Source organism: Pagrus major, chromosome 20 (assembly GCF_040436345.1).
Source record: "Pagrus major chromosome 20, Pma_NU_1.0".
Taxonomy (NCBI): domain Eukaryota; kingdom Metazoa; phylum Chordata; class Actinopteri; order Spariformes; family Sparidae; genus Pagrus; species Pagrus major.
The window spans coordinates 18,453,584-18,741,941 of record NC_133234.1 but is presented as its reverse complement, the minus strand read 5'-3'; the positions used below and the strand labels follow the sequence as shown (position 1 = coordinate 18,741,941).

The 288,358-nt window shown below is 39.9% G+C and overlaps 16 protein-coding genes and 1 long non-coding RNA gene across 24 annotated transcripts; 6 read left to right on the top strand and 11 right to left on the bottom strand.

Annotated features, from left to right (window-relative positions):
• Nucleotides 1-19,225: 19,225 nt before the first annotated feature.
• Nucleotides 19,226-37,920, top strand: LOC141015728 (uncharacterized). Of its 2 annotated transcripts, none has more exons than XM_073489896.1 (7): nt 19,226-19,343; nt 19,764-19,894; nt 20,705-20,805; nt 21,276-21,424; nt 22,254-22,482; nt 22,856-23,076; nt 35,280-37,920. In XM_073489896.1, exons 2-7 carry the CDS (start codon nt 19,776-19,778, stop codon nt 35,445-35,447), a joined length of 987 nt encoding a protein of 328 aa, XP_073345997.1. In that variant the 5' UTR covers nt 19,226-19,343; nt 19,764-19,775; the 3' UTR covers nt 35,448-37,920. The 2 variants fall into 2 exon arrangements, with proteins under 2 accessions (XP_073345997.1, XP_073345998.1); XM_073489897.1 differs by lacking the exon at nt 35,280-37,920 and adding an exon at nt 34,157-34,280 and having other exon boundaries at nt 19,255-19,343.
• A 13,387-nt stretch (nt 37,921-51,307) lies between these two features.
• bub3 (BUB3 mitotic checkpoint protein) lies at nt 51,308-55,217 on the bottom strand. The gene is made up of 8 exons (XM_073489673.1): nt 55,087-55,217; nt 53,879-54,073; nt 53,705-53,774; nt 53,417-53,568; nt 52,751-52,909; nt 52,413-52,590; nt 51,982-52,198; nt 51,308-51,544 (listed from the first exon to the last, which is right to left on the bottom strand). The coding sequence occupies exons 2-8, from the start codon at nt 54,071-54,073 to the stop codon at nt 51,535-51,537; spliced, it is 981 nt and encodes a 326-aa protein (XP_073345774.1). The 5' UTR covers nt 55,087-55,217; the 3' UTR covers nt 51,308-51,534.
• Nucleotides 55,218-57,182: 1,965 nt separating this feature from the next.
• hmx3b (H6 family homeobox 3b) lies at nt 57,183-58,376 on the bottom strand. The gene is made up of 2 exons (XM_073490308.1): nt 58,097-58,376; nt 57,183-57,775 (listed from the first exon to the last, which is right to left on the bottom strand). Exons 1-2 carry the CDS (start codon nt 58,374-58,376, stop codon nt 57,183-57,185), a joined length of 873 nt encoding a protein of 290 aa, XP_073346409.1.
• Nucleotides 58,377-61,700: 3,324 nt separating this feature from the next.
• acadsb (acyl-CoA dehydrogenase short/branched chain) lies at nt 61,701-66,064 on the bottom strand. The gene is made up of 11 exons (XM_073490318.1): nt 66,014-66,064; nt 65,540-65,702; nt 65,345-65,445; nt 65,055-65,261; nt 64,685-64,855; nt 64,475-64,600; nt 64,308-64,400; nt 64,108-64,197; nt 63,858-63,995; nt 63,091-63,190; nt 61,701-62,697 (listed from the first exon to the last, which is right to left on the bottom strand). Exons 1-11 carry the CDS (start codon nt 66,044-66,046, stop codon nt 62,621-62,623), a joined length of 1,299 nt encoding a protein of 432 aa, XP_073346419.1. The 5' UTR covers nt 66,047-66,064; the 3' UTR covers nt 61,701-62,620.
• A 268-nt stretch (nt 66,065-66,332) lies between these two features.
• Nucleotides 66,333-70,755, top strand: LOC141016004 (zinc finger protein Pegasus-like). 2 transcript variants are annotated; one of them, XR_012180572.1, is made up of 5 exons: nt 66,333-66,453; nt 66,679-66,834; nt 66,923-67,111; nt 67,792-69,001; nt 69,100-70,755. XR_012180572.1 is itself a non-coding variant. In XM_073490236.1 (4 exons), the coding sequence occupies exons 2-4, from the start codon at nt 66,699-66,701 to the stop codon at nt 68,688-68,690; spliced, it is 1,224 nt and encodes a 407-aa protein (XP_073346337.1). In that variant the 5' UTR covers nt 66,334-66,453; nt 66,679-66,698; the 3' UTR covers nt 68,691-70,613. The 2 variants fall into 2 exon arrangements, 1 of the variants encoding a protein (XP_073346337.1); XM_073490236.1 differs by having other exon boundaries at nt 66,334-66,453; nt 67,792-70,613.
• Nucleotides 70,607-72,826, bottom strand: LOC141016005 (L-seryl-tRNA(Sec) kinase). The gene is made up of 6 exons (XM_073490237.1): nt 72,532-72,826; nt 71,997-72,252; nt 71,456-71,657; nt 71,285-71,360; nt 71,095-71,188; nt 70,607-70,995 (listed from the first exon to the last, which is right to left on the bottom strand). Exons 1-6 carry the CDS (start codon nt 72,748-72,750, stop codon nt 70,781-70,783), a joined length of 1,062 nt encoding a protein of 353 aa, XP_073346338.1. The 5' UTR covers nt 72,751-72,826; the 3' UTR covers nt 70,607-70,780.
• Nucleotides 72,827-73,339: 513 nt separating this feature from the next.
• adam9b (ADAM metallopeptidase domain 9b) lies at nt 73,340-82,419 on the bottom strand. Its single transcript, XM_073489707.1, has 21 exons — nt 82,280-82,419; nt 81,943-82,043; nt 81,779-81,858; nt 81,620-81,698; nt 81,456-81,532; nt 80,669-80,864; nt 80,485-80,547; nt 80,218-80,289; nt 79,933-80,102; nt 79,745-79,835; nt 78,160-78,290; nt 77,337-77,508; nt 76,718-76,907; nt 76,387-76,495; nt 75,557-75,737; nt 75,332-75,418; nt 75,141-75,246; nt 74,323-74,464; nt 74,111-74,198; nt 73,945-73,982; nt 73,340-73,819 (listed from the first exon to the last, which is right to left on the bottom strand). Exons 1-21 carry the CDS (start codon nt 82,344-82,346, stop codon nt 73,693-73,695), a joined length of 2,367 nt encoding a protein of 788 aa, XP_073345808.1. The 5' UTR covers nt 82,347-82,419; the 3' UTR covers nt 73,340-73,692.
• A 186-nt stretch (nt 82,420-82,605) lies between these two features.
• Nucleotides 82,606-105,808, top strand: LOC141016082 (poly(ADP-ribose) glycohydrolase-like). 4 transcript variants are annotated; one of them, XM_073490338.1, is made up of 18 exons: nt 82,606-82,675; nt 83,351-83,475; nt 83,581-83,669; nt 83,769-84,481; nt 84,898-85,020; nt 85,504-85,590; nt 85,852-85,926; nt 90,187-90,279; nt 91,260-91,414; nt 94,146-94,225; nt 94,334-94,394; nt 94,533-94,608; nt 96,731-96,878; nt 100,703-100,781; nt 101,565-101,673; nt 103,351-103,456; nt 104,482-104,610; nt 104,852-105,808. In XM_073490338.1, exons 2-18 carry the CDS (start codon nt 83,363-83,365, stop codon nt 105,025-105,027), a joined length of 2,412 nt encoding a protein of 803 aa, XP_073346439.1. In that variant the 5' UTR covers nt 82,606-82,675; nt 83,351-83,362; the 3' UTR covers nt 105,028-105,808. The 4 variants fall into 4 exon arrangements, with proteins under 4 accessions (XP_073346439.1, XP_073346436.1, XP_073346437.1 ...); XM_073490335.1 differs by lacking the exon at nt 82,606-82,675 and adding an exon at nt 82,870-82,943; XM_073490336.1 differs by lacking the exon at nt 82,606-82,675 and adding an exon at nt 82,939-83,005.
• A 17,078-nt stretch (nt 105,809-122,886) lies between these two features.
• On the bottom strand, nt 122,887-135,854 carry LOC141016028 (choline O-acetyltransferase-like). The gene is made up of 14 exons (XM_073490269.1): nt 135,810-135,854; nt 132,875-133,066; nt 132,116-132,234; nt 130,021-130,074; nt 129,715-129,895; nt 127,159-127,336; nt 126,894-127,063; nt 126,721-126,821; nt 126,512-126,637; nt 126,312-126,434; nt 125,645-125,786; nt 125,355-125,417; nt 124,183-124,320; nt 122,887-123,153 (listed from the first exon to the last, which is right to left on the bottom strand). Exons 1-14 carry the CDS (start codon nt 135,852-135,854, stop codon nt 122,887-122,889), a joined length of 1,899 nt encoding a protein of 632 aa, XP_073346370.1.
• A 2,173-nt stretch (nt 135,855-138,027) lies between these two features.
• slc18a3b (solute carrier family 18 member 3b) lies at nt 138,028-139,596 on the bottom strand. The gene has a single exon (XM_073488993.1). The coding sequence runs from the start codon at nt 139,594-139,596 to the stop codon at nt 138,028-138,030; it is 1,569 nt and encodes a 522-aa protein (XP_073345094.1).
• Nucleotides 139,597-148,044: 8,448 nt separating this feature from the next.
• Nucleotides 148,045-152,367, bottom strand: rgrb (retinal G protein coupled receptor b). Its single transcript, XM_073489856.1, has 7 exons — nt 151,984-152,367; nt 150,313-150,469; nt 149,699-149,820; nt 149,281-149,434; nt 149,047-149,164; nt 148,703-148,816; nt 148,045-148,496 (listed from the first exon to the last, which is right to left on the bottom strand). Exons 1-7 carry the CDS (start codon nt 152,057-152,059, stop codon nt 148,356-148,358), a joined length of 882 nt encoding a protein of 293 aa, XP_073345957.1. The 5' UTR covers nt 152,060-152,367; the 3' UTR covers nt 148,045-148,355.
• A 4,601-nt stretch (nt 152,368-156,968) lies between these two features.
• Nucleotides 156,969-160,668, top strand: lrit1b (leucine-rich repeat, immunoglobulin-like and transmembrane domains 1b). Its single transcript, XM_073489880.1, has 4 exons — nt 156,969-157,578; nt 157,909-158,369; nt 158,601-158,906; nt 159,051-160,668. The coding sequence occupies exons 1-4, from the start codon at nt 157,457-157,459 to the stop codon at nt 160,118-160,120; spliced, it is 1,959 nt and encodes a 652-aa protein (XP_073345981.1). The 5' UTR covers nt 156,969-157,456; the 3' UTR covers nt 160,121-160,668.
• A 1,393-nt stretch (nt 160,669-162,061) lies between these two features.
• Nucleotides 162,062-164,142, top strand: LOC141016083 (leucine-rich repeat, immunoglobulin-like domain and transmembrane domain-containing protein 2). The gene is made up of 3 exons (XM_073490339.1): nt 162,062-162,171; nt 162,369-163,150; nt 163,355-164,142. Exons 1-3 carry the CDS (start codon nt 162,062-162,064, stop codon nt 164,140-164,142), a joined length of 1,680 nt encoding a protein of 559 aa, XP_073346440.1.
• A 3,888-nt stretch (nt 164,143-168,030) lies between these two features.
• LOC141016065 (cadherin-related family member 1a) lies at nt 168,031-182,511 on the bottom strand. The gene is made up of 17 exons (XM_073490317.1): nt 182,457-182,511; nt 181,928-182,023; nt 181,488-181,633; nt 181,344-181,394; nt 180,340-180,429; nt 180,133-180,219; nt 178,900-179,016; nt 176,942-177,085; nt 176,783-176,861; nt 176,596-176,696; nt 176,303-176,506; nt 175,686-175,838; nt 174,337-174,501; nt 173,641-173,708; nt 171,489-171,717; nt 170,657-170,911; nt 168,031-168,579 (listed from the first exon to the last, which is right to left on the bottom strand). The coding sequence occupies exons 1-17, from the start codon at nt 182,509-182,511 to the stop codon at nt 168,031-168,033; spliced, it is 2,589 nt and encodes an 862-aa protein (XP_073346418.1).
• Nucleotides 182,512-185,713: 3,202 nt separating this feature from the next.
• On the bottom strand, nt 185,714-190,553 carry ghitm (growth hormone inducible transmembrane protein). The gene is made up of 9 exons (XM_073490092.1): nt 190,470-190,553; nt 189,959-190,117; nt 188,911-189,013; nt 188,506-188,617; nt 188,277-188,418; nt 187,993-188,101; nt 187,612-187,800; nt 186,431-186,602; nt 185,714-186,343 (listed from the first exon to the last, which is right to left on the bottom strand). The coding sequence occupies exons 2-9, from the start codon at nt 190,088-190,090 to the stop codon at nt 186,256-186,258; spliced, it is 1,047 nt and encodes a 348-aa protein (XP_073346193.1). The 5' UTR covers nt 190,091-190,117; nt 190,470-190,553; the 3' UTR covers nt 185,714-186,255.
• Nucleotides 190,554-191,948: 1,395 nt separating this feature from the next.
• On the top strand, nt 191,949-198,962 carry LOC141015518 (carbohydrate sulfotransferase 3-like). The gene is made up of 3 exons (XM_073489628.1): nt 191,949-192,163; nt 196,320-196,535; nt 196,708-198,962. Exons 2-3 carry the CDS (start codon nt 196,456-196,458, stop codon nt 197,942-197,944), a joined length of 1,317 nt encoding a protein of 438 aa, XP_073345729.1. The 5' UTR covers nt 191,949-192,163; nt 196,320-196,455; the 3' UTR covers nt 197,945-198,962.
• Nucleotides 198,963-208,240: 9,278 nt separating this feature from the next.
• Nucleotides 208,241-276,674, bottom strand: LOC141016113 (uncharacterized). 3 transcript variants are annotated; one of them, XR_012180576.1, is made up of 3 exons: nt 276,366-276,594; nt 266,721-266,871; nt 208,241-208,645 (listed from the first exon to the last, which is right to left on the bottom strand). It is a non-coding gene; the product is annotated as an uncharacterized lncRNA (long non-coding RNA). The 3 variants fall into 3 exon arrangements; XR_012180577.1 differs by lacking the exons at nt 208,241-208,645; nt 276,366-276,594 and adding exons at nt 217,844-217,938; nt 276,625-276,674; XR_012180575.1 differs by lacking the exon at nt 208,241-208,645 and adding an exon at nt 217,844-217,938.
• Nucleotides 276,675-288,358: the final 11,684 nt, after the last annotated feature.

The window sequence follows — 288,358 nt, the reverse complement described above, 5'->3', positions numbered from 1 at the left end:
CTCTCGAGGCATCCCCCCTCTGCACACACTGCACAGTGTGTGGGCTCTGCTTGATCTCTCCCCCTGTCTGCTCTGAGAAACAGTTAAGAGCACTGATAAGAGTGAAGAGGGGATTCCTTCTGGATAAATTAACTGCACGGGTTCCCCAGAGAGTTCCCATCCTTTCTCATAAAATCCAAACGTGTTCTTTCAGTGCGTAAAATGCTTTCTTCTCTCTCTTTATGACAGGGAACACCATTTTTTTTATTTTACAAATAACTGTCAACACAATAGGCCTACATGAAGCTATCATTGTCTTATTTCTTCTCTTCTTTAAAGTCTCATGTAGATTTTATTTCTAGGGAAGAAGAAGGCAGCCACGTCATGACAGGAAATACAAATCAGACATATTCAGGTAAAGAAACTGCATAAATGAGCTTAAACACTATCCTGTTTAAACACTCATTACATACTGGAATCATCAAAAAGCCCCAAAAAGGTGCAAAGGTGGTCTTTTTCCCCCACTATTACTGATTAAAGGGGCACTATGTACTTTGAAGAAGAATTTCAAACTCAGAATATTAATATTTACAATATTAATGAGGTAATAATACAAACTCAGAAATATTTATTTTTGCTATAAACAAGCTGTTCTCAGAGGAAAATAAGGTCCCAAGATCACTCTTTGAAGCTAGAAAGCTGGCAGGGTCCGCCACATGTAAACAAACTAAAACAGTGTGAAATTGTGTTGTCCTTCAAGGCCAGCTTGTTTATTTGGTGTGTTTAAAAACATCACTCAGCAAAGATCTTTCTCTTCATGTGATAAAAAATCTCTTCCCCAAAACAACATAGTGCACCTTTAAATCATATTAAGGTGGTCAAGTCTGGCTTCACTGCTTTCAACCATCAGTGCATTCCAGCAGCATCCCTCCCCCTCAAATATCTGTACAAATTACGTCCGCCCCATCAGATTGATAAGATACAACGTCTTCCATTCCCCCTGGAAGCCGGATGACGCCCCCGCACTCTGCTGCCCCTCTGGACTTGAGTGTGGAGAATCTTTTTCCTCTGAAGCGTGGGACTCATCCGAGTGTGCCGCAGCACGTGAGCCACTGAAGGCGCTGGAGCAGGGTGAGGTGCTGGTTGCAATGAGGGGGAAGGGAGGGGGGGTCAGAGTGAGAGCGTGTGAGTGGGTGGAGAAGAGTTATTGTTCCTGCAACACACATGCACGTGGTGTTTGACAGCGGAGGCCTCTGTTCTCCTCTTTCTCTCCTTGGTGGTAAGAAGAGGAGAAAGAGGAGGAAAGTAAACGTCTGAAGAGAAGGCGGCTGTAGGGGGAAAGGCAGACAGCCCTGCCAGCTGCTGGGTGTTATTAAGCTGAAATGCTGCTCCAGTGAGGCTTTGGCAATGATGGATGCATCTCCAGCACTGTACTCTCACATGTGACGGCATGGGGCGATTCTAGGATCAGACCTTTAGGGGTGCTCAGCTCCCATACATTTAAAATTATATCAATTAAATGCTTTTTCCCCTCAGCTAAGCGCGTACTGTTTTTGCCACCATAATCTTCACTATCTGACCACTTTCTCATCTGGCTATTTTCTGCTCTTGCTCTCCATCCCCGTCTTTCCCTTGTCGCACTGACAATCACACACAAACATACTGTATGCAGCTAGGGGATGACATGTGATCTGATAATAATATAACAGCAAACACAGTATTTAGGATATAAATAAATGGAAGAGGAGGCTCCACTTGTGATAACAGTGTATTAATACACTGCGTATTCATGTGAAATCATTATGGAGTCCAGTGTAATGAATGTGGCCCCTGTCTTGCCCCCTCTCTATCTCTATCCTCCTGGGCAATGTAGTCAGTTAACATCAAAACCTTACTCTCACCTGAACCTGGTTGGTTTGCAGAGAAAACACCGTAGCCTACGTTTAGCCTATCTATGGAAAAACAGAAATTTCTTTGGAGCCATATTCAAATTCGTGTTGCGGCATACAGAACAAAACAAATACAGACGCAATGAGACGTAACATAGTGGGTCATAGTGGAGCCCCAACCACGAGAGTCTCACCTAGCCATACCTACCTCCACATCGTGTCAGCTGTCAACTCGCAATAAACAGAGGAGGAGAGAAACTGGTGCCACAGTAGATAAACACAAAAACAACAACAGAACACAGTTAAGACTCACACTGTGCTGAAATGAGTGCACATTAATAAGCTAAATAACATAAATACATATATTCTGTTTCTTTCAGGGTTCAGGGGGTTTTAATACAGAAAATTTGATGATTGGCTATTTATTTTTACATTTCAGGGGTGCTGAGATGATAAGAGCCCCTAAAAAGAGCCTAGAATGGCCTATGTGTGACAGACCAATCACCCTTTGGAGAAAGGCACACACTCAGGCGCTGTCATGCAGCTGCTTGTGCAGCTCTCTCCTGTCAGTTCAGAGGCCTTATCAGCACAGAGCCACCAGTTGATCTCAGGCACAAGTGCAGCTATTCGTAGGCACCGCTTTAATTATTCTTTTCATAATTAAATACCAGCTGCGCCCACAATAATGCCTGTGAAAAAACCCATTCTAAAAATACAGCTTTGAAGCGGCTGAGTGATACGGATGGAGGTTCAATGTTGTTTCAGCTGGCAAATGTTCTTTAAAAAGTGACTAAGATTTCTTCTCAGAACAGACCCACACAAACGTCCCTATCAAGCGCCAGACGTGTATGGAAATAGCTTTTGATAATATTGATGCTGTTTTTCAAAATTACAAAAACGGCCTCTTTGATTCCACCTGAAAGAGGCTTTATTTGAGAGCATTATGTTAATGCACATCCATGTAATAGAGGCCCGATTCGAAGTGGACACATTGTCTCTGACGCCTCCTGGCCTCCAGGTAATATCACCTTGAATTAATGCAGCACAGAAGCTCCTTTGTCTGATGGTGGTATAGCATGTCTCACAGATTAATGGCAGACAAAGACGCACAGAAAATATTAAGGATGCCTGCATACTATTCCAAGTTAGAGCCATTATCCCTCACTGTGTTAATTATTCATCCCTAGCTCACAAAACACAGATGAGGGATTTTTAAACGGGTAATAGAAAACTTTTACTTCTACTTATCTTACTGGAGTAAATACTGATTGCGCAGTGTAATGACTCCATCTGCATATACTGTAGATTGGTTCCCTATAAACCTCACTTTCATGATGTGATTCGGCGATTTATCCCACAAAAATGTAGGCGACATTACGGCACAATGGAAGCAAGTTTCCAAAACATCACGAGGGATTGTTTTCGCTGGTCGCTATTCCCAGGTAACAGTGGAACAACTGGAATAACTGTGGAAACTCTACACTACGAAAGAAAAAAAACCTGCTGATGGAGGAGACAAAGAAGGCAAAGAAGGAGAGTGGCAGAAACTGAGATCAAATTAGAGCAAATGGACAGGCATTCACTCAATGGAGAGCATTCACTCAATGGACAGCATTCACTCAATGGACGGGCATTCACTCAATGGAGAGCACTTCGGTGTTGTTTCAAAGTCTGTTCCACCGCTCATATGTGTTCCCCCTTACCAATAGGAGTCAAGACAGTTCAAAACTGGCATTCGTCCTACTAGATCAGTAACTCATGAAAACCTGCCTGCTTATTAATACAACCGGCTGTTTGCACACTGTGATTCCTGGGTCAAATTCAGATTCCTACAGTTGTTATTTTGCTTTGGAAAGTAGCCAGGCTGCTAGCCTTAGCCATGTCGTCAATGCTTTCTTTGCATACGGCACCAACAGTAATACCACAGGAAAACACTAGGTGGGGTTGAAGTCAAAAAGTTGTCTATACCGAGGATGTATAAAGTTTCTGTTATTTACAAGCAATAATGTTGATTGTAGGACTGCAGCTAACAACTGTTTTCATCACCTATTCGTATTTTCGATTAATTGATCAATTGCTCATTATATAAAATGTCACATCACATTTTCCCTAAATCAAACAGGATGTTAAAAAAGAGCAAAACAGCAACGCCCCACATTTTAGAAGCTTGAACCAGTGAAACTGCCAAAGTGATCAAAGATTGTCATTATCGATTGCCTTCTCAAGTGTGTAAATTTGTAAAGATTGATTTTACTTCATGTAAGAGTTCATGTAAGTTTTTTTTTTTTTTTGGAGGGGGGGGGGTCCCTCATGTCTACTGTGTTTGAGACAAGTCAAGACATCTCAGGTCTGCAGATCTGCACTTTGAAGATAATTCCTCCTGTCAGAAGGTTTTAACAAGTGCAGGACTTGACTGTGAGAGACGGTGGGATGAGAGGGACGGAGCCCGCAGCACTCCTGCTTTTCTGCTGTGACAGTGTGGATTTTGAATTCGCTGCCAGTTCCAATTCCACACTTGACTTCCCTCAGATTGGCAGGCCGGCGTAAATCTTAAAACCTCTATGTATGTTTTAGCTTCTATATGTCTTGCAGAGTCACGTTTTGAATATAGACCTGTCACTTGTATTTTGAACATATCTCAACTGGTGATGCAGGATTTCTGTCTTCTTATTTTAGAAAACAAAGTTGGTGGAAGTGGGTGCAAATTGTAAATTGTAAAAGTCAAGACTTGAGGCCACGTGTTATGTAACTCAGGAGAGCGTATGCATACTGTATTAGCTGACTGGAAAGCACAGCAGACTTGTGGCTCATGAAGGTCTCATAGGTGAAGACAAGAGGGAGACTTACTCAGACGAGGAGCTTTATACAAACAGAGTGAAATGCCAACCTGCAAGTGAAGGGAGCGAAGCGAAAGGAAGGTGTTGACACTGCTAACAATAATTCTGAGATGCCAGCTTCCTGTTACCGCTTGGCTTAGTCATCACCACATCCACCCATCTGATACTGAACAGAGTTTGTTATGACAGCTTGGACATATGTTAATGAGAGATACAGTCGCTGGATCGGTGGATCATTTTGTGAAACCAGTAGTAGATTTCCAACACTTTTATTGATATCATAGGAGAAAAAAATTGAGCTTGAGCTGCATGAAAAGTTCAACAATCTCTCTGCCTTTAGTGTGCTCATGCTGCTGTTATGTGCGCCCTCCACCTCCCCATCAGTATCTGCAGAGTCATCAACCACCACCACAACCACTGTCTGGACTTAATTATCAGGTATTATCTAAACTATCTTTACTTATCAATCACTTGTTTCCGCTGATTGAAATACACAGATTTGTTGTCATGTCGAGAGTTAGATGAAAAGATTGTGATACCACTCTCATGTCTGTTTCCTTAATCTAAAGCAAGGCCCAGTCACCAGACTGAAATGACAGCATCACGCTTCTGCAAAACAACGGATACGTTCAAATTTCATACGTATCATATCAACAGTTGTACGATACAGGTCATGTCATGCTCACATGTATATTAGCATTTAGTATTTCCACTTTACATCACTTTAAAATAAAATGTTATTACACTAAATTTATGTGACAGTCGTAGTTACGTGTTACATTACAGATAAAGACTTTACAAGACATATTTCATACATTATAATTCTATAATGGTCGATGCATCACAATCCAGAGGGACTTAAAATTTACTCCGCCTCGACCAGCTTCAACATTAAAATTATCTTAATGGATCAGAAACAATAATCCAATAATGTAATAACATAACACTCTGAGTGCTGTGTATGTTAGATAAGAGGCTTTCTTCCACGCGCTCCATCTGTATGCCTGGCTGACCCGTGCACCACCAAAGCCCTCCAGAACAATCTGAAGCCCCTGTCTTCTCACATTGCCTGTGGTGACGTGGAGGAAACCCAGCACCGAGGCGGGAGCTCGCCATCAGCAATTTATAATCAGAACACTGTTAATACAGGCGCTGGACTACAGAGTACAAGCTTATTGTCCATAAGGATCCGGGAAGGTGTGTGACAACATGCTCAAGGCTGCAAATAGCAACTGTCACAGGTACAGAAGGATTTTAGTGTTACACGGTGATACTGTTCTACAGACGGTGCTGACGGATTGCTCTTAGCCTTCGTGTTAATGTTTGGGCCATATAACACTGAGCTGCAATTATTATCTGTAGCTGGACAGTTTTCTGCAAATATTTACTGTCCAGCTTCCAGTAGATGGAGTTTGATTAATAGTATAATTATGTGAAACTGTTGAACCTTACAAAAGAGTGCTGAAATGAGCTGCATCTTTGGCCAAGAGAAAGTGCGAGTGAGGTTGATACCAGTGGGATTTTCACCACATTAAAAAATAAGAGACAGATGTTGTTGCACATTCACCCTTGAATGTGTCAATCCAGGTCGTATGGCAACTGAAATGTGAGACTGTCTGTCTTTCATCTCTTTATTTCACAGATGAGTTCACAGTGTCATTATCAGCTGTTCTTTGAAGCTGGTGCTACATCAAACACCGAGGCAAACAATTTGCAATGTATTGATCCTCTTATTAGCAATTCTCCCCCAAAGCACCAAGTGTCAGACTTGCTGAATCCAAACGGTTCAGTAACACCCAGATAAAGATACAGCAGGGGATTTTATTTTGACAAGGCTTCTACGCATTGAAATGCAAACGGTGTATCTTTTCTGCAGTTGCAGCTTGATTGCATCCCTCCATGCTGGAGTGTGGATTTAAATCTTTCTTTTTGACACAAGTTCAATTAGTTTGTGATTCAGACACATCATCTTGCTTTAATCCGAAGGTAAAAGCAATCCTGTTTTATAATAGACCCGTTGTGTCTGCTGTCTGACATCAAGTGATCGATTTGAAGTGAGACTTCAAAGAGCAGATCTGACAAATAATCAGTCCAGTTTGAGAGCCATTAAGATATCAAGCCTAAAGCAGTGGACTTAAACTTTGACCTTTTCTACCTTCCTTTGTAGATCAGTAACATTATGTAATAGCTGGAATTCCACCTTGAAGAGTAAATTATTTTTGTGACCCCGGAAATGTAATCAGTATTTGCCAATATGAACCGTTTGACCCCCTAAAGCTAGGAACCAATAAACTGAAACCTGCTTCATAGACACTTTAGGCAGGCATCCAAAAGATCCATAAAATTTAGTATTGCTGTAACAGGGCAATGCCCTGCAGGCATACAGATGGGTAGAGCATCTCAGTGAGACAGCACAAGGAGATGTTACCATTTTTTTACATTTATTTTAATTTTATTTAACTTTTATTTAACAAGAAATACCCTTGAGATTAAAATCTATTTTTTGAAGGAGGCCCGGCCACGCCGTTACAAAGTTTACAAAAACAACAAACAAAATACAAAAACCACAGGAAGGAAGGAACCACAATAAAATACTCTGCTCTATACCTGTGGACAGAGAATACTACTTTACAATAATACTGACTGAGCAGAAAATTATGCAATGAACTCCATGAAATCAGTTAACACAGCAACAATACACCACACACACACCACCAACAGGCCTCGTAATATGTAAGGATACTTAATAAGGATAAATTATCAATGGAGAGTAGAAAATTAATAATATAACTTTGGGAAAAAGTGAAAGTGACCCATACTAATAGTACTCGAGTAAAAGTCTTAAAGTATTTGATAGTAAATGTACTTAAGTAATAAAAGTACAAGTAAAAGTGAATTGAACATATATTTCATCCCCGAGGGGGAAATTAGGGTTACATTAGAGAAATTATAAGAAATATAAAGAAGAGAATAGTTAATAAGAATTTTTTAAAAATGATTTCAAGTCAAATAAATGTAAAAAAAATTTTTTTAAAAAAGTTCTTTGAAATTATTTTGGTCTATCATTCTCCATCTGGCCAATTATCGGATTCAGTATTGATAATCGGAATAATTGCTTATTTTGTTTTTTTTTCCAACCTATGAAACCCCTTGAAGTTGACTCACGACCTGCTTGGGGGTCCCGACCCCCGGGTTGAGAACCGACATCCTTGGTTGTATCAAGCTAAATACACATGCAGTATAAGCCTTTAAGCAAAATTTACATCTTTATCATCATGATTCTCAAATAGTATCAGTTTTATGTATATACCAAAGAGTGTATATTGCCACTCTTTGACGTGTGGGACCCACAGTAATGTTATGCATATTAATGGACACCCCCTATTTTCATTTCATATTATTTGATCATACTATTGCCATTATGTAACCCTAACCCTAACCCTAACCCTCAGACAGGCACGGAGGACAGCTAAAGGGGTCCCCGTGGGGTATGACGTAGTTGCGTGCATGCGTCACAGTGTGGACCGAGTAGGAAGTGAGTCACCAGGTTAACATGTCTGTGTGTGTTTGTGCACCTGTACCTTAAGAGAGAAGAAACAGTAAAGAAACATTAAACTCATGCACGCCTGGATCCTCTTTCTGTCCAAGTGTGCAACAGGTGCTCTAAGGAAAATGTGATGTTTTTTGGGAAGCACACAGCTGAGCATCATTGCTCGACAAAAACTAAACAGATATTCAAAGTGCATTGTAGGAATGCCTGGAAAATACAGTGACGGGAGGCGGCAGCATCGTCGGACAGTTTGTCACGAAGAGGATAAATCAGGTGCTGGAGCATCTAGCAATAAACACCACGTGTACTGAGGAGCCACGGTGATGACATTGAGAGTCACTCCTCTGGAATTTTTTATTGATGCTTTGTTCTCACCTACATGTGAAAGTGGCCCATGTGGACACTTCCTGCTAAAAAAGGAGCTCTTGCCATCCATCAGCCTGCAGTGCGCCTGTGCTTTATACCAGTCCCACCTTCTTAACCCCTGCTTTGTGTTGAAAAGTCAATTTTCTCATTCACTGATCTAATTCACTGAAAGGATTAATTTGCTCCCCTAATTTGATTTCACACTTATTTAATAAATCCTTTAAAAAAAAATTCATCAGAGTTCCATTCACCTTTGAGGGCAACCTTAATTAGAAATACTAATGCGTAATTATTCTTTTATTTCTGGCTTAACGTAGCCAGCATGAATGGGATGCAACAAGGGGGATGACAGCAGATTTAAGGCTATAGAAAATTAATTTCATATCAGCATGATTACATGAATGTGAGAGTGTAATTTGTTTTATTTTTCCCCCCCTGTTTGCATGGAGACGCTCTGTGTAGCCTGGAAGGAGACTGTAATTAACCTCCGGCGTCCCCTTGCTCTCCAGCATGCAGCTCTCACGCGGTGATGTAACCATTAATACATCATTCAGGTTTCTTTCAGTGAGGCCCTGCAGATGAAAACGTGAGGAAACGCTCCACTACGTCTCTGAGGGAACTTGACAGAGCTTGATATCGTTACACAAACATTTGGGATTTATCACCGAACAATATGACTTTTCATAACCTTGGTTATAAATCATGTTTCATGTAGAAACCTGCTTCTCAGCTTAGTAACGACTGAAAAGCAAAAGCTGTGATTCTCCTGTTTGTTCAGGTGGTTGGCTCACAAAAGAGATTATCTTGGAAGTTCACTGCCATGATGACACAAGCACAGTCATTAAATCATGCTCTCCTGCCATCTAGTGAAACACTGCAGTATCACAAACAGACTCAAAGCCTCTGTTGGGCTGTTACCCCATGAGGGAGCGATGAAGTATGACTGCAACAAAATTTAATCAGTGGTTCCTCCTTGTGGCAAAGCAAGGTCAGTGCTGAGTTTATCTACTTTGTCACTTTCCATGTTATTTATACTCCTTGTCATGTTGAGTGGCATTTGTAAATTGCATGTCATAGATATGCAAATTGTTTGACACCTCTGAGCATAAGCAAGGTGTAATCTACGGATCAGGCAGTTTGACAAGCTATTTATTACCAAAGGTGTTGTTTTTTTTATTATTATTCCACAAAAACGTGTTGTATTAATTTCTGTCTTGCACAAATTCACTGGTTCCTCAACAAAAAGCTGCTCATGCTAAAAAGTGATTCAAATAGAACAATATTCCTGATTTTATGGACAAAGTACTGGAAAGTAAAAGAGTCCACTGTTGGAACCTGTTTAAATGTCACAGGTCAAAGTAAAGAGCCCAAGACAAAACTCCACTTAATCCCTGCAGCGTTTTTGGGAGGCCTTGTCCTGCTCCTGCAGCTGGGATGAAGCCACTTCACTCCTTGTTGAGATTAATAGCCAGCACACACGGGGGCCATTAATGTTGAAAAGCCACTGCCCCACCTCTTCCCCAGTGCTACCCTGGGAGGCGCAACCTCCATAATGGCACTACTCTCTGAATTAATGGCGCTCACCGGCCATTATGAAAAAAACGTGATTTTAATTATAGGCCTTGGTGATACCAGAGAGGGGAAGTGAAAGAGGGCGGCAGGGAAACCTTTTGTGCCTTCAGAGGCAGCGCAGCTGAGTTAATTCAAGCTTTCATTGGATTTCCGCCCCAGAGAAGAAGGGTTTCAGTCCTGGTGAGTTAAAATAGGAAATTACCAAATGCAGGTAATGTGTGTAAATTTGAGTTGTCCATCGAAAGAGTAACTTTTTTACCAAAGATAAGATATGGATTATCAAGTTCTCAAAAAAATGTAAATCCGGGAGAAAATTCTTGGATTCTGGGAGAATGCTACGGTGGCCCTGAAGGTCAAAACACAACAACATTACAGAAAACACAACAACATTTCACAAATGCCCAAGTATCCAGATTTTAATTGTTAGATCCACGGCAACAAAAAAGTTGTGCCACCTTTTCCGGAATTTGAAATGTCGTTGTGTTGTCTGTAATGTTGTGTTTTGTGAAATATTGTTGTGTTTTGTGAAATGATTTTGTGTTTTGACCTTCAGGGCCACTGTAGATTCTTTTTTTCTTTCTTTCTTTATAAAGGTGAAGCAGAGTTAAAAGTTCGCTCTGGCAATATCAGAGTTTTACCTCCATCATCACTCCCTTTATTACAGAACCATCAGTTAACACTGCTGTTCCCTGCAGGTTGCAAAGCAGTGATGAACAATTTATTGATCCAGCATTTGCTTCTTTGTCGTCTTGGACCTGGAGTTCACAGTGCAACTTTGAAAAATGCGAAATGAAACACATTTACTACTTCTATTAAAAAAATGTTTGTCACCTTTCACAATACGCATTTTATTTATTTCTAGCAGCAACAAGAAGTGTATCATTTTTCAGTCCAGGCTTCTCTGTACTCGCTTCTGAGGCACCTCTAGCCTCTTTACTTTTTAACTTCCACGGCCTTGTTGCCATTTATCTGACTACGCTGAGCGAGGACTACAGCTGCAGGCCTCTCGCCAGGCTCAGGATGTCCCTCTGCCAGTTCTGTAACAGTATCCAGGCAGAGATGGACGGGCAGAGTCACCACCTACAGTAAATGTCCATAATCAACTGTCAGCAGCCAGCAGAGGATTTCTTAAACTTTCGGGCAGCTGCCAAAAGTACCAACAGACAGACCATCATTCAGGTACTCTTTCAAAAAAATCAATTTTATATAGCTGATTTGTTACCTGTCTTGTGGTTGGAGTGACGTGAGTTAAACTGAGGGCCAATAAACAAATTTGTTTGTCCAGATATTTGGTGATTTATTGCTGTTGTTTGTCCTTCTGTGGGTCGATCGACAGAAAAATAGTAGCCAACTATTCTAATAATTGATTATTATTATTAATAAGTGATTTTTATTGCAAAAAATGGCAGAAAATGTCGTTTTCAGCCTCTCAAATGTGGAGATTTCCTGCTTTTGTCTGATTTACAGTGAGGTCCAAAAGTCTGAAACCACATTGAAAATCTCAGTCGAATGGTTATTCTGTGCAAAGAGGGCCTTTCTAAGCATCAAATCATGACTAGACTCAGAGTTTCTAAGGGGGCAGTGCATGTCACTCTGCAACGCTTTGTGGAAACTGGAGCTGTTGTATCCAAAACAGAAAAAAACAAAAGCTTAGCTCAGCGAGAGACAGAAAAGCAACTTCATCACAGATCACACGCAGAATACTGTCAAGTCATGCCGGGATAATATGAGTCATCAGATTTTGCAAAAACTTGTGGAGTCCATGCATCCATCCAGTGCACGCTGTGATTAAAGCAAATACTAAGATATGCTGAAATACATGTTTATTTTTCAAAGATTTAACTTTTCAATACAATTCAGTTCGAATTTGCTTTATTGGCATGATCGTCACAGCAACTATATTGCCAAAGCATCAAGAAGCAATAACATGAATCACATACTTTTCATATTGTCTAACAAGAAAAACGTATCCTAGTTAAGTTAAAACTATTTTTTCACTATTTTATGGACTAAATGATTGATTGATTAACTTAAAAAATAGTCAGCAGATCAATAAATAATGAAAATAATCAGGAGCTGCAGCTCTGGTGGAGACTGGAAAAAGAAAAGGATCTTCACATTGAACCAGATGAATTAAAGGTGCATGAACTGCTGTATAAATAGGACACTCAGTGCTTATTGAGTCCTGCAGAGGGCAGGGGAGACAGCCAGTCCATTGAACACCCCTTTCACCTGAAACCCAAGAAGCGCCTCTTAAAGAGAGTCACTTGCAATCAGAAAGCCTCCATTTAATTACAACACACAGGAAATTACCGAGTGAATGGGTCAGGCGCTGATAAGAGGCTGAGCCCCGGGGATGACAGCTCCTGAAACCCGAGGAGCCCCAATCTCAAAGCCGACTTATCACAAAGGCCAAGTCTGGAAGCCTGACAATCTGATTGTACTGTCATCCAGATTCATAATTAATATATTTATCAAATTAATCGCTGAAAAGAGCCCTGGCCTCCTGAACAGTAGGCAGATTCATTTGCCACTGGCTCGGCTTACCGCTAATAACGGTGTTGTCAGTGAAATAGGCCCGGAGTGGGCCGATGCCCCAGACCTCATGACAGACAAATTGCTCATCTGTGTAGAGATGATATGGGGAATTTAGAGGGTGAAAGAAAGAAAAAATGTCATTGTTTGGTGACAACCACAATTGCACCCTTGTTTCAGATTGTGAGTACCAAGTTGGAGGAACATGAAAGGGGCATTTTGTGTTTGGGAAGAGCTGAAGATACCTGTTGTTGTACCTCAAGTTTTACAAATCACTCATCAAAGGGGCTGCCACATGTTGTTCAAGTGAAGGGGAATGTTCGCAGTGTTTCATCACCCAAATGAAAATGAAACAGCCTTATGTAACTCTCAATCCTAAAGCAGTTGGTGAACTAGAAAACAAATTCATGTTCATCGAGGCAACATCTACGAAACGTTTTTTTTCTGCTGATAATAAAGAAAAACACGTTGACCCGGAACTTTATAACTTTAATGTTTCGACTTGTTACTTTCTGTGATTAGGTCTATGTCATCTCCTCAGGGAGGGATTTTAGCATAAAAAACATCCTCTGTTGTTGTGGTCGTTGAGGACGGAGCAGCCTTTAATAGAGTCCACCTTTTCTCTTGCAGATTAATTACAAATTGCACACACATGGTCCAATTTAGAGCACCAATGAGAATCTTGAAAAGCTGCTGTGTGAGACTGAAGGGTCACTTTTTTGTCTCCATCTGGGTCCCTGAAAAGCATCAAATGGACCATAATCAACCCAGATCATCAGTAAATGAGTGTGGAGCTGTAATTCCATGATAAATGTCGTTGTTACATACCTCCAACACTCAGCTCATGGTCAGAGACACACTTTTATTTCTTCCTGTAGAGTCTTTTTACATCAAACATACTCTATTGATGAAAAGCCAAATATTATCTCTCTTTTATGTAGAGTAAACATTGCTTACTGCTAACGTTTACTCTTCTGTAAAACTTTCAGTGACAAAGAAAAAAAATTGTGTAAGCTACTTTTATGCAGCTTCCTCCATTTTTCTGACGCTTTGAATACAAGGTGCCTTTCTAAGTCACATATATAATTATTTACATATTTATATAATTATTTACATATTTGCATACATGAGTAATATACAAACTACACATATTCACATAGAAGACATATACATGAAAATGTATTATACTGTACCAGGTTTGGTTTTCTTGTAGTGGCAAATTAAGTAGAAAGAAATGAGTGTTTAATTTTACTATTAACATCTTTAGTTTCAATATATAATTCAATTTATACAGCTGGAGACTCATTAACCGTGGGAATGACTTAACTCATGGTGTGAAAATGTCTTTTACCACTACGGTAATCGAATCCATGAGCAACATTTATGAAGAGCATCAACATTGATCATGCTTGTGCACAACAGGTAACATTTCATGGTGATTTTGAACACATTTAAATACAGTTTACTTTGGTTTATGACCTCAAACATTGTCTGAAAACATGCTGGGAAACTCCACTGACCTACTCCCAACAGGCTACAATATATATTCTTTTAATATATGTACATACACAAATTTTCATATACTGTATGTTATAAACTTATATCTCCATATATCCAGGGGCTATATGTATTTAATAATCATATATTGATTTATAGGTAACACATAAGGCAGCATCTTGATATAGGAGCATATATGTCATACATTACATTTCAGTATGGATTTTTTTAGAGTAACAATAAAAACATAAAAATGTTCCAGAACAGCAAGAAAGATGCTGACGATCATTGTTCATCGTGAACTCATTTCTCCTTCTGTTCATAGTGAGAGGAAACATAAGGGAGTTCCTGAATGTTCAACTAGTCTTCCCTTGTTTACTTTGTAAATAATGTTGTTTTAACATGTTGTCCTCCTCAGTACTTATACAGTTGCTGTTTACGCTGTCTGTCAGCAGCTTTGAGAGCCGAGCGGGGTTCAGCTCTGCAGGCTGAACTGACCAACTCTTCACCGCCAGCGACTGCAGCAGGCAGGTAACAGAGGCTTCTCCGGCGGCCGGCCTGCATCAATCAACTTAGTTAGAGGGCTCTCTCTGTAATTGCCAACTATTAGAATATGTGGCACGAGGGGTTCAACACTATTTTCCAACATGATGAAATGGCATCAAGGCCTCCTCTCACACATCCAGTGATAATTGAACAATTAAACTTTAGCATACAAATTACCTCTTCATATGGCATAACTAATTACGGAGGCAGGCCGGTGACAAAGAAGGCTCTCCAGGGTCGATACCAAAACTGTTTTTCACACTTTCACGCTTCATGTTTGAGCTCAGGTTTAACTGGGTTTATTATATCAGATGGGTTATTAGTTGTCTGTTTTGTTAGTGATTTTGCAATCAGCAATTAAGCACAAAACAGCCCCAAAAGGGTTATTTCACCTCATTTTACAGTCTTATTTTGGAACCTTTTTTTTTTTTAGCACCCATGCTTTTTTCAGTTGTAATGATCCTAATTATACAGGTGATTGAGACCCAGGAACATTTTCAGACCATTTACTTCAGGTCATCCAGCTGCAACCCCTATTAAACATCTTGATTAGACAGGATTTAAATCACCTGGTTTGATTGGGGCAGTTAAGCTCTTTATACTCTTCACTGTAACATGCTAATTCTCTCCGAGACGAATGGACAAGAATACTCTGAGAGCATATGGAGAATCTCTCGCATTAATAATTCAGAGGAAACGAGCAAAAATTAGTGAGCGGAGCGTCAGCGGTGTCATGTAGCCATTACTTCTGCAAATGAGATATTTGATTTGAAAGATTGAAAATGGAAATATCGTCAGCGCGAAAATGTATGATCTTTTTTTCTGTTCTGTTCTGTTCTGATCTTTTTTTTTTTTTTTTTTTACAGTACTAGAAACTGAATATCGTCTGCTTGATTCTGACAAATACATGAAATTCATACCGCTATCATTCTCCAGATTATGCTTGTTTCTTTCTGCTGGGGTCACTTAGCCGTCTATACAATGACAGCTAAGCCCCCCATAATGAACTCTGAAGCCTAACTACATTTTAGCTCTCATTTTAGCTCTCAGCGACTCCTCCTGGAGCTCTTCAGGTGCATTAGGTGAAAATGACATTAACACTGACAAAGGTAGCAAAGCTTCAAGAGACACTTGAAGCGGGCAGTGGACCTGAAGAGGGCCTGTGTATCAGTCCACGACAAAAGGCCGAAGACAACAACATGGGTCTTACAGAAGCCATATGTATAATGATACCAAAATAAGCTGTAGCTAATTCCTCTGTAAACACTCACCAAGATAGAGACTAATGTTATCAGTCAATGTTTCTGCAAACCACAGATGCGTCCAAGTTTGTATATGGCATAGGGTGTTTATCATGCCATTACCTGTTCAAATTAGGCCTACATGTGTTCGAGTCAGTTTTTTCAGCATTTTTAACTGTGAAACCACTGGATATTTTTGCGGAGAAGTCAGGACAATTTCCAGCCCTGTTTGCGGTGACCAAAACCAGATATTTTTAATGGGAGGTCAGGCTATCTTCAGCCGTGTTTGAGGTGACAAAACCAGATGTTTTTAAAGAGACCTCGAGACATTTCCAGCCGTGTTTGTGGTGACAAAATCAGGTGTTTTTAAGAAGAACTGGGGACATTTCCAGCTGTGTTTGTGGTGTCAAACCTGGGTGTTTTAAAGAAGATCTCAAGATATTTCCAGCTGTATTTGTTGTGACAAAATCAGGTGTTTTTAAGAAGAACTGGGGACATTTCCAGCTGTTTTTGTGGAGACCAAAACTGGATATATTTAACAGGAAGTTGGACTATCTCCAGCTGTGTTTGTGGCAAACAAAACCAGGTGTTGTAAGCCATAGCATGATGTTTTCTGAACCATAACCAAGTGGGTTTTGTGCCTAAACCTAACCAGAGCATAAGCAAAGCGAGAGAGAGTCACAAGAGAGAAATAAAAATCGGAGCCTTTACAAACGTAAAGTTGGCTGTGAAATACTTCTTTCTGAGTATATAGTGAGCCTAATGCCTAAAAGAGCATCATATATAGTCAGGATAAAGTTTTATGCGAGACAAACATGCACTCATGACACCACAAACTCCTCCTCGGTGGACAGTCAGAGATGAGACAGATTATGAATTCGATATTAACTCCGACCGAAAAGGCCAAACTAGGAGCACGAAGCACATTTAATATATAAACGTGGCTGCACACACACACGAGTCATTTGCAAGTTCCAATACAAGATGATTATATGTGTTGATACGTCAAGGCAAGAGATGGAAATGATTGGGAATGTATCACGAGGCGGTGATTGTAGACAATATTAAACTCCACAAAGAAGCTTTTGTTCTCGAATTCCTGCGGCAGTTCAGCCAGTATTGCCTCTGCTTTAATTTAATATCTATTTATTTTACTCCATTGTATGGGTTTTATTGAGGTTGCGCCTGCTTTATCGCCCCGATCTGAACCAGAAGTGAAGGTCAGGAGAGGCAGAGTGCCTCTGTTTATTGGCTTCCATTGAGCCCATATGAGCTGATTTGGCTATCTGTTCTTGATATTAAGTTCTTTCACAGTATTTTGGGCTATCCGGATATTGTTTATCACCACATTGAGATATTCACTGTGTATTTACTGCTGAATTAAATATTCTTCATCACTTTTGTAATATCCTCTCTGTAGGCTCATGCAGGATGTGAGAATCCTGTTGAATTCTTAGAAGACTATCTACAAGTTCAGGGGGGGAAAAACACAATATATATTAAATCAGTGCCCTTCCATAGGCTGTGAAATGTAAAATTGTATTATTTTCAGCCAACTGTTGGATAAACCTCTCTACATTCTGGTGATTAGTTTGCTCTCTTTTATTCAGGGTTCACCTCTAATTATGAATAATAATATTAATCATAATTATATGCCTTAATTCATCTTGCAATGATGAATTAAATCAGATGTTGTATATATATAACTATAACTCAATGCTGTGCCAACTATATAGCTCTCTGAATTATTCCATATTTGTCTTTTAAGGCCAAACTAAAAAATATTAATACCATCAGTTATCTAGTTTTCAGTCCTGGTTGTTTGTGTAGGGACATATTGATCAGATACAGTATGTAGGTCTTGACACAGGACCAAGAATATAGTAGTCCAATATAGTAGTCCATTATTAAAGACTGCAGTATTTTTAAAAGATTTTGTGAAATATTTTAAGTTCAACGACGATTTGCATCAGAAATCCAAAAGGGACCGTCTCCATTATCTCTGAATCTGAACAGAGTAGCTAATTCTTGCTAAAATGTGTTGGATCACAATGAATTCCACTTGCTTGCTGATATATCCTACATTTACTTGAGAGAATATGTTGACATTTTGGGAGATTTTCTCTTCATGTATGTAGCTTTGTAGTTTTGATTCCATTATTCGGACAGCTGTAGTTCCTAAGTCACTTTTCAGACTAATGCTTAACACAGCACTATAGTCATGGAGTCTGCAACAACCGGGCGGTCTGAAAAAAATCATGAACAAAACATGAAAACTCATTTCCTGCCATTCTAAAATACTTAAAAATGCACGAACACATGAACAAATGAAATATTCTTGACCATGGACAGTTGTTGTAGCTGTTTTGTAGCTTTTGATCACATCACATGATCTTCATCAACACTTGTAGATGTTCAGTGGCAACTGAAATGCTGATGAAGATCATGTTATATGACCAAAAGCTTCTTTCCTCAGCTGGAGATACAAGGTTTTCAACAGACAGCAGGACTAAACTCCACCGAGTATTTTTGATACTTGAGTAAATTATACTGCAGATATGTGTTTCAGTGTGAGAGTCAATAAGTTAGTCAAATATTACTTTGGTAATGTAAAAGTACTTGAGTGATAGTCTAGTATATCAAATGTAGGTATGAAAAGTAATTTTTTGGCAATAAATGCACTTAAGTATCAAAAGTACAAGTAAAAGTGAATTACACACACACACACACACACACACACACACACACATATAGAGAAAAGTAGCTATATTTGCCACAAAAATGTATAAAATACAAAAGTAGTGAAAGTAGCAAAAAAAAATAGAAATAGTAAAGTAAAGTACAAGTACTTTAAAATTGTACTTAAGTAGGCCAACAGTACTTGAATAAATATACGTTACATCCCATCACTGTCTATGTACTTCTACTACTTTGTACTACACCGGCTGTCAGACAGCCTCTCAGTCCAAAGCAGCATCACGTGGAAATAACAGGAATAGTTCCCTGAACGCATCATGAAAAACAAACACTGCAGGACCATGTGACGTGTGGCGACGTCACGTCTCCCGTGGGTGAAACATGATGCTGCGGGAGGTGCACGTGGTCTGTTGTTTACTTCTTCCAGGAACATTGGAGGAGCTGCTGGAGGGGGGAGGAGGAGGAGGAGGAGGAGGAGGGGGGAGATTGTGAAACAGTGTTCCTGGATAGAGTTTCATTGCTCAGCATTTGAAGAGACGTGCAGACTGACATTAACGCGGGGAAAATGTCACGCTGCTGAATCCCCCTCATTTCTCCTCCTGAAGGGCTCTTTGAACAGCGTCAGACCTCCACAGTATGTATTGTTTTGTCCTGTTCTGGTGCTGCTGGTTCGGCTGCAGCGTTGTCTTTGCTCTTTGTTCTCTTCACAGGCGCCTCAAGTTCAGGATCAAGCGTTCAAGTGGCGTCAACAAACCTGTAAAGCCTGAGTGTAGCAGTGAACACGCTGTCTGGATGCCTTGAGAGCTTAGCAACTACACTGAAGAAATGCAATGAGTGTTTTTAAATGGAGAAAAACAACATGCTTCATATATTTGAAACACTTTCTTTGGCATCATTTTGATAGCAACTGAGGAAAAACAAACATTGGGAAGTTAGTTTCTAGTTTCTAGACAAATGACATCCATTCATTATTTTTACTGTGTATGTTGTCTCTTAACCAAAGGGCCTTAGTCGTTAATCGGTTTATTTTTATTTAATTTTTTTTACTTTTCAGATTAAAACTAGAATGCCTCAGCTTGGAAGCCTTCTCACCCAGTTTCATCTCAGCTCCAAAACCTCAGAAAGTGCTCCAGGCCAGAGCACACCTCAGACACCAACACTCCCTGAGTTTGTACAACATGTCAGGTAAGTTTTGTGTAAAGTTAAAACCACATTTGTCAGTGTTTTTATAATGAACCCACAGAGCATCCTTGCAAAACTCTGCAGTTCCTCACAGCTCTAGATGGAGAGTTTTGGCGTCTTTCAGCTCCTTGTTTTGATTGAAAGGCAGCAATTTTTCATTTTCTCATCAAAAAGCTGTAATAAACCTGCTGTTTGCTGCCTGCCCAGCACCAAACATCAGCCAGACAAAGTTAGCAACGCAGTGGATCATTTGGCAGTTTTAGCAGCTAGGGGCCAGATATTTCCCTCAGGGGTTGGTGGAGACTAGGGAACCAGGGCAATGCTAACTTCCTGGTTAGCCTACAAAAATAAGTCATCTCTACACTACTCTAGATGTCGATGCTGTGTTTGCAACTTGATCCACTGCCCCTAAGCGGACAAAATAAAATACAACCCCAATTACAAAGAAGAGACACTGTGTAAAACGTAGATAATAACAGAATGTAGACATTTGCAAAGGGGCTGTGTTCCATGACCATGTAGTCATGATAGTCTTTCATACAGTCATGTGTTCAACAAAGTGGTGAACCTCGCCTCCTCCTTGCTCCACGAAAATGAATGAATTTGATGAGGTAACACATTAAATACATTGTCTTTGAACTGTTGTCAAAAAGAATGAGTAAATTATCAATTATTCTGTTTTATTTATGTTTTACGCAGCGACACAACCTTTTTAAAATCAGGGTTGTAAATGAATGCAGATTTAACTTTTAGTTAAGTGTTCTGTTGTAGAAAATCTGACCTAATATATTATTATACATACTTTCATTGTAGGAAACTCACGGGGCTGAGAAAGGACGATGTCTACTGCAATCTGCGTATCCCTGACCAGCGTGAGACCTTCAAAGATGACATCAACGTCGTTATCCTCACAGGTTGGTTCATCGCCTTTTTAATTTAGCGCAGTCTTCTTCCTGGTGCCTACATTACCCACAATGCAACTTAGCCAGTGACATCACTGGAGGCAATTTATTGGATTACATTCAGCTTCTTCTGGAGCCACAAAAGGCTTTATACAACTTCTTTCACACATGCAGTTTTACTCCCCGAGACCTTTAAACACACTTTGATGTGTAAAATTAGTGGAGTTTCCCTTTAATTGTATTATTTACACCTGTGGTTTTCTATCTATCCTTATATATTGAGATATTGTTGTAGAATGTCACTAAATGTGAGTTGTTGAGGTTAATTCCCATCCAGATATTTAATCTATAAATAAGTTCTCAAATGAATCTCTAGAAAATGTCTGGAAGATTACATTATATCCACTGTACTACTACTGTATATCAACTGTTCTGAGTCTGTAAATCTGTAATCACTTTGATGTTTCTCTCTTTGTACTCAGGCCAGGGGATCTTCTGCATGGACGTAAAACCCTGGAGAGGCACAGTGTCCGCTCACAACCAAAACTGGCATGTGCAAGTGAAAGAAGAGGACCAAAACTTTACCAACACCTGCATTGAGCAGACTGAAGATCCCCTCAAAGCTATCACGGTAAAAAAAAGACACATTTAGCTGCAATGTTGAAATGCCATCATGAAAACCCAAATGTCAAACTGTCTGGCACACTCGTGTCCAAGGTCTAATCAATTGTCCGGCACATTGTTTTCATCCAAAACTGCAGGCGGGTTAAGAGATTCTGAGTCACCAAAACAATTTAAATGGAAATTTCAAACACTACAGCGAGGCTTCCTAAACTTCCCAAGTGCTGGCTCTTCATTTGAAAGGCCATAATTATGCTCACATGGGGAGGGGGGGGCGAAAGCAGGCAGGTGCCTAAACACAGCTGTCACCTTATGTGCCTGGGTCTGTTCCGAGTCATTCATTTCCATCTCTATAGACGTTGGACTGGGAGCTTGACAGAAGAGATGGTAAACACACACTGCATTATTTGGATAGTTCTGCTTGAATTGGACGTATTAACTTCATTAAACTACACAAAGAAGACACAGCTCGACCGACTGTGCCAATTAAGAGTTGTATAATTTCTTAAAATGGCTCCTTTTGTTCACTGAAACACTGGATACTCAGGCATCCTGTGTGAAATCTCTCTTTTCGGAGTAAATAAACTCTCAGGCTCGATTTGACTAATGCTGAATCAATTAATCAGTTAACGATTTGTCAATCAAAAGGACATTAATGAACAATCATTCTGAAAATCAAACAACAACATCAAATCTAAGCAGACATTCAACACCAGCTGTAGTAGAGATTGGTACCCAGCACTGTCCATTTTAACTGTATCCTCACATCTAACTGTGAGATGACTCAATAATAAAAAAAAACAACTATTTGGCTGCATCCCTTCATTCTTCTCCTCCAGACCAAGACAGCTAACTTATGTGGCCACTTGAAGAGGAGCGGAGTGTCCGTGCGCCAAAGCCTCTTCTTCCCCAGGGTCGTCTTCCTCTCTCCAGACTGCGAGCTGGACGAGGAGCTGAGGAAGAGGAGGGAGCTGGTCTCCCACAGCCAGATAGACGCCTTCCTCCGATCTTTCAGGGAGGGCTACGTGGCCTGGATATCAGATGCCCTGACTCCCTCCTGGCTCTCCGGTGAGTGGGACCTTTACATATATACATCAGCGTTTGAGGGTTTTAGTACAGTATACAAACCTTCTTATATTTATCTTTTGATAAAAATCAAAATTTTTATGTCCTCAGTGTTGTGTCAATTGTTCCCTGTGGTATCAAATATCATTATTTTTAAGGTATTTTATCAAAGTCTGAAATTGCAGAAATGGCAGAGTTAACTCTTAGTAAAGAGACTCAAGCTGTAAATGCCCCCAAATACTCAAAAAATGATAATCTTATGGAACTTGAAGGTTTTTTCACTTTTAGCACTCAACAACAGGACTTAAAATGAATCCCTCCATATAATATGATTAAATTGAGCATGCTTCTGACAGGAAGTTTTTTTGTCCTGCAGGTCATCTGTCCTACAAGCAGATGGAGTCAGTGCGGGAGGTCCTGAGGAGGGTGGGAACGTGGGATCTGCTGCGACTGCACTGTGGCGAGCAGCTGAAAGGAGACTACCACGGCTGCCAGTACATCGCTCTGAACCGACAGGAGACGGACACGCTCGAGTTCTCCAGAGTCAAGACCCTGTCAACCGATTCGCTGTGGGCCCTGCTGGGTCACGCTCCTCAGGTCAGTCCACTGCACTGGCCACCGGCTCTGATGAGCCACCAGGATGAGGGGTTCTGTCTGTAAATGAGGGGGTGAATAAACCAGAAGACCAGCAGGTGGCAGTAGTACTTTATAACTGTATCACTTAGTTTACAGTCGTTCCCCTCTTGTTCTGGGAACTGGAAAAACACAGGTTTGGTTTAGACTGACTGCAGAGCATGACAGCAATTTTACAGCTATTCCAAAACAATTAGGGGCAATTTTTTAATGAATAAATGTCAGGATATTACTGTACAACCATTAGATCAAGCGATTACAGTACAATTTTGGCATTCAGTTGAAGAAAATGCCATGTTTTAGTGTTTGTCACCACAAAAAAGAGCCCATTTGAAATTATTAAGCTAAGGAAAACTAATTACAGATTGTATTTATTTAGGAATTCAATAATTATACTTTTATTGTCCTTTTCCCCCAAATAATCTTTATTTCACAATGTAGAAAAACCACCACAGAGCTTATTTTTTAAAACCTGTTAGGCTACCGGCACTCTTATGTGCTCTTCCAGATCATTTCCATGAACACCCCAAGTGTTAATTACTGCCTTAACTCCTCATTTTTTCATTGAGGTAAGTAATTCTGTCTGGCTGTGAGGTGCTCGTTAGCTCACTCGATTAAACAGGGCAATTGCACAGTCTAAAAAGCCTCATTTGAGCTTATTCACGTTTTCAAATTGGTCGATGTTTTAGATTATAAGTGTTTATTTTATTCCAATGTAATGAATGGATTCGGCTAATTAGTTAAATGTCTTCTCTTTAGGTGGCACGGAAGGAAATCTATTATTTACACCCAATGAAGTTGTTTTTGTTGACATTTCAACCTAAATTTGTAAATGTAAATGTTAGACAGACAAAGGTCAGAGCTCTTAAGGTCCAGCGAGTATACGACCCCCGGTCAGCATCCATTACAGGTTTCACACCCAAACACTCTGGGCTTTCCTTACAGTCTCCACTCAGGCTTTACTTCACCCACCCCCCACCCCAACATCCAGACTGTATGTGCTCTCTCCTCTCGCCTCCAGCTGCTGTGTATTTGATACATGACCCAACAATCATTAGACAGTCTCCAGCGGGCCCTTTTCTGGCCCGAGGGGACACACACGGCGACAACAAAATATATTATTTTCAAAGAAATATTTGTAAATGGAGGCAGGGTGAGGCGAACCTCCTCCAAAACACTTTAAGTGTTTAACAGTTTGGTTTGCGAACCTTTCTGACCATTTTCAGGGGTTTGATTTTTAGAAATAGCTTTTATATGTTTTCCAATATCAGATTCCAAGTGTTGAGGTGCAAAGAAACGCCAAGAAAGAAAGATTTTGTGATGGAGAATTTTAAGATTTTGCTCTTTTGGACTCCATGTCTGTCTTAAAAAACAAAAAAAAAAAAGATCTTTGCTCGTGTGCAGCAGCTGCGAGGGGAAGCTCGGGGGGTGGCACAGAAACTTGATAGCTCCCCCAGGCGTATTTTCAGAGCCCAGAAATGATGCATGCGTTTGATTTGTTACTTGTAAACACACAGAGGGCAGAAGATGTGCGATATGAGCCGCGGCCTCGCTCTTCCAGGCATCTGTTTGGTTGTGAGAGGTGGCACCAGATGCATCCACAAAAGCCACCGCGGAGGCACTAGGTGTGTTTTCTGTGGGCTCGTTCAATTACTCTCCGCAGAATGGGATGTCTGCATGTCCCCAAAGTGGAGAATGATTGAGTGGAGTGGCTGTAATTTATTAATTATGGTCTATATTCTTAGACCACGGTTCTGGCTTCATTCAATTTGTATGGATTGAGAGGTAATTACAGTGTGTGTGTGCATGTGAGTGTGTGTATGTGTGTGTGTGCGTGTATTGGGGAGAGGGAGAAAGAGCCAAAGATCTATTCATGTCATGATTTCAAGTGCAGGTTACTTATGTTGTTCATCTTTATGTCGTCTCCTATTCTGAAATGTGACTGTTTCACGAGGTCTTTGTACCAGTTTATATAATGAGGATTATTCAGGAGGAGCAGAAATGGAGTCTCCTTACTCACATTCAGCATATAGAGTGTCTGCTAATTGCATAGCTGAGAAAGAACAATTGAGTTCCTCCGACCGTAACTTGACTACACCAGCCTGTCAGCTGATTAATACAAGCAAAGCCACCAAGGCAAGAAGCCGCTAATTCACCGACAACATCCCCGGCTGACAAATAATCGGACCTCGGTTACCGGAGTTACATCTTCGTCTCTCTGACAGGATTCCGCACAGATGCAGCTTGTTAATTCAACTCCACGCTGACATTCCTCTCTGTTTGGCCATCTCCCAGGCTGCACGCGTCACAGGCCCGTAATGGACAGGCTGGTGCGCCTGGTGCTTAGCACAGAAAAGACGGAGAGGGGAGACATCAAGCGCTTTGTGGTGATAATGAATGGAGGCACACAAAAGGCCAGGAGCTGGCCATTTACAAAGCCTGCAAACTCTGCTGTCTAAATAGATGATATTGGCAGCCGCTGTGGCTTTTTGGTCTCTTTTTATGTGGAGACAAAAAGGATTCAGCCATTTAAAGAAAATATTAACAGTAGCCAACACTATTAATTATCAATCATCTATAATAGAGTAGAATCTTATGCTGTGTAACATTTAATTTGCTGTTCATGTAGAACAAAAAATTTTGATTAATTGCAACCAAATTAAATCTTATGCTCAGAAGAAGTCAAAGTAATCCTGCGAAAATTTGATTGCATGCTGATTTTAGGATAATGCTACAGAAGTAGGATCGGTTTAAATGGCTATGAATTAGATTTTGTACAATTCATCCGTGCAAGAAAACGTAATATTCTCTGAGAGGGTTTGGGTATTCTGCAAAGAAACCGTGATGATCAGGAGCTGCAACATTCACTCGTTTAATAGATCACAAAAATTTCAAACATGTATTAGTTTGAGCTTTTTAAATGTGAGGATTTGCTGCTTTTCTTTGACCAAGACTCTCTAAGAGGTAATTTGAAGATGTCACTTTAGGCTCTGGGAAATTGAACTTTTCACTATTTTTGGACATTTTATAGACTAAATGATCAATAGATTGAAGCTCCAATTGGTAAGATGTTTTGTTTTTTCAGTCTCATTCCAAATTCGTCAAATACTGACGTTTTCGGATGGCTTTAATCATTAAAAAGTAAGTGGCAGATTAATCGATAGTGAAAATAATCACAGCCCTAGGGGTAGTCCATGGCTTGTGAATAGAAGTTTTTTTGCCCTCATAAATCAACAGAAGTGTGTACTTTCAGTTACCAGACACAAACCAAGAAAAGGTTACTTAACAAAGTTGTTTCATGGAAAGTACCCAACTAAACTTGTTGGAAGAATGATTTCTGTACAAAAGTTTCCTGAAGAATTTCCCAGAAAGAAAGATCTATTAGCTGCACAGCGTTTTCAACAAAAAATGAAAATTGTGGGGAAAATTACCAGGATGTTCAGATTTCTGTAATTGCAGCATCGCTCTCGAAAGGAAACTGGAATTGGAAATAATTTGCACCCGAGTGTGTGTAGGAAGCTACAGAGGAAAGCTAACCATGCAATTACACATGAGAAGAGTGCTGCAGAATCACAAGTGTCTGTAATGAACTAGTGAAGACACCAGCACTTATACAGTGGAAGGCAATGATAAAAGCTGCCTTGTAATAGCGTGTGATTAAACTTGGTAAAAATCTATTTTTTCACTCGAGCACTAAGCCACTGTGAAGAGTCCCGTGGAGAGATTCTGCATCTGTCAGTTTGAAGATGACTCAATGTGTTTCCTCCAAATTCATCACCCAGCATGCAGTACCAGTCATTTTAAAGGGCTCTTCAGGCGCTCTTTTGTTAATTTAGTTAAACATCAACCGGTAGAGTTCATGTTTTACACAGTCCTACTTAACACAGGTGGAGATTGAGTTTCAGTAAATTTGAATACATGTTTAAAATAAAACTCCAAGCCATTAATATTCATTAGGAAATAATTTATTTGAAGGTGGGATGAGCTGCAGTTGTGCAAGACACACAGTAGGTAATACTAACTGAGATACTGAGCATAAATATTGTATGTTTCAAGGATGTCGCAATGTACTGATAATATGGTGTTAATAATGCAGCACAGATGTTAGGTCTTGTGGATCTTTTGTTTAGTAGTTGTTACCTTTTAACTATTCATTATGTGAAATGTAAGTTAGGGTTACAGACTCTCTCAGACTACCTACACTTTGCCAAAACGAAGAGACAAAACACACATTAAACAAAGCTGAAGATGAATTTGATAGCACTCTTTTCAAATTTCAAGTTTTACAATAATATCATTATTGCGAGTTTGTTTGGCCACAATAACCACGTATTGAAAATCTGATTATCGTGACAGCCTTCGTGTGTTCATGCTGTTATATTGTATACTGCCTGCATTATATCAACAGACAAAAAATAGCTTATATCATGATATTTAATAAGAATATGTTTATGTTAGTGCACTGTATATCAAAATATCACAATTATATGGAAAAAAATCACATGTAAAATAATGAATTTGATATAAATTAAGTTTAGCTGTGAAGCTTCACATCACACGAATGTGCAAAATAACCTTTAAAATGTAATTTTATCAGTTTTTATTGCTTCTTGTCAATTTTAATTACAGAATTTTGCTTAACATTAACAATATATGTTTAGCTGAAACGATCGAAACATAAGTCGATTGACAGGAATTGAATCAACAACTCGATTTTTGGAGCCGATACTGATGAGAAAAAAATTCAGATATCATTATAGCGGCCGATATTCACGGGAATTTAATAATTATACATAATCCCAAGGATCTTTTTCTGCATTATTATCCTTCAAAAGATCGTTTCACATCGGCGCATATTGGGCAACATGTACACCAAATACTGATATATCTGTAATAGGCCAACATCGGCCGATAATATCAGCCAGCAGATGTATCAGGAATCATTTTTTCATCATTTTTCAAGCAAAAAGCAGCCTCTGGCTCCAACTTGTCAAACATGAGGATTAGATGCTTTGTTTGTTAATCTTCATAATAAACATCATTAATTAATGCTAAATTTATAAATATTTAAAAGTTAGTTAAGAGATATTTCACTGTGAACACGCATAAGATGCTTTATAAACCATTTATTAAGCAATTGTAAAGGTTTACAAACATCAGTTGCAACTTTATAATGGCCATCCAGATAATGTTGATAGATGAACTATACAGTATTTAATAAAAAAAGTGCAACCCTAACCCTTATTTAACATTTATGAAGTATTATAAACATCAGTTGCAGTTTTACAATAAACAGTTGCTTGATACATGGTTTATAAAGCATTTTATTGTTTCTTTACAGTGAGATAACTATTAAGTAGAGTTTAATTAACTCTAAATCAACCATTTCTAATCGATGGTTATTACGAAGAAATGAAGATAGTTCCTCTTCTTTGTCACGTATTACAGTAAAATAAATGTCTGAGTTTTTGATCACTTAAACTGCCATCAGCATTTTTCATTCTTCATTCTTCTGACATTTTATCAAGAACTTGATTAATTAAGAACATAATGGTCAGATTAATCAGTAATGAAATAATCATCAGTTGCAGGAATAATGATATCATCACATTGTTGCGGCTCCACTGAAACTCAATAAATGATAATATTGAATCATACCCAGACTTTTGCAATGACATATTCAGACTTCATACATGATCTTTCCTATCAGTGATTCTCTGACATCATCCAGTTTGGTATCAAATGCTGGATTTAGTATCAAACAGGAACTTTTCTTTGGTCAATGGCCAAGATGTTATTTTTATCTCGGTGAGCTCAGCTATTTGTTTTGGGGATTCAGGATATTACAGTAACCCCCGCAGTATAAAGGTAGTAAGATATGATCAATAGGGACTCATGAATAATGAAGAGGCCGAGTGGAGCGGAGACACTTAATTACAGTTTCAAAAGCCATTCTCGTTAATTGAGGAGAATAAAGGTGGTGAAGAGGACTGAATGGCAACATTAGAATTTTTAATCTGTGACTTTCTCTTTTTAATTATTATACAGCAAAAACCCTCGGCGAACTGCTTAAAAAACAGCTGGTCATTTGCAAGTTCTCACTGTTTTCTCAATGTGATGCATGTCTGTGTTTGACATTATTATCAGAGTTTATTTTGTGTGCTCTCGGTCCATTTCCTCTGACCACCTGTGAGCAGACTATCGTTCTTTTAATGTGAAGCCTAATATGCTGCATATCCAGACAGTGTGTGGGGCCACTGTGTGCAGCAGATCCAGCATATAATTGACAGCCCTGCCATCTGTTACAGTTACGTGAAATTATGGATAAACTAGTTAACAGACACTTTGGCCCATTGTCTGTTGTTTTGATAATCACCCTTAATAACAGACGGCATCAATATGGTCTTTAAACCTGATTTGGGAGTTAATGGAGTCAGATGGGGGCGGTCAGTGTATGCTCTGGGGGGTAATGCTGTTAGAGATGTTTGTAAAGAGCAAATTAAATCAGTCATAGATTGTGCCCTCTCAAGTCAGCCAGACGACCAGACCCATTGAGGAGAAAAAGGAGGGGGGTTCATATTCGAGCCTCTCGCAGAAAATGCACTTATGTGGATGGAAATAAAGTCAGAGCTGGGTGAATGGATGTAAATGGTTATTGCCGAGAGTCTAATGGCTTCCTGTTAGCCGAGGCAGAGATGCAGCTATTCTGAACTTGACCAGTTGTCTTTTCATGCAAGACTTTAGATAAATGTAGTTATGGACGCAGACCGTGATGTCACCAAACCAGAGTTTAGGCATCTTAATGGATGGTTCACATTTGGAGCACGTAGCAGCTGAATTATGATGTTTAATAATGTTGCTACTGGACTGATGCCATTCTAGGGACTCGTTGATTGACAGAAAATGATTCGAAAACAATTTTGATTAATGAGTGAAGTCTTTAATCAAGGAAAAACGTTAAAAGTTTACTGGTTCCACATTGTCAAACATGAGGATTTCCTCTTTTTCTTTGTCTTCTATCACTGTAAAATTAAAAACCTGTTGGTTTTGAGCTCTTGGTCAGTCAAAACAAGCAATTTTAAGAATATCACCATGGGCTCTGGAAAGTTGTGTGTGCGTTTTTCACTATTTTGTAACATTTTCTTGGCTAAACAATTGATCACTTAATAAATAATGAAAGTAATCATTAAGTGCGACCATCATTTTTTCTATCTAAGCAGGCAGAAGATGCAGTTTATCAGCCCATAGTCTTTTACAGTTGTGTATATATATACAGTTAATACATCATGGTTTTTACATTAACATCATACATTTCACTCAACCATCAATCAGTTTAATAACAAAAAAGAATCCACAGATTACAGATTATTTGATCATAAAACAACATCTGTGCATTAATCTGTTGATTATTTTCTTGATTCAAAATGGGGAAAAATGTAAATCAGTGTTTCCCAAACCCAAAGATGACATTCTCAAATGTCTTGTTTTGTCCACAACCGAAAGATATTCAGTTTACTGTCACAGAGGAGTAAAGAAACCAGAAAATATTCATATTTAAGAAGCTGGAATCGGAGAATTTTGACAATATTTTCTTAAAAGAAAAATTAGTCGCTCTACTAATCCTATGGAATTGAAAAAGAAAAGCTATAATCTGTGTTGAATTGCATCAGCGAGAATCTATGACCAACTGATCTATCATCATTGAATCGTTGATAATCAAGTGATTCACACCCAGACTCAACAGGTCGTTAATTTATTCACCCGGTGAGCCAAACCACACAGCGTTTTCCTAATTGCCGCGTTAAATCCAGCCGAGATGACAGCGAACCACTTTTGGTCCGATTCCATCGTGTTTGGCTCGTCGACAAAGACGTTTGGTGCGCCAGAGGTGTGTTACTCAGTGTTCCTCCTCATCTGTGTCTGGTGAGACACGGCGCGGAACAAAGAGCCCGTCGTCTGAAGCTGGTGTGGCGTTACGCTCACTCAGAGTTCACCTGAAACACTGCACCCATGGCTCCAGGTAACAACCCCCGCTGACTGATACCCCACTGGGATTCTTTGACTTTATCGGGGGGAAGAATCTGAACTTTGTGAATGGCAATACACGCAGGTGGTGACACGTCCCTACCCAATTACACAGTTCCTCACATTAGTCACGTTTGTCAGAGCTGTCAGAACTTTAATAATCACTTTTAGACTGAAACAATGAGATGATCTACAATCAGAATGCAAAATGTAATAGTTTTATCAGCAATTTTAGATTTCTGAACGGTAGCTTAACCAAATTGGCTGAGAATCTGTGCCACGAACATCCCAACAGGTAGAAGTTCAGGAAACCAGCGAGACCGCCATCAGCTATTTGGAGAGTGAGCTGTCGTCTTGAGTTAAAGAGGTTAAAAGGTGAACAGTGAACCAGAGGAAGGATTTATGACTATTAGCAGACGGTAAATAAGAAGACGGAGTTTGTCTCGTTGAAATGTGAGGACTGATGTCATTCACAGGACTGCCCTCGACACGGAAAGTGAGAGGCGGATCAGGGGTAGACACCGTTAGGTGAGCTCTCAGCCCTTTGTGTGACACCCAACCTTAGCCCCAAGGGTCCTGTCCTACACACACATATTCAGGCCTGTCTGTGCTTGAATAGTAATGATTCTCGCACACTTGTGGACAATAAACAGTCAAAAGTTATATGTTATCTTTAGTAGCTAATGAAGCTGTTCATCTGCATTCACCCTGCATTTCATCCCATGTGTAGGATGCAGATTGCACTTTGATAGACATTGTTTTTTTAATGTCAGCAGCTCCTTTACAATTTGTTCTGCTACTGTAATGCAGATACAGTATCGTCTTAAGCCTCAGACACTTGCCTCAAGTGGCTGAGAACAGAAGGTAACATGCAGTGACAGTTCCTGTACCTGACACATCACCTCTGCTGAACAACACCTGGCAGGCAGGTTGTCTAGACCACACAGAACTCCCCTCTTTGAGTCTGTGCCAAAGATGGCAGCGTACTTCCTTCCTATGGGGCAATGTAGCAGTTAATACATTTTTTTGGTGGTTCTGATTTCAAATTATTCAGTGTTTAGCTTTTCTGGTTGGTTTACGTTGACGGTTTTATTTTAATGTTTCCAAGTCTGTTTTTCTGTTAATGGCATTTTTTTTTTGGTTCTGAAGCATAGAAGGCAAGAAGATGGTGTAGAAAACAAACCTGAAGCGTTAGTCACAAATCCTCCTACAAGTTTCATTTTTGGAAGCAAATAACTGATTTCCAGACTGCAGTTCTGACTAGAAGTTACTGTAGTTTACACATTTCTGCAAACTGTAACCCATAAGATACAGAGCATGTGGTACAATTGCAACCAAAATAGATGTCATATGCTCATATCGAGTCAAAATAATCCTGCAGAAATTTGATTGCATTGTGCCTTTTGGATGATATTCAGTGGCTATGAATCAAATTTTGCACAATTTATCCACATACAATAACGTTACCGATTTAGGTATTCTTCAAAGAAACCATCAATCAATCAGCAGGATTGTCTACTACTAAGCATATTTCGATGAGGACTCGTTAAAAACTTTTTTCATTTTTGTGATCCACACTGTTCCTGTCCCGTGGGAAATCAAAGGTGAACGTTGAATTATTATTTGAATCCAGACCATGATCTTGTCCTAAACCTAACCAAGTAGTTAAAATGAATGAAAATAATCTGAATATTAAATCAATTATGAAAATAATCACTAGTAGCACCCCTAATCTGGATTAAGATGCAGATTTCTGTACGTTTTCTGTCATTAGAATAACATTGAGTGCAATTTTGCAGCCTTGATGGAGGTAAATGCTCTTTGGAAGCTTTCCCACACAGGCAGTATGTGTGTTTCACAGCCTCTAGTGCTGCAAGTGAATAGTTTTTCTACTCCTGTCCTCCAGTATTGTGTCTGTGCCTCTGCAGCTCCACAAAGATGGAAATACTCAACTTTGGTTCCATCAAATTAGTTAATTGCTGATTACCAACAATTACATTTGGCTGTGATTTGTTAGAATAATTCCTCTCTGAAGTCTTTGTGTTGGTTTATTTTGCCTCTCTGCCACCAGCTGTCATGAAGCTACTTTTTCATGCATCCCAAATTAATAGACACTCACTCGTTCTGAAGTGTCTGATGCTATTGTAATACAAGCCATGTGGCATTCGGCCAAGGCTGCAATATAAGACACAATTGTTGCGTTTTTCCCTCTCTTTCTCCCTGTTTTAATGCACAGTAATAAGTAAGTAAATGGTGGAAAGATGCGTGTCTGAAATCGCGGGGGCCTTTGTTGCAGATAATTAGGTTAGCGGCAAGAGTGTGCAGGTGTTGAGGGTGTGCTGCGCGCCCGTGTTGTGTTATCGACTTGCTCATTTTCGTAGGCTGTCAGGGGTGTCGCACTTCCCATCAGCCCCAAAGCTCACCAACCTCTTCACTATTAAAATGATCACTTTCAATAGCAGACAAAGGAAAGAGGGAACATATCTAGTGCAGGGTATTTTCCCCACCTCTAATGCTTATCTGCCTTTTGATGTCGGCGTAATAAAAGGCCTATTGGGCTTCCACAATGACCTGCAAAATGGACAAGGGCCGATATACTGGGCTCTGACTGTCGCTACCATTAACTAAAAGGCCCAGACATTATGGAGAGCCGGGGATGAAAGAACACGGGAAAAAAAAATAATAATTGAAAAATTGCCTAATGCTAAAGTGAAAGAAAATGGAACTGTGAAAAGGCACTGTAATATTCTGTTATCCCCTGTAAATGCAGCCAAACAAGAGATGCAGCCAGGCATTCTTTTTGAAATGGATGTGGTTCAATTACCTGCATGTCTAAATCTAGTTAAGGCTTCCATTGTCGAGCTCAAACATAACAGGCAGTTTTGATGTAGTGTTAAAGCGTATTATGCCCTACAACCTACATAAAATCAAGAGAGGTATGACTCCATTCAAGATGTGGAGGGGAATTAAAAGAGCTCACAGTGAAAACAAGGTTAATTTAATATTTATTCTGTTTCAGACTGCCGTTTGGATCACTGCTCCGAAAGAGTGCCACAATATTTCTCTGGAAAAAATTGGCAGTATTTTATTTTTTTATTTATTTTGTATTTTTTTGAAGAGCATTTCAGTGGATGACTAATTGCTTCCTGCAACTGATTCGTTTTACCATGCAGAGAACTGGAATGGACCCTCAAGTACGCATTTGTGAAAGAGTTAGTTGATTAAACAATCAGAAAATCTTTCATGGTCTGAGTCATTCTTCTTGCAAAAATGCCAGTTGAACAGATAGAGACCAGAGTAAACAGGGTACTGCCGAGTATCTAAAAATGTCTAAAAATTTTAAGTATAATTACTTTCTTGTGCTGGTGCTGGTGATGGGCTGTTTCGAGGCATGCAGGACAACTAGGTTACACCCATAGACTGGGCTCACCACATGTATGTGTAATGTAATCTTTTGTTAAAACAGATTTCGTAAAATTTGGATTGAAAAAGTATTGTTCAGGAACTGGTATCGAAGTCAAGGTATCAGTAACGATACTCAGTCTTACTTACATCTGAAAGATTGATGTTTTCGCCTAGTTTCCTCAAGGACGACATTTCAATGTGAAGTTCAGGCTACAAATAGAAATATTTGTCTTTCTCCTTAGGAAGCCACAAAACGTGTTGGTCTAACAAAAAGGTTGTTCTTTACTACAAATGTTGATAAAGTTTTGTCTTCTTTAGACTTTTCCCCACTGCATGCACCTTGGAAGTAGGCGAAGTTGTGCCAGAAACCTCGACTCTGCTTCAACAAATAGAAATATGTCAAGAATCAATGGTAACCAAGATGTGATGAAAAGTTAAGTTTGACATAAATGTTGATTTTACTCATTATCAAACCCGCTTCCTCCTCCATCGAGCCAGAATCAATAGGTTTATACTCTCCAGTCTACAAGCCCACAGACTGAGCAACAGCTTGTACATGTAGAGGTCAAAAGTGAAAGCCATGAATGTCTGCTTATCTCCAGCCGGAGGTCAGGAGGTCTCGGTCAGGGTCGTGACCTCAACAATATCCAAGAACAGCACCATGTTTTGAGCCACATAAGGACACTCTCACTTTGTAACCTTAATTATGTGTACTTCCTGTTTACTTCTCTCTGCAGGTCACCGTTAAAATGTACAAGCGTGGGTCTCAGGGCTGGCTGGGTAAATCCCTGAACGCCACCACCACCATCCCCTCCAACACCTCCGTGATGTTCAGGATCAGCGGAGAGGAAGCAGATGCCAAAATCCAAGCAAACACCATTCACAGCATCACACTCAGCATGTGACGGGAAAGCCATCGCGACAAGCATCTTAATCACAAGTATGCAGATGAAAGAAAACTCTTAATTTAGCTCGTAACCTAAGTACATTTTTACCGAGTGCCTTTTACTATGCAGTGTTTGTATTTTGTTATATTGTATCGACACAAGTTCTCAATGTCTTCCAGCGAGCATTTATTATGAAAGAAAGGGAGAAGAAAAGAAAGAAAAGGCCCAGATGCCAATTTCCCTGATTCTCTGCTCCTCAGTGGCAATATTATGTTAATGAAGATGGTTTCAGACAATTAGCCTGATTAACTTTCTCTTGTTTTGAATTTCTAGGGCTGGCCCACACTTTACACTCGCCATTAATTAATCGTTACGCTAGCTGATTGTGTCACATCAGTTCAGCATTGAAGTGTTTAATGTGTTAATTGTGGCGGTTTAAAAGCTGCTGGCCTCCAGCACGACGAGGGGGCCGGGCACGTTACTTCCTCTGCGGGTTTAATGGGCGGTGATATACGGTCTGTTTAGATGGTGTAACTGTAAGGTGCTTTATTAATATGCTCCACCCGCACAGAGGAGATGATAACATATTCAAGAGCGCCCAGGCGTGGCCACCAGCACCATTCATAACTGCGTCTTGAGTCACTTTCCATCAGTTACCAGGCTGACACAGCTGCGCTAACAGCTAGCAATCGTATTTACTGTGCCTGGTAGTGGCCGAAATGAAGTTACTTCCATCAAGATATCAGTGCCTTTAGCTAATGCAATAGAAGGAGCTCTCTGTGTTGATGGTATCTCTTTGCATGGCATCTCTCTACCTGAAACATCATTACACTGTACTCAAGCTCCTCACTTTTTTCAAATGTCTGTTTTACCTGAGGGTCAGATCATTGGTTTACATTGATAGGCGCACATTTTTTAGACTCTGGTAGTTTCAGACAACCCTAATCGGCAGGATAAATGTTGGTATTGTATATTTCTTTACGTTTCACTGTTCGGTTTTAAGATCTGGTTAGATTTAGGCACAAAAAGTACTTGTTTAGGGTTTGGAAAAGATCATGTTTTGGCGTCAAAAATGTTATTATGAAACGCAAAAATGTAACTCGCATGAAGTCGCAATCCTTTGGACTGTCACAGAAAATCCGATCTGAGTCCTTCACAAACAAATCCACAGTCTAGCAGCTTTAAACAACTTAAACAAATCGTCCACAGTGTTGTATAGGCGACCAAGAAAAACGGGGAAGATCTAATTTTTCATGTCGCGTTACAATCTTCTCACATATGGCCAATAAAATGGTGATTAATAAATGTAAATTGCTACTAAGTTTACATAGAGCCCCTTTAACATATCCGTGGTTTGTAGAAAGGTAAAATACCAAAGTTTTATCCTGGAGACCGGGCTGTCTGATCTTGATCATCATTGCTTGAATTTCTAAGTGTTTTGATGAATTTATTATCTTTGCATATTTAAACTTAAGGCGTGTCCTCAGGAACTGTTTTCTCCACAACACTTGACAAACAATATTGACGATATGAGATGATCTGGGATTAAAGGGAAATTACGAATGTAATTTAATGTAATGTAATTCTGGTAACTGAAGGGTGCATGCCGTTTTACTGTAGTTTCATTCTACCTTAATATCAGTATTTGTTTTCATTTTTTTTTTTTAAACTTCAAGCACTTTCAGCATCAAGCCAACTAATGAAGCGTGATTGTTAAAGGGACAATTCACCCCAAAATCAAAAATACATACATATTTTTCCTCTTTCATGTAGTGTTATTTATCCACCTAGATTGTTTTGGTGTGAGTTGTCAAGTTGTGGAGAGATCAGCCGTAGAGATGTCACCTTCTCTTGAATATAATGAAACTATATAACTATAACTAGAGTTTTCTTTTTACCAAACTACACCTGCCAAGCATATCGCCACACAGAAGGACGTGAGCATCTACTCATTACAGCGCGGGATGTAAACATTAATGGTGTCCTCGGCTGAGCTGTAATGTCAGCTAGCAACTCGTCCATGAGTAGATGCACACTTCTTTCTATGATACGGTTGGTGGTACATAGGTAAATAGTTCCTACATGGAACCGCACACAACACAATCTGTGGATTATCATGAGTAATCATGTCGTGATCTCTGGAGAGAGACATTGCTGTATAGTTTTTCAGATGTGTTTCTTTGGTGCTTTGAGCACCACAAGCTGAGTGCCATCTAGTTCCATTATACTTGAAAGAAGGCCGACATCTCTTACGTGCAATATCTCCAAAACTCGGCAACTCAAGCCAAAACAATCTAGATGGATAAACAGCTCTACAGGTAAAAGGAAAAATATGTATTTTGATTCTGGGGTGAACTGTCCCTTTTAATTATAGTCTTTAGTTTATGCATTGATTTAAGCATGGTTGTTTTTCTAGTAATGGTTTCATTGAGTGTTTTTTTGTTCACATGTATTTGTACTCTCTGGTCTCTTAATAAAATGATCTGATGATTTCATGCATCTCATCATTATTTACACAGTTTGGGATTAACATGGCCTCTCTGGGGTGTCTTTCTCCTGCTTGCGTCCTCCAGATCTGCATGGTGCAACTAATCTATAATATTCAAAGTCATTTGTCACCACTGGGTCACAAGGTTTCCTCAAAGCTTCATTTTGGGTGATGGAGGGCATCCATCAACGGCTCACTCTGCCCTTTGAAAGCATGCAGCACGTCTCCAGTGCGGTAAAAGACTGGATATTAGGAATGGATGACTGGCCACAGGGACAATGCGAGCTCTGTTGGGCGGCCTGGTGGCGAGAGGGAGGGGAAGCCGAGCGGAAATGGACATGGAGATCAGACCAGAACATAGTGTGACAAGGTAACAAGGTAAACTGATCCAGGCTGCAATTCCTCTGGAAACTGAATCAATGAGGGTTCTGTTAAAATGGTAGTCCTCCCGGATATCGAGTTATGGTGAATCTATAACACAATAGAATCAGCTCGAAATATGTAGTTTTCCTTTGTGGTAAACATGTGTGTCATGCAACCATCTATGTTTTGACATGTAGGAAGACTTGGTGACCTGGTCCTACAGGAGGTGAAGAACTGAAAGACTTGACCCTTCATTGAGACAACCATGGTTCCAACTTTGACCTCAGCCCTCAGGTTCTCAGGTCAGGTGACTGGTTTGACCTTTCCTTTGTCCAGGACTTGGAACTGTAGCTGTCTCAGCTGCAGCTTTTCAGTTGGAAATCCTGCACCACAGAGCTGTATTCATAAGGGTCAGCACTCGAGGACATTCACCTGCCTGATGCAGCTTGACAGCCGAATGAACAAACTCGACAAACAGTTAGGTGCACCCCCCATCTTTTGTGAGTTTGCTGCTTCGGCTTGACGGGCTCAAAGGTTCTGACCAGGCGCAGGTCAACACACTCTTTTTAACTGTAATATTTTCTGAGATGCAGCCTGTTTCGTCTGTAAAGGGCCCTAGAGATTAGATTGTGTTGTACTGAGAGTGTAACCCCAGGGGAAAGCTGTGTTTACTGTGAGTGGGGAATGACTCTTGGCTGTGATTGCGCCCCCACATGAACATAACGTGATCACCAGAAACTCTCAGCGCATTAATATTCAGCAGTAACCAAATTTGCATTTTACCTGGCATCTCTGTAAACCTTCAGTTTTACATAAGCATGTCTCCTAAATAAAACTTTATTGAAGCTCACCCAAATTGTTTTTAAAAAGCTAATTTTCTCAGTGAACCCTGGTATCTAGCAATGCAGATGTCTTTGGGCTTATCTGTGCTGGTTTTCAAGATCCACCTTTGAGATTTATTGCCTCAATTTAATAGAGGGGAATAGATTTTTTTATAGAATTGATAAAATGCAGTTAATTTAAACAAGAATAAAAATCAACAGCCATGCTAGCAGCTCTTCTGTATTGAGGCACAGGTGGTTCTCGCGAAATGCAAATGTCAGTATGCTTACCAAATAAGTTTAGCAAATTAGCACGCAAACATTTGTGAATTAGCATTAACACAAATGACAACTGAGGCTCATGGGAATGTCATTAGTTTTGCACGTATTTGGACATGAATCAAAGTATTGGACCGCCCTACTTTGCTTGCCCGTTAAGTAATGCGCATGTGCAACTCTCACCAAAGATTGAAGAGAGGTGAGATGTTTCCCTCTGTAGCTAAAACGGCATGTTCAAGACGCAGTGTGAAAAGGGATGCTGCAGCAGTGCACCATATGAGAAAAATAATGTGTTTTTTTAAAACATTAAAGTATGTAATCCTATTCTACTAGAACCCCCAAATAAAAGTATGAACCTGAAAATTAGCATAATATGACCTCTTTAATATGTAAGACTTGGTCTCAGTAAGAACTACTGACAATTTACTTAACTTTGAGACCAAACACCAGTTATTTGAAACCAGTGGTGGTTCCCAACTTTCCATTTGGTTCCATTTTTTCACTTTTTCTTGCAAAATACTGTACAGTTTAAACCATTCAGGCTTCTTAAAGGTTTAGCAGAATAGAAGAATGATAAGGTAATACTGTGTAGACTCATACAAAAATAATCCCTCTCAACCGTCACTTATTGACACACTAGAAGTGTGTTGGGTTGAAGCCTGCCCTCTGCTTGTGTTTTTCGTATTTGGGCATCAACAATTCCAGAGAAAGATGGTTGATTATTGAGTCTCTTTCCCCGGTTGTCAAGACATAAGACACTTTATTTGTCACTGTAGTCATACAATGGAATTTTGTTTGGTGGCTCTCAGTGAACAGCAACAATGGAGAGCAAGATAAGAACGATAAGAAAACAAGAACAAGTTAAAACAGGATGAATAAACAAGAATAAAATGAGGTAGCATCCTGTATTCGCTGCATGTAAACAGTGACAGCACAAACAGTACTAACACTTTGGGTTGACGAGCCACCAACTCAACAATGACTTTTAATTTTTCAAATGAATCAAACCGAGAAGATAATAAATCTTTAATGCTCTTGAGTAATATACAGTATACGCAACCTGCAACAAGGGTTCATGACTACACATGGCTTTTCTATTAAGGGGACACAAGCAAAACAGGAAAGCAACCACTGTTACACAGTATAGTTACAGTTGAATTTAACTGCTGTGAGCATATAATACAGGATCCATGAAAAATACATACAGTAACTGAATTACACCTGAAAAACAGTGCAGCACATATTTCCCCAAGACCTTTCCTCACCGTGGTATTCATATAAAGCTGATGTAGCAGAAGGTTAAGAGTGCTTATGGGAAAAAAAAATGCACTGATGTAACATAGTGAAAATCTTTTAATGCATTTTACGACAGGATAAAGTGTAATTGTGGTGAAAACATGACTACAAGCTACATTTTGCGGGCTTTTATACAGCTACTACAATGTGATGATGAAAGGAGACCGGCTGTCCCTCTAATGCCCACCAACCTCTATTCTGTGACCGCTACTTTACTGAACAGCATCAAAGCTTTCAGGAGTGTGAAAGCAGAAGGATTCATAAGAGATTAAATGTTTTTCCACCTCTTGCAGATATTCAAAATTAAGTAGGGTTCTCCAAAGTATCATCAAGACACTATTAAAGGTTTAGTTATTAATACATGTCCGTGTCCAACAAAGTAAAGGGAAAAATCTTTCAGTTGTGTGTATGAAAAAAATAAATAAATGGGTAACAATGGGCAGGGGGCTGCAGATTTTTTTTTTTCTTCATTTTTTTTTTTTTGAAACAACTCTCAAAAGCACCACACTTGTAAAAAAAACCCACAGCACAACAAAAGACATACAGGAGTGAATGAAATGAAGCTTCCTTGCCAATTACTGCTGTGAACGTGGCCGCAGTGGGGCTTTTTGTGCTTCACACAAGCAGTCTTTTCTCCCCTTGTCCCCGGCTATTGAGAGGGATACATTAGCCGGGCGGGATGGATGGATGGATGGAGTGGAGAGGAGCAGAGCGGAGCGTTGGCAGTCATACAGCTCACTTCACGCCTGGTGTTACAGACCTCTCTTATGACTTCACTCTCAGTGCTCGTACAGAATGTGATTTTTATAATGTCATTTTCTACTTCCTTTCCAAGACTTTGACAGATATCCAGACATGTAAAATATCTGCTCACGTTATCTCGATCGGATGAAATGTTGCAATGAAATTCATGTGCGGTCTAAATTCTCATTGTGCAGACTTAAAATCTATTTTGTTGACTTTTTAGGCCTAATAGAGTTAAAATTAACCGATGTGTGGTCTTAAATTTCTCATTGTAGCGATTTAAAATCTACTTTGTTGTCTATTTACTCGGGTTAGAATTAACTTATGTCTGTGATCAGCCTTGCTTCTCTTCTCATCCCCCAAACAAGCTGTTTTTTTACCCTTTATCTGGATGATTTTCAAATGTAATAGTTTTCCAGTGGCACCCTCACAGTCAGCATGAATTTGCTCAATGGACATCTGAAAGTCTGAGTTAAAACCTGCTGTAATTTCACAGAAAAGTGTATGCTTACTCAATAATATAGGCACATAATATAGGCTTTAAAATGAAATATCATCGACCGACAATGCCTTAATTATGCACGCACAACACCAAACGACTAAGGCATAATAATATGTTAATGCCACTTCACGAGAGTCTTGATGTTCTCTGCAATTAGGTGGAAAATAATATGTGCATATATCAATATCGGCATCAAAAATTGGATAAAAAGTTTAGGAAAATATCGTCATATTGGATATCGGTGCATTCCTATTTTTAGCAATTTTGTGAGAGTGTATTCTACTTCACAATGAAACATGATCATTCAGATCCTGTTAGAACAATTATTTTATGCAACCAATAAAACCTAGACATATTTTGACCTGCAGATTCTTCGCCCGTGTGATGTTTTATTGTATTTTTTTCCCGTACATGCCCCTAGACCACCTCAATGAACGCTCAGCTGTTTTTCGCAGGCTCGCAGCTACAGTACATGTGGGTAAGCGTGCTGCCTGTCACAACTATCAGCAAGGTTAATGCTCTGGATAACCACATCCATCATTCAGTTTCATTAGCACTGTCCTTTGACCTGCTCCACATAATGTTGTCAAATGTGTCAGGCGCCAGATTATTGGGAGGTATGATGATCAATAGAGGAGTAAGAGGGAGCTGTGAGCGGCACTGCTGGCACGGCTGCAGAATAAACCTCCATCCAGCATTCTGCCGCCTGTCACAAATCTGAAAAACAAATGGACTGGCCTGGGGCAAGAGTCATCAATAATAATATAATGTGTGGAACGGCGATGAGTTAGAGCCAGACTTCTCAATGCATTGCCACTCTACGCGCACAAACATCACCAGATGAATGCATCGATCTCTGCGTTCACATTAGTTTGCTTAATCTGCATTCAAGTCGATGGGACAACACGCTTTCACTTCACTGAATTCAAAAGAGTTAATTATGTCCAATAATCAAAAGCTGTTTATGAGAGCACGTCTTTTTTGCGCCATTGATTTGACTCTGTAATGCACCGCAGTGTCTGATCACTCAGACAGAATGCACTTAGGAAATGACAAATGTGTTTTATATTCAATAACATAGATTTGTCCCTGCTTAGTCACAGGTTGGAGTTTAAACACACAGGCACAACATTAGATTTCCAAGTCCACAATAAGTATAGACATTAACTAATATTTAAATGTCTCTTGCAATTTTCCCCTTGGACTCTCTAGGAAAGGGGTTTATACAACCTGGGAATTGAGTCATTTCACCCTGATGTTGACCTTTAATAAAAATCTGCTTCCCAAACTGCGTTTACTGCATTCATACACATAAAAAATGTCAAACCAATCTTTCATTTTGCTCAGATATATGCATTTCCTTGTTTGATGTCTTTTTCAAAAGTAATTTGTATATTTTAGAAGTGCTTTATCGTTAAGTTATCAACTGAAGAGGCATGCACACCCGCCTGTAATCATCCCAGTTGTCAGAGTAAAGTTGGCATCTCACGTTTCTGCAAACCACTCATACGATAAGATATTTGTACGTCATTATGTACCTTATCAGCTTTGCTACAATACATGTCACATCATGTTCATATTAGGTGTAAAGTGTTTATGAGCTGACCTACATGTTGGACTGTGGAGGGTAAGGTAGTGGCGTCCCAGCTAGGCGAGAAGGCCGACAAGCCAGAGACCACTGTTAGAGACAGAGTTTCAAAATTTGTGAGCGTGACAACGTTGGATATTTTTGACGGGGACGTTTCCCAGCCGTGTTTGTCACAACAAAACTGGACATTTTTGACAAGACGTTGAGATTTTCCAACCGTATTAGTGGCAACAAAACCACATATTTTGATGAGACGTCGGGATGTTTTCCAGCTGTGTTAGTGGCAACAAAACCGGATATTTCTGACAAGACTGCAGGAGGATTACCAGCCTTGTTTCTGCATATTATTGATGACACGTCCTGAATTTTTACAGTCATAACCAAGTTGTTTTTGTTCCTAAACCTAACCAGACCATAACCACTGTTGTAACACATTAAATAAAAAAATTCAACCTAAAGGACTGTTAAGCAACTTGAAGAAATGTCAAGTTCTAGCACATGGTTTGCAGAAACATACAATGCTAACATTATTCTGATAACTGAGTTCAGATTACTGTTTCAGAGCCTTTACCGTTGGACCCATATTTCAAAAAGATGCATTCACATTACAACCTACATATTTGCTATAGTTCTCAAACAATGCTGCGGTCAACCTACATAAACATCCGTGGATTCACACATCAACTATGTAATGTTACACAACGCAGAGAAAGCTAATAGCAGAAAACCCCTTCGAGCTGCTTCGCTTTAGCAGCGGTGTCACTTAAGACCCATGAGATCCCCACGGCCCACAACTGCTCCGACAATAGCCTCGGTGTGAATGTTCCTGTGTGCTGAAAACCTCCATGAGATCACAGAGTCTTGACCTAAATGTCACAGGGCAAACCAGACAAGAAAATAATGACAAAACGGGGACTGCATTTTTGTGTTGTGACGCAGAAATGTGAGAAAAATGAGAGAAACAAATATAGATTGGCAATGGAAAGGAAACTTCTCACATTGCCTGCATCGACTGCTCAGACCTTTGCGCTGATATTCTTTAACTAGATAACATGGAGCTGTTAAGTGCACATGCACAAGTTAACCCATCTTATCGTTTTTTTAGTGTGACACCCACACTTAATTGGCTGATAATAGTTGGCTTGAAATGGTATTCTTCAGGGGATTTTGCAAATACCCTCTAATAAAGCAGCTTGAAATGGATACAAGGAGTCAGTTAAATCTCGCCCGCAGTCACTCAGAGGTACACAGGGAACTTGAGCCTCAAAGATGTGGTGCATTAGTTCTGCTAAGCTAACCGTGAATGCTAATTGCAGGAAGGACAAACTGTAACCCTTGCCCTGTGGCCATGAACCCATTAAACAGCACAGAGGGCTTCATAGACATGGAGAGAGTACAAAGAGGCTGGCCTGAAAGGGCCTGCAATCTGATTTTGGTTTAAACGGGGATAACATGTTACTGTTTTCCAAAGTCCCCCCTGGGACCTCGCCATATTTTTTTTTCGACGGCATAAAGAAAACTGCCTGTCACTCCAAAGCTGACCGCAAATCATCGATACAATGCAACAGGTTTTATGTTTTCAAGTGGAATCCGTTGTGTGATCCGCAGGATAGTTCTCACAGAGGCTGACAGGTGGCTCTCTTTAGGATGTGGATCAGCGAGGTTTAAGTGCTCGTGGTGTCACCCCTGGAGGACATTAACAAACCAGCAATGGTACAATATGACACCCTGTACACGGGGAAGGTGGCCTTCATCAGTAGGAACCATCGAGCATGTTTAGTAGGCAACACCTAACAAAAACCTTATAAATCAGCCAATATACATGAAAAGGCGGCTTGGTGACAAGAGTTCACTTTTCGGTGTATTTGCACCTTTAATCTTTCTTCAATCTGCAGAGCTCAGGTGCCCCCTGGCCATACGTTTTCTAACATGACCCCAACGCACCGACTGCCCCGGCCTTCTTTATACATACATTCGTCAGTTTGACAGCTGATTTGAATGCTGCTGCTTTTCTGCACCAATTTCCACAATTTACCTTTTGAAGTGAATGTTTACCAGGATTCAGGGAAACAAAGTAAAACTTTAATGGTCTAACTGTGCCACAAAGTTGAAGGAGTGGAAGAAACAGGCGTCAACCATGATACTGTAGCAGCTCTCTGAGGCTGTTGAGCTAAATGCTAACGACAGCATGCCAACATGCAGACGCTGACAAAGAAAACATGCTGATGTTTAGCAGGTGTGTTTACCTTGTTCGCCATCTTTCAGTCCCTCTAGGAAGTTGTGTGTTGTGATTGCCACAATTATCGCAATTTGATCATTCATCATAGGTTCCCGAGAGTTTCACCAATTACAGCAGTCCCCTGTACAAATCGTTAAGCCATAAATGTACGTTATCAAACTCACATCCTTGTTTGTGATCGCGAATATGGCATGAAAATTGGTGTGTTTGTGTGTGTGTGTGTGTGTGTGTGTGTGTGTGTGTGTGTGTTAAACACATAAAAACATCAGAACATGCTTCACAATTTTTCTTAGAAAAGCTGCTGTGTGATCAGGCATTTTAGGCCGCAGCTTTCCTAACAAAATCCTGCAAAATCCGGGAGGGACTGACCTTTAAATTAGCATGGTAGCATGGTAGCACATTCGCTAATTAGGAGCAAAGACCAGGTACAACTGAAGTTGATGGGAATGTCATTAGTTGCAGGTATTTGGTCATTAACCAAAGTATTGGACGCATTGAAATTTGAACCTTATCACCAGAGTTATTTTAGGCTGGACCAGAGTTGTGGACCATGATGGCTGACCATCATTGCCGTCCCTACATGAAAAACTAATGATATCTCCTTAGATGTTTTCTGATTTGTTATGGTCAAAACCTGTAATCTATTCTAAATTCAGCATACTACCATAACATCTGTCATTCACATTCTCAAATAACAGTGATAAATTCAGTCTAGTCTCATATGCCTCCATGCCTGACTCCAAAAGACCAATGCCCCATATTTTTAACCAAATGATTGATCTGCAGCACAAAGCCTCAGAGCCAAAATGGAACCCCGAGCCCAAAATCTGCAACCCTTTGTCACGCCAAGAGATGTTTGATTTACTATAACCCAGCTCCCAGGTGAGCGTCCCCTTCACCAGTCAGCCCCGCCTGCCTACCCGGCCTGTAAAGAGATGGATGGCTGCGAGTGTGAAACCTAGCAGTGGGTTACATGGCCTTGAGCTTTACCGTCTAATTAGGCTCTAATGTAACTACAATGCTCTCCAGGAGATGTTGTCTTGCCCACCAAAGCTCTTTAAAAGCCTCCCTGGGGCAGGGGCAGCTCTGAGTGAGGTGCTGTGGCGGGCCACAGCCACGTCCAAGTGAAAAGCTCAGGTTTCATTCTCAAGCTGGGATGTACCGGCAACGGGACGCCAAGTCTACACAGACCAGGATTTTCATTTTAATCCGGTCTGGTGGCTGTATTTGAACATTGTTTAGTCCAACCACCTCAAGTGAAAGATGATGCTGTTTAAATTATGAGGCAAACACCAGTGTCTGACTTGTAATATGTTACACCCCATTTATAAATATGTTTTGTATCCACTTTCAAACGACTTCTTAATAAAGCACACATTTTAACCTAGGTCTTAACTAATCGCACTAATGTCAGTTTGGAAAGCTTTACACATGCTAACACAAGGTTGCCAGGTTGAGAATAATCAGTTTGGTTGGTGTCTTATATTCCACCAGCATAAACTGTCTTTTAATTTAGTCATTAAAGTCATCAGGAAGAGTCCAATGGATCATTTGAACACTTCTAGAGAAAAGCTGCAGAGCATCAGGACCATAATCAAGTTATTTCATTTGACAAGTGAGAGTTGCATATATTTGACTCAGTATCAGTGTGTACAAAAACCAAATGGTAAAAAAGAAAATTCAAAACTATTTCCAGGCAACATTTTGATTCAATGTTCTCACTTTATAATTATACATAAAAATATTTATAATTATTTAAATGGGGAGGATAATTTATATCTACAGTAATAGTTATTGACAACGATTTGAGAATGTTTTGCTCCACCGCAAATGGCAAACTGGAACCCCAACATACTACAGGTCAAAGCAGCCACATCAACTACACTCAACAACAGCAGGGAGATGAAGAGGGAGAGAAATTCCCCAGACTCCCTTATGAAATCACTCAGTTTTGTGAGTTGTTGAGTCAGGTGAGTCTTTATAAACTTTGTGAAATGCTGTTTAGGACAAAATCTTAATTATATGGGCCTTCATGTGAATTCGGCAAATGTATAAGTTCTTTATTTCTTTGTGTAAAAAAACATTGTGTCCATTTGATGGTTTTTGTAATGGTTTTAGGGGGCACTGCAGCATCCTCAGTACCCCACTTCCTGAGAGCTAGCTGTTAGCTCCTGTTTCCAATGTAAAGAATAGTAAAAAGATATAAGTAAAAATGATTCTCCAAAATATCAAGCTATTCCTTTAACTCATGGATTTTTGTGTAGATGCTGTGCTGCCCTTTCCAGATTATAAACAATATGGTCTCGATCTGCTCTGTATAAAAATGAACAATAAATGTGTTAACTGATTTGGCGCAATACGTGAAAGTGAATTTAACTGAAGGGCTCTTCCTGATAGATTTAAAGGCAAGCTGCAAAGACAAAGCAAGATATGCTGGAGGAGGATTTGTACCAGTTACACAAGAGTTCACTGCTGTGGCTGCAACCTGGCAACCCAAAATATATCCTTATTAATGACTTATTACTGACCAACATACAGAGGCTTTGTAAATTATTAAATATATGTGAAGCAGTTAGTTACAATAAGAAAAAAAAACCAACCTTTTTTCTAATGTGTGCTTTATTAGGACGAACACAATCACAAATCTTAAACCCTTCGTGCATGTTCCTGTTGTTGGCGCTCTCCATACGACAGCTTCACTAACAACAAAAACATACTTGCGTACCGAGGCAAGATCATTATCACAAAGAGCTGCAGCCATCGGTGGATATCATTTTCCCAACGCCATCTTTGGGGAAGCAAGTCCCAACATGGAGAAAAGCCTTGCAATGAAGCATTTTAATGGTGTTGTGTAAATATGGGTAGTTATGAATAATGCTGTTTTCATTAAAAAAAATTTGGAATAGTTTTATCTTTATTACCTGAAATCATGAAGAAGACACGGCATCATTGCATGGTGTCAATGTATCTTGATCTCAGTTTTGCAGTATGTGGCAATGAAACAGAAGACAAACCATAATACAGACTGCTGTCAATATTTTCCTGATGCATCATGTGATTTCCCCATTTCATGAAGAGTGGTATCATCAGCTTCATATAATATTAGAAACCAGTCCTGAGAGATAAGGTGTCTGGCTGAAGGTCATCTGTGCCCTCTTGAGTGAACATAAGAGCCTTTTGTGGTCGGGTTAAATGCACATGACAGGCTGTTGGAGCACAATCACCCATTTTAATTGTCATGTAACGGTTTCATGTAGAGCCAAAGTGTCTGCAACACTTCAGCGGTTGGAAACCAGAGCCCGGCCACACGACCACAGATGCGGTTAACTGGGCCTTTGCTGAAGGAACAGGAAAAGAAAAGGAGATAGCTCTGTGGAGGAAGATGCTGATAGATAATGCAACAGATTTATCTGCTGCAATTTTGTTAAATTACAGACCTTCACAAATCCTTGAAAGTACTGAATAAAAAGGGACTACGTTTGTAAGTCTTTGTTACAGTCGCAAAAAACACTAATTGGCTTTAATGCTCCTGACAAATTGGCTGCTAAATTACTTTTTCCCCTAAAACAGCTATCCAACACAGGCAAGAAAACCTCAACAGTTTTAATGCACACTCAAAGAACTCAATTTTCCAATTTAGCGGAAGCCAAAGATGACAGGAAACAAGGTAATTTACTGTAGCCCCAACAACAAACCCCCCTGGCCATTCTCCGTCTGCTTCATGGGCAGTAATTATGTCCCAAAATGAATGCCATTTCATATTAAGCTGCAGTCATAATCCGACGTCAAAGATGGACTCATTATCGACAATCATGGGAATTAGTTACATCATTTAACCAACCCGAACTAATCATTTCCAGGATACCGCAGAAGCAGATAGAGCCATTAGAAAAAATTGGAGCTCTTAAATAGAATAATTGACATCTATATCTTCTGTGCTGCTTTGGCTGAAGGGCTTCAGAAATTGCATTAGTTGCAATTGAAAATGTGAACTGAGGGAAAAAGACACCACTTAGACTTTTGCAGGGCACTGCTCTATGTTCACTGTTCCCATTCATATGATGCTGAATGCTGCATTGAAAAAGGTCTGCATTGCATCTGACTCTGTCACCAGTGTCACAACTTGTATAACAGCAGCAGACAAATTCAGCGATAACGATAAAAAGTATTAGCCCCCTAAAACATAACTGCTAGCATCCTGTATCTTCTATATAAATAACATAAATTGAATGTGTACTTCCATGATAAGATTTTCTTTTGTCTGTATGCATTTCTGGATGGAGTTCAAAACAAACCCTAGCGAAGGTGAAATCATAAAAATGGATCACGCTCAGACCTGTGGTGTGCTTCCACCATGTTTTTGTTAGCTAGCTGTTACCATGTTGGATGTAGCTTGATTGGCCATGCTAATTAAGGACTTTCCCCTAGTTTTATTTATTCTTTATTGTATTGTCAGCCTACAGTACCTTTCCATGTTAGCTAACTTGCCTCAGGGCACTTTTTTTCCCAATTCTTTTGTCTGCTTATAATCTACTCAAAGGCTTATTTCTATTTTTTTTTATGATAGTTGAGATGCTTGAGCACATGACCTAGAATATTTCTGAAATTCTGCAAAACTAATAATTTTATTTGAGTGATTTCTATCAGAAAGGTTCACAATTATTTCTGTTTCTGATATCTTTAAAGGTTTGTTTCCATCTGAATATGACAATAAATACAGCCTGAGCAAACAACCCCTATATTTCCTGTTAATGCCTATGAATTCCTGTCAATTCCTTGGAAAGTTTCAACCTTGAATATTCCCAGAATCTTGCAAACCTTATCCTGTTACTTTAACGTTTGTTTCCGTCTGCATATGAAAGTAAATACAGCAAATAACCCTTTGAATTTAATTTTATTCATGTTTATTCCCATAAATTCCCATGGAATATTTCCACTTGGTATATTTCTTCACTTTTGCACAAAAGTTGGATTCCATCTGCATATTAAAGCATATGGCAAATATCCCCTTCATTTCCATTGTATTCGTGTTCATTCTCATAAATATCCATTAATTCACAAGGAATATTCCCAGAATTTTGCAACTCCCATCATTTTATTTAATTTTATTTGAACCTTTTAACCCTAGCAGACTTCCAGATGCAGCCAGGTCACGCAGTTTAGTGGGTTTTGTCCCAATTTTCTCCCTACAATAAAGCTGGATCTGGTTTAGGCCGCAGACCTCTGATGTCTATCAGCACAGGTCACTGTCTGGGGGCAAGTGGAGCCCTCGGCAAGACAAGTTGATCATCGCTTTCCCTCAACACATCATCAAGAGAACAGCCTCTGACGCATTCCAAGCATTTCTCAGCTTCTTTTTTCACAAGTAGTGAATGCAATAAAAGTTAAATGTATGAACTGACTTTGTGCTGTTGATCAAAGTTTTACATAAAAATGTTTATTATACAACTAGTGTCAAAAGACTGATTCACAAACAGCTCGAGTGTCATTTTAAATGTAAGAGTGTACAAAAACAATCAAAAAATGTTTGACTCATAAATGACCAAGAAAACATGTCAAAGGGTGTATATAAATCAGTTTTAGTCAAAAAAGCAATAGTTGGTTGACAGAACATACACAGAACAAAGAAATATTTAACAAGAGTCAGAAGAATGAAGAAAAGTTTTAAACAAACACAGGAGTAAGAAATGACAGGAAACAATATGGTAATGGTACACTGGATGCCAGCAGATAACCCGAATGTGATGAACGCTTCATACGCAGAGGGAACCAGTCCAAGGAGGACTTAAGTTGACCTGTAACCCAAAAACAAAAAAAACAAAAAAAAAAAATGTAGAGAAGATATTCAATGTAGAACCAAAGTATTGAAACACATCCCATTATAATAAAAAGATGAGGCAACTACCTCAAACGGTCTCAAAAAATGACCACGTGACTGCCTTAGCTACAAAAAAGTCTAATTTGGGAGAGGAAGAATTTGTTACATGTATGTTGCTGTTGATTGTATAACCATTTACACAGGGTTTCTCTTTGTCTGCTCACTCAGTGTATATTTATAACAGCATAGACACACAAACGGGGGGAGGATTTTCACATTTCCAAATCGGTCCATCTTTCAACTGTCGGATATTGAAGAGTGGACCGGCAGAGATACAGATCAGCATATGCTGCAGCTGGACGTGCTCCTAATAAATGCAGCTGCTCACAGATTCACTGAGGACACAAGACTCACTTGGGCTTGGTCTCGGCATCTGTGACTTGGCGGATGAAGATGGCGTCCTCTGGGTGGCTGATGTCTCCCTTCTCGTGCATGTAGGAGGAGGCGATAGCGAGCATGGTGCCGTCGTTATTGAAGGCCAGGGAGGCGATGCTGGTCGGGTACCTGTGGAACTGACACAGGCGCTTCTTGTTGAACGGGTCCCAGATGTTGACAAAGCCGTCTGAGCCACCTGGTAAAAGGAAAGGCTCAAGGTCAACCATCAAAAGATTTAGGCGGTGTTACTGCTGAGATATAGATCGGTAATAACTGTGTTCCTTATGCAACCTTGGCAGCTCAATGCTAAAAGGTCATAGGAAAAACTATGCGATTAATAAAAACAAATTGCCCAATTAGAGAAACTAAATGTAGGAAGAAAACAAATGCTTTTGTCTAGACAAACATACCTGTGGCAAAGGTGTTATGAACACTGTGAAATGAGATGGCATTGACAGGGTAAACATTCTCAATTCCTTCTTCCTTCAGCCTGTGGCACTTGAAGGCGTACTTCTTCTTCTGAACCTCCTGGCTTGGGTCCAGGTACTCCACAGCTACACGTCCCTCGATTGAACTCAAGACATAGCCCTGCAGCCAAGACAGACAATCTGAAGTTACCAACCAAATTCCTCACATTAAGACAGGAGTATTTGTAACACGATGCTCTATTAAAAGAAAATGATCTGTCAAATTTTAACTGTTATCTGCATCTCACATCAGAACTCTGTGATTCTAATTCAAAGTGTACCTGTTTGTTGGGGAAGGCTCTAATGCAGCGAGTCTGATACTTTAGACTGGACTCTCTTCTTTGCTGTACGTAGCCCATGTTCCTCAAATCCCACACCAGGACTCGTCTCCCAGCCGTGCCAACGATCAGCCTGTCTCCAGCCACAGAGAGGGTATACACCTTTCACAAAGACGACAAGTATGAGACAGAATGGAGACCCAACACCGGCAATGCCAAAAGTCATACTTGATAGCTACACAAACACGCGCAACAGTGAATGAGTTGCGATGAAATTACACCTTGTACACCAATGTCCTAAACAGCTATTTGACAGTAAATAAACAAAATTACAAGGTCTTAGTTGTATAATATATAGGGTTAGTGGTTCAGTGTTCCTCAAAATACGGATAGGATCTTTTCTCTATCTAAAATCCTACTGGTTTATACCAGTGATTTCTCATTCTACATGTTACGTCTTTCCTAAACATCTTGTTTCTTTGAGAAATACATCAACAAGGCGGGAAGCTCTAAAAAAGCTGAGTCACTGCAACTTTTACATCATCTAATTTAGGTTTAGAAATTAAACCTGTGGATGTTCCTGCAAGTCAGTCTCTCAATAAATCTTTTACACATTTACTCATACTTTTTGTTATTATAACATACAAAAGTGTTTCTCTTTTGCTTTACCTTTTCAGGTTGAGTAAAGGTGCCAGCATTGCAGGGCGTCCTTGGGTCCCACAGACGAACTGATCGGTCCCAGCTCCCCGTTACCATGACATTAACCTCTGGGCAGTATTCCACACAACGAATTGGGGCATCATGTGTTCCAACTATTGTATCTGTTTGAGGATAATGTTAGCATCGCATAAATAAACACGTCCAGTAAAATAATTGCATAGTTATGAAGATCTGCCACTGGTTAAAGCAATAATGTCTGAGGACTTTTAATTTGTACTTGGCAGGTTTGTGACATACCTTGGTCTGTGTTCAAATCATGAGTTTTCAATTGTGCATCCAACCCTCCACTCCAAGAATGTGTTGGGTCCTGCAAGTAAAAGTTGAAGGTTATCTCTGTGTTTGCCAGACTTTCAATCTTTGACATGGCAATGAGGAACCTAAACAAATAAAAATAAAACATCTGTGACCTACATAAAAAGCACAGTCGAGAACTGGAGCCGAGTGCTGGTACTTCATCCGCATGGTGTTGGTTACGACATCAAAGAGACGGACAGTGCAGTCCCAGGAGGAAACCAGCAGGAACTGGGTTGTGCTGGGGCTGAACTTGACAGCAGAGATGCTGTCCTCTGGTCCCTGGTTCAGCTTGTACTCGTTTGAGCCCGTCATCTGCAAAAAATAAATATCATAGAGTCTGAAATTTAGACTGAGTGAAGCTCCGAGATGACTTTCATGAGATCTAAGTGATGCTTAAATGACAACTTTGAATTTAACAATACACAGGGACAGATGCAGCAGTATAAAATATTTTATATATTATGTTGTGTAATCTAGCTCAACAACATCACAAACTAGAGCTTTCCAGAGTTTAATCGGTACCCCTCTGACATGGCTGAAACACAAAAGGTATTTAGATAATATGCCTCAGACAGTTATGGATACATTATTAAATAGAGAGAGATATAGTGTTATTGTGTTCATACCCTATATGTTATTCATATCAATTTATACAAAACCAGCTGAGCTGAAACTAAATCACTTCTGTCACTGACAAAACAGACATTCAATGAAGGTTTGATTAAACCCATGGCACACATTTGTGATTATAAAAGTTTGCTTTCAGCTAAAGCCAGTCGTTTTATGTTTTGAATCATAGCATATGATGGCTCTCATGTGAAAAAAAAGTATTTTCCAAAACCTTGCACTAAATCTAATCACCTCATTGAATTAAGTTGAATCAATCTTTTCACATTGCTAAATCAATAAAAGCTATAAGCGTGTTATATCCTCTTAGCTCGTCTGAAAAACATCTCTCAAAATTACATTTTCCAGAAATACACTGGCATACTGCTGGATCAATCGCTATCATGCTTGTTGTTAGCCTGATTCAATGACAGTTGTGGATTTAGCCAATTAGCCCCACCGATTGCTTAGCTTGCTAGCATTCAATCTAAGCAAACATTTTTAATGCGAAAGCTAACGGTACAATACCTTTATTCTGAGGGCTTTCTACCGCTTTTGTTCTCATGTCACTCAGTAAACACGACATTTTCAGTAACATCCAGCAATTACACCAAGCCCACTTCTGCTACCACCGGTGTTTGCTAACATTAGCGCTAGCTTGTAACAGCAGAGCTAAAGTAGGCTACAAGCCCCGGTAGAAGCCGTTTCACCTTACTTACCGCTGCAGCTTTGTGTGATTCAGACGCGACTGTTTCTTCTTTTCACCTAGAATAAATAAAAGTATGCCTCGGTTTACAATAAAATATAAAACATGCAACGCTAACGCGGAAAATGCCGTACAGCAATGTGGCTGCGTGCAGCTAGCTAACTCCGCTGTAAGAGCAACCGATGGTCCAGAAGGCGCTGATTGGTCGAGACGAATGTTCAAATTCCCGCCTGCGATGTGATTGGTTGATTCAATCTCAACGAGTACTTCCGTTGTCTCAGCGCAGGTCACATGACCCAGGACTGCTCCAGACTTCTCCCTTTCCTCTCTTTCTCAATCTCTCGCTGCCATAAATGATGTATTTTGTGATTATGACTAATTATGTGACTTTTATTAAAAAAAGATACAGTGTAAATGTCATAAAAACAATATAATGCACCGCAGTAAAACAGTTAATTAGTCTAAGATGGGTGTTAGGGTATTAAAGAGGAGAATCTTACAGTATATTTTCATCAGGTCGACTGCCTGAGTTAGTTTGATTTGCACAAGGATACATAAAGACCCACACTGTTTTAGGCTATTGTTAATTCACTGTATAATATAAACCCTCCTATAAATCTTTATACAACCTTCCTTCATGTTCTTTTTTTGTGGTTTGAGGATAACTTTGTCGAAATGGGTGTAATTTGATAAAATAACAGTCTTTTATAGGTCATAGGCTATGTCAGCCCTCTTCTCAGACACCAGCAAAAAAAAGAAAAATAACTCAGCCTTCAAAACATGATGTCATCATATCCTTAAAATGTGGGGAAAATGAGCAAGTATTGACTCCTACACCATTTAATCCCTTCATTTGCCTTGTAATTGTGATGAGATAGCCTATTGTCATCTGCATAATTATCGAATATTTAAGAAAGATATAATGTCCTTGTCAAAATAGTCTATTCCAGAATAAAATTACCAAAATGTAGGTCCTCAAATTTCTTGTAAAATCAGGCTACCATGGCTCAAATTTCCTCAAGTCATCAGACTAAAAAATAAAAAAAGGTGGCCATGATTAATTAACTGTCAATGATCGAGTTTTAGTATTTTATTTTGGAAGGCACCATCATCTCTGCAGATCCCAGTTGTGTCTTAAGGCTTCTTTATAAATGATATTTTAATCTCGATTCTCACAGATGAAACCCAACATCTTTACGAGATGACTTCATGATGATAATAATGATTATTTTCCCACGTGCATCACAGTTATATAAAGAGTCTAAATAAAGATAAAGATGTCTTTTTTGGAACGAAATCTTTACTGAATGTAAGACCATATAATATACAGAATTTCAATAACAATATCAGAGAAAGAAAAAAAAACATACACAAAAACAGAGGCTATTTTTGGCTCTTTCATGGCTTTAAAATTACCGGCAAAAACATTTGCGTCATCATAAAAACAATTGCCTATCACCTGCAGTTTGTCGGGGGATATTTTTTTTCTGTAAAGGATCACATGATTGTCCTCACTGTTACAAAGAGAAAAAGGATCGTTGGTTTTTTTGTTTTGCTTCTGTAAAAGTGAAATATAGGTGACAAAGGCTGGTAGCCCAATAATGTGAAGCCAACGGTATATTGCACAATATTGGAAAATATCAAAATATTAAATTCCACTTTTCTTTTTTTTCTTCTTCTTTTTTTTTGCTACAAACACAGACACAAATCTCTGTAAAATACATATGGACAGTCAACCCTGTTTAAAACCAGTTCTTTTTTTTTTCAAATTGAATTCTTTAAACTATATTTACCCACCATTTCAATAATAATAATAATAATGATAATAATAACAAAATAATAATCATAATAGTTTTAGATTGTCCCTCTTGTAACACCAATTAGATCAGTAAAAGGGACTCTTGTTCAAGTGCGCTTCAGCAGGATAAAGGATAATTACATATAATAATGCTAATAATAATAATAATAACAATAATAATAACAATAATAATAATAATAATAATCTAACATTGTGTCCGTTGAATCTACAAAATATACAAAACTGTATTTTATTTTTTGTTCACTGTCATTTAAAAACATTATGTACAGCCCATCGTGACTCAGTCGGTGTTAAACAGGCCTCAGCAGTGGGACCGGGTGGGAATAGTACATGTGGTGGGGGAAAGCCAGCAGTGACTGGCTGCCCGGTGAGTTTGCAGCGGAGCCCCCGGCCGTGTCTGAGCCTCCGTTCTCGTGGTAAAGTATGGGAACCCGCACAATCCTCTGCGCCGCCGCATGGCTCAGGTTGGCCGCCTCCAGCTCCGCGGCCAGCTGCCTTTTCCACTTATTCCTCCGGTTCTGAAACCAGATCTTCACCTGCGTCTCCGTCAGGTGCAGGGACGCGGCCAGGCCTGCCCTCTCCGAGCTGCTCAGGTAGCGCTTGATGTCGAAGGTGGACTCCAGCTGGAAGACCTGACTCCTGGAAAACACCGTGCGCGTCTTCTTCTTCCGACAGGGCTTCCTGTCCGGGTCCAGCTCGTCCGTTTTTCTCCTCCAGTCGTCCTCCTGGTCTATTTCTTTCTTTGGCTCCTCAGAGTCACTCTCATCCAGCGCGATATCGTCGTCGGCGCTTTCCTCTTTGGCATCCTGGTCGCTTTTTTGGAGATCTGGGGAGCGCCTGTCCGGAGCCGGGGATGCTTCTCTGAGGCTGGCCTTCTCAGACCCTGCAAGGGAAAATAATACAGTATTCAAATTTGATCCTCTTTGCCATTACACATGTGATCTTTAGGGGCTATCTCCTGTATTTTAATGCGTCCTAGACATTCGGTTTATTGGTGGATTTACGCGTTTTTCCTTCTGTTAAAAAATGATTTTTAACAGAAAATAATTTAAGATGCAGGCTTTATCTTAAATCCCCACTCATATGATATCCTTTTATGATAAAGTTAAAAAAGGCCTTTTGTCTTAAAACAAATCTAAATTCACACTTTTCCAGACCAAAACACCACATTTTCTTTATCTCTAAAGTTATAAATAATACGTACCTGCTGTCCTTAGATGAGTCCCGAGAGTGTATGGGTACCACCAGGTCGACGCTCTCTCCAAATACTGCGCTGATAGTCCAATTCTCTGTGTGGGCAGCTCAAATCGAGGGAAAGACAAGTCCCCGAGCCGAGAGAAGAAGCTGCCTTCAAACACTCCTTTGGACGAGCCGAGGAAGCTCTTCGGCTTCGTGGGTTTGTCTTCAATATTCAGCAGGTTCTTTATGGAGAACGGCGACTCCTTTGCGGGTTGGCGAGTCTCCTGCGCATCAGAGTCTGCCATCACCGTTCACTGTCCGATGTGGATCACCATCAAAACTTATCGAGGGAAAGAAAACACCTGAAAAAGACTGACTTGTTTTATCGTAAAGGCAGACGAAAGAGAGGGACAAAGAGAGGATAAAAGAAGAAAGTTGTCCGACGCAGCTCCTGGGGATGATCAGAGCGAGAGCGCGAGAGATCACTGCGTCAAACTTGCGCCGGATTGTAATGATGAAATCAAAAATGCCATCCGAGTTAAAACGCGCTCGGTTTCTGCTATTGGGCAGGTAGAATAGCAAATGGGGTTTGAGATGAAACCGCGAGGGGGCTGTGACGAGAATAGACTGCAAAGAAAAAAAGGCCGCGCAAGCGTTTTGCCATCGGGCTCAACAGTACGCACCCACTTATCATCCAATTAGATTAAAGAGAGAAATGTCTCGGGGTTTTTTGGGGGGCGTGCGCGAGCCGCAATCACCTGTCAGTAAATTGAATAAACGGTCCGGGGATTATCACACCTCAACATGGAGGTGAAAGCAGCTTGGCCTTTACGCCAATTACAAATTACGCACGTTTTACGCACGAATGCAAACCACGGAAAACACATAAAACAATAATAAAAATGAGCAGACTTTGACGTGAAAAGATAGAAGATCATGTTTGCTGAACACTGTGACCTGCTGCGGTCATTCATCTGTCGTGTCGCATGCTCAAGCGTCATCCGTACCACCTGTGCGCAACAGGAAAACGACACGCGCTGTGTATTCCTCCTCATTGACTTCAGTGGTAATTTTATTAGTCAGGAAGCGCTACAGGCGGACATCAAATTGAATGCTTGCCATTGTGATAAAGGCTTTTCAAATCAGCTTTGTACAAAAGCCTGCAAACCCACAGGGGCGGCAGGTGATCTAATGCAGGAGGATGACCCAACAAGTCTGTCACAGATTACAATGACAGCAGTTCTCGGATGCAGCAAATTATATTTGTGTGCGTAATGAGGCATTCATATGATCATGTGTGATCAGATTAGATGATAAAGAGACATAATGAACAGGAGGGGGCTTGAGTTTTCATTTAAAAGCTATTATACGGCTCTTCTCTTAAGATTGAGGGAACTATGCTTCAGCTTTCATGTTGAATCCTGGATCCATAAGACATAATATATATGTCACTTTAAAATCCCAAAGCAAACACACACAACAACATAGGCCACTGTAACGAAAAAGGCTTTTGCACAAAGCTTTTAGATGTGGATGCTTTTGTGTTTGTCTGTAAGGCAATGTTTGGCTCACACTCATGTGGTCAAAAAATGAAACAAAATGTACAAAAAACAAAACATGGAAGACATATAATGATCATAATTTCACCCAGTCTCGAAGCAGATGCAGGGAACTAATCCAATCAATTGCATTTGCTCAACCTACAAACATGCAGCCTGTCCTTTTAGCTCATGGAGCGCTCTCCAGCTCTAAAGGACAACACTGTGTTTTGTGAAAAGCTACTTGAATCCCTGCATAATTAGAGGTCTCATAGCTGTGTTAAAGATGGGGGCGGAGGAAGAGGCCAGTCGAGCTGCTGCTTGCCAACGCAAAGTGAAAGGCAGATAGCTGTGTTTTCATCAGATTATGCTCATTAAACAGGGGGGCCTCGGCACAATGAGCAGAACAAGTCAGAGTGGATCAGAGGGGGAAACAAAGTGCACTCAATCAGTGATGCAAACGCAGGCCTGTGTTCTCCTCTTTTAATTTTTTAGTGATTTTTTGGAAAATGTCTGCAAACATGGAGCTGATCTTATTGGAGACATTTTGTTCAGCCTGAGGTTAATCAGATACAGGGCAAGTTTTAAAGACCTGGTTCTTTTATCTAATTATGTCACATATAATACACTCTACCCATATTATATTATTAGTTCAGGACAGTGGATTGAAGCCTAATTCAAACTTTATATTGTATCCTTAACAGATAAACAAATATTTAAGCTTCTTTTACAGGATATGATGATGAAAAGTCTCCCTGTCTCACAAACATCTCAGAAACAGATAAATAGGCCTGGGCCATATTTCATTATTATATTGTTATCCTGATATGAGACTATACAGTATTGTTTTAGATTCTGGATATCATTGTATTGTGCTTTGGCATACAAGATTGTTGTCTCATGACTCTGAACCAGACTGTACTTGTTCGAATACTTGCCTTTACACATATTTGTCATATTCACTGATGGTTATTTATCAGTAATCTTGCTTTGTTTTATATTTCGTGAAGTACCAATAGTCTTCTCTATAATATCGTTATCGAGGTATTAGGTGAGAAAAATGGGGATATTTGATGTTGTCCATACTGCCCAGCCCAATAACAGCGTAATGGTAAATATAGTACTTAGAAAGCACTTCATAATGTATTATGTATCTATCAAAATATATACAGCATATATATCCAGAAAACTATTTGATATATATCATATTTTGCAATATTATTCAGAGGCCATCTTGCCCAGCCCCACAAATAACCCAAGATTTTCATGAGGATGGGAGATGTTTTAGATGAATCTCTAAAATACCAAATAACTCTTGTGTTCTGTCTGGTGTCAACGGGTGACACTGAAGATGAATCATAAACTAATCAATTAATACAATCAAGACATTTAGTTTCAGTAAGAGAATGATAAAAATAACGTAAAATGGACAGAAACATTTCATAGACCAGTTTGCTTTTTTCTCTGTTAGATACATCGGATTTTTGGGGAACCAGAGAGAAATAGAGCTTTATTTTCCCGGCAAAATACAGTTTTATCAGTGTGATGAAACATGACATAATCTTGTGTGGTTACAGTATGAAAACACTGTTGCTCATTAACTTCACAGGACTCTGAACATCTAGATATTTTGCTTAAATCCTGCCAATTTCTGTCATTACAGCAGTCATGACTCTGACCTTTTCCATCGGTTTTAATAAATTAAATAAATGTAAATGGTTAAGTACTGTCAGTGATCAATGGCTTTCAACACACAGGAGGGGTCACCATGCCTGATGTCTATTATGACTCTGTATACTTGGACACAGCTTGTCTGTGTTGTGTAAAACAATGGAGCTCATTTTACACAGCACGTGCAGGCTGGGGAAATGTAATCAGTCTCACCTGAAAAATGATCAGTGAGTCAATTACACGAGGCAGCCTCTTCTCATCTGAAGCGCCGGCATAATTAAATTGATATAAAATATCATTAGAGGTGACAGGCTGTTAAAAGACACAGTAATTGACTGCTGCTCAGTGCTGCTGTCCCACTGGAGAATGCTGCCATCTAGTGACAGAAGTTGGTACTAAACTACAAACACGAGAAAGAGGGATGGTTGACTGCACCACAGCATACATTTATTGATATTGCCAAAGTTATTGACAGATCACTCTTTACAGATAATTTCTTTACATGATGTAAAATCACTTCCTCATTTTCCCAACAAGGAACTGTACAGTATTTATGGATTATGAGTGTTACAGAGTATCCTGCAAAGAAAATCTCAGTCAAAGCAGACCTTCTGAAGGCACTGAAACATTCAAAGAGAATCCCAATCAATACGTTAAAATAATTATCTTTATGTTATTCTGTCATTATGCATCACCATATCTCATTCAGCAGAAGGAGAGATAAGAGCTCCACATATTAAATTCTTATTCCTAGACTTTAACAAGGTCTGAAAAACAAAAAAACAAAACAATAATACACCAGATCAACTTTAACTCTACAGCTAGGGAAATGTAACCACATCAGTAACATTAGTAGTGGGGACTACTTAAAGGTGCAGTATGTAAGAATTTTAGTTGAAAACATCCCAAAATTACCTCATTTTAATATCAACAGAATGAAGGAAACAGAACAGAACAGTTTGACATCATTACAAAGTAAGCATGCTAACCAGCTAGCCCTAGCCTGTCCCGTTCAGAATGTAATGTGCTAGCAGTATAAGCAACAACAATTCCTCCGGACCACCAGCTGCAGAACAGAGCTAACTAGCTAACGGTATCTACATTTCCCAGCAGTTGGCGCTCTTCTGTTGATATGCTGTCCCGTTTGTTTTGAGAATTCATTTGACAGGATGTCAATTCTTACGTATTGCACCTTTAACAACAGTAGAAGTTGGTGAAACAGAGGACAAACATTGAAAACTGCACTGAAATTCTAGAAATATAAAAGCAAAACTACAGCAAAGTCCTTTGAGGAAAAGAAAATGGAGTGTAATCTATCAGGCTCCGGTTGTCAGACACTCTCAGTAGTCATACTCCTTATCTATGAACTTGGCCATAGTGGTTAGCTGCACATTCGTCGTGCCCTCATAGATGGTACCTGCGCACGGAGACAAAACAAAGCATTAGAAAGAATTCCTGCTCTACAAAACAAGGTCAATTTTGTCGAATTCCCCCGACATGAATCTCGGGAGACAAGAGGGCTCATTATTCAGTCAACCGGAGAACCAAAATGTTGGTGATGAAAGGAAAAGTGACATTCTGCCCTGGCAGCTTCCTTGGCTGTGTGTTGGTATAATGGCACTCTGATGGGGGGAATTCCTGCAGAGTCCGATTACAGCTGTTGCTATCAGCCCCCGCTCTCTCCACCCAGCTCTGGTCCAATCGGGAAACAGCTACACCTGACCTTCCCTCAGCCCTCATGAGTTGTGTCCTTTCCACAGCAACAATCTCACAAACAGTGCGCAAACACAAGTTGTCCAGTCATGCTCACCAATTTTACAGTCTCTGTAGTATTTCTCTATGGGGTAGTCTTTGGTGAAGCCGACTCCTCCCATCCACTCGATGCATTTAGACGTGGTTAGTGTTGCAAGCTGAGGAAGATAAAACAGAACAGATATTATAATGACTTTAAAACATTCAAAAAGTAACTAAAATTATCAACAGAATGTATAAAAACAACCAGCATGCCAACAGTTTAAGCACTAACACTCCTCTGGTAGTCTGGCTAGCTGCACGGCTAACCTAGCTAACAAGCTAACGGTAGCTACAGTCATGGATGCTTAAACAGAATACAGTCAGCAGCAGTTAGCAGGTGCTATGGTTATGTGCTGTCCCTATTTGTTGGGAGTGTGAATTCAAGGTGGCCAATTCTTACATACTGTAACTTTAATTCAACCACTAAGAGGCTTCTCTGAGACTGAAAATATCATTTTTACAGGAGTTTCCTGGCAAACACAACAGCTCCACAGAGAATAAATAACATAGATTTTACAAAATATTTCAAATATCTAACACAGACCTATAAATTAGAAGGATTACGAAGAGAGAAATGAAGTTTGAACACAAATAAAACCAGAGAAATAACCTAGAATTATGGTTAAATGGAGAAAAATCCTTAAAAATACATGCATTTAATGTATGAAAACAAAAAAATAATAAACCCTGAGGATCATACATATAATAGAAATACACAAAGTACTTCCAAAGTTCCATCAAAACCTTGAGCCTGAACTGTAGTCAGCTAATGAAGAATCTCACCTCTGCAGTGAAGTATTTAGCCATGCAGGCCTCTTTTATAAAAGGTCTCCCAGCTTCCTTTAGACGAGCGGCGTTGTAAGTCAGCAGCCGAGCGGCTTCAATCTGTGTTGCTACGTGGGCTATTTGGTGCTGCATGCCCTGGAACACAAAGCAAAACCATAACAACATCAATGAACACACCGGCCTCCAGAATAATAATGTGAATAATCACAAACATGTAAACTGAAGGGAAAGGATTTCAGCTCTCTACCTGGAAGTCGAAGATTCGTTTTCCAAACTGCACCCTCTGTCTGGTGTAAGGAATGGTGTTGTCGAAGCAACCCTGTGCCAGCCCAAGCATCTGAAACACACACAAACAAAGTTAGCACACGCAACTTTCCCATTTTACACTTTGTATAACTGAAAAAAGTACTTTTCGCTTGTTTTAAAAGATTTAAATTTAAAATTCACCTGAGCAGCGATTCCAATCCTGCCTTCGTTCAACATTCCGATGGCATACTTGTACCCATGACCGATCTGTCCCAAAATGTTCTTCTCTGGTACCTAAAACAGATAGCAGAAAGTTAGGAAAAGTCAAAGTATGGAGTTGTTTCACAGGACAAGGTGTTTAAAAGTACCTTGACATTGTCCAAGTTGAGCGGGCAGGTGGAGGACGCACGCAGGCCGAGCTTGTTCTCCTTTTTGCAAATCTCAAGACCCTCGGTGTCTCTGTCCACGATGAAGCAGGTGATGCCTCTGTATCCCTGCCAAGTAAATAAGTAAGATGTGGATCTGTTTTTATAAGCTGGAAACAGGTAACAACAATAGATAGATGAACGGTGACTCACGGCAGATGGGTCCACATTGGCCATCACCAAGAAAACGCCTGCATGCTCCGCGTTGCTGATCCACATCTTGGACCCATTGATGATGTAATAATCTTTTTGTTTTTCGGCACGCGTCTTCAGAGAAAAGGCATCACTCCCCGACTCTGCTTCAGAGAGGCAGAAGCTTCCAATCTGGGTGACAAGAGTGCAGGAAAACATTACAGCAAATACAGCGGAGAATATTCACAGCCAGACAAGACATCTACAGTAGTACAAGTGTTCGGATCAACAACATATTTCTGTCATGGCTGTCTTCATCTTCAGATTACAGTAAAGAAAAGTACAATTCGATCTGCGCCACGATAGAAAGACAGAATGTCAGATTGCTCACCATGTCTGTTGACAGCCGGCTGAGGTACTGCTCTTTCTGAGCTGGTGTGCCCAGTTTGGCAAACAGTGTGTTGATCAGTGTGTTCTGGATGTCACAGAGCACGGCCACAGACGGGTCCACCTTCGCCAGCTCCTCAATGACCAGGATGGAGGAGAAGAATGTGGAGCCAGTGCCGTTGTACTCTGGGTCAATCTCAATACCCATGAGCTGAAAACATGATATATCAGAGTCAGTGAATAGAAAAGAAACCCTGACACAACTGTAATGAGACAATTCAATGAATCACATACACCCTGTTCAAAGAGGGATTTGATCACTTCCTCATCCATGGCAGAATTTTCATCCATCTTCGACACAAACGGAGCAATTCGCTCCTGTGCATATTTTTTCACTGTCAAACAACAAGACAGATGTTTAGTGATTGAGGACTGTCTGCCTCCAGCTGTCACAGCAATAGGGCACATGTTAGCAGAGTCCCAGCTCACCGGCTTCCCTCATCATGCCCTCCTCCTCTGAGTATGTTTGAAGGGGAGGAAAGGAGGTCATCCCAGCTGCCTGGTCTGAAGACATGTCTGGAGCAGGTCTGTTGGACATGCTCCTCCATCCAGCGTGGCATGTCCCCCATGGTCGAGAGATCTGTCTGCAAGTCTGAGAGCAATAGAGTCAGCAGTGAGAATGTTTAAGTGCACGGTTGGGTGAAAGCACTGTTTGAATAGGAGTGCTAGGCTGTCACCACCAATGTTAAATTAATGCATTTTCTTTTAGAGATCAGCAGCAGTCTCATTTGTTCTCTCAAGCTAGGGTTAGCCCCTCTGTTAGCTAGTAACGTCACATTAGCAAGGACCAGCTAGGTTACGTAACTCAAGGATAAATAATCGATACGGTGGGAAATACATTAAAATCAGTGCAGACACCCAGCAAATGTAAATAATCATGACTTAATTGTAATTCAGACTCACCTTTGAGAAAACCCTGACCAACGGGGCAGCCATGATTTGTTACAAAATGTTTACATGTGATGCTACCTTCAGGTACCTCTTGTACGAGTCGGACACTTGAGTTTTATGGGTGTTTATCAGCGTTAATGATAAAACTATTGTGTGAGCACAAATCACATTCAAGCTATGAACTATGAACTAGCACCATTGGTCTTATTGGAAACCTGGATGACGTTAAAAACTCTTCACTTATCTGAGAAGCAGAATGAGTTCTGCGAAATAGTTTGTTTTTACCGACAGCACACAAAGGCAGCAGTTGCGTTTACTGTTGCACGGAACGCAGATGTATCGGACATAACGGAAGCGTTCACTTGGTAACAATTCTAGCCGCTAATTTATCCCCAAGGCCCAATTTTCACCCTTCTCCCCGCTTAGTGATAACAATAGTTAGCCGCTGAAAGGTAAGATATTATCTCTTTTGAGAATTATGTTGAATAATCGGTGTTAAGAACAATGATAATGGCTGTAAGAGTCGTGCTAGCTAGGCGTCGTTAGCATTGTTGCATAGCTATGAGCTAACCATTTAGACGTTTTGGACGCTACGTAAGCTACTGTAGGTCATCTGTAGTTGTGTGTGAAAGCAGAGATGTCACACATCTACTCATTTTTTTTCTGGATATTTCCAGGCTGAGCACAGAAGAGGGAAATGGAGGAGATAAAGACCGAGCCGGTGGATTTTGTGAGGGAATTTCAAGAATACCTGACACAGCAAACCCAGCACGTCAACATGATCTCAGGCTCTGTGTGCGGAGAGAAGGAGTCAGGGGAGCATTTTCAAACCGGTGGGAATGGAGTATTTTGAACAAAAACATCCCATACATTTATTAAATAAAGAGTGAAAAATTAAAACGATTGTGCGTTTGGTTTCAGATGCCCCCAGGAGTGAGCAGAATGGTCTGGACCCTCCGGCTGTGGAGGTGAGCCTGCCGGTGGAGGAGGGGTCGGATGTACAGATGGACGGCCTGGAGAGGACCTGTGATGGAAAGTACAAGTGCAGCTACTGCAGCTATGCCAACAAGGGCATGGCTCGTTTAATAGAGCACATCCGCATCCACACAGGTCAGTATTTCAGCCGCATCCATCCACCAAAGCGACACCATGCAAGTACTCCATTCACACTGCTGAATGACTGCATCTCTCAAGGTGGGGCCTATTAGGGCAGTTCCCTGTGAATACCTGCAAAATAAAACATTTGTAAAGTGTACCATTTCTCACTGGAAATGTTCCCAGTCAACTGCTGTATTATAAATATACCATTAATCAGGTATAAATGGCAGTTTTCTCCTGCAAGGTGTTGACAGTGATACCTTGGGTCCCTTCCATACCCTGCAATATGTGACTTGAATTTAAGAGTACACAACCACGTTTGGAAATCACCGTTATAAGTCACATCTCATTTGAGAAGCATTCTAGCTGCGGTTAATTATTGTCTCTTCAACAATACAAAGTAATTGGTAGGTCACATTTATGTCATAATGTTTTGAAATGCTGGAGGATATCTCTTGAAAATGACCGTTCCTAGTTAGATTTACAGTAATGTGTTGACTTACATTCACTAGACAGTTAATAATGAAATACTGGAAGAGAGCTTCTTCTTTTATCTCTTTTTTTCTTATGTTTTCTTTTGATCAGCTGCAGCTCCACTCACACCTCGCCTCTGTTTACTCTTTTACAGTAAAGTATGCTGAGTAATATCAACATTATAACTGCAATTATGTCCTCTCCTGATCATCCCCCAGGAGAAAAGCCTCACCGCTGCCAGCTGTGCCCGTTCGCCTCAGCGTATGAGCGCCACTTGGAAGCCCACATGCGCTCCCACACAGGAGAGAAGCCATACAAGTGTGACCTCTGCACCTTCCGCTGTAGCGACCGCAGCAACCTGTCGCACCACCGCCGCCGCCGCCACAAGCTAGTGCCCACGAGGGTCGTCCGCTCTCCGTTCTCCGCCAAGAGGATGTTGGGCTCCCTGCAGAAGAGGACAGGCTCGCTGGGCTACGGCAGGCGGCTGCTCATCAACTTCAACCCTCCCTCTGTGGGATCGCAAAAACCAGATTATCTGAATGATTTCTCTCACAAGATGCACCACCATTTGAACAGAGATGAGAACAGCAGTCACAACAGAGGGGCTAATGGTTTGACTTTTAACAACCCGCTGGACCAGCTGTCCACACTTGCTGGCCAGTTGGCTGACCTTCACCCCGAGTCTCAGACCCCTGCATCCCCAGACAGAGACTCCTTCACAGACGAGAAGCCCATCCTCATCCAGCAGGTCTCTAGTGAACACGCTGCAGTGTGTTCAAACGGAGTGCAGACTTCACCACATAGAAGAGAGTCCCCACTATCAGGCCACAGGACATGCAGTCCTGTTCCCGGCCTCGGCTTTGAGAACAACACTTTTACTGCGAGTGTCTGCAACAGCCAGCCGAGCACGCCCGCCCCGGCCCTGACCGCACCGGACCAACAGCTCTTACATAAATGCCAGCATTGTGACATTCAGTTTTTGGATAATATCCTCTACACCATTCACATGGGCTGCCATGGCTACGAACATCCATTCCAGTGCAACGTCTGTGGTCACATGTGCGTAGACAGATATGACTTTGCGTGCCATTTTGCCCGCGGACAACATAAAAAGTGATTCTGTGCTAATATGGACAGCATCAGCATCTACGCGTGACATAATGACACAGACTTAAGTTTTATACTTTTGTTATAAACAGTTTGCTAGTCTTTTTCAGCCTTTTTCATTTTATACACACTAACTGCACAATGATGTTGCCTTACTGCTTCAGTTCAAAGGGTGGAAAAAACAGGAACACCTTGCAAAACAACAACACTACAGTAAAAATACGGCTGTGCTGAATAGTTCAGAGCTTCGTTTGAATTCTAAATCAGCACTGATTGCTGCAGGGTTTTTTTTGTTTCCTTAGCGATTCTGGAGAAAGATTGGTGAATGCCGAGTCTCATTCCCAGGTCGTCAAATACTGATGCTCACTTGGACCGAGCTACCAACTCAAAACGTTGACATTTGACGACCTGGAAATGAGACTCAACCATCAATTGTCTTTCTGCCGATTCGCTGACCCTTAAAGGGGCAGTCTGGTAGCAAACTAACAGCTTCATAATTTACACTTACATAACCGAAACAGCAAAATATCTAGTTCGGCTTACTTAGGTAAGACATAACAAAATAACTTCAAAATAACAGCTTCAGAATCATTTTGATGCTACAGTGTCTTGTAAAAGGTGAATGGTGTCTGTCTCAGCCACTCCACCTCACTATCACTTGTTTCTGCACTATGTAACTTCAGTGAGAGGGTCGAATCACAGCGTTACGTACATGCTTCAGGATACAAGTTTTCAACACATAACATTGTTATGACATAATGAGTTTTGTTTGTAGTTAGCACCTACAAATTGTTACAGACCTGGGATTTGTATTGAGTGGTGTTACACTTAGAAACTGTGGGGGTGGCACCAAATCGCACAAAATGCCAATTCCTACATAATGTTACTTCATTTGTCCAAAATGTCACTGAACCAGTAAACTTCATTAGGAATCTGATAATTTTACATTATTACCACAACAATCTTTTTCTGCATTATGTTCTGTAAAAAGAAAGAAAGTTTACATATAGCCACATATCGGACAACATATATGCCGATACTGATATATCGACCAATATCAGCTGATTTTGTTTGAGGATGTTTACGTTTTTTGTGGGAGTGATGATGACGTCATAAAATAAGACAACAGACATTTGAAGCTGCATTTAAACACCTTCAATATAAGCTTTGAATGTTAAAAAAAGACATTTGGTACAGCCCTAGTAAAAACAAGGGGCCATGTCAGTCAGTATTAGTTGGGGAATTGTAACCACGATCCTCATTTCACTCAGCTCCTACTGTAAATCACTAATCACAGGCAGCTAAATGTATGACAATATCAGTAAAATATCCATTAACAGTATTTAACATGGAACAATATGAGCTGTTTAAACTGTCTGTTTTAACGTTCTATATAATGCTTGTCTAAATATACACCGAAGTTTAAATCTCCACTGAATCAGCTGGACACACTTGAAGCTGAAGTGAGATGTTCAAAGACTCAAAGCTTAATTGGCTAATTTTCTGTTCAAAACAAGTCTGTGTCCACCAGCCAGACTCATTATAATCCTGCTCGCTGTTCTGATATTTATTTATGCATCACTTCATAGACTTTCAAACAGTAATATTTTAGATAGATTTCAGTTTGTTTATTTCCTTTTTTGTTACTAATTTATTCCCTTGAAGCAATTTTCTACCAATATGTAGAGTAGTTTTGTGGTACTGGACGTACCGATTTTTAGCACATCTTATTTCACTACGGCCACTTATTTGTCTCGTAGCAGATTTTGACATCTTTGTAAATCTTGGTCTAAAGTGAATTGTTCAATTGGTTAACTTGTTTGTATCTCTTTATCTCATCATGGACAGAAAGTAAGCAAGCACAGACCATGTAGGTGACCACTAGTGTATCACTGGAACTTGAGTTTAAATAAATTTTAAGGAAAGTTTGTCTTTTAAAAAAATATTTATTTCAGGTGAATAGAAAAAAAACTTATAGTATAAATACATACTAATTTTCTTTGTCTGACTTCATGCCACAATGGTCCACAATCTGAAGAGTAAGTGACTGAACTGATGCAATTAAATTTGCCTTTGTAAAACTTAAAGAGAAGACTCAAGTCATTTATTTTCATTCATGATTCTCAACAGGATTTCCTTTCTCTCACGATCGAAAACGTCCACTGCTCTTTTCACCACACGTTCGACGTCGACGTCCTCTTCTTGAGTGAACGAGGCTTCCTGAAGCAGCTGTCTCCGCAGGGTTTGAAGAAATGTTGCTTTGGATCTGTTCAGCGCAGCAGCCAAACACCTCATGTGCTCAGGGGGTACTTGATCTTATTAAGTTAAAGACACAAAATGATTATTACACTGGGCTGTAAGTGATAAATGAGCAAAACGTGAAATGTGTTGTGTTAATGAAGCTCAGGACTGACCTCTGGCTGTTGTCATGGCTTCAGAGATGAGCCGTCGACACGCCTGGTCAGCCTGGTGAACAACACTAGTGGCACATTTCAGGCGGTCTGCCTCCTGCAACAGACCACAACCCAAATAAATTCACCAGTTTTGCAGCTGCATACTTCAAATCCACTTTCAACAGATTTAACTGGAACGACGCTGACTCACCATTTGTTCAGCGTTGTCCTCAATCGGGCTGAGAGGGTTGCTCAGTGCAGAGGAGATCAACTTCATCACCTTCTGGCTGAGGAGGAGCCGTACAGGAAGAGAAACAAGCCTGATTTCATGCACATGAACTTTAGTAGTAAGTGTTACTAACTGTTAATTCAGCTGTCTTACATGTCACATCTGGACAAATTGTCTGTGGTGTTGAGTGAAATGCTGTTCGTCTCCCACGAGTTCTTCTGAGGGTTTGGAGGCTCCAAACGCTTCACCATCTCCACTATCACCTCAGTGGGAATCGGTTCAGACCTGCTCTGGTTTCTGCTGATGCAGGACTCCAGATCACACTGCAGATACACCTGGCAGAAACCCAGCGAATCTGAACAGACAACAGGCAAATTAATTCAACCAAAGGGACACAATTTGAAAGGCATTTGAGTGATTTTCATGCAAGCAGCCACCAATATCATAGACTTATCATAAATATTTTTTATTGTAAACATTTAATTACGATCTAATTAGTAAGTTATGTTGCAAGACAATGGTTGTAAACCCACTGGTGCATTCAGGTGCTTGCAGAAAGTTCAGATCTTTCCAGAAACAATGGTTTTGATAGGTTTCAGTTATTAAAATCTATACTGTAGGCAGATATCTAAAATATACAGCATTTGTACTTATAGGCTAATGGATAATTATTTATGAACAATGCATTGCTTACACTTTCTTGCAAGTTGGTACACTTCATATCTCATGCTTGGATAGTAGAAGTTGTCATCCAGTAGAAAGAGGAGCGGAGCCCGGTCAGCCTGAGAGTGATCCAAAGCTTCAGGCTGCAGTAGAGCTTGAATGCACTGTTCCCACGCAGCCCTGTTGATCTGACAGCTGTAAGGCAGCTCAGGCAAAACTTCAGGCTTCTCCAAGAACTGCTCAATGCAGTGCAAAACTGCTTGTCTGTGCAACTTCCATTCAGTTTGCTAGAAAGAGAGAGAAAAAGCCATGATTCTGACACAAAACTATGGTGTATGTTTGATAGGAGCATATAGATCAGAAACCCAGATGAGGATAATAAATATCATTAATCATTGCTCCATAAATTGTCAGAAAATAGTGAAGAAAATGTCCTACACAAGTTCCCAGAGCATAGTTTTGGATACAGTGTCATCAGATAGTACTTTTGGACAGGGGCTCGATATGACCAATCTACATCCTGAACTCCATGTAAAAATCTACCAATTTAGCTCAACTGTATTCACCATTTCTTCCATTGTGGCACCAGCCTCCACCCCTCTGGTCTGAAAAGCCTGCTCGGGGATCAGGTCATCATACGGCACCACACTGGCTCTCCATCCGTGCTCTGCAGCGGTGCTGAGGACCTTTGCGGACAGCGTGGACTTCCCCGCAGCAGGTATCCCGCAGAGGACGCACAGGCAGGCCGGAGCCCGGCCGACAGGTCCGGCCTCCTCTGCTGCCATGAGCTACCAGAGAGCCGCTTCAAAACTCACATTTTTACTTTGATTTGTGTCCATGGGTGTTTGCAGGTGACAGATAACTTCCGCATTATTCCGCGTCACAACAGAAGGAGAACACGTGACTTCCGGCTGCAATTAATTCAAAATAAAAGCCCACAGACTGTAGGGAGAAGTAGATACATGTCTTTATGGCTACTTGATGCTATGTACTAGACTGAGGCTGTCATGAGGGCTAATAGGTAGACAACAATTTATTTTAAAGGGTTGCAGTAGGCCAAGTATTCAGAAGCACTGGTTTAAGGACTGTCAGATCTAGGGTTTTGTATATTGTTTCTATTAATGGTGGTTAATATAATTTATTCTTGATTTAGGGAGAGCAGTGACACACCTAGAAGTGTCTAAACTGTCAAAAACAAGGACATTTTACTACCACATATCTTGCTTCATGTCTATTTCTGACATCTACATAGGCACCGGGCCTATGTGTGCTTCTAATGTCTTATTATTACAAGTGCCAAACAACAATAAATGCTGATAGTACAGAAGCCTCACTGCTGAAACTATCTTACAATAAAAAAGAGCTTGAAATCCATCACCTGATACATGTTTTTATTACAATTCATTAAATCAAAGTTAGTTCTTTTTAAATATTTGGAAAATGATTCACAGCAGTATAAAATATAAAAGATTTGTTGATTTTTAAAGTATTATATGTGCATGTATATCGAATGACTAATAAACACATACTTCCAAAAAATATTCACGCGTCCACCAGCCTCACCCACCACCATGTCGCTACAATCGACTGTAAAAGGTGCTGGCAACAAGTAACAGTAAGTCGATTATCATCACAGTGTTTTAAAATAGTCTCTTCATACAGTGTTGACCTGTAGTAAACTCCATACATTCACAATACAATTAAACATGTTTGGTACAAAAGGAGAATCAGACTGGTGGCTGCTTGGGCAGGATTGGTTTGGGTACCCCGGGGCCCTGCCTCGGAGCTGCTGACTGTGCAGGGGCAGCGGCTGGTGCATCCGCATTCCAGTAATCCAGTTCGCCATACCTAAAGCTGACAGACAGACATTCAGTTAAACCAGTTATACAGTTTAGCTTGTACATTTAACGCCCAAATTTATATCTGGGTGTGAGGGCAATATGTAGGCTACTGAGTGAAATTTAAAAATGAGTTCATACCCAGAGATTGGAACTGAGGTAGCTGGTGGATATCCAGCCTGGAATTAGGAGAAAAAAACAAGTTATATTCCTCTTTTGATTGATTTATGTCTTTACTTTTGTGTGACTGCATTTTCAGGTTATAAAAACTTTTCCTGGTGCAAAATCTATAATCTAAAATATGTACCGTAACAGGGGGAACCTGTGCTGGCAGCTGGGTTGTTGTCTGAACATTGCTGTTTGATTGTCCATTTGCATTTTGAGCATTACGTGACCTGTCAAAGCAAAAAACAAACAAACTCTGAAATGCAATAATCTTTTCATTAAGATTCATAAAACATTTCAACTTTAGCCTTTGACATATCCATCAGTAGACTATAAATATGAGGTGATGTTTACTTGAGACGTTTGGTGAGGCCGCCTTTCAGGCACGGGTCCAGGGTGTCTCTCCTGAAGATGTAGAGCAGCACCAGGATGAGAAGGACAAGAAGAGGAACCACTAACAGGAAGAAGATCAACAGGCCGTTCCTGAGGGAGTAGTCTGAGGTAGAAAAGGTCATGTTTGAATAAGGAGCATTACAGTATATTTAACTCCAAACACCAAACAGTCAACGTTTATTCTGAGCAGATTACCCACAATTACATCAGTGATTCTAAGTGCTGTATTGTAGGCAACTGGACGTGTTTCAGATCAAAAATGACATTTTTCCTCCGGCAAATGTTTTTTTTCAACAGGTTTAAACATACTTTACGAAGTTTAGCATGTTGTCATGTAGGTGCTGTGATCTTGTTCGTGGCTGAACTGATTTATTCCTTCCCACACATCTTCGCTTACAGTAATAAGTAAGCACAGACAGAATGACTAATATATGAGTAATATGAAGCCTGATGTAGGACGACCATAGGCCACACAAACTGGTATTAGATTACGGCATATCTAGTGACGCATTTTTTCCTAAACCTACTTTTATCAGAAAGCCTATCCTGTTTTTGCTTGCCTTGAGAATTTCTTTTATCTTATTCTTGTTTTGTTCTTTTTTAATCCGTCTTCTTGTTTTTATCTGTTTTGTTCTTTAATCTGTTGTAAACCTGATGATTTTACGACTTATCGGTTTTGTTTTGCTGCCTTTGTCAGGCACTCATGGACATAGAAAAGTGCTGTACAAATCAACAAAGAAGAAGAAGAAGAAGAAGAAGTAAAATCAATTCAAACCCACCTATCTGAGCAGGACCGCTGTCTATGCTGCCACCCATTCCTGCCCTGTCGCATCTAGGTGGGGCCCATCCATTCTCACAGTGGCAGTGCCCTTGGTCATTACATACCTTGAAAGAAACATAACAGCAAAGTCAGACAGAGTCATTGTTGGCTGGTAAATTAATAATGACAGTAAAGGAATTGCCGTATTACCCCTCGGTTGGTGCAGGTGGTCCGGGCATCACAGTCCAATTTGGGCAACAGTGCAGAGGCGTTTACACACTGAAAGTCCAGGCACGTCTAAGAGAAAAGATTTTTTACTTAATGATGCAATCAAAATGAGCCATCATTTCCACTTATGTGATAACAGTAATTTCCTGGAAGAAAGTACATCACATTTGTTCCTGGTTAGATTCCTTCTCTGTAAAGTCTGCTTACCTTTCCTTCACCACAGGGGCTTCCAGAGTTAACGTAGGCAGGATCTGTCACATCTGTGCCAAGGTTGAAGTCTGCATTAACACAAGTTGAGCCTTCAACCATTTGGATACTGACTTGGGCACCGGTAGGGATGGTGTTGAGGTCCACGTTAGTACACTGCACCTTTCCACACTTGGCGTTCCTGCAGTGTAGGTTCAAGAGAACACCGTCAGTTTCCACAGTTGTTAACGAGTGATATGTTGGAGGAAAAAAAGTTGCATCAGATCATTTTGTTTAAAATGACCTTCTTAAGTATACTGAATTGGAAGGTTTTCTACAACTGTGATAACACAAACTTCCCTTAGAGAATCCCGTAGAGGATCGTCAATATCAAGAAATATTCTTTTTACAGATGTCCCTGCATGGGTCCACTGAGCCCAGTTCTACTGAATATGCTAAATGTACCCAAAATACATCTAATAAGTGATCTGTGTGATGATTTAGGAGTTCCAATCCTGCTGCAGTTTTTGCCGGACCACTGCAATACTAACTGAGCTAACTAGCTAACAGCAGCTACAGTTAGCAACAGGTAGCGATTACTCTGGTGATGTGCTTCCCCCTATTTGTTTTGAGTGGCTGCATCCATTTTCTTGGTATAAGGTGCAATATTTTCAATGTAATAGAAAAATATTCAGATTAGATTACATGCTTTTTTAAAAAAATAATCCAATCAATTATATTACTAATTACACAAATTGTCATCTAATTTGTATTCAGTAACTGACTGCATTTCAAAGTTATCGGACTCAACCAAGTCAATGATTGAAAAAAAGAAAAAAAAGAGTACTTACGCTACAGTACATTTGATAAAGTCATTTCCGTTTCTTCCACAGTTTCCAAATAAGTTTCCCCTTGTATTAGCATGCTCAAAACAAATATCATCTGCCTTTGTTGCTGGATCTGCCAAAGAGAGATAATATCCAAGATAAAATATTAATGACAAGAGACGTGAAATCATATTGAGCCAGGTGACCACAGCCTCCTGGTAGACTTTGAACTGATGTACTAATTTATTGCCTGGATTATTCAGAGTTAGTGTTACACAAATGGATTGAAATAAATAGCTTCTAGGTCTTTAATTAGCTGCAGACGTCTTTGTATCACGCCTTATTACGCCTATACCTGGTGCAAATAGATGCCTGCACTGGAAATCATACGTCTGGCATCGGCCCTCGAAGCAGTAAGCGCCTTCACAGGGCAGGCCGTCCATGATGTAGAAGTCATTGGGACAGGAGGCATTCCTGCCATTACAGAACTCAGGAAGATCACAGGTGTCGACAGACTGTCTGCATGGTGTTCCAGAAACTAAGATCTAAAACAAAAACAATAACACACAAGTCAAATTTTTCACGTTGATTTAGTGCATTCATAAGCATCACAACTCCCTCCTTAAGCCCAACATTAAGCTAACCTGACAGTTGCTGCAGCAGCCCCCCTGAGCACAGGTAGCAAAATGTGTCTGTACACATTTGTGGTACATCAAAAAGTTTGTCTTGAAAAGAAACACAGATTGTAACCATTATAATAATCAATTTGTAAATGTCTGTTTCCGTATCGCACCGTATCACAACCTTTTCAAGACATCCTCTTCAACTCAGCCTCTACATCGTTTCTGTCTGTACTGTACCATCAGTTACATTACGGTAAATTATGTTTTCCAAAAAAATTCTTCTCCAATGCATGTCAATGGGAAGTGTTTGGTTCTCTATCTTTCCATGTGTGTGTGTGAGTTTTACTCTACCTGTGGTTTGCCACAATCACACTGCTCCCCTTCGTCCAGTCGGCCGTTGCCACATTCAGCTTTGCCAATCGCATCTGATGCGGATGGCTGGTTATTCAGACACATGCCTCCTCCACGGATGATGAGTCTCTCAAAGTCTCTTGCACTGCAGCTGCTGAAAGTAGGGGAACCACTAAAGGGTGACAGGATAATCCATTAATGGTAATATCTATTTGGACATGACATTGTTTGGTTGTCAAAATAACATTAATTAGTAGTTTTTTAAAAACATATGTAGAAAAAAATATATAAAACATGAACAAAAACAGTTATATGACTTAAGTAAGGAGCCACCAAAGTCCCAAAAGATGGTTGAAAAAAAAATCTTTTAGTACATCAAGTGCTTCGGACCAAACAATGTCAGCACAAAGTGAAGATATTGATATATTACATTAAGCTATATTGTTAAACCCTGATAGGGAGAGTAAAAAATTTTTTAAAGATTTGCTTCCTATAATAATCTCTTGATAAATGGACTGACGTGCAACTGAACTTTTCTGTACAATATAAATTGGCATCAAAACAGACTAAATCATACAGAAGCAGTAATTAAATACACCATGGGTATACTGGGGAATGAGAAAACATGAAAACAACAGAAGTTCTATTTTCTAGTTTTAATGTAACAAAGTATATTCTTATTTTCAGGGAAGGAAAACAGCATGTATAAGACACTATAGCTCCACTAAGGCACAGAATACACCATATACAGCATATTATATACAGTACATATATTTAATTTCATGTCAAAGGGTTGAGAAATATTTTGTGGAAGATGTGTTACCTAGCAGCCCCTGCCATGATGCAGGTTTCTCCTCCACAACTGCAGCCCGCACCGTCGTGATTCATGCCCAGGTTGTGGCCCATCTCATGGGCCACTATGGTGGAGACATAAGCCACACCGTTGCCACTGAACTGTCAAAACACACCCAGAACATTCAGGACTTACATTCTCAATGGTTTATATACTTTAATTTATTATCCTGAATTGGAAATGAATGTTATTGATCAATATTATCAAAAAAAACCTAAAAGGAGCTTTGGCTACAGATGAATCCTCCATCAAAGAAAAGCAGTGTTATGTCACAGTAAAAGAGAGCATTTCACTTGATTCATTAAGTGTATTGACAGTTGAAAGAGATCTGGCATGAAAGGATCATTCAAGTGTCGCTAATTGTATATGCGTTGCATAAAGAAAAGGGGCAGAAAATGTTCAATTATATTATTTGAAGGGATTTTGTACCCAGGGGTAATATTTTCAGTTCATCAGGAAGTAAAATGTACGGAAGCCCTAAAGAGCCATGCATTCATACATTTTATTTCCTCCGTTTTCCCGTGATAACGAGTTAATTTCACTTGTTTCCTCGATATCTCGAGTTATTATCTCGAAATAACAACTGCCGTTTTCCCGAGATAACGGGATAATTTTCTCGAGATCTTGAGAAAACAAAACGATAGTGTAGTATATTAAATCATTGCAGGAAACATCATTCAGTGTAGCAATGTCAGAGGAGCAGGAGCGTATCGATCACCACGTCACATATCTTTTCAATCAAGGCCTGACACAGGCTGAAATAGCATTATGCCTTGCTATTACAGATAATATACACATTAGTGTGCGTAATCTAAAAAGACGGTTAGCAAGGCTTCAGCTATATCGGCGGCGCAATCTAAGTGAGCCTGATGTCGTCGTTAACTACATAGCTGGCCAGCTACGAGGTCCCTGGCTCCATAATCTCAGGCCTATCATATCACAGTCATTATCTTGAGATCTCAAATTAATTATATCGTTATCTCGGGAAAACAAAGTTTCGTTATCTCGAGATCTCGAGAAAATTATCTTGTTATCTCGGGAAAACGGCAGTTGTTATTTCGAGATAATAACTCGAGATCTCAAGAATACAAATGAAATTAACTCGTTATCACAGGAAAACGGAGGAAATAAAATGTATGAATGCATGGCCCTTTAGGGCTTCCGTAAAAAAGATTCATTTGTGACATTTAAAAATTCTAAAATATCAATATTTCATCTTTTTTTACATAAATTCCCAAGCCAACATAGAAAAAAAAGCTATATTTCTTTACAGTGTGACTTTAAAGGAAATTTAAACACCATGTTACATCACAATGCAAAAAAATGTCAGGAACCTAATAAGTCAAACAAAGTTGCCTTGTCATGCAGCTTCTTAAAACTGTGTTCAAGTCTAACCTGTTTAACTACTGCGTTATTTATAGCCTTTGAGAATGAGCTGCATTTACAGAACCTCCCATGAATAATGGAGGCAGTATCAGATTCTGCACAAAAGCTCAAGCTGCCAAAGCACCATGGTGTCAGCTGGTGTTAGAAGTTAAAAGGGAGTTGAACTGACCACGTTGATTCCTCCAGAGGTTGTTGTGGAGCAGACCGTTCCGACAAAGGCCATACCTAACACACCACCACCGTATGCCCCTGACCGACCCCTGAGAAACAATTGCACCAAGAGAAATTTTACAAATTTGCCAAAATATTCAGTTCACTCTCATGAGATGACTCAATTAAAGAACACACATTACTTACACAAGAAGTTGACCAATGTCATGCCTGTGTCTTGGTAACAGAGTATTCTTCCTCCACTTAACGAACCTCCCCAACACGTCTCCTGCATTGCCCTCCACACTAAAGGGATTACTATCCTTAAAAATCTCCAGGCCCGTCAGCACTACGCGGATATTAAGCTGCTTGTAATACTGGAATAGAACAGAAAATAAAAAACAAAAGATTATGAAGCATAGCCCTAAGACAAAACACCAGAATCAATTTAAACTAGGCATCAGTTCCTCTACCAACAACTGAAAATCTCACCCCATCCAGTAGATTAGCCATATCCACCACTTCCTCTCGTATCGCCGTCTCATTTTGTGACCTAAAATCGTACTATAAAAACAATTAACACAATAATCAAACATTACTTCTTAATACATATGGTACATCACAGGAAAAGCACTGCAACGCTAGAAAGAAAAAGCACATTCCTTACTTACTATTTCATACAATGAGTTTGATTTAAGTGCTCATCTAGTCACTCTCACTTAAATACGAGCGAATTCATAAACAGATTAACTCACTCACCCTGAGCTTGTCGACTACCAGCACCAACTCCACATATCTGGTTTGAGGTAAATTGCGCTTCCTCTGTTGAAATAACAAACAGTAAAGAAGGGAGAGCAATCATTTAGAACGTCAGCCACGATCCATTTTAAAACCTGTTCACACTATAAACACAAGTTCATGCGAAAGCAGTGATCATCCTGACCCGCAGCAGAGAAGTGAGTGACTGGCTAGGCTCAAAGGGTTCATGGCTTTGCGTTGATGATGCAGCCTCATCGACGACCCCACAGGTGACGGGGTCAGACTGGACGTCCTTTAATAGGTACAGAAGGTGCTCGTTGGTGGAAGACTGTGGCACAGGATCAAGCCCATAGGTCTCATTTCCTAGGATGATCACACCCCTACAGAGAAGAATGCATGACGCTACACAATTAGAGAAATTCGTCCAGTCAATACTAAATCCAGGGTGTGAAATGCAAATGCACTTACTGAGGAACAGAAGTACACAGATCGAGCGTAAACGCAACACATTTTCTATATTAAATGGGCTAAAATATGTTTGATGGGACGGAAAATTGCTTTAATTTGTGACTCTACTTGTGTTTTAGTAAAATGGCTGACATCAGTGTCACATACTGATATACAGTTATATAACGATATGGCAAATGTATGCAAAATCACAACATTAAGGGCCTTAATTACTATATTCATATATTGGTGTTTGGGGGGTATCTATTTTAGCACTTTCAAATACATTAAAAAGTGGAACACTCAAATGTAATACAAGCATTACATAGGTTATATCACTGACAAGATTTAGAAGAAGATCTTAGAAAATGATGAAAAGTGACTTCCTCTATGGCATAACCGCCAGCTTGTGATTCACTGAAATCTTTCGAAACAATCCCGTAAATCGTTATCATCACATGGTTCCAATGAAAGTTCAAATCACTAAAAGGAGGAAGTGGGAAAAACAAGAGAGATCATCAAACCTGAGGCCAGAGCATGTGCTGAGCGCTACCAATGAATCCTCATAACCCTCCACCACTCCGTGGTAATAGCAATGGACCTGGGAGAAGAAAAGTAAAAACCGGTTCAAGGGTTGATGTTTACACCATCCTAACTAACCAGAATGACTGAGTGTCAGCTTACGTACATGTGGTTTTGGGTATGATGATGTGTGGTTACCAGTGGCATCACGCGAATACTGAACAAAGTTTGGGTGTAAAAAATCTCTGAAAAAAAGAGAAAAAAATACATGTGATAATTCATCTGAAGCATTTAAAAGGACTTGCAGTCATGTCTCTGTGGGTACCTGTTCTTTTGTAGATGAAGGACGTGCTTTGCGTTGTTTATGTTGAGTGCATAGGATATTGACTCCTCATCTCCATGTTTCTGAATTAAACAAGAAAGTATCCTTAAATGTTGTCATATTATAATATAAGTTAAAAAAGATAATATAATCAGGGGTTTACCTACCTCTTCTGACTGTCTGTCGGTGCTCCTTGTCCATCTGTGAACCACTTGAGGATTCACAATGGAGTACTTGGAGAGTTTAAATGAAAGCCCATGGGAAACGTCTGAAATACAGGTGAACACACAGGGAAAGTATTGTTAAGGCATTCTGGGAGTAACTGATGCCATAAACTCCCTCTAAAACAAACAATCAAAGACCAAAAGCAGACTTGATGGTTAAAAAAAACCCCTCTCATAATGTGAAATCATAGTTATTGGGGGGTATAATACAAAAACAAACTCTTTTTTCCTGCTCCATCGACAGACTACACAACAGGTAACCGGATCAGCCGTGCCTCACCTTGGTTGTCAATCCCAGAAACGTAACACAGCAAGAAAACAGCGACAAGGATGTATATTCTGAGCATGATCCTGGTTATAGTGTCTGGATTATGTCCCCATTAAGGTTAGGGTATATCTGACATTAATGAACTCAAGGTCCGTGCCTGCTTCCTCCTGCTGCTGCTGCCCAGGTGCGTCATGGTGGGTGTGGCTAACTAACTGGTGAGCGTTAGAGCCTAAAGACAACAAACTGAAATTGAGGAGTGGCAAGTCAATATTTGCATTGGTATCTACCAGACAGTTAATCTTTACTAAAGGTTAAGGTGTAACTTGCTAGTTATGGCAAGTGTTGTGCTAATTGACGCTTAAACAAGCTTTACTAACCTTACCGACGTTAATTAATTGTTTCACGTGGGTGAGTTTCTGTCCTCATTCATTACTTAGTTCATCGGCGTTGTTAATATGAAGACACAGTAAGTCTTCCATTAAAAAAGAGCTTTGTTTCGAGGTTATTTCGGCATAACTAACAGATTTGCCATTACAAACTTTGAGAACAAGTTGAGCGTTGGAGATCTCGCGATGTTTTAGTGGTGCATACGTCACTCACTCGCGGAAGTGTTTTGGAGTTGAGCAGCGGCACCGTTGAAATGCAGAAATATTGAGTATTACTGAAAAATGCCGCGGTGCGTTTTAACTTTAATCAAAGACTAACATATGTCCTCAACTCTCATGGTGTACTTTGAAGGTATTTCTAATATAAAGCTGTCACTCTTCATAATACCCGCTTAAGTGTCTGACGGCTACCAGGCTATTGTTTTGACAACCCGGTGTAGTCCAGAGCTAGTTAGCATGTAAGCTAACGTTAGCTAATAAACTATATTTTACTGGCAGTTGTTTCTACACAATCTCTCAACCTGTCGGACGACAACTTAGACGTAAGGCAAAAGTCTGAATAATATAAAATACAAAACAGCATTTTAGATATTTAGCCAGTGCTTATTAATGAGATAACGCTACTTGTCAGTCAACATTGCAACACGGGACAATTATGTCTTTAACTGAAGCACATTTATGTGCTGTGTTGACATAGATTGTGTCATGTATGGCGGCATATCACGTTTTAAGATTTGCTCACCTCTTGAAGAAAGGATTGCCCAATAAAGTCTGGACAAAACCAACTAACACCTCAGTCGTGGTGTCAGCTCAAGTTGTATTGTGAGTAATGTTTGACAGTACATTACGTGTCTTTCCATGTGTCAACTTCCAATAAGCACCGTCGTTTAAAAATAATATCGACATCTGTTCCGTTTTCTTTTCAAGAATGACTGCGCTGACAGACTTTGAACCTTTAGCAAAGAGACTCAGAGTTGAAATCAGTGCCACAACGTCCCCTTCATCTTCTCTCAAAGGTAATTTGGTGAGATGACATTTGTCTGCCAGAGTCAGCTACAAACTTTATTTCAGTGTATATCCCTTTGTAAACAATATTGTTTTGTATTATTCCTCAGTCCCATCTTCATGTATGCAGACCAGAGACAATGAGACAGTAGATCAAGAAAGAAGGCAAAACAACACAGAGTCAAAGATGGACATACGGCCAAAGAGTGGGACAGATGGTTTGCGTGGTGTAAAGACGAAAGGTGTCCACCAAAGAATCGGCCCCAGAAAGCAGCAGAAGCCCAGAAATACTCTTGAACGATGGCTGCTTAAGCCCGCAAATAAACCAAGTACAGCTGAAGTGTTCCAAACCCAAGAGGATGTAGAAATGACTGAAGATGGTGGCTGTGAAAGCACCTCAGTGCAGTCTCTGGACTGCCAAAATGCTGAAAAACCATCTATCTCTGACTCTGATGAAGAAACCCAACCCTTGACACAACGAGACCTGTATGACGAGAATCCTGTGTCACCAGCTTCCAAGGATGCTGTAGGGAGTGGGCTTATGGATACACTGCCTCACAATTCCTCAGAAAGCTCAGAGGAATCTGTCAAACAGAATACCAGAATAACAGACTTCTTTTCAGGGACCTCATCGCAAGGTTTACCTGTGAGACGAGGCAGGCCGGATAAGTTTCCAGAGAAACAAGATGCAGACAAGGAAACTACTGCTGCTGATGTCAAATGGCTAGGGACGCCAATCAGTGAGCTAAAGAGAATGCCTGAATGTGGCGGACCACTTCCCCCGCTGAAGGATGTTCCTGGCCAGCACACTGTGATGATAAGGGTTCGAGCATTTCTTTTCTTTTTCAGTCAAAGCATGTAGACACAGGAGCATGTGTCTACCGTGCAAGTTTTTGCAAGAAAAACGTATGACTAACGACTATTTTTAGTATGTTTGTACCTCTTACAGAAAAAATGCTGTGGGGCTTTTTCTTAACATACTATAAATAGCCATTAGTCATTAATGTCTTGATACAAATCAAAGCATTTCAGGTGGTTTAATAATTCAGCAGTAATTTAAATGGGCAACCTAATGTATTTGCAAGTTTCTGCAACACTGCTTACAAAGTTTCTGGAAATGTATAAGTTATTATTCTAACTCTAACTTGTTACCTCATTTTATGGTCAATCAGACTTCTCGGTGTTCACACAGGTATTACATGTGGCAAAACCATTTGTTTTCATTCACTCCTTTGACAGACAGACCTTCTTGAGAGTGGTAAACCCCCTGTGCCATATCCTGCTATGTTTAACGATACTTGGGATGATGTCCATGTCAAGATGCCCTGTTCCAGTTCAAACCTGTTTCCTGTAAAAGATGAGGTAAAGGTCAAAGTGTTTATATGAATACAAGGATTATGTTATTTGCACTGATTGCACACCATGCATCAATATGGGTCATGTAAACACTGCAATTACATTATATGACTGAAGGCATATTCAGTCTATTACTGCTATTAATGAGGATGATAGGATGAGCACTTTCATATTTAATTTTGTGTTGTGGCAAAAGTGTTGTGGCAAAGAAAACACCTCTTTAGGTAAGACTGTTGAGTGTTTCAACAAGTTATTGTGCCTATCTATTCAGGCCAAAGCAACTTTTTAAATTCACATATGTCTCGAATCTGCATGTGCTTCTATAAAACACAATGGGGGACAAAAGACGGTATGGCAATCACCAGACACAATACTCATTAAATTAATTCATGAATTTATTGAAAGAAATGGCCACAGCAAGGCCACACTGATATTCTTAGCATATGTGGAATAACCCTGCAGAGGTCTAACAAATGTATTCTTCCACAGGAAACAAGAGAACGTCAGAATAAGAGTCGGTGGGAGTTGATCAAGGAAACTTTAAACAAGGAATTTACAAGTCAATCTGACTTGAAGGCAAGTTCCACATTTGTGTTCTTTTAGTGGCAAAACCTAATGTGGTTGAGTTGGTAAAACAAGGGGCACAGTGCACAATAGATGTTGTTACCAGATAATGCCACAAGATGGCGTCATGAGCCCAGAAACTGAGAGGCATACGGTCTCAGAATTTCTGTCATCGTTGTTTGAAAACACATATAGTATTTCTGACTTAAAAATGTCAAAACAGATTAATTTTGCTTCTGAATTTTATGTGATTGTTGGACTTATTTGTTACAGAATGCAATATTGAAATACAATGCCTCAAACGCCAAGAAATGGGACTTCACAGCACTACATTTGTACTGCACTAAGGTAAACAATTTGTCCTCTTGTTATGAATACTGGTCTTTTTATGAATCACTGGAACCAGAAGTCATGAATGAAGTCTCTTGTTTTTTAAAATGAGTCATTTAATTAGTGGCATGCAGACATGTAAACACAGATGGACACACATGTTGAGGATGTTAAATGATTAGTTAAATTATTATGACACTTGATTGACCAACAGAAGGCATCGTGAACCGGTGCTGGTTCTTGTCACAGAGCTCGGGTCAAAGAAAGAACAGATGGTTCATTAGATAGTGATGACATTATGTTCAGTTACAGTGATACGGATGCCTCATTTGACACCAGATTAGATTTAATTTGGTATAAAGAGTATTTAAGTGGTATTGGGAGTCATAATTGATAGATAAGCCGAATATCTTCATCGCTCTACATGCAGAAATAAGTCATCACAATAATGCAGCTGTCTTCCTTGTGTTTGTTTCTTACCCACTTTAAAAACTCAGTGATCATAACTTCATACACTATAATGAGACTGTCATGTAGGGTGAATGAGAGTCCCGGATGTTTCTTTTTAAAGCAAATCCCTGTCTAAGGTTGAGAATAATGCTTTAACAGGTTTTGTGAAAACTGTATTAAACTGTATTATTATAAAGGTTTTCTCAAGCATTGCAGGCGTGTGTGTGCAAACATTGGGTTTTTGCAGCATTATATAAAGTCACAACACCAGTGTGATCCCGGGTTTGTGGAAGGATTAGGTGAAAATATTTTGCATTTTTCGATTAAAAATATGACATTTTGCATCTTTTTAGGCCACAGTATTACTGTAACTGTGTACAAAAACTTGGAAAAGCTAAAGGGGATAATAAATAATCAACAACCAAAAGCTTAATTATAAAATGTTCTAAAGGGGTCGCGTGGGGACCAGTTACAATCATTATATTTGTCATTTAAGTAGTTTTGCTGCTGTTCACATTGATTTTACTTAGGTTGTGTCTGAAATGACTTGGCTGCTGCTCCTAATCCTTAGAATGGTAGCGAGAACCCTGAACACTTGCTCACAGTTAATACATTGTAATCTATTTGTACATATTTTATCTCCAAGTTTTTTTTTAAAGGCGATGTTCATGTGATTTTTATTTATTTATTTGTTTTACTGTCCCCAGCTAAGTCATTCTTTGTACAGGCCAAACATAAAATAGGCCTGAGTTGCATCATGATGGCCAGAGCACTGTTGCTTCATTGGTTGTCTTCTCCAGCCTCGTTTGGAGGCCATCCATCATCCGTTGTCTTGATGCGCTCTGCGTCATCCTGTTCAGAGAATCAGGGAGGGCTGTACTGTCTGGCTCATGAAAGGGAACGGGAATAATCCATTTGGAGAGATGCGCTGTGTTGTGACATGATTGTTTGATATCAGAAACCCTGAACCTGTAGGAGTAGACACATAATAGGCTTTATTTTCCTTGTAGTACGGAGGCGCTCATCCACTCTGTGCTGCATGGCATCACCTGGAAAACATCAGCTTCTAAACATGTTTTTATGATATCTCAAAAACTACATGTAACGCTTTTTTCTTGAATGTCAGTTCTGTCAAATGTGTTTCTGTCATTTTGCACAAGAACAGTAATGGATTTCACATGGGAGAATGTTGCAGTCCTTCAGAGGAAAAGTGGGAGTCTAGAGAAATAATTTAATGTTTTGCCAAAAGGTCACGTTTAGTAACTTGTCAGAAATGGCTGACACTACATCCCAGAGAATGCCTTACTCCAGCTTTATACTGTTAAATCAGTTGTGTGCCCTATGTATGTCATAAATCATTTAAGAATGGGAATTTTATTAGATAGAATCTGAACATGTTGAGTGGCTTTAGCCATATGATGGATTTTGGAATGGCAAAACTTGATATTTTTCAAAAAGCAAAATGTCCAGTACCATTAAATATATTATAAAAGAGCTGGATTTGAAGTGATGCGCAGCATAAATTATAACCAATGAAATCAGACATTTGTGTGTTGATTGAGGTGATGATGATATGTTGGTATCTTTGTTGATTGGTTCAGTAAACATTTTAAAACTTGAATATTTGACTGTAAAAGATACCTGCTTGCTAGATGTACATTTCTTTTATTTATGCTGTCTATTATTGCAAAGTTGACACACAGTTCCTCTTTACGGAGACTGTTTATTGCTCCTGCCTTTTACAGAATTTATTCACAGACTGAGTAATGAATCTGTGTTTTAACGGTCTAATATGCTGAAGAGACAGTAGCAATTAGGCTGCAGTACAGCATCTGTAATATATTGATAGAAACTAGCTCATATAATACGTTTGATTTTAAAAACCAATCACAGAGAATCCTTAATGTTTAATATATTTACAGTGCCACACACAAGTAAATAAGGAATGGTAAACATTACTACGTAATGTACCCCATTTTTCACTTACTTACTTTTCCCCTGGAGACTCCAGATTGGAGAAACTGTAGCAGGATGATTGTGAGTGTCAGAGAAAAGTAGACATGAATGGCATAGAGTGACGGGCGAGCCAGCTTCATTGAATATTCATCTGTGCATGCACACCTTATGAATAACGGAAAAGCTGTTGACGGACAGCATCAGTTTTTGTTCATTTCTCTTTCTCCAGCCCAACCAGGGTTGTATTTACGGTTATGAGCACGCAAGTGTTTTATTTTTACATGGTCACACGTCCACAGACGCAGTCAAGCAGACTGGTTTATTGCCTCAGACCTGTGGGGAATCAGAACAGGAGCGCGAGGCGTCGTGCTAAAACTGTAAGGGAGCTCTGGTTTCTCACTGCCCACACCCCGTCTTGCAGCTTGCTTGATTACTTTGTCAGTTTGGTGTGATGTACAGACCTGTATCAAGTCATACAAAGAGTTAAGTTCAGTTGATTTGATGCACTGTCTCGTGCTGATTTAAAGGGCTCGGCTTATACTACCTCAGCTATATCCACCGCCTCGCCCTGTCAACCGCCTCCATTTATTACGCCCATAGGAGCAGTTTATGATGTCAACCAGGTCATTACTTATGACAGTGTTTAGTCAGGCTTCCTTTGCCATAATATAAATGTCCTCGGCTAAATCACCAGTCAAGGCTCCTTGTCCTGGAAACACACTGTCCTTTCTATTTCAAACGGCTGATCATTTGCATCTCTTCCAGGAAGACTGTTTAATCAGCTGGCATGGCCGTGCAACCTTGATGAAATTGCTCTGTGATTGATCATTCTGACATTTTGTAGCCAATATGGGTGTAAATAGGGGTTGTATATATTGTCTAAGATATGTTAGAGCAGTTAGGCAGTGTGGGGAAGTCATGGCTGGCTGGTCTATGTTACTTGAATATTTGATTCTGGTTAAGGCTCAGTAATATATCGATATTACATCATTATCGTGAAATGAGACTATATTTTGCTAAGAAGTGTTGTGTTTTTTCCTGGTTTTAAAGGCTGCATTACAGTAAATTATGTAAATGATATCTGAACTAACCAGAATGTTTGACTTGTTCTACTTGTCTTTACCCACTTAAGCCACCTCAGTCATTATATCCACATTACAGATGACCTTTGTAGTTTTGGGGAAGAGATTTTAATCAGAAGATAAAGATCTTCATTGACTGATTTTTTTATTCTTAAACAAACTAAATAAACAAACTTCATTTCTGTGACTGAATTAACTGAATAAACAAACTGACAACACAATTTCATAGTGTTTTACTTTGTTTATATCTCACAAACCCTGCAACCTTTCTAGCTTCAAACAGTGTTCTGGGGACCTTATTTTACCTTTTATTTTTAAATTTCTTCTCCAAAACTACATAGTGCCCCTTTAATATTTTGTGAAAGTACCTATGGTCATCCCTACAATATATTAGCAATATTGAATCCCTGTTTACCACACATATATTTTATGTGGATTGGTTGCCCAAGGAATCATAACAGCCACCGTTTATAGCCAGGTGTATTTTAATAATATGAATCTGAATCTTTTACAATCCGTTTAAAAATGACAATACTAGCTGTTTTACATCTGCATGCACAATATTGTTGGTCAGGAAGTGGACTTTTATTGTTTTTTGGTATTGCTTATATTTCATTAGTATTTGTCTCTGTAAAAATGTACATAAAGCCTCAACATTTTGATATGGTTCAGAGCTGTAAATGTCATCTGTCCATCTCAAACTAATCATCCCAAACAGCTAATAATGTCACAGCTGAGTTCCATGGCGAAAACAACAAACATAAACAGATCTCTCGCTCTCTCTCCCAAGGTCCTGGAGCCTGATGCGGCCGAACATCTGTTTGACTCCCTGCTGCCAGACATGGTGCAATTAGCACTGAGAGCATCTGAGCTCTGTACCAAGGTAACAACCATCGCTAACCAACAGACACTGACTCACTGCTCTGTGACACAGTAGATCACCGCAGCAGGTTGATCCCAAAGGTCACGACATGACAAATAATCCTGTGAAATGGTAGTAAAAATGGAGAGGTCAAGGCACGTAGCCATTGATGGTCATTTGTCCGATGCTTTATTGTCCTTTCGGTCATTTGGTTCTTTGGTGTGTGGATGATAAAGAGCAATGTGTGTCTCATTAAAAAGGTTTTTGTGTTTTAATTTGGCCAGGCAGCCAATCGTCCAATTTTAGTTTGACATCTGTGTGTTAAACATATTGCTAGTTTGATTAATTTAAAAACATCACCCAAGCATACAAGTGTATCCTAAAATGGTATTTAGAGATTTGTGTGTGACATCAAAATTAAGCATCAGTCTAAACATGAGCAGTTTAAGTTGTGATGTGTGTTGCAGTCCTCTATGATAATTTGTATAATCATTTACTTTCTAGCTTTACTCAAATTAATCTAAAATTCTATTGATTCTGTTGAAATCTCTGGTCTGTGTTCGAGGTGTAGAGATGGAGAGATTAACACTGAAGGAAACTGAATGGGCTGGCACATTGCTCTACTACAACATGAGAACCTGTTAAATAGCTTGCTGAATATTGGAGGCTTTAAAAAATCATTTTAGCCCTTGCACCTTGCAGCTAAACAAAATAATTTTACCTGTCTGTGTATAGTCTTAATGCAGCAAGCTCTCCCTGTTGTCATTACAGAATTGCTTATACAGATGCACTGGTTATTTATAAAATCATAGCCTTTATTAGGAGTATGGATCTCTTGTGAGCAGTGATGGACGTTGATTGTAATTATGATGGCTGATTCAAGAAGCACAGAGTGGTGCCAAATTAGTACATTTGTGCAACATACTTCAATGTCTCGTTTAGCAAATCGACAAAACAAATTATTTTGACCTTCCTCGACTTTACCTCTGTTCCTCCTCTAGCCGATACCCCTCCTCAAGAGAGGCACGACCCACTCCATCACCATGTCTCAGGAGCAGGTGGCATGTCTGCTCGCCAACGCCTTCTTCTGCACCTTTCCCCGACGCAACTCCCGAAGGACCGAATACTGGAACTACCCGGACATCAACTTTTTCAGGTAATCGAGGGATGTGGTGTTTTCATACATGATGTTTAAAGTTGCAGAATCAAAGGTTGTAAATGATGCTGCTGTGACAACTTTCCATGAGGGGGCACTACTGTATATGCTTTACTCACCAGTCATTTTATCATCTGGCTGGGTGTTAGAGCATACAACATTTACATTGTATGTAGACTCTTAATTATACATGAGCAAACACTGTCTTATAACAAGAATATATTGATCAGAGACAGTGGTCAGTCTGACTTAGAGTTTTTACCTTTTAAAAAATGCACTGTTTTGAGATTTTTCTAAACGCACATAGCGGATGTTGGCTTTAGCCACGCTGCTCACCAGAACTATACAATGCACTTGTCAGAATAATAAATAGGAATATGACAAAGAGCAGGGCAGGGGGCGTCTTTTTTTTTTAAGACTTGCAAGCTTTCACTGCAGAGATGGACTGGGTGGTGTAATGCAAAAACTAGTCTGCAGATCGCTGCTCAGTCATGTCCCCCCATCTCTGTTGGCATCACAGTGTAATTACCTAAATGGAACAGGGAATTAGATTAACATTGACTCAGATGGCTGCTTTTGACAATGGAGAAGGCCATTGGCTGTTTTGCAGAAGGCTGTAACGGAGTTCAATCGCATCAGTATTTCATTCACATAGAGGTTTCGCTGCGATTTGAAAGGAAAGCCAGAGTCATCTTTTTAGGCTACAGCTAAAAATTCTCCTGCAAGAAAGATATTAAATGCTTTGAAATGTGTTTTATTTAAATCATTTATTTTTCTACTATAACTTTCTATAAAGATCTGAGGGATTCAAACTCTTTTTCTCTCCTTTTCTCTGCATTTTTTTCCACAGGATTAGGTAGAGAAAATAAAAGCAAAGCTTTTTATCTTCAGGTGTTGTTTTATCTCAACGCAGACTTCTTAATTGCATTGAGATAAAACAGACCATTACTACATTGGCTCTGTCATTCAAAGTATTCTTCAGCAAACTGTATTTTATTTATTATTTTAACGTGAAGTGCTTTCAGCTCATGTAGTTTCCCAGCTGGAGTTCCCTGTTTTTTGCGCTGGTGATGCAGAAACCCTGCTGTATACATACTGTAGTCACTTATACCCTTTTCTTGAGTTACATCATAGCTTTCTTCACATCTGTGGGGGGTGTATTGATGTTATATAATTGTGTATTAATTCTCTATTCCTCAAAGACCCTTTTGAGATTTGTTACTAAAAGCCTGCTCTCACTTGTGGCTAGCTAATGTCAAAGACATTTGGCCCGAGGACAACACAAAACAGCGCACGATTGTTTCAAGAGGCCACACTGGAAAAAAAAAAATGCAGGAGTTGACTTCGATGAATGAGTTTCCTGTCCCCTAAAGGGCTCTCAGTGCATCAAGCTTTTGTCGTTATTTCACTCGCATGAAATTTCTCACTCTTTAGGCATGTGAGGCGGGCTGTGGGGTTCTTTATAGAGTTTGCTCGGGAGGGACATGGCGGGCTTAAAGTGCATTCAAACCCGCCCACTGCACCTCACCTCAAGCAGCGTTTTGTGTTTTGGTTTTTGTGTTATATTTCAGGGGGATTGACCTCTTTGCCTCCTGAGGACTTTGTTGTTAAAAGGGACACAGGGCTTCTTAATGTATCCCCAAGGAGAGAGCCCTGTTTCCTTCTCTGTTCCTTTTTTTTTGTGTGAGTGCTGTGAAGTGGCACATGAGTGTGACTCCGTGATGGCAAGCCTGGGGCAACTCCATTGTCGTACCAACGAAGGAACTCCTACATAATCGGCTAGTGACTGAAAGGGAGGCTGAGTGAGAGATGAACTAATTCATATCAAAAGTTAAAGCATGACTGAACTCACATGGCCAAAGTGGAGTGTCTCTGTGGCGCTGGTTATACAGAGTCGTTTTCCCTGCCTGGTCTCTTGGCTGCAGTTGTTTAATTGTTGGTGAAAATGTATTAACTGATTGCTTAAAAAGTGTGCTTCATTTTTTTTATAATGCACATTTTCCCTTTTTGTTTTAGTTTAAACAACTGAACAAAAACAGTGCATGCTTAAATTGGTGGGAGAGCTATGAGAAATAAATAAACATCCATCCAGCTTCTCAAATATTTTTCAGTTTAACAATGTATAATAAAATAATATTGGGAAATTATAAACGTATCAAGTAAAATCTATGTTATCTTATATCATTTTTAAGAAATGGACAGGTTATACTAGTTTTTCTTTCCTCTACTTCTGTTTTTTGATAAAAGTGTATTATTTGTCTTGTGCAATTGATTAAAAACGATATACTAAAATGAGCACAAACCAATCCAGATATGAATATATGAATACTTAAATTCTCCCAAGCACAAATTGAGAAAGGGGAACGAAGAAACAAATACGATGAAATAAATAAAAGACACACATTCACACACTGGCATCGTATCCAGGGTCATGCACAGCAGTCCCATTGGTTACACCGCATGTTAACGTGTACTGATCAAGCTTGTTCAACAGACAGTGTGTCACCCTCTCATAAGTAGCCAGTCCCACCATTGATGAAGTCCACGTCTCATAAATGGGTGGACATTTTTCCCTCCAGTTCCTCAGTAGTATCTCTTTAGCTGTTGTAAAAGCCGAGATAATCCATTTCTTTTCAAATGAGTCCTGATGGTCAGACAGTTTTAGTGTGCTAAAACTGAGGAGAGAACATAACATGTATTCTAATATCTTATAATATCTTCTTGCCCTCAGGCTGTTTGAAGGCTCCTCCTCACAGAAGACTGAAAAGCTGAAAACCCTGATGTGCTATTTCAGAAGTTTCACTGAGAAAAGTAAGTGTCCACATTCATTTTTCTTTTTATGTTACTGTAATATGTTTTAATAGATGTAAAGTAAAAAATAATAGTGACATTTATTACTTCCTTTGTTTTGCTTTTCAGAGCCCAATGGACTTGTAACATTCACACGAAAAAGATTGGACAAACCTCTGAATTGGAAAAGGTGACACTGTAATCAAAGAAAAATATTATTAGCACTATGAGTAGTTCTAGTTTGTCAGTTACTTCTGCCACAAATCAAAAGGTCCACCATCTCAGTTGTGGTTGATAACTGGAAAACAATTCGTTCTTTGTGTTTCAGCTCACAGACTCCGCTTACAAACCTCCATATTACTTGTGAAGGGACCATTGAGGACGATGGTTATGGAATGCTTCAGGTAAGAGGAGAAGTTCACTTGTAGAAAGACAACATGATGGTGTGATTTGAAGGGACTTTACCTTGCAAAATCCTGTTTGCTTGCTTGGAGGAGCTCTTAGTTTGAGATACACTCCTCACTGTGCTTGGTTCCCATCCTCTTTTCCCTCTGTTGTAGTCAATCACTGAGCCACCACATTCTGGAGTCTTTCACCCAGAATGCTTACTACTGCTGAAAAGGCCTTTGAGGGAGCCTGAGACACGTCGCGGGGAGTGTGTGCTGGGACTGGGGTCGAGGCCTCTGAGCCTCCTCTGCTCTCTGTGTCGGCCATGCTTCCTGTGCACTGTCAGGATGGCCCGCTCTGCCTTTCACCTTTTGTTTGCCTCCAGTTGCCACAAGCTGACAGTTGACGTGCACACATGACCAGCTCCGGGGCACGCCGCGGCCCCGATTGATGGATGCTCTGCTGGGGTGGGGTGCTGTTGACAGCCTGTCAAAGCAGACTTTGGAGGTTGGCTCGCTGTCCCAGAATTGAGTGACCAGTTTGGGGAGATCTACTCTCAGACTGCTTCTTGCTCCCTTGCAGCTTCTTCCTTCGGGTTGTGACGGGGTTGGTCTGGGCTGTCTACAGGCCAATGAGCAACAACTGTCAGTCCTGAAATTGGAATATATGTTCCACATGGCTGCTTTATGACTAAAACAATGAGTTCTCATGCCTGTGTCTGAGCTGGAGCAATGAGACACGTATTTTCTTTTGAATCATAAACAGACCGAAATAAACAAGTAAATCAGTGTCATGATTGATCTGGCCACAAACCTGCAGGAACACAAGCAGCAAAGGATATCCGGGGCATCAGTCAGCAGTCAATTTCACAGCATGTTGTGACTGGAGGGAGATGTTTACTTAGACTGCAGGACTGCTCTCTTGTTTTGATTTTTGCCACTGGCAGCAGCCTTCCTAAGTGCTGCTCCTCTGGTGAGCATTTTGGCACAGGGGACAGATGTCTGAGTAATGCCAGCACCTGAGGCCACCTTCCCAGTCAGGTTGTCAGGGATTCTATCACATATGAGAAAGGGCCGAGACCCTTTCATGACGCGTTTTACTCCTGTTGTTCAAAATATGTTCAGTAACTTTCATCTAGATAATGGCTCCCGAAATGCGGCCCACTGACCAATGGCGACCCATTTTGTGCGGCACTTAATGTGACATGAAATGCAGGCATGTTATTTTAATCATCCGCGGTCCATGACTCCTCATTCTGTCATCAGTGCTAATGCTTAAGTTAGCGATTTTGGTGGACGTCTTAGCAGTATAAAATGGAAGTCACATGAAAAAGCCACCACAGAATAGACGCTGTATGGTTAAGAGCCTTAACAAACTGCTGGTCTATGTCGGGGCTGTCCACGAGCGACTGTGGCCCTAGTTGTTGTGGTGTGTCCCACGTCTTCAGGACTAGTTGGCCCTTGTCTGCAGCTTTTTGGCTGATTGAGCTCTTCTCTGTTTGGCTGTTCAGCTAAGCAAGTCAGTGCACAAGAAGAGAAAGGGACAAAGAAATGGAAAGTTTGTCATTTTTTGCTTCCTCTGGGGTGCCATTTCAACCTCTTTTATCTGACGTATTCTTGGTTAGAAGTAGTTATATTAGCAAGAGTGGTGTCGAAAAAAGCTGCTTTATCACAACGATGATTTGTTTATCAGTCCTGAGTCTTCCGTTTTCCCTTTTTGAATGGCAAATACAGACTACTGCTACCTGGTGGTATGGAGAGGTATTTCCTCTTATGCATGCGCAGAATGTACGAGCTAGTTAGCTGTCGGCTGTAGTCTGTGTGGTGGGTTCAAGTACAGCTTTTACTTTGTCGGACCTTGAGGGACAGTTAAAGTTATCTGCCTTATCTGAAAAAAGTAATTCAGGAACTTAATGTTAAACACCATTATGAGAACAATAACAAATCCCAGGACAAGTTTATGGGTTTTCCTGTGCAGCCCTCAATCATATGCTGTAAATTGGTAACCCCTGATCTAGATTTTTGCAGTTTAGTTTTATAACAATACATGCATGTGACTAAACAATTCAGTAGATCCTGCAAGGGTGTGAATGTTCCACTGTGATTTCTTTCATCATCGGTCATCTGTTTTGATTTGCAGGTGGATTTTGCCAATAAGTTTGTAGGAGGAGGAGTCACCAGTTCTGGTCTAGTTCAAGAGGAAATCCGCTTTCTGATCAATCCCGAGCTTATTGTTTCTCGCCTCTTCACTGAAGCACTGGATCATAATGACTGTCTGATCATCACAGGTCAGTGCACAAAAACCCTCCCACACCTTGTTTAACAATAATTTCCACTGAAGGAATCCTACTGTTCAATTATTCACGATTTAGTCTGTTGATCTAGATTAGATCAATAATGTCCTGGCTTCACTTTTCTCATGCTTGACCTACGATTTGACAGAAGAGACATGATGGGCGTTTCTAGTCACACACAGCTCACACCTCCAATTTACCCCATCCTGGCTCAGCAAGAGGCAAAAGGATGTTTGTGGCAATTGCCCTGTTTTCCAAATCTGTCCTTGTCAAATGTTTCCTTTTGATGGGCTGCAAAGGGGAGAGTTGCATCAGTCGGGAGTTGGAGATTGGACTGTCCTGATTGCTCTGTTGGGTCTCTCTGCTGAGTAATTCCCATTGACTTCAGTATTGAGTGGTTGCAACAAACAACACTGAGGCAGGCCAGTAGACCCAGTAACAAGAGCTTGACTGAAGAAGTCTCAGCAGGAGGCTGATGGTTCCCCTCTGTGCTTTCTTCTTTTTTTTTTACCTTTCTGACACTGTTTGTCTGGACTAAAGCTGTTTGATTGCATTTGATGAAGAGGTTAGAAAACTCATGTTATGTAACATAGAAATCGCTAGTCTGAACTGAAGGAAGTTTACACAAATCCAGGTGTCATTCGGCAACAATAGAAATAATTTTAATCAAGACTACTGCTTCAATAAATCTTGTGAGCTCTTTCTGAGTTAACTTACATGAATCAAATAGATGTATGACAATGCATTTAATCCTAAGCCTCTGGCAAAATGAAGTAAAAACATCAAACTGAAAAGTGATTTGAGTAGGATAGGAAAACAAATGTCTTGTCTGACACTGCCGTAGCATTGCATAACAAGTGTGGTGGATTAGGACAGGAAGTGAGGCAACAGAGCCTCCGCCCTCCTGATCAGCAGTCATACCGCTGCATCAGGTCTTCTCGCTTTGGCGAGTCACCTTCAGACTTCTTGCCGGCCATCCATCCCTCGCTTCCACTTACGCCACTTAACTTTATTACTGGGCCCCAGAATTAATTATAGCTGGAAGACCTGCCCAAGACCTGCTCCGCTAATGGACTCTTCCATTCCATCATCTTTATTAAACCCTGCCCGTATCTCTTGTCCCCCTGTTGTAAAAAAAAAAAGTCCATGCCTTCGCTGCATTGTGGCCATGTTGTAAATCTTACTCCCCAGTGATACCTTTTGGCATACAGTAGGGAAGCTAATGGATCTTACCTCTGCTCTGAAATTTGCAAAAGTGCCCGGGCCTAATTGAATTTTCCTTGATTGCTAGATATCTGGCTGGCATTGGGGCGGTCAAAAGTATAAACAGTATCAAGGAGAAGTCATATGACTCACCGATGACAGCACTGACCAGACAATGCATTGCAGCTTGACGCAAGCAGGATATGTGTGGACATTTTTCTTGACTCTGCACAAAATCTTGTTGTCTTATTAATCATCAGTGTGACTGGTGGTTTACATGGTTAAAAATAGTCTTCAAAGAAACCAGTGGTGGCCAATTTATGGATTTTTAAAAAAAAGAAACCTCTTAATGTTCTTCTTATTGTAGACAACTATGATTTTTGTAGCGGTGAGAAACAGTGATATCCACGTTTGATGTTGTCAGTTGCTTCAACATGGCAATGAGATGCACCTCTGACATTTCACAGTCTCTGGCCCACCACGAATATGAGACACTTTGTTTTGATGTATTTACACATGAATGAAACAACCTTCAGAAACATTGTGATTAAACCTGCTGATTTTTATGTGACCTATTTGTTATTTAGAAATTATTTCTCATAACCAGACACATCTTCGTTGGCCAAGATTGATCTTTCCACCGCAAATAGGGTTGTATTAGAAAAATCTCAATCCAAATTGTTTGTGAAGGTCGGTCCTTTCAAACGTAAATATAGTTGATCATAGAGTTTGATATTTTTGGTGGATCAGTGAAGGTCAGGTGTGTGCATACTTTGTTAAATAGCTAGTGTAAAGCATCATTTATGCAAGTTTACTTTTTACTCAAGTAAAAGTATACATCAAAAATAACTTGCGATAGAGTACAAAAGTACTTAATGATAAAGTTACTTGAGTAGTTAATAACTACTCCTGCTTTTAGTCATGTGAAGGCGTGGTTGTGGTAGGATAACAGAGCATTAGCAGAGCTGCAACCAGCAGACCGCTTGCCTTGTAACATAATCTGCAAGTACAATTCATTCAAAAAACTTACTCAAGTACACGTAACAGAGTAAATTTAACTCACCCTACCCTAACTTAAAATGCCATACATTTCTATATCTAATTTATAATGATACAAGGATATTTTCAGATATTCTTAAAGCAACTTATTGTATATAGTTGTTACCTACTGTCTGTTGTTGCTACACAGTGAGTTTGTTGAATTGTTTTGGTAATCATCAGTATAATATGCTGTCTAAGCTGTTTAATTTAGTGGCTTTTTGTCAGCTCTGTACACACATCTCATCAGAGGCTCTCCAAATAAACAGGACAGGATTAGTTTGCCAGTTGGCTGCTGTTATGCATCAGTCAAACTTTAATGCCATCAGAGAGAAGATATTTCACTGTGACTTTATGCTGCTGTCCAGAAATCTTATGAACCAGCAGATTATATAACTTTGTACAGATTTTACCTCTTTTTTTGTCCAGAAATTGTTTTAGTAGCATTAAAGCTCCCAATTCAGTGTGGATACAAATGATTTGACGTTTAGCTTCCAGGCAGGAGCAAGTTGAGTTTGTAAAAAGCTGTCGCAGCCCCTCGATATCCTCTCGTAGTGTCTTTCTTGCTGGGATTTGGACCACTATTATCAATTTAGGTAGTTTGTTACATACCCATTCTGCTTTTAGCTTATCAGTTTTGTTTTACTGGCATACTGGTAAAACAGATTAGGATCTCCACTGCATTTGAACAGTCTTTTTGCTTATTACTTAAAAAAAAAAAAAAGTGAGCTGGTTATTAGTGAAATGTCTGTCAAGTGGAGTGCGCTCTAGAGATTCCCTTCCCCCGTGTGCACCTCCTCATACCTGCTGACCAAGGCCCCACTACTAATCACTTGGTTTATTCACTTTGCAGCATTTAGAATCTCAGCGAGTGCTCTCGACAGTCAGGTACTAATGAGCACTAATGAATGGGAAGTTAATTTGTGGCCTCATTTGTTTGACTGTGCTGTTGCCTCCCCACCCTCCACTCCCTGTTTTACCGCGTGGTGAGTGTTCCCCTGTGGGCTGGCGGTCAGCCGCTGCCTCTCACATTGTTTCAAGGGGGAGGGGGCTAATAGCTTGACCTTCCTCTTGTCAGGAGACAGCTGTTCCTGTTTCATTTGATCGCATCAGGCCGAACCACCACAGACACGCCCCCTGAAAACCTTTTGTTAGTAAAATGAATTTTTATAGCAATTTGTATTGTTGCACACCTCAGCAAAACGTTTCTTTCTTTTGTGTTTGGTTTTTCACTTGTTAGTTGATGAGTTTTGACACTCAGTCTTTGTAGCATTATTCCCACCTCTTACAGGGTCTTGATCGCTGCCATATCAGAGTTTATGCATCTATGTTAAATCAAAAACGTATTGATTTTAGCTACTTGAGGATTATTACACCAAAATTGAAACCCTGGTTTTATTTTCCTTAAACCATTTTTTCCGTTTTTTATCATGAATGTCTACACTGGATGTTATGTGCCTACCAATACAGTGTAATATTACCTCCCTTTCAGTCTTGTCACCTAAACAATTCTAGAAATATTCTTTATTTCTGGCTTTGCAGTGGTGTGAGACTAATGTCCCCGTTTCTTATTACAGGTACACAGCAGTACAGTAAATACTCAGGCTATTCTCGGACCTACCAATGGACTGGCAGCCACCAGGATGCAACTCCAAGGTATTTATTTGACCTAGATGCTTTAACAAAGCTGTTTTTTTTCTGGCAGGGAAATAAAGAAATCTTCATTACAAAAGAATTAACTGTTTCAAAGTCATTCAACTCTTCATTACACTATCTTTTAAGAGTACAAATTTGTGAAACAACCTTTTAATATAACCTTTCATGTCAACAAGATGATTTTTAAACTGCTTTAAAAGCCTTAAAAGCCTAACAACTACCTACTCAATGATAAGAATTTACACAGCCTTGCAAACTGATAGCAGTGATGTCATAATCTAGTTGCACATGAGTGTGCTAGCACAAAATTGACGTGACACAATAGACAAACATCAGCCACTGCTTTTGGTGAACTCGACTGCAATCAGAATTTGTATAGACATTCATGGTCATCATAAATCCTGCTTTTGGTTCCTCTAGCGCCCCCATCAGGCTCATATTTGGTGTTTTCAGTGAAATATTACAACAACTGTTGGATTCATTGCCATAGAATTTGGTGCAGACAGTCTCCCTCAGGCTGAACTGTAATACCTTTGGTGATTTTCTGACCTTTCATCTAGCACCATCATGATGTTGAATTCAGACATCTTTCGATGTCTTACCAGAAATTAAAAAAAACAGCCACAAAGCATGAATTCTTTCAGGTTTTATTGACTTCATTTTGTGCAACTTCTTATTTCCAATGTGTATGTAACTGTAAGGAATAATTGCCTCGCTGAACTAAAGCCCAGTTGTTTTATTGTATCTAAAATGGTGCAAAACCAATTATTTGATTTGTTTCAGGGATGAGTGGCAGAGGAGATGCACAGAGATTGTGGCCATTGATGCGCTGCACTTCAAGAACTTTCTTGAACAGTTTCACCCAGAGAAAATCAACCGAGAACTCAACAAGGTTATCTTTTACTTCTTTCTTAATCTGTTATTCCTTTGAGCATTTTTGTTTCTTTCTGTTAAGTTTCTTTGATCTACATGTCACAAAACAAACTGTACGGGGTCGTGCCTTTTGCTCTTGTGCTTGGCACTGGTTTAGATCAGACTGTGGTGTCAGCTTATTGGAAAACCAGTGTTAGAAACTGCAGAGAAGTGCTGCTGTACGTGCACTTTTTTGTTTTGTGGACAAATGAAGAGTTTGTATAATTTATTGCAGAGGAAATGTGGCGGCGGTCTCCCACTTTGATGTTACGCTTTGATCTTCCATAATCTCTTCAACGGTTTATGACTGCAGTAATTTTGTGTTTCAACCTTAATTGCCATTTCACTTCATGTCCGGTTTACACAGATTTAATGACTTTAGTGTCAATCTATTAGGTTGATAATCACAAATGTCATCACAAATGTCAGCTGAGATGACACTGACTCTCACTTACTATTTTCAGGGTAAATATTTGAATCATAGTGTCATATGTATGTAATACAGACTGATGGATTGTCACATTTGTAGAGAATAAGCTTAATCTTACTTATTACACTGTCCATTAGGCCCAGAATGAATTATAATGAACATAAATGACCTCAGGATAATCAATCAAAATTATTAAATTTACATCACAGGTATTTTAAATGGAATTTTGAGCATGTCTGCAATCTTCTCAGACAGAGATATCCATTCGTAATAGAAAATCAAGATGTTGATGTTGTCAAGTCTGCTGTCAGAAAGCATGGAGGAGTTTGACAGCTCTGACAAGGGTGTGAAGAATGCACCAACATGAAGATCAATCCTGTTTCGAATATTGTTCAGCTAACTGTCACATCTGCCCTTTCGAAGGCAGAATTTATGACTGGTCAGAGGGAGGATGGGCACTCACAATTCATTTTCACTATTCACCTAATTTATAATGTGAAAATGAATGTCCAGGGCTCATTCAGGACTTTCATTATTCCTCATGTGAGGTACAGCCCACCGGACATGTTGTCATATCAAGCGCTCTCGTCGATGCGCATGTGTTTAGTCCGTAATGTGCAGTTATTAAAATGTCCCACACCAATTTTACACCAGTGGCAATTCAGTTGAGGCAAGCGGTGTGAAATGACACAATATTGCCAAATGACACAATGTTAAAAATGTATGCTCAGCCAGGCCAACCAACCTTTATGTGTTCATGCACTGAATGATGTGTCAAGCACAGGCCTCCGGGGGAAATGGAATTACTTTGTTGCTTTCTATATCGCATTTATGTTTGATAGGACGGAGACGTTCTGTGCGCCTGGTTCTTATAAAACATACCGGTGATCTGGAACAGTAAAGGTGATCCCTGAACCTGTGGCTCGTCAGCGCTGTTACTTACATGAGCAGCCAAGTCTCATGTGGCTAAAGATTTGATGTAATGTCATCCCAAGAAAAGCTGCTCCATTCACAGTTTTTATTGCTCATTGTGAGGCAGCGGCATTATCTGAAATCACTTCATATTTGCTACTTAGTGCATTATATTTATTGTCTGCTCCTTTGTTTGACTGTCCAAGTTTAAAATTTAGGCACTCCAAAAATTGACCACCAAAAATCAAATATTTTTTTCACATCTCCTTTCCTAATATGTTGCATCTCATCCTTCCTTTACTCTCCTTCCTTTAGGCATACTGTGGCTTTGCTCGCCCTGAGGATGAAAAACAAAACCTTGCAGCGGTGGCTACAGGAAACTGGGGGTGTGGTGTTTTTGGGGGCGACACACGTCTGAAAGGTAAGCGCTGACGTAAAGCTTCCGTCAGTAGATCTTGAGGAGAAATGTGCTCAGATCCTCTCGGAGCTCTTGGCAGTCTAAGCAGATTCTCTTTCCTGGATGTAACAGAATATATTTCAGATTGAAAGGCACCAGCAGATCAGTGTGGGCAACCATTTGTCTTCCAGGAATGCGTTCATTTAGTTAAGGCCTATTCGTCGCCTTCCTTCTATTGATCAAATGACAAAGTTAATATGTTTCATTAATAGTGAAATTGATCGCCAGCTCGAGTCCATCAATCCGTTCCAGCTTTTTGTCTGAGCCTTGTATCACTGTCACTGAGCAGGGAGCTTCTGGAGAGTTTATGCTAACCGTTTGCAGTAGTACCTCCTTTTCTCACTTTATAGCCACTGTGCTTGCAAACTATACATCCATGAATATTTGTTAATTAGCTATAGTAAGCTACAGCTCTCCATAGGCACCCACTGTCTGCTTAATGGCATGCCTCACGGGAAGGCTTGCGTTATTCACATGCTGTTCTCCTCCTGGGTTTACCTTCTGTGGCCTCCCCTTTTTTTTTTTAATTGTCAGATCATCTTTGGGCAAAGCAGTAAAAACAGAGCAGCGGAGAGAAACTGCTGAAGTGTAGACATATTCAGCTTAGCCCTCTTCCTGAAAATGTTGATTCAGTTTAGCTCGTTAACGTAACCACTGTCCCAACCTTCATTAATCAGCAGACATATTTCCAGTCTCTTAAAATATTCACAGCTCTCCAGGGCCAGACCTGGCCTCTCTTTGTAACTAATCCCGACTTCTCAGTGGGGGTGAGACCTATTCCCCCGATTACTTACCTTTTACTGTACATGCCACAGAGTCTGCTGCTGCACACTTTTAATGGCAGCATCAGCTCCTCATATCTCTGTTTATTTAGACAATGCTGTATTTTTACAAGTAAGAAGATGAGAATTTCAATCAAATCTGTTTCAATGCACTGTAGTGAAGCCACTCTCTCTGTTGAGATTTACCACCGGCTTCTTTTCCTCCAGCTCTGCTCCAGATGCTGGCAGCTGCTGAGGCGGGCCGAGATGTGGCTTATTTCACCTTTGGTGACAGCCAGCTCATGACAGATGTCCACAACATGCACTCTTTCCTCACTCAGAGGAAGATCAGTGTCGGTAAGGCAAACAACTGCTCTGCCTGCTTCTTGTTTATGTGCAGCTGTGAACTGTATGACAGTCTTTTTTGTGTGATGCATGAAATAATAACATGATTAATAATGTTTTGGATTAATATTTCTTCTTTTTGGAATAGGATTTATTCTTGATTGTTAATCCTGAAGTCCATATTTTGCTTGCTGTGATATCAGTCCACTGTAGAGACCAGACAACATACACAATCTCCTTGTCTCCGTTACAGGGGTGGTGTATGATCTCCTGGGGCAGTACTACAGCTCAGTGTGCAAGAGCTGCCTCAGTCGGCGCCCTGATGTCAGCCTCTACTCCTTCATCTACCAACAGGTCAGCTCCTCCCTGGCGCCAGATGACTCCGACAGTGGCTCGGCCAGACAACACGTCCCCGCAGACGGCCGTTAAGGTCAGGTGGCTGATGAGTCACCGCGCCTTATCGTCAGAAAACGAAACACTTACTGAATTAAATCATTCTCAGTCTGCTTTAAGCTTTATTTTTCTCTTAATTTTGTTTGTTAGACAGACTTTTAATTAACAGTTTTGGATATACCAAATGTTGTCGTCCGCCACTGGCAGCTGAATATGAAAATCCAGCATGCAGACGCTTTTCGAGAACAACTGAACGGCAGAAGGTGATTAGTTATGACCCTGTCTGGCGCTGCAGTCCAGGCTGTGTTCATTTTGCTGCTGCTGGTAATACGCCAATGGACTGAGCTTCAATACGACGCAATCGTGATTTTAATGGTGAAGCAAAGGTTGCCATCCATCTTCTGAGTTTGTCATGTTGCCTTATTTTACACCCACACATATCCAGCCTAATTGAATTGGCTGTCAGAAATCAAGTTAAAGGAAAGGAATAACAAGAACGGGGTTTGGAAAGCTTGGAGCGGTCTCAGGAAAACGGTTTGATTCAAAGAGCAGCCCAGCTCTTTGGGAAATAATCTCTTACTTTACTTACTGTTATGCATTTCTCGCAAAATTCTAGTTTCAATCATGGATCCATTTCTTTGAGTTCTTTGCTGTATGTGATACACAGACCAAAGAACACAGATGCACTTAATTTGATTTGATGTGTTTGTTTTTGTATTTAACAACTGATTGCAGTGTTATTTGTAGGCCTTCTACACACTTGAATTAAAAGAGGATTTTTTTCTGATGGATTGTTTTTCTAAATAAAATCAGTTTGAACAAAAAGGAATATTCAAATGTTTAATATTGCCTACGTTTTATGGTGAAGCACCATTTGAAAGGAGCCATAAATGTCAGTGATACATCTCTGAACAATGGAGAATGAGGGCTTCTGTCCCATGAGCAAAAATGAGTTTCTACACAGCCTTGCCATTTATCCTTCCTCAGCTACTGCTTCACCCTTTCACTCACAGTTTAATAAGGTCATACCTTTTATATAAACTGCACATGACATCTCATTAAGTAAAGAGTAGATCATAGAACATCCAGTCAGAGGAGAGAGTCCTGCAGTGGGGCTCCTGGATGATTTATCTGTGTGTTGGATGAAATGCTGCTTCATTTTCAACAGGAAGAAGCTGCCTTTGTATTCAGATTTGAAGACATGCAATCAGTTTTAAAGGGGCAATACTGTATGTAAGAATTTTAATTTAAAACATTTATAATTAAACAAATTTATCAACGGAATGTGAAGAAGGAACAGTTTTGACATTATTGTGTTTTCAAAGATATCTACTGAAATTAGCATGCTAACCAGCTAGCTGTTGGCTATTCTGTCTCGTAATACCACGTTGCTCCTCAAGAGGCGATAGCTCTGTGTAGCTCTGGAGGTGGGCACTGAGTGATGCCCTGCCTCCTCGCTCCTCTCACGCTTCACGTCTTGCCTGAGCTCCCGATTGAGCCTTGTTCACTGAGAGGCTGTGTAGCCTGGTTCTGTTGCCCACACACACCAGGCTCTGGTTCTGGTCCCCGTTCCAGCGCCACTCCCCACCAGCATTCCCTGCTGGGTCGTCCCCCGCCCTACGACTGAAAACAACTACCTCCCAGCAGTCCAAGCAACAGTCCAAGTAAAAAACGCCAATACTCACCCGGAGCTCGAAGCTCCCAGTCCGGACCACAAGCTGCTTGGCTAACTGAGCTAACTTGCTAAAGTTAGCTACAGCTAGCAGCAGTTTGCAGTAACTCTGGTGATATGTTGTCCCCTATAGGCCTAATCACTGTGTTTTTGCATTAACAACAACAGTCACTTCCAGGTAGAAAATTATGGTTTGTTGATTATACACATTATTCAGTTTTCCTGTGATGCATGATGTGACTTTTCCTCATTGTGTGGCGGTTTAGTTACATGCCTAATGAGCTGTTCTCTGTCAGCAGGAGTTTATTGACTAAATATTTTTAGTTGAATGTTAAATTATTTTTGTGTGCGCTGCTGAATGGACTCTTGGGAGCCTGTAAGTGAATGAACGAGGTGTAGGCGTCTCTAAGCTTGGCGCTGTCTCCCTCCATGGAATCAGGACTTGAAGCAGGGGGTCTCTCTTTGTAGCTTGCAGAGTTCAAAAAAAGCCTTTGGTGGCATCTCACCCGAGGGGATCCACCATACACACAGAGGGGGTATCCTACTGGATTGATCCCTCTGCAGTGAGCCCCATGTGTTTCTTTGACCTTTTGGCTACCATCAGTTATAAAGTCACAAACACGGTTTAGTCTTTCAAACATGATCACACTTTGACGCATCACTGCACTGTTAGGTAAAAAGTTAGGTAAATAATGCAGCTTGTAGACATAATTTTGTTGTTTATTGCAATTGATCAAAAATTATATTTTTTTTAGGGTGTTTTGATTTATAATCCAGCCACTATTTATCTACATTTGAAGTAAGTTATCATGCACATACAGCACCACAGTAATGCCAAGTTTTCTTATTCTACCGTATGAATTATCAATAGACCTCAGAGAGCAACTAAAATGCATCAAACAGTTCCTCATTAGATTCTCTCTGAATTTGAAAAGACATTGCCATCTAATATTTCCACTTTTGCTTTGTTTCCATCCAAGAAGGTCAACTCTGATAATGTAGGGTGCTGTATTATAAATGGGGAGGCCTATTTAAATTCATTATAAGCTATTTACTTCACATTTCCTTGTCATTTTTTGATCATTAGTGGAAACTCCCTGTAGTGTTTGGAGGAGTTCTGCAAGGCTCTCTTGGCCAAAGATTAAAGGCATTATCAGCTGAATATTGATATGTTTGATGAAACCCTCGGAGCTGTGGCTTACATTTGTTTGGACGGAAGATATAAGACAAAAATAGGATTCGTTGTCATGAGCTCCCTTTTGCTAATTATTCATACTTTGTCCTTCCCATGATAAGAATCTTATTTTATGGAAAAAAGATGGATGCTGCACATATACAGTACACCTGGGGCATTGGAGTGCTTGTGGGATGCAGCTTATTTGAAATTGAGTCTAATCTTGGAACATAAGTCATGAATTATTACTATTTTTCACTCTGTTGGTACTAGCAGAGATAGCTGACATGCAAAAGTCATTAATTCTAACGTCAAACGAGACAAAAAACAAAGTAAAATATAGGTTCATCATAAAATATGGGTTCATCAGCTTAACAGCAGGGCAAAGGTTAGAATTATTACCTGTTGATTTTCCCATTGTTTAAGATGATATCTGTAACCTATAGATGATGATAAATCCATTACATTATGGATACTGTAACTTATTAGCTAGCAGCTCTTATTTTGTCTTTTATGGGAATTAACCATTTTAATGCTAGGGTTGAGAGGTCAGCTACAAGCCTCCAGGAAGCCAGTTTTTGTAGTGGCTTACATAAGCTTACATTGTGAAAGAAGCGTCTGTAAATGATGGATAATTTTTTTTTGAGCACCACAACCCCAGCGAAATGACTCATTTCACCGTCGCAAACTGGAGCCATTCGGATGTAATATAGCGTCCTTGATTCGGTCCAATAACATTTCGAAAGTCTAGAAGAGCCGCATGAATAAATTATTTTATCCCCATTCAAGTTAGCTGGAAGCTAAACCGGAAGTAAGCCGGCAATTTCAACCCTGTTGCTTATACCTCTTTTGGGGCACCCAAGTCTCAATTACGGGGGTCTGACCTCACCCCAATCTCCCTTATAAATCAAATCTTGCTTCCAAAAGTCAGAAAAACACATGAAACAAAAATGTGCTTGTAGGAAAAACTCCTGCCCCGACCGCTAAATACTAATCATTGCTATTATTAGAAGAAGAATCACTGAGATTAATGACTATAATCTGCCACACAGCCATCAGTATTTCTAATATTCCTTTGCAGACAGGATGTTTGCCTTGTCATGCTCATGTTCTTTAAACACCGCTCTTCTGCTAAATCAATTTTGTGCCATCACGATTAGCAAATCTTGCTGCGTCTGTAAATGTCTTCAACTCTCCCTGCTGCAGCTGTGAGCATGTTTGAACTCGGTGTGACCTAAATGTTTCACCACTTCCTCTGTGTCCTGCGTGGCGCCTCAGCGGTGTCACTGCCGCCATCGTTTGATGGTAATTGTGTCTCTCCTCCGGCTCTACACATGCTGAGATGGTTCCTCTTCCAAAGGCAGTTCCTTCACTGCTCCGAAAAAACCTGCTTGCATTGTCTTTTCCTCGATCTAAATAGCCGGCAGTCAAAAAAAAGCCACTTAAATATGGGCTGCTCTTGAGGAAGTGGAGGGCGGCGCTGTATAAATCCAACAGCAATTATTTATTAGTGACAGCTTTCTGTGGCCATTTTAGTTCAAATGTTTCCACTGCAATTGATCCAAAAGAGAAAAATCCATTTTTATGTGATAGCTGTAGCTTTTAACCAAACTGACTGCTCGCTCCGTAAGGTCAAGGATTGAGTGAGTGAAGTTATTTTTTGCTCCTAGTGTTATTAGATTGCCTATCTATCATTGGAGTGTCATGTGATTGATACTGACTCAGCTTGAATGAAAGATGGAGCGAGGCCATTGTTGCTCTCACAGAAGAGTAAGGCGAGCGGCCCGGCAAAAGATGACTTACAACTTGTGTCATTTATGCTCATTTGAGTTCTTAAACTCTGTTTTTCTTCGTTAAACTTCCAACCTCAGCATATTTAGTGGGGGAAAAAACTGCTGGATAGGCATTTGTGGAAAGATGATTGGCTCTAATTGAGTGTGCAAGTGCTGTTAATTTAGGGACAGTCCACATATTGCTGACCACTTAAAATCGCATGAACTGTTCATTAGCTTTCATGCATGCCTGCCGATTTCATTTTACCATACATTAGCATTCGAGATGTCCAAATTTAACTTTAAATGCACCGGATATGAAGTTTTTAATCTTGCGGTATATGGCCGACTTGGCTTACTTTTCTGTTTTGAACTTGGAGGCACCTCTTCAGGCCTTTAATTGCACACTTGTTGCTCCTTCCACCCACGAGGTAGATAACACCATCTGTTCCGAGTCCACACAGGACCAATCATAATTTCAAAAAGAGAAAAATATATTTATCAGTTCCCTGGCAAAGATTTCACAGTGCTACAGGAAGCTTATTAGGGAATACGAGACACATGTTGAGTTTTTGATTTAAAAAAAAAATTTTTTAAATTACATCATCATCTGCAGAGGGCTACATGTAAGAATATGTATCGATGTTTACATACGTGTTGATCGCAGAGCACTTTGGGCATGATACCACATCAGGCAGATGTCTCTCTCTGGGTTTCAAAGGTGCCAGAGACAGATGCTTCCCTCACATTTCAAAGGAGACATTTTACTGGCATTTTGCCTTGATCATTTTCAGGATATTATTAGGTTCCAACACATGTCAACATGTCGTTAACTGGGAGAAAAACAAAAGTCAAGCAAATAAGTTTGAGTGTGTTTTACTTTATTAGATGTGGTGCTGAAACCACTGGTCAATTAATTCATTAGTCAGGTGTCAGAAAATCGCTCAATCGATTAAGTCGTGACTGGTTCCATCTTCCTGAAATGTGAGGATTTGTTGCTTTCTTCTGTTTTATGTCATTGAACTTTGGGTTTTGGACTGCTGGTCGAACAAACAAGCAGTTTGAATGACTGGTCTGGTCTTAAAGGGATAGTTCTGGTCTTTTGAAGTGGGGTTGTATGAGGTACTTATCCCTCGTCAGTGTCTTACCTGCGGTAGATGACCGTCAGCTCTCCCTGTGTGTGGAGAAGCAGCGAGTAGCGCCGGCAGGAAGCAGTCATTATGCAGAATGTTCCGTATTAGAAAAATACTCATCACAAGATTATAATTAGTGTTGCATCAGTGTGTAAGCACTGGCTCCCAAAATGTAGTGAAGTAGAGGTATAAAGAAGCAGAAAATGGGCAGTTACCTCAATTGTACATTAAGTAGATGTACTTAGTTACATTCCAGCGCTAAAGCAGTCCGATATTTTCGTGGTCAATACTCGGAGAGGGGAACCTCAAGCCTCAGAGAGCTTGACATGTTGCTCGCTGCATGTGTGTGAGGACTTTGTGACAGTGCACTGTGGGGAATATCAGAAGCGAGCGGCTCGGGGCGAGGGCCTGTCACGTGTCGCAGGTTGACTCTGTGTGTCCACAGAGAGGAGGGAGCTGTCTGCATGTGCCTTTAGTGCTTTTCAGAGTAGCTTTGGCAGAGTGGACCTCTAGGCTCATGCCGTGCACTGGGCTTGTTATGGAGTTGTCACCGTTAGGGTGGCAGCGCACAATGCAGCGGCCCTCTCTCCTGGAAGTCGGACAGGATGTACGTGGAGTGTAAAGGGAATTAGCTCTGTTCTGTTTGTGCTTCTTTGACTGTTTTTCACAGATAAATTAAGAAAACCACAACATTAATATTTGTCTGTTTTCCTGTAATTACATTGTTTTGATTCGCTAGCGAGGCTGCACAGGGGGGGTTGAGGATTTCCTGGTTAGAAAGTGAATCCCTGCTGGGCCTTTTTTTTACTGAATGTTAATTGGATTTCATCTGTGAAAGCCCTCCAGTCTTTACAGAGACATCCTTTTTAATCAAAACAGAAATGAGACATGCTAAAGTGATTGCAAGTATCATAACTCAGGGGGGATTTACGGCTCCTAATTGAGATGAAAAGTGCTTAGATGGATTCTTTTATCTTTGCACTCTGCTTAACATCGTATGACTGAGCACTTAATTTGGAATTACGAGGATATATTAAAGAAGATTAAGTGATTTGGTGGAGGGCTTGTGTGAAAATATTGGCATTTTCTGGTAAAGCCGCATCAGGTTTTGCACCTCTTTGGGATTGCATTTAGATGTTTTTTCTGCATTCAAATGAAAATATGATAAAATTCTGATTTCGGAAGTCACTAATGGACTTACGGTGGGATGGCCCTCTTGGATTCCCCTATGTTAGATCAAATGTGATAAAGTAGGGTGTCCCTCCAGTGGACCCCTCAAACATCCACCACTGCGGAAAGTTAAAGTCTGACTTTGCACTCGTTTTATTTTATGCTGTAATGTTTGTCTGGCAAAAGCAACATTGACTCTGTGTCAGCTAATTTTTCTCTGAGTCAGTTTAGGGGCTAAAAATGCTATATAGTCTGTCTCTTTGTTGGGTAATTGTAAAATACTGAGACAAAGCCTATTTGTCGTGCCCATCCCAGCTGTCTGTGGTTTGAGGGGCCATAAAGCGGCACTGCCACCATCCCTCAGTCCTGTCGTCTGTTACATATGAACTAGTGGCTAAACTGACAGGCTTATTTGCACCAGGACACATGTAGCTCAGATGACACCATCGCTCCAGTGCCAAACGACGCTGGTTCACAAATGTATCTCATTGACAAATGAGTGGAGGGCAACAGAGAGCGGGTAAAGAGAGAATACCAATATCAATTCGCCAGTCATTTAGTTTAAATATACTTCCTTTACGGACAAGTGCTTTAGACCTTTTTTCCTCCTGCTGTTCCAATTACCCAAGCACCCATAAAAACCTGAAGTTCTGTCTCTGGAGTGAGATATTGTTGCGCTGCACGTAGCAATAAGAGCGAGATTTAGGATGAGCCTTCCGCTGTGACAGAGACTCGGCAGAGGGACCCTCTCTGTCACCAGATATTGCGGTCCCCAGCCGCTCATTAAAGATGGATCCATTACTTTACAGCTCCGGCTCGGCTTCTCTCCGCTCCTCCTTCATCTACCTTCACAGCCCCCTGGAAGTAAATAAACACAAATGAGCTCACGAAGCGCGCAAGCCAAACCTGTGAGAGGCGGCTATACAGTGTTACCTCACAGCTGTGTGGCCCATTAAGTTCTTAATGCCTTCTATCATATTTCTCATAGCATCTCTTGGTGCTTGGATTAGGTTTATTTAAGAAGAAACTCCCCTGTGAGCTCTGCAGCGTAATGTGTTTGTTGATCACGGTGTGTGTTCCCTCTGGTGTTGTTTGCTTCACCAGTAGTAGTAGGACAGTTACAAAACTCGTTTTTTTCTTATAGTTTAGTTTGTTGTCTCATTATTTCCAATAGTAAAAATAGTTCATGTAAGCATCATGTGAAGACTCTGTATTGCATAATGCCCTTAAACCCTCCAGTATGCTTTGTATGTTTATTTCATGGAGTACTTAAAGTAGATGCACAATATGGGCCCAACAACGGGAAATGGGCTGTTATGTCATTATAGCCGATAAAGATATTGCAGGAGGAGAGGAAGGAGAAAAACGAGGACAAAGATGAGGACACTGCAGACTAAGAAGACAATGACTAAGAAGAAGATGACGATGAAACTAAGAAGAAAACAAGAAGAAACAAGAAGATGACGACTAAGAAGAAAAAGAAGACGACAACGGCAAAGAAGAAGATGAAGAGAAAGACAAAGATGAAGAAGACAAAGAAGATGACGAACAAGACAACGATGGCTAAGAAGAAGACATCTAATGATCCTGATACACTTTAGTATGACAAGTATCAAAGTATATCATAAGACTTTTACCTGATCCTTAAGCCACAAAATAACCATATCAATGTCACCGAAAAATATGAATGATCTGTAAAAGTTATGTAAAACTTTAAAAAGTCTCTTTAGACCAGAGGCACAAAAACTCCCATCAGTATCAGTAGTATTCGTCTCTTCTTTCACCAAACAAGTGAATGAACACACCTCTGTTCTCCCATCTGCTGAAGCTGCGTTTGTTCCTCTTAATGGGTCACTGTAATTGACGGATTCAGGAAGCGGGCACTGCTCCATGGCGTGTGGTTTAGTTACCGGAGTCGTGAGAGCGATGGAGCCACTGGCAGATGTGGGCTGGATGATGCTGCTGCTGTTGCTCTCTGTAGGCCTCTGATCATCTCCTCTCCACCCCACACAGCTCTGCTCCACAGGGACAATACTGCTGGGACAGATGGCCACCTGGGAGCTGAGAACGTAATGAAGCACACCTTTTTTTCCCTTTTTTTTACTCCTCGTCCCCTCAGTCAACCTCTTTTTTTTTCCTAGAACCAACAATCCCTCCATCTCACATCTGGCCGGGCAGCAGAACCGATCTGTTGGGGAACTTAGGGAGGGAGGGAATTGCCTTTTGCAAAGCATGTCTCACGTGAGCGGAGCCACAGAGACTACATGCATGCAAACTCATGCCTTTTTATTTGCCTTCATGACAGTATAGCTATTAGCTGCCTGGTGGTTGTTTTCACTTGTCAAGCGTTACAAGATATCCTTCAGAACTCATGGCCAGTTCACAAATTTCTCCGCACTAGTGAGATGGGGTTTGAGAGGAGAGTGCAGCGCTCCTAATGAGTTCCTTCCATCTAACTTTTCTCCCTCCTGTCGCCTTGGATCCACTCATATTTGGCACTTACGCAAGCGGCTCTCAGAGCTGCTCTCAATGCTGAACTGGGAGGCCACGCGGGCAGACGAACGGTTGTTACTGCGATGTGAGGAGAGCATTTAAGTGATTGTCTCTTTGCAGTGCTTTTGTGGATGATTGACTCTGGTCTGAAGATGATGGCCTGGCACAACCGTTTACCTTCTCGACTCGCATCCGGTCGTGAACATTCACTCTCTCCCTCCTTTTCTTTTTGTTTATCTCGACTCAGATCTAGTGATAACAATCGTATCATGATACAGCAGTTCTGCAATACTTGATAGATTGTAAGACAATCACCTGCGAAGTTATGATGTCTGTGTAACTGTAGAAGAGCCCGAAAAAGGTCAAAAGCAGGAATTATGTATTTATTCACTGCACTGCGGTGTTTGTTTTCACAGAATCAGAAAAGTGAAATGATACAATGCTCAAATATTTACATAAAGTTTTAGCTGAGTGCCTCTTCAACACACACTTTTGTGAAAAAAAATGTTGTGACCAAGCCAGGCAGGTCCGACGAAATATTACTGATGAGACTGCAATTACACAGCTAACAGGAGCCTTTTCCCGAAACAACCGAACGTTTTATGCTCGTTTTATCTTTCCAGCGGTGAAACACTTCTCCAAGTTTCCTGAAGTTAACACTAAAAGGAGACATGACGTAGTGACTCTGGTAAGTCATATATGCAGTGGTATTTGTTTAGAACCCCACATGTTTTTTAATAAAAAATATCGATATTTGGCACCAGTGTATCGATAATGTATCGCAAGACGAAGCAATGCGATATATTGCTGTATCAATATTTTGTTTCATCCCTAACAATGACTATAAAGCTGATGATTAATAACTGTTGAGATGTTTGTCCTCCACACCGATCATTACTTTCTGCACTTTCCCTAGCTGTAACCCTTTGGCTTAACTACCCCACTATTCACTCAGCAGCCTCTTTCACTGAATCCACTCAAATTAGCCCCGGCCGTTCACTGAGAGCCCGACCGCTACGGGACATGTTACAGCACCGAGGCATAAATCATTCCCCAGAGCAGGAGCTGTGGCAGGCCTTAGATGCACATCCACCACCCGAGATTTACGCTGCACATCGAAGCACAGGCCCCCGCAATCTGGAACCTCTCCACCAGGTCATCTTCAAATTGGTTATTGATCTTCAGATCACAAAATGAATCATACGTTGCCAACACTGTTTAGGCACCACGTTTACAGTAGCGTATATAGCTTGTGTTGCCACCGATATGCAGCCTGGGGATGGATTATTGTTTAGAAACCAGGAGAGAACGAGCACCTTCGCTGAACAAGGGAGTAAATAGGAAAAGAAATTAGAAGCAGTCTACCTTGAGATGAATAGGTGTCATGTTGTCATCCAGCAGAGCCTCATTATAAGATATCAAAACAGCTGAAGAAACTGTTGACAGTCGCTGAAGTGACGAGCTTGAAGTTGGCAATTCTTCTGTAGTGATATGCAACAATGTGTGATTATGAGAGCAGTCATTTTAGGGATAATTGCAGTGCCTATCATCATATTATACTGCAGTTTTCCAAAAAGTATTTTGGCAATTTGTCTTTTGTGTGATGGAAACAAATTCTTCGGACTCATTCCCTGTTTAAAAAAGGCAATAATGGACGCCGCTCAGCCACTATATGAAGCTGAAATGCTCAGGATTCTGTCATAGCAGCATCAGTGCTTTTGTCCACATCTAACTTAAATGGGACGGGCTCCGTGGGAGTACTTGGTTTCAGCTCTTGGCATATACTATACTGTGGCGTATTTTTTTTTAATGGGGCTTCACTTCTTGCCCAATTAGGCTCCAAGATGGTGTGTAAATGTAGCTCCTGCCCTGGGAGCAGTTTCCTTATAAATGCCAGAATGGCCATTATCAGAAACTCCTTTGTGAGTGAAAAGAGACAGCTTATAATATAGACTCAGCCCTTAATTGAAAGATTGTAAGAATGGCAGTGGTTCTATCTTTGAAATTTCTCTTAAATGTCGATATTTGAAACAGATATTCTTGTTCCGTTTTGGAGAGAAAATGTCAAGCGCAGTTTCACTTTCAGAGATGACTGCATCATTGCTCATGGCTCTTAAATTACCCACTATATTAACAGTGTGGGGAACACGTTTGGATGACAGGTTCAGTGTGACTAATTGGCTGTTGAATGGAGTCAGATTGTAATCTTGTAGCTGTTATTTTTGATTCATGTGCACATGTTCAATTAGAGAGGCTCATTAGGACGACACAGTGATTAGTGATTACAGCTCATGACGTGATTTGTGAGAGCTGATGTGTTTGTGGGCTTCGGAGCGTGTCCGCTGGTCAGTTGTAAGGACAGGAAGGAATTGCCTCGTGCACTGTCGTCATTGTTTAAAGATACTTGCTGTTTCCATATTTCATGATTTTTAGGATTAAACATTGACTGTAAAAATAGTGGACAGAGCCAACATGATGTCACCCATAGGTTTATGAAGAGCCAGAATGGAGATTAAGGTAGGTGGTGCCAGTCGTTGCCATCTTGGCTGTTCCCTTGACTCCGCCTAACTCCCGGCTATTCAAAAATCGGCAAAGAGGTGGAGCTAAAGCGAGCTAGCCCACCTAGCTGTAAGCTACCAAGCAAGCTAAGGCTAACAAGCTATCTGGGTTTACAAATAAGGAATAGTGAATTTCGGCTAACGCAACTTGCGTGAGTTTGACCATGGGGTTATTTGCCCCAAGATGTCATGTCTTGAAAACGTATGTCTTGACGTAAACATGCATGCTCAGGCATTGTTCGCCAGTTTGCACAAGTGTTGCATACAATTCAACAGTAATGCTGAGCTAACGTGACCTGAACCAGAGAAAATAACATCTGGCTATAACATGCTACAGGCCTTACCTCTGTCAAAATGGGCTGACTTCGCTTGTGATCAAAAACTAGCAATTGACACCTTTGCTAACACGGCCAAACGTCAAGAGAGTGCACATAACTAAATACATCATACATAAAGACATATAACTAAGCCTTTTATTTTGTATCTCGCGTATCTCAAGTGCTTATACGAACAATCAATTGTAAGAAATGAACATATAAGCGGGAAGGTTAGGGTTAGTGCCACATCTTAAACACCACTGTCAGAAGTAATAGCTACTTTGTCGGCGCTTTGTAGATCAACCCAATTTTACAGCGCTTCCCCCGACATCTTCTCCGACCTCGTAGTTGTTGTTCACCACGATGGGAGCTTGTACTCCAGCTCAACAAATGCCATCAGCTCGTGAAAGTCTTCTTCTTCCACAAAGCTTAACGGGAGAATACCTTCGTCTCCCATTTTTACTCAGTAGCAGTTGCTGTACATCACTGTGTGCCATTTATAAAAATTGTAAACTTTTTAAATATAGCAGGGTCGATTTACTTTTTATATTCAATATATGAAAAATGTGATAATACGTTAAACGACTAATGACATCCAAACTTGCATAGACGCTGCCTGTGCGTTGCTTTTGTCATCCTCAGGTAGAAGCCTCTGTATCCTTTCATTTCTCTTGGACTCTGGCAGGCCCCTGAGCAGGGAGGAGGGAATCTGGATGGACAGCTCTGCTCCCCTCTGCTCCCCCTGCGTCGATAGCAGCCAGCAGGTAAGGCTCTGTCTCCGTCTGCAGCGTGGCAGACACTTATTAGTGGTAATGTACTCCCATCATCCATCTCCAGGTGGGCTTCCGCCATTGATCTCGACGCCAAGGCTTGTCACTAGCTGCTCCTCACGCAGTGAAAGTACTGGTCGCCGGCAGCTCTGGCTTCAGATGACCCAGCTTAATGTTCTGTCGATAGACTCGCAGCTGGACAGCCGGCAGTGGAACTGTGAGGTGACTTGCACTGCAGTGTGACATGTTTTCCACACTGTGGTGCAGACATTTATGAAACCTGAGATATTAGTCTCTGATAATCATATTTGTTTGGCAGTGACTTCAGAAGACATCACACAACAGATGAATTTACATCTCTATTCTCTTTGAGTTGGACTCTTGTAATACAGTGAAATTGGATAAACCTTTCTTGGATTTTGAGCCTGTGTTCTAAGTTGAGGTAGAAAACACCATCCTCTCATTTCGAATGGAGCGAATGCAGCGGGCCCTGGCAAAAAAGCTGGGTCAACTGTCTATGAACCTCCAGGATCATTTTACAGTTGCCTGAAACAACATTCCCCCACCAATGCAGATATTTTAGCCTGAATCCCAGCTCATACAACACATACAGTACATACAAGACATGCGATGGTACAATTATCCCACGAAGCACCCCCGGGTGCTTCGTGGGATATGAGGTTTCGGAGCCATTGACGCTAGTCTCCCGTTGGAGACCTCCAGATTGCTTCTCTGATTTTGGCCAACGTCTTATCAGCAACGCATGGGATCATTGGACTTCCACCGCAGATGGAAGTTAGAATGAGAATCCGCTTCTGTCAATCTGAGGCAATTATTCTGAAATGTTGGATGGCCTTCTTTGTGAGTTGTTGTCCAAATGAAGGACTGCAAGTATCTTGGGGTCTTCCTTGCAAGAAGGTGTAAGATGGTGTGCGAGATCAGCAAGTTGATGGGATCCTGACCTTTAGAGATGGACGTGTTGTACGAATCTACCAGGGTGAAAACATTTACCAGTGTGCATTCCAACTTTCATCTGAGCTTTGCATAGTGACTGAAAAACTGAGATTGCAGACACAAGTGCTGAATTGAGTTTTTTATTGGCAGGGTGTCTGGGCTATCCCCGAGGGACAAGGTGAGCAACATAAAACTTCCAGAAGGAACTCAGAAGTAGAAATGTGCTGCTTTGAATTGAAATTAGCTAGTTGTTGTCTGCAGTATTTGATCAGAATTCCTCTTAGATGCATTTATGTGGACGTTTTCTGGGAATGTCCGTGTCGGAAACGTAGGACATTCAGGATCAATGACATATCGTACTTGGACTGAGAAGACCTTGAATCTCTCAGAAGAGTATGAGATATTGTGATAAAACACAAAGCTGCTGAAAATAGAGACAGTGATCAGCATTATTGTGGAACTGGACAGTTTGTGCTTCTAACACACTGAACTGTTTGTTTAATGAGTCTGCAAATTTTTTCTTAATCTCAATTTGTATTCCAAATTTAATTGGACCGGTTCATGGAAGCTTGACTAAATGTTTAATGTTTTTCGGGCACTTGGTCGACCTGGTTCAGTGGTTTAACCAATGGAGAATTAAATTTGGGTCTCTCCCCAAAGACCTTATCAGATGCCAGTGAAACGAGGCCATCTGTTGGGAGTGTGTTAGCGAAGTGGCCATACTGCAAACAGAAAGCCCTATGTAAATGAGTTCAGTTGTTCCTCCAGTTACAGTTGTACTTGAGATTGATCATTATGATTAGAGTTTCACTTCACAGCCGTGTTAGCTTAGCATTATGTTTGAATACAGAAATTAAAGGGAGTAAATGTGTTCAGTGTAGTGTTAAAAGCCCATTATAGATGATTTTCGGTATTTGTTATCACATTTTTTCTTTTAACTAAAACTGATTAGTTTGGGGTAAATGCCATGCATTTGGATCACCATTGAAATTATTAAAAAGCAGGAAATTATTATTTCCCTGTGGATTGACTGCGTTGTTTATATGTGCCATTTTTTCCAGATAAACTTAAGTGAGCAACCTAACTGAATCATCCCACAACATCTGGAAGTCGCTACTAAAGTAGTTTTCAAAGCTATGTAGACAAAGTGTAGAAATGTAAAAGTTGCAGTTTTTTTAAACGTGACGATTTGCTGCTCTTCTTTTCGTCATTTATGACAGCAGATTGAGAGTCTTTGGGTTTTGGATGGTTAGTTGGACAAAACAAACAATTTGAAGACGTCACTTGAACACAACATTTCATTTTTTTCATTGTGATGGCCTCATTTCCACAGCCATTAAAACTGTGCCACCAAACTAATTTAAGAATCATATATTAAAGAAAATGAGCCAGATGGAGCTTCGACTATAACAGAAAACACCGACACTGTGAGAGTTAATACGCTGAAGTTCATTTTATTTCTGAGTATCAGTTTTTGCTACACGACAGCTTTATTACAGCTAAAATTGTCTTCCATCAGCAAAATAATGTTGTGGCCTAAAAAAATAAAGTAGCCTTTTGTTTTCTTTTTCATAATGACAAACATTTGAGTTTTCACTGAACATTCATTTCATAAATAACTTAATAAATCACAATATTCTCCCTGTCAATGACGTTTTACACATTAATTTATCAAGCCACATTAATACTTTACAGTACATATAACAGCTGGATTTACTCAGGGAACACTAGTTACTCTTTATGAATGAGACATGATAAATATTACATTCTTCAGACAGCAAACACCAAGTAGAAACAGAACATTAAACATTTATAGAATATTACATCTGGCAGGAATTCTGGAAAACAGTTTGCATCACTTTATTTTAAGGCATTTTTGTCACATACGTGTACTTCACCAGTATTTCACTATATCTTAATTTAGCTTTTCACATGATGAACATATAAAAATACAGCTAATATGTACGAATAAACATGCATGTGTGTCGCTGATGGTCTTTTCTTGATCTTCACGGTTCACATTCACTTTGGCTGATGATACATAGATGCATAACAAATAAAGAGTCGACAGCTACCCTCACGTAATGACCGCTAAAGACCACACTGATTCGATTGGCTGTAACATGAACCACCACACACTGAACTAAGACTCGTGCAGAAAACACTTTGAACGGACATTCTTGACCAGAACATGCATGATGTAGATTGCCACATTTCAGTTTTAATGTTACCAATAACATCTGATATTTCTGAATATAAAAAATAGCAACTATAATTTATTTCCTAATACGTAAGCTCCATGCATCTAATGATTTGACTTAAATTAAATTGCACATATACCCTCACAGCACTTTCTATAGTGTTATTGCACAAAGTACCTACATCACTACCCTCATTCTACCCCTAAGTGCAAATAAAAAGCACTTCAGTACACATGAACACAGTGGTTTGCCTCAGTCACCACTGGACTAATAGATGAACACTGTTCATAACACTCTACACCTATTAACTATTGCTATAATATAGAGCACATACAGTACGACAGGATGACTTCAAATGTGCCACTGAAACCATATCACATATGCTTTCCCTCTACACATTATTTATAACCCGTCCTCTTTGTTTACAGTACAGATATTCATTCATATCTTTGTATAAATATGTTAAAGTGCCTCACCAGACAGACTTCACATACACACAACCTCTTTGGCAACCGTATGGTGTCAGTGGTTTCAAAAAATGTCATGAAAACAACTGTAGCACATTAAAATGGATCTTAAAGTACAACTGATCCGGTTTGTTCAACACACAAAGTCACACATGTCGCCAGGATCACATTTACAGGATGTCATGATTGTTATAAGTCACTTATACTGTATATACTGTACGTATTTTTTTTTCTTTTTACATTTTGTCCCGTATATTTCTATTCTATGTGTGTAACGTATACAACAGGATCACTCAGTTGATTCACTCGAAAAAAAATAATTATGCTTCAAACATTAACTTTAAGTATTTTGATTACATGTGTATTTTCCATTTAATTCCATGAGACACGTTCAATTTAAAGAGTCAAATGTAATGCAAAGATTTTCTGTCATGTTAAGTGAATGTGTATGAATTAAATAACTTAATAACTAAAAGACAGAATAACCCGTTTTAAATGAATTACTTTTATGTATAATACTTGCAGTGGTGGAAATCTGTACTCAAGTACGAGTACAGTTACATTGCTGAAATATTACTCAATTACAACTGCTGGTCTTAAAATAATACTTAAAGTAAAAGTACACTGTATTCTTTTCATACCCTACTCAGAGTATTAGTTACTTTTTAACCCCTTTAACTTTATATGTAATAAGTGAATAACCACGTAAGATTTTATGTATCAGTCGGCATCAATTTAATTTAATCAGAGATATTTAATTTATTCTCATTGACTGAACTTAATAGAATAACTTTGCATTTACTTAACAATGAACTTATTTGATGAGAATAGATGGAAACATGTAATGAAATATCTAAAGTCAACTTTTTAGGTATAATTATTAGTCTGAGTGCTCATTCTCTGATAGAGGACAGTTGTCCCTCACATCAGTGCTACAAAGCGGGCATGGCTTCAGTTTCCTAAAGGCAGCAGACCAGTTAATCTCAGTCTACCGAGTCACGCTGGGTCATTATTGGACCACAAATCATTCTAATGTCTACACACATCCAAAAAATAAAAAGTTTTCCAGGTTTCATTCACATTTTTTGAATATTTACATAATATATATATGATCTTTAAGGCTTTTTGTTGTTAAAGGAACACTATTGCACAGACAACAAAGACACACGAAGGCCTCTCAACTACTGAGTCTACAGACTAAGTCTAAGTATGGCTTACTTCCCTGATTTATGAGGCTGGCCGGCTCCCTGTCCGCTATTAGCCGGTTTAGGAGCCATGGCGCTGCTTCTATTGCACAGGTCCCTGATTTCCTGCAGGCCCTCGTTCAGGGCTTTGACGAAAACGGCCGAGCTCGTCTCTGTGTTCTCCCAGAAACTAGACACGCAGAAGATGATGTGGCCTGACTGCGGGTTGTAACAGGCGCCGTAGCCGTTGGGCGCCACCGGGCCGTAGCAACAGAACATTTCCACTGTGGTGGGGACCTGGATAGAAGAGGACACAGTCTGGGTTAGCCAGGAGTATTTGAGGATAAAGTATCAGATAAGGGCTGCAGCTAATGAATTTTGGCATTGCTCCATCTGTTGATTCTGTTGACTATTTGCTGCAGCTCTAGCGAGATGCACATGTATTTTTCTGAAAATGTCATGGATGTAAACATCGGATGCCCTTTATAATAATGCAGCTGTTAGGCTCTAGGAATGTCTCATTTATAGTTAAGTGACTGTATGTATTCGACAGTTATGTATGGCTGCTGTAAGTGACTTGTATAAGTAAGAAAATATATTACTTTAAGTGAGCCAAGGGCAGGGGATGAGTCTGGCAGGGTCTCCAATTAAAAAGACTGCACAAGGAAGCACAACGCCTTGGGCGAGGATCCTAAACACCAGCGTAAACTAAATATTTTTAATTGGTCCTGTGTATTTTCTCAAGTTAGGTTGCACTTTTGCAGTCTCAGTTCCTGTTAAAATGACCTCAGAAGAGTTTAGTAAGTCTCTCTGGCTCAGCTGTTTGCACTTGCTACTCTACTGGCTATACAGCTTAGTGCTGAATACAGTCATGCCTTTAAAGTTGCTGAAGAAACTATGAAGATTTTGCGAGTGGATAGTGGACCACTTGGGTTGTGTTTTCTCACCTTGGAATAAACAACTCTGGGCTCCAAGAACTATATCTCCCTTTTAAATCTTAAATAGGAATCTTATTATCTGATGTACTGTACATTTATTTCTGTTTAAATGACTGAAGGTCTTTTGACTTTAAGTTATGAGTGGATAATATGCAAAACAGCCAAATCAGCACCAGTATGGCCTCAACAGTGTCTCCTTTGTATTCTCCATCTTTTATCTTAAATTATAACTCTCTTTTTATAAGTCTCTTTTCATCCCTGTGGAGATATCGCTTTGTTTCCTGTTCTGAGGCAAGACAGATGTGGAATTAGATCAGACAGGGTTCTGGGAAATTATATGTGTACATATAAAAGAGTAAAGGTTAGTGAGAATGGGATCAGATGTTACCTGACTGGTAGAAAGGATGAACTGGTTACTGGCCAGAAACGTCTCGTCACAGAAGATCTCAGGCTTCTCCATGTTGAGATCCTTTGCGATCTTCAGAAGCCCGAGGAGATGATTGTCTATTGCCATTCCTGTAATAGCCTGAAAAATATATTTTTTCGTGCTTAGTCATTACTTATTTTCAACCTCAATACGAACACAGAAGCCCTTGTTGGGCTGAAGTTGGACTGGTCACTATCCATTGTAAGAAATATTAATTCAAGCTGAGCTGAGCACAGCTGCCACCCTACGTGACAGATGATGGAACAAACACCTTGCAACCAATTTGGGAAACACGCTTATTAGCTGTCTTGCTGTGAGTTAGAGAAGATCAATACCACTCTCATATCTGCTCCTTAACTATAAAGCTCCAGCCAGAAGACGTTAGCTTAGCTTAGCATGAAGACTGGAAATGGGGGAAAATATACCTACCACCACCTATAAAGCCCATCAATTAATATGTCATATCATGTTTGTTATGAAATATAAAACCCACAGGTTGTAATTTTACTGGGGGGTTATGTGGTGGACCATCTCATAGCGAGGTGTAGTGACTTCCTGAAATCTCTTCTGGTTGCCTGGCAACTTCATGGTGAGGGCGAGACTCCACCGAGTCATTGTGTCTTGCCAAGAAGTTGTTGACAAAACCACAAATTTGTGTTTGTATCCTTTAGTTTAACAAATTTAGATATTATGTGCTAATTTGTGAACTTTCGAAGCATTGGTAGGCTAGCTGTTTCCCTTTGTTTCAAGTCTTTGTGCTAAGCTAGACTTACTGTGTCCTCGCTGGGGCTTCATATTTACAATTAATGTCCCTTTTCTACCTTTCGTTGATGATGCATCCTTGATTATAATGGTTCTGCTCATAACTGGTGTAAATGTTGGCCGGTTCCCTAGCTTCAAAGTTCTAAGAATCTTCAATAGAACTGGTTAAAGAACCACAGCTGATTTGGTAGAAAGGAGGCTACAGACTCGAACTCTCAAACTATTCCTTTAAGTCTCCAGGGAGTGTTTTGATACATGATCTAGATTTAGATATTTTGGATGGAGCGATATTCTGATATCATGTTTAGTTGTCAATCCTGGCTGTCACAATAATGTGTTAAAAATAAAAAATAATGGTTTAAAATACTTACAGCAATTGTATAATTCGTCTGGGCATTAATTGCATCCCTCAGTCTTTTAATTTTTTCTGCATCCTGTTGGAAAAATCGAAAAATAATTCAGAGGAGAAAGTAAAAACAGGGCATTTCTCAAATTGTACAAAAAGAGAGAAGGACAGCCAGTAAATTCCTGCAGGGAGATCATGTGTTGGAACGGGGGAGAGGGGAGCGCTGCTCGCACCTGTTTCATTTAAGCAGGTGCGATGAGCAGTAATGTGGGAGTTGCTCAGTAATTGGGGGTCAAAGTGAGAAAAATGACTCACGGTGAAAGTGGCCCTCTCGTCTGTCATGGACCTCACAAAGGCCAGGGCCTCGGGGGTGGCAGAGCGAATGTTATCAACCCGACCTTGTTGGAAACGTCGGATGGAAGCGCTCTCGTAGGTGGACACGAGCCTTCCCCTGCATCTGAGTACATGAGGGGCAGAATCAGGGCAATGACAGCACATTATGAGATATTTCATAACATAGCGTTTTTATCCTCAGTTTATCTTACTTTTTCTATTATTATCAAGTGGGTTTTATTCTCCCTCTTATTTTACATTAATTATGGCATTCTATGCCTGTTTTAATGCATCTTTTCCCATTAACTATCCGTCCCTATTTTTATATTCATTCCGTCTTTGTTTATGTGAAGCACTCGGTGCCAGTGGTGGATTTTTGAGGGGCAGGGGCAAGTAAGTCGTGACATATTTATAGTTAACGGAGGGCACTTCAGCACAGTTTGTCCACTGGAAGGGCACCCTAGAGGGCACTTTATCATGTTTCATCTACCATCGCCCACCCCCTCTGCACCCCCCTTGAGTCCACCAGTGCCTGGTGCGTGTAATTTCTTTGTTGTGAAGCACTTCTTGCATTTCTTGGATGAAAGGTGCAATACAAGTCAAATTTATTCTCAAAACTTTTAAGATATAAATCACGAATGTACTTTACTTGTAAAATGCGAGCTGCAAGGCGACTTGTATGAACGCATCTGGACTCATCTTCTGTTTTTTGATGAATTCTTTCCCGTAATCTTTGAACGTGAAAACATCCATGTCGAGATTATTTACCAGCCTGAAGGAGAAAGCACACAAGACATTAGAAAGACTTGTTTGAACAATTGTCTATGTTTTAATTTGCGATTGTCTTGCCTCTTCAGTCTGTCTCCAGATCCTGCTATGAGTCCTTGGATGTGTGGGTTACATTTCCAAAGCAGCCTTCTCGGAGGGGGAAGCTCTCTTACGCTGGCTCTTGCCATCTTGGACGGACTTCCTGTCCTGTTCAGGACAACATCAGAACTCCCTTCACTGTTTTGCCACATCAGGATTCATCCAACAACAATATTCAGTGACTGTCTTACATGTATTTCATCACGTATTCAGAGCACTGCACCAGAACTATCCCCTCGAAAGGCGAATGCTCGCACACGACCCCACATACCCCGTCCATTCCTATGACAAACTGAGAGAAGAGGGATTAGATAACAAACTCTGCGTTCACGGAGGATTTGAAGTGACTTGAAAGTCGTCCTACCTGCATTGACTTGTCGTACCAGCGGTTCGCCCCGTTCTTCTCACGGCCGCCACCGTGCAGCATCAGCAGGGCCCTGGTGGTGTCTCTGGGCTCCAGACCACAGGGCTCATCCAGACACACCACGCATAAACAGCTCTCGATCAGGGCCAGAGAGTCCCTGTTGGTTAGATCTGGATAAAGGAGAGATATACATGTGTAATGTCTTGATTTATGTGTCTGAAACTTCTCAAAGTGGTATAAAATTGAGAAATGTATAAGTTGAGACCTTTTGTTAGTACATCTCTGGCTTGTGCCCATTCTGTCCTCCCGTCTGATGTCAGGATACCAACAGGAGGGAGTCTCTCTTCAGCGTTTTCGGCCATTTTCATGATTTTCTCCAGCTGGGATGAGATCTCCGTTTCGTTGAGCTGCTTGCTGTTTGCGACTACATCCAACACGAAAAACTAGTGAGGAAAAACAGATTACAGAAATCATGTGTTTGTTAACTTTTCCACTGTATCACCTCATCGTGAATGCTTGTGTTTAAATGCGTCCTTGCCTGCTGTTTTTTAAACAGCTGACATAAATAGGACACGAGGAATAATGATGAGGACTAAATTCAGCCAATAGCTGCCTAAAATATGGCTCCTCTGCAGCGATCAGTTAAACATGCGACTCAAGGAAGCTCTTAAAGTGACAGATTCAATCAGCTGTAATTAAGTTAACTGCCTGTATCTCCATAGGGACGAGCCCTTATGTGCCACAGAGTGATCATTCCCAGAATCTCTTCCAGGTGAAAGCTCCTACTTTCATTTAAAGGCACAATCCGTGAGCTTAATGTAATCAAAGTAGTAGCCTTGGAGCTGCAGATGTTGGTGGCGGGTTGTTTTTTTATGCATTTATGGGAATCCTGTGTAGAGGATTTGGGGGAAGACGAAAGGAGATTGCAGTAATGGGCTGGTGTGGTCTTAGAGATAAAGACACAAATCTCAACTTGACAACTGCTATATTTGTAAACACTGGAGTAAAACCTCAGTTTTCAAATTCAAAAGTATGCATCAGTTGAGAAAACACAAAATGCAGATTGTGAACATTGAACATCTTCTTATTTAAAGGACCACTATGCAGAATTTTGCCCTCCTCCTCCTCGGCTCGACTAGACTGAGAGAGGAGCTAGAGAGCTCTCAGCAAGCTAGAGAGCGAATGAAGAGAGAGGACAAAGCAGTGAATCAGAGAACTAAAACGTTATTTCCTGATTCATTTCATGGTGGTTTCATTCTTAAGCGCAAATAAACACGGCCACACCTCCGCACAACCCTGCAGGAAGATGCCACGATGTCGGACTTTGTGTGAATTCAGCCAAAGCGCAGGCTTCATCCTGTCCGTTGAGGAGGCTCTCAGACAGAGCAGAGGAGAGAGACGGAGACAGCGATGTAACCTGGTTGCTAAATCTCTACAGAGCCCCAAACCTCGTGCTGTTATCGGCTGGGGGCTTCACACCACCGCCCAAAGTTTGACACCCTGAAACATCCTGAACACAGCAAAATAAGAAAATACAGGCAGAGGGCAGGGCCTCTCACCCACTCACTTCTAGCAGGTCGTCAGTGATGACTTCTCTTGTTTGAGTCAATACAGTTTTTTAGGAAGATCCTGCAGAATATTGAAACTTGCTAATAGAATAACAAGGATGCTGGGAAAGTCTGGTTGGGAATTGTGAAAGAAGACTCTCTATTTGACTCTCATCTGATGAGTCGGTTTGAGTCCTCTGATAGACGGCTGCTGGAGCTTCTCTGGATCTCACAAAGGGAGATAAGACACAAATATGACCATTCCACAGTAGCTGTTATTTTAAATATTCAAATAGACACTTCAACATCCAAAGATAGCATTACACTGTGCAATTTCATAAAGGCACCGTGTTTTCAAACTTGAACTATAAAATGCAGCCATTCAAACTCAGGCCTTGCGCTCATAAATGATAGATAAATCAGTCAAATGAGTACCCAGTAATAGAAGTTATATTGTTTATCCTGCCTTGTAGAGCTGCACGGTTGATCAAAATATTATCGATATTACAATATGGCCAACAGCAATAGCCAAATAGCAGGTGCTGCTATTTTTGGATGAAGTTAAAATGCGTCACAACAAACTACAGCGATGCTCCAGTCCACGTGTTCTCTAGACGTCAGGGAACATGCTTATACGAAAGACCATAATCTACCATTCACGCTTAAATTGTGGCTCATACTGCAATCACAATATCCATCAAATAACTGCATTATGATTTTTCTATTTTGCATATTGTGCGGTCCTTTACTGCTCTGTATACAAAGGGTGTGTAAGTTAGTGAGCAGCAGCGGCTGTGTCTTTGTGATCTGTGTCTTGTGTCACTATGTTTTGCTCCCTTTTTGCAAGCTCGACTACATCAGGTTTTTGTGTTTCATTGCATATTAATTCAACGCAGGTGAGCAAAAGTCTTTTGAGACGCGTTTGTAATTAAGTGTTTTATAAAGTGAAGGTCCTTTAAATAATTTTGACTGCCTGTCAGTGAAAAAGAAATCTTATATTTAGGACTAATAAAGTTTAAAACTGGAGGTTTGAGGATTTTGACAAGTTCATGCCCCGTCCATGACACATCACTTTTAAAGATGGCACCTTGACAGAATAAAAAATATGTCTTTTGTAGCCAGACTTTTCCTATACATTGAAATCTGATGACGGATTCAGAAAGAAAGAAAGAAAGAAAGAAAGAAAGAAAGAAAGAAAGAAAGAAAGAAAGAACTGTTTTCCATCTGAAGCCTGACTGAGTCTGAAAAGTCTCCTCAGAGGCCGGCGTCCTGACCTGGTTCTTGCACGCCACTATGATGTGCTCCGGCGCCGAGGAGGCCGCGTTCATCTGGACCTTCAGCGTGTCTGTCTTCAGCCCCGGGTATCTGTAGGAGGTGAAGAGGCGGTAGTACTGCTCCATGCACAGAGGGGTCCCGGCTAGCTGGCCTCGAGCAAAATCCACTGGCAGCGCTCGCCTGAGAGACATCATTACACACATCACATGACCTCTGAGGACTCTCACGCTCACACTTCATTTTATTTTTCATCTGTGGTGGAGGACATGCAGGGTGACAGGTAATCTATTACAGGTTAAACTTACGCATCAATGAGAGCCTTGTAGTCCAGCACTCCTCTGATGAGACGAGCAGCAAATCTTAAAGGAGTGAGAAGGTTGAAATTAAAGAAACAGAGAGTGGAGTTTGCAGGACATACACAGCAAAGAGATTATAATTAGATACTCCTGAAGGACTAACAGTAATCACATTATGGTAAATTACTAGGATACAGTGGGCGAGCTGTGTGTGTTTATCTGCGTTAGAGAGAGAGAGAGAGAGACAGTGTGTACGTGTGAGTGGGCGGTGTGGACAAACAGGGAAAACACAGAGCCCTGTCAGGTCTTATGTTGTGTGTCATTTGTCTCAGTGTTATTACGTTCAAAGCCAGATCAATACGAAGGAGGCAGCCGCGGCGCACCACACCCCTAAATGAGGCCTGACTAGCGGTCTCTGTGGAGAGCTTGGTCCTGTCACTCCCAATCTAATGAGTGTGTGTGTCAGTAGATTAGCAGCTTCGGGGCTGCTCTGGAAATATTCAGTTAGTGTGGCACGAGCTGACAAAAGCTAATGTTGAGTTACAGGGCTGGAGGGACTGGTGTAATGTCTGGTGGAGCACGGCTCATTTAATAACATTCAGAGATTTGAGGGAAGAGATGATGCCCAGTGATCTTCTTCACGTCTGTGTTTTAGATCTTAATCTTAAGCCTGCCGAGGAGAACGTAACGCCTGTCGGTGGCTGCAGAACCGAGCGATATACCGTATATACTTTTAGCGACAATCTTGGAAACTTTTGCATTTAGTGCAACCAAGTATCCGTTTTGTTCGGTGCATTCTGGAAGTTATACGTGACTTTTGAGGCTCCTTTTAACATGTCTTCTGTTGTTTTTTGATGTAAATGTGTTTTAATGTGTCCTGTTAGATGTACTAAGTGCAAATGGTAAATGATAATTATTTTCTATTTCTACTCGCTGAAAAAAATTGTGATTTACATTTTTATGGAAACTCTTGCATTTATGTTGTTCTACTTATGTCGAGGGATGGGTACAGAAACCCAGTACTAAACGGCCCTGGGGATAAATGATTAAAGGCTGTAGTATTCATAAGCTCTGACGTTAACGGTTCTTTTATCTGTACTTGTTAACATTTTGGTGTAATTTTATTTAACCAGCGGGGCCTGCAGGCAGCAGAGGGAGGAGGACTGATACTGACTGATCAGGTCTGTGTTCTTCATTCATTCTAATCTTTACTCAGTATTTTAATGTCAGGTATATTATTTACTTTATTGACATTTTAGGTTTGTTTCCAGATATTATCGAGCTTATATTAATTTTGCAGTTGCAGCTCTAGAAACAATATAGTTATATTTTTTCCTCATAATGAAAAAGAACCAAGAGTATCGATAAAGAACTGAACAGATACAGTAAGAAGTATCAACAAGAGTAGCAGAACTGATAAAATCATAACGATATCCGTCCATGCTTAAGTCTGAGATCTCCTACATGTCCCAAAATGATCGAGAGAGTGTGTCGTACCCATTTCATTAGTTGGTTTTAATTGTGAGTACACGGTAACAGCAACGTTGGAGAAAGAGGGTTTCCAACTAAAATTAATACAATTGGTCGATTAGTCTTCCTTTCCCTGTGTCCGAGTGACTCAATCCACAACCTGATTTTTTCCCTCCACCAAGGAGGTTATGTTTGTGTTGGTTTGTGAGCAAGATTACACAAAAACTACTGAACGGATTTCCACAAAACTTAGATAGAGGATGAGTCTCGACCCAGAATAGACCCCATTAACTTTTGGTGCGGATCCGGATAAAGGAATCCAGGAATTTTTTCTCACTTTTTTAAACATGGCGATAAAGTGAGTGTCATTCTAGTTACCTCAATATTTTCTGCTACCAAACACGATTGTGTTCTGTTGCAGATACATATTTTTCATATTGTCTTACATATTGCGATGGCAGTTTACTCAGTAGAAAGTGTATTAGTATCAGGTTTTGTCTTTAGTTGCTCTTCTCATTGACCCACACTGTCAGTTTTTGTCAGAGAAACACCATCATTAGAGTCTCTGGTGCATCACAGCAGAAGAAGGAGGGAGAACTTTAACAAACAGCAGAAGCAAAGGTACAGCACATACCTACGGGCATCATTATGATCTCTGAACGTCTGCTTAGGAAACACCATGACAGGACTGGAGTTGACTGGCAGGGCCAACCTGTTGTTCAAATACATGTCCTCCAGCCAGTAGTCGTACACCTAAATGAAAACACAGGGATCATTAAGCGTTTTTTCGATTCAAGTTATTACTCTCAGAGTTGGGACCTGTGTGCAGCGGAGTAAAAAGCCATTACAGTGCATCACTGCCAGATGAAAAGGAGAGTGGGAGAGAGTCGGCGTGGGAGTGGGAGCCTGATAGATTTCAACTGAACTGGATGAGCTGTGGACTGAGCGATCAGCCAGACACAAGGGGAGAGATGAAGCAACGAAGAATGAGCAGAGGCTCAGATAAATCTTTATTGCCAGGGGATTCAACTCTGTTATGAATGGGTTATATAAAATGTTGGAGACGAAATCTGAGGAAGTTTTCATTCATTTCTTTCAGATTGAATAGAGCAGATGCTGAGTTTGATTATTATTATTACAGAAACACAATCAAATCTGATGCTGAGTGCAAATATTGTGACCGTCAAATTCAATCAATTGGACTGTAGTGATAAAGAATGACATGATACGATAATGATTTTACAGTGACTGTATTGAGTTTCCCAAATTACCGTAGAAAAAGGCACAAAGGAAACAAAAATCTTTTTTGATTCAAGGAAAAACTGACTAGAATTTATTATTTTTTTTCTGCCTCTGCATCCACGTTTTTTAATTTTAAGATCTGAGACGTTACCCAGTTGGTCGTCTTGTCCCTCCTCTCTAAAAGCTTCTTCTGTAAAAGCTCTCCAACCCCTCCGGGAGCCCCAAACTTCTCCACGATGGCCTTCGTCTTCTTAAACTGCTCCTCCTTGATCAGGTGTTGGACGCACTTCAAGTACGTGTCGAGGGTTTGTTTCAGCGGGGGCACGGGGACCTTCGGCAGCACCTGATGTCATGAAAACAACAGATTGGTATCAGGACGGCAGCTGTTCAGCATTTTTATGTCTTTCCTCTGATTCACCGAGGGTTCATTAGTTAACAGGGTGATTCCCTCACATCTTTTCTTTCGGATTTTATTATTAGAACCTGAGTTAATAATTCATCTTAAATGCTTGGAGTGCTTTCAGTCCCCGCAGTCTCATGGGAACTGAAAACTGTCTTGTTTTCTTTAAGGATGGAAAATGTGAATTGATTATCTTTTCTGTCTGATGTTTGATCATTTGCATAGTGGCACTGGAAGTAACCCAACATGTTAATATTGACCAGTACCAGTGTTGGAATTGCAAAATAAGTTGTTTATGGAAACTGTGCAGCGTTATATAACATATTGGCCTGGAAAAACAAAACCAAATTTTGAAAAGATCAAACCACAGTTAAAAAATGCAAACTCATAAGTAGTTACATAATATAATGCAACACTAGCTTTACATGTGCATTAGATGACTGCACAAAACAAACAGTACTATGTACAGTGGTGGAAAATGTATTCGGATCCTTTTCTGAAGTAAAAGTACTAACACCAAGCTGTGAAAATACTCCAGTACAAGTAAAAGTACTGCATTCAAAACTTCACAGTGAAATGTACAAAAAGTACTCACTGTGCAGTAAAATGTTCCCTTTCAATATCACTATTGCATCAGTGTGTATGTTCCATTTCAATGTTGTAGATGTTTTGGAAAAAATACAGTAGCCTACTATGTACAGATGAAGAAGTATTCAGATCCTTCGCTTAAGTAAAAGTACTAATACCACACTGTAAAAACATTCAATTGCAAGTAAAAGTCCTGTATAATTAGTAAAATTTACTTAAAGTATCAAAGTTAAACTACTCACTGTGGAGTAAATGCTCCCTGTTAGTGTTTTGTTGTTATATATGATGTATTTAGATTAATATTACTGCTGTTTTAATGCGTATGTTGCATTTTACTGCTGTAGATATTTGAGTTAGAGCTAATTGTAACTACTAAAGTACCCAAAAGTCAAACTTGAGTAAAACTAAAGAGGAAAGATATTCTGTTAAAATATTATTTTGAGGAAAAAAAGTACAAATAAAAGTAAATGATACATATACATACAATGATGTATATATATATATATGTATATATATATATATATATATATATATATATATATATATATATATATATATAAGTAAAGTAAAAAGTAAGTAAAAGTAAAAGTAAGTAAATAAGTAAAAATCTAAGTACAGTACTTGAGTAAATGTACTTAGTTACATTTCATCAGTGTTGTCTGGAAGCAATGCATCATGTATAATAAGATTACTAAAAAGCATTGGCAGCTTTTACTCATTTTTGTTTTCTCAAGGTAATTTTCAAACAGTCGCAGCCTCAGAGCCTCTTTCAGGATTTATCCAAAGACAGTAACAGAGTAAGAAAGATCATGATGAATGGTAGCTGTAAAAAAAACAAACACATCGTAGGTCTAAATTTAAACAATCAGCTGTCTCTGTTAAGGGCTGTCAACTCTGGAACAGATTACAAACTAGAAGTCAAACTAATTCCTGCAATGAAATCTGTAACAGCAAAGGTTCAGTGCTAAAAACAAAACAGAGCTGTACTCTGTGGTATTTTATTGTATCTCCGTGTCTATTTTGACTGTGAAAGCTGTAGATTTTAATCACGCTAAAATCCCAACGTGAGACAAGAGCTGAAAAGTGCAGCACATCAGTTTCATACCGGACTGCATTGTCTCTATTAAATCAAATTCAAATAAAATACATAAATCATGTGTTTGTAGTGTCGCTGTCCACCTTCCTCTAAAATATCAACTTTTTACTTTTCAGCTTTGTGACAATAAATCTGAAAGAGTTTTTCTAATTAGTTGATTTAGCTTAAGTAGTTGGAGAATTTTGCATCCACATTACTTCACTCAGCTTCTCTGAAAAAATCAAAATCATCAAATCTGGGGATGAACGGGTTTCACCACACAGACAGGCAGACTGTGACAAATTGTAATCTGAAAAGTTGCTATAACCTCAAACTGTCAGACACGTGAAGACAACTGTGACAAAAAAACAAACACATCGAAGACTGTGACAAATTGTAATCTGAAAAGTTGCTATAACCTCAAACTGTCAGACACGTGAAGTGGAGTGGAAATACATTATTTGCCTCTGAGAAGTATGAAGTTGCATAGAAATATACAAGTAAAGTACAAGTACCTCAAATAAGCACAGTACTTGCAGTGTTGAAAAAAGTGCAGAAAAGTAAAGTTATTGTGTTAAAATATTACTTCTTACTAAGTCTTGAAGTATCTGATATTAAATCTACTAAAGTATTAAGTATTGATGATCAGATCCGTTATTTAGCATTTGTCCTGATTATCAGAATCCATTTTTTTTTTAGCCTGTTGCCAAAGAATTAAATTAAATTAAAAATGTGCTCCACAAAGTAATCCACAAAGGAAAAGGTAACTAAAGTCATCAAATAAATGTAATGGAGTAAAAGTATAAAGTTGCAGAAAATGTAAAATACTCAGAATTAGTACCTCAGAATTGTACTTGAGCACAGTACTCGAGTAGATGTACTCAGTTACATCCTCACTGTCAGGTGGCAGATGAAGGCCTGCTGTCATTTCGCCCCTAGCGGCCAGTGAGTGTCAGTGCAACAAGCAACAAACCATCCAACAACTGAAGACGTGAAGTGATGTGAGGAAACATGTTTTCATACCTGGCTGTCTCGGTCCCTGCTCGTCTCTTTCTCCAAGATTGGCATGTTTGCACTCCAGTCAACTCCTCAAAGAAAAAGCACTGTGAAAGACCCGTGGAGACTGCTCAGCCTTGGAAAAGAAAAAGCAGAAAAGTGACAAAATATAGACAAATAAATAAATAAAAGTGGGCCTGTGAGTAAAAAAGCGTCCATTCTTCATCGTTTTGCAGCCTGTGAAGCGAGCCGCTGCATGCCCTTGAAATCCAGCTGCGCCTCGTCGCTCACCTCTGCAAAGGGGTGTGCGTCTTGAAAACTCATTCCATCTCTATTTCATGCTGAAAAGCTTATTTTTTCCTTAAAACAAATGTGTGCACATGTATGAGCCAGTAAACGTAAGCAATTTGAGCTCATTTTCAGCGCAGTTTTTGGACGCATTTTGATAAAACATCTCATGTCTTGAAACAAAAATATGTAAAATTGAAGATAATCCTTGATGCAAGTTGGTTTGATTGGAAATAAAACTTTTCAGAATTCCCTTTCAGCTCAAACTTGACTTTAAAAGTGAGTTTTTCAGGTGGATGTAACTGTGTGAGGGGTCCACACAGGTGATCATAAGTTCTTTAAAAAAAAAAAAAAAAGCAGAAATTGAAAACAGGTTGTCTTACCTGATCAGCACAGGAGGTCAGAGAAGTGTGGCTGGAGTTCACATGATCAGATCCCACATCAGTGTAGAGAGAGGATGCTCCGCGGTGTGGACGCAGGACTGCTCCCCGGTCCCCTCGCCTCGCCATACGGTCTGTGGCTCCACATTAAAAGCGCGCCTCGGAAAAAGATGCTGAAGGTGTTTGCGTCTACCTTCCTTCCTCCCCCCCCCCCCCCCCGGGGGCAAGAAACTCCTCCCATCGCCATCCATTCGCGGAACATATTATCTAACAGCTTGCTTCACCCTCCCTCCCCCTCCTCCTCCTCCTCCACCACCTCCACCCACATCTAATGATTTTGATATATATATATATAAATATAGAAAGGAGTGGTGTGGCATTCATGGACTGACAGTTGTGATGCGTTTACGGGCCAGATGTAAGCCTGCGTTTTCTGCAGAGTTTTTAGAGAATTTGGGAGGATGCTCTTAAAAGTCTTCTGCGGCTGATTCTCTAAACTTTTGCGCACTTGTGTCCGCTCATTTATAGGCGTATTTTTTTGTTTTTTTAAATATATTTTCTCTCTTTCTCTCTTCTTGATTGCGCAAAAACAAAGTGGCGCAACATGCGGAAATCAAACGTCTGGTTTAATCTTTATTCATCTTTACTTCTTTTTTTTGCAGGATGTTTCATCATAAATAAAATGTCTTGTTTTTAATCTTTACAATCATCCTGAATGTTTCATCTAAATTCGTTACATTTCCAACGAAATACAAACTCCAAACTCCTTTAAGAATAAGAATGAAATCACCGCCGTCACTCAGATCCAAACAGAGATTTATTAAAACGACAGTTCATAAATGAATACATGTTTTTTTTTCTTAATTCATCTCAAGGAGACTTCGTTGGCTACGTCTTCACAAAATGTTCCATACACACAGGCGCCGCACACACGCACACACACACGAACACACACACACTTTGTAGAGGTCCACATATGTTTTGTTTTACATTTACATTGTGCATATATCCACATATGTACAAAATCCATTTATTATGATACATTTAATTCCAACCAACGACAAAAAACAAATAAAGGACAAACAGGCCCACGTGTTACAAAATTCAAACACACGAATTTTTTTTTGACAAGAAGAATAAAACAAAAAATAAAATCAGGCCTTCATGTGCAAGTAAAAAAAGTTTCCTCCGAGACTAAAAATAGAGGCTATTCTTGTGTTAAGGTGTGGGAGGGGGGGAACTGTGCTGCTTATAGTTGGTCCCATATAATCTTGTACGCACATGAATCTATTTATATCTTCTTTTTTTTTCTTTTTTTACAATACACACGAATTCAACAGATCTCTCACAACAAAACTCCAGTTACACGTCCATGAACAAACGCTACAGAGACTTGTTGGACACAATGAAATCACAGTCGAACAGAGAAAGAAACAAATAGAATAAAAAAATTATAATAATTGACTTTGGAAAACGCGTCACACAACCGTGATTTTGGTGACTGGGTGTTAATATTGCACATCGGTACTTACATAAAAGTTTAAATCACTACTATAACATTTTTAGATCTGTGCGTCCTAAGTGAACTCCGGACCGGACGACTCCTCTGACAAGGACCGCTGCGCTCTGAAGGGATCGAACCCATTTTCATCCACTGGCAGACAATTCCCCGCCGAGCTGTAGCCCTTCTTTTTAGCCCTCCTCTCCTCCATCTTGATAGTATCGTACAGCCCCTGCGGAGCCTCCTCTAACAGGTTATCTCTCTCGGAGTAGGACGGTTTCATTTGGCACACGTTGCGCAGCAGCAGCAGAGCCGGCGCGTAAAGCACATTGACGAGGCCCATACCCAGATTGAGCTGCACGAACCCGAGGTTGTGCACGATCTGGCCGGCCACTATAGGACCCATGGCGTACGCGACGGAGTAGGAGATGTCTGCTATAGCGTAAACACTTCCATACACTGAAACGTGACGCACGTCGACTAGAAACGCGAGTGTCGGCAGCAGCGCGGTGTCGACTAACGCGATGCCGAAACAAATGCCGCACAACGGGGCGATGAGCTGCCCGAAAGTTTTGCATGCGGGGACTGTGCAGGAGCTGGCGCCTATGATAACCATGCCCACAGCTCCGTAGAACCACTGCAGATGTGGATGCTTGGCTGCCAGTTTGACTGTAATATACACACCGAGGACGTGAGGGAAGAAGGCAGGGAGCCAGGTGAGCCCCATCTCCCACTGAGAGGAGTGCATGGTGGTCTCCATCCAGTTGGCGATGGTTGGCTCTAGAAAGGCCAGGGGGATGTTGCACACTGTGAGCGCGCCGGCCACCACAGCTATGTAGGGGTCGATCATGAGTCTGTATATGGGGGTGCCGACTGGCATGTTCTCTCTAGTCCTGTTGGAGAACGGCTTGATGACTGTGAGGAGGAGGAAGCCGTCCGCCAGGCAAATGCAGGCGAGCACGATGAAGGGCACTTTCTTGCCCGCGAACTCGTACAGGATGCCCCCGAAGGGAGGCGCCACCAGACTCCCGAAAGAGATGAACGCCAGCGCGATGCCCAGCGCCGTGCTCCTCTCCGACTCCTCCGTGTACTTGTCGGCTATCATCGCGATTCCAGACGTGTCCGCGAACGCAGAGCCCAGACCCTGCAAACTTCTGGCCACGAAGAGCGTCGCGTAGTTCTCCCCGATCGCGAATATGCATGTGGACACGAACATGACAGACAGTCCGATCAAAAGCGGGATGTCATATCCGACCCGGTCAATGAAAGTTCCCGAGAGCGGGTTGACTAGCAGCTGCAGGATGGCTTTGGATGCGAAAAGTACTCCTATCTGCACATCTAAATTGTCCTTGATGCTTTTGTCTTGGCTTGTGCTGTTGGCTGAAGAGTTGGGGTGTATCACTAGGTGGACGTGCTCTGACTGCTCACTCTCCAGCTCTGCGAGATAGTCTGGGATAATTGGCACGATTACCATGTAGAGCATATTGTCCAGCAGGAGAGCAACGCAAACAATCACTAATATGATCCGTCTTTGCTGGTGAGGGTCCCTCATCGCGGTGCCTAGCTGCTTGGTTCTCTCGCCCATCTCGGAGAGTTTCACGGCGGCTGATTTGGCCAGCCCGGATGATGCTCCTTCTCCATCCATGGTGTGCTTTTGTTGTTTAAAAAAATGATTTTCGATGCAAAAGAAACTAAAAACAAACAAAAACTAATTGTAGTTGTGCTTCTCCCGTCTGCTGCCGATCTTTCAGCACCTCATCGATGACTCATTGGCGTTTTCTCTACATTGATGTGATGCTCCCCGTCCTCACCTCGCCTGTGCGTAAAGGGAGAGGCGAAGAGGAACTTGGCTGCCTCATCGGTGAAGATGGCTTTCCTCAGCTTCCTCAACTTGTCCTCGCCTCAGCCACATCCGATGTTGTTTCATGATCTCCCAAGAAGTGACGTGGTGAAATCCGCTAATCTTTACATGGCAGAGTTAGTTTTTGGAGCGATTGTTTTTTGTTACTTATTTGCAACACATCGGGCGCTCCAGCTCTCTCGTCTCCGTGTCCATACCTCCCATGACCTGTGGCACTTTTGCGCTCAGCTCTGAGACCACGAGTGACTTCGTGGCCATTGGTGCACATTAACCCGGAGCTCGGGCGCTATTTTAGTCCCTTTTTTTTGTCTCCCCTTTTCACCAGCAGCTATGACGCATCACCAGCTTGCCCCCAAGTGGATCCCTTTGCCGCTCGCCTCTTTTATGTTAATTTCCAACCATGGCAGCGATCACTTCAACCAATAAGAGCCAGTGAGCGCCACATCACGAAGCCTTTGCAAGAGAAGAAAAGAAGAGGCTTTCTTATTCTTCATGTCCAGTGTGGGACTCTTGACTTTGGTGTCTAAGGAGATTTTCAATATTCTTGTGCGCAATCATGGACATTTACGCACACACACGGCAGAGATAGCTCCAATAACAAAGCTTTACTGATGGAAATCTATACGATATTAGATTTAATAATAAAACACAGGCTGTGTTATACATAAAAAGGCATGTGTGCTACATGTTTTGTGCCTTTATATAAATCTACAGAAGACTTTAAGACCAAAAACATGAATGAAACAACTATAAACTCACTTCTCGGTTGTGGGTCTCTATTATTGGGGGGGGGGGGACTCCCTCAAAGTGGTCAGTAAACTCATCAGCTGCTTAAGGAAAAGTTAATGAGCTTCTTTAAATGTTGAATCTCCATCAAACATGAACTCATAAACGAGATGAAGGGATTTCAGCACCAAGAGGCTGTGGACAGCGACACAAGGGGAGTTTTTTTTGTCTTTCTGACTTTGTGAATGAAAACTGTTCACTTCATTAAATCGTTTCCAGAGAACCAAAACATGTCAATCAAAACAATTACGCACAGCTGTTAGGTCCAGAGACGAGAATGACTCATTTCAACTCCTCTAACGACTCAATTTAACACGAGACACCGGCGACACCTTGTGGTGAAAAACAACATTACACACAAACACCCCGAAAATCTTCCCATCAGCCACTCTGCCTTTACCTTTATTTATAATATTCTTGCACCCAAAAATAGACACAGTAGTTTACTGTTATTTAAGTTTTTAGCTTTAATTTTACATGACATCTTGTTTTGGGGCCTTTTCATGTTTGATTAAGGATATTTACATGAATAAAAACATTAAGTTATCTTTAAATGTGGCTTACACTCGCAAGAGAGTACTGATAAAACTAATATATAAAGTTTAATTAACCTTAAATTTACAATGTATTAATGAGGTTATAATAAAATAATATCTAATTTAGTTTATAAATTCTGTTCAAGTATATGTAAGTTTCCTCCAAATGAGATGATTGAGAAATCAAATTATTTAGATCCTGTAAAATTTCTGTTTCTATTAATACGACTGATGTAAAGACACAATTTTAAAGGTGCACTCTGTAGTTTTGGGGAAAAAACGTAAATCAGAAGAGAAAGATGTTCATTGAGTGATTGTTTACGCCTAAACACACTAAATAAACAAAGTCTCTTTGTTTTCATGACTGAATAAACAAACTGACCTTAAAGAACAACACAATCTCATACTGTTTTACTTGATTTATATGTGGCGGACCCTGCCACCTTTCTAGCTTCAAACAGTGTTCTGGGGACCTTATTTTCCTCTGAGAACAGCTCGTTTATTTAATTATGAAAAAGATAAATATTTCTGTTTTTGTATTATTACCTCATTGATATTGAAAATATTGAAATCCTGAGTTTGAATTTCCAATATTTAAGCCATGATGTTCTGAACATAAACCTTACAAACACAAAGGAAAAGTAACATTTGCTTTTTGGAACATAAACCAGTAAACTTAACAATTATTTGACTACATTAGTCTCAGCACCATCTTACTCAACACTGTCTTCACAAAGAAAGTTGCTAGAAAGTTGATAAAAAACATTTATTCAAAGATAACAAAACTTCCAGAATTACACAATATATCTGCCAATTAACGCACAAATCTATGCAACTACACAATACTTGTAAATGTAACTACAGAACCCAAACTTCTTTTACTGTTAACTGTCACTAATTGTATGTAATTTAATACATATTATACACACATACAATATCAACCCCTAATTGAACATTTAAATACAATTATTTTCTGTACTTTTTCATTTTATTTATTATATTTTCTTTTCTGTGTTCAATAACATCACTTTTATTTTCACAATCATGTTAACAGTATAAAAAGCTTGTTTATTTATTTATTTCTTGACCACATTTATTATCATTTGCCAGTAGAGGGCAGTGAAGGCTTGCAAATAATAACATGTAGAAGCCACAGTCCAACTGGAAAACACAGGACATCATCACCCACCAAAACTCAAAACACAGGACTCTTCTCTCTGACAACCAAGTAATCTAAATGAATCTAAGTGATCCGATCCAAGATTAAAAGTTAATACTTAATGTTTTCTGGAGACACAAAATGCTTTAAAATGTGAAACAGAAATGTTACAGGGTCTAAATCATGTTACTTCTCAATTATCTTATTTGGAGGAAATTTACATATACTCGAACAGAATTTATAAACTATATTATGTAGTGTTTTATAATAACCATCATTAATACATTGTAAATTTAAGGTTAATTAATCAGTTATTTCTCTGTTGACAAACAATAGAATGTCTTATAAACAATTTATTCAGCACAACAGAAGCTGCAACTTTATAAAAGCGATCCAATGATGTTTATAGATGAACTACACCGTTTTTATGAACCATTTAGAAAGTATTACAAACATCAGTTGCAACTTTACAGTAAACAATTGCTCAATTAATGTTTTATATTTGTTAATTAATTTATGTAATTAAACAACTACAGCTGACAATAATTATCATTAAGACAACAATAACAATTAAATTATGTCACACACTTCTTTATTATTGAATGTTTTCTACCAAACGTGACACGTGTCTTTTTTTACAGATGTGTAACAGCTCCAGCCAAGAGAGCATCTTTGTTTTTGTTTTTTTCATAGTGGTTGATATCAACACTTAAACTGATTACAGAGGAGGGGTGTTCCCTGTGTGCTCAGTGGATGATTGGATGGAGAAAAATGCAGCATTAAATCACAAACAGGAGGATTACCACACCAGGAAATAACTGCCCAATTTCACTAATGAGAGAGGCTTGGCTCAGCAGACGCTCACAGATAAACACTCTTCATGTTATGGTCTTCTGCTGCAGCCATGCTACAGGGTTTTCCTGTTTAACCTGGCAGTGTCAGCTTTGTCCTGGTGGAGACACATGCAGTCAGTGTTATGTAAGGTCTTTGTTTGTGTCACGTGACTCGTCTCCTTCCTCCGCAACATCTAATCTGACCTGTGGACTGTAATGTGCTATGTTTAATGTAGGATTTACTCTGACCTTTGACCTGCACTGTGTCTTACATGAGGGCGAGAAAGCAGACTCATCATGTCTGAAGTATTATTAAACGTAAACATCTACCATTGTGCTTATTGGCCCAACACAAAGTTGATTATTTACCTGGTAGTTGATTTTTGTGCTTCAGCCTTCAGCCAGTAAATACTTTTATGCTTTGTTTATGTTTTTCTTCCTGAAATTGTAATTCAGCAGCAGATCTTGTGCTCTTGAACAGACCATCAGTGAGGGGAAGATAAAAAGTGCTCTTGCAACGTAATCCTTGTTTTAAATAAATCCTTATGCTTTTGTAAAAATATAATCCAGCTGCAGTTAAAAGCATGTATATTATACGCTAAATCTATAACCATAAGAGGATGAGAAATATAACCTCTACTGTAAATAATATATATTTTAGTAGTATATTATTACCTTAGTCAGAGTTGTAATTAATTTCAGTTTTGTAAGGAGTACCCGAAAGTCATACAGTAAAGATAAAGTTATCGTGTTAAAATATTACTTTGGTAAATGTGAAAGTCACCCATACGTACGGTACTTGAAAAAGAAGTAATTAAGTATCTGATATTAAATGTACTTGAGTATCAAGAGTACAAGTAAAAGTAAATTATACGCATTTCTACAGTATATACTGTGTACCAGTGGTCGACTGATATTCAGCATTCTTCTGATTACTGGAATCAGTGCGGGGTTTTTTGTGTTTTTTTTTATCTATTGGCATTTAAATAAAGTATTTTAAAAATGTGCTTTTTCGGAATCTGCAAAGTAACTAGTTACTAAAGTTATCAAATAAATGTAGTGGAGTAAAAGTACAATATTATGCCTCCAAAATGTGGTGGAGTGGAAGTATAAGGTTGTAGAAAACTACTCAAGTACCTCAAAATTGTAAAAAGCAAAGTACTTAATAAAATGCACTTTAATACTAGCATTGCCACTATTTTGATAATCAATTCATCTATTTAAGTAATTTTTTGAAAGAAAAAGAGTCAAAATTCTTTAATTTAAATAAAATTCTTCTTAACTGTGAAAATGTTCTTTACACAGGCAAACTGAATATGTTTGGCTTGTGGACAAAACAAGACATTTTAAGACATCACCTTGGACTTTGATCGACATTTTTCATTAGTTTCTGTCATTTTATCGACTGGACAGCTAATCGGATAATCTAGAAATTATACTATAGATTAATCAACAATGGAAAAAAGTTAGCTGCAGCATTTCTGCACGAGTTATATTCCTAACAATGTGCAGAAGGCCTGGAAACAACTGCAGTTTGACAATTTGGCTGCCAAAGTAGAAGTGGTATGTTTTGCAACATTGGTCGGGCAAGAAGAGAGTAAATTATTTAATATTTAACTTGGGACGAGATGATCAAAAGTATGGAAACATTTCGTCTCGACATCAAAGATTTCTCAGTGAGTTGGGGTTCACCGGGGCCTCATGACCTCTGTATGTCTATATTTCTGGCTACGGCCCTGCTGATCTGCTGCTCTTAAGGTCACAATCTGACTCTGATTAACTAAATCTCTCTGAATATGTCACATGTGCATCCATGTGTGATGGGACTGCTGTGTCAGGTCTTTCATGACAGATGTTTGTTTTTTTTACACCATCTGTCTGTGACTAGCATTTGATTTAACACACTTATCGTTGCTATTCAAGCACAGCCGGGAACACCTTCATCTCACCTTGTGGGCGGATGGTGATCTAAATCCTGACTCTGCTGAATAAAAAAGGGTTGTGATCAGATTTGGTTGTTTGTACAATGCGTTGGAAGACAGCGCAATGAGACTATATCTGTCTGTGACATGTTGTCCTCCTTTCTTACTGTAAGCTCGCTGCTATTACCGCTGCTTCTATCTACAGCGCCGACTGAATTAGATCACTAGTCCACACACACAGTCTTCTAATCAGCTGTCAGTCACTGAGGCAACTGTTTCTAAGTATTTGATGGTAATCTGTTGGATTCTTCATTCTTTCCTGAGAAAGACTTTCCTGAGTTTATGAGGAAGCGCTGTACATGATAATGCCCAACACGTAATACCTGCTGGTCAGAGGAGCTTGTTGCTTTGAGAGGACATCGACACTAAAGAGCGGCAATTCTGAGTCAGCTTCTGATGAGGGGAGTCTTTTTTTCAGCTTCTTTTTAAGACATGTGATAAGAAGAAATAATACACACAAAAACACAAAATCTGAGGATTTTAACTATCACTACAGGTCCCCTTTGTCGTGTCATAGTCATGCAAAGGACATGCTAATGTGAGCATGCTGAGCAGGTATAATTCTCACTATGCCCTTTACAAAACTATGCAATAAAAAATATATATTTTTATTGGTATATGGAGATTTAACAAATCAACAGTTTAGCTTTTTTTGATTATTTGTGTTTATATATGTAATGTTTGAAATTAGTGCATTCTTCATATGAATTAAAATATACATTTAATAATGTAGTTGCATTGTGTCATTTAATATATCAAATTATATACATTGCCTATAAAAAACTTTTCATATCTTTCAAAAAATACATAATCTAGTAACATATCCAAACTATATTTTAAGTCATTGTTTTTTAAATGCATATCAATATATATTACCAATGTATTATCAAAGGGTGCAATTTTCATATTTTATAAAAAATTTCTTGAAGCAAAATGAGGATTTCACCTGCTGACGACACCAATATATTGGCCTGTATTGTCAAATATATGTGGGCGCATAAAATGTATTTTTAATCTATGACATCATATTTTTCAGTGTATGTCAATATATGCTTGTTTCATTCACCATTTCAGTCTAGCCTGTAAGCATGCTAGCATTTTGCTAATTCATTCTAATTGCTAATTCACTGTTGCTTTGATTTGATAACACAACAATTCAAGAATTAAATGTGATAAATTCTTCTAATAATTGTTCTAATTCTAATATAGCTAGTCAACAGCAACATTCGTGGATTGCTCTGAACCTGCGTCAGCCAGAGACGGTGAGAGGATTTCACCTGCTGATGACTGCCTGGCGTGAACGTCAGTGCCCTCTGAGGTTAGTGTGACAAGAGATTTTGTCTCACTGTGGCTTATTTCTGGAGTGGATACATTTAGCAGCTCAGAGAGAAGTCTCTTCTTGTCTGAACCCTCGCTCACACTGTAGCGCACGCATTAAATGTGGCTCGTGTGACGCCAGAATGACATCCGCGTAATCCAAAGCAATGGGTACAAAGGAGAAAGAGACATTTTAATGCTGTTATTATTATAAATGTGGCTGCCGTGACTCAGCAGGGATTCAGTTCCTCGAATTGCTGGTCTGACTCAACCAACCCTAAGACTGACTAACCCAAAATGAATCTACCTCTTCATTTATTGGTTCATGCATTTAAATAATAAACTACTTAGAAACTGTGAACAAGTTCACTTGGTGTCAGGTGTTGACTATAGTACCATTGCATAATACAGTCTTAACCCTGTACATCTTTAGGGGAAACATTTCTGTCTCTCACCCCTTCCTTCATTACTGTATGATGCGTCATGATGAAGAAGGAGCTCCTTTCAAGGAAGACAAGTGAAGTGACCAAGAAGTTTGCCTAACCTAACCCTTTATCTAACCCTAACACCCTGAAAGCCCTGACGTCAAAGTTCTTGTACAAGCAAAGACCTCATGGTCGTCAGGACGGCGAATGTCACTCTTTTGCATCTTTAAATAAAGATAATTTGACTGTAAAAAATGTGTACATATGTACAAACTAAAAAGTTTATAAAAGAGTCTATTTAATTTCAGTGAGCAGAAAATATTTATATGTAAATACAATAAAGAGGTTTTCTCTTCGTTGTGCAGTCCGGATGCTTTAGAGTAGAGTAGTAGTAGAGTAGTATGTGCTCAATGAAGGACTTGTAATGCGATGTAACATGAAGGTCCTGGGCCAGAGGTGTGGCGATGTACTGATGGTGACAATAACTGTGATATTTAAAAATGAAATATTATTCATTGTGTAAAAAATACAAATATGACAACCTGTATTAATATGACACCCCGTAAAATGGAAAAATGTGATTTTACATTTTCTGTAAATATCACGATCATATCATTATCGTGACGTCTTTAGGCCACAATAATTGTATAGTGAAAAAATTAATATTGTGACAGGGATGTTTTTTAAATGAATGTATCCACTAAAATTCACAGGTAGATGGGAAAAATAAGCCAAAGCCAAGGAGTATGGTCTACAGCTGCTCAGTTTGGAAAGTGTCTTGAGATGACTTTTGTTGTGAATTGGTGCTACACAAATAAAGATTGATTGATGATTGATTAATTGAACAGTTAGAAACAATACACTGACTAAAACTGTGCTTGTTGAACGATACAAATGTTCTGAACAAATGCCATACAGAAGATTTCACTGGTGTTTGATGACCCTTATAGCACAGCTTTGCCCTGACTCATTAGAGGGTTAACGCAGTTAATGCTTCCTTAGTTTACATAGAGGTTATATCACCTCAAACTGTCTTCCTAACGAAAACGCAACTGATTAATCTGCTTAGTAAAGGCTTGAGACTGCCGTGTCATGAGAGGGCGTCTATGTGCTGGTCGGCTGTCAAAACGAGGAGTCTTAATTACAGCAGCTCAGTTATTCAGCGCTTTAAAGTAGATGGAGCAAACAGCAGGAGAGCAGCAACACAATGTGTTTATTGTAAGTGGTCAAACACGGACGGAGGAGCAGTGCAGGTTAAATACAAACGGCTGTAAGATAAATGCAACAATTTGAAAAATGGATAAATTACCTGCAACACATTTTGTAGATTTACAGGAATCCAGCATGAGGCTACTGTGGCGGCTCCACATGTAGAGACTGTCTTGAGCTTCAGCTACAGCTACTGTAAATGACTCATTAACGTATACAACACCAGACCAACAAGTAGTGAGGAACCTATGATAAGAGGATATTACAGTTTGGGACTCTTGCCAGAACAGTTACATTCAGTTCGACTTCTTGATAACCGGATCAACAATCTTCTGTCCGGTGAGGAAGTGCCACACGCCGCCTCGGTAGAACTCGTTTCCAAATGAGTAGAGGAGAGCGTTGAAGATGGGGTTTGTCTTTGCCACAACTGGAAGCACCTGAGAACAGAAACAAAGAGTTACATCATTTGTAAAGTAGTTGATTTTAAAAGGATGGCCATCATTCCTATGATTATGAAAACAACGTATTCAACAAAGAAACTGCTGATAAAGGAACATGGTGACATTGATTCCTTCCTTTTTCACCATTTTGACTGTATTTTCCCACAAAATGTTAGATTTATTCAAACTAAATAAGTGCTCACCATTCTTAGTTTCGGAGATACGATCTTGACGTTCTCGAAGCAGGCGTAGATGCACATAAGGACGTACGGGCCCCAGCACATCAGCATGACCCTCAAGGGCATACTGGTGTTAAACTAGAAAGCAAGGTTCATCGTGTTACTGAAGATGTTACACATGCAATGCAGCAGATTTAAAACGTTGATGGTTCAGTGTTTTCAATGTTCAGCTGGAAATAAGAAAACATTTTTTAGAATTGGAGAATGTCAAATTTGCTAAATTTGAACAAACATCAGAACAACACAGAACCAGGAAGAGGTGAGGTGTTAAAAAAAGAGATATTTTGAGACTACTGCAGCACATTTACCCTGTGGTGATGAATCTTCTTGAAGTGTTTGTGGATAGAATCGTAACATGAGAACATGGTGATAGCTGGGAACGTCAGGTAGAGCACCACCAGAGTCAGCATGTAGGTCACATAGTCCCTGTTGAACAGAGATAAATCGCAGGCTAATGTTAATATTCGTCGACATAATATGGAAAGCTAGTTAAGATGAAAGAAATAATTGACGGTGATGAAAACAACAGTAAATGGCTGTACCGGTCCCCTCTTGTGTAGTCCAGCGTGCAGCAGGTCCTCATGGGCTCAAAGTCATAGACGCCCCATCCCATGAGAGGAACAGCAGCCCAGAAGATGGACAGAATCCAGATGATGCCGCTCATCGTCAGAGTGGTGCTCCAGAAGAGCTTCTGTCCTACAGAATGAAAACTCTGGTTATGTCTTTTGGATGTGAGGAGACATCTGATTATGATTAAAGGAGAATATAAGTTGTATTTGTTTATTTTGATATAGATAACAACGTGTGTGTTGAAGTTTTTCTGCTGAGTTTGTCTGTTTTCACCATTTCTAACAATCAGTGTTGGTATCGGCCCTGAAAAAGCCATATCGGTCGACCCCTAATTCATAATGGACTATATTTTCCTCTTCTGGGCAATGAGTTGAACTTTACTGTACTCACTGGTGCAGTACTGGTGATATCTGTCCCAAGCGATGGCAGCCATGAAACTGATGGACGCCAGGACTGCTATCATCCCCTGAAAACCGTGGTATGCACATCCATCTTGACCAAACGGCCAAGACCTAGAAAACACAATGAAGCTTCAGTCATACACCAGGATGCAGAAGAGTGGTGCCAGTATTACAAAAAATATGACTACATCTGGCTGTAAAAGTATGTTGGTTACATTAGATGTTCTTTACAGAGACACCATACTGTACTCTCACTCTGCACAGAGCGTGGGAGAAATAAGAGGGTCAGCAGGGGTCACACTGTGGGTTAATCCAGCCACATGATACGCAGGTTAAATAAAAAATAGATAAGAGGTTTAAACAGGACGTAATTTTATTTAAATGCTGCTACATTGCAATTTAGATCCTGTTAGGTAACTTCAAACAGGCCCGCTTGTAAAACGTGAACTTTACACACTGAATAAAGTGGATTGGATTATGAAACCAAAGGCTTATTTAACTTGCAGCCATTGGCTAATGTTAAATACTGTGTATCACTGCTGAGGTGCCTGTGGAAGGACAAATACAAGACATTGAAAACTCTGTGTTTTCTGTGTTTAATACCTGACGTAGCTCGCATACGCAGCTGTAAGTCCGTTAATATTCAAACAGAGGTCAGCCACGGCGAGGTTGAACACAAAGAAGTTACTGGGGTTCCTCATCTCCTTCACTGTGAGGAACGACACGATGCTGATGGCATTGAGGAAGAATCCAAGGAGACCTGAAAGTGGAAAAAAAAAGAAATTAGTCCGATCTCATCCTCAAAGGGAAACTCCACCAATTTTGGCTGAGTGTCTGTGGAATCAATTGCATGTCTGTTCCTCCTGGAAGAGATCAATCCTCTGTTGCTCTTCCTGAGGTTTCCTCCATGTCTCTCTACCTTTAGAGCGTTTTATAGGTGAGTTTTTCCTAATCAGAATTAAGAGTATTCAAGGCTACATGAACCATAATTGGATAAAGGGTGTCATATAGGCTACAGATAGTTAAGCCCCTGTATAAACACAATTGACTTGACTTAAAAAGACTGATCAAGTTATGGAAACAAGACATTTTACAAGTGAAGGTGTATTCACAGGTCTTAGTGAGGACTGCTGCATATGTGAAAAAAGTAGTATAAAGCCTTTTGTGGCTCCAGAGGAAGCTGCATGTAATCTGATAAATTCTCCAGTGATGTTACGCAGAGGCAAAGTTGCATTGTGGGTAATGTAGGCAGCAGGTTTTGAAAAGAAAGAAGTGTTACATGCAGCTTCCTCTGGAGCCTCAAAAGGCTTTACACCCTTTTTTTCACATATGCAGTAGTACTCCCCAAGACCTGTAAACACACTTTAATGTGTAAAATTGGTGGAGTTACCCTTTAAATCAGAAGTAACAATAACATTTGTTCCTTCCTTCCTACCTGAACTTTGTGTTTTGGCCGATAAGGCAAGGCAAGTTTATTTGTATAGCACAATTCAGACACAAGGCAACTCAAAGTGCTTTACAGGGGCATACAATTACATTAAAACAAGTTAAGAAATAGGAAAGTAAGCTAAAATAGAATAGGTTCAAAAGAGACAAGACTAAAAAATAAAAGTCACAGTGCAGTTCAAAGCTTGAAATTGCTTCAGTGAAAGGCTGTGGCAAACAGAAAGGTCTTCAGCCTTGATTTAAAAGAGGTGAGAGTTGGAGCGGACCTTCTTCCAGATATGTGGCGCATAATAACTGAACGCTGCTTCTCCATCCATGTTTAGTTTTGACTGTAGGGACTGAAAGCAGACCTGTACCTGACGACCTCAGATGTCTTGATATTTTGGCCCAATAACAAGCACAGATCCAATACCAGAGCATTTAAGGAAACAAAAAAAAGGGAGGCCTTCTCTTACTGGTATCAGTGTCGGAACAACCATAATCCTAAACGGGACAACTCACACAAATTTAAAAACATTGTTTCAGCATGTGACACATTGACATTTAATAATATAGAAAACTGGCTATTCCAATGTAAATGTATATGATTTATTAGGAAAATAGTGAAAAAGTAGAAAAAGTGTTTCAGCTGTCCCTGGTCTCCTCTGAGCTGAAAAACTTTTACATTTTAAACATAAGCATGCGAGAGATAAAAATCAAGAAAAACATGCTTTGGGTTTGGTTTGTCATAACTTCAGCTGCTTTAATTATCTAAGCACGTAGTTTCAGAGTGAACTGTCCCTTTAATCCTCACAGGAGCGTGTCTTCCCGCTCGCCTGGTCCACTTACCCCCAACCAGCAGCGCCGTGCCGAATGTAAACATATCAAACTCCGTGAAGCCCTCCGGTAGTGTATACGCTGCCATGTTGAAATGCACAAATTAAACTTTGCACTAACAAAAAAAAAAAAGTCCTCCTCCTGTTCTGTTGTGTAGCGCACCACCGTCTGCCACAACGCGACGCCTTATAAAGGCTCTTTCACGTGAAAAAGCATCAAGAGACTAATCTTAATAAAAGCCCCTTTTGCAATCCCCCGAGGAATGTCCTAACGAGCAAGGCTGCCTGCAAACTTCCTGCGAGTTTTGGGATCCACTAAAGTTTTGTGCGCGGCTCTCTGAAGTAAACTTTGTTGAGTCAGGACTCTAAATGTTTGCAGGAGAGACGAACTTTCCCCTCAATTCTGTTACTTAATTCAGCTGCTGGTGTTTATGTCGTGGTTGAGGGTGATAAGAAAAGGAGCGTGGAACCATGGGAAATGGTGTTTTTTTTTTTATTTTTTTATTTTTTTTATCCAAAGTCATTATAGGTTGGCTGGATTTTTTGGTTATGATAGTTGCGTCTCAAAGAAGCTCTTAAATAGACCAGAGTCTGTTCAGTGTTTTTATACTTTAATCATAAATTCAAGTTTTATTTTAAATCACACTTTTGCTAATTGGCAAAAGGAAGTTAATCACAGTTAGGGGTGCATGAGAAGTCAGTCTGTGTCATATTCATGTTTTTTTGTATTAATTTGAATGGCCAGGATAACTTATATCTAATAGTTATTAACAAAAATGTGCCACCAACTGCAGGCGACAACAGCAAGGAGACGAAGGGGGAGAGGAATTCCCCAGACTCCCTTACAAAATCTGTCAATTTTGCGTGATGTTGCGTTTGGAGAAACTTTATAGACTTTGTGTAACGCTTTCCACAATAAATTCTTAATTATTTGGTCCTTCTCGTAAATTCGGCACATGTTATACAAGAATATAGACGTCTCATATGGGAGAGGAGCTTATGTAACATGGATCTTTTGTTTGTCATTGTTAACAGAGACTCCAGTCTGCAGTGTAGTTCATACACTTGGCAGATTAACCAGAGTATAGTCAAGTAACATTAGGCTTCACCATCAAAGGAAGTTTTTATATGATGTAGACAATCAATTAAAGGTTTTTATAATGCCTTTTAGGGGGAAATGCAGCCGCCCATACTTTCAGTAAATAAGAATGAAAAAATCTTTCCACAAAAGTGTATTTTTAGGCATTTCTTGACTTTATCCATGATATATTAACAGAACCTACAAACCTGACTTTGAATTTTATTTTTTTTCTGAATGCCTCACTAGGAAAATAGGAAATTTATGACGATAACACTTTTAATCTATTGTTTTCCTTTCTGCCTGCGTAAACTAAAATATTTCTGTTTCAGAGAAAGCATATACTGTATCTATATGTACAAAGTGTGTGTAGATATGTGCCTGTATTTACTTGTATGTGTGAGTACATGCAGTAAGTGTATGCGTATATATGCACAGTATATATGTGTATTTGTGTCTTTGGATATGAGTTGTCATCCAAATCCCTGATTTCAGCTGACATCACAAACAAGCAGCGATGGACTCTGGCCTCCAACATCTCCACATATTTTTATAATTTGCTTCTTACCTCTCCAGCCATACTTACCGTTCTTGATTTTTTTTTTTTTGTGTGTGTGTGTGTATTGTATGAGTTTACTAAACCAAGCCAAAGACACATTTCCTTTGCCTTGTGATGGATGATAAAGGTTTTCTCACTCTGAATCAGAAGTTTGTGGGTTAAACAATCTCCGGTGGCAAACATTGCAACATGAAGGAAAAATCAATTTCATTAAGCAACAACTTCACACAAAAACCTAAACATTGTGGTTGCACATTCAAGAGTGAACTGACAAATTACTACAGAATTTCTCAAACAGATGACACAAAATCTGGTGTTTCTCTCTTAGTGGCAGCATTAAGTGTAAAGGGTCAGTTAAACAGTCTGTGAAAGCATCCGGACCTGTTTAATTTACTCATCAACTGTCTTCAGCTGCTGACCAAAACAAAAACAGGACGAGGACAGTGGACAAGTGACCCTCCACTCTCGCTGCAGCCTGAACCTTTTAAAATGCAACATTTGGGCCGAGTCTGATTGCACCACTAATCTGTTCACAGATTACCGCAAACTCATTAACAATGAAGTAATGATGTGTCCCAATGGACTTATAATAGCCTTTTCTCAAACCGCCCATATTGTCCCATCCAGTTACAGACTTCATCATATATTCAGAGAAAAAAGAGCTGTTCACCACTTCATCTGCTGCTCTGACGGATGAGACTCAAATGTGGCAGCAGAAAATTTGATATCTTACAGATAAAATCAGAATGTTTGCTGCTTTAAATCCCAGACAGCAATAAGACTCCCAATAAAAGTGTTGGCGAGAAGCCGAGGGTTCAGTGTGAGGTCTCGCAGGAACATAAAGCAGCAAAGTGCCAATTTCACAATGCAAAAGATTCAATACAACAATCCGTTAATCTACTGCAGCTGAGTGTGATGAAGTAAGAACCGGTCCAGAACATAAATGTGGTGGATTGATCAACTAGTTGTAATCTTTGCTCAGGAGGTTTGTTTATTGTTTTTATGAACCATCTTGTTTATTGATAATTCGATGTCACAGTAAGTTTCAAGTCAAAGTTGCAATAAATAACCAAAAGAGTTGAAATTTGTTTCTAATTTGCAGAATTTTTAGCTCAACAATAGTCAAGTGGACTAAAAAGCTACATCCTTTACAAAAATCAGTAATATAAATTTATGGAGGCCATCTAAATTGAATGCAGCAGCTCATTAGATTAATAAATAAAAACCCGTTGACTGTATCTGACCTGAATACTCAATATTTTGTCGTCACAGTCTGGTTGCACATTAATGTGTTGGCCAACACTTAATTACACCGTCATAATCTTCAGGTTTTGCAATGAAACAAAGGTTTTAGTGTCGAAACTGCATTTGTACTCACAGATTTTGAAATATGGCAGCCAAGATGAAAAACTAAAACACTGCCACTCTAGTACAATTTTGAGGTACTTTAACTCAAGTATTCTTATTCTATTCTTCTACTTCTATACATTTCAAAAGTAAGTATGGTCATGTTCACCCCACTACACTGTTTTAATTACTTTACAGAATAACATTTTACAAGCAAAGCATATAATGATAGCCTATAAGTGCTGCTGTGCTTTACAATTAAACTATCCAGTAGTCTATAAAGCACATGAAGTCGGCTACACACTGACAAATAACAACGTGTGTTGATAATATCCGTAATACAATGTGCACTGAGAGCTCAGATGAGGAAGGGAGGTAGAGACAGGTGCAGGGTTGGAGGTTTTACCAGGTCCTGGGAACAAACCTCCTGAAAGAAATAGAACAATCACATATTAATAATAAATAGAGAGACAGACAGAGAGAGAGAGAGAGAGAGAGGGATGGCAGGATTAAAGGATTACCTGTGAACCTGCGAAAAACCCGAAGAGACTGTGACAAGTCTGTCATCCAAAAAGTGTGTCACACACAATTCTGCAGGATACTACTGAAAAAGATAAAAACAAACACAGTAGTGCTTTAGTCATCTTCAAAAATTGGTAATTATTACCACATAATTCTTTGACTTTACGAAGGAGAGGACGATGAGTGGGTGTTTATCAGAGCTAGAGTAACGTCTCAGATCTTTTACTTGAAGCCTACAAGGAACTTTTATTTTTTGCTGATTCTGGTGGCCAATTGGACAAATGACGACGATAGTGAGCAAAGTAAACTATGTTTTGGTGCCTTACCATTACACCAGACTACAGATCAGCTTCTTTCCTCAGGCTGGGAGACTCAATCAATTCATCCGCAGCATTACGCCATAAGAAATAGGCTACACAAATAACCAATCTTCTCACTAATGATCTCGTGTGCTTGTGTATTTCAAATAGAGGCATCAGTCTTAAATTGAGACGGGTTCTAACCAGTTAAAGTTCCTTGTAGTATGTTTAAGTGTAAGTAAAAGTAAAAGTATTCATTATGTACTTTTACCCAATTCAGAATAATATATATGATTGGATTATATGCACGTGTATCACTTTAATATTGCAGCTGGTAAAAGTGGGGCTAATTTTGGAGTACTTTATATATGATTACGTATTTTAATCTGCAAATATAAACAAAAATGTATTTTTTGATCAAATTTTGTATCAATAATCTGAATCTTCAAAGTTGCAAAAATGTACAGTGGAGTAAAAAATCCTGTCTGTGCCTCTGACTTTCAATGTAGTAAAAGTGTAAAGTACTATGAAACCTCAAGTAAAGCTCAAATACCAAAATGTAACTTTAGTATAGTACATGAGTAAATGCACCACTGGTGTCTGTATGATCTGAAGACTGGGTGGCGAGTGAGTTTATGCTTTTCCTTGTAAGTCATAATAACATTGAAGATGGGTATAATCTCAGATAGAGGAAGAGTTTTCTAAAAGATGTTTTACACTGCTCAGTATGAGTTAGGGGTATTGGGATAAGTAGAAATGAAGTGCGTTGCATTATTTTTGGGGACTACAAATATTCCCAAAATCCCAATACCCCTAACTAATTTCTGAGTAGTGTGTTTTAACCCGGCGATTAACTACATGGGGTCAAAAAGTGTTCATTAAGTGTGGGTCTAAAAACAAGAAGGTGAGTAACATAATGCAGTAAATACAGGTGGCCGCTCCACACTGCCATCTAGTGGTCATTTGTAGCTAAGTTCTCGCCATCAGACCTGTAAACAACAGTCTGTCAGTGTGTTAAACACTTTACAGAGTGCTTCAGAAAAGAAAAACACAATTTGAGGACAAGCAGATGTAACAAGAGAAGAAGTTTACATGAGAGAAATGTTGTGAAACTGGAGGACATCACTGTGTTTGTATCAGAGTTTGTTTTTGGTGAGTAGATGTGCTTGTAGTGGTGTGTAGAAGGTCTTTTTTACTCTTATACATTTGGTAGTTTATTTAATTATAAACTGACAGGACAACATCGCCACAAATCTACAAAAACAAAGCATATTTTTAAACTGCCAAGGAATTCCTCATGAATGTTTTAAGATAGTCATGATTATTATCCAACCTAAACGTCCTGCTCCCTATGCCTCATTTAGGCTCTGCACTCTACATTGTGTCCATAATTAACCATCCAATCAGCTATTTCAAAGTATTTCTCGGAGAAAGAAAGTGAAAACTCTGCAGCCTATCAGCGCTCAGGAAGCAATAGCCTAATCGTGTGAATGAAAATAACCCAAGTCCTTCACTAATCCCTGCCTATCCTTTTTATCTCTGGATTCAGACCAGTCGGAGCAGTATGGAGCTGTGAGCCTGCACACCACCACCATGCAGCCGATGCCCCGTTAGACCTGAGCTGCTGTAGATCTTCTTCTCTTTAACTGTAGTTTAGCTGCATAGAGTTTTAGTAGAGAAAATGAGTCAACATCTCGCTGCTGTGTTTTGTCTGGCTTTAGTTTTTCTTCCCATGCTGTGCAGCTCCTGTCCTTCACAATGCAGCTGCTTCTTCCACAAGTTGAGCGATGGATCAAAAGCAAGGTAAGCAAGCCAATTATTTGATGATTTTCTAGATGTTTACATGTGTTTTATTTATATCTTGCGTGCTAAACTGATTTTCACTGCAGCTTTCTTCTGTTCAGTCACTCTGTATTGTGGAGGATTAACTTGGAGTTGCCCTTTAATCTCCTTTGCTTGTTACTGAACAATAGGTTACTACGTTTTCTCGAATAAATGCTGAATTATATTATCTTTTATATAAGATGGAGGCAGATTATATGTTTTATTTGATATTTAATCCAGTTCTGCAAAGTCCTGCAATTAATATGCTTTCTGAAAAAAATCATATTTTTGCTATTTTATTTCCTGCAGGAGTGTGCTTTGCAACGATCCAGAGATCACTGTGGTCCCTCCAAATTTCCCCACCGACACATCGAAGCTCCGCATCGAAAAGACAGCAATCACACGGATTTCAATGGACAACTTCCACTACCTCAACAACCTGGAGTTTCTCTGGATGTCTTTTAATTCACTGAACTCGCTGAGCGTCGACAGCTTCCGGGGTCTTTACAACCTGGACGAGCTCCGGCTGGATGGCAACACCCTCACCTCCTTCCCCTGGGAGTCTCTGACCGACATGCCAAACCTGAGGCTCCTCGACCTGCACAACAACAAGATCTCCGTCGTCCCTGCCGAAGCTACCGTGTACATCAAGAATCTCACCTATCTGGACTTATCCAGCAACAGTCTGACGACCGTTCCTTCTGACGTTCTCACAATGTGGCTGAGCGTGAAGCCATCCCAGGACACCGATTCCTCCAAACTAATTCTTGGTGAGGATCAAGCTGTGACATTTTAGGATACTGGGACATATTCTTTTTAATCTGCCTTGCATGACGACCACTTCCTTGAAACCAGAAGCATTTAAAGCTGAGTTGGGGATTAGTCTAATTATAGTTATTGTGTGTCAGGTTGTCAGACTTATTCTATTTATTTTAAGATGTACTGGTGGAGGGAAAAGAAGTATTTCTTTTCACTGACAGCACTTCTGGTTTCCTCTGCAGGTCTTCATGACAACCCGTGGCTGTGTGACTGCCGACTCTACGATCTGGTCCAGTTTCAGAAGTCCCCGTCATCATCCGTGGCTCTCATCGACACCAGGCTGAGGTGTGCTGATCCGGAGAGCTTGTCAGGGGTTCTTTTCACCGAATCAGAGCTGCAGAGGTGCCAGGGCCCTCGGGTGCACACGGCCGTGGCTCGTGTACGAAGCTCACTGGGCAACAACGTCCTGCTGCGCTGTGGCACGGTCGGAGTCCCCATCCCAGAGCTCTCCTGGAGCCGTGCCGATGGCAAGAAAATCAACGGCACTGGTGAGTCCTGCTGAACTAATTGCAGATGCGCTTAAATTAGAACCGAATCTATTTCTGTGTAAGTCAAAGCATCAATGAGATTAAAGTTATTCTTTTTGTGCCAATCTGATTAACACTGTGGATGTCTGCTTTGTTATTTTTCAGTCCAGGAAGAAATTTCAAAGGAGGGTATCATTTGGTCGATTCTGAGCGTGCCTGCAGTTTCCTATCGAGATTCTGGGAAATACGTGTGCAAAGCGACCAACTTCGTGGGCACTGCGGACGCCATCATCTCTTTGGTGATCACAGATTCCTTTCGGTCAGAGGAAGCAGGTGGCGGCAATTCTAAGAGAACCAGAGGGAAGAAACCTGGCGGCATTGGTAGAGCGGCATACCAGGAGAAACTCATCGCCAGATATGTTCCTCCACCAACAACCACTGCCGCCCAACCCATCATTGAACCTCTCAACGGCAAAGGCGTGACTGGGAAGTATGAGATTGAGAGCTACAGCGTGTCTGACGACACTTCTCAAGGACGAGGGAAGGTGTCAGATATTCAGAAGGCAGTGGAGGTGGAGCGAGATGCTCTGAGTAACTTGGCAGCCAACGCCTCGTCCTTACAGCAAGCTCCGGAGAAAAGGGTGGTGCGCTCGGTGAAGGTGATCGGTGACACTGACCATACTGTGTCTCTGAACTGGCGAGCCCCTACAGCCACAAACACCACAGAGTTCAGCATCCTTTATGCTGTATTTGGTGAGAGGGACATGCGTCGGATCAATGTAGGGGCCGGGAGGAACCGTATCACTATCGATGGCCTTGTGCCAAAGACAAAGTACATTGCTTGTGTTTGCGTCAAAGGCCTGATCCCGAAAAAGGAGCAGTGTGTAATCTTCTCAACAGATGAGGCGGCCAGCGCTAGTGGCACGCAGAAGCTCATTAATGTGGTGGTGATAACAGTAGCCTGCGTGATTGCTGTCCCCCTGACACTGATTGTGTGCTGCGGGGCGCTAAAGAAGCGCTGCCAAAAGCTGCTCGGGAGGCAATCTAAGGAAATACAGGACTCGTACGTCACGTTTGAAACCCTCGGCCCGGCGGCCAAAGCTAAAGGGATGGAGGGCGAGTATCTGACCAGGCTAAATCCTGATGAATCCAACAGGCTGCTCTCGGCGAGGTCCAGTGTTGACTCAGAGGCCACGGCCAGGACTGAGGGGCCACCTAGCGAGTATTTCTGCTAAAACCAAATGTTTGCCACGACCTTGAGAGGATGCACTTTGTTTTCTAACGACGGCGACGGTGTTCAGAGACTGAAAAGACTCAATTGAGCCTCTTTTCGGGGGTCTTCAGAGGACACCAACAGCTCTGTCAGCACTGGATGTATGAAACTGTTTTACAGCCTTGTGGGAATAAAAACCGCCATTCATTTGGTGGACAGCAAAAAAGGGAAACTACACACCGTGACACAATATATTTTGCATGTCGTGTAAATGTGTAAAAAATACTTTTTTTTTAATTCATCATGCACTTTTAAAGGAGATGTTTTGCGGAGGAAAATGTCTTGAAACGTTGCCCTAAACTGTCTAAAACCCAATCAATTTAATTTCTTCCAAGATGTAACCTTTGCGTTGTGTTAAAATCTTTATTTAAAGTATTTAGAGAAAAGAAGAAGCAGCAGTTATTAGTCTATTTTCTATGTCAGTATGATGTTAACGTGCCAGGTTTACTGTTGGGTCAAAAACCTACGATACAGTAGGCCTACATTTTATAATGTTCAAATAATTGTGACCTGAAAAATATGTATTGTATGTATGAATGTACCGTATAAAAATAAATGATTTTTTTTATATTTATATGCTCTCAAGCTTTTTTCTTACATCTCAGAGTATTGATTTTTGAGTACATAAATATTCATCTTGACTGAGGCAGAAATTAGCCTGTTGTGTGCCTAAAATAATAACATTACACAGATAATTCACTGAAAAATAAACGCTGCTGTAGGGAAACAGCTCATTTTAGCCGGGTCAAGTAGCATTTATAACTTTTATGTTTTGTAAAACCTGCTTTAGGTAGTTGATGGGTGAACTGGAACAGGATAAATGACGAGAGAGTCGTGAAATTAATATTTTGACTTCTGCCTAAAACGCTCAATTCTTATTATTAACGATGCTAGCAGCTTGGGTTACTGGATGGTAATGTCTGTTGGTCAAGCCACCACTTTAGGTAAGGAAGGTAAGGAAGTGATTTATGTGTAATGATACACAAAGTACCTTAATGATACATAGGAAGCACTATCACGAACTCTTAAGATGCCGATGGTTTGCGTTGTTTGTGGGTGCCCAAACCTTCGGACCCATCAGGAGGAGTGGAGACGGATAATCGTTCATTTGGACAGTGACTGCTTCATCAAAGGTGAGTTTGTGGCTGCCATGTAGCGGTTTCCTTACTATGTAGAGAGTATCGTGACGGAGACAAGACTAAGACTTAAAGGGATAGAGTGAATGTCAAGACCAAGACCAGAACAAAACCAGTACAAGTTCTACATTGCATGACACACTTACAATAAAATGCCGAGACAAACACTGATCTCGAATACGACTGTACAACACTACTGTAGACTGTATCCCTGTCACTGAACAACAAAGACTGAACCTACAGTGCTGTGGATGTTGCCTGTTTTCACACTTGCTTTATATGCTGATTTGGCCTTTAACAACCTGTGAGACAACCAGTGTTCAGATTATTGAGGTCAGATTACAGTCCTCTCCAGACATCTGTCTCTCTCTGCAGCCCTCCCTCTCCGTGCTGCTAAGCCCGACGGGCTCCGGCCCACTTAATGCAGATGGTCCTCCTGTCATGTCGATGCCTGTGCTTCGATGGGGGACAAATAAATTAAATTAGTATGATGCGGAGCAATTCGGGGTCATACCGAAAAGTAGAACTGCAATACAATCGAACATGAGTCTTGATTGAACATTTGCGGCCATGTTTTTAAGCAGATCGGACAATGTTTTCTTGCCAAAGTGGACCACTGCTATAAATATGCCTTACCTATGTGTGTCTCATGTCACTTGGTGTCTTAAGCATTACGTCAAAGAGGATTAAGGTAATAGGCTTTGTCCCACGCAGCCCATGGGCTCGTCCAGCTCTCACAGGCCTATTTCACGAGCTCCTCCAGGAATATGGACACCTTTAATATCGCTTTACGTATCGCTTTGGCATTTTATCTCATCACCCCTGGATCATCGACTTGTCTGATCGGTTGCTCCTGCACAGATGATAACTTGGGAAGGTAAGTGTTCACTGAGACGATACAAACTCTTTTAAGTAGGTTCTGTGTTCGCCATGAATCTGTAACCTGCTAACCAAATTTTTCTAAAACCTAAACACAAGCACTGTCCATAAACTTGTGCAAATGGTCCACGTAGATAAGTAGCTGGGAAGATAAAATATTATTTTGTCTAAACAGATCCCGCCTTCTTGTTCTAGGTCTTTAGTATGTATGGAAACCTCCATGGGACGAATCCCAGAGGACGTCCCACACAATTTCACGAAAATCCGAATTGAGAACTGCCACCTGACTGAGTTACCGCAAGGATCTTTCTCTAGAGTTAGTGCCTTGGAGTTCCTCTGGTTGAATTTCAATGAGATCACCCTGATGAACATCAAAAGCCTGGAGGGGCTGGCTAACCTCACTGAGCTCAGGCTACAAGGGAACAAGTTGACGTCGGTACCGTGGGCTGCGTTTCAGGACACCCCGAAACTGAAGATTCTGGACCTCAAGCACAATCGCCTGGATGTCCTGTCTGAGCATGCTCTCAGACACTTACCTGCACTGACCTACTTAGATTTATCCTTCAACCAGCTTAGTGTCATATCAAAAGATGTCTTCACTAACTGGCCTCTTTACCAATCGGCAGAGAAATCATGGGGGAAAGAAGGACTGGTCTCCAATGTGGTTCTGGCGCTGCATGATAACCCCTGGGTGTGCGATTGTCGCCTCAAAGGCTTTGTCGAGTTCATCCGGACAGTCGGCCCTCCCATCATTCTGATGAACTCTTATCTGAAGTGTTCGGGCCCCGCCTCCAAAGCTGACAAGTTCTTCCACGAGATCCAGTTGAAAACATGCATGAAGCCGGTGGCCTCTGCCCCAGAGACTAACATCACTTTACCTCTTGGAGCAAATGCAACACTCACATGCTTAGTCAAGGCCAGGCCGGGCCCGACCATTCAGTGGCTGTACAGTTTGAAGATTATAAGAGGATTTGCTGGTAAGATTTTTTTTTTTTATTACTACCATCCATTAAACTGTTGTGATCCTGCTCCGGGAGCACTTAGTGTGGTATATGTTGAACCCTCAGGCTGCATCTGCTTCATGAGTACAGTACAATGCCCTCTTTAGGGTTACTGTGCCATGTCTTTATCAGATGTAAACAAACCTCGGATTTGCCCTGACATCCTGTCTTCTCTTGCAGCTAAAGAGACTCAAATAAATGAGGAGACCATCTCATCCCAGCTGATGATCCCTTCTCTCCACCTGGCAGACCGAGGACTCTACACCTGCATGGCCAACAACTTCATCGGCAACTCCTCTGTCAGCATCTTGGTCAACATCAGCTCCTTCAATTCCTCCTATCCTCTCCCTCCGCCTGTCCCCATGTTGTCATCCGATGAGAATACCTACATTGACATCCGCATCGCTAAGCAGACAGTTTACGGTATCACCCTGGAGTGGCACGCAGCAACAAACAACCCAGCGGAAACCTGGTTCACCATCCACTTCGGCAAATACGATTCACCCAAAAAGGAGTTGATCTACATCGGCCCCGGCATCAACAGCTACTCCATCACCGACCTGCTTCCTGTCACCAAATACGAGGTCTGCGTGACCCTGAAGAATCATCCACCGAGGGAAGGCCAGTGCATCGTGTTTGTGACGGGGAGCGACATCAGCGAGATGGAGCAAAGAGAGAGGCTCATCCACATTATCGTCATAGTGTGCGCCATGGTGCTGGCAGTGCCGGCCGGCATGTACGCCTGCACCACGGAGGCCAGGTTCAGCTGCTTTGATCGCTGTATGGATCTGTGGAAGAAGCGCATGCGGCACGGAGAGGACATGCAGGGGACGGAGAGGCAGGGCACCTTCGACAGCCTGCAGGCAACCAGCGAGGAAGGCCTGTGCAAAGACTCGGAGGAGAAGCCAAAAAAGAGGCGGAAGTCTGAGGAAAGGTTCAAAGGAGGAAGTGCAGCTCATCTGTACTAGCAGCAAATTCAAGAAATGTACCTACATGTCAATTTGTAAATAATGTTTAATATTTTCACTAAAGCCCCAGTTTATCTTTACATTTGAGTCACGGTGCTAACCATTCAATTCTCCAAAAAATGAATACCTGATCTTTGAAAACAGAGGGTCGTTCAACAAAATTCTCTATTTTTTGTAAAACAGTTTATTTGAATATATAAAATAATGGAAAGTGAAATCAATACAAGTATAAGCATCTGCATTTCAGCATGCTTAAGTGTGAAACCATTTAATATTTTTAAGGAGACCTTAGGACATTTCCAGCCTTGTTTGTGGTGACCAAAACTGGACTTTTAAGCGAAACCATGATGATTTCCTAACCCTAACCAAGCATTTTTTTTGTGCCTAAACTTAACCAGTGCATAAGCACTTAAGTATTCCGTGGTTTTGCATCAATGTACATACATGTAACATTTATTCTGGTGATTTGGGTTGAGCGTGTCAGTTCAGGCTACTGTCTTTGTTTGGATTAAGAAAGACTCACAACTGAACAAACAGGACAATTTTTTTAAATAGTACAGCAAACAGACCCAGATGATCATTTAGGATTCTTGAAATATGTTTCGAACATTGATACATTTTGTCAAATGATCTTCTAGGTTTTCCAATTTCCATTTTTTTGGGAAACTCAGATTCTTGCTGATTCACTCTGTGACTCAAATGTGACACTAATACATGAGAGGGACAAACTGGGGCTATTATGAATATATTCTGTAAATATGCTGTATATCTCGAGCTTTCACCTCCAAGTGGAGACGCCTTTAATCCTTACTGTAAGGAGTTTGCAATTATCTTTGTTAATATACATGTACAAAAAGGTTTTTGGTAAAATATATTTGATATTTCTTTCTGTTTTTTTTTTCTTACTGTTTGATACCGAGTGCAAAAACGTCGCATTTCATTTAATCCCTTGATGTAAAAATAAATACATATATATTTTCTATTGTTTCTCTTTGACAGAATGCAGATTTGCTGTCGTGTGAGGGAATGAAATGCTGTTTGTTGTGGATTAAAGGGGAGTCAAAGACAAATGCTGAGACATACTCTGATTTTTTAGCACAATCACTCAGGGGATTTGTTACATAAGCGGTGTTTTCCCGTGCATTTATACATACACTCGTAAGCAGATTAAAGTGATTTTCTATCTGAATCCTAGTCAGCAGAACATGATATTTCCATTTAATGACAGCTCTGAGCTCACTGTGTCTGTACATCAGACAAGCAGAGGGTATGCGTACAATTTCAATTTGTTTCTTCAGCCCAATTGAAAACATTCAGCTCCCTCTTTTTATCTAGTAAAATTCTGTTTAAATATGATGAAAATTATTTTTAGTGTTACATAAATGATGAGTTCAGTCAGTTTACACTTGTAGTGGAATCACTGCATCCATTGTACGTAAACATTTCTTAGATATTTTAACAGATAAATGAAAAGGTGGTGATTATTTGTTAAATATGATTATATAAAGAATATAAACATGATTATGTAATAAATTGAGTAGTGTTGGAAGTATTTACTAAACGATAACACAATCGAAAAACAATCCAAGTCCTGGTTTTATTAGTAGAAGCCCTGAGATCCCAAATTGATTTGAAAAGACGTCATTTACACCCTCTTTGAAGCCAAATCTTCACTGTGGTTGCTAAGCTAAAAACATTAGCACAACTGTGCTTAACTGTGGGTCGAGGGTGTACGTATGTAACATCTTTACAAATCAATCTGGAATCCCAGGGCTTCTGGAGACTTGGATTACGTCAGATGAGCTCTATGGAGCCATTTGATGTTGCTGTCTTGTTGTTGATTAGGAGAAAACTGCAGCTGTTTTGCTGTGACGTGACTGTCCATTGGCATGAGGGTGAGCAGATGAATGAATTTTCTTTTTTAGGTGACCTTATCCTTTAATGGGGAAAGACAAACTAATCAAAGTATTGCGTTTGTGGATTTTTCTCTAATTTCTCTCTAATTTTCTCTAATCTAATTTCTCTTTTACCTTCTTTTTGTGCAACATTAAATAATTTGACCTGTTTGGGCCTTGAATGAAAAATCTACCACAACTAAACACTGCTTCATTGTGAAGGGTATACATATAGCTATGTAGCTGTCAGGTATATAGCTGTATTTCCCTCTGAAATGTTCTGGATTATCTGAATAAAGTAACACAAACTACAAAAAATTGAGAAATTCAAGTGTATTGAAGGACTGAATTGTACTTAAAGGGGCACTGTGTAGTTTTGGAGAAGAAATTAAAACTCAGAATTTTAATATTTACAATATTAATGAGGTAATAATACAAACTCATGAATATTTTTTTTCCATAACTAAATAAACAAGCTGTTCTCAGAGGAAAATAAGGTCCCCAGAACACTGTTTGAAGCTAGACAGGTGGCAGGGTCAGCCACGTATAAACAAAGTAAAACCGTATGATAATTGTGTTGTCCTTTAAGGTCAGTTTGTTTATTCAGTAATGAAAACAAAGAGTGTGTTTATTTAGTTTGTTTAGGCATAAAAAAAACAGTCAATCAAGATTTTTCTCTTCTGATTAAAATTTCTTTCCTCAAACTACACAGTGCCTTTCTCACTTGTTTAAGATCCTTTGTTTTTCTCAAAAACAAAGATTATACATCAATCAAAACATAACAAACAAATAAATAGTTCTAATCTAAACTAAATTAAACTCGCCTCGGGACAAAATGATGCTCAGACCCAGTTTTTTTCTTTTTCAAATATTTATTCAAAATCAAGACAGTACAAAGACGGTACAAATATGTTACTTCGAAGGACCAGGCAAGTGTAATTTATAGTGAACATATATAGTTTATCTCAACTTATTTAAGATAGTTATAAGTTAAGATATAGTCAGATACAACATATGTATTACAGCAATTAAACGAGTCAAATTTTATTTGCCTACATTTGAAGGCATTGAAGAGTAACATGGAAATTAACTGTGTGAACTCTAAATGTTCGACACAGACTATTTATCTACAGAGGAAATGTACAAGCAAGTTATATACAGAATTATCTATGCTCAAGCATATGACTCATTTGTTAGATGGTTTCTTTTACTTCATGTTTATTTACTGCTGCAGGATAGAACTGGGAATATCTTCTCATATACTCAAAATAAAGAAAATAACACAATACTGTACATTTAAAATGGACACATGGTATTTATATAAAAGCATTTTTCTAGAATAACAGACTCAAATAAATTAAAGCGACTCTGTTAGCTCGTGTTACTGTGAAAACCTACAGTGGCACATTGTAATCATACAAAAGAGCTTCCGGGCGGCTGATGTAACACAGTAAAAATATTACCACACAGGTCTTTTAGCACTTTATAAGAAGCAGTGTTGTTTTTCATGACTGTGTCATTCAGCTGCACGCTCCAGTGAGCAGGAAGAAATGTTTTGTTTTAGTAGGATCTGATGGGTGAAATCCTAGTTTTGTGTTGAAAACATTACAGGGTCGCGAACGTTACACTTTTCAAGGAAGTTATGCAACTTATGTATACATAGTAGGTCTGAGTAATCCTCTCCCTGGACAATCTACAGTGGTGCTTCTTACTGTGAAGATAATCTTCCTCAAGATGGCAGTGTGGTGATTTATCTTTGACTGCACCAGCGACTCGAGCTCTCTCCAGGTCAGCCGAGGATGCAGTGGAGCCTCGTCTTAAGACAAATATCTGTAAACCTTCCTGTTATACTCCTCATAACGTTTATAACAACCTACAGGCAGGCCCACCCTACCAGATCATCACTTGAAGCTCAGGTGACACCCCTCAGACAGCAGATGAACCGTCAAATAATGGAGCATGGAATCTTAAACAAGACGTTTGATTGATAAAGTTAATAATAACCCTTGTTGCTCTCATTGATTTTCTGCTCCAGCTTCATTTTAAGCTCTGACACTAAAGCAGAACTGATATTTCCCTCTTTACGCCGACTAGATTTCACTTTCTTGGAGGCTTTGCAGGCCAGCGCACCAGATATTGTTGGGACCGCCCGGGGCCTCTCACTGGGCCGTGTGTTAGACGGGGGTGGAGGGGGAAGACAAGGAGCTTTGGGAGGTGGAGGTTTGGGCCGGGGGGTGCTGGTGCCCCGCTGCGGGCTGCTCTCTGGGTTGCCGATGAGAAACTTATCTGCAGGGTCTTGGAATCTGATTATGGGCATCCTGAAGGTCCAGGACATCGGCTGCTGATCCCTGGGTCGCCTCTTAATGATGCGACGTGCCGGCGTGATCCTGTTTGCCTTTGAGTTGCGCATGTACATAGCTGTAGAGATCAAGACTGTCACCCCTACCAGTAAGCTAATGATAACAGTGACCATGCCTAGAGCTTTCATAGGATTGTCCCTACTTTTCATTAAAAAGGCCGCCATAGGCCCCTTGAGAGGAGTCTGTAAAAGAGCACAAATAAAATAGTTTAAATCAAGTCCAAGGGACTGAATCCAAGTGCCAACGCAGCATTTATCTAAAGCATGCAAGCACGAGAGATGGATGGATGCGCAAAGCACTGACAGAGGAGGCCCGAACAACATGTCTACCACACAATGTGACGCTCCCACACTCACACTCAGTCGTCACTCAGTCATACGTCTTCCTCTGCTGAAGCAAAGCTAAGAACTACGCACAACACTAGTTGTCGGGAATGCGTCTGGCAGTGCGGTGCATTAGGATTTCTCATGTGACTGACGGACGATGACAGTTCATGAGGCCAAAATGGAGTGAAGTGCATGTTTGTGTGAGAAAAATGGAGATTAAGTGAGCAAATCCAGGTTTAAATCCAAAGTAAAAGGCTCAATCTCTTCTTCGTCACTTTGACGGCCAAATAGTCATGAGTCATGCTCAAGAGAAGTATTTTAGATCATTAAAGACGGGGTTTGTAAGAATTCAATCTACATTATGAGAAGAAATATTGCTTTTAGAGTATTTTCCAATCAAAAAAAAGAAAAGAAACACAAATAAAAATAATGCAATATAGAAAAAACTATTTTATCATGCTGTCATACAGTATTATTCCTTTAAAAGTGCTCCAGGACTCTTTTACAGACAAAAGCTTACCAGTAAAAAAAATATAAATCTTTTTAAAGGTTATGACTGAATAATGTACCAGAGACAAATATCTCTCACTTGATCCTGCGGACCACTTTAATATAGTTACTCTCAGGGTTGATTCGGGACTTTTTCACTGCGCTGCAGTACAGGATAGTGGATATGCAGATTGTAAGTAAAATGAGGGACAAGACAATGCTGAAAAAAATTCCAAAAATAGTCAGCGGACGCTTGCTGAGGCCCATGAAGTATGAAACAATTCGACCTTTGACCTGAAATGCACGATACACAACACAGAAACAACACCAAAAGCACAGAGTCATCTTATGATGAATTGTGAAGGAATGAAGACAAGGTGCAGACAAATCAGACAAATATGGTTCGATGTAAATGAGTGACAACTTTAAAGGACAATGCTGCTGTTGTTGAGAGCTTGAATTTATACTACTAACAAGTGTTATCTGCAGCCGTAGCCGTAGTATTTGTTTTCATTCCTCTCTGCCATACAACTTAATGTCCAAAATGTATAGAAGACCAAACCATCCATTAAACTCTTAAACCTTGATCTCTTTCTAAGAAGCTTAAGTTATGAAAAAACCCAATACAGGTTTTGTTCCAACTCTTAAAGAAAGCGCACTGATTCGCTTTGTTTCATAGGGTTAGATCAGAAGATCCATCCAACATGTTATGTCTTGTTTTTTAGCCCACAAGAATATGAGTAAAACCTTATACACATGACTCTAAGGCTAACCTCACACTGCAAACCTTAGCCAATTTGGACTTACTGCTAAGACCTGATTGGCTGTTGGCATCATTTTTAAATGTGGCTAATCACATGCAACATGCTGTTGCGTGGATGTAAACAAGAAGGCCACTGACATCAGCATTTACAGTTTCACGTCTAAGTTGACGTGCAGTGGCCAGTTATTTTTTGAGCATACGACAAAGAGGATGAGGAGAAAGAGAGACGCATTTTTAATTTTTTCTTTTTTTGCGGCGCCTCGGCTGCTACTTCTGAAGGGAGGTGTGTGTGGATGCGGAGTTGGAGCCAGGAGTGGTGGGATCGTGACGCGAATGGCTTCACAGAAACAGACACCATCCAAAATTTCAGTGTAGGGTGTCAAGGGCTACTTTTAACTACAGTACATCTGTCAGCACCTCTCCTCAAGTCACAAAATGCAATGGTTTTTAGTAGGATAAATTCATCACCGGGTTGATAATAAGCTTACAAATGAGCAGCATCGTCAGTTAAAGAAGATAAATGAAATGTGATTGGCTGAAACAAGGATTAGCAGCTGCGTAGCATGACAACAATACCTACAACATATGTTAAACAGCTTAAATCTACAGCTCCTGCTGCCTAAAGCTCAGGCTTGGTATAGAAAACGCTGCGAGCATGCTGCGAGTCATGGCAGGTCTTACCGCCTCGGTGATGTCGATGTTGACCACGGCTGTTGTGCTGAAGGACGGTGAGCCTCTGTCCCTGGCCTGGACCACCAGAGACCACTTGCAGTCCTTCTGCTTGGTGATGTTCTGCACAATCTCCATGGACTTGATGTACGGCTTCAGAAGGATCTCACCAGTGTCGGCGTTGATATCAAATGCGTTGTCGGGATCGGCTGTCATGATGGAGTACTCGATGACGTTGTTCGGAGACTCTGCGTCCTCATCCACTGCCTGTAAGAAAGTAGCAGAATAACATAACAAGGTTGTATAAACTTTACAGCTTTTTGACAGTGAATTGGATAGAAAACTACGTTTCAGCCAAACACAAAAAAGCCCAACGAAAGCAAAGATGGTTAAAAAAACCGAACAAATAAACATTAAAAACCAAGAAATTGAAGTGGGTTTGTAGTAAAGCAATCCCCAAATTTCATAGCAACATTGGCTCACAAATTGATAATTTTTAGTTAAAAGTTCAGAGTATTTCCAGCAGTGGATTAATAGTGGTAATGGAGGAGGATGTCTTCCACAACAATTGGGCTGCATGTCAAGAGGATATAAGCCATGTTAGACACGTGTTTACACACACAGGTAACACTTGTTAATAGGATCAGTCCATTGTAGGTTGTCAATGGGATTTGATGCCACTAAGAAAATACAGAATGCACTGCCTCATCTTCCAGTTTTGGCAGTAATGATTAGTTTTAAAACATGACAATTAAAACGAGAGAACATTAATTTATGATTTTTGTTATGTTGTTCACACCAATGGCAACTTAAATTGTGGGGGAAATGTTTTAGCGTACAGTACCTCTACTCTGACAGGTGTACCAATAATCATTGTCTTTTCCAGGAGTTGTTCATAAAATTCTGGCGGGTGGTCGTTCATGTCGAGGACGGTGACGAACACTTCAGCCAAGCTGTACTTCCCCTCCGAATCTTGAGCCTTGACGTAAAAGTTGTATTTAGACCTGACCTCTGCGTCCAGGGAGGTCCAGGCCTGCGTGGAGATGACGCCTGTCGACGGGTGGATGGTAAACCTGCAGGTTCAGAACGATTCAGACAGCGTATGAGTCATAAACACAGCAGTCAATTTTGTATCGACCAAGCAGGTGTTTCTAACACTGACGTACTCGTTCACAGCACAAGTGAAACCCACATCACATCCTGTGAATCCCTAAATGACTCACATTAATAGGTCACTATAAAAAGCAGATTTCCATCCTCTGTTGCAGGGAACATTGAACAGCTTTTGTACTTTTTCAAATTCAGATTCATTTCTACATACTGTTAATTCTTTCCTTCGTATAATTTTTCTCTATCTGATAACTCAACCACTACTTAACAGATTTCGGTGATATTTAATAAAAAATACATGATACACCAAGGAATAACTGCTTTGCTTGCTTTTGGTCCAGATCTGGCTCAAGTAGTGGCAGCATGTGGACATTAAAGATGCAACATTTAAAACAATCCAAAAATAATTAAAATTACAAACAGAATGTGATGAAATATTAGTGTTGACGTCATGTCAAAGACATTTATGTATTGTGTTGCAGAGATATACTGAAGTTAGCATGCTAATATGATAGCCCCAGGCTTGAAACCTCTTTTTCAAGCTGCCCAATGCTCCTGTGCTAGCGGTGTAAACACCAACACTCCCCCGGTAGTCCAGCTAGCTGCTCAGCTAACTGAGCTAACAAGCTAACAGTAGCTACAGTCATGGATCTATAAACAGAATACAGTTAGCAGCAGTTAGCAGTTACTCTTACTTATGCAATATTTGTTGGGAGTATGAATTCAACAGGTGGCCAGTTCTTACTTATTGCACCTTTAAGTTGCAGGGGGAAAAAAATCTTCAAATCTAAATCAAATCTAAAGTCTATTGTTGCCTAAATAGTTCTTGGAAATTCTTGAAAATCTAATTGTTAGGTGCAGCAAATATTTGGTTTAAATAATAAATTGTTTTTAACTCATTTTTTGTTTTGTTTTTATGCAGTTTTCCTTAATTTTCTTTCTGAATCCTTCTAGAAATGGACAAATTGATAAACTGTCAAACCTGTTTTTTTTTTTTTTTTTTTTACAAATTGTCTGATTTCAACAAAATGACAGGTGCACACTCTTCTTCACTCATCACCACCATCAACCAGTTTAGTAGGATTATCTATCACTGTGCATGTTTATAAAGATCTGGATCCTCTAAGTTTCCAAACACTTCCTTATTCCAAAGATCTAAAGTGGATAATTTTGTGACTTATGCGATAGACGGGAACAATTTGCACCAAAATTGTGTCACCTTTCTACTTGAAAGATGTTATAATCACACAAGTATTTTACACTTAAGAAATGAATTTAAATGATTCTGCAGCATTGACGCAGGTTTGTGCTTTCTGAGTGTTTTCTAGTTCAACATCGGGCTTGCTGCCAGTTTATTCAGCCATCTTCTCTGTCTCCTTTTCCACTGTGAAATTTCACAAGTTGCTTTGAAACTGATAACTTTCGCACAATTAACTCAGGTCCCTGCCTGAAGACGGGAATAAATTCTCACATTTTCCTCTGCTGCATGCTGCCTTGCTTTTCAAAGCTGCCGTTTCTGTGGCTCCAGCTGTCACATTGCATGTTAATTGGCTCTCCCTATGTGAGACGGGCCAGGCTGTCTATTTTTAACCCTCGTATCCAATTAGGAGATTAGCCAGCATCTTGCAGCCATTTTAGAGCGAGCTGTTTGTGTAGCAGAGGGGCCAATCAAACTGGGTTCCTGCTTGCCGCTTCCATCAAAGACACAAAAGATGAATCAAGACCGGTGTCCTGCTGATAGTTTACCCAACACCCTGAGCAGCTTTGACTTTTTAAACACATTAAACTGACTTTTTGGTCTCTGAAATGTGTTTTCTGGAGGTGCAAGAGTTAAGTATCCGATTAGATCAAACATGAACTGGCAGGAGCTGAAGGTTTTTACTTACAAATCTGATCCTGATCCATAAATCGTGTATTTGACTTCACCCCAAGGCCCCGAATCTGGATCATTTGCCTGGAGGAAAAAACAGGACAGAGATTAGAAGCTCAGTACTTATAGCACATACAATAAAGTGTGAAAAAATAGACACTTTGTGAGCTAATCGGATAAATTGAATTCAGTCTAGTTACATTGGGGAGTGAAAAGCTCAACCAAGGTTACTGAAGGTTGTCTATTCAGATGTTTTTACTGGGAGGATCACCAGCCAGGGTCTTAAGCTCATGTACAGTGGGTGGGGCAGGCTATAAGTCTCTTCCTGTGGTGAGAGGGGATGGAGGTATAGGTCAGGATGATTAACCTTGGGGCAAAATTAAGCTTTATACTCCACACTGCCCAGTTTCGATATGTTGCCTTGCTGCAGGATAAATCCCTTATAATGGAAAATAAGAGACACATGTGCTGATATTTCTAATAATAAAACCCCTGCCTGAGGTGTAACATGGAGCGTATGCCAGAGTGTCACACAGAGACATGAATTCCATAACCAGAACCAACAAAACAAAGCCAGAGACCGCTGATGACCTTTTTTTGTCTGGCTTTCATCTAATGAACTGCACAGAGTAATATGCATTTATTGGAGGATTGATGGATTATGTAATCACTTTGGTCGGGTTAAAGCACAGTTTAATCTCGACTGACTCACCGTTACAGACACAACGCTGGAGCCTCCGGCAGAGTTCTCAGGGACCCGGGCGATGTAATACTCGGACGTGAATTTGGGGACGTTGTCGTTTGTGTCCAGCAGGTTGATCACGATGTCGGCCACGGCACTGAACCTCTCCGGAGTGTCGATCTCCACCGCCAGCAGCTGCAAAGTCACACGCAAAGAGTAATGAAATGAAAGCTGAAACCAAACAACATCCTTAAATAGAAAACCAGACTTTTAGATTTCATAATTTGTTTGTTAGTTTTAGCAGTTGTGGTGAAGTGATAATAAGAAATAATTGGCCACAGAGTGAAATAAGTACAAAGACCTGATGAAGGCACTGGAAGGAAAGTTATGGGATCCCCAAAATTCACAAAGACAAAGAATGTCTGCACAAAATTTCATGGAAATTGCTTTCAGCAGTAGTTGAGACATTTCTCTCTGAATGTCTAATGTCAACCTCCTGGTGGAGCTTGAGGAAGAGTCAGAGGGATTCATCCTCTGGGGACTATGAAGGCTACAAAATGTAATGACAATCCATCCAATAGTTGTTTAGATATCTCAGTTTAAACATTTATAAGTTCCAGTATCTTAAATATGAGCATTTTCTACTTAAAACTTATAAAACTCAGTTTAATATCATTGTAATCTGAACATATCTGGGTTTTTGACTGTTTGTCAAAGAAAACAAGTGTTTTGAAGACAACATCTGGGCTTTTAAGAAAAGCCAATAACTGATTAATCAAAAAGATATCCAATACCATTTTACACCAAAATTAGTGCATATGTGGAGGTTTTTAAATGAAGGCAATTGACTCCTTTCCCATTGCCAGTCGACGAGTTTGCCTGTCTGTTTTTTTGCCCTGGTGTGTCATGTTCATTGTCACAAAAAAGGGAACATTAGAAAGTAGCAGATCTTATATCTCATCAGACTGCATCCAGAGGAAGTTAAAACATAAAAAAACACATAACATTTTGAATTAAACACATTGTTTTTATCCCAAGCTGATGATGGAATTAGCGGATGAAAAGTACGCACCAGCATATTTAACTTCAACGCACACAATAGCAAATTGGCAGTGTGTTTCCATCACTGCCAATTTGAGTTGATCTGATTGATTGTCGATGAGTACTGCAGAGTCATTTGAACCGAGAATGAATGCCGACTGTACCCTTTCCCACTGAAGCCAAAAGATGTTAGTGTTGATTTTTTTTGTCCAGTGTGAAGACTAAGCAATAAGAGACTAAAAAGGTGAAGATATAAATTAGTTGCATCCCTTGATTACATATTAGTGTCAAAATACTCACACTCACACTTAATAATTTAGTGATATATGAAATCCAACCTTAAAAGAAAGTGTTGGTCCCTTTTCATAGTCGATGCCAGATGTGTCCTCCACAATGATGGTGACCTGCGCTTCATTGAGGACCGTCTGGGGAACCACACGCAGCACTCGACTCGGCCCCACGAGTCTCAGTTTAAATTTAGCGTTTGCACCCTGCGAAGAAAAATAAACATCAGGATTCAGAAACTGTGAATCTGTCAGGTGAGTAAGAATATAGCTGCTCGGAAAAACAAGAAAACTGAAGGTTCATCTGACTCAAGATAACTTCAGCAAACCTTGTTTGTTTTTGTTTTAAAAAATCTGGCAGATAATGTTACATGAGTCACCGAGGCAGGATGGAGAGAGTGATGGCATAATGAATAACATTTTATTTTGAATTAATGAACAGATTTCATGAACATTTTTTAATGGTGTTGCATAACTGCACATGCTTTGAGGCAGATATTTATGTAACATTGTACACAGAGGTATTAGTGTATCTGTCAGCAGCGGATCAACATGACGGAAACATTTTTTGTCATAAGAGCACCAGCCTTTGTGACAACTTTGACAGGTAGCTCAAGTAAATAATGGGAAGAGATCAGTAAGACAGGAGGGAAATTTGGGAATAAATGTACCTGATCGGAGTCATTGACGGTGATCTTAAAGCCTCGGAGGATCTCCCCTGCAGGAGGATGCTCGTACATGGTGACCTCAAACTTGCTCTGTGGGCCGTTCTCTCCGTAAAAGGTCGGAGGATGGTTGTTGAGATCCACCACCCGGACCGTCACCGTGGTGATGTCATAGTCGAGTAGCTTATCGTCCGGTCCTACCTCAGACGCCTGGGTTTGAAAATGATAGTCATCATCACATGTAGGAGTAAATGTGGATTAAATCAACTGGAGGGAAACTCAAAGAAATAAAACATTACCTTGACTTTAACTTCATATAACTCGTTTTTCAGCAGAGATGGATAAGTTGTCAGGGTGATGCATCCGCTGGTGCTATTTATTTCAAACACACCATCGCTGCCTGAAAGGTGGTGATAAAAGAAATGTTTTAAACGTGTCTGCAAAGAGCAAATCTGATAGTGTTACTCAAGGATGAATTGTTCTTACCATTCATAATGGAGTAATGTATTTGGTTAGGGTTGCCTTGGTCTCCATCTTTAGCGTACACAGTGAATATTTCAGAGCCCTGGAAGAAAAAAGAACAAATTAATTTTTTTAATGGTTGATCACCTTTACTGGTGTGTGAGGAATAAGAGGAGGACTTACAGGAACTGACACTTCGTAGACGTAGCCAAAGTAAGGAGTTCCTATGAAGGATGGAGGCATGTCCTGGGAGTCAATTACATTGACTGTTATGGTGGCTGTGGAGGTCAACACCTGGTGCTTCCCCTTGTACTTTCCACCTCCATCCTGAGCATATGAGCAGACACGCAGAGTTAGAACGTGTTACAGTGTTTAAAGTAATACATTTTTATCTAGACTTTAGATGATGCTTTTATCCATTAAAAATGAAGACAATCCCACACAGTTTTGCTTTGTGTCACTATGATTACAGACGTGTGCCTGTAGTGTTCAACACAAGGCGATGTATTTCTTTATGGATTGATTTATGGAAGCTAATTTTCTCAGTTTCTAACAGCACAAGTGGGGTTAGCATTTAGTTATTTTAAATACTTTCTTAAACAATGTATGAACCACTAATGTTATGCATGCAATCTAGTTACGCAGCTAGCATGCTACCAATGTTAGCTAAATAGGGCATCGAACTTTTCGCTAAAAAGAAATGTACAAATAGAGCTGTCAGTTAGTTTTTTTTTAGATAATTTGTTTCTGCTAACTTCCCGTGGCACACAGTGCATACGGCCTGTCCGCAATCTGCCGTAAAATTGACACAATTTCAACGTATTTGGGGCATATTCCAGACCGTAAAGAAAGAAAAACGGAAAGAGGAGTTTCACAAGCACATCGGAGATCATATATGTTCCCATAGGAATGAATGGACTAATCGTAGTACTAATAGTGAGTACATTTCCCATTTTAACCGGCTAAAATAATATGCCTCCCGTTAGCTTGAAATGGTTTGATGGGTTTGGTTTCTGTTAACGACTTAAATAATATTACAAAATAAAACTAAATTAGGTGGTTTAATAAGATTATATCAGAATTATTGGTTGCATGTCTGTTTAAAACTGGGATGTAAACCTCTTAATCCACACTTAGCATGGCAAATCCAGTCTAATTAGGAAGGGTGGAATCCGTAGTTTCATTTGCATGGCGATGTTAATGATGTTATTATGCTTCAGTAAGAAGCTGCATGTGCTGTTTGTTATTCCACAGACACTCAGAGCTGAGGCGAGAATAACAAACTAGCCCTCTCCTTCATCCAATTACTGACAATTGAAGGATTACACACAGAGACTGTGAAGATCAGCAGTGTGTTGGCGTTCAGAAAACGTATTGACGACCAGTGGTGGAATGTAACTAAGTACATTTATTCACATAACACTGTGAATTTTAAAATTTGACTTTTACTTTAAAAAAGTCAAGAAGCCGATTACCTCAGAACCATAGACTATCAAATTAAAGTTGTACGAGCTAAAAAGTTTTAACAACTTATAATTATAAGTCTACTTTACTTGGTAATTTTGAGATATAGCACTTTGTCATATTTCTACAGTGTACAATACATTTCAGAAGTGAAAATTGCACATTTAATTTAAATGCTTTTATAATAATTATGTTGGTTGGGAAAAAAACAAGGATAGCGAAGGTGTTTCTTTGGTGAGGATTTAGAAACCAATCAATTAATCGATTGATGGGGAAAAAAAATAATCAGCCATTTAAAACATAATGAAAACAATTATTAGTTGACGTCGTATAGAAAATAGTGCATAATGAGCTCCACCTCAACTAAACAGGAAAACCCTGCTTTTACATTAATACACCAGAAATAATCTAATGATACAAAATATGATACTACAGCAGTCACAGGGGACATTTTTCCACATTGAGTAGTTTTACTTTGTATACTTTTTTCCTGATTATACTCTTACTTGTAGACTATTTTGGGAGAAACAGCTCTTGGTTGTTAGGATTACTGATAATAAATCACGACAATACATGATTTGAATGTTAAAAAACCACAACATGGATTAATCTGAAACGTGTTAATGATGAAGAAACCTGCGAGTCAAGGACACCTAAAAAGAAAAACCAAAGGTCACCTTTGCAACCACTGTCACAAAGTGGGTGGGTGTGGTCTCGTAGTCCAAATATTGACCAGGTTTGACTCTAAGGATACCGCTGTGTCCATCGATGGTGAACTTGGCAAACGGTGACGTCTGATAATGTATAAACAGTCACAGTTAACACACATTTTTATTTATACTTGAATTTAGCAATCAAGCTCATTTTAAAGGCCCTTCTTATCAGTATTGACTCCTGACCAACCTTGACATTTTTCTTTTTGACACATGAACAGTAACAACTACTGTGCTGTCAGCTGTTGGCCCCGACCAAACATAAGCCCCTATTAAGCCCTCAGTGCCTTGCTCAAATGTAATTGAAATTTAATCCACTAAAGTAACACCATTTCCAGACTGCTCTCTGGTATGAGATTAATCTTTCCCTCAACACACTGTCCCATCACTCGAATGCCCTTTTCCTCCCTCCACATGGCAGCACAGCTCTCATGATGTCAGCCCGACCTCTGGTCTTACCCCCGATTGTTAGGGCAACACCTAGCCAGTTATCTCTATTAGATAATAATGGTGCGGTTGTTGGAGTAAAAATGAAGGAAATTGAATCAAAGATAATAGAAGAGCATCAGAAAAAAAAATAGTGTGAAACAGTGAAAGGAGAAAAATAGTAATTAATTATAAAAAAAAGAACGTTTTTAAATAAGGTTTTGGGACCTGAGAGGATAAACTTGTTGGCAGGCTGCACTTCAGGGTGTAGGAGTAAAGAAATCAGATGTTGTCTGAAGCCAAGCTATTTACAGCTCGATGTGTGATTAATAAAATCAATTCAGCTGGCGGCCATGTGCGAGGAGACTAGAATAGCTTTAAATATTTTAGCCTAGGTTACTCTGCATCGCTTATGCAGGCACGTGTTACTGTAAATCCTGGCTGCTGCATTTTCAGAAAGAGATTTTCTCACCTAATCCCAGAGTAAAGATAGAGCAAGACAAAATAAAAGCACGAGTTACATCTGAGGACATATTTGGTTTTAGACATACAGTATAACAAATTTGAGACATGTCTGGATAACTCTTTTCACCTGAGTCAAAGTAAGTGCAAGAGTGCTTATGTGCTCCTGAAATTTCATGGTAGAACAGCCTTGAGCAGCTTTGTTGTAATTAAGTTGCGAAAAGGATTTTCTATCTGACACTCAGAGCTTTAGAGTTGTCAGGGTCACAACTGTGCATCATCTGCATAAAAACGAAGCTTTAAGGTTACCTGTAGATAATATGAGACGCTGCCACCTGAGCCCATGTCTTTATCTGTTGCTTGGACTCTGTAGATGCTACTTCCTGGAGCCGTATCCTAATGAAGAGACAAGAGATCTCACTTTATTCTCAGTTATTTGATAGTGGCACAGGAAGACCTATAAAAAAGGATTTATCATATGTCATTGTATGAGTGTATTTATTCTGTATACTGTACCTCTGGGATGTCAATGATGAATGGCAGGTTTTGAAATTCAGGTGGTTCATCGTTGGCATCAGTGACAAACACTCGCACGGTCTCAACAACCTGAAAGCAACAAGGAAACAACCTCTCAACCACAAATACAAAATGTACCAACTGGGATTTAAAGGCTTTATCTTTTTTCAAAGAGAATAATTAACTAAAAGTGATCAGGAAAAAAAAAGATAATTTTATATACTTAATTACATTATTTTTCAAGCACAAGTAAGCTTTGCAAGTTTTCTACTGTTTACCTTCTGACACTGTACTTATTTTCAGGGGAGTAGATGTACTGTATCTTGCTCACATATCTATGTTTGTTTTCTCTTTTTCTTTACACTCACTGATTTTTGTTTTAATCCACAGATAGACTGTGGTGTCACAACTGTAAAATAACATAAAGAATAGGAGGCTCAGCCATTATGCAAGCCTTCAAAATTTAGCTTTAATCTTACAAAATACTTTTAAGTAGATTTCAAGCTTTCAAACACTAAATTTCAACCTACCGGAGCTTTTTTTTGTTTCAAAATAAGACGCTGTATGCATCCAATAGAAATGGTTTGATTAATGCAGTGGATTGATGACAATAACATATAAAGCACAAGACAGCAATCAGTCAGCTCTCTTTTACAGTTAAAGGCCTACAGATTTGGAATAGCCTGCCATCAGAAATAAAAACATTAACTCATCTCAAAGCTTTCAATATCAAGGAAAAACTATGGATTAAAATGGTCAACTCTATGAACACCGAGTTAAACATTTATCACATACAAATTTTACAGTTTCTTTCATTCCTTTTGGGGACCCTAGGGACAAGGACTGAAAATCAAACTTCGACTAGAAGCCCTAAATGCATTGCATCGGTTGCATTTCAATTAGATGTAACAATTCCTTCAGGTTTTGTTCCTGTCATTAAAAAAACTGATAAACAACATAAATACAAGAAACACAAATATGTCACATAAACAGTAAAAACTTACTTTATTGCGACCGTCCGTTATGCTCACAGTCACTGAGATTTCAGCTTGTTTCTACAAAGAAAACATAAATGTCACTTTGAGCCACGCTGGTGACAGATTTACAGCAGGTTTTTTTCAAAATAAGAGTGTCATTGACAGGCTCACCTCTCTGTCGAGCTCCTGAACCAGAGTCACATTTCCTGATTTGGAGTCCACCCTGAAATATTCTTTGGAGCTCTGTTCAAAAGTCAGACCGTATCGTACAGGATCTCCCTCTGGATCTGTACCATTCAGGATGTATACTTGTGTCCCTGTGAGGCAAAAGATATGCACAATTTCTTTTTGTTTCATTTGTTTACTATTCAGTGTGAATGTCTTGTTTTAATAATCAGGTCAGATGAGCCACCGCCCTTATTGTTTTCTTTCTGTAAGTCTTGATGTGCGTCACAATCCAAAAGGTATTACAGTGATTAGCTGGAGCTTCAACACCAGTGTGATGATTTCATCGTTACACATACTGTACGCGTGTGAAACAAACACCTCGCACTGGAATCAACCAGATCTGTGATAGTTAGAGTCATCGTTAGATTGCGCGTGAGACTTACCGACTGGTGTATCCTCGGAGATGCTGAACAAGGCCATATTCCCGTTTGTACTGCTGGGTCCATTATCGTAAAAATATGGAGCATAGTCTGATTGTCCTTTATGGGAAAACAAAAAAAATGTGCTTCAGAAATTGTACAATAATGACAAGCTATTAGTAAGCTACTCAATCAACTGTAAAAACTGAAAAATAACACAATTTTTGTTCTATTTCTAATAGAAATGCATCTGTAATTAAGTGATAACTGTGGCACTCACTTGCTAAAAAAGGGCACGAAACGAAAGCAGGGAGGAGGAAAAGGAGGATGGACACAAAACATAAATATATTTGGGTTTACTTTTCCACTATCACAACACAAACACTTAATTACACATCTAACTAAGAAGTGCAGGCAGCATGAGCAGTCTACGCTAAGATGGACATGCCCTCTGTGTATTAGAGGATTAACCAGATAAGAGCAAGCCCAGAAGTCTTAAACCACACTCAAAGAAGAAGAAATAATGCAAAGAAAAAGGAAAGCAGAGCCTTACCCAAGCTGAAGTGAATCAGGAGGAGAAACAGTAAAGCATTCTTTTCTTTCTTCATCCTGGTGGGGAGGTAAGGCTTGGCGGGCTCATGTGGAATGCTTGTGTGGAGGGAAAGCGAGCAGCGAGTGTCGTACCCTTCTGGAGGCGTCTCAGCAGCTCAGGAGGAGGGAGGCTGGGACAGATTCTCAGGCACTAATCCAGTGACGCATCCCTTCCCTCCGTAGACATCTCCTGCCACACTGCTCCTCGCACAACCATTTCTTGTGGAAAACTGCACGAGGACGGTGAGAGCTCAGGTTTCACACGATACGTGGTGCTCATCACACCTCTGCACACATGTGACAATGTACACATTTACAGATGTGGCTGCTGTGAAACCAAAAGGCTTTGTGATATAATATACCTCCCCAAGACTTCACACAAACACCCTTCATGTCCAGTCTTTCATTTTTATTTCTCTTTGTCAGTGGACACATGGCTTATTTGGCTCCTCTCGCTGGGGTTTTAAAAGGTTTCAACAAACTCATTAGTCACATGTAGCGAGACCCACTGGCCCTAAGCTTCTGCTTCTGTTCTTCTTGGCAGCTCGCTGACCAACACGAGCCTCAGCTGCACTTGTGGATCTGTGTTGCACTTAAAGCCAAGAGGCTTTCTTTGGTCTTTGCAGACTACTTTCACCGGGAAACCCAGTGACCTGTCAATCACAAACAAGGCTCTTTAAAAAAAGTCTGTATTGCCAGTCAGCATTGTTGGATTTAAAGTTTTTCGTGCTGCAAGCTTATTTTTCTCTTTTAAGTTCAGCTTAATTTTAAGTATGTCATGTTACAGAAGATGTTTGCCACTCAGCACTGTCTCAAATCTTCCTTCTGTGACTCACTTGCTGCCGCTAAAAACCAAAGCACTGCTCTAAAATTCAGTAAGACACAGCCCTAAAATAAATCTGATAAAATAAAGGAAAAAAAAGTGACACGCTCTGAGGGGGCAAAGTGGCAAACTGAGCATGATGTTTTGATCTTGCATTTTTTATTTTTGAACAAAATTTCCATTTTGCCACCCGGGAGAGTTTTACACCTTTTTTATTTATTTATTTTTTTAAATCAGATCCCCTCAGATGCCGGCGTCGTGCGAGTGAACACTGCCTGCAGTTCTAGCGAGGTGTGTTAACTTGCTTGACTCACTCACATCAGAGGTGCAGACTTGTACACTTCCTATGTTCACAGGTATAAAAATAGGGTGTGACGTTCAGTGACACACTCAGACATCTTGCTGGTCTGCAGCCAATGATAAATCTGCTCTGTTCACGAAAATAAACACAGAATCCAAGAGGAAACAGACAAGAGCTAATTAATAATATCGCTGCATAAATGAGATTTAAGGCAGGAAATGTGGAACTATGAAAACATAAAAGTGCTTAATTTCAAAATATTACGTATGTGAAAGTACAGAGGTATAATCAGCAAAATGTAAAAAGTACACATTAAGCAGGATGTCCCCCTTTAGGGTCATAATATGTATTTTATTATGGAATATTATTATTGATTTATTTACATGTAGGCTCAACAAAATCATCTTGCTTGTGAGCGACTGAGCCTTTCGAGGATGCTACAAGTTAAGTCAAACATTAATTATATTATCTTATATGTCAAAAAGCACTAGAAATGATCATATTCTGTTTATTGTTAATCCCCAAAACTCATAAATGTCAACCTCATGTAGTGAGGAGATCACAAAGGTCTTTAGGTCATGAGTCATGGCCAATCCATCCATTAGCTATTGAGATGTTTCTGTTTGGATCAAAGTGCTGGAATGACCAACAGGCCATCGTGGTGGCATTGCGTGCACGGTTAAAAATCAATTCGAAGATGACCTGAAAGAACTGTACCGTCAAAGGCTTAGGCTGATGTGAAACCTAAGTCTCTGTGTCATTATGTAAGAGAAAGAGCTCCTAGGGTCAGAATTTTTAAGGTATTGTGGATGAAAGTGCTGACGCTATAATCATAACATTAAAAAAGAGACGTGCATGGATTCATTGTCCTCTGAATTTGTTGATATTCTCTCTCTCTCTCTCTCTCTCTGTCTCACAAACACACAGTGAGACAAACCACGTCACGCCTATGTCGCGCAGTAAAAACCTTGGACCCTAACCAAATATTGGTCATCAATCTGATTCTGAAAATGACTGACAGAGAGCAACTTTTATCCCCAGTAATGCCAGATCTCCACATGCTGAAGCTTTCCCCAATCTCATCCATTATTGCCCTCTTTATCCCTCCCATCTGCAGGGCTTTTCGATACACAGCATACATGAATCATATGTGTCCTAAACGTGAACATGATCCGAGAGATTGAAACGCTGCCCGGCAGCTGCGGACTCCACGTGTACGTGCTTTAATGAAGCACCTGCATATTTACAGATGTTAGCATCTGTTGCAAGTGCCCTGGTTTGGAGGTTTAATTTTAGAGGAGCGGCCAGATGGTGGACAAGAGGATTACTACGCTAAGCCTTTGTCATCTGCTGCTACACACTGACTGTTTATAGGCAAATACAAGGTGGACCCCCGCTGGTCCCTCATATTCTGGTCTGACCTGCTGAGAGCGTGGTTGACAAATAGTAAAATACTTTATGTGAGTTTGACTGATTTAGTAGCAGCGGTGAGAGGTTTTCTGATTTTAGACGCTGCCCACAGTTAATCTGATCTGCTGCTCAAGTAGTTTGAATGTTGATGGTTTTATAGATTACTGACTTTATTTGAAATATGCACCTAAAACACAATTACTGTTGCCATTAGACGTTTTTTTGTTAAACAAAGTGAGTGGATTATCCCATTCTTTCCAAACATTGCGTTGCCCAACGTTCACTGTTTGATCAGGTTGTATACAGGTATCAGACACTTCAATTTCATGCTTTTTAAGACATTTTCAAGATCATTTGAACTAAATTCAAGGCAGATTTTTGGACAAATTATCTTTCTTCTTCAAGCATTGCAGGTAGGTAAGTAGTATATATGTATGAGGTAGGGTAATCTCCTTTTTGCCTCCAATAACATTAATGCATGTGTATCCTGTCTCCTATCCTGTTTGTGCATGTGTGTAAAAAAAACAGAGTAAAAAACACATGAACAATACCAGGACCCTAATACTATAGCATGTAAAGAGAATTATTTTAGTTTTCAGGAATCATGTCAGCTCACCCTCTGCTGGATTTTAAGATAATTTTTCAAAAGACACAACAGCAACATCTGACAAAAAACTTCCAAAAATCCCTTTTGAATGACTTTTATTGTTGAAATTATTGAGTATTTTTCCAGAAATATATGAACTATTTCCATTCTCTTTATCCCATCACAGAAGTGCAATATCAGTGTATAGTGGAGCATGTGTATACAGCACAGTCATTTATTGTACTGCGAATCTGGATCAGTCTATGGTGTGACTTTTCTGTGCCATATGAATGATCTTCTTCAACTCTCATTCTCATTATAAACAGAAACACCACCAAGTGGAAATAAATATAAAACATAGAGAATACAAAGGACATCTGAGGCAGGTGAAGCGATGCAGACAGACGGATTTGACCTGTCTGTAACCCCCAGGATTAACCATATACTTCCACCATCAACGTAAGAGCTCTGAATTTGTCTGTGCAATCCTCTTCTTTGAACACTTACAAAGCCTTCATGTTTATTTACCAGTTAGATGAGACTAAGAGATAACACCTGGCGTATGCTGCTAGTAATAAAACACGGTTTTGTTGAAGCTCTGTGGAAGGGGAAACTGAAAGCTGAAGTCAAAATGCGAATGTTTACTTCCTTCTGCCGCCACCTCCGTTAGCCAGAATCATCACCAGTCTCATGAAGATGTTCAGTGTGTCCATGTAAATCCCCATACACCTGTTAAAAGAAAGATAAAATTAAATCTATTACTTGGTTCAAGTACATAACAAACAGCAGAAAGTTAAATATTTCCCTGTTACTTACGCGTTGATGGGGTCATATTTCTGTGCAGCATAGAGTGGGTGTGTCTCTGCTCTCTTGATGACCTTCTGTGTGTCATACAGGAGGAACATGCTGAACAGGACCAGGCCTCCATAAATGGCCACTGAGTACAGGCCTGCTCCGAACGCTGAGGTTGGTGGCAGGAACATTGATCCTGAGGAAGAAAGAAACTTGTGAGACCGACTAGTACAGATGTGGCTTTTATTTATGAATATTATTTTTATAATTAGGGCATTATGATACGTTTGTTAAGGTGCTTGGCACAACGCTTATTATGGTGACTAAATTATTAACATATGTACATGTATAAATGTATTTGAACATGTGTTTGTGAATTATTTTAAATACCTGACAGCATCACTGTGTTTATAAATCGAGCCATCACAGAAATGATACTTGCTCATGACTGTCAGATTTTTTTCCACAGCTGCCACCAAAATTTCAACTGATGATTATTTTCATCCTAATTAATCTGCTGATAATTTTCACACTTTATTGTTCAGTCTATAAAGGGGCTCTATATAACAATTTCTAGAAATGTACCTATTTATTCACCGTTATCTCTTATTCTGTCACATCAACCAAATCATTTGCATAAATCAGCTGACGATGATGTGAAATTCCTCATGTGGCACCTTGAGGAAACAGCTATGGTAAACACACCAAACACCTAATACTTAGCTGTAGGCTTTCATTAAGTCAGTGGAATAATGTGTTTTCACTCAAAGTTCACATCAGGTCTTTTAACTCAAGATGTTCATGCTTCTGTACTTAAAGTGTCATAAGGTGTAAACACAGCAGCACAGAGCATCTGTAGTGCAATGGTAACACTATAGTTTACATACTGCACATTCTACATTTAGTTTTAATACAGTGTGCTGAAGCAGAGGGAGCACCACATTTCTGCTAGACAACTTTGTAATGGCAGGTTACCATGGTAACTTTCCAGAGGTGTTGTCTCGTGGTGTCTTGTCTCATATATTAATATAATCCTGTGTATGAACCTTCATCTTAATGAATCTAATACGGATTATAAATATGAGATTAATACTTAGAAGGCTCTATCTCATTTATACCTGAAAGAAGATGTCAACAGGACCCTTTGCATTGGTGTGCAGTGCACCTGAGACAGGGTTCATGAGATGAAACTGTGTTGTACTAACCAATAGAGGAAGCGAAGACCACTCCAAAGCCGACTGCCAGCGGCCCGCCCATGTTGAGGAACTTCTCACTTGGGGCACACATGGCCACAGTGGACAGACCTCCCACGATGCCTGCTGTGTACCAGGCAGCCCTCATCATCAGAGGTCCTCCCAGGAGGGTGAGGGGAGCGATGACAGCACCCATCACACCTGATCAATAAAGCAAGAAGATAACTGAATGGTACACTCAAAACAAATGTACTGTACCGGTTTAAATACAACAGCTGCTGTTACTCTCTAAGCCTTTACATGAATGCCCTCTAGTGTTCAATTGAGGCAACTACATCACAGAAACAACAGGGCTGAGAAGAACAATGTCATAGAGTAATAATTCTTACAAACCTGCATGGAACATCCAAGCGAGATGTTTGGGCACTGGGCTGTGCTCATATGAAACGGACCTGACCAGCATGCCGGCACCAATCATAGCCGCAAAAGTTGCTCCAATAGCCTGAGTTAGATCAAACATCAGACATTCATATTAATAACCTGCAAATACATCTAAAGTATGTGCGAATCATTATTGAAAGGTACAGATATTACTTAACCAGCTTCATGATGCGTTAGCATTCATTTAAACTGGATATATATATATATATATATATATATATATACATAAAGCTTACCAGCCAGGATCCTCTCATCATCAGACCCATAAGTGCGGGGGTCCTGCTCACAGCTACAGCTGACAGAGCTGTCAGTCCGACACTGCCTGCAAAGTACATGTAGGTGGAGTGGATCCTGTCCTTCACGTACTGAGGCCAGATCCTAGACACAGATGGAAAAGCCAGGTGAACATGTAGCTTATGTAGTAGTCTATGTGCTTTGAAACAAAATCAAAAAGCTGCAACTTACACTGCTTTCTCGATGGCACCGATTTCATTGGACATGCCGAGTCCGTAGTAGCACAGAGCTCCAAGCCCAACTGCTGCACCTCCAGCCAGAACCATCCTGCCCATGCTGTCAACTGTGTACACGACAACATTTTAGACACACTTCTTTTGCACTACGTTACAAACCAAAATACTCAAAAGTGTTATAGATCAACACATTGACTTGGCTGTCAGGTAAAAGGTTTGAGGTTTGTGCTTCAAATGGAAATTTTAGCATTATAGCGATTTAGAAAACTGTCAAAGAAGGCTCCAAACTGTGTGAGCTCATTATATGTTGGCATAACTACGGCTTGTTGTCCATTTATGTAAAAATACAGTCTTTATATATTTAGATTATTTAACTACTAGTAGATGTAATAGTGATTACTTTTAATGGCGGTATCTGTTGCTGGCTCAAAAGCTGCTTCTTTGAGCTGGTCTTTTGTTGTCCTCCCACGGCGGAAACCAAATCTGGTCTTAGAGGAAAAACCCTGATGGAAGAAAAAGAAACTTTACACAAAACTGCAATTGTGGATTTATTACGTAGGATTTCATGCCCATCAATCATGTTGATGTGCAAACACCGTTTTATTTTACTTTATTTCAACTATGTTGATGTGTTCTGCAGTCTTGTTGACACAAAAGTTTAACTAAAAGTAATTCATGTGATTCAATTAAAAAGGGCACTGATGGGACAAGAAGGCTGCTGCTGCAGGGATCCAATTTGTGATCACATGACAGATTTTAAACCTCTGAACTGCTGCCAACATCTCTGATTTGTAATGCCATTTATTCTGAATATTTGCAGGATGCAGTTTTCTACCCTGGAAGTTTCTCTATTGCCACTTAACTTGTATTACTTTGGTCCCTACTCACAGCCCTGGATGAGGCAGCTGATAAAATATGAGGCATCGACTCACTTAAGAAAAAGAGTTTACATAACAAATGGAGGTGACGTATTGTCTGGCAGTTAGTCTGATTCTCTCTCTCTCTCATTTTCTTGACCGCTTTATCCGTGAGGGTCGCGGGGATGTTACCGCTTTATCCCCCCCTTTCAGGGGGTTGCGGGGGTTACTGGAGCCAATCCCAGTTTTCATATGGGCGGAGGCCAGGGTATATCCCTGGACGAGTCGCCAGCTCGTCGCAGGGCCTAGTCTGATTCTGTTGAATGGTATTTGGTTCCTGCATTCATCAACAAAGGACACAAAATCTGCAAGATAAACTGAAAATAAACACGTCTTGGAAACACAATTTAAGACAACATGCAATGTTTTGGGGGTAGTTTCTTTACATTCAGTGCCTATTTTCTAATGCAATCTAATATGTCTTTCAATATCTGCTGTTTTGACCCACGATTAATGAGAATTTATTTTAATCTAATGGTGAATGGAGCAATCAGAAAGCCATGACTGCCAGCCTGATGGTGTTTACAGTACCTGCTGGGGCCTGAGCAGTGGTGGACAGGCCTTCAGGGTGGGTGTTCTCAGGGCTGAGGAGCCCTGTGACAGCACAGGACGCAGCCCGGCGAGAGGAAGACTCCTCAGGCACGTCAGCCTCGCCACCAACATGGTTGCAGTATATTATCCTTTATCAGTCTGAGGGATGAACAGAGCGTCAGGTACAGTATCTGACAGTCACGTCGCATAATGTTTGAACACATAACGCCAGCTTTTATCTATTACAGTGAGAGTCACAAAGGTATAGTACTGTCGCGATTACACCGACCACTTAGTGAATAAAATAAACTTTATATCACGTATCTTAGTCAACTAAGCTAGCTAATGTTAGCTAGCACGACGTTACATTTAAGGCTTTCACTGTAAACTCTTAGTGGACTACCGGTATCACAATGTTTAGACGCTTTAAATGAATTAACTTTAACAATAAACAGTTTAATTTATCATGTATGATAGAAACGTAGATGTAAATTGACGTTAGGTTACATACCGAGAGAGAAACGTTCGTCTTTCACCTTTCCAGAAACAAGTGCGCAAGTTTCTGACGCAATTGTTTTGCAACCTTCGTGAAAATTCTCTATTAGTGCGTCATCATCACGCGACTGGTTTGCTGGGAATTGTAGTTCTTAATCGGGTCGCCTTTTATAATCCTGTAAAACTTTAATCGGCGGTGGAAGAAGTATTCAGGACGAGTAAATAGTAATCCATAAATGTAAAAAACACTACTTTACAAACAAAATCCTGTATATATATGTATATATATATATATATATATATATATATATATATATATATATATATATAGATATATATATATATATATATATATATATATATATATATATATATATATATATATATATGCTATATATATATAAAATCAGAATTGATGAAGTAATGTGTAAAGAGTGATGCGTTCATGTTGTAACCTGTCAAGGCGGAGCTAAGTTTAAACACTTTATATATTGCAAGAAATAATGTTTTATTAAATGATCTTATAGGGTTTTTTAATCTGAAAATTAACAAATTACAGTGGTCACATAAATTTAGTAGAGTAAAAAGTAAGCTATATTTCATCTTGAAAGTACAATAACAACAACACTTCTTGAGTAAATTACTTGTATATTATTTGGATTTAATTTAATTCACTAAAAATCATGTTGTAAGCAGAATCTGTTGTGGTGGCCATTTGTCAAAAAAAAAAAAAAAAAAAATCTAGCTCAAACTTTAAAATGCAAATCAAAGAGCCACTGCTGCACCATGGGCTTGTATTGTATGCAGGTAAAATAAGTTCAATGTCCATTCAAAGTTCTTCTTCTGGTTTTCATGGTTTATTTTTCCAAAAAGCAAGCAAGCGAACAAATAACAGGAATCCCGCATAGCTCTCCTGCACTGGTACAAAAAACAAAACAAAAACATAGGCCCACCCAGGTGCATCGTGGCCCTACACCTATCCTTCTCTCTATATAACCCTGGGTGCCCACAGTGTTACTGTGTTGAAATCCCCAAACAAAACAAAGTACTAACTCGACTAAACTTAACGTGCTAAACAATAATTTAACTAAACTTCAACATCCAACATCTGTAAATGTTATCCATCTATACACCTACAACAAAACTCAATATGCACATTGCGTTTTCTCCACTAGGTGGAGTGCTTACCTCTTCTTTGGCTGCGACTACATCCACCACTAAAAACAGAAAAATGGACCTAAATAACAGCATCATAACAACAGTATCAGACCAACACCTTGTTATTCACCCTGACATTGTTTCTCATGTGGTTTCAGTGTATAAGGTTGTTTGATATTATGTTATTACAGTAGAAACGGGGGGGTCTGTGTGGGGGGGTGGTGACTGTGCGCCTCCTGCCTGAAGCTCCGCTCCTTTGGACCAAACTTTGCCATGTGATTCACTGAGTCGCAACTGTTGCACAGACTTATCATTCAGTTCACTGAGCAGCCTGACCTGCAGCCTCCCCAAACATGATCCCATCTCCTCCGCAGGCTTTACTCACTAAAAGCAGCCAAGCTACTCTTCACGGATCGGGCTGTTTTTTGCTGCACATGTGAAGTTTTCCTCGGGATGTAATGGAATTAATTTGTGTCCGGAGTCGCTCTTTGACGAAAAGGCTGCTGACGGATGAACACAAGCGGACTTCAGACTGCGCAGCTCATCATGATGGTGGGTATGGAGAGCGCACAAGCTGTTCCTTCTATAATTAACCAAAACTTAGAAACTAATCATATCACATGAGAGGACTGTTAAGCTCCTTTAACACCCGAGAACTCACCATAAAACTGTTACATGAAAAGGACAGTGACTTTCATCATGGGGCTTTTTCTTTATTTATTAAGAAAGCATGACTTGTTTGTCCAGTTTGTCCTTTTGACCTTTAAAATGCAGCGCATGCTCTCCAGAGACTAACCACTGTGGCATTAACAGTAGCTGGGGTTTTCCCCCATTAATCTTTCAATTCAACCTGATTATAAATCAGCAGTTGCAAAGTTGTATGCCAACACCTTTTACGTACAAATGTGCTGCATGCTCTCTCCAAGTGCAAAAATCACCACATTGTCCCAAACAGATTAAACCAACAAGCATGAATCTCGCCCACACTCTGAGCTTAATTAAACCTGTTGCCTGCATGCCATACTCCTCTACTCCTCCAACACCCTGACTGATCCAGCTCAGCTGTCTCTTCTGAGAAAATGTCAAGCTGGCCCTGCATTTATTCACAGTTTATTAAAAAGTATAAGCATGTGCCATTTGATTAAAGACTTTTAGGTAAGAAACAAATACAGTATATACGAGTATTTATCATAAACCTAGACAAAAGTTTAACCCGCCTTTTTAAATGTGAATACACTCATTAAACTGCCAGAAATCATGGCGACAACAACTATTTTAAAGTTGCCTGTGAGTCTAAGAACTGTCACTATACCAGCAGTTAAACTGACCAGACTCTCCAATCAAATGGCCTGATTGAGAGGATTGGGAGGGTTACTTTAAAAATGTATTCTGATACCTGTTAAAAAATGTAGTCAGTAACCTAATCCAAGTATCACTATAATTTAGTAATGTAACTTGGTTACTTTCCGTTACTTTTGGATGACCTCAATATCAAACATATGCAAATAAAGACAAGAGGACATACTTATCAAGATTACTTTTATTTCATCTCAATACATGAATTGTAATCCTTTCAGAAATCCCCTTTTTTTACTGAATGTATCTTTTTTTCTGTAACTTTAACAGTTAACCTTTTTTGTATCCTAATCATGTAATCCCGTTGCATGTATTACATTACTCACCAAGGCTGATGATTGAACACATCCCACTTTGTTTTAATTTGGTATGTGGCTAAGGTACTCATGAGATAATACGCTACATAAAGATAGAAAGTAATGCACTATCGCAGTGTATGTGTGTCTGTATCGTGACTGTGAATTGAGTAAAATGCATCCTTTTTTTATATGATCATGATGTGCTTTGTAGGCCATGTGACATTTTAATTTGCACTATAGTAACAACAGCCTTCAAATAAAATAAATGTAGCTTAGTACAAATGTACTGTACAGTGTTTCATTCACTGATTTAGGCTATAACACTGCCCTTCATAACAAACAAACATTTTACAAAAATAGATATCACAGTATAACCGGTGTCAGAAAATGACAGTTGACACATTTCTACCATCGCCCAATCTTATTCAAACTTTGGTATTTTCCAGTCTGTTATTTTTGTATCTGGAGACACATCATCCTGTAATTATCACGCCTACATACTGTGTTTCAGGGTGGACTCCTTTTTTCTGCCTTAAATGAAAAACAGGATTGGCATGTGATATATACTGTATGATATACGCTCGCAATATCTCAGACAAAGTGTGCTGGGTGGTGTTTTTAATTTGTCTTCACATACGATTCAACATTAAATAAAAGGCGGCTATTAAAAGCATTTGTAGCGAGATGATAAATGGTACAGTGGCGGTTTTGTTATGAGCAGATGATCAAAAGTGTCATATGCCTCAGTGGTTTGTGAATATTCAAGAATGTCCGCTCATGTGTGTGTGTGCATTTTTTTTTTTTTTAGTTTCACACAGCAGATGCAATAAGCTGAGATAATTGGTGTACATCTAATTTACCACACAAATGACAAAACCTCAGACACACTTATTTTCATGATGAATTGTTTATTTTAAAATCACATATGGAGAGAGCTAAAACTGCTTAAATACATACTCAATCCTACGTCTTATTCGTTAGGCCAAATCACTTTTGGTGTTTGTCTTAATTTGTTCAGGTGCAGCCACAGTAGAAGAAAAACTACTGCTTTAGTACAACTGCGGATTTACTCAAATCTTTTGTTAGTTTTCAGACAAACTGTGACTGTTTTTGTTAAACGACCACTAACGGCTTAAGGACTAAGTAATTTCCTTGGGTGCAGCCGACTATCTAACCACTTCTACATGACTTGTAACATCCAGGGGCTTAGTCACTGACCCCTGTGACGTGTGAGTGACCTGGGAGTTTATGTTCTGCGATCTCAGCCCAAAGGAGGTTTAGAGTCACTCCTGTGTAAAGAGACCTTTGTGGTTGTGGCATGCGGCAGGGTGGTGCAAGACAGAGCTGATTTTTCCTCCTCCTGAAAATGTGTCTCAGTGCACGGGCCGTTCACCTTTTCATTACACGTCGTTCCACGTCAACAGTGCTCTCTATTGGAGCTGTAAACTTCCCATTCCCTTCTCGGAGAATTTCACAGCCAGTGTCCAACCCATTCCCTGTGTTGCGACTGCACTCTTTTGGCCTGCAGCTTCTGTGCTCGAAACTGGACAAAGGTTGCAACAGGATGTGAGAACTGGACCTCCAGACCTGGTCATGTATCAGGCTTCTCGCTTCCACCACAGCGCTGCATGTTTCGTGACATGACTACCTGACTGTAGTGAGTGAAAAGGTCGGTCTGTTGCTTGCGGCTCTGCTGATTAATAGCAGCAGTTTCGCTAATGCGTCGGCCCCCTGAGCCTAGACCTGCAAACGTTTAACAGTGATCCATTAGAAATCTCAGACACACTCAGGTTACTGTGTGTAGCACCTGACAGATCCAATAAACAAATGTTTTCACAAACCCAGACGTCTGATTCAGGACGTAAAAAGAGCCACTGTACACCCCAACTTTTAACCCCCGGCATTTTTGTGAGCACACATGCCAATTTCCTCAGGGTGTCTCTTTTGCTCGTGCTGTGTTATTGACCCTTTCACTGACAGACAGGGTAAAGTAGGATTATGTTCAAATCCAAAGATTAGTCAGGGATCTGAGCCAAGCTAACATTATCTTAGAAGTTAAGTAATATCAATCTTTTAGGAATGTGCAAGACATACCCAAATAGGTATCATTAAATCCACTCTTATCTTCTTTGAATGCCCTCTATAGACCAACAGATGTACTGAGTGGCCTGCAGGCTCAGAGCTCTACAATTTATAGCTCAATGACAAGCAGGCTTTCCCCTTCAATTTCAGCCCTGTGCAGTTATACCTCTCAGTGTTTGGACATGTGTCCCGCTCAGTCAGTGTTTTAGAAGCACAAAGGTATATTATGAGGAAGCAGCAAGCCATTAGACCACCACCAGATGGTCTACTGTACCAGTAACCTATGTCACTGAGGACCTCTGTTGAAAAGATCTCCTCCCAGTGTTGACATGGAGGAGCAGCTGGCAGTTTGGACCACAGGCTGCTCTGCTACCTATCAGTGGGAGGTTGGGATTATCATTCTAACGCAGGCAGGCAGCTTTACGGTAGTGGAATTACAGTTTAATTACAAAATTGTGCTTGATTGCAGTTGTCTCTCCCCCATTCTTTAAATAACTTCTGTAAAGACGGACTCATAAACACTGTTTTTCATTGTGCACCAGCCTTCAGTCTTGCATGGTGGGTGGGCATGTTCCTGAAATGCACTGGTGCACTTACAGATAACAAGGACTTCCTCGTGGGAAGAACTGGCTTAGATTCCAGTACAACACACTCAGCTACTTTCTATTCTTACCTTTTTTAGATATGATTTTTTTTGTCTCAGTAAATGTCTCCATGACTGGTTTTTGCAGAATATACAGTGGTGATGTGCACGCCGAACAAATACAGGAACAAACGAGGGATGACTCTGCATCACAGTGCAGTTTAAGAAATGCAACAATGAGCTGTCAACTTCCCCATTTCCATGAGTACTTTAAACAAATAGCTTAAAGAATTTCGACATAAAGAATTGAGACAGAAGTAGTTACTCGCAGCCATGCTCAAATGTGCAAAATGTGTAACTGACAGGTTGATGTTCATTTCATTTATAGGATGAAACATCGCCTACAACGGGGAATACAAATAACTGGAAGGCTCTTTAAGAAGGCGACTGGAGACTTGCAAGATTGGCAGAACCTATTAAGAAGCAGTCTGTAAAAGCACATCCAGGCACAGCTACATCCAAGAATGAGGATCAAATACACAATATACATCGTCTTCTTTGTGACACTTGTTATCATTGAGAAGGAAAACAACATTATCTCAAGGTAAGTCCATTTCGGTGATGAATGGAGTGTTTTGTGATTTCCAAAGGATTTAGGAGTGTTTTTCTTTTTTTTTTTTCAACAGAAAATTACTGCAAAAAATGTTAAGTTAAATAACAAGCCTTTGACTTCTTTTCTGTCAACTTTTAACTCTGTGATTCCTCTCATCCTCCAGGGTTTCAGATAAGCTCACCTTAAAGCAGACCCCCCAGACCCCTTTACCGCCCAGTGGTTTCTCCCACATGCTGCTGAAGCACAATGGTTCCTTAACCTCAATCAGCAAGATGGACTCTGCCTTCACGTTGATGAAGCGGCGCCTGGAGAACTTCAGCGAGCACCAGGGGGTGGTGAGGAGGGGCAGGAAACACATCCTCCTGTTGGCCACCACCAGGACGGGCTCCTCGTTTGTGGGCGAGTTTTTCAACCAGCAGGGCGACAACATGTTTTACCTGTTCGAGCCGTTGTGGCACGTCGAGAAGATGCTGACCCTGGAAACTGGTGGCACCAATGCCACAGTGGCAGCGAAGGCGTACCGTGACGTGCTCCAGCAGCTCTTCCTGTGTGACTTCTCCCTGTTGGAGAGCTTCATCGAACCCCTCCCTGTCGACCACATCACCCCTGCCCTCTTCCGCAGGGAGTCCAGCATCTCTCTGTGCGAGGACTCGGTCTGCAGCCCCCCAATCAAAGGAGTCTTTGAGCCTTATCACTGCAGGACCAGGCGCTGTGGGCCCCTGAACCTGACCATGGCGTCTGAGTCCTGCCTCCAAAAGGAGCACAGGACCATCAAGTCAGTGAGGGTGCGCCAGCTGGAGACCCTCCGTCCTCTGGCCGAGGACCCACGTCTTGACGTAAAGTTCATTCAGCTGGTTCGGGATCCTCGGGCTGTACTAGCCTCCCGCATGGTGGCCTTCGAAGCCAAATACAAGAACTGGAAGCAGTGGGCTATGGACGGGGACGTGCCCATTGATGACGATGAAGTCAGAAAGCTGAAAGGGAACTGCGACAACATTAGGATGTCCGCTGAGATCGGCCTGAGACGGCCACCGTGGCTGCGCAAGCGTTACATGCTGGTTCGGTACGAGGACATTGCTCGGTTCCCCATGAGGAAGGCCACGGAGATGTACAAGTTTACTGGAATCCCGTTCACTCCACAAGCGAAATCCTGGATCCTGAGGAACATCCAAGCCTCTAAGAAGGCCAGCGGTGTTTACTCAACACAGAAAAACTCCTCAGAACAAGTAGAGAAATGGAGGTTCAGTTTACCATTCAAAATAGCCCAGGTCGTACAGAAAGTGTGTGGGCCGACACTGAAGCTTTTTGGGTATAAATCTGTCAGCAGTGAAGAAATGCTAACAGACAAGTCTATTAGTCTGATTGAGGACAAGATGTTCAACTTTTTAACACAAACATGAACCTGAACTCTGAACCCTGATGCAGGAAAAAACAATCTTTTGGAAAATTCTGGATATTTATTAGGGTCTTTTATGCTGATACCGAGAGCTTTATGTTTTCTGACTGTGCTATTTAAAGCTTTTTACTATTTAAAACAGTTTGATGAAGAAAATGATTGTTGAGAGGAAAATACATCTAAAGGTTTCGATTATTGAAGCAAGGGTGTTTGAAACAATATGGATACTGTACATATGGGTATAGCAAGGTCAAAATAGAAAGCTATCTTTGTTTTTGCACTTTTTTCTCTGTTTATCGTTGGCTTACCCTGCGAGTCTGTCAAGATTTATTTCCTTAGCAAATATAGGAGGTCCTGGGGGAGATGGCTGTCGGTTTGTGAACAATAATGACCTGTTTCACACTTCCAGGAATCGCCATTAGTTATTTTTGTCTGGCAAATTCTGAGTTATAAGCTGCTTTTACACCAAAGAAACTTGAAATGTTTATGCATAGCCCAAAAAATGAATTGCTTTGTATAGCAATTCTCATGGCAGGAAGAGGAAATACCAATATTTTGCCAGGTAATTTCTACGCATGAGATTTAGAAGTAATGTCCCATGCTTATTTATTTATTTCTTCTCTTTGCTCAAAGTCATAATGACTCCAGCTTTGAATGTTCTCCACAGGTTCTTTTCCCCTCTGCAGGGGTACTTTTCTTGCACACGTATACTGTAGTTTGCTGTACATGCATGTTTGTAATTGGCCAAAAGTTGTTTGAAGTTGTCCTCGGCACTGTAAGGACCCATTCTGTAAAAACAGATGTTTACACTGCCACTGTATGCAAACATTCCAACTGCAGCTGGTTTGCAGGATTGTGCGAGGTTGGTCTGCAGGTCTCTGTCTGTTGACACAAGTCTCTTGGCTGGTGAAAAAAAAGAGGCCCTGATACTTTGGCCGGCCAGACAGTTTGCTGATGTTCCAGTCTGTTCCTTTGTGCATTTTGTTTGTTACAATAAACCTTCTTTTACATGAACTGTTAAACATCTCACTTTTGGCATCCTTAAATGTGGAAAAACTGTTATTCAGTTAACTTGTTCTGAAGGAGTTTAACATTCAAGCACAACTTCCTCATTCTGTCATCTTTGTCAGTCATCTTTTTTAATGATCATAAATGCTAAGCAACATAAACGGAAGCAAATGTGGCAGGAAGAAAAAGATAAAAAATGCGGTGAACAATAAAAGGAACACCTCTCAAGGCGGTACACAGTAAACTGTTCTCATGTATTCAATACAAGCTTCATAAAGCTTCTAATGGAGTATCTCACTTCAGACTTTAGTGGATGTCTGCTTGTTACTACAGTCTGTGTTTGCTGCGTTGTGTACCAAAAAGAAGGAACATTACATTAGCAAATAGGAACGGTGGGCACAAGTTGACCCACCGACACTGAAAGAGCATTCACAGATTATTTGCCTGACAACACGACAAACTCCGGCCTCAAAAATACCCACAGTTGAGTCAACATCTCCAAGAGTCCACTGCCAGCTAGCAGCTCTGTGAGGCAAATGCTAACATCAGCATGCTAACATGCTCAGATTGACAATGCTAACATACATACATGATGATGTTAAGCAGTTTGATTGATAACCATGGTCACGCTGTGGTTATTTGGCCATAAAACAAACTATTGGACTAATTGAAACTGACCGGATTTTGGCACAAGATGAAGGAGTTTTCATTTATCCCGAGGGGAACATGAATGTGTGTACCAAATATAATGGCAGTTCACATGATAGTCATGCAAAACCACAAAAGTCAGGCCATCACAAAGTCAGTAGGATTTATCCTTTGGGCACCAGGGACATCTGTACCAAACTTCATAGCCATTCCAGCAGATATTGAGACGTTTTAGTCTGGACTGAAGTGGTACAACGACTGAACGAAACTACTCTGCTAACATGTCTAAAAACAAAATTAAAATTAAAAAAGGAAGTTGTGGTTGGGCTAAAAGGAAGTGTATATGATGTGTTGTTGACCACATTGGAAAGCAAAAGCCCTGCTTTTGGGAAATGTGTGGGTTGAGGGGGTTTCCGAAGCTATTCGACCATGTGACAAGCACTTTCGATAGCGTATAGTGGCACCTAAAGCTATTCTTATTTGCTCGATTGCTATAAAGACTTCTATCGGTGGATTCACATGTATTTGTTGAGCTGTTTTGTGCTTTATGCAATAAAGAACTCTATATATAGAATAAACACACAGTTGTGAAACACAACCACTCACTGTTTTCCAAACTTCTTTACGTTTTGTTAGAGTGGTTAATTGAAGTGTACCTGGAGTCTTTGGCCCTACCTAAACCAAATGTTTAAGCTTTCTGCACACTGAGTAGTTTGTCTCTTAGGAGGCAAGACGGAGGGAGGCTGTGGAGGCTGCCTTGACTTTCAGTGTGTTTACCACTGCGGGCCCGGCTATTTAAGTCTGCAAACCTAGTAATTACCTCAACTTTACATATAATGTGGTCCAAGTCATTTTCGTCCACCTGACCCCACCCGGTTACAGAAATGCAGGAAAGCTGTCCTTCATAATCTTTCTCTTTCTGCCTGGTTCAATCTCTTCTACACAAGAAGCAACTTTTTATTCAAATACTTATGAATTCAATCATCTGAGCTCTCACACGTTGCACAGCAAAGCCACATCAGTGATCCTGAAGTACATTTACTCATATCAACAGATCATTATCTGGTTAGTTTGGGGCTGGCTGTTCTATTTTAATGAAAAGTGTTCCCAGGTCTGCAGCGTCTCAGTCTAATGAGGAGAGATTCAGCGTTTATAAACTCTTATATTGGAGTGGCTTTATGTGGGACGTGTGGAGGGTGGAGTAACTGTATGGTTGGAGCAAATATAGAATAACCACTTTCCACTGAATTAAAGCCTTCCCACCCCCCCTCTGCAGTAAAATGAGGGCACTTAGGTAACCCCACCCTCCTACTCTGTTATATGGTGCCCTGCCACATCAACCATGAGGGGTTTCAAATATGCAAAAGAGCCCGGGCAGAGGATCCAAACGATGCCATGCTGTATTATCTGTGATAAACAGACACAGAATTGAGTCAATTCAGACGTGTCTAGGAGCTACGCATAAAACTCGTGCTGTTGCAGACGATAATGATGGTTGAGGAGGAGACATAAATCTAAATACACAGTAAATCATCTCACACTGAGGAATGCAATTCATAAAACTCAGGTTGTTGCATGAGATAATGAGTGTCTGTGCGAGGCGCGGGCGCAGAATTTCAATGCACAAAGCTCACTGTATGCAGCTGATGAGTGATGAGGAGACAAATTAAGCAGTTTTCATCCGCCATATAAAACCAGTGTATTGGAAATGTCACCATTATTGAGTTTTCTCTCATCTTTGACCATTTCCCAACTATACATACAATCCATATGGGCTGTTTTCCAGTGTATCAGCAGAAGTTGCATAAAGCCCTGTGTTGCATAGGAAGCACTTCTTGGCTAATATCATGCTGCTTCAAATAAAACGCTGCCAATAAAACCTGTTTTTCGCAGCCATTTATTGACATGGGATCAAAAGTCACGTGAGCTGTCTCGCTGTTATTAAAGCCAGACATTTTTCTAATTTTGAGCTTAAACAGGAAATGGTAACCTGGGGATTTATGAGTTTCTTTGTGCACATATACTACCATAGACAGACATCAAAGATCTAATGTGGTTAAGTTTTCCTGCCACGGCTGCACTGATGCGTTTGCTGTCAACACAGCTAAAAGCAGTGCAGAAATGAGAATGAAAATTGGCTTCTTGCATACACAGAATAAACTTATCAACCTTGTGCAAAAATGTTATCTGCGTACTTCCCTCGCTGTCTTCTTTATCTATGTCGATTCATCATTCAGCAGGAAGTCAGCAACTGTTTCATTGTGACACAGAAGGCTTTTGAAATCACAATTGTCCAACTTGACCTAGAGATATTAATCTTTTTTTTTATCATGATTCACAGAACTATTGAGAAACATTTTAAAATTTCTTTGTAACATAAATACCACAACTTGTTTTTGTTTTCTTTGTTTTTTGAGTTCTCCCTTGTGGCTGACCACGCCGTAAAAGCCATTGACAGGACGGAAATGGACACCAATTTTCTCTGGATTTAGATTCAGCAAAACATGTGAAGAGTGCCCCTGAGACGTGGGCAGAGGCTCGAGCTGTCTGACCATTGTAGCCACCAAAACGTATAAAGACACGAAATAACAATAATTGTAATGACTGTGGTAGCTTAAAAAAAATGCAGTAACCAGCTGTTATCCATACAATACAATTCTTATGTTTTCTGTGAGGTGTTTGCCAAAAATGTGCTGCTAAAAACAATCTGAAAAACTGACTTCTTTAAAAATATATGTGTAACTCGATCACAGTTTACATTTGAAGTTTGTTGATGCTCTAATCATCTCAGAAGATGACCTGTGAGAGCACCAGAGGCCATGTGACATGTGATAAACACCAGGAATTTTCTAGCGAAATACTGTGTAATCTTGGACTTCCCTACTTGGTTTTCTCTTGGCTGCATTTGTTTTCACTGGAACACACTTTATCATTTCGATTATGAGCTCAGTGTTTGTGCAGCACTGCCAACCCCTCTACCCAGTCCCACAAGAAACCCTAAAGCATTACTCCCACTCTAAATTTAGATATCTATCCTGGTTTGAAATGCCAAGGATATTCCTTGGTTTAGGCCATCCAGCATGACATTTAGCTTCAGTCAGCCTCCAGCAGTACAAACAATGGCTTTGTGGGTGAGGGGAGAGTTTAAGTAAACACTTGGGGTTAGGTCAGCAGGTGGTGCTGAGTAAACAAGACAACAATGCACTGCTCTGATTCTCAGTGAATAGGTGTCATTCCTATATTTACTTACCTTTTCTCCCTTTTTTTTGGTGTAAATACAATCGTGATACGTACATTTCAAACCAACATTCCTTCCTGAGAGGATTCAAAGCTACAAAATGTATTACTGCCATGCCAAAAAACAAAAAAATGCAGACCATTTAGGATTTTCTACATTCCATTAGGCTGGTGCTATTAACCAGAATCAGAAAGAAAACAAGTTTAATTTTTCCACTTAAACTTATTTTAATCACGTAAAATAACAGCATAATTTCTTGGAATGCCTGACTGTCATGAAAATACAGCATAGCTCAAATAAAATGAGCCTACTGTAGGTTTCTTGAGTACAAGATGTGCCACCATTTGCATGTTAAATTAAGGTCTGTGAAAGAACTGTTTCCACAGCCAGTTCTGGTGGGCATAACACAAAGCTTCAGTCTTCCCTTACATCAATACCTCCTTTTGTGTCAGCAGCAAGCCAGAGCGAAGAGGTCTTTAAAAAAATTTAGAAGTACTGAATGGGTCGCTCCATTTGTCCCACTCTGCTGGCTTCGCTCCAAATACAGAGTAAGTGCCTTTCTACTGCCACTATTAGTCACAATAAAACAGGCATTACAGTTTAGGGCTAAAAGGAGCAGAAGGAGCATTTACCAATTTGATGTTGATGCATTTACCAATTATAGATTAATCTCCAGCCTCAACTGTGTAATAACAGGCCTTTTCTTTTTTGACGTAACAGATGCCATGAGAGCGCCGACCATGTGAGGCTGTTGCGTGGTTGCCACAGATTAAAGGATCCAATAAAGTAAAAAAAAATGTCTGTCAGTAGACCAGAATCACCACCGGAAGTATCCATTTTTACATGCAGGAAATGATGGTGGAGAAACTAAACCACAGCCATTCCGAAAATCAAAATTGTGGCCTTTTATTCCCACCTTTTCCCTCACTTTGAAGTTTCCCAAAGGAGAAGCTGCAGACACAAAGAGTCATTTGTGTTACTCATAGCGTATCATGCACCACTAACCGAGGAACGGAGACCGTTTATTTTGAGTATAAGTGGAGCAATAATTACAGACTGTCGCGCCCTATTGTGGCATTCAGGATTTGGAGTTGTCATAGCAAACATTATTATACTGTGATAATTTTAATATGGGTCAGTGATAAAAATAGAGCTATGGGCTGTATTAATGATATGATTTTGGCCACATTTGACCACAAACCACAGTGCTAAAAATAACAATGGATGCACCCCTATACTGTGTGTCATGCCACAGTAGGACAGTGTGTTGCGCATAAAAGAGGATCATATAGAAATTTGTCAAGTTTACCAACATTCAACATTTGTAATATATGGCCAGAATTTTAATTTAAGACATTAGAGAAAACTTGCATTTATCAACAAAATGTGAAGAAACAACAGTGTCGACATTATGTCAAGATGTCTTTGTATTCTGTTGCAGAGGTGTTGACTAAAGTTAGCATGCATATTCTTCCTATTACACCTTTCTTAATATGTATTAAGTGGCCACTTGTCAAATCTATGCTCATAACAAATAGGGGGCAGCATATCACCAGAGTAACTGCTGACTGCTGCTTGCTGTAATTCTGTCAGCTAGTTAGCTCAGTTAGCCGTGCAGCTAACGGTCTTGTTTGCGCACTCTGCCCTTACTGGGAGTTCAGAGCACCAGGGGAGAGTTGGTGTCGTTTAGACCCCTAGCACAGCAGCCTGCCTGGAGGAGGAGCGGGGATCGCTGGCACCAGAATGGGAAGATCAATGGACTCAAGTATGACAACAGGGAATACAGTACCAAGGCAATATATAGCGATTCCAACTAGGACTCTGACTCCAGGGACGACGAAGACAATGCTGGGACACCTCTGGAGACCTGAACTATACTATCAGACTGTCACCTCTTGAGGTAGAAAGTGGTATTATGAGACGAGGACAGACTAAACTGGGGCTAGCTGGTTAGCATGCTAACTTAAGTAGTTCTGTTGATAATTTTAGCTCATTTTTTCATTTTTTTATTGTTTTGAACAAAAAAAGTTACAATTTGCACCTTTAAATAGTTGAAAGTGATGATGAAAAGAATTCAAACCACCATCTAGAGGTATTTCTAACACATTCAGCCATAAATATATACAACAAACATACAATTAAATCCCTCACGGTTTTCTTCTCCCTCTGTCTTTTGTCTTGTTTCTATCTCTGCCACCTCTAAATATACATCGTATAAAACTGGGAGAAGAGTATACACTGCAGAAAACAAGTCAGCCCTTTCCACAGTGGCCACTCACTCTCTTTGATTGGAGCAGCAGGAAGAGAATATTTTCATACCTTTGCACCTCAGCCATTTCTCGTACACAGAGCTGCTCTATTTCTAGTGCACAAGGCTGAGGTCTTATACGGATGGTGGGTGCAGATAAAGTACGGGTAAAATTCCCCTCAGAGAAAAACATGTTATATAAAGAGGCCAAAGCGTCTAACAAGCTAACATTTACCTTCTCTTATTGCAAGATTCTTATCAAAAAAATGAGGTCTGTTCCCAAAAGCGCACCTAAATTATGTGCTCACATTGTTCCCATCCTAAGAACAGGTTCTGTCTCTGCCAGTGTGTAAATCGAGCTGGTATACAATACAATAGTATAATACAATAGGATTTCTTATAGGATTACCATCATACTTCTCTAAACAGACAAAGAGTTAAGACCCATTCCTGCTTTTATAAATTTGGCTTTTTAGTTATTGCATTCTGGTTTTGTACAGCTGCCCAGCGTGCCATAAGTATAATCTAGAAGTGTAAATTGAGGCTCCACTGTCCCAAATTTTCTTGGGCAAGACACTGAACCCTACAGGCCCTGACAAACAAGGCTGACGATCGGCTGTCAGCCAATGTCAGGACTGTCGGTGAGCGTCTGTAGCCCTAGTTGTTGTGGTGTGTGCTGCACCGTCGGCACTAGTCGGCCCTTGTCAGCTGCTTTATGACCAATTGAGCATGTTGCAAAGTGAATCAGTGCATGAGGAGAGAAACTGAAACAAAAAATCAGCCCATCGTATTATCCGTGATTTCACCCATTTAGCGTGCTTACTTCTTAATATCCTTGTGGTTTCCTTTTTTGAATGACAGACTACCACTAATTATTTAGAAGCTATTTGCATTTAATACAAATTAAAGATGTTTGTACATGCAATGAACACCTCCACTTCACTGTTGTGGCACGTTTTGCACTCTGTTGTGATATAACCAAGAATAGCCTGAACTTAAGCTGAAGCCAAATTTACTTGTTGATTTCTCCCTAACTGATATTTGTGAAAGAAAATTATCCATATTGATTAACTGACATCTTTGCGATTCAGTTAGTTATTCCTCACAAGTAAATGAGGCAGAAAGCCAATCATGATGGATATACCTAGCTTAACTCCTGCTAAGGTTAAGTACCTTAGAAGATCTTAGTAGCTGCGATCTCAGCTTCCGATTCAGGCTTAATTCATGTTATTTACTGGTCGTTAAGTTACCTTTAAATTACATCTTTAAATGTATTTAATTGTATGCTAATTTATTATCCTTTCCTTCTTATTATACTAAGCTGTAACTGTAAATAATCAAAATAATGTTTATTTGATTTTAAATGAACAAGAAGGCAGAAAGAAAACATTTTGAATGCACTTTTAGTAGCTTGTGAAGACAATCCAACAGCACAGTGCAGTTGTGGTTTCTATGGCTATGTCGTCTTTGGTAAACCTGAAAATTAACCTAAAAAAAATAAAAGCATTACAACCTTTTTATCTGTTATACAGTTTCTCAGGCAGCCTGAAAACAGTTATTTGCTCTCTGCCTTTGAAGGGCAGTACAGAAAAATGCTGTTTTTTGTTGCCGTGCACCTGCGTGTCCTGGCGAGGACACATTCAGGTGTGCATACTTTTAAACAAAGAACAGAGAAGACTTATATTATTATTTTTACTCGGGCAGGACAAACTGAACGGGTGCTGCACATACCGCCCAGGACAACCACCGCTGGCCTCACAGCAACATCGCCTGCAGCTACACAAACATCTGTGTGGCACTAGAATATGCAGAACAGGTGGTGAGGCCAAGACCCTTCATTAATGCCCGATGACAGATGAGCAGCAGCTGATTGGACTGAAGCCTCTCTTCTTATGACTGACAATGTGTGGTTTTGTGTTACAGTAAATATGCACTTAAAGGATTTTGGGTTCCAGAGCTGCCAGGTTATTGGTTCATTTGGAGTTCCACGAAAAAAAGACTATAATTTAAATCATTTTAAATGGCATCTGCATGTTATGATGTATATAGAGTATATACATGATATATATCATACATAGTTATTACAGGGCAGCTTGCCCAGTGTTTTACATTTTATGTTACATTCATTTGGTTTTATGCTACATGGAATGTTCCCCTTAAAATCAAAAACACATATTTTCACCTCTTACCTGTAGAGCTATTTATCCCTCCTGATTTTTTTGATGTAATCTGCCGAGTTTTGGAGATATCAGCCGTAGAGCTGTCTGCCTTCTCTTAAATATAAGATGGCATTCTGCTTTTGCTCAAAGTGCCAAACAAACACATTCGAAAAACTTAACTGCAATGTCTCTTTCCAGAAACCATGACCTCGATACTCAGCACCTTGCTGTGAGCAGTTTCATGTAGGAACTATTTTTTTTTTCTACCAAAAACCCACCGTATCACCACCAGAAACATCTACTCATGGACGAGAGACATGCTAAGTAAGCTAAATGTCATTACAGCTCAGTAGAGGAGGAAGCCATTAATGTTTAAATCAATCGCTGTCATGAGCACAAGCCTCTTGTCCGTGAGCAGATGCACTTTTCCTTCCGTACGGTGGCGAGCGTAGTTTGGTAGAAAGAAATTGGCTCCCACATTAATCTGATCACATCAAGGTCTGTGGATTGTCTTGAGTAACGAGGTCATGATTTCTGGATAGAGACATTGCTGTTGAGTGTTCTCAATTTGTTTTTTTGAACTTTTAGCATCACAAGCCGAGTACCATCTTGTTGCATTATATTCAAGAGAAGGTAGACATCTCTGTGAACTGTCCTTTTGAGCGACTTACATTTTTCACATTTCTGCACACTCATCTACAGCAGTTTGTGGCTCAGTCTCTTGCTCAAGGACACTTCTACATTTTGAGAGAAGAAGCAAGGCATCAAACCACCAAATACATTGCTTACTCACTCCATCAACAGCGCTTCAGCCGCCCTTTCCCCTCTCTCAGCCACCTTGGTACTTTTTTAGTTTGCGCAGGAAGGAGGCCCCTGCGAGGGGAGAGGCACACCTCTCTTTACTTTTCCAAGGGCAGGAACTCAGCTTTGAAGATGATGGAACACCTAGTTTCTTGTATTTAACATTTGGGAATTCTGGTTAAATAAACACTGACTTAGAGACGCACTTATCCAGTTTTACGTCATCAAGATTAGTCTGAAATGCACTGCACAGAGTTGGAACACAACATGTCAGCTTTGTCAAATAATAATCAACTTCTTTAAAATTGAACAGGATTTGCTGTGACATTAAGTGATGCAACACATACAATAAATTAGGAAATCTGTGGTTAAATTGCTTGACAAAATCCAGACAAAGTGTCAGTCAGTACCCACAGGCGACTTGGGCCTCTCACATGGCTCGTAAATGACCAGTTGCTCACACAGATGCTGCTAATCAAAACCTCTGGCAGACTGACGTGTAACCCAGTACCCTATTATCTGATGGCAGCAAGCTCGAAGCAGAGGGAGCTGTGACTGTGGCTCCAAGGGCCCCTCCAGCTGGGTCACATCGCTGACGTTTAGCTAAAAGAAAGATAACATGACACGTGATTGTAGTGAAGCAAAGTTGGATTTCAGTGCAAACACACAAATGATTATTTACTGACCTAAAATCTTGACTGACTCACAGGCAGTGAGTCACTTTATTGATCCTAAGGGGAATTTTGGCAACCAGTAGCTTTTACTAAACATAGTGCAACAATAATACCATAAGAGTAATGCAGTGCAAGATTTATTATTACTCTGAATGATATAACTTAAATCCAAATCGAAGATTAATATATTAACTAATACATGAGCAGATTGTACATGAGGCTAGCATAGCCAGTAAATGCAAGATGATTTCAAGAAAGGATAAAAAAACAAGGCTATGATGTTTTGGTTTCATCTGTACAGGTGCTCATCCAGCAGACCACAAATGGTTTATGCTCTCTAATTATCATGGATATTAAGTGTTAGATTAGATATTTTTCTGAATTTCTACAACTCTCATCGAAGCCATATGTTTTGTTTACTAAGAGGAGGTCATACAGATTTTTGGTTTCTGTCTACTCAACAATTCTCTCAACTCTACAATTTGTTTTTGTTATAAGGTTTTAAAATGCTTAGTAGAACAAATTCAAAAACTGCACACTGTATATAGTAAAAGTTTACCTTTGTAAACTAAAATTGTAAACTATTTGTCTTCTTGAGTTAATTACACAGATTTTGTTTGGAGCCATCACAAATGACCAAACGACACAACACGATTCTTCCTCTCAGTGAAGATTTATTGCGTATAAGTTGTTTTATTACAGCTGCAATGATTAGTCGAGTGAAATAAAATTAGTTGTCAACTGTTTCGGTAATCGATTAATCGTTCCAGCTTCTTAAATGAGAGGATTTGCTGCTTTTCTTTGTCATGTATGATTCTAAATGACTGTTGGTTGGACAAAAGAAGCGATTAAAAGACGTCTCCGGAAAATTGTGATGAGCCCCTTTCACAACGACTTTTTAGACTAAACAGTTAATCATGAAAATAACCAGCAGAGTAATTGATAAGTAAAATATTCCTTAGTTGCAGCCCTATCTTTATCATTAAGTTCAATATGGTCTCTCACAGTTATCCTATTTCATGTAAGGTAGCTTTACCTGTGTCATACTTATGGAGCTGAAATAATTCCTTTTGTTTTAATTAATGTCACTTGCATGCAAATTCTGTAATGTATAATGATTTCACATTGAATAATTATTATATTGATAAAATATTTTTGTAAATGGTTGTATACAGTATGTGTTACATGCAATAATGTATAAATACAGTACAGGATTCATACTTTACATTAAAGGATTTAGATTTTATGAAATGTAATATAATTTACAACGTGCAGCAAGTATGGAGATAAAAAAAAAACCTTTGTGCTGGTTTCAGTATGTGAACAAGTAATCAAATAAAACAGCTAATAAAACTTGAATATGTTCTGCTGTATAAACATTACAAATTATTTTTTTATTTGCTTTGGAGTTTTGCAAAGGGTTGTCTTGGTTACATCTCTTTCAGAGTTACTTTATTGGCATTAAGTTTTAGTTTTTGGGAGCAACACAGCAGAGAAACAACCAAAAAATACAAAAACTGATTAAATATTGATCGATATTACAGTTGATTTGACATCATTTGAAGAAATCCTTAAAATTGCATGATCAAAACAAAGATAAAACATATAATATGGGCCAAGTGACTGCCTTTATAGACTCTTTACTGGGAGAAACCAAAGCGAACTCTGTAAAGACAGAATTGCACCTCATAAAGAAAGATAATTCATATGTTTGTGTTTTGACTTGCACGTCAAACTGAACAGAGTAAACACCCACTGTGAGCCCCACAGCACAACTGCAGCCCTCAAAACTGCCTCCAAACTCCCAGTTTATGTGCAAACTTTAAATACAAGCGCAATCGCCAACCTTCAATTTAGCTTTGCAAGTAAAAACCGAGTGGCCCCTGGTTTTACAAAGTCAGTTATTTGAGAACCAAAATACAGCAACAGCTTTGAAAGAGTGACAAACCCCCAGTTCTATATACAACACTGTCTGGCTGGCTTGGGCGACATGCTAACAATTTACCAGAGAGACCACCGGAGGAAACCAGGGACACATGTAAAACCTAAACACACTAAACGTTTCTAAAAGTGTTTCAACTTGGGAATCACTGAGAAGAAACTTGTAAAATTCAAATATACAGATGACTTCCTTCTGTTTGAAAAGTGAATGTCAGCAGAGCCTCAGACTCCCAGTGGAGATACAGTATGTGTCTAGTCACCTTTTGTCCCTGTAGAGGTCAGTGTGCTCCAACATACAGCACTCATGACTTTTCTCTTCTTTCCAGCAGCAGCACAATGATTCATGCACTGTCATTACTCTCACTAACATATATTCTTAACTTCTTTGAGCCTCTCTGTGTGACATCATGTCGATCTTCCCTCCGGCAACTTTTATAGTCTTACAGCCTTGCTCATGCTTGGATATATTGCGCTGACAGATATATGGGAAACTGTGAAGTGACTCCACAAGCTTGTAAACACTTTTACTATTAAGAGAAAAAAAAGAGAAATATTTGATGTCGCCGTTACCCTTTACCCCTCTTCAGTTTTAAGCTTGATTGCGTGGCGGGGCTGGGAGCGCTTCCTGCTAATTCTGATGTCCCCTTGAATTTTCTGATGTGCTAAGTTTTCACAATGGCAGCCGCTACAACTACTCCAAGTCTTAATTGTGGCCGGCGAAAAAAAATTGTCACAGGCTTCCCTGTCTGGACCATCTGCATGGTTTCTACTATGATTGCTTCCTGATTTTCTATAGCAAGGAAGTGTGAGGAATTACCTCTTCAAAGGGATGTGTGCCCCACCAGCACTAATCCCCAGTTAATGGCCAGTAGAAGCAACAGACCCCAACAACCTCACATCCTGCAGAGGTTTCATGTACATAATTCCTTCGCCAGGTTAAAAAAGAACAAGTCCCGCAATCATAATTGCAGGAAGACGAGATCTATATCCTCTCCTCCTGATGTGGAGGCATAGTCAGAACCTCATTTAAAAAACAAGTCATTTTAAAAGCTGCATCTGAACTTGCTTCTCAGACAGGATTGTTACAAAATACCTCTTTTACTGTGTTTAAACATCACCAAAGCCAATAAAAAAAGACTGTAGTGGTAATTAATACTACTTTCTTTGTGGTAAGGCTCAGGCTGTTAGGGTGGTTTGTTCCAGTGGCTCTGAGAAACAAGCACAGCTCTCCCTGGTGGCCTCGAGCTGAACCATCAGACCGTAATTGGACTCACAACCCTCCAATTTACAGAATTAAGGAGAGACATCAGCCTGTCTTATTCTGCTGATTTGTGCTCCGAACAAACGCTTTTTTAAGACAGACTCCAGGACTCAAAGGCTGGGAGATTCTGAAATGTAGGCTCACTGCTACAAGTTTAAAATTCATTGATATTTAATAGGAATTTTGCTCATTTAAAGGGTTTCCCATTAAATAACTCACATTTTGCGGTGGAGTATTGACGCATGGAATCCTTTGCAGAAATAAAGGACCCCAATTAACGCTTTAGCGCTTCAAAGTCAAATATTTACTCTAATACAAGCACAATTAATTGGTGAAACATGGATGTTGCTGCTGCACACATGTAGAACAGATGCCACTGAGCCTTGGGGAAGCGCAAACACTTCACTTTCACGTCGCTGATCTCTCTGGCTGCTTTGCAATGATTTAGCATTTGTTCAAATTATTCAGACATCACAGTTTGCGCCATGTGACCTGTCAGCGCTCGTTACGGAGCGGGTGAGGCTGAGGGAGTCTGACACGCCAAGGCCACTGTAGGTGTTTGGAAACGCCAGTGTTTACAAGTAGATTTGTGCAAATTCAAGGTAATGTGTTAAGAAAATGCTCGTTAATGTTAATAATTGTGGTTTGAACATCATTTTATATCAAAATCAGGCTTGGTTACATGTTAAAAATGAAAGCTGTTGGAATATTTCAACAGCCTTCATGCTTTCCGATGTGTGAGTTATTTATTAATGTATACAGATGAAGACTGTGTTGATTTTATTTATACTACAGTAAGTAATTTCTCTGAGGTTGCAAACTCTTTGATTGGTAATTTCTGGATTATTTGTTCTCCTCTTCCAATATTTATACCCTCCGTGATGGATATCAAGACAGTTTTCAGCTAATGGTTGAAGATATCACACCCGAGCTCAACGAGGAGACCGTCCATTGGTCGAACCGCAAAATGTTGAATCTTTAATCGCCTCACCTTTTGGCTAATTCATAATTTAGTGAAGTGGGAGTGAAGCGTTTAGCTTTTCCTGGCTATGGCCCGCTAAGTGAAATGGTGTGGAAAGTGTGAGGTCATTAACCTGTTACAGGTATGTTCTCTCCTAATATTGGGGATAATGTATTCCAGCCGAGTGTGACAAAAAAGAGGGAGAACTCGTTCACAGGTAGGCGCCGGCAATTCGTTTTTTAGCAAACTTCATTTTAGAACATTAGGTTATGAAAAGTTAATATCGTTTTAATCAGGAGAGATATCCCCTCATATCTGGGTGAGATTTCCACTCTGCTGCTTGTCGACAGATAGAGGAAGAGTACAAGATAGTTTCCCATCATGCTCCTTTGCATATCACACTGTGTTCATTTATAGCACTGAATTCTAAACCTCGCCATTATTTCTTTGTCATTTGTCACTTAAATATTCTTCTTAAGGTAAGATTCCAGTCAAGAACATTTGTAAAACTGCTTATTAGTGACAACTCCCTTCAATACTAGTTTGTATAGTGCATGGTTTTGTTTGTTTTACATTGTTATTAACATTTTGTGTTATTGTACAGATTGCCAATGTAAATATGTCAGCTGCGGCCCTAGTTTGGTATATTCAGTCATTTATTTTCTTGATTAATCAAGTGGTTGTTTGGTCTATAAAATGTCAGAAAATGGTGACAGTGTTGATCAGTTTTCTCAAAGCCCAAGACGATGTCCTCAAATATATATTGGTTTGCCAACAACCTAAAGACGTTCCATTTACAGTCAAACAGGAGTAAAGAAACCAGAAAATATTCACATTTACCAGGCTGGAATCAGATATTTATGACTTTATTTTTCTTAGAAAATTACTCAGTGATTAATTGACTAGTGAAATAATTGCTGATTAATTTGATAATTGACAACTAACTGATTAATCCTTGCAGCTGTAAAGAAAATTGCAATAAAACAGAATTACTGAAGTTTTGGTTTAAATGTTCAAAGAGATTTGTCAGCAGTGGAAACACAATAACCAGAGGTGTAGATTTCAGGAGGGACGGAGGAGACAGGTCTCCCTCCCAAATAAAAAATTAAAGTAGCAGATGACTTTTGTTCTTCAGGAACCGCTTGCCTGAGAGCCTCACAGCATTATACTCCCTCATATTTTGAATTGTTACCTGCCGACTGAATTCTGTTTTCCTTTACATAAAAAAGACATTTCTGATAGAAATTGATGCAAAACTGGAGCATAAAAAGCACTGAAACGAAGTGTTTGACACTCAAACCCTGTTTGACCCTCACTTAATGTGTCTCCCCCCGCAATGCTGAAACAAACCTACAGCCTTGGCACATCTTTTTGATTATTTCAGATGTGATCTGCTTACATTTTCCATATCCAATTATATTACAACATTGAGAAAATCTTCATATTTTCACCTTTTATATGTCTGTCAGTCATCTTTTCCTTTTCCCTTTTATTCTTCATTAAACAGATCAATGGATGGATCTGAACAGTGATTCTATTTATTTTTTCAGCCTCACTTGCTCAAATACAGTAACTCTGACACTGGCTCTATCATTGTACATTTGTACACTGTATATTTAATTCATGTTAGGTACTTTTTTACTTGACTTTTTATTTATTCTATTTGAGTAATTGTATATTTTTTGACTTTTCAGTTGTATTTTGGTCCTAACCTACCCTCATTTGTCACATGTGTCCTGGCTGTTGCAACACAGTTTCCCTTTAGGATTAATGAATTACTCTATTTATCCATATAAATTATACTTTTATATGTGGCAGATAATGCACTGTATCATATTTTATTTTGCATCCATTCTTTGACGCGGCCCCCTGCATACATCTCAATGCACCTAATGTTTCCTGACGCTCTGTTTGACTCGATGCAGACGAGGCCATAACTCCTGATGTTTATCGATCCTTCAGCCTCTGTTGAATTTATTTCTACAAGTCTATACAAATCTGTTTCTGTGCAGCCTATTGTACCAGAGGGGTTAATGTATTATACAAAGTGTTCAGATCAGGGATTAGATTTTCCCCCAATTCCATCAGTCAATTCTCGGTGCTCTCCAGGGCATTCATCATTTTGACAGTTGCAGATAAGGCAATTATTTTCCTCGAGCAACTACAAAATGTAGACAAGTGCTTCTGTGACAGTGTGTCTGTTTGAGGGGGGAACACAAATATTATTCCACCAGTCACTGATGGCACATATTGCTCGCTACAAAGCGATATCCTCTGTAACACAAAGGAAACAGATGTTATGAGCATTTCTGCGTCCTAATGCACTTCAGCGTTTCATCTTTTTACAGTGAATTGAAGCTCCATACTGCGATTCAATAAGACGTCTTAACAAATGGATTGCAGTTAAGGCCGTTTTCTGCAGCTGGATTAAATATTTACATAGGCCATGATTGTTTTTATGGCATTACACAGATGTGCTAATTGTCATTTAAATACCAATTTGATGTATTTGTCTGTCTCTCATCTGAAAATCAGCTTCAGAGCAGCTGCAAGAAAACACTCAATCTAATATTATTGCATTATGTGCATTATTTTTTACTGTAGCACGAAATAAATGAATATGAACACGTATAAAAATGGAAATGTAAAATCTGCATACTAAATGTGCAGGCTTAACAACCACAGTGGAATGAAATAGTGTGTATTTTCACATACACTATAATAAAAAACTGAGTACTAGCATATAGTTTTACAGCATTTTGAGCACGATATTCATATAAAAGAACACAGCGTCCACGCTACTGTCCTGAGATCTGTTCCCTCAGCATGACCGTACACATATACTTAAGCTGTATCACCTCAAATGAGTCCTGTATGAAACAGAGAGAGCTGCTGGCTGCAGGACTGCCTGCGATCTCCTCTATAAACCCCTGGGGGGCAGCAGAAGACCTTCATTTCTACACCGGTGTGGCTGCTTACGGCTGACTTACACCAACTGTCACCTAATGCTGAGGCTCAAGTCAGGACACGATTCAGGCGGCTGATAAATCCTTCCAAAAAAAACAATAAAGTTTGCTCTTACAAACAAACAAACAAGATTTCATAGAAACTTTCTTTTGTTTTATTCTTCCTCCATCTGTCTTTGTCAGATGTCAAAGACTTAAATAGTACTTACAGACGTAGTTGTGACTAACGGCAAATGTTCAGAACTATATGCGGTTTTAATATCACATCCCAATTATCAAAAATCTGCTTTATTTATGTAGAGTAGCTAATATACAGAATAGAGATCATTGTGAGGCTGCCAAGAATATAAATCTGCTGGCGGTCACTGCATAGACAGACATTAATGAGCGTGATTGTTAGATTTCAAATACTAAATAAAAACATATTAATCAAGAATGACACAACTAAAATTAAGAGATATGAAGAAAAACATCCTGACTTCCTATTTTGCTAATCTTTGACCCCAAATTTTTTTTATGTGAAGCGAAACAAAGCCAAACAGTTCTCAAGTGCACTTTGTTTTTCATAAGCCATAATTCCTTTGATATGACTATTCCAAGTGTGTATTTGCCAGATTCTGAGTGGACGACATTGTTGTCTGAACCTCAGAGTTAATAAAAGTGAGAGAGAGCGGAGGCAGAGCAGGAGGATGACGTTAGGCTGAGCTCAGGTCTGTCATCGGATCAAAGTGGGAACTTGTTCTCCCATCGCTGTCAGCACGTTTTAATGATCGTTGAGCTGGGCCAAGCTGTTCCTCCCTAAAAACTTTCCCATACCAAGTGTCTGATAGATTCATAGCTTAATCATTAACTTGCACTTAATTCGTCTGGAGCAACATTAAGCTCAAATTACAAGGGGATTTTGGCAAAAGGGTCGGTTTCATAAAGCAGCCAGTTCTGGACCTTTTCTTGCTAAAAATAATGGAATAAATAGAGTAACTTCATGAAAAAACTAAATATATTAACACATTTTAGCCTTAATCTGCTCATTTTGACCAAACAAATATATTTTACTACAATAAAACATCAGCCTTTAAAAGAACAAAAAGCAGATGTAAGAGACTAAAGGATGGATGTGTAGTGTCTACGTAAAACACCACCCTTGAATGTGAGTCATTGACAATAATTTCGTAATTGTTCAAATAAAACTATTACTGTCCATCTCTTCAAGATTAGGGGCTAAATTATATCCAGTTGCATGTCTGACTAACAGTTTCCTCTTGCACACTGAACTTAATGGACAGTTTCAAAGACATTATTTCTCAATGGCATGATTAATTCTTCACTTCAGCAGAACAACTCATTTTGTGATTTGAATAATCATAAAATAGCCTCCTGAATAAAAGATACCATTTATGCACTTTTCTTCCTCTTAAACTACTATCCTCAGTTTTATAACATAATATATTTCTGTATAGAAGTGGGACAGTGACTCTTTTCTTGCAGGAATTTAGAGCAAAACAGTTTAAGGATGGTAACTGGGCAAAAGAGACAAAAAAAAAAAAAAAAAAGACTCGAATAACAAAAACAGTGTCATTAGTGGACTGACAAAGGTTTCATGAGGCCGTCTGAGCTGAGCTGCTGTGACAATAAATCAAAAGCAGAAAGAAGGCCGAGGCCTTTATGGGGAGTACCACCCATATATTGACTGCACATCATAGCAGCCCTCCTGTTGTAGGCTGGATTATAAATCCCATTTCTAAAAGATATATGGGACTTCTGATGTGTCAGACCTGCCTTTTCTTCAACCTAACCACATGTTTGACTTTTTCTTATCCTTTATAATCACATTATTCTCAAAACACTTTTAAAGTTGACTTTTACTAAAAAAAAGTACTTTAAATGTATATTTACATGTCATTTTTCTCATACAAAGCCAATAATGTTGCTACTATTTGGATAAGCACAGTGTTAGTAAGCTACACCTATAAAATCTTCATACTTTAAATGAGCTTACCCCTTTTTTTTGTCTGAAAGTGTCCTGGCCGTCTGTACGTCTGACGGGACGCATGGTGCATGTAATGAATGAGATGGCTGTGTAGGCCTCTATAGGGCTGAAAAGTAGTTTCAGGGAGAGAAAAAGAGAGAGAGAGAGAGAGAAAAAGATCAGCCAACAGATGAGAAGAGGAGAATCCAAGCTGAACCGGGGATCAGCCCCTTCAAACTGTCCCGAAGCAGACCACCGTCCCAGCCGAAGCTCTCATCTCTCAGCTGCCAGGGAACAACATGTAGATTTACCATGTTAAGGGGCTTGTGTACAGACCAAATGTATCTCTTGCATCAGGTATCGATAAGTGGAGATGTAAACGGTGAAGACCTGGAAGTTGGTATCAAATACTTCGTCAAATTATTATTTTTCTTTGATTAGATACAGATGGGTGACAAATTAAAAGGATAAACCTGAATGAATATTAAGAAACATGACAAATACATATGCTTTCAAACAGGACATTTGTGGTCTTTGAATGGTTCGACAAGTATGAAAATGATGTAAATCAAGTGAACAGAAAAGGGAGAGAGGGGACAGTTCCAGAGACTTGGAGGTTTATGTTGTTTTTTTCCTTAAAACTTTCTCCCATCTCTATTTACTGACTGAGATTTGAATTTTGTTCATTATTTATACTTATTTAGGTCTTATATAAGCTTGTGCAGCTGCTACAACACAAAAGTATGAAAACTAACTGTGCTAAAAGAAAAGAAACTAAGAAACTGCATTTGGCAACGCTATAGGAAACATCAAATGATGACACGAGCACTAAAGGGCTTTAAAAAAGCACAAAAGAAAAAGAAGAACAAAAAGATTTTTTACCAAAAAGTTGTAGACTGAAGCCTAAACTTATAACTTCTATTTTATCATAAACACTTTACAAAAAAATCAAACTTACATAAGCTCCATTCTCCAGATCATAACTGTACATACATAAGACTGCACATGGCCTTACATTTACAACCTCTCATTGTCACACACGTGCGAGATCAACAGTAAGGACTGAAGTTATCTTGGTGGTGGTTTACATTCTACAACTGAGAGATAAAAGTAAACTTTTTTGTCTTTTGAGCACTGAGTATTGACTATTATTAGGCTATGACCAAGAAATACAATCAAAGGAGTCGACTACAATATCCAAACCATAATTTTATTCCTAGCAGTGTTTGGATGACTCCTTGAAAACAGCACCTAAAACAATAATAGGTGTTCGGCGTAGAGTCAATTGGAAATGCAAAAAATTCCAAATTAATATGCTGTTTTTGGTGTCCTTTCTAAATTTTCTCACATTCACGTGTTGGATGTCCTGCAGGCTGCATTACTTTCTGTAACTTCTCACCACTGAACTCCTGGGCGGCAAGAAGACATTTTTTGCTTGCAGACGAGAACACTTTGTGACACTAAATGACTCCACATTGTCTTTGCGTTGGGGAAAATATTTACATTTCCACTGCATGGATTTTGCTGAAACTATTACTGTGTCTAGAGTGACTTATGGTACGTTTACAGTCAGCGCTTTAGAGCACAAACAGAAGTGCACACATAAACACAAACACATGCATGCACGCACATGACCATGCACACACACAAACACACATACACCATCCTTCAGAACCATTGATTCTGTTTTGAATAGTGTGTTTTCTCCTCAGTCTAGATAGTCTTGCTACTGCCCATGCTGTTAGTGCGCCAGGCATTTTCAAACTCTTTACATCCATTACATTCCACTAGGTAAATACCTAATGCTGGAAACATTTGTCAATGTGTGCGCCTGGCTGAACAGAATAGATTATTGGGGGCTGAGTAAAATACACTGCATTTCCAAACAGCACTATGCCTGTGACATATTAAAAACTTCACACAAGACACGCTGCAGTTTCTCCCTGCGCCGAGGATATGTAATATTTCAAGGAAATAAAGCTTGCAAACAATAGTAAACATTCTTGGTAAAGAATAGGAATGTCAGTATTTCAGATAACATGAGAAGCAAGGCTATTTCTGCCCCTTTAGCAACAATATAGTACAGTACATACCATTCTTAGACTGTCTCTATGCCTACTTTAAATGAGAGGGGTAATTACCAATACCCAATTTATTCAAAGGCAAGAACTATTTCCTGTAAGACCATTCTTCAACTGAATTACGCCTGAGTGTAATATGCAACTATTTATCCCAGGTATATTGAATTGTGACTGTCAGACTCAATTGGGCAGAGGTTCTTCTGTTTCACCCACATCTTTTACTGTAACAGGCAGAAGTTTTTGCTCCAACAACACTTAAACCACACATGGCCAAGCTAATCTCAATAATCTCTCCTCCTGGACTCTTATCATATAAATAAATATCATCGTTGATCATTGTAATTATAACTATTTAATATTATTGCCTGTATAATTGCCTATCATGTCTATGTTTTGTTCTTCAATGTGTTTGTTGTTGCGTTTTTTTGTTTGTTTCGTTCACCAATAAAAAAAAGAAATGTTTGCTCTGCTGTTTGATCTTCCTAGTTTTTAATGTTAAGTTACTCTTTTTAAACCCTATTTATGTTTGTTTCTTTTATCTCTCTTTGATATCTTGTCTTAATGCATTTAATCTCTTATGTAAAGTAATTTGAATTGCCTCGTTACGTTTGCTTTACATATAAACTTGCCTTGCCTTATTTACGTTTTCAAAGACATCCATCACTGACTCTCAGGTATTCATTGTTTACACTTTGGGAACAAAATGACCTAAATCTCTGGATTGCAGTAGGAGGCGATTTCTTCTATCAAAACCAGGTCAGAGCAGAATTAGACCACTCTGTTGAGAAAAACATTGCATTCCTATCATCTATTCTAATGGAACTTGTTGAATTAACACAACATTCAAACTGTGATAACTGACTCATCTTGGAGCACTGAACACACCTAAATAGAAATGAGGTAAGGACCAGTGTGAGTCTCATTAACTGGATTAGCACGTCTCTAAAATGGCTGGTATGAATATGCATGGAGCTGTGGGAAGTCTCTAAAATGCCTGTTAGGGGAAACAATGTTGATTTTTTTTTTTTTTAAATCTAAGTAGAACCAGATACACTTTCACACCTAAATATAGAAAAGTGCTTCACATTAAGGCCACAAAGTAAAGTATTGTCTCTTGTTTCCTGTAGGCAGGGCAAGGCAAGTTTATCTGTATAGCACAATTCAGACACAAGGCAACTCAAAGTGCCTTTCTGGGGCATAAAATTACATTAAATTGCATTTAAACAAGTAGGAAAATAAGCTAAAATAAGCTAAAATAGAATAGGTTTAAAAGAGACAGGACAATAAAAGTTACAGTGCAGTTCAAGATATTGATAAAATTGCTTCAGTGAAAGGCAGTGGCAAACAGAAAGGTCTTCAGCCTTGATTTAAAAGAAGTGAGAGTTGGAGCGGACCTGCAGTTTTCTGGGGGTTTGTTCCAGATATGTGGTGCATTATAACTGAAAGCTGCTTCTCCATGTTTAGTTTTGACTCTAAGGACTGAAACATACCAGTTATAAGGCATGTTTTTCATAAAGCTGCAACAATAGATTGATTAGTTATCAACCACTGAATTAATCCCCGACTAGTCTAATAATCGATTTATCGGTTTCAGTTTTTATTTTCTGGAAAAAAAAAAGTCAAAATTCTTTGATTCCATTCTTAAAATGAGAATATTTTATGATTTCTTTATTCCATTATGACAGTAAACTGAATATCTTTGGGGTTTTGGACAAAACAAGACATTTAAGGACTTCATCTTGGGCTTATGGAAACACTGGTTGACATTTTTCACCATTTTCTGACATTTGACACCAAACAGCTAATAGCTTAATCAAGAAAATAATCGAAAGATTAATTCACAATAACAATAATCGTTAATTGCAGCCCTAGTTTTATATCAGTCTCTTAAGCTTTCAGTTTGTTTTTTTTTGTTTTTTTTTGCAGGTTTTGCAGTATTTTTGACATCAATATTTTGGCCATTTTATCATGTTCTACTAATTTAATGAAGGAATATAATTGAATTGAGTTAATACAATCTTGCACATGTAGCCTATTTCTTGGTCACTATCTGTGTACAGACAAAGACCAAAATGCAGAATAAAAAGGTCTGAACATTTTCTGCTGCTTCTGTAAAATAACACATTTAGTGGCTTGTGCAGATTTGGCAATAACGTTTAAAATGCACTAGGTGTTTCTGGGCACTTCTTATTTGAGTGTGACTAAACATACTTTCATAGAAAAGCAGTCTCAGATGATATAAAAACTCAATAACACACATTTCTTTACATGCTTCTTCGCCATGCCTCTTTGATCTTCAGTAATTGATAGAGAATGGGACTCCTGTGGCAGACCCTCTTCAACAAAGATACACAATAAAGAGCAGGGACTAAGAGTGGACAGGGGTGATGTCGGGTCTCTTATTTGGGTGCGTTTCCATTCATTCCTTCAATATTCCATTCCTGGTTCTGCTTCATAGGTTTGTCTATTGTGGCGCGCTGAATGGGGGAGCGCAGGAGCGTCTCTGCTTCCGTTAATTAGAGCTTTTTGCAGCTTCCGCTCCTTGAGGAGTCAAAGTTTAAGCAGTGGGGAAAAAAAGCAACCCTCAGTCCTCTATTGTGGCTTCAAAGGCATGAAAAGGTATAGTTTACCAGTGGTTGGGGTGGTAGGTGGCTGCAATGTTCGAGTGGCTGCGGCAAGGACAAACAGTGAAAAGTGAGATTTTTCACCCTGGAGGACATTATGATACTGTTTTGGTAGTTTCAGAAGCTTTTTAGGCATTTAAGCAAGTATTTAGGCATCACATCTTGAGTTTAGAGTATTTCTTAAAGAGCTGGAGTGATTGTGAAGAGCTGTATATCTGATGCTGAAGTTCATATGGAGTTAAACGCGATGGGACATTCCAAGGACTATTATATGCATACTGATTGTGCAGGAACCCCGACTTGTCTTTACACATGAAATGACCAATTGTTCGTGCAGGCTTAAGTGATGCACGAGGCAAAAGAGGGGGGAAAAAAAGTCCTGGGGTCTGTAATGACATGTGGCTATGGGTGTCCTTTTATACCTTGAGATTCCCTTTGCCTCATTAGTTAACACACTTTCTTAGTTTTGAACAATACCTTAGCTTGAGTTCTCCCAGCAGAAATCCCCCCGCTCAGTCGATATTTCCAGGGCCTGCAGCAGAGTTTCAGAGAGAGGGCCCTTTTCCCCCCTGTCCTAACAGCTTTAATACTTGTAATTATCTCTTGCTGGGGGAGGCTGGAAATTGGATTAGGGTGGTGAGTCTCAGCTGAATGAATTACCTCCATCTCCCCACTTGGTGGGCCACACACTGATAAAGTGCGGAAAAACGGATTTGGATTCAGCCTTAGCATTCATGGCTTCCTTGTGGAAAAATGAAATTTTCCAACAGAAGGGGCCAGTGTGCCAGCAGTATCTGTCCACAGCATGTTTCATCTGCTCCTGCTCTTCTGGAAATGCAATTACCTGCGTTATCGGGGCCTAAATGGTGACAGTTTGGCAGGGGAGCAGTTCCACCTGCCAAAGGCATCATTCGACAGTGTTTTTGTTGCATCCAGTATTCTCTCAGTTTGAAATTATTCCCCCTTATTTCCACCTGTCAGAAGTGAAACAATCTGCTGATTTGTTTACAGGGAGGATGATACTGCTGGTGATGGAAAGGAGAAGAAAAATTAGATTTACAACCTTTACTTTAGTATTTGATTATGCCCGTTTGCCCATTTTCATCATGATTCGGCTTCTTTTTCATTTTATGTATCCATCCTTTCTTTCTCATATATTTCTATATGTTTAATGAAGTAAAAACATAATAAAAACTCAGGTATAGCCGAATATTTTGGAATATTTTTTAAGGAGCAGCGATCTAAAGCTGAGAGTATCAGAAATACAGAGCAACAAACGACAGAAAAGAAACAAATGGAACAGCCAATAATGATGTTATATTTCTGTACTGTACCTCAGCCTTCACTTGAATGACTGCACATACAGTAAAGGTTGATACTAAATTATTTAACAACATGAATTCAGCTGATGTTCTACATGTGTTGTTTCTCTCAAAGGAGAGAAGCAAAGCTCTTTCAGAGAGTCTATTAAATCAATATGTGGGAAGGCTTGCCACTGTGGATAACTCACCTCCGATCCATCACACAAAAAATGAGGTAAGTAATTAAACTGCTGGGTTTTACACTTCAAACTGTCAGAAGTTGGTGTAGATTTCATGTCCTGTGCACTGTTTTGAGATAAATTTAACAGATAAATGGTTTGAAATTGGGATTTTATTACAAATCATCAAACACTTGCCTAAATGTTGTGTCTAAATGGAGCGAAAATTACTTCAGACTGAGCCGAACTAAAGAGATAACGCTCGGAGGAGAAGTTAGACTTTCGCTTAATTTGGAACGGAGCCAACTTTGTTTTCCCCGTTGTTCATTAAGTAGTGGTTTTAATTCGGTTTCATATTTAATTTCCCGCTGTGTCATTGTAAGGAATCAGATCAAACAGAGGACAAACTAGCCCTACATACCCGCCGCTCACTATCAGACACCCCCCTCGTCTTTTCCACTTCCCATTCTTTTAACCCCCCACTGAGGACAATCCTTGAAGGTAGATAAAAAGAACAACAAAAGATAATTAAATCTAAAAAAGGAGGGAAAAATCTCTGCTTTCTCACTCAAACAGTTGGGGATAGATTTCAGCACAGTGAGGGTTTGGCTAATTTATACAAAGGCCTGATGGGAGTCCTTCAACATTTACACTCTGCCTGGGACATGGATGGGTAAAGAGAAATTATATTTGCCTCTAATTGTTATATGTTCCTATTTTTACTGTCTTACCTTATCACACTTGCCAGCACAAATAAAACACACCTTATATGCATTTGTCCGATTGCAAGACCACCAAAAGCCAAATTCATAATAATTCATGATAAGATTATCAATTTACAGCTGTGCCGTTATCAGAGGAGTAAAGATTGGTCTGACGTGCCTTGTTGTTCCAACTCAAACCTGCATCCCATCGGTGACAAATCTAAAATTATAATACAGTAATGCTTCACATAGACCCAGCTATTTAGGCGTGAATTTAATATTCATTGCTTTTGCAGCTTGGTTGGTTTTAAGGTGCTATCACCCTTATCCACCCTCCTCCCAACCCCACCCACTCCCCAACATCGCTGCCACCTACACTCCTATATCCACCAAACAGGGGCAAATGGCAGTCACTGGGACAGACGCACGCACACACACACATCCAGTCGTCTCTTTGTCCCTCCCTCCTTCACTCATTTCCCCCATTCTCTTTCTCCGGCTGCCTCTCTCTGTCCCCCATCACTCTCCCTGTCCTTGTTTTTGATCTTCAAACGCTGGTAGGGATAATGACTACAAATCAGGGATGAAGGTGAGTGATCACAATGTGGCCCACCCATCCCAGCTGGCCTTTTTACTCCCCTCGTATGATGCATCTTCCTGACTCTTTCTGAGAACCCGCTGAACTGCACCGTGAGGGGTTTCATATGGAGTTCACAGGGGGCTGAATACAGTTGGATGGACTCCGTGTTTAAGACTTCCAACATAGTTTGATTCCCCATCAGCAGCTTGGAAACAATTAACTACACTGTGTATGACAATAACTGAATGCGTATAGTTTGGGGACAATTCAAACAACAACTTCTTCTTAAAAACTTGGGTCTCACTGTTAAAGTTCCTTGTTTAGCTACTATTCATAACTTTTTTGTGAATAATGGAAGCACTATGGCACCACTACAAGCACATTTACAAAGGAGTGCATGAGGTAACCACACAATGGTCTGAACAACTTCAATTTTCACATAAAAAACTAAATTGAAATAATGCAAAAAAGTTTTTATACTTGGCTAGGGAGGAGGAGATGATATATCGACAAAAGCCAAATGGAGCAAAATGAAAACATCAGATCTGTGTGGAACACAAATGCCATACTTCCTTTCTGTTTTCTATGTTGTTTTCCACCATTTAAGGTTTGACTGGTGCTGTATATGCTGTCATCTTAATGTGCCCTCTTCTTCTGCGATGGCTTAAAGGCGGCCATGTGAACAATTAGCAACACCTGCTGTTCATCTCGATGAACCAACTGGTAAGTAAGCTGATAAGTAATCATATAACGGTAATGTAACAGGTTCAGTTAGCTGTAAGTTTTTCAGGTTTTCTGGAAACTTTGTTAAAATCTGCACTACTGTACATATGAATGGAAACCTGACTTATGTCACTATATACTAGGGTTGAGCGAGTACACCATTATCTTCAACCAACTAAATTATCTGTATCCATACTGCTAGAAAATTCGCTGATTGGACATTGACACATTATACTCTGATGATACATAGCCCTACTATATATATGCATCTCAGTAACTAATCTATTGATTATAGTAAAATGTTATCATAGCAGATAGGAATGACATTTTGTCAATTCAGGCCCAGAAAACTGCATTAAATCATATTAAAGTTTAATAAAAACACAATAAAACATGCCGTCTGCCCACCCATTTGAAGGCACAACCTCAATTCTTGCTGCAGTGATACTTGACATTCAACCACTGGTGTCTCATTAAATATGCAGCAACTTCAAGATCTCCGTTCTGTTTGGACATCAAATTAAAAAGTGTCCTAGCACCAGGAGTCCTATCCTTTCACATCATAAGTTTCTAATGGGCAGTTTAGATGATTCATGCCAATCAAACATCTGTTCTGCATTCCCCTTGTCAAGAGGAGCACCTGTTGACCTCTACCTGACCTCCGCCGGTAAGCAATGTGGTGGGAGAGAGGGACTATGGTTTCCTGTTTCAGGCAGGAGGACAGAAAAGACCAGGAAGAGGTAGTTTTATGACCACTGTTTACCTTGGTGGAGGCCTGCCTCTTTTCCTCTTTTTTTTCTTCTTAATGTGCCCGGCAAAAAAATGTTTCACTAGGGAGCAGGAGGTGAAATTTTTCTCATCCAAATGGATGGCAATTTCCCACCATTTAGCACCTGAAGGTAATTAGCTTGAAGAGATTGCGGAGTGAGAAACACGTTCATGGAACATTAACTCTCGTACATTCTCCAGTTGCAGGGAATTAATAGGAAAGATTAAAGTTTAAAGAGAGCAAATGCCATTACCGCACAAACCACCTCTCTGTGGCACCATCTTGGGCTAACTTTTCCCCCTTTTTATAATAAGTCTGTATTTCACAATGGCATCCGGGTCTGGATTACAATAGCAGGTAATAAGTGGTGGAAATGACACAGTTCTGCGGGTTTTGTGATGCGGTTGTATATGAGACAATGAAGAGCCTCAATAGCCTGCAGCTTCATTTTTCTCCATAACAGCTTCCTGCCTGCTTTTCTCTACCCTCTGATGCGATATGCTAATAACCAGCTCTGCATCCTTTCTCTCAACAGCATGTTAAGAAAATGTAAATGCAAACCTCAATTTAATGGAGGTCTTAATAATAAGTGATTACCTCAAATAAGGCATGTCCTGTTAATTACACTGCTTTTCTTAATGAAGCTCTATAAGCAAAACAGTGTTTGAAAACAAGCCGTTTTGTGTGCTCACGTATGTAGCGTCGAACATGTGAACGCACCCTTGTGTTTATTCTTCTTGGAAATAGCAAAGTTGGCCACAGTGTATTTGAGAGAAGATCAAAACCACACGATAAATCATACCTTCAGATTTAAGAGCTGAAAGAAATTAAATTGAGACATGGTGGAATTTATTGCCCAGAAAATCCCATTCTACTATCTGATTCGAAAAGTCCAGTCCTCCAAGCTCTCGAAAATCTATTTTCCACATTTTAATACCCTGCATAACAGTCCTCATAATTCATTCGAGTGTGTTAAGCACAGTTTTATTAGATCTGAAACAAATTTTGGTGGGGGATCCTATAGGCCATTAACCATGGAGTAATTTTATCCTTGTTTCCTTAATGATGCCATAATGGCGAGTGAATTTCTTAACTAAAGACCAAAGAACATTTTGAAGGTCAGCTTCATCTGCAGACTCCTTCATGCGCTTCTCTGAGAGATTGGAAAAGTCGGAGATCTTTGAAGAGTCATTAATAACGCTAAAGCTGAAGGCCTATTTGCGTTCTCGCTTTCTACCTTTTAATGTTACAATTTCTTCCTGCTCTTTCTCTCCCTTTTCCTTGCCTCCCTCTGTTTTGCAGTCTCTCTCATGCAGAGAGAATGGAGTGCTGAATGAGAGGGTAAAAATGGCAGCGCAGTGACATACAGATCCCAGATGTGGTGCCTCAATAATTTAAATTTTATGCCTTTGTTATCACTTTAATCATTTTCTTTATTCGTTTTGTTTCAGCGATAGGAGAAACCGTTGATAGGCCAAAATGCCATGGGAACAATTTTTATTTGGTGTGTGGTGCGAAGTCTAATTAGAATTAGAATTTTGCTGAGCCTTGAAATGGTTGGTACTTTATCCTGATCGCCTTAGATATTGTTCGAAGTCAGTCATTTGTCATAGCAGAGCATGCTGGGAAGGCTGCTGCTAATCAAGGCTCCATCTCCTCCACTCCTTTTCTGCTGCCATTGCACCTCTGTCCAAATAAATGCTGCGGGGTAAGGATGAATGCAGTCTTGCCTCTGACACTGAATCTTATGGGAGCACCGCGATGCAGCTCTCATGCCATGTTAAACCAGACTACAGCTGTCAAAGCTAGGGTCAACTTTGATTAACTATTTCAGGTAATTTGACTAACTTCCCTGCAGAGAATCTCCTAAGTACAAGTTTAAATGATAGATGAGAGAGGAATCAAGTGCTCCATTGTGAGTAAGAACTTCTGGGACTTTTTCGGAGATGTGTCCCTTGTTTTTGCGATTGCATGCTAAGACAGATCTCGTGCTCTAATTGAAATGAATCACGCGCAAAGTCTCTGCAAGGTCACTGATCCTTCCGGTGGGTCCCCCTGTAAAATGACACACCTCTGAGCATGGCTGCTCCACCCCCTGAAGATTAGCCACATAAATAAATTAGGCCGAGGGACAAAGGAGCACTCGCTCCCATGTGAAACCTCAGTGTGAGTGGCGGAGGCCACAAGCAGTGGCGTTTTTGTCATTGTCTGTCAGGGACGGAGGAGTATTACCCCCAGAACAGCGCAGGCATTTTATCCCCCTGGTGAGGTGAGGGTCTTTAAAGAAACTGAAGCTGACAAGCGTTAACATTTAGAAATGTACCAATAAATGGCTTTTATGCAGACATATCCCAGTGCCTTGGTGGCACACACTGTCAGGGCCAGAGCCGCTGTTCAGGAGTGTCAGGTTGAGTGAAGCTGTCAGAGCGGGGAAACCCTCTCCAAAATAAGCCCCTCTTGAGACCTAAAGCATCTATCAGTCCTTTGGTGAAACCACAATGCTACCTCGTTTTGTGTGGACAAAGTGGAATCATATTACATTTATTTGGACATATTACAGCAGCAAAGTTCCCTTTGTAACCTATTGTTGCAAGGTAATAACTACGAATAACTACTGACATTAGGGGGTAACAATTAATTTAAATATTAGCGAAATCGCAATATGGCCAAGTGCAATATCCAAATCGCAGAAGCTGCAATCTTTTTGATAAAGGTAAAAACGTATGACAAAACAGCATTAGCAGAAATGCCATGCCATACAAACCTTGTTTTCCAGACGTAAGAAAACATGATGTTTGGTAAATACCCTTATACGTTATTACAGACTGATAAACCAAAGATGACATGTAAACTTGATAACTTAACCTTTGCTAAAGATCTATTCTGGTTATTCACCATTATACTACGGTATGTTTTTGTTATTGTGTACTGTTATGAGTACTATGTACTATGTACTATGTACTATGTACAGTAAATAAAGTCTTGAAATCTGAAATCTGAAATCCGAAGTCAAAGTCAAATCATCATGATTTTTCTCGTGAAAAACAAAAATTGTGACATTTGCTGTGATGATTGTGAATCATATCACAAACATAATATCTGTCCAAATAATCTCAAAATTATTTTTTGAAAATCTGTTCATTTTCACAATTTAAAATACAAAACACAGAAACTGAAACTACGGACTTGAGAACCCATTTTAACATCTTACATGCATACAAACATAACAATTAAGATTATGACTAGGATCTATACCAGAAATGTAGCATTAGCATTTCTATGTCATTCAAGTGCCAGTTAGGACGATCCAAACAAATTATTTAAGACTACACACATACATTAATAGACGTCCAATGCCAACCTCAAAAGGTCTGCTTTGTTCAGATCAGCTCTATATGAAGAATTGCCTGGAAGCCACAGCCTCCCTTGGGCTCCTTTCTTCCAAATGTTCAGAAATTACCTTTGGTGGAAAAAGACCTAACATGGCAAAATGTGCCTTTAATAGCCAGAGACATTTTCTTTTTCAGCAACAAGTTTAATTGGAAAGAAGTAGAATTCACTTTGAAGGGGCAGAAAAAAATAAATCGGTGTGACAAGATGATCGATTACCTGTAACTCTACCTGACACAGAAATTAGGGTTTTTTAATGATGGGCTGCCTCTTCTTGGACATGAAATTCAAATGCTCTCCCAAAGTCTACCTTCAGCCGTCACTTGTCTCTTGCGCTTGTACGCTCCAAACGCAGGCACTTTGTCTTTGTCACCGGAGAAAGGACATTGTTATTACGGACATGCCTTTGTATTAACCAATTTCATTCCTCTACAAGTAACATCTCATTGGTTTTACCTACGCTGCTGGCTCACATTTATTCCCAGCACACGTGCAGAATTATATTTTTATGAATTTTGTGAAAATGTATTTTTATATCTCTCTTTGTTTATTCCTTGGCTGGTTATCTTCAATATGCTGAAGAAGAGAAAGATCTGGTATGTTTTTTTTAAGTAAATGAAACTATAACAAGACAAACAACTAACTACAGTGCAGTGCTGACTGTATGGAATCAGTGATCAGGTACAGCTTTTCCTTCCTATGTATTTAATATATTTTGACACTAAAATAACCATCCATGAAGGGGCACTCATTTACAGATCATAAAATCCACATATTTCTCATTTATGACCGTAAGATCTGCTTAATGTGACACTTTTCTTGATCAAATTATAAGATGAAGTGTGTCGGAGGAGTTGTGAAGCCCACAGTCTCAGCAGGAGGAGGGGTGGGGCTGATGATGGCTGTGGTGGGGGGGGTGAGGTGTTTGCAAGTCGGTCGCCTGTGAGGGTAGTGATGCAGCTCCCAGCCGGCTGTCCACATGGCTGGAGGTATTGATCCAGTTATCATTGCTAGATCATCACTATATAGACTCAGCAGCACAGAGAGCTGGGACACTGACTGGCTGAAGTGACGGCATCCGAGCCAGGGCTGGTCCCAGCTTTATTAGGGGCCCTAAACAGGATACACGCCCCCCTAACCAACACCACAAGCAGCCTAACCACCACACCTATCTTCAATTATGAAAAAATTAGCATAGCAACAAATAAGATTTTGTTATAGTTCCCCAAACTGTTAACCAAATTTCATACACCATTCGTTATATATATATAATAGCTTAGTTGCTTGGTTGTTTATTCAAAAAGTCGGTAAAGCCTCTAGAAATTTGGTAAATATTTTTTTAGGTAAACTCGCCAAGACCCAAAAGCTGGAGCCCCTAAATCTAGAGATGCACCAGTCGATCAGTCAGAAACTGGAATTGGACGGTTTTAGCCATGATCATAGCCATGACTGACCAGCCAATCGTTGTCCAATAGGGACCGCCAATCCAAAAGAAACAGAATATTTTTTATTATTTACCAAATTTGTGCACTTGTTTCATTTCAGCTCAGTGTCTTTACTACGTTTTGCTGTCATTACAGCTGCGCTTATAGTTTTAAGAAAGAAAATCAGAATCGTCCAGAATTGTTATCGGCAGGTCGGAAAGTCAGAAATCTGAATCAGCCAAGGAAATTGCAATCAGTGCATCTCTACCTAAATCCTAAAATGTGATAGAACTTGAGAATTTGTTTTAACAGCTCAAAGTAAAAGAAATAGTATGACATCCCCTAATGTTTCAACATCCTCCAAATTTCATAAAAAATGTATCTGTTAAATGTGAAAATTTCTTGGAACCAACTTTTTTTTTTTGATTCCTCCAAGTCTCTGAATTCACAAAATTCCTACTTGGGTGCTATATATGGCACTACAGAAAAATTAGGTGTTGTCTTTAGATATCTAAATTACAATAGAAAATACATAAAGAAAGCCCATGAAAGCTCTAATTCGTATTCCTCAGGCTGCTTATGACTACTCCTGCTCAGATACAGGAAAATAAACTTTATATTTCAGCTGACTTACTCACCACTCAGGTGACAAAAATGGTTTTAGAATAAATGTGATTTTTGCTAGGAGGTATGGATGCATCCAGCTCCAAAAACCTAAAAACAAATTAATACCATTTTTATTTCACCCATCTTCAAGTATCCAAACAACAACGTTAGCAAGCTCTCAAACATGCAACGCTCACGTTGCCAAACCCTCTCAGAGTAAAGACAGAACATGCAATAAGAGAAGCAAATTGCCCAGGACATGCAAGGTATGGCTCCCCTAGAGCAAGGGCTATAAAGCTCACCTCACCTCACTGAGTTATATGCTAAAGCCCAGATATTTCATTTGCTTGATCACTTTGCCTCATCATAATCACTTTCATGCAGATTTATTGCAGCCTGGGTCACAGTGCAGTGGAGGTGCAGCATTCTCCAGCTGTTTATGCCTCCTAAGAGCTTTCTGCTCACATGGTCTTTGTCTTATCTAGAACGAAGAAAATGTGAAATATGACAGGCGATAGTGCCCTCATTTGTTCTGTAGATTGCCTCACACACACCTCCCCACATGTCGGTGCCAGTCTCGGTCTACCAGCAACTCCTATTTCTCCCCCACCCATAAGAGCCCCCCTTCACTTCCACCCCACGCGCCGCTACCCCCACTGCTCCCCCGACTCTCCCAAGTGTTGTGTGTTGTCCCTGGCCTCCACAGTGAGGAGGAGGTGGGCACAGGGCTGTGGAGCACAGCCGCCACCACCAGCATCGCCTCTGAAGGATAATGCTGTTTATTGCATTTGTCAGGCGAGCGCTGCAATACTTTGTAAGTCTATTGCCCACTTACTGCCATGTACTTTAAGCCGGTGCTGATGTGCCTCCTTTGTGTGGTTCTGCTTGTGTTATTTGGCAAATTGACTCATGACTGAAGGTTGGAAACAGTCCTCAAAGAATTATAACGTTACATTCTCCTGCTCTTTGTCCCTCTGTTTCTGTTTCACCTTTTTCCTTTCTTTCATCCCAACAAATATCTTCCCTCTCTCTATTTCTACACCACTTTCTTCCTTTTCTATTCAGATAGCTAAAGAGCAGACTAGGACTGATGATTCAAAATAAGTAATTCCATTAAATGCTTTTTTTTAAGCCACAGGAGCCCCAGTATATGAGCCCCAGTGTACCATTATTGATGATATCATTATTATGTATAGGATCCCTCTGTGAATAATAACCCATTATCTTTCATTTTTCCTGTTTTTGTCACTGGATGTTGGAAAGGTTAGGCAATTTGTTTTAATGTTAAAACTGTCAGGCACTTACACAGCCATGTCTTGGTTCCCAATACATTCGGCACTTGGGGCCATGATTGGTTTTAAACTAGGCTACATCTTTGAACAAGCTATTCCCACAAATCTCAATGTAATTCTTTTAGCTTGGGTTTTTTTTATTGAATTAACTTCACATCAAGTATTCCAGCCCTAATAGTTAAAAATAAATTAAATAATTTGAATATGACCCATGCTAGAACATTATGCTGCTGAAGTCTTCATATCTAATTCTGCAGTGTTAGAAAAAATAAGGCAGCTTGATAGTGATACACATATACTCCCACCCATAGACAAAGGAAGAGGAGGGAAAAAAAATGCTCTGAACGCTTCAGTGCATTTAAATTTATACAAACTCTGTCCTTGACAGTGATGAATGTTACACTGTATTCTACAATATGTTTAATGCATAGGTCTGTTAAGTTAAGTTTTCTATTCCAGTGCTGTGCAGCAGAGTCACCTCTATAACGTACAATATTACCAGTGCCACAACAAGAATACATCAGTCAATATCTGCACGGGTGTTTTCATCGTGTAGATTATGTTTTCTTTTTTTTGTTAACTGTCCCACCAAATGACAGAGATCACAGAGCTGATAGAAGATATACAAGATACACTGTTAACATGAACTATGAGAATAATTATGATGTAGTATGATGTAGTGTAATTTTTCTTTGCTTGTTTTTGTATAAACATGTCTTTTCTGCGATCAGCTTGATTGTGTTCTAAAAGATATTTTGCTAATACCATGTTCAAAACCCTAACTGTTAGTTATGACCTGGATTGCAGGCTACACATTTGACTGCAATTAATTGAGAAAAATAATGAGAAGCAACTTTGATAATTGATTGTTATTATTGTTATAACAAATAGCTGTTTCCAACCTCTCAACTATGACCATTTCTTTCTTTTTTTTGTTTCATATCGTTGGAAATCAAATGTCTTTATGGGTTCTGGACTGTTGGTCAGACAAAGCAAGCAATTTTTGAAGACGTCATCTTGACCTATGGGAATTTGTGATATTTATCACTATTTTCTGACATTTTACAGACAATTTGATTAACCTATGAATTGATAAAGTATTTGTCAGATAAGCACCCCAGATAAGTCAGATAAGTTGCAATTTTTTTGTATCCCTTACTTTATTTAGATACATTAGTTGTTACCTTGGCAACAATTTCAATATTCTTCATTTTTTTTTAACAAATGTTGAACATATATAATATGCTTTTACTTTACCTTACTTTACTTTAGGTATCACCATTTTATGCCACTTTTGCCACTAACTACCAAACAGTATATAAAGTTGTTAAAATCAAGTCTAGTAATATGGTATATCATAAATGTGACACTGAATGGTGCCTTTTGTATTATGAATACTTTTGATATTTTGTTTATATTTAGTTGATTACTGTTCTTAACATTTTCTTTGGGAATACAGGATTTTTACCTGCAGTAGAGTCATTTTACAGTGTTGCATTGCTACTTTTATACATGTAAAAAACAAAATATGGACCAGTAAAACAAGAGTTGACGAACATTTCTATGGTCTTTCTTATTCATTTTGCAGGAATAACTTTTGCTTTTAAGGCAGGGTTAGGGTTAAGCAGACTATTATAAGAAAATACTACTCTAACTACTACTACTACTCTAACTGCATTGGTCTTTGGTTGACTTGCCATAATGTGAGCTCTTCTCCCCTGCCTTGTTAAACTGATAACTGTATCTACATAATCCACCGTGCCTTTATCATCATTGTGTACACCATATGTACTGCATTTCTTCATGTTGAAGCAAAAAGTCAGAACAGAAATCACTGGCAGTTTAACACAAAGGGCCCCGTGGGTTTACATGAGTGATAACGCAATTCTTTAATGTAAAAGAACAAATTGCGAAACGTTTTGACAGTTCATCTGCATCACAGCGGCAACGTGGCAAAACTGAAATGTAGTTGTAGTAACACATTGTTGGTGTGTTTGCTCAGGTACCATGCATGCACCATCAGCAATGAATGTTTGTATAGAGGAGAGAGAGAGGGAGAGAGAGAGAGAGAGAGAGAGAGAGAGAGAGAGAGTGAGGGAGTTATCTGTTCACACAATACATAGTCACTCAGGCAAGGCTTATAGATTCAGGGAAATGGATTCCATGTCAGGATATCACACTTACCAAACCTTTAGAGTGTGGCACCTTGTATCCAGGCCTGACTTGACGTTGACACAAATACTCTCTGGCCCATATAAAATCACCTCCAAAGACAGTGTTTTACAGGCGACCCGTGACAACAAAAGAGCATACGAGAGGTCAATTAATTAGATCCTGCGTAATAAAATCAGCTGGATGAGAGACTCGTGAGCAACATGTTTGGAAGTCTGAGTTAACAACCAAGTTTTATGACCTTGATACTGATCCAATATAACTCCACATTGGCAGTGTAAATACAATTAAGTATGGATGTGCAATTAAGTAAAACCTTTTAAAGTGTTTTGATTTGGACGCTGTGAATACACTGCAAAGTTTTTTGTGATTGCAAACTTGAAGGTGACAGCAATAAGTCATGTTTTACAAGATCACACAGATGTGATTCATTGCATTTTGAAATGACTAGGCCATCGTAAATGCAAAAGGCAGGTGTGCAGCGAGATCTTGATGAGTGGACGAAGTGGTAACGGCACCAAACAAAGCCTGATTTGTATTTTTCTGCAGCATCTTATCACGGCTGAGTGTGGTAATTTGCCAAGGCACTGCTTTAAATTGCATCCCAGTAACAGCCTTTAAATGGGTACCCATTGAGATACAGTAGTGCTCTGTGGTCTAATGTAATTCAAACACAGTGATCTGAGTGCAAAGGTAGGATGTACTGCTGCTCTCTGCCCATGAGTTTACCTGCTTGGTTTAATGCAGGTGACTGTGAGAAGTAATTCTTGTAGAATCTTTTTTAATGAGTGTGTCTGTGTACAACAGCACACACCAAAGTTCAATATAAAGGAATCCTGTATATTAACCTCTCTTAATAAAATGTGAAGTGGTGGATTTTTTTTTCTTCAGGTCATTCAAGTGTTCTTAAAGAGGAGCAACAACTTTCTATTGAACACTGCAGATCACTTTTGATTGTGTTTGTAGCAGCAGGCTCTCCTCAGTCTGTTATAAAATTCTTTGTTGCTTTGCTTGGAGAGGGGATATAAGTAGAGCTGCAACTATTTCCACGATTTATTGATAAGTTGATTGATATATACAATGTCAGAAAACAGCTTAGTCACCAGGCTAAAATGTTAGCACCTAACGTTTCTGCAACCCACAGATTTGAGTCGTATTTGTGTCGTACCATATTGACATTTGTACAAAACATGTCATACCATGTTCACATTACATGTTTATGACCTGGCTTTTACATCGGAAGTGGAGGGGTTGGTGGTGGAGTTACAGGTGGCAAGGCTGCTAAACAGTAACCGCAGTTTACATGTCTGCGTTTCGACATTTGTAAGCATGACACCACTGGATATTTTAAATGCGAGACATCTCCAGCCATGTTTGTGACAACCAAAACAGCTTTTTGGTTTTTGTGCCTAAACCTAACCAGAGCACAAACACAGCATTGTGATAAGAATTAGAGAACTGAACTTAAAAAAGACATAAAGTTGCAACATTAAGAAAGGTAATGTTGAAACTTATCTGCAGAAATATACTTGCTAACATTCATTCTGGAAATTAGGTTGCATAAAATGTTTTTGTTTTTTTTAAATGAGGAGTAAAGAAAACAGACAATGTTCACATTTAAGAAGCTGGAATCAAAGAATGAGTTTTTCCTTTTACAGAATTATTCAAACCGATTAATCGATTATCAAAATTTTTGCAGGTTATAGACAACAAATCAATTCATGTTGCAGCTCTACATATAAGTCAACATGATCTTTGATGTTACTGCTCTGACACTGACAATGATGCCACAACATACTGTTGAAGCAGCTAAACCATACCAGCGTTATATTCCTTCTTTAGTTTTATGAGCCATACACAGAGGCAGGGTGATATAAGGGCTGCTGAACCCTTCAGACTAGAGTAAAGAGTGTAATATGTAAACAAAGCTGCTCATAGGCACACTGATTTACAGTGCTCCCTCCCTACCTAAGAGCACAAGTCGTGCTCCCTGCTGAATTGGTTGCGCCGCTTTAGTGACAGTAAGAGCTCCGATGCATTTTACCCCTCACCAGTTTTTATGGCAACTTCGCAACTTCTGACTCACTGCAAAATATGCCAAAAAAATTTTAACCACACACAGACACACGAACACAACCTCCGCCCTCCCCAACTGGAAAAAACACTTCTGTTGTCAGAGATCAAGCATATCCACAGACTCTTGATACGCCATCTGTATCTTCACCCCTTCTTGAGATTAAGTAAGGTGGGGTAACCAAGCCGCGAAAGGTTTTTAACATCTGTGCTGGGCTGCTGTAAGTGATACTGAGGAGTTATAATTAAAGGTTCCGACTGAGGGAACAGTGTTTAATGTGGAGCACCCCTCTGCTATCCATCTGAAGTAATGGGGTGCAATGCAAGCACCCGACTGCCACTCCCCAGGCCCCGTCTCACTCTCTCATCTTTACCCCACCTCTGATGGATGGGGAGGACCGGGGGCCAACTCTACAACGACTTCGACTGATAGCACAGATCTCTCTCTCTCTCTCTGTCTCTCTTGCTTTTGGCTTTCTTCTCATTTAGCCGGCATTGTGCATCGCACACCGCAATGTGAACGATAGCTTGAGGAATGACTGATTCCAGAATGTGCCATGACTTAATTGAGAGCGTGCGAATGCGACGAGGACGATCTCAAAAGCGTACGGATGACAAATATCGCAGGAGCCGTCTTTCAGCAGCTTGACCTTTTCCGATGATAGCGAGAGAAAAATAAACGTCATAATGCTGGATAAATCAAGCGCAGATCATTTGCGTTAACATAAAGACGTGCTCTAAGGTTTGATGGAGCCTGGAGATGAAGCCCGTGATAAACATGAGCTCCTTATATGAACATAATGCACTCCAATGATGCACATACTAACCTGCGTGCTATGGTAATAGGCTGATGTGTGATTACAATGAAGCATTTGCTGGCGGTACAACAGATGTAGCATTCAGGCTTTGTTTAAAGGATTTTCAGTTTTTACATGGATGTATAATGTAATACAAGCGAGTATTAAGATAAAGCTAAAGACGTTTTACATCCTTAATTCCACTTTCATCTGCTTCTGTTCTTATTCCTTTCACTGAGTTCCTTCAATTGCCTCGAACACTGTCCCTCATTTTTCATGTCTGTGCCAGAAAATCAGTTGTGACAGGTAAATTCTGACAGTACAGAAAATCTAGCCTCAGTCATTAGAGTTAATATTATGTTTCTTTGGCAATCCCTCATCATTTTTGGGCCTCATTGACTATTTTTCTTTATAAGATATTAAGTATTCAAACCTCATTTACATCCTTATTTTTCAATTTGCTGCCGCAGTAGTTTAATTTATTCCATATAATTTCTTTTTCTGAGAGGGACATTAATCATTGCCTGTTCCTTTTAGTGCCTCTGGGATTTTTTTTTTTAAATCAATAAAATAAAGGCTCTTCCTTTGCTGAATATGATAAAACATTTTGCCAAGGGATATCAGTGTCCTAGCCAGCCTGCTTCCACCTTCTTGTTTTATTCATTTTATATTCCGGGGCTTGTTTATTTATCTCTCTCGGCCTAATGCATGCGCTTGTCATACACACATACAGTACACAGAGGGAGAGGTCGGTCCATTCAGCAAAAAAAAAAAAAAAAGGGGGTGAAAGTGCAGCCAGTCGTTTTATCATTCCCAGCGAGTGGCCTTCCCCTTGATCATCTTCATAAGACGCCACGTGATTTTTTTTCCTTTTCATTTTTAATAGCTGATGTGGGATAGTCAAGTGTGAAGAAGGGGGAGGTTGTTATAGAAATTTAACTATCCTTTACAAATTGATTCACACTTCACCAGCGCACAAGGTCCAGTAGGTAAATTACCAGGAGGACACAATCTTAATTCTCTGCCTCCATAGCATTACTGCTCTGTCCGGAGATGATCACGGCATTAGTGGATGTAGATAGTTGTAGGAAGATACTCGTCACGGTTATTCTGAAAATGTGTGTGACTCTATCTCTGAGATGGAAACATGAAAATATGTTTCACAATTTGTGTAAGCTGAATCAGTGTTAAACCATCACCTGTTATCTTTTGTTTACTCTTAGATTGATGTCGAACCAACAGGACTGTCACTCAACAACAAACTTCAGTGAATGAGTGATGGATCATAAAAACTGAAGTTTTCAAAGTGTTACGGCCATATGAATGGTGGGGTCTTACTTTAAATGGTTGCCCCCCTCATAGCCAAACTGCTCATTACTATGGGGCGTTAATCTATATTAAATCATTATAAAAATGGTCGTCCAAAAGAGTTCAAGTCAGCGTTTTCCAAACATCCTCTCCTAATGACATCATTCTTCTGCTGTCATTAAGGATATTAAAAATTCATTAAGAAGAAAAGTACTGCTGAGTGGTAACAAATCAGTGAGCATTCCCCCTTCAAGACTAAAGACTAAAGAGTGTGGCAAACTTGGAAGGATATTTTTAAAATGACATCATGTGGCTCAGTTTTAGTGCTGCCAAGGCTGTCGAACACGGTTGTCAAACGGACCATAATTCCACTTGTTAAAGCAAAAAACATAACTTACATGTTACTTAGAGCGATCATACATCCCTGTCATACCGTATAGCACAAAAAGATGTCTAAGGCAGAGGCTCTCAAGATTTGATAGGACGTGACCCAATAGGATTACATTTGTTCAAACCTCAGCAATGAACAAGTGATTAGCAACAATGGTGGAAGTGAAGGTCTGCTTAAATCTATAATAAGTGGATTTTTCCAGTTAATATGTACAATTATTAAGTTAGTTAGTAGAGTGCCTTAAAATATATTTGCATTACACTTATTTCCATGTCAGAGTTCCCAAATCTTTCTTAGGAATCAAATTCAAGAACTTTCAAGGGAATTTGCAGGCCCAATTATTTCAAATTCAACATGCCATAGCACACATATACTTTACTTGGTCAGGACGCGGTATATTGTTGGCCGCCCAAGTATACATAGCGACCCATTTTAGCATTTTATACTTTCATTTTTTTTTATTGGAACGACGCCATCCACGATCGATCCACTACAGCTTTACAGCCTCTGTGTACCTGTAGCAAAACACTTTTAAGAACTAGGAGGATTTACAGAAGTCTATGTCTATTTATGTCTATTTGAGAAAACATTCAAAGCCTTGTTTTATCGCTCACATTCACAAACTTTTTAGGAACCAATGAGAACCCTGTCGCATGTTCCTGAAAGCTGAAAATGTAAAACAAACTAAGTCCTCAGCCCTCAGAAAAAAATCAAAATAAAACATGACTGCTTTAAAATGCATGAAGCACAACCCTCTGCTTATTCTTAAATGTCATGACTTGGTATCTAATGTTTCTGTTTTCATTCAGAAAAGCAATAATAAACCTTGATTTTTTTTTTTTTAAAGTTGGGTGAGCTACAGCAGTGAAAGGAGTGCTCTCATTCTTCTCTGCTTTGCAGTGTTTTATAAGCTAATACCTGCCCATAATGTGTTTGTACTTTACATCTCACAGTACTTAACATTTGCACTCCATTTTGTCGGTCAGGGCCCAGTGAGTATGTACAACAATTTCATTTATGCTATAGGGTTCTCTCAGCATTTTAATGGTTTCAACTGAATACACATCTCGTTGGATATATACTGTATACACAGTACGTTGCATTTTATCGATGTAAGCCTATGTTCAGTGCCACCACGGCCCATTGCTCTATCAAGTTTGCTATCAAGATGCTGAAGCCTCGGCGCTTCTAGTAGCCTGTCCAATTCATCTGAGTAAAACAAGAGAAGTCTTCGACCCCCTCAGTCTCTCAGCCGATACTGAACACATTACACCCAACCAGAGTCCTCTTGGTTTCTGCAGTGAAGTCTCCACACAGGCTCTCCTGTGCAAAATAGAGCTGGTGTGCACAAAGTTGCTGTCAACTATAAGATTTTCCTTTTATTGAGAATCATCAAACGTATTTTAACAACTTTCAGTATTACATTCTAGTTTGGATGTCATTACTGGCCTATGCTTGAGAGCAATTAACATGTGACAACTGAGATAAAGAAAAACCTCAGCTGACTTCACATCAGTGCATTTTTAACACCACAAACTATATAGCATTACGATTCATTTTTTTAAATAAAAATGAACAAAATTGAGTGAAATCATTTATCAATTACAATTTTTTGACTAATTGTTTTAGCACTTAGCATTGTTTCCAAACTCTGATCGATCGTGTCAAACTCAAAAGCATTGTGTCTATTGTTGGCGCAACAGCAACATGCCTCTCTTGAGATTTTACATAATCCTTCCTTGTGCAAAGTTCCTATTTTCCCAAACAGGAATTAGGTCATTATCACCATCAGTCAGTTTATATTGAGCAGACCTATACAGCTGTAAACAAATCTGTACACACTCAGTTGCTAGTTTATTAGTTACATCTCTAAATAACTAATTAAGAGACTGCACCCTTAACACTGTACTGTATATGTTTTACGTACTGTCAGTGCTCACTAGCCTCGTCTTTATATTAGTGTGAAGCAGCACTGTGAGGTCGTCTTCTGTGGGTGTTCTGGTCATGAAGGTTAATTCTACATAAGTGGTGCTCTCTCATTTGCCTGCTAGGGTGGGTATTTATTCTAGTGCCGCACGAGGCAATTAATCAATTAGTTGATCAAAATGTATTTCATTATTTGACAACTATTTTGATAATGGACTAATCATTTGTCAATTTTCAAGACAAAATGCCAAACATTTGCTGCTTCTAGCATCTGAAATGTAAATATTTGATGCTTTTCTCTGTCATTTATGATAGTAGAGTAGAGTAGTAGACAGTAGGTTTTGGACTGGACTGAAGAAGTAATTTGAAGACTTCACTTTCGGCCCTGGGAAATTGAGCAATTAGCACTTTTCACCGTTTTTTGGCATTTTATAACCGATTAATCATGATAATAATCAGCAGATTAACTGATAATAAAAAATAATCTTCAATTGCAGCCCTAAATTTATTGCAAACACACTAATGGAAACATAAAACATATCACTTTCTGAGACCTTCACACCAGTGCAGTTATCAACAACAACTGTTAAAAACTTGAAATAAAATAGGGAGGGCATTCCTTGAATTAGTTTTTAAGTTTCATCTGCCTGTAAAGGAATGACAAAGTATAACAGGGTTCTTTGAACTGATCAACATTAGTTTAGGCCATATAAAATGAAGAAGGAAGTGGTAATGACAGAATATGATGGCAGAGGCCTGCTTTGCTCGGTGGGACATATATGGACAGTGGAGGAGGAAGTGGCTGGGCACAGGGGTAATAACGCTGATGAGATCTTAGCAGGACGATCTGATTCCAATGTGAATTAGAGTTAAAGAGAGCTCCCTGCCAGGCTCATACTTAGGACAATCTCCCTCACTACCAGACATTCATTGTTAATATGACATTCCCCGGGATCCCGGCTAATAACAATCTCAGAGGGTGGGGTCTTTTATGACTGTAAGAAAAAAAAACACAGCCATTCTGCCTTTTGCTTAATGTTTATCTCTCGGGAATTGCACAGTGGCATGGCACACAGCGATACAATCTCTTTTAATTCTCTTTCTGGTCTGTTTACACTCAGAGGAAGAGCTAAGAAATCAGGAGGGCGGTAGAGGGGGGTTCTTCTGCAGACACACACAGCCACATCTACCCTACAGCAGATAATGCTTCAAGGCCATTATATTCTGATTGGAAATCTAATAAACAAATCATCGATCTTAACGTGAGTCTACACCAAACATTAGAGGGCTGAGAGCCACTTCTGTTTCAGATCTGACACAACTACACATACAGTAGACACACAATAACCAGCTCTGACTTATTGGAGTCTCTGTTGTGATCTTGTGTCATCCTTTCTATCCTGGCAAGTCCTAATTAAGGCCTTAGCCTCTGGGTTACTCAGAGATTTTCCCCTTTCTTTCTCTTCACAAATTCAGTAAATATACTATTGAATCACATTATCTGTTTTTGCGTTGGTCCCATTACTCACAGAGAACAATCTGTAATGATAGTCTATCATCAACGTGGTGGGTCGGGTTGCGCCATTGATTATAATCCTCCAAACAGCTTTTATGTTTATGAGAAATCACCCTAAGAGCGGTCTGCATCGTATTTCCCCCTATCTGCTTCATGCAATTATATATTTTGGTCCGATCACAAAAATTTGCTATTGATCAAGGTGTGCTGCCCTCACAGACTAACCCTGTATGGCTCGTCTCCATAGTTTTCTATTGTCTGTAGTGGGACAAACAATACGGCAGAGTTGAAAATCCATCAGAGATGACAGGTCCATTACACACGGACATCAAACTGCTTTTGGTGGGGTGAACCCTTTTGTCCACTATGTCCCACTTGAGGTATTACAAGCGAGTTGAAATATTACAGAGAACAATTTGTCTGCAGCAAACGGAGCAGTTTGAATTCCTGATCTCGATTTTGTTTGTGTTGGACATTAAATTATTGTTGGTAACAGGAAATGATAATAACTTCAATGTAGGGCTGGGTGGTATGGTCTTATATAATATTGCGATATTGTTCGGCTGTATCACGATACACAATACATATCTCGATGAGGGATGGGACGATTAAAGATCTAACCATGGATGACGATAAAAAACGACTGTGGTGAGTTTTCAATATCGGGTTAATCACGAATCGCGATAACCTCACATATCCTCACAGGAATGATTTAAAAAAGCTGTGTAGCTCACTGACGTACACTGTACACACATTGTATGCCCCACAAAAAAAATATCAAATTATAAAGGCAAGATGAGGTTACCACATATATTTATCCTTTATTTGTGTGAGGAGGACGTTATGATTTTTGATTACTTATTTAAGATACTTTTACTGTTTTTCACAAAAAAAAAAGATGTGTCCTCTCTGTGGTGCGATAAAAATATTTGTTTCCAAACAAAATGTAAGGTTAAAGTGATTCCAGTATGTTTTAGTTATTTTTATTTTAAGTATCATGATTTTTGACCGAAAGCCTCGGTATGGATATTGTCAACAAAATTGTAAAGACAGCTATTGGTACATTCACAAAACATTAACACAATCAAATTTCTATTAAATAACCATCAGTAATGTGGACATATTGAAAAAGTGGGTGAGAGCAAGTATTATAACAAGTAGAACAGTCTGGTAAGTTTGGAAAATGACATCACCTTCCTGTCATGCAGCCTATAAAGTCAGAAAAAGACAACACTTAAAAGTTTTTTGAAATGATGCATTCAGTCAGTAATTATAAGTGGTATTATGAACCCTTCATTACAAATACTGTAAAGTTAAAAAGCTGAATTTGAATTTACAATGAGGAATACCCAGGGCATTCATTATGAGAGACTGTTTGTTATTGTTGCATAAGGGAGAGAGCAACTAAATCAGCTCCCACAGGACCACTGCTTCACCAGGTTGCACACTGCTCTGCTTACCCTTTGATACGTCTGGCTATAAATTCTGAGTGCCGCTCATCTGGTCGTGGTGAGACAGTCTGCTTAAATACAGGATTGGACATTTAAATGATTTCACTTGTGACAGGCCTGCTGTGACAGAATAACAGATTCTGCTGAACAAATAGGCCGTGGAGGCTGCCGGGGTCCCAGGAGTCAGCCCCGTGCCCTCGGGCTCTGTTTTGTAAAAAGGACTTGTTTCAGTATGGCAGCACTTCTGGAAACATATTGGGCCTTGTTACATTGAATGAAATGCTAATTCTCGCAGACTGTCTGGATTCTGGGTCTTTGTGTGCGTGTGTGTGGTCACACACGTTGCACATGTGAATAGGAATAGAATTTAATCCTAAAAAACACAAATTAAAGGACAGAAAAAAATAATCTAAATATAGTCCAAATAAAAAATGGGTTGACATTAAATCTCTTAAATGGGATAAATAATTAAGATTTCTTTGTCTGAACTCTAAATTCTCATAATGCTGGCCTTAGATTAAATTACTCACGCCTTATTTTAAGAGAGTGAGTGCTGCATGCTGCTTGTCCTTTGACAGCCTGCATAGGTGGGAGTCCCTGAAGGCATTATAAGTTTATGATGGCATGATGAGGAGTAGGCCAGCCAGCATCTGCTTAAAAAAAGCCAACCCAAGCTCTTTCTGAACTTACCTTTCTTTGTGTGGGGAATTGGACAAAAGCCATAGTTCCCTCTGGTCTGTCAAAGCTATTCTATAATCAACCAACCGTGGCCCTCCCCTTAAAGAATAGGAAGACATTATTCAGCTTCCTCCTTCTGATCTTGGGGCCACAACAAACCATGTAAGCCATGGCTGACTGGTTAAAGCAAAAAAAAAAAGAGGAACACAATGTCCTCCTGTCAGCGAGTGCAGATACAGAGGCCTATGAGCCAGGCACCACGTGACCCTTCGACCACCGCCACGACCATGGTGGCCACGCCGCTGAGCACTGCCACACAGAGAGAGGCCTTGAACCTAAACGTTCTCAGTCTGCCATGAGGTCAGATGTAAAAAAAAAAAAAAAAAAAAAGGAAAAAAAAGGAGTCTGGTTATTTCCAACTGCGACTACATGTGAACGATGTTTCTTAATCAAAGCTGTTACCACATATTTAAGAGTCAATGGCAAGTCAATACATGTTGAGCAATAAGAAGCTGTCATTTCAGGAAGAATTTGCATTGTGAGAAGCCTAAAAGGGTAAAATGAAAGGCTTATTCTTTACTGTATGTGATCGGGAGATTGAAGCAAACTAGGAGCTGTGCTTGAGCTCATTTCCACGACTGACTGAAATGTAGAGACTTAACACTCACCCAGAACATTTACTGGCTGGATGGTCTCAGTTTGCCAAACTGCATAAGGGGGATTTAAAATTAAAAAGGCAAAGGCAAGGCAAGTCTCAACGCTGTTCTCGTGGGGGCTGTCATATCGAGAAAAAAAGTGCAAATGGATGTAAATTTTGTTACATTTTCACTTAGTGGTAGATAATCCACAACGTGCACATTATAAAGACCACACTTGAAGCGGTAAGTATGAGTACTGACGTGCAGACAAGTATTGATGCACAGACAAGTATTACGTGCAGACAAGTAATACAAAAAGCATGATTTGTAATTACAGTTTTTTAAAAATAACAGCTCATAAATGGTTCCATACAGCATATGCTGTTTTCCAATCCTACCCTACAAAATCCCAATTTCTGTCATGCCTACAAGCTTAACTGAAGCCACTTCAAAAACTGTTATTATTCCACTGAGCAACGTTGATTTTATAAGTGTACTGCCAATGATCATGGAGAGAGGCGCTGAATGTTAAATAGGTAAAGAGCCCTGTGGCAGAGGCATTGGCCCCCTGTTACCACTTAGCCCTATTTGGCTGGCCTCACTCACACTCATAATTAAGACCCCCTACTGTGAATATAAATGGCCCCTCAATCAATAGTGATAGAGAGAAATAAAGAGACAGAGACGTGAAGACCATGGGCATATCTCAGGGGCAAACATGATAGCATTATGAAAGGAGCAGCTTGAAAGCGGCTTTTACTCTGACAAGGGAGCTAACGTTGTAATTGTCCCTCGGGGGACCAGAAGCTCTTGTTATTAGAAAACAATTTCTCCCTCCAGGCCACTTCTTCTTCAGCCTGAGGGCACCACTGATTCCACGTTTCACTCCTCCATCCTGTTATCCAGCCACTGCCTCATGTACGATGAATAAATGATGCTAAAAAGTTAGAAAGTTCTCAGTTCTATTGAAAAATTAAATACAGATTTCATGTTTTTTTACAAGAATAGAAATTTTTAAAATCAATAGATCAGGCTCTGCAAAAATGTTCCTTTGTGCTGTGTTTGAACCCTAGTTACAGCACGACTTAAACAGCGTGTATTTAAGGGGAAGGATTGCAGTTTAATGTGTGCTAAATAGCCTTGTTGAGGAATGAGTGAATTTGCTCTGCTGTCTTTGTTGGTCTGCTTCTGTCTTCCTTTGTTCTGGTTGCACCTTTATGTAATTTACACTGTCCTGTCCTAAACATCTATCATTCCAAATATTTACCCCATTCCCTGGCTAATTTCAAAGGTTTATTTCCTGAAATGAATCCCCTTTGTCAAATCCATTGATCCTTGCAAATCTAGAGCAACATTACTGTTTGTATAATAAATTGACCTGTAATGTAGATTAAGTTAAGGGGGGAGAAAAGACTGAAGGAAAAAAAAGTAGGGAAAAAAATGCCCATTAACATTTTGCCTTGTGAGTTTGTGTGGTTAATTTAAAACATTTAAGGCTGGAAATGAGCTTCTCCATCAAATGTCCCACTTCCATTTACATTTCTTGCATACAAGTCAATTTGTGGCTGCCCCACACCATAAATCATTGCCACCGGAATGCTGTGTCGGTACCTCTAGACATTACCCTGGCGCATGGTACTTAAAAAAAGCAATTTAGAACTCCATTTGCTCAAAAAACAGTGTGCTTTCAGCAGACTCACACTTCTCCCAGCAAAATGAAGATTAAACAGCATTGCCTTAAAGAGTTTTATTGTGTACGAATGTCTTGCATTTGTTCTAGTTGTGTTTTCTCTTCTTTTGTGTGATGTATGTGAGTAGTAATGGGTTGAGTAAACAGGTATTAGTGCTTTATTTCTGCAATTGGAGGCGTTTTTCTCACAAAAAACAAGATAATTCATCATAGTATTTCATGATTGTTTTCATTATCGATTTATCTGCTGATATTTATTTCTCAGTTAACAATTAATGTATCATTTTATCTATAAAATGTCAGAAAATGATGAAAGCTACCTATCAAATGTCTGTTTTTGTCTGACCAACAGACCAAAACACAAAGATATTCAGTTAACTGTCATATTAGACAAAGAACAGCAGCAAATTCCTTAAATTTGAAAGGCTGGAACCAGTGAATTCTTGCTTGAAGAATGACTGAAACAAGTGATTATCCATACATTTGCAGATTATATTTTTTATTTATAGCTCAATCATTTCACTTCTTTTTCTGATGAAAATTATTACATTTATACAAGATAACTACTGTGATATTTTGTGATTTTTGGTAATTTTTCCATCCTCTCTGTTACTGACCTCACTCCTCACCCTTTAGCACTGAAGCACCCTGGCAGAGAGAAAGTAGAAATAAACCCACAGGTCTGTTTACTGTGCTTCCATTCACCATCAATAATGGGCTGATAAAAGAGATGCTATCTGACCAACCAGAAAGCAGTGGTCAGTAAAATAGGTACAATATTGTGTCACGTATCAGGAAATAATTGATGACCCCCTTCACAGGGATCTCAAACGGGGCATTGGGAAATCATTTTCAATCTATGGCTTAGCAGATGAAACAAATGCTCCCGGCTTGCTTTGTCAATTCTCACTCCTTAGGGTCAAACAAACAGCTTTTCCAGGGCCAGCTCAAAGGCTAGTGTACGGGCAGCCAAGCTTAAAATGTCCCTTGTCCTCCACAAAATGATACAACGGAGCATTTCATATACCAACAGTTTGTTATTTGTCATTGACAAAGTTATAATAAGAGGGGCCTTCATATTCATTGACCAGGTGACCCTTACATTCCCAAAGCCTCCACACACATCCTGGTCCATGTCTCCACTGTGCTCTCATTAATGTCCTGGCCAACTGTTTATTAAGACACGGAAAAAAAGAAAAGCAAGAGGCAAAATACAAACAGTAAGCATGATATCATGAGCTTGATCATTTAAGGGCTTTTTCACTTGCGTATGTGTGTACGAAGCTGAATTATTATACCATTAATCAGTAATTAATAATTAGTCGACAGATCGCTGATAGGAAAGTATTTTTATTATTGATTAATCTTTGAAGTGATTTTTCAGCAAAAAATGGCAAACATTAACTTTCTATAGTATATAAGTTTTCCCAACAATAAAATGAATATCTTTGAGTTTTGGGCTGTTGATGGGACAGAAAATACATTTAAAGTAGTCACCTTGAGCTCCGAGTTGTTTTTCACGATTTCCAAGCAATTTGTTAGAATAAATGATTAATTAAAGAACAAGAAAGATAAACTGATTATAAAAAATAATCCTTAGTTGCAGCTCTGTATGTGTACTGCCAAGTGTTTGGTGAAAAAGCAGCTCAAATGTGACAGTGCTCTGGTAAGGCCAGTTAGTGTTTTAATGGTCTGTTTTTCTTTTTTAGCACGATCTGGTTGTTGTCTACTCAGCAACTCTTTAACTGATTAGTTTAGCTTCAGTGCTACCAGGGGCCAGACAATGGAAGCTATGCAGGGAATATTCACACAGCCCACACAAAGCATGCAGCTACAGTGATGCTCTACTGCTGTGCCAATAGCTAATGAATCAATAAATTAAAATATTTACAATTATTTGTTGATGGAGGCTGCTGTAATTATTTGTTGATGGAGTGTGTCTAAAAGCACAAATCAAAAATGATGTTTTAAATTAATCTAAATAGATGCAGAGTTGACACGTTGCTGCTCAATTTTGTTTTTACATCGTCATCAATGCAAAATTAACAGCTGCCTTAATTGATTGAAATTGAACCTCAAAATAGGATCTCAAATGTGTGACAGGGAGTGAGTCATCAATTGGTACTTCAAAAACAAGTGGCAATAGACGGGAAGACAAATATAATCCATCCAAAAACAGCAACAATAGGCTGTTCACTTCAGTTTGGGTGCACATTCCCTGTTTCTAATTACAAGCTGAGAAAATACCTCTGACAAACTTTTCAAAAACATCCTGCTGTGGTGCAAAATTCCTCCTCCACTGCTCGGAGAACGCTTTCCATTTCTCCAGCTGGCTCGTCGCTGGCCGTGGGGTGGAATCGACCGGCCACGCGCATGGGAGCCCCACATCTTACACACTTCTGTGTCCACGGGCCTCCTGCTCGCCTCTGTGAAACCAACAGTTTATTCTCTACCAGCAGGGCTCGGAGCATGCTCTGGAGGGGGCGCATTGTACGGCATTACCAAGACAATGGGGCCATATGGGGAACAGAAGGATCTCCCGCTTGCCTTTTCAGCGCACAACAAACGGTGTAGCATATTATGCGTGGCAGCGGTCACTTTAGGGTTACAGTTTTTAGCATAACAACTGATGAAAAAGGGAAAGTCATTTCATTCCCATTTAAGGCTATTATTGGCACGACGTAAGGGGGTGAGATTTATGGGTTTTGAACAATACCCTTCTCGGTCAACATACTGGCGAAGGCTCGGGGAGAGATAATTGTATCACATCATGTTCATCAAATATACATCATGTCAAAGGCGGCTGCTCTGTTGATTTGTGTATGTTGCCTCCTGGGCCACATGATGTCTGATTATTCCTTTCTTTCTACTTCTTTGAATGCATATTTGTGAGACAATAGATACCTCAAACAAAAATCCACATGTATGTGTCGATTTACCACAGCGACAAATCCAAGAGAGACAAACGTGTGCGCGTGCAAACACAAACGAGGCAGCAGTGACGTCACGCGCAGGGTGCTGCAAAATGATGCAATTGTAAATGTCTGAACATCTTGTGTGTTGATTGGAGCATCGCAGATCTTGTGATGGTAGACTGCAGATCCAATCCATTCCCGGTGTATGGCATCTTCACACACAGTCAGCAAAGCAGCAAAAATCATATGGTGAAGTGTTGCTTGATCTACGACAAGTGCATCAATGCCAAGAGACTCTTTTTTTTTTTTTCTGTCTGAGAGGATGCTTTAAATATCCTCTCCAGTGAACGCCTGGATTCTCCTGAGATTGTGCGAAAACTTTAATGAATTCAGCTGAAGACGTTTAGTCATTTTCATTTATTCAAAACAGTAACATGCTTGTCTTTTGGTTTTTAAAGATAATTTAAAAGTTACAAAAGATATGCGCTTGAAATTATTAGTGGTACCAACGGTGTCAATAATTATTGGCCTATCTGCATGTAATGAATTGACTATCCTCATAATCTGGCTCATAATGGATTTAGGACACCAAAGGGTCCTCTAAAGAAGATGAGAGCCTATTGATCCACAAGATAAATGCTCTTTAGGATGTTAATAGTCTAATTTGCTTTAATGATTTCTCCTAGCACTTCCCCAGTCAAGGACAGGATAATATACACTTAAAAAGGCATTCCGAGCAGAAGCACAGCAACTAGACGCTTCCTGCATAAAAATGTAGGGCATTTGAGTCGAATGTTTGAAATTGATGATCAACCCCGCCATTAGTTTGTCTTTATTTGCTTCCTTCCAAGGTAATTATCATGGATTAATGCTGTTCTGGAGTGTCATGCGAAATAACATTAGCGGTATCCATTTCCAGAATAACCTGCCCAGGTCTAATAGGCAGAATAATAATGCTTCTCGGTTTTTCTTTCATGTGGCACTAAAGCGCACATTGAACACATGGTCTGTGGGACGGATTGTTGATGCATTATTTAATTAATTAGCTGTCAATTATCAAACGCAAATTATCCTAAAGATGTCAGTGACATGTATCGTAATTGTTAATTATTTGTGTGAGGAAAAACACCATTCTTTTAATCTTAATAGCTCTTTAATTTCGAATATTGAAACATAAATTTGAATGTTTCATTTTTCCTTTCAACACATTCTGGTTACATCTAAATCTTTGCTCTATGCTATAAGTGACATTTTAGGATTTTAGCCCACCGCTGTAGCAAATTTTAATCTCAGACAAAGGCAGTGTAGTATGACACACCAGAGACAAGATGAGCTATTGCTTTAGCAGTTTCAGGCATAAATGACATTGACTTCTGGGAGATGGAACTCTTTAACATGCTCTGCACCAACTGAGTCACATCTGCCGTTGACAAACAGCTAAGGAGTAACCTGAGTCTATGTTCTCTTTACTGGCAATTTTTACATTTTATCATTGAAGTCAATGAGCCAATCTGCAATTTACGCCGTGGAGAGCGGGATGAGTGTATTCAGAACCCGGTCACACACCCAATCTCCTACTAAAGAGCAGCGATAATGTAATAATGCCTCACTGATGTGCCAGGCAGTAATGGTGCTGAACATCTCCCATTCATCCAACACTACCTGATCATTGCTTTAACGGAATAATACATTACGGCTGGAAATAGCTGTAAACCTCCAACTTTATCTTGGGAATGTGCTCTCCTTTTTACCTCAGGAAACGTTCCTGTCCCTCGGTAATAAAAGGCAGAGCTATCAGGATGAAATGAAAAAGAGATTGAAACCCCTCTGTCTCCGACAGGCAATGCAGAGACACACACAGTATGGCCCTCTTCTTATTTTGTAGCCTACAGGCTGTTTGTATTATTATGAAAATAGGTATTATGATCTTATGCTTCCTCCCAGAAGAAAATGAAAACACTGGAGATGTCTGCTTTTTTTCCTTATGACTGTAAAGTAGGTCTGATTGACCGTTACTTCACTCTGTTTCTTAGCCCTGTCAATTCTTCCTGCCTTGACAAATGACACTTAGCCGTCTGTCAATAATGGCCCACGTAAATGTGCTTAAATGGGCCAGGGCACACCAATGTTATGGCTGTTCATCCTATTTAAATTACTTTCTGCCTTACATAATTACAGAAACCTCGTATAAGAGGGTAATTTGAGCATAGAGGCAGTTCAATGTATAGAGGTGAAGGCAGAGATGCATACAGTAGAAGGCCATGTTACTTATGGATATAGAAACATGGATGACATGCTGAAGACAGCTTTACGAATAATTGAGAAAAGACAGAGGCGCAAGAAGGTGACATCAGCCATTAACCTTATATCAGGCCATTTTGTAAATCAATGTCACTCACATTTAATAACAAGTGTAATCAAAGGAATTATGCAAATTTAATTTGATGCCTCTTGCATTATGCAAATCTCAGCCAAATATAATGAATCCTGACACCTGACCAGTGCAGTATACAGCATGGGTGGTTCTCATTGTTAAGGAGTGACTGCTGACAGTATTTAGGGAAAAAGACTGAGGTGAGAGGGGGGAAATATGCACTAGAGATCATCAATTATATTATTGCTGCTGAGTATAATGAGTCACCGATGTGTGTTTCTGTTTTGTGTTCGGCATTTGGTTGCTATAATAGAGACATTTAGATTGCTGTGATTCAAGCTACACTGGATGTTATTAAAAGGTCTTTGTGTAAATGTGTCTGGATTATGTTTCTGTAATGGAGTGAACACACTGCAATGCGAGAATGAAAACAAATGTCTGCCGCAGAAGCAATTTTCCGTGTATTGTATTAGTGACCAACATGTCTGCATGACCCACCGACTCTGACAACAACCCCACAGACACACCGTTACAAGTGGTTCATAATAACAAGGGGACTCCTCGCATCGGATGCAGTCAGCTGGCTCGCTACAACCAAATGTTACGGAGTAAAACAGCATGTCATGCTGCCATTTGACATGGTGAAATATGATTAGATGAGATCCATTTCAAAGTGCAGGGGCTGGCCTATTCCAGCAGTATATCTGCAATATACAAATACCAAGAGAGGAGGCGTACTGAGGCATGAACGTTGACACACTTACAGAATAATCCTGCTGCCTGCTTTTGAAGGATGCTGCAACTTTTTGGATATTTATCCTCCTGTCAATTGGAAATCTGCATTGTTTCACACAATATTTATACATATATTTACTGCATTGCTTTAATTTATTCAATCTGTTTACACAGCCACTGATGGTCAATCCCAGTTAATCTGAGATCCTTGACAAAATAATGTAAAAACAAAGTCTTAAATTCATGAAATAAATATGTATGAATGTTTATGAATCTAATAGAAGGAGAGATGGATACACCTATATTAAGATTAATATATATTCTGGGTCAATAATTTGATCTAGACTAAGGTCAACAAAAGAGCTGACAGGATAAGTTGATTAATCAATTAGATGATCAACAGAAAAATTACTCAGCAACATTTCTGATCATCACTTAAGTAATGTTTTATGCACGAATGCCAATAATTGAGTGGTTCCAGCTACTCAAATGGAAATTTTTTCTTTGTAAACAATGACAAAAATCTGAATATATTTGGTGTTTTGGATTGTCAGTTGGATGTAACAAGCAATTTGAATGGGTCAACTTGCAATGAGAATTTGCAGGACATTTTACACTTACAATCAATTGTGAAAATAATCATCTAAGTATTGAATTGTAAAAAATAATCATTAGTTGGTGCCTTAATTAGTAAATAAAATTTAATAGTCTTAACTGAAGTCGTTAACATGAGCCAAAGCACTAATCTTGGCTTATTTTACTCAACTACAGAGAAAATTTTACACTGTCAGTTGTTTCTCTCAGAGGCTATGCAGCAGGATTTGTGTGCCTCAGATGGTGTGTGTTACTAAGTCCTTTAGTGTGCACCACTCTAGGAGTAAAATGAGCTTCGATCTGTCCCAGAGGTAGCCCATCAAGAGGTGGGGAGGTTAGTTGGTCGTCACGGCCATCTAGACCCTGGCCTGTGAAAGCCTGCCAGAATCAATGCTAATTATGCTGCCATCTGCGAGGTGCCTGCGCTAGGTTGACACCTGTTCACTTCCAAGTGACGCACAGAAACTTCAATCAAGCTGGGAAACAAGACGCTAACGCTGCTGAAGAGGGAAATGATTGGTGAAAGTATTGACAGCGACGATAGTTGGTGGATAACAACTGCAGAAGATATAGGTGTCATACATGAAGCTGGCTGGGCAACGTGTGAAACCTTGGCGAAAAAATTAATTCATTCACTCATTCATTCATTCATAGCTAGCTCAAACATAACGTGGTCTAAACCATCTCAACACTGTTTCTGATGCTATATACAGTACATCCCCGGTGAAAATGTCTAATTGACCCTTCCACTCTGTCAGCACAGTCGTTTCTCTCCTGGAATCCCAACTCAGCCTATGTGTGTGATAAATGTCCCTGGGCTATAGCAACACTGTCCCTTTCCAGATAATTTATCATGCAAAGACAATCAGTCAGAGGACTTGATTAATATTTTCTGGGGGATCTTTTCAACTTTGGAGGCTGATCTAGCCAGCCACATTAGGCAGAGTGTTTGCAAGAGGAAACCAATAAACTAGGTTTGGCTGTTTGCTCACTGAGACCGTGGGCCTGTCAATTCTTTGCCCCTTGAAAGAGATCTGCCATTAAGGTGACATGAGAAACAAATGAGGCCAATTTCTCCTCCAATGTCCCATCTGATATGTCAATAAAGGCCCAGCAGCCGCAGGATGCTCTGAGATGGATTTTTCCTTGCAGCTAGACAATCAGTGGAATACATCTAACTTTCCTCCGATAGGTGAATCACTCAGACAAAACCAATGGACTAGCGTTAAGTAGCAACTGCAGATCTGGTTTCAGACAAATATATGAATGAGATTTACTTCTGAGGTTTTTGTTTTCCATCTTACAAGATAAGATAAGCCAGGCAATGCATCTGAATTATGTTTGTCTTTTGCTGGGTATAAAACTGGAGCTTGACCAGACATCAACATCTCCCTTACAGCGAGGTGATTCCATCTGTGCAGGTATTTTTCTTCAGTCATAGCTCACATCCAGCTGGAGCTGTATATATAACAGGTTGATAAAAAGAAATGTATTCCTATCCAGCAGAGGCATTTTCTGTTTATGCCACATGGCAGGTGTAGTGACACATCTGACTGATTTCAGAAGCTAAATCTCAGTCGCAATCAGAGTAGAAAAAGCCACTTTACAGATCAGGATTTTTGTCTATTTTATACATTTTTACACAAAAAAAGCATATATGCAGGTTTTTTAAATGCACAGTATGACATTTTTTTGCCACTAGGGGTCTCTCAATTAAAAACAAAAGAAAAAAGTAGAGTGGGTTCATGGGAGATGTTGTCTTCATTGTTGAAAAACAACCTTTGCTGATGAAAATCTATGTATGGTATCTGACTGATTTTTTTTTTTCACGTCTTATTCAACTTCCTTCCTCACGCTCAATTTCCTGGAAGCCATAGCACCAGGCGACCTAATGAAACGCACCGTTACCTTGAATAAAATTACAGATTTCTTTGGGTTGAAACATTGTTGAGTTTTTAGACATTTTAATATGGAAAGGTTACATATCATATATTTAAAAGCAGCTAAACATGCCAAAAAAAAGGCAACCGACTCCTTTCCTATTGCAATTAGAGGGTTTGCCTTTCTGTTACTTTCCCGGTGTGTCATTTTAAATATCACAAATGAGCCGATAAACAGTGAACAGTAGAAATCAGCATGAAGGCCAGTAACAACATTATGATGGTTACATTTTCATACATTTTACTTTAGTCTCCCTTTCAAACTCAACATCAGCTGAACAATGTTCAAGCGCTGCTTGAACAGACACAGATGGAAAACTGCTTACGCTTTAATGCCTGAAACTCAATGGATGTCATAGCATCACACTGGAAAAAGGGAAAAGGGGAAAAATATGAGGAACATTTTGGGAAAATCTGAGGAAAATTTAGGGAAAATTTAGGGAAAATGTGCGTCTCTACTTCGGTGTCATGTTTCCATCACTGCCGATCATACCAGTGAATACTGCAGAGCTATTTGAACTGGGGATGAATGCCGATTGTACCCTTTCCCAATGAAGGCAAAAGCCAGATGTTTGTGGCTGCTAGTGGTTTTTTTTGTTCAATGTGAAAGAGATTATGAGAAATAACATGAGAAATTTCTGGTTAGGACAGAAAAAGAAAATGTTAACCTCAAGAGGAAACAAAACGACTATATTGCCATTATACCTTTCAAATTAGCTTGCAAATTAACAATGTAAATGGTGGTCTTCTACTCAGCCTCAGATCAGGACTGATAAACTGGAAATTAGAATAGATCACAATTAGAAACAACATTACAGTCCCACGTGTGATTGCGATACTTATATGTAGAATTATAGCCTCATCTGCTGAGCTGCAGCATCGATAGGCATTCATTAAGTATGCAGCTCATAAAGTCAAATGTTTTTCAATAAATATCATGGGAACGAGGCTCGAGATACTCCACATTCAGAGACTTACAATGGCAGCATATGTTGAGGTGGATTGAGTCCTCAGGCTCCAATCTGGCTTTCTCTCCCTCGGACTTAGAAGATAAATTATGTGGGCTATTTTTCCATTATGTTAATCAAAACACTCGCCATATGCATTACTATTATTAGATTGGTAACAGAAGACATCCTGTTTTCAATGTGAAATTGTGAGACTGAGCCTTAATTGATCACAAACACAGTTTTAGGATAGTCAAAAGATAATTCAACAGCTGGCCTTGTTTATATCTCTTGTTAACACGTTATATATGTTTTATGGGGTGTCAATTGATGTTGTTTCATATTACAGCAGGAGCCTATTTACAAGGATGCTTCAGCGTGTAATGAGAAGCATAAATGACAAATAAGGTAATCTAACTTGATTTTTGAAACAACAACACAATATCCATTCCACTTGCTTTTCCAGAGTCATTTATGTGCCATTGTTGTGAGTGGAGGATGTGGTTTATGTGACTTTAAGTAAAACAAACAAAACAAGTGCCGCAGTTCTGGCACTTAAAAAGAGTCTGAGAATGTGTGTTGGCCCACCTGAGCTGCGCTAATTGTTTTTGAGATACACATAAGGTCTCAGGCACCATCTTAAATTCCAAGGTTGCACTTACAGCCTGCTAGACGTCCTTGACTGGAGCCAGACGCGGGCCTAGAGAGGGCCGTTTGGCCAACAATGTCATTGTTATGGCCTTTGTCATCTCAATTAGCAGGCGGGTGCTAAAACACAGAGCTCTAAATGGTGGCATCAGTGTTAACCTGGGACACAACACACTGCCCATAAACCCCCAGCACTTATGCCTACTGCTGACCATGCTGTTTGTCTCTCATTACCTTCCGGCAGCAAAACGGGGCCCAGAGGTTACACTAATGACCCTCTCTTTCACAAAGTTACTGCAACTACTGTTGCCGTTGGATGGAAGTATGAAATGAAACAAATAAGTTAGATCTGTCAGCAGCTAGGTGGTACAGTGAGCCTCTGAAAAGAAGGAAAGTCAGTTTATCATTAAGAGTGTGTTTCCGCCGTCAGAAACAGTGGCTGATTAAATTAGGCCCATTTTAAGGTCAATGTATTTCTTTAATCAGTTGTCCCTTTTGATCATCCCCAGGACCAGTGCTCCTCAAACTCAGTCCTTGGTAATTGGTCCTCCTTATTGGCTCACTGTCTGTACTCATGTGCTCATGGTTTAATGTTTCCAACGTTTTCGGCACAGGCAGAGCACATAATGCTGTGCATGTTTAACAGTCATTTCCATAAGTAAGTGCAATTTCTGTACAGTTTGTTCCTGTGTAATGAAGTGAAATCTTGTTTGTATTCCCCCTATTTCACAAGGAAACCCACTCAAGCAGCTACACGGGAATTAAAGGGGCTAAAAATTAAAAACCGGCACTATCTTTAACTGAATGTCACATTATTAGGAAATAAAATCATTGGCTTGCATACTAAGTAGTTCTGTTTTTGTTATTTTTCTGATTTTATATTCGGCAAGAGCTTTTTTTCCCCCTCGTTGTTATTGTCTGAGTCTATAAGTGACCTTAACAAGAAAAAATGCAAATGATGTGCGAGAGAAAATGGCTAACATTTATTTATCCTCGCTGTTCTCTTGTCTTGTTGGTGTCATTAGAACAGTTCGCTGCGTCCCATTCTCTCCCATTATCTCTGCTATCAACGCGGCACAGCAAGATTCCAGCAGGGCTATAAATACTTCCCCTGGACCACATACGGCTAGCACATCATCTCCCAGACACAGCTTAATGATGGAAAAAAAAATCTAATGTCTTTTTGCCCCCTTTCTTCCACACATTCTCACAAAACCATGAAAAAAAGTCAGCCAGCTTGCAGAAGTTACACATACATTTAGCAGGAAAAAATACATTTGCACCTAAGTATCAGCCACGTCTTAGAAGGTGTGAGAGGAAATGATAGATGTCTGTCTGATCATCCACTGGCACAGGTTTTTGTTGATTGCACCAGGGTCACTGACTGGCTGGCTCCACAGATCCATTAGAGCGAGAATGCAAAAAGGACACTTTATCTGAATTCATTATAAATGGATCTATATCTTATGTTTAGGGCCAAGGACACGATTTGTATCACAATGCAAATATCTATCATTAAATGTTGACAGTTCATTTTTCCTGGCAAAGAAAGAAAAATGTTTTCTGTGCAGCACTCTTTCTGTGCTGTTCTTTTCCTGATAAGGCGCCACCAAAGTAGTTGGAGCCGATTTGTTGTCCAAATTGAACGGTTTGTCATAATTTCATGAGGGGAAAGTATCCGGTTTCATGATTTGCATGTATTGTAACATTACAGGTAAATAGTATGATAAATATCCCCAAAATATAACCAGTAACTTGAACATATAGTTTACCATACGGTCTGTATGCATTTTATAATATTGGCAAAACAATATCAAGAATCTGTCTATTTTATACTCAGATATCAACAGTCGTGAAATTAATAAATTGCAAATTCCAACGCAAAACAAAGACAGAGTGGTGGAAGAGCAGCAAAACTAACCTTCTACACTAAACTGACAGAAAGTTAAATTACTGCTGGTTACTTGTATATTCCAATCAAATCAACAGTAACCCTGTCCAACCTCTCCTTCATACAAACTGACACATCATCATTTTTGCGCGCTCGCAAACTTGTAGGCACTTTGTCCGATGCGGGGAGTTGAATTGCTGAGCACATGGCTGGGCATGTCAGTCAAAGAGCAAAAGGAGCATCCCGTTGTGTCGCTATCTAAATAACGGCTATAAAGCGTAGCTAACGGTGTCCTCTGAAACGTGCTCAGGTGGAAAGAACTAGACAAACAGAGACAGCCACCGCAGTGCTCCCTGACACAGAGGACAAAGTGAGGGCCTCATTTCCTCCCTCTAATCAGTGTTTACATCCACCCCAGTGCCAATGGCTGGTGACTGAGCAAGACGTGGATCAATCACCAAAGGCAACCTGGCTGGGGAGGACGTACTGATACACAACACACACAAACAGACACACGCCAGCCTGGCACCGGGGGAGAGCAACACGCTCTCATCTTAACCTCTTCTTCTTCTATTGTGTCCTCTCTCTCTCTCTCTCTCTCTCTCTCTCTCTCTCTCTCTCTCTCTCTCTCTCTCTCTCTCTCTCTCTCTCTCTCTCTCTCTCTCTCTCTCTCTAATGGGTGCAGAGAAATTACAGCTAATTAAGGATGTAAATGGTGGTGGAGAGTGACTTCTAATTCTGCATTAAATTGTCTCTTACCTCAGCAGAAAAATTTATCAGAGGAGGCAATGTCAACTTTTACTGGGGTGGGTTATTTGCATTTCTGCACGCATTAATTCTGGGATGTGCAGCGCCTACAGAGCCAAACAGAGGGCATGAACTGCATCCCAGCAACCAGTAGGCTTCTCAGTGGATGTTACTGCTCTTCTCTCCAAGCTAGGGAAGCTATTTTTACTAAATACTTAATATTGGAAGCATAGCAGGCAAAGACAAACACACACAGACACATGCATGTGCCGAGTGTGTAAACTGCTGTCACTTACTTCACTCCACAGATGTTTACAAGGTCAAAGCATGGCCATAAAGGCTGAATATATGCAGGAAACACAGCTCTATGTGAGGAGCAGAACCGCAGGTTAGGTGCTGTAGCTCAGCGCATTAATTATCTTTGCGGCCATTCTTGAGGTGAAAGCAGCAGATTTGAGGTGCAGCCAACAGAAGTGGTCTACAAGGACCGCAAAGTCAGAGGGCACGCCAGCAAACATGTGGTAGGTGCCAAGCTGCAGGGTCTGAGAGCTGGGCACCAGGGACGAGAATGATTAGAGATTTATTATAGCTTTTCTGCAAAGTCATGCAGTCGGCCATATGTATCAATGACACAGAGTGTCTTCACTACTGTTCATAAGCTAGAAAAGCTTAATTTATTGGAGTCGGATTGCTGGGAGGGCTATTTTATATTTTTGAATAGTCTTTCATGCTTTTAGGTTGGAGAAAGGCCGCTTTACAAACAGATTTTGTATGAGGCATGGAAAATGGAAAATAAGGTTTGTACATAGAGAACAAAATGCTGTGCACGATAATGTCGATAACATGTTGCTGTAGCAAAGCTATTCTGTGAAAACTTCAAAATAGAAACAGAGGGTTAGTGTTGGGTTAGCACTATTGCTATCTAATAATCTGAGTGAACTGCACAAGGCGCAGAAAACAGAATTTCCCAAATATTTAGAGGCCAATTCCACTGTTGTGACTCAATAATGATCTTGGGTCATTCACACTTTTCCAGATTGGAAAACAAATGAATAATCAGAAAAAAAAATGACTGCAACAATATACTCCCAACATGCAACACTGTGGGGACTACTGCTAACTAACTTTTAACAATTACATTCATCATTGATTAATATGTCAAACATTTACCAATTGATTAGTTCTTTGGTCCAGAAAATGGCAGAAAATGTTGATCACTTATTCACTTATTAAGTATTTAAATTTGATCTGCGACATTTTTCTTAAAAAACATTTTTTAAAAACTACTGAAGATGAGAATACAAAAATCAATATGACAGGTGATTTCAAACTTTTTAATCGTATTGTATGTATAAGACACTGAAGCATAAATACAGACATGCCCGTACTGTACACATGCAACAATCCCTGAATTATAACAGATGAAATGCTCCTTGGCTACGACCTCACGGAGGCCCATAGATTGTGTTTGCTTGGCCATTGATTGACCCCCGAGTGAAGGACCTCATCATTCTCTCAGCTGTTCCTACGTTTCATCCAGCTCAATCCATTTACATTTAAGCACAGCTCTGCTCGGCCTAATTAGTTCCATGGCTCCATTAGTCTACATTGTGGTCAATCCATTCATCACTTTGCATGTTAGTTAAAAGCCCATTTCTCTGATCCTGTCACTGTTCTCTGCCTATTACTGTTCTTTTTTTTTCTAGAAATGAGAGTGGGGGGGATTGTGGGTAACTAATTACCACGAAGATGACATCACATAGGCCTAACCTTATTAGCAACTTGTAGAAGCTAAAATTAAAGTCTGATAAACACTATATTTTAGTAAATTCCCTTATGACTGGACTAAAAACGGTATGAATTTTGACCGAAAAGAAACTGAAGTGTTTAGATAATACATGTAAAAAAGGAGGCTTCATGTATATTTAACAGGGGACAAAAATAAAATAAAGAGCAGAACAGAGCGCGAAGGAGAGAGAATAAGAACGACAGAGAGAAAGAGAGGCGGTAATGATCCCTGCATTGAGAGACTTGGCTCACCCACTGGCATACTGGCTTGTATGGTCCACTGGCTCCAAACTTGCTGAGGTCTAAAACTCGCATTACGCCTCCAAAAAAAAAGGCAGGCAACCAGGACCTCAACACACTGAAGCTAATTAATTCTCAGACATAATGAGACATTATCATGTTTGATGTACAGTTCACACTCTCTCAGGGTGCTCTCTGCTATCAGGACACAAACAGTTTGCGAAAACTTGCTCCGACAAAGAGGAAACAATCAGGCAGAGACGACAAGACTCATTTAGTAGATGAAGTTGTCGTGTCAAACAATGTGAAAGTGACCATAGTTTATGCCTGAGGATTTATTTTTTTGTGAATTCATACTTCTGAAACTGGAGGCATCCAGGTCCAAATGCAAAATGCTACAGACAATTTAAAAATAAAATAAAAAACATATTTTTTCTCTTAAGTGTAGTGCTATTTATCCATCTAAATTATGTTGTTGCGCTGCGTTAGCTAGCTAAAATAGCTAGCCTCTCATCCATGGTTAGATGCACGCTTCCTTCTGCGCTGTGATACAGAAAGAAAATAGTTCCTACATGAAACTGCCCACAACAAGGTCTGTGGATTATCTTGAGTAACTATGTCAAGGTTTTTGGAAGGAGACATTGCTGTTAATTGTTAAGGTTTTCAGACGTTTTTTTTTTTTTTTTATAGCTTTTAATACCACAAACCGAATCCTTTTTTTGTTTCCATCATATTTGAGAGAAGGCATCTCCAAATCTCCAAAACTCAGCACTCACACAAATCTAGATGGATTAAGAGCATTAAAGGTAAAAGGTATAATATGTGCTTTTGCAACGAACTGTCCCTTTAGTGTAAAAACACAGAATCCTGGAGACTTTTGCATTTACATCCCTTGTGTTTGAGTCGTTCTGCTGTTTCCTTGGTTGATTATATCCCATTGAGTATTCACTTTCCCATCGCCAGGTCACCATCACTTTACATCTACTATCTGTTGAAGACAAGTGCAGCGAGGATGATTCTCAGGATGATTCAATGTCTGGTACAGTCCCTGAAAGCGGAACTCATTTCCAGGCCGAGCTACCCCGGAGTCCCAGCAGGGAGACATGAAGCAATCTCGGGCCCGTGATGCCCTCCCACAGTACCTGCTGCCCTTTCACTCCCACATCCTTCGCTTTTATCGGGAATCTATTTTCCCTCTCCCCCCTGTAAGGTAACTCCATCTGAAATTTTACATCTCCCCTCTCTCCCTCTCTCTCTCTCTCTCTCCGGTTTCCTCTTCCCATGATGGATGAGCTGCACACTCTGGGGTGTCTCAGCCTGTCCATCATGCCCCGCGATTAGGAATTAAAAATTGCAAACGTTTCACAATAGCCACCCCCATTTTTCTCAGACTCACCCCTCCCCACGCTCTGCCACGACCCCGCCTCTAACCCAACCACACCTGCCACACCATCACCGCCACCGCCATAACAAAAGCCTCATCGCCACCATCGACACCACATCCCCATGCAGCAGCCTAACACACTATCCCCAACTCAGATGCACCAAACACCTACATTCATCTAAGTGGGAAAAAAAACATAATTTATTTTGTACTTCCCAGATAATTTACTTTTTTTCTTTCCTTTCTACAGGAATTCTCCATTTCCCTATAAAATGAAAATTCATCTAGAATTACATCTTATGTCATCATTATGTTTATTAAGCGTGGATGATGTATATGAACAGCGCTGGCTTGCCGCTGAGTGCTTAATGATGCATAAGATTAAGCCGAGGCTCTCAGCTGCGCTGTGACTCCCCTCTGGTACCCATACTGCCGAGGCATGCTGGGAGTACAAGCTCCAAACGGCCATCAGGTGAAAGGAACTAACATCTCTCTTTTTGTCTGTGTGTGAGTGAGACTGAATGTGTGTGTGTGTACTTTTGTGCACACCGCTGAATGGGAGTGTGTTTCTTTCCTGCGCACATGTAAGAGCTGTAGAGGAATGGCGCACTATCACCGAGCTTTATCGTATCTGTCCACCTATATTAGAAATAACTTGCTTTCGCCTTGCTCACTGTGCTCCGATCATGCTGTTTTCTCCTCTCTGCTCCTCTATCCATCCCTGGACCCCCTTCTCTCTGTGTCCTTCCTCCCTTCATTTCTCTTCTCCCCTTCTCTCTGCCACACCGCTGTTTTGCCGCAGCAGTCTATGACAAAAACATTATCCTTCTGCTGCTAAACAATCCAATAAACCTCTCCACAGGGAGGAAGTTAACCTCTTGTCTGTTCGACTGATGCCTTCCAGACCACGTGACGGCTGCCACAGTAAATTCAAATCATTAGTCTCCTTGCCCCCCATCAGAGAAAAAAACTTCTATTAGTAATGGAGACCTCGTAAGAGACCTTCCGCGGAGAGCACTGCCTTCCCAATTCCCAGTGGAGAAATCCCGCGCAAAAAACTAATTCTACTTTTAATAATCTGTCATCAAGACCAGAGGCAGTCATAAATTATGTGGGGAGCATGTGCGAGAGCGAGCCACAAGAGGGAAATCAGGGTAGAAAATCAAAGCCCAAGTTTGACAAACTTTCCTGGAGATAAATAATAACTTACAAACTGGATTAGTTGTTAAGTCACAGCTGAGCGCACAGTCAAGCCGTTCCAATCAGCCAATGCAGATGAAGAATTTATAGGTAGAGCTCATCATTTGTTTTCCCACTCTCCTCCCTCTTTTTATATGCATCCCACCTTTTCTCATTCCTGTCTCCTTCAAGCTTATTATATTCACGGCCTGTTGTCACACCCTGGGCTGGTTTTATCATTAACTCCTTGCGTGCCAAACCAAAGGCACCATGTAAAGGCCTTTATAAGGTGGCAGATTGTTTTTTGTTGTTTGGGGGAAGGGCTTAAGCCAAAAGATGACAGAGGAAGGAGTGCCTGGCTTGTGTTGAAAAGTAAATACAAGGGAACACTGACGTTCCCTTTGTGGGGCCTTCAGACCTTAATTGACCTCTAAAACAAAGGAAATCATCATGGGAGAGGTAAGGTGAGGGAGAAAGACACATTTGAAACATGACCAAGGCGCTTTGAGGGAGTGTGAGGGAAAAGGCTATCAGCCGCAAGGGTCTGCTCTTTGTTCCTGTGTCAATATCTCTGTAAACTATCGACATGCATCATAATCGTTCCCTTCTATCAAGAGCAGACTAAAGAACAATCTCCATTAGGTGACAGCACCCCGGCAGGTTGATAAATGCTCCCTGACGAAAGGGAAGGAATTGCGTAAAATAAAGAGGCATGTTCCAACAAGTCTTGTCAAAATGGTATTGATTTAATCATCTGCAGAAATACACATTCTTGGTTAGTGTAGCGTGCAGCGGAGATGGCAGCAGCAGCAGAAGCTGGGATACGCTTTACAGTTGTTGACGCGGAGACGCTCTCCCTCATTGGCTTTGCAGGTGATGAAACACACGCTGAGCTGCGCTCTAATTTTTTTTTTCCACCCTCTCTCCCTCTTTCCCTCTTCAATCAGATGTTATTCTAAGAAAGTGTCTGTAAATCTGCTTTTCTATTTTTATTTAGGACCAACAAATATAACTTAATGCGAGTGGGCGAGTCTATATGTAACGCGCCGCTGTGGCCTGCCTTCTCATTGGCCTCTCAGTAGAGTGCAGAGGCGATAGATAACAATAGCCCTCCATCATCTAGACACGCCAATGGTATTCCAGTGGCTGGAGTGAGCTGGCCAGAGGTCTGGGAGTGTTTATTTAACATCGGGGTGTTGGAGAGTGTGTCTCACCTTGGGACAAATGGATCCCCTCTCCTTCCTCCTTTGGCAGCCTCAGAGTAAACACCATGGCAGAAAACTGGAGGTCTCATTGCTCTGAAGTACAAGTTCATCAGGCAGGTGGGTAGGTTCATCATTGGAGTCTTACTGCAGGACAGAGCTCCTATAAAACATAGAATGTGTGCATATAAATAGTCATATTACTTATATTTATGCAATGTAAACAGTGCAACAAACTGCTATCACTTGTGAGAGAATAAAATGAATATGTAGCCTGAAAACGAAATCGAAGCAGTGACAGTGGCAGCAAAAGCAGTTGTTTTCTTACAATTGTAATCATTTAGAAGGTTAAAGGGGGTATTATTATCTCTGCACAGCCCATCTGAGCAGTGATGAGGTGAACACAAATAATGTGCGTCCCCTACAGAGGGAAGATGTGTGGCTGCGGCCGCTGGGGGTTGGAGACAATCCCACAGTGACCTGACCTTGACATGTCTGAGTGAAATGGTGGCGGAGGCTAATACCTCATCATATTGAGTTTGACTTTGAGCTGGTTGGTACCATAAAACAAAGGATAACAGTGTGGACAAACAGTCGTAAACTATGGACAATTAAAATACACTACGGTCGTGTTAAGCATGCGGTTGGCCTAATTGTTTTGAGGAAATATAAGAACTGGTTTTCACTCACCAATTGATATTTAAACATAAAGAAACATAGACAGAATATAAAAAACTGATGCCTAAGCTCATAATGTGCCACAGTTCCTATCTGACAATAAAACCTCGAAAGCCAATGGGATGGAATCATACATGACCGCATCATAAAATGTCTACATTACAAAAAAAATGAAATGTCCACTTCTCTGAATTCAGGATATAACTCATCATATCAAGCCAAGACTGAGGCTTCAGACATTACTCAGTCCAGGAGGACAAGTGGAGAGGTGAGGGAGACACCTCATGTGAGCGCAGACCTTTATATATTACCTCCTGCTCCAAAGTAAGGACAAAGGGAATGAAGATGACTACCCTGTCACAGGAAAAAACAGATGAACCAGACAGACCTGACTGAACTGTTCACTTACCGCAACCTGGGCCTCATACAACACACTGCAAGCTAACAAACAATTTTTTGATATATTTGATCAATAGTGGTGAAGTATGTTCAGCCATGCTTTAGCTCTGCTTACAAAGTATGTCAAAAAATATATTGAGCATTTTCTTTTTGATTTTATGGATTCTTGATGTTGTGTTGTACAAAACTTATTTTGACAGACCCTTAAAATATATATATTCTATACAATCTTTATGATAATTCAGGGGTTGTGATATTGCTTCAATTGGGAACTTTTAAAAAAATGAAAAATGTGATAATATCGGTTATCTTATGGGTATCCACCATGCGAAGCAAATAATTATCGGTTATATGTATCAGCTGAAAAAAATCCATATTGTGCATCCCTATTAATATCCTAATAACAGAGTAGCCTGTGGGCGCCTTGGTTATGTTTTGGTAACTGCTTTTTTTTCAGTGTATGGACAGTTGACTCTGTATTCTTTGTTACAAATCCAATATGACTGCCAAAATGAAATGAGAAAGGCGTGGTATTTTTTGGCATGCATTTTCTCTACAGTTCAGTTAGCATGACAGTGAACTGTATTGTGAAAGCACCGCTACTGAAATACTGACAAAATGTGTAGATTTTCAATGGTAGATCCAAATAATTTGCTCAGCTTGATCGTTTGTGCGACACGCTGCGGTGTGAAGTGAACAAACTGCATCATCTGACATATTTGCTGGTTGGTTAGCCAAACAGAGGCTTGTTTTGTCCACAATATTCCCTGTCAGGCTTGTCATTGTTTGTGCCATTTCTCAGGTCACAGAGCAAGAAACAGAAAAAAAAGAGAACAAGAAAACACAGCCTCGGCAGGTAGGGCACATCATTTATGACTTGTGCTGGCCTAAAAATGAGCTAATATTCATATTGAATGGATATTAGAATAATGCATCACGTCTGGTTCCTCCAGTCCTCTAACAGTTAAGGCAATCTTAATCTTTATGTCGATAATGAAGATGTGTGTGATATCAACTAGTCAGGGTAATTAATAGGAATGTCAGTGACATTGTATTAATAGCATCATGCATAGCATCAATTTAGCGTAAATTGTCGTTTTGACAAGCCGTTTTAATTAAAACTATCAGACAAGAATTAAAGGACCGTGGTCGTCATTTTGGGAGACTATCAAATAATGTTACCATCTGGTATTTTTTGCATGTCTTCTCCCCGCTAATTATAAGTGATACTCAAAAGGTTAGAGGCACTTTGGCAGATGCAGTGATCACCACCATACTGTCCCTGCAATAACCCACAGGTCATTACGCTATAGATAGTGAAGATATGATAGCCTGCTGTTCTATGATGATAGGCAATAATTATGAATGACCAGAACTTTGAATGCCCGAGGAAGACAGCTGACATTATTCCATCTTCATATAACATTTATATGATATTTTGTTTATTCTTATCAAACCTACAAGGTCATGTGATGCACAAGCGCAAACCAGACTGCACTTCAGTCTTCAGTGAGCGGTGATCTAGCCCTGGAATCAATCTTCCTGACCACTCTCGGAGCCCAGGAGTGAGCTCAATATGGGCTCAATTCCTGTGGGCTGCTCCAGGGATGAATTGAAATAGCACTCCTGTACAGTAGTCACACAGGCAGTCTTTACAGGAAGTGTTGCTTTTTATTCATCCAAATGCAGCAACTGTGCATCTCAAGAGAGAGAGAAGGAGAGAGAGAGAGAGAGCACAGGAGCTCTCTGTCTGTCAGTGGGTTTCACGATTCTGCAGAGGTCACCTTCATGACTGAGGAGGAGAACTCTGCTTATCAATAAGAAAAGCTTTCATTTTTTATTGTAGTATAGAAGATCTGCCAACAACTAGACATTACTATTAGTGTAACAATCCTAATGAGGATTTATGGCACTATTTTCATTCTTATGAGGATCCTGTACCATGGAGCGACTTTATCATTATGGTAGTGTCCAAATTATCGTGTCACTTTTAATTGTTTTACTGTAGTAATGTTTTGTCAAGGACGGAATAAGCTCCCATGTTTACATATGCAGTATAGTAGGGTTGGGCGATATAAGGATATTATATCATTATCGTGATATGAGACAATACTACTATTTCGTCTTGTAAAGGCTGCATTACAGGTGAATGATGTAATTTTCTGAACTTACAAGACTGTTCTACTTGTTCTAATACTTGCCTTTAACCACTTTGTCTGATGACTGATGACTATTCGTCAAAAATCTCATAAAAGTACCAATAGTCATCCCTACAATACTGTTGAAATATTCACAATATAAATGTTCATTGGACGATATATTGTACCAGAAATAATAGCAATATTATATACTTATATACAATTGTCATTATGCCACTGATATAATAATAAAATAGCATAATAACAAAAGTACACCCTTTCAAAGAGCAACAAGCTTTAAATTCCTCATAAATAAAATAAACTACACAACCAGAACAATAAATAAAATTGATTTTTGGGATCTGTTCACAAAAATTGCAAGCTAACACAACGGGCAGTATTGAGATCAGCAAAAAAGATGGAGGTCATGTACTTATACCTAGTCGATAACGTATTCATCGGGACAGGCCTGAATCTGATCAGAGTAATCTATTGCTAGTATTCGTCTAGAAGACATTGACATTTATACATATATTTAAAAAGGTGATGTGTTTAAACTTGAACCTCCTCACAACTAAAATATCTGCATTTGGAAAAAAACTCATATTCCAACAGTTACAAAGCACTGTTTTACTGTATTATATCTTGAATTGTCTTAAATAAAGCCTCAAACAGTGAGTGAACGAGTGAGTAAGCGATAGATGAGTCAGGTGAGAGAGTGATGGAATGAGTAAATAAAAGAGTGTAGCGAGTAATTGCAGCAAATGAGAGAGTGAACGGCCTGACCTCTTTGCTGACTTGTGTTTTCAGTCACTCTTCCTGGTTACTATGCGTCATGCTTTGTTTCATCTGACGTGCAATTATTTTTCCCATTAAATACACAACATGTATTTCACTTAGTCTTTCTGAATGAAATTTCAATCAGAGGCCATTACACTCTTCAGACAGAGAAAGTTTAGAAAAATAACAAGACGCAATGGAAAAGAAAATAATGCTCTGTCAACGGAGATGGAAAACACAAAAATAATCATTTGCGAGAAGCAGGTGATGCATATGTTAAAGTGTCAAGAAGCAGAGGAGAAATTAATAGCTTTCTGCCATAAGCATTCTCTGATAAATATGATTACATTTGCATACTTCATTTTACTCTTGATCTGCTGTCTCGGTGATTCTTGCGATTCTTGCGCGCCTGTTCCAAAAGGAAAAGTAATTTCCATTACTGCTCAAACATGAAACAAGTATTTCGGCTCTCATTAGGGATTTCTATGCCGCTCGTCCGTTTGATGACACAATACAGCAAACATATGTCAGCGAGACCATGTAGGATAATTGTGGATCAAGAGTAAAGGAAATGGTTAAGTCACTTGTTCACGTGGACGAGGTTTAATTACCTAGACTATTTCTGCAATGTAAACACTGCAATGTGAATAATGTGTAAATCAATGTTTTGAGGAGATGGTTGTGGGGTGGGTGGTGGATGGGTCTTCTACGAAGTGTTTTGTGCCTCATTAACTTATCAATAAGGCCATCTGACATTGTCTCCTATTTACCCTGATGAGGAAAGCTGTCCATTCTAGTGTAATGGCCCTGCACTTGTCCCACATCTTGACGAGTGGCTAAAGAATCAAGTCAAACACACCTTGATTCACATTTACTTCTACATTTACTGAGTGAGTTAAACTTGATGAAAGTCAGAAGCTATGTTTAAGGTGCCAAGTGTCGATCTCACCGTGGTTTTCCATCATGTTAAGCTACTTTATCAAGGTGTTGCTCTTGTCGTGTTCATGCCATAGGTCACTGAACATAAGGGTGCCCTCTGGTCTGAGTATATGCTTGTTATATAGCCGGAGACATGCAGTGATTGAGTTACCTTTTTCCAATCCAGTAATGGACCTGAATAGTACACTGCACCTTGTAAAGGAAGCTCAACAGCATCCCCATGTACTCTGATAAATGTTGCTTTCATGTTAAATGAGACCTTTTGTCTCAATAAATTCAAAACTCAGAATGGAAAATCTGTTGGAGCTCAGCAATTGTTGGTTTCGTTATAAGGTAATTTCAATTAACAGCTCTTTAGAAAATACAAATATAAAATTTAGAAACTTGCTCCTGATTAAATATTTTTCAGGAATCATTGTTAACAATCTGTACAATCTGTACTCCGACATTGTTAACATTTCATGTCTTTGCAATGGATCCGAATCGACAGACTTATTCATGGTCTTCATATGGTGATTCTCTGGGCGACGATATTTGCACTTTTCCCCCGCTGTTTTCCAGTTCAGGATTCCAATTAACCTGTGCAAAGCGTGACGCCAATCACAGGACGCTGTATCGACAACGGGCATGAAAAGAATAATGCTGTTAGGATGATGTAGCTTACTGTGGGGGACTCCTCCCTCACTGGTGACAGAGAAGTTTGCTCCAGTCATTTATCAAGTCCTCTCTGGCCACCAAGGGGCTGGCGAGTCCCAGGGCCGCCTGCTGCTTGGGGGGCCAGCATGCAATATGTGCATTTTAGGCCTCTGGTGGGCTGGCAAAAACTGCTGATGTGCTCACTGCTGCTAAGTTTGATGGATTTGTTGTTGTCATTTGCTTTGGTTCTGTTCCCCGCAACAAAACAAAGGGAATCATTAACTCTTTTGTGCTGCATGGGACTTTTATGGGTTCGGGATAATGCAAAACGAGATGGGGTACAGATGGGGTCAGCTGGAGCATTCTGTTGCTGGAGCCTTCCAGAATGGGGCGTTGAACATGCATGGATGATCCTGCATAGAGAGCTGATTACAGAATGATTTAGTGACCACTGATATCCCCCTTTCTTTCTCAAGCTCCCATCATCGGGCTCATTTCAGCCACAAGAGTGCAACTGGCAGTGCTCACCACTTATATTTATAGCCAGTTGCTGTTTAGCACCTCATGCGATGTTCTGGCCAGGCTCAAGACCGAACCATTACAGTGCATCACCGTTAGAGGTTTGCAGTGTTTACTGATGCAGGCTTGGCAGAGGACTGCTCTACCATTTACGCTGCTGCTATGGTTTTGGTAAAATCTAAAGCTAAATAGGGCTGATACTAGCAACATCTTTTCATTATTGATTGATCTGCCTTTATTTTCAAAAGTAATCGATTAATCGTCAAGTCTATAAAATGCCACAATCATCACAATTTCCCAGAGCCCAATGTGATGTCTTCAAATTACTTTTGTTGTCCGACCAACATTTAAAAAACATTTCCTCATTTACTACCACAAATGACAAACTTCTTGCATTTAAGAAACTGGAATCAGCAAATCTTTGACATTTTTGCTTGAGAACTTACTGGAATGATTAATGGATTATCAAAATTGTTGGCAATTAATTTTCTTTGGATCAAGTAATGGATAAATTAACTCATTGTTGCAGCTCTAAACGTAAGTGCAGTCATACTAAAAAGTCAACACTGATTTGAACTAGAATGGCTCCACCAAGGCACAACAGTCCCCTTCAATTCAATCAAGCCTAATCTAATATCAAACATGATAACTCTGTATCACTCTAAATTTTAAACCTCCCATAAATGCTTAACCATAATTAAGGCTCACCAGATACAGGATCCACATCAAATTGTACTCCCTCGTAGATACCAGCTGCCCAAACACACAATGTCCCGATCTCACAATGTTCAAAAAAGTGAGAAACTGAATATCTTTGAGCTTTGGACTCTTTGTCAGACAAAACAAGCAATCTGGAGATGTCACCTCTGTATCCAACTCATAGAGATTTATTTTGCTATGCACAGTTTTAATTTGCATTTTTCCATTAAAGTAGGAATTTCTGACTATGACACATTCATTTTTAAGCTCCTGGCAAGACAGTATGACTTTTAAGTTGAACTTGGTGAAGACATGTACAGTACCAACTAGTCCAGGCAAAATACTATGAAAGTTATATTCCAGAAAATGTCAACATAAACAAAGTAACATACATAAGCAACCCTATCAGCAAATACTTTTATTATCTTTATTATCTATTATCTGAAAACATGTCTACTTTAAAGTGTGCACAATACATCCTAACTCACTGAATTCCTGATGTTTCAACTTTAGAGAAAACAAAATAGATTCCATATAATTCAAATGACTGTGCATATTTTTTCTCAAACAGTCTAAATGCACTTTGTTTGTAAAATTGTAATGGATGAATGGACGCGTTTGATCGAAAGCAGGCAGTCATGCAGTTTCTAAACTTCAAGGTGAGGACTTACTTCCTCAAGGGAGAGTTGAAGATCAAGACAAATCCTCTTATTTTTCTCTGTCAAGTCATCACAGTCTGAGACGAAATACAAATTGAGATTGTAGCAAACGGCCTGCGACAGTCTGCTGTTGACTGCAAGGGTTACAGGGGTGATTGAGTGTGTGTTTGACTGCTCGAGGCCGAGGGCTAACAGTACTGTTACACAGACAAGGTCGTCTCAGAGAGAGAGAGTAGCCTCAGCACATAATCCCAGTGTTCCTGACTACTATGAACACAGGCCTGCCACAAAATTGATTAAAGTGGAAGAACATTACTTGGGGAATAAGATCATCAAGACAGATGGAAGTGTGTAGTTCTGGTCACCTCTTGCGTTCAAATGGGCATGGGTTCTCACTTTAGGTAATCTTGCCTCCCAAAAAGAGACGATTGTCATTGAAACTCAGCTTAATACTTCGACCGGTGTTGACTCATGTTGCCTATTGAGGGGTCAGCAGTCATGATATTATTCGATTTAGCTTAATGTCACACAAGCATTCGAGAAAAATGGCTACACTGTACAGTAGCAATATGTTATCAATACTGACCAGAGGCTCAAGCCAACCTTGATATGTTCTGCTTAGTCTCATCAATAACGCAAAAGAGGAAAGTTATTTCCCATATAAAACTAATCTTTCCTTTTTATTGTATTTTAATGAAACAGACTTGGTTCTAAGGCAGTAATTCATTCCATTTGTTATGTTTGGACAACTTATTAACATTATCATCTATTATCATTAGACTGAAATTTTAAGCTTCTTCTCCCTTGAGATGCAGTGCGTTTCTTCTCTTCAGTTTGCATTAAAACAAATGTGGACCTGCTGATGCATTAGATTAATGTGCTCACTCACTGCCTGCTACAAAGCTCCGGTCCAGCTCGAAAACGAGACCAGATTTCTGTCTTTGAGCCTCATCCACAAGGGAAACATGTATTCACTTGAGTCCTAAGTAGTACTGCATCTATTGTGTCTTATGAAAAGCTGCCTTAATTGTTTGTTTTATCCAGTCAAACAGAAAGTAATGAGTGACTGTCAGTATAAGTTCATAGTTGTTTTAAATCTAATGTCACCAAAACATACAATAAAGCTATCTAGTGGCAGACAGTGCGTCTATTGAATCAGTAATTACTGAATGTAAACATTAGTCTCCTGAAAAAACAGAGAAGCCCTGTGTTTATACAACACACATTATTGAATTATTTGTCCAGAGATTAATTTGTCTGTTAATTTACTGACTAATATAATCATCCGCACGTCAAGCATTAGCAGCGCTGTTTTTGCCTGACTTCATGTAGCATTTACTAAATCATAATGCTAATGAGTTCTTTAGACTTCCAGATCAAATTCAAAGTTCCTAATTCTTGCTGAGTCTGCTGCAACAGATCAAGTCATTTGCTAATTACAAAGTTTGCTTTTTTTTCCCCTGAATAAATAATGTTGATTAATTAGCAAGTCAAAATAAGTGAAGATGATCTATGTAGTATATATCACTGTCATGGAAACTTACTGAAACGTTTCATTTACATTGCCTGACTTCTTAATCACATGCATCCAAACTTTACAGATCTGATGGAAAATTAATAACATGTGAGGTGAAAGGTTTCACGTAAAACCCTTCCGACTAAATATAATCAAGACGTTGGAATAAAGAAAGCATATAAACAATACATCTATTGGCTTCTTACCTACAGTATTTCAAACTACATTTATATGTCTGGTTCATCTCTTAGGTGGATGTACAGCTTCAACAAACACATTTATATTTTGTGGATAAATAAATAATGTTTACACAGGTTAATATTCATGTGTGTGAAATTGCTTCTTCTCACGAAGTGAAAGCACTGACAGACCAGGTAACATGGACATGAGTGACTGTATTCATACACCTTCGCAAGCAGATGGGCTCCAAAAGTACTACAAAGTTAAATCAACACCCTTGCGACAGTCTTCATAAAAGTTAGATATTTTGTTTCACAGAGATAGGATTTAATAAGTAAATATGTATTGGTTCTTATTTGACCAACAAGTTATCCTGACCTAAATTTCAACAAAAAGATTTCATTTTGCTATATGAAATAAAATGTAATATTTCTAGTGTGTTGCACGCCTTTTCAGTGCTTTAATTAAATAATCCAAACAGTGCAAATGCATGCAGTATACACCATCTACATACCTGACTTGTGAAAGCTCAGAGCAGGGGGGCAGGTCCTAACGTTTGCTAGCTAACTAGCTCGCCTTAGCTATTTTAGTTTATAGCTAACGATTTTAGGCTAACGTTAGCTTCACCAATAACGGCTAAAAGTAGCAGCCACTTCGTAATTAGGTGGTAGTTATAAATACAGTCGCTGTTTATGCATTTTTCTATGTAAACAGATCTGTTTTAGATAGCTACGTTACATTTTTCAAACTAATATCAAGATATATTCACTCACCAGCTATTTACCGCAGCTGTTGTGCGTACTTGACGTTGCGTACGTGCGTGCGTACTCTCTGTAGCGTCGCTTTGGATTGGTTAGCAGGAACGGGGGCTAATCCAATCAGGTGGGTTGTAGGCGGGACATTCGTCATCCTCCACAGCTGTCCATCAAGGTCAATCACAACTGCACACACATGAATACAAGTGACAGCAATATTGTTTTTAGGAACACAGGGGGATTATTTTGACACAATTGTTCTTAAATTCATGATGTGCCACATGTATTTTTCTTACCATAGTGATATTTCGATTACCTGTAGTGTGATGAGGGGTTTTTGTTTTGTTTTATTGTTGTAGTCCACCCATTTAGCCAATCTGTATTAGATAATGATAATCGAAATCAATTCTGCTAATGACTTTGACAGCTGTAACTTTTTTTCTCCCTCTCCAAATGCTTATTCCACCAGTCTATTAGATTTCCAGTAGTGCGATTGTACCTTTTTGTTTAGTTTGAGATCAAAGTTCAGATAACTATTTAATGCTCTGTAGTCATACGTGGCCCATGGCCCAAATCCCTTTTAAATAAAGCTCAAAATAAAAGCCATAAGACTGAGATGTATCCAAGATTAAAATATCTCTGACTGCCAAGTTGTCATCAAGTTTAACACAATTGTTAAACAATTGTTTATATATGTTGATGAAGGTTCTCAGTCATCCAGGTCATGGTAATTCTAGGGGCTATATCGTAGGCAACTGGACTTGTTTAAGTTTCTTGAAGACATTTCAACTCTCATCCAAGAGGCTTCTTGAATTGTTTATATACTCATTTTTCACATTATATAATTGAAACCTGCTCTTGATATTTGTAAACAAGCGTGATGCCACCATATGGTATACCTGTACTCGTGGGTCCCACCACATATAGAAACTCACAATGCGATAAACTGACTGCTACACTGCCATAATGTCACTGTGAATACTGTGATCTGTTAGGTTGCTGAAAGATAATTATCTTAAAATGTCCCCTGTCTTGCAGTCAGTATACTTTGGTCAGTGACACCTCCTCCAAGACACCTTCCTCGCTTTCAGTGAGATTTCACAGACATTGATATTTAGGTAATTGATAATCCCTGTGTGAGTAATGTTGTCAATTTGTCACCTAAATCCTATTCTGGTGGCCATCTGGGCTCTCTAAATTGCTCCCTTGAGAGCAGAGGTTATAGGTAGTAATTATTCAGAAGTCATTTACTTTTAGAGGTGTTTAGTGCTTATATGTTTTTTCTGTTAAAATGCTGACATGACGCCCAGAGATTTCTTTCCCCAAAAAATAATAATTGGCTTATACATTATAGACTACTACTAGGAGACATACAGTACTGTTAACATATATTGATTCCTCTGAGAAGTTTTATTGGGATCATTTTTTACATCGTGGACATTTTACAACAAAATAGTCGATAGTCAAAGCAAAACTGGATGAACAGCTTGAGGGATAACAGTGAGAATAGAAATATTAGACCCGTTCAGGTTTGTTTAGAAGGTTGCAATAAATAAAATCCCAAACTTTTCCAGGCTCTGTCTTCATGCAGATTACACGTGTGATCCGTGTGACAAATGTTAGACTTACAGAGGCTTATCCGACATGCACTGTCTGTGCATTTCACTCACTTATTGCTGAGGCACTCTGTCAAATTGATTATCCAGTCAACTAATTCCCAGTCTATGTTTAGCTAAAGTATGATAGAATCATTGTGTCCCATGGGTGCAATTCTCATTTGTGTGTCTGTCTGTGTGAGTGAGTATTTATGTGAAAGAGGCTAACCAATCAACAAACTGGGCCAGAAGCTGGCTATTGAGCAATCTGGGACAGTTCTGCGTTTGCTTCGGGGCTCATCACAGCCGAATTCAGTGTTTGATAGACAACAGCTATAAATACAAAGCACAGCATCATAGAGTTACAGCAGGATGTATTCACTCCATAAACACTGCTGAGTACAGAACATCCAGGAGGATCATGATGATGTTGATGATGGTGTAAATGTAGGTCTTTTGTTTTGTTTAACATACAAAATTTGGACTGCTAATTGTCTCCCTTGTTTGTTTGTCAATAAAGTTATTTGGATATCTCATAAATGCTTTGACATTTGGTGATTTTATGGACAAAGGGATGAGTCACATTTCTTTCATTTATTTTTGGTACACAATGCCTAAATAATGAGGAGTACAAGCAACGTTTCACTGGATATTGTGGTTTGTACAGATTTTTAGCTTTTTTTGTTGCTACAAAATTCATCCAATCTTCACTAAATTTCATACGTACATACTGTATCTAAAAGGCCCTGAAACAGGAGAGTAGCTAAGATTTTTTAAAGGCTGAGGTCATGACTCTGTGTCGTCCCACCCGTGGATTTTTCATATCTTATTTATTGATTTAAGTTTGATTTCTCAGAATGAACACCTAAAACCATCAGTGCCTTCTTCACACTGCCAGAAATAATTTTATATAATTCATTTGTTTTATTTTTTTATTTTATCTATTCATTTATTTATTTGTTGGCCTAAAAACAGTGACATTAAATATACTGAGTCTATATAGTGTAAATTCAGCATATAAAATCCTCGCCGTGTGTCAGTCTTCTAGATTATGGAATTTTAACTCTCCCCGGGTGGGATGTCTGGCACCACTTCACCTACTTCCAAGGTGCATGGAGACGGAGATTCAATGCCATTTTCATACAATCACTCTTGTAGGTGTGACCTTTTCTGACATTAGTAACCACTGATAGAAAGTAACTAAATACACCTACTGAAGTACTTAACGTAACTTGAGTACTTCCACTCCACTACATTTTAGAGGGAATGGCAGCACATTCATTTGACAGCTTAAGTTACAAGTTACTATAACAAGCTTTTATTTATGTAACACATTATCAAAGATTAAACTAGCGGTTTCCAGCCTTTTCAGCTTCTTATATCTCATGAAAAAAACAATAATCAGGGTCACATGTCAGATGTCTTTGAGATGTTAGCAGCTCCAACAAATAATGATGTTTCTCTTTTAATGCGATAAATATTTGAGCTACCAGTACTTTTACTTTAAAGCCCCCCTGTAGTCAAAAATGTGTTATTCTATGTGTTGGTGCAGTTGAATGTTTGAGCTCGACTGTGTTCAATGATAAATGTGCAGAATTTGACTCCAGAAGGCTGTTTTCACAGTCATCTGGAGAAAGTGTACATTTTTCTCTGTGCTCATTAAATTTGAAAGAGGCGGGTCTCCGATCATGATTTGTGACATCACAAAAAGTTTGGACGCCAATCCTGGTCCAGTATTCAGCATACACAAGTTTGATGTGGAAAGCTAAAGCCTCCAGTGCACAAACACTAAGAATGGACCCTATAATGAAGTAGGACACATCTTGTGTGCCACAGTTAAATCTGTGAAAGTAAAAATATGTGCATTTTCACATATTCTGGAATTTTAAATGAGGGTAAAAGTAGGTGCCAAAGAGTAGGTGCCATTTCAAGCATTTTAATCTAAATCTAAATCTATAGGTGCTTCTGCTTTAACTTGATACATTTATATTGTCATATATTTGCACAACTTTTCCCTGAAGTGCTTCCTAGTTTAAAACTGACTTCCTTCCTTTCACTATGAGCACATCATACTGTACCTACCTATCTTGTTGTACCTTACCTTGGACCACAAACTCACAGACTAAAGCTCCGCAGGTTAGCTCAGGTTCATAGTAAAAGACCGCAGTTCAATACCAGTCGGTCACACAAGGACACCTTTCTTTATTTCCTATTGGAGCAGAAATATCTTTATTACATTATCTGGTGTGTCTGGCCGAGCGGCGTCCGTGGAGAGGAGAGCAGAGGGTGAAAGAGGTCATGTAGAACCAGACAGAGACACTGGCATGACACTGTGACATGTTAAGATCCCCTCCACTGAGCTGTGGCTTGCACAACAACATGAAACAAGGAAATGAGCCACAAACGTTTCTCCCGACCCCCCTAGCTACTCACATGCACATACACACATGCGCAAACAGCATGCAAACACAAGGATGGGAACATAGGCTCTAAATACAAAGCCACGTTACTCTTGTCTCAGTAAAAGTCACAGCTAGATTTTGATATTAATATTTTTTTAAAGATCTCAGGTGCGTCTTGTGCAGGGGTGGGATTGTTCAACTAGACAGCAGCACTATGGCCATGTGTTCATCTTGCTTAGTGCTCTGAGCTGACAAGACTCCACTGAAAGGGAATTATATGTCCTCCGCTGGGTTTCCTCTCTAAATGAGAACCATTGCCCCTATTAGATAAAGGTTAATAGTCATTTGGTGAAGAAAACAGCTGATTTTATGTCTGATCCGGAACACAAACACAACCAAGCCATGGTTACATTTGTCGTCCACCTCACGAGACCGTTTCTATTCTTGAAAACCCTAAATATTTTAATTTTGGCCGTGTGAAAAGACTTTATGTTCATTTTGTCTGTGCCCTGCAGGCAGGAATCAATGACATTTGAAATAATTGTTGTTACAGGGGTAATCTCTGGAGGGAGAATGGGGCAAAACTGTAGAGAAGATTTGAGTAAATTACTGTGTCAGCTTCTATTTATTTGCGACCAGATTGCCAGAGGCAGCACTTCAAGATAGCCATTAGGAGTTGGGGCAATAAAGACAGAGCGTGTAGCCATTGTCGAAAAGTTAGCGTGTAATGCAGCAAGTTATCATCAAAGTGCTCCCTGTGGAGAGAGCGGGGCGCACACTGGGGAGAATACATGTGAGGAGAACCAATTATAGCTCCTCAAATCTCTCTTTTCTCAGAGGGAGAGGTCATAAATAGGTTGCGATAGTGGCGTAGACTTGCTGTATATCCTTCCATATGGAGATGCTTGTATCATTAAAGGTAACAGCCAGCATCTGTAACATGTTGTATTTTAAGAGAATACAGTAAAAAGATCCAAGCGTGAAAAAAAAAAAGTTCTAAGGAGAGTAAATGGAAAACTTCTTAATTTAATTCAAACTAAAATTACATGTGGTGACTGCAAAGTATACTGTAAGTGTAAGGTCTAAAAGTCTAAAACACAAGCTGATGACTGATGTCGCTCACGAGTAGCCATCTCACTTTCTTCTCATCTCTGTATCTTTCACAAATCCCCATTTTCTCATGTGATGCACTTCAACTTCTGACCACACTTAGCTGCTTTTCAAAACATCTGGCTATCGACAGTCACAAGTCGGCTCCGTCAACCCTGAAATGTAAAACTGACACTGAAAACCGTTTTAAATAGGCTGCTGAAAATGACTTGCCAATCTACATTTCCTGGTTTTAACAATGGCCCGATTGAATTTGTAATTGAATAGCCCTATAAAAGAGACTTTTATACCTTTTCTACTAGCTCACATTTCTTTTCTGTTACCATTTTTTAATGGTGAAGAACTCCTTAATGTTTCTTGGACTTACTGCATGGATCGCTGGTAATTGTTGTGCATCATAGCTAAAGGTCTGAAGACGTGTCCTCCATGTTGTTGGAAATTTAGGTTTTTAATGACCCGTGGAGGAGTTTACATTCTATAACTCCTCACATATTACACATGGCAAGTTTCAGAAAGTTTAACAGTCTGGTTGAGACATAACAAAGTCTTACATTGACTGTTTTAAGCCCATGAGGCTCTGATAAATTCAAATCAAGCTCTTTGGTTGGGAGACAAAATGTAAGTAAAATATAATTAAACACTTAAATGGGTATATAAAACATTATTAAAAAACGATATTGAGATAATTTGGTCAAAAACCTCTCAGGGAGCATATTTTCTAATCCATGACCTGCCCTTTCATGAACACTTTTCTTTAAAACTGGCTGTTTTAGCAGCTTGTTGTCTTAGTAATCGCCCTGAATATATCATTATGTAACAGATATCTCCTCTGTTTCAGGCGTATAGTCACAGAATATAACTACGTCTCTTGGGATATCCTAATTAAAATGCTAATTTCATGAACAATGTGAAAGTACACAATTAGCTGCAAATTAAATCACATGAAGCTGCTTCAAATAAAAGACAAGCATGAACTGGCTAATCCTTTTTGCTCTGTTTAAAACAAATCCTGACCTCTTTAACTACATTTCTGAGGATATTAACGGAAGTAATGGTAAAACAATGAATATGTAAGAAAGTCATAATCCACAGAAAAGACACCTTTTTAATCCCCAGCCACTCAAATATGGTATGATAACCAGTGGAGGCAGTGACTTTTAAATCTGGGACTTAAGAGAGGAGGGGGGAGAGGATCAGACAATGAACAGGAAGTGGAGATGAAAAGGGAGGCTGCATTAATTAGATGACGGCGATGGGCTACAGCAGTGAAGACAAGGCAGGGAGAAAAGGGATTGAAACTGTTTGTAGGGTCTGCCAAACAAATGGTGCAGGTCCCTGCGGGAAAGAGATTATTATGGGCTCTGTGTCTGTCAAACATGTGAACACAATACAAAAAAGGAAGGGAGGTGGAGGAGGGGGGGGGCCCGAGGCGGTGCTGCAGCCTCAGAGGGCCCACGAGGACCCTGGCTCTCCGCAGCAACACTGGCCCTGCCAAAGAATGTCTGTAATCCGCAGGCTGACTGAGGTGATCCCGTGGCTCTCCCCGGCAATGCAGCAGGCTTCCCTATTGTCAGCGACGCTCAAAGAGGACAGGGAGGAAGCCGGGGAGAGGAGAGGGGGGGGGAGGCGGCGGGGAGCGGTGCGCTGGGGAGGTGGTGTCCCTTTTTCAGCCGAGCCTTATGAGAGCTCCCTGCCATTGTCCGAAAATTACAATTGCACTTTTCTGATCTTTTGTGCACTCCTGTTGACAGTGGTTATTGACTAAGCGGTTGGACATGGAAAGGATATGACCCCCACCCTTACCCTCCCTCCCCACCTCCCTCTCTCTCTCTCTCTCTCTTTTTTTTTTTGTCGTCTTTGGGGGGCCTCCATGAACAAGAGAGGAAGCAGGTCCAAGGTTTACATGTAGCATTAGACTTAAAAAGGGTTTGAGGAGGCTTATGCGAAAAAGGAAGACAGAGAGGGGGCGGAGGCTTCGGCTCCGACAAAGACGGCGGAAGACACAATGAGCAAAGTTAGAAGAAGAAGAAGAAAGAAAAGAAAGAAAGAAAGAAAGAAAGAGAGGAAGAAAGAAAGAAAGAGCAGACTTTTTCCTCAAAGTGAAGATTTTTTCCCCTCCTGTTTCTCCCTTCAAACAGATGCTAAGGCAGATGGTGGTGAATTAGCAGAAAATGGGCGAAGACGAAATGAGACAGTATATTAGAGGTCGGGGAGGACGGACATGACGAAATAAAGATTAAAGTGCCACTGCAGAGGGGAGGAAATCTCACCCAGGGGTTGTGGGAGGTCTGAGGTGTCATCTCGGAAACATAATGTACAACGGCTCCGGCTGATGAGCGATATGCTCTGGGCCTTGTGTAGCAAAAGACCCATCACACAGCAGCAGCAGTGGGGGCGCCATGTTTCTCAGTGTGGGGCTCACAGGGTGAAAAACATCTTATTAATGTAATAATGGGGTTCAATTAGATTGGGTTAACAATGGAGACCGACTCAGTATCGTACTCTTAAGTGAGAAAATTGCTTAAATCTAATTTTCATGTATACTTAGCAGCCATCAGAGGATTTTTTCCTGTTAGTGAACCTTAAAAAAGAGCAGAGAACATGTTGTCAGTGAAAGGATCAGGGTGAATTTTGACTAAAAGTGCAATTTTAGCGCAAAAGAAATCACAAGGTAAAATGCAGGCCCGTTTCTTTCTACTTAGAGAATGAGGTCGCAAAGGGACCCCACCAGGTCCACCAACCAGTGAACTGTAGTGATGATCTATCCTCATTTATTTAGATCTATTGCTTTTGGAAGGGTAAAGGTATTCTTTTTTGCATTTTAGTAATGCTAAAATAAACATTTTTAGGAAAACTCAGCTTCTGTCTTGTTTGTGCACATTTGGCAGATGTTATAATGATGGTTCTTTAAAACCTGTATGTTTTCAGGAGTTTCATGTTGTAGAGGAGCCCCAATATGTTTACCATTTATTATTATTTTTTTGTAGTTTAAATTGGCTGTGGTCAACTTTAGGTGTCAGACTTGAGTTTGTGAATTTAAAAATATGATGTGAAGAGTTTTTCACATTTCTAGCCTCTGTTCTTTTAAAAAAAATTGGAGTCCCCTTCCATAGTTTTGCAAAATAGGGGCCTCTTTTTTGGCACACGGCCCCCAAAAAGCTAGAAACGGCTCTGGTAGGCCCATTTCTTGCTATATGCAGACGATGCAGATGCATAGGGTTACTAATGTTTAAAATAAACATTTTAACGAAAGGCTCTGTGAATTCTACCCCAATGTTTCCCATTTCTTATTATTGTTTTGTAGTTTTAATTGGCTGAAGTCAACTTTAGTTGTCAGACTTGAGTTCAGATCTAGCCTCTTTTCTTTTTAAAAAGCGCCTTTGGCACAGGGCCCCCCAAAAGCTAGAAAGGCCTGTTTCTTGCTATATGCAGACAATGCGGTTACAGTATGTGGGGCCCCTCAAGCCACCAGGGCCCCCCCAACCAGTGTAGTTATGTCCTAATTATTTGATATTCTTATTAAAAATACACATTTTAAGGAAAGGTTCTGTAAGTTCAACCCAAATGTTTCCCATTTATAGTTATTATTTTGTAGTTTTAATTGGCCAACTTTAGATGTCAGACTCGAGTTTGAGATTTGAAAAAACGAGTTTTTGCTCAGATCTAGCCTCCTTTCTTTTTAAAAAGCACCAGACTGATGTATCTAAATATTAAATGCATGCCTTAGAGGGTTTGAAATCCCCCACCATAGTGTCCTAAAACAGGGGCCTCTAAATAACTTTTGGCACAGGGCCCCCAAAAAGCTAGAAACGGCCCTGGTGAAATGTTCTCTTGAAGTATCCTCACACTGAAACGTCTAACCTCTTTTTGTGCCTTGCACTACATTCCCTACATCTATAAATAGAAAGCAGTCCCCAGCCATTTCTGCTCCTTGAGAGTGTCCATTAGTTTGAGAGATTGACAGAAATAAAAATAGTGAAAGAGAAGACTAGGTTAAGACTACACAACATTACAACCAGTAATTCTGGCTGCCTATTAGATTTATCTGTTGCAGGCGAGGGGGAAAGCATGTACTTTGTCTTCAGACATGAAAACAGCATCTCAAGTGTTACAATTCCAGAGGGGGTAAAGTGGAATTGCTGTTTTTACATTTCTGTATCATATTTTTTTGCCCATAAGGAATATGGATAACAAATGAAATATTCAGCCCCATTGTCTGATTTATTTCTTTTATTATCTGCAAAATATCACCCCGGCAATTTAAAGGATAGCTCGCTTCATCCTGGGCCTTTTCGCTGGGGGCTTGACAGCCTATCAACTTTATACCGCATAAACAGGCCAGGACTGTATGAGCATTCCTATATGTTATACTTTAAGGTTTTTTGAGCTCGCAGAATTCCTAAATAGAAGTTGAAAAAAAAGGGAAGCATCCTTAAGGGGATGCTACAGAGCTCCCTTGCCCAAGAAATGATAAATTTGCACTGTGTCCGTTTTTGAAACGGGGGAACAAAATGTTATTAATTTCAAACCAACTGGAGACCTCCGTATCACAATTTCTCAGACTGTAAGTAATACGACTCTCAAGGAGAGGATGATTGACTGACAGGCGCTCCAGCTCAGCTTTTTGTGCGGGCTGAGTGTTTCAGAGCATCCCTACGCTCCAGTTTGTCTTGAGGCAGTCAAACGATATAATAACCCCCCAGTTCTTGTCTTCTGCTGGAGCTCTGACTTCGCAAATACTATTAGTGGTTCATAACTGACCATGGATGTGCAATTAAGTGCCTGCATAGGCTGGAGAAGTACATGAAGGGATGCAGGATTTCATGAGAAGACTTGGGCAAACTAAGTCATTGGTACTGGAATTGTATTTGTTTGCGTCAGATAAACACTGTCAGTCTTATTTATGATGCAGAGGTGATGATAGGATGTAACTGAGTACTGTACATTTACTCAAGTACTGTACCTGAGTACAATTTTGAAGTAATTGAACTTTACTTGAGTATTTCCATTTTTGCTTCCACACCTAATTTTAAAGGCAATGTTGTACTTTTTACTTCACTACATTTATTCGATAACTTTAGTTACTAGTTACTTTGTAGATTACATACTGCATCAGAGCCAAAGCAGAACCACATGCATGTAAATAAATGTATAATTTACTTTTATCACCTTCATACTTCAACTTTAGGTCATTTCTTCAATATGTCCCTAATATTATAACTTATAAACATAACTTTACACTAATGTCATGTTGCTGTTTGGGGTTTCAGGGACCCCAGTTGTAAAACATAGTTAAAGGCATATTGAGTTTTGTTTACTCTTTATCTGTGGATGGTGTTGACCATTTATGTATTTTTAACTCCTTAAAAACCCCCCAAAAGTCTATTGATAAACACAACCCTCTAGCACCAACAAACACCTTAATATATATAAACCTACTTTCTTTTCACGTGTCTCTGTAAAGTCCTGACCACTCCCATTCTTTATTCTTAACCATTCTTGAACGTATTTGTTCAATCCATGCTGTCCCTGTTCTTTGCTGTATGTCTATTTATGTGTAAGGAGTTAAATTCATTGTATTCACCAGTAAAGCTGAATCACATTTGGATTCTGATACACGTGTAATTACCATATGCTGGATAACATACTGCAGATTTCTGAGCATGACTTTGGCAAACGAGGAATATGAGTTTGTTCATGCATATCGCATATAGAACATTAAATATTTTCTCATTTTGTGTAATAACAATGCTTTATCGTCATGTTACCTTCATGAAATGTGGAAGCCCAGTTTGTGGCACAGTGAAGAGTTGTCAAAATGATGTTGAAGAACATAGAAATTACTGTTTATATATTTAAAGAAAAATAAACACAAACAACAGCAATAATACTCATGTCAGCCAGACACAATGGTTCACGCAGTGCTTTTCACTAATAGAAAATGTGTCTATAATAAGACATAAGGCATCAAACTTTGCCTCAGAAAGCCATTAATAAAAGTTGTTTCATTGTTGTTGACCAATAGCTGAGAATAAATATACTGTGACTGCCTCATACTCACCAGGAAGCATTGAGTTAAAAATGTATTGTATCATAAACGTGACTTAGAGGAAAAGATGTGCCCTATGACCTTGACAGAAACTCTCTGCTGCAGGTTGTTTTGCCTCTCTTGTTCCTTCCAGGTGCTCCGTCCCTCCTCTCTGCATTTCCAAACACGCTGCATGGCTAAAGATAGTTATTCCACCTTGAACCGATCTACATCGCCTCCCCAGAGAGCACCGGTCCCTCTTGTGAAACCTTACGCAGTATAGCATTTCTCACTTCCTAAAAGGGGAATCGAATGGCAGGAGAGGGGGGTGAGAGAGAATATTCAGCAAGCCTCACTTTAAATCAAGATAAAAGACTGAAATGGAAAATAATAGAGGGAACAAACCCCTGGACGGCCCAGGGCCCCTAATGGAAACACATGGCTGAAGGCTGAGGTGTTGTCAGCAGCCAACACTGTGACATTCCTTTTTGATAATCTGGCCTGCCATAAAATTAGAATAGCAAATACCTCCTGACAAAGATGCATGTTCCTCCTCTATTGTGCCATCATAAAAAAAAACCTCCACTGGTGACTCCGAACGCCACAAACTTCAATTT

Bases quoted from the DNA above. Each gene is read 5' to 3' on its own strand.
- LOC141016028 (XM_073490269.1), bottom strand. From the start codon at position 135,854: ATGCCAATCTTGGAGAAAGAGACGAGCAGGGACCGAGACAGCCAG. The intron at 132,235-132,874 runs GTAACGTCTCAG...GTTTTCATTTAG, and splicing joins GGGACAAGACGACCAACTGG to GTGTACGACTACTGGCTGGA. The intron at 129,896-130,020 runs GTAAGTTTAACC...GATGTCTCTCAG, and splicing joins TACAAGGCTCTCATTGATGC to GCGAGCGCTGCCAGTGGATT.
- lrit1b (XM_073489880.1), top strand. From the start codon at position 157,457: ATGAGTCAACATCTCGCTGCTGTGTTTTGTCTGGCTTTAGTTTTTCTT. The intron at 157,579-157,908 runs GTAAGCAAGCCA...TATTTCCTGCAG, and splicing joins AGCGATGGATCAAAAGCAAG to GAGTGTGCTTTGCAACGATC. The intron at 158,907-159,050 runs GTGAGTCCTGCT...GTTATTTTTCAG, and splicing joins CAAGAAAATCAACGGCACTG to TCCAGGAAGAAATTTCAAAG.
- LOC141016083 (XM_073490339.1), top strand. From the start codon at position 162,062: ATGGACACCTTTAATATCGCTTTACGTATCGCTTTGGCATTTTATCTC. The intron at 162,172-162,368 runs GTAAGTGTTCAC...TTCTTGTTCTAG, and splicing joins ACAGATGATAACTTGGGAAG to GTCTTTAGTATGTATGGAAA. The intron at 163,151-163,354 runs GTAAGATTTTTT...CTTCTCTTGCAG, and splicing joins GATTATAAGAGGATTTGCTG to CTAAAGAGACTCAAATAAAT.
- acadsb (XM_073490318.1), bottom strand. From the start codon at position 66,046: ATGGCTGCCCCGTTGGTCAGGGTTTTCTCAAAG. The intron at 65,703-66,013 runs GTGAGTCTGAAT...TATTGCTCTCAG, and splicing joins TGGTCAGGGTTTTCTCAAAG to ACTTGCAGACAGATCTCTCG. The intron at 63,191-63,857 runs GTGAGATTCTTC...TATCTTCCTCAG, and splicing joins CTAAATACTTCACTGCAGAG to CTTGCAACACTAACCACGTC.
- LOC141015728 (XM_073489896.1), top strand. From the start codon at position 19,776: ATGCCTCAGCTTGGAAGCCTTCTCACCCAGTTTCATCTCAGCTCCAAA. The intron at 19,895-20,704 runs GTAAGTTTTGTG...CTTTCATTGTAG, and splicing joins GAGTTTGTACAACATGTCAG to GAAACTCACGGGGCTGAGAA. The intron at 20,806-21,275 runs GTTGGTTCATCG...CTTTGTACTCAG, and splicing joins CAACGTCGTTATCCTCACAG to GCCAGGGGATCTTCTGCATG.
- adam9b (XM_073489707.1), bottom strand. From the start codon at position 82,346: ATGCTCAGAATATACATCCTTGTCGCTGTTTTCTTGCTGTGTTACGTT. The intron at 78,291-79,744 runs GTCAGTTCAACT...GTGTTTTGACAG, and splicing joins CCTCTGGAGGAATCAACGTG to TTCAGTGGCAACGGTGTGGC. The intron at 73,820-73,944 runs GTATGAACTCAT...TCTGTCTGTCAG, and splicing joins ACCTCAGTTCCAATCTCTGG to CTTTAGGTATGGCGAACTGG.
- LOC141016082 (XM_073490338.1), top strand. From the start codon at position 83,363: ATGGCGGCATATCACGTTTTAAGATTTGCTCACCTCTTGAAGAAAGGA. The intron at 94,226-94,333 runs GTAAGTGTCCAC...TTTGCTTTTCAG, and splicing joins CAGAAGTTTCACTGAGAAAA to AGCCCAATGGACTTGTAACA. The intron at 94,395-94,532 runs GTGACACTGTAA...TTTGTGTTTCAG, and splicing joins AAACCTCTGAATTGGAAAAG to CTCACAGACTCCGCTTACAA.
- LOC141016004 (XM_073490236.1), top strand. From the start codon at position 66,699: ATGGAGGAGATAAAGACCGAGCCGGTGGATTTTGTGAGGGAATTTCAA. The intron at 66,835-66,922 runs GTGGGAATGGAG...GTTTGGTTTCAG, and splicing joins AGGGGAGCATTTTCAAACCG to ATGCCCCCAGGAGTGAGCAG. The intron at 67,112-67,791 runs GTCAGTATTTCA...ATCATCCCCCAG, and splicing joins GCACATCCGCATCCACACAG to GAGAAAAGCCTCACCGCTGC.
- hmx3b (XM_073490308.1), bottom strand. From the start codon at position 58,376: ATGGCAGACTCTGATGCGCAGGAGACTCGCCAACCCGCAAAGGAGTCG. The intron at 57,776-58,096 runs GTACGTATTATT...TTTCCCTTGCAG, and splicing joins GACTCATCTAAGGACAGCAG to GGTCTGAGAAGGCCAGCCTC.
- rgrb (XM_073489856.1), bottom strand. From the start codon at position 152,059: ATGGCAGCGTATACACTACCGGAGGGCTTCACGGAGTTTGATATGTTT. The intron at 149,821-150,312 runs GTATTAAACACA...TGTGTTTTCTAG, and splicing joins GCGTATGCGAGCTACGTCAG to GTCTTGGCCGTTTGGTCAAG. The intron at 148,817-149,046 runs GTAAATGTGCTG...CTTGCTTTCTAG, and splicing joins AGAAGATTCATCACCACAGG to TTTAACACCAGTATGCCCTT.
- ghitm (XM_073490092.1), bottom strand. From the start codon at position 190,090: ATGTTGGTGGCGAGGCTGACGTGCCTGAGGAGTCTTCCTCTCGCCGGG. The intron at 188,102-188,276 runs GTAAGCTTTATG...GATCTAACTCAG, and splicing joins TGATGAGAGGATCCTGGCTG to GCTATTGGAGCAACTTTTGC. The intron at 186,344-186,430 runs GTAAGTAACAGG...TTCTTTTAACAG, and splicing joins AAATATGACCCCATCAACGC to GTGTATGGGGATTTACATGG.
- LOC141016065 (XM_073490317.1), bottom strand. From the start codon at position 182,511: ATGAAGAAAGAAAAGAATGCTTTACTGTTTCTCCTCCTGATTCACTTC. The intron at 177,086-178,899 runs GTGACCTTTGGT...TCATATGCTCAG, and splicing joins TTGTGACAGTGGTTGCAAAG to GATGGAGGTGGAAAGTACAA. The intron at 173,709-174,336 runs GTGAGTCAGTCG...TTTTTCCTCCAG, and splicing joins CCAGCGTTGTGTCTGTAACG to GCAAATGATCCAGATTCGGG.
- LOC141015518 (XM_073489628.1), top strand. From the start codon at position 196,456: ATGAGGATCAAATACACAATATACATCGTCTTCTTTGTGACACTTGTT. The intron at 196,536-196,707 runs GTAAGTCCATTT...CTCATCCTCCAG, and splicing joins GAAAACAACATTATCTCAAG to GGTTTCAGATAAGCTCACCT.
- slc18a3b (XM_073488993.1), bottom strand. From the start codon at position 139,596: ATGGATGGAGAAGGAGCATCATCCGGGCTGGCCAAATCAGCCGCCGTG.
- LOC141016005 (XM_073490237.1), bottom strand. From the start codon at position 72,750: ATGGCAGCAGAGGAGGCCGGACCTGTCGGCCGGGCTCCGGCCTGCCTG. The intron at 71,658-71,996 runs GTAAGCAATGCA...TTGTCTGTTCAG, and splicing joins GTACCAACTTGCAAGAAAGT to ATTCGCTGGGTTTCTGCCAG. The intron at 71,189-71,284 runs GTGAGTCAGCGT...GGTCTGTTGCAG, and splicing joins AGGACAACGCTGAACAAATG to GAGGCAGACCGCCTGAAATG.
- bub3 (XM_073489673.1), bottom strand. From the start codon at position 54,073: ATGACGGGCTCAAACGAGTACAAGCTGAACCAGGGACCAGAGGACAGC. The intron at 53,569-53,704 runs GTATGTCACAAA...ATCCTCAAACAG, and splicing joins TGATTTGAACACAGACCAAG to ATACAATAGTTGGAACACAT. The intron at 52,910-53,416 runs GTAAAGCAAAAG...TCTTTGTGAAAG, and splicing joins CCTTTACTCAACCTGAAAAG to GTGTATACCCTCTCTGTGGC.